This window comes from Phodopus roborovskii, unplaced genomic scaffold (genome assembly GCF_943737965.1).
Source record: "Phodopus roborovskii unplaced genomic scaffold, PHOROB, whole genome shotgun sequence".
NCBI lineage: Eukaryota > Metazoa > Chordata > Mammalia > Rodentia > Cricetidae > Phodopus > Phodopus roborovskii.
The window spans coordinates 6,544-289,674 of NW_026125811.1; the positions used below are offsets into that span (position 1 = coordinate 6,544).

The 283,131-nt window shown below is 39.9% G+C and overlaps 1 protein-coding gene and 1 pseudogene across 1 annotated transcript; one reads left to right on the forward strand and one right to left on the reverse strand.

Moving 5' to 3' along the window:
• Nucleotides 1-13,605: 13,605 nt before the first annotated feature.
• Nucleotides 13,606-172,207, reverse strand: Reps2 (RALBP1 associated Eps domain containing 2; the record flags this gene model as incomplete). The annotated part of the gene is made up of 14 exons (XM_051178746.1): nt 171,952-172,207; nt 101,859-101,982; nt 94,923-95,071; nt 92,666-92,789; nt 86,685-86,782; nt 69,182-69,320; nt 65,867-65,930; nt 62,716-62,858; nt 60,084-60,178; nt 54,871-54,943; nt 53,373-53,426; nt 48,343-48,388; nt 44,952-45,088; nt 13,606-13,667 (listed from the first exon to the last, which is right to left on the reverse strand). Coding segments are annotated over exons 1-14 (1,542 nt in total), but the record flags the coding sequence as incomplete, so codon positions are not given.
• LOC127217727 (proteasome activator complex subunit 1-like) lies at nt 115,043-115,900 on the forward strand (annotated as a pseudogene).
• Nucleotides 172,208-283,131: the final 110,924 nt, after the last annotated feature.

The following is a 283,131-nucleotide window of genomic DNA, read 5'->3' on the forward strand; positions in this document are numbered from 1 at the left end:
TGTGGCTTTCCCAAGGCCTCATCATGAGATGCCTTTTAATTGAGTTCCTGTTTGGGTAGGCAAGAAGCTTGCATAAGGAATCTTTATTCAATTTATGGGCAACTTAACTCTCAAAAGAAACCTGACAAGGACATCTGTGGCTGTGAGGAGTATTAGAATAGTATACTCTCTAAATTCTTTTAGTTCACAGTCAAGAGATTACTATTCAATGTCTACTTAACAGTGATACTATTTAATAACTATCACTATTAAATATTATTATTATGAAATATCCATAGGTGGGCTGACACAGCCCTTTCTGGATAAGCCTTATCTATGAGAGGAATATGGCTTTAAAATTTCAATTAGGAACAGCTTATCAACAAGTAACTACAAAACAAAACTGTGGAGGAGTTGGGAAACAGCTATAAATTAGCACTGATGGCAATGTGCAATCCAGGCGGCTAGAAAGATGGCTCAGCAGTTAAGAACACTTGGTGCCCTTGCAGAGGACCTGGGTTGGATTCCTAGCACCTACATGGGGGCTCACAACCATCTACACTTCTAGTTCCACGGTATCCAGCACCCTCTTCTGACCTCCTCAGGCACCGGGCACACTTGTGCTGTAGAGACATTTATGTTAGCAACGCTCATATACATAAAATAGAATGCATAAATACAGCCGGGTACACTGATGCATGTCTTTTAATCTCAGCACTCAGGAGGCAGAGACAGGTGGTTGGTTCTTCATGGGTTCCACATTGCCTGGTCTACATGAGAGTTCCAGGCCAACCAGGGATATATAATGAGACTTTGTCTCCAAAAGTCAAAAATAAATAAATTTGAAGATAAAGAGAATACACAAGTGGAAATGGATGGCCACCAACAAAGTATGCCTGCAATAAAATCTTGTAAAATTTCTGTAGTATCTACAAAAGCTAAACATATTCCTAGTTTATGACCCAGAAAATTCTACTCTTTATACCCAAAATAAAAAAAAAATACAACCACTCAACACCTTGAACATAATGGTGCAGAGTGACACTATTAAAATTCGTCAAAATCTGAAAACTATTCCATATCCATCAACAAGAGCAAGTTAAGATATTGGCATACATCATAGAATACTATACAGCAATGATTACATATGATATTTCAAACATCCCTTAAGCAACAGAAGCCAGGCAATAGTACATTGTACACAATTTAATGTGAGTAAAGTAAAAAAAATACAGAGATAATCTGTATTGTTATATGTCACAATAGTGCTAATCTTAAAACTAAGAGATAATTATAGGAAAACAGCATGGGGTAGAGGGTACTTCTGAAGTATTGATTATTATAATCTTGATTTGTGTGTATATTACACATGTGTATTATTAATGTTTTCAAAATTCATTAAGTTGCGCATTCAATGTACATTTTTCAATATTCCTACATTATACATCAATAAAAACTATAAAACATAAATCCAGTCATGCCAATTTCCTGCAATGTCCCTAAAGTGCCACCTAGTGGTAGTAGCTAAATACATACAAAAGAGAAGTTTCACCTCAAGCCAACTGGAAAGGTTGTCTCTGTCTTTAACAGATGTACAAGAATTGGGTTAAAACAGTACCCTAAAGTAAAATCACTATTGTGATCCCAAGGGGTGGATGCTCATGCTGCCTGCTGTATCGAATATCCAGGAAAGAGTTAGAGGCAAGTCAAGCTCCAGCACATAGCATACCAGTGAGCTGAAGATACACACACACGCACACACACTCACTCACACCTCTCTGCTTGTAATCTAGTAAAGTGTGGCCCTATAGTCAGTCCATTCCATTCAAACCTGATGAAGTTACTACACAAACAAATAGAAGTGGCCAGAAAAAAATTCCAGCAAACTAAGATTTATACAACACGACACTATGAGGAGCATAATAAAAAGGAAGGCTAATTTAAAAAAACAACAACAAAATACAAGTCACTAGTAGTGGGGTAAAGGTAAGCCATTTTTAAAGTTTTTAAAAACAAAATATATTCCTAATGTGTCCAATTGGTTAGTAAGAAAATCACTATGATTTACAATGTGATGGTTTGAATGATAAATGTCCCACACAGAACTATGTATTTGAACACTTAGGCCCAAGTTGGAGCCTTGCTGAAATAAGTATGTCATGGGATGAGCTTTGAGATTTTATAGCCATGCTCCCCTTTCTTCCTCCATCCTTTCTTCTCTTCATCCCTCCCTCTCTCTCTCTCCTTTCCTCCAAGTGGATTGCTACTGTGCCTGTCTGTACCTTGCCCTCCCCCACCATTATGGACTCTAACCCTCTGGAATCATAAGCTAAAATAAAGCCTTTCCTCCCTAAGTTTCTTTTGTTTATCACTGCCATGAACATTAGAAGGATCAAGTGGGTTAGAATCTGTAAAGCACCTCAAAAATCATTGTCACATAAGCACTAAGTACCTCATAAATGAATAAATTAAGGAAGGTTCGAAGGTTCTCTATGGTTGTAGACTTCTCAGATCAACTCTACAGTGTACAGAATATTTATCATACAAAAGTTGTATCTTTTTGCTCCCTTTGGAAATCACAATAAAGGTTATACCTAGCCTTTTGCTACAACAAATATGGGCCACAAAGCAGGATTAGAGGTTTTGGGGCTGGGCAAGATGATTTTATCAGCACTGGGGAAGGTACTTTAATAATTTTTGATGAAGAGAGGAAATACTTCACATTTAGAAAATGACTGGTGAGCAAGGACTGGAAATTCTTGTCACATATTGATTAACACACCTCTAGTTAATTGGTGCCATGCAGCAAATTATTTTATCTCCATCTAAACATTCATCATAAAATTTCTAACACTTTCTCCAGAAACTTTTTCCAGCTCTCTGTGTCTATAGGAACAGGATCTGTCACCTACTAGCTAAGTGACTGTAAGTAGCTCACTTCCAATTGCTAAACCTCAATTTCCTTTATGGTAGAATGATATGAAATGATGCACAAAAGCATGATCATGAAAGTGTTCATATTAAAAAGACTTAGGATATATGCAGGAGCAAGCAAAAGGCTCCTATAAGTTAAGTCACAACTTGGTAAGACAAATTGAGGTTTCTGATATGGATAGAGGCAGCTGCACATTTGTGTATAGCACAATAACACAGAATTAAAATGCTCATATGGACAACAAGATGGGTCGCTCAATGGGTAGAAGTGCTTGTTGCACAAGTCTGATGACCTTAGTTCACTTATTGGAACCTATGGTGGAAGGACAGAACTAACTCCCAAAATCTGTCGTCTGGCCTATATACACATATGCACACACTGTGGCATATGTGCACAAGCACACACACACACACACACACACACACAATCATACACACACAATAATAATAAAATAAATCATTCCATGTAAGATAGGAAAGTGATACCCTTGAAGCCAGAGGTTACAGCAGTGCTTTACTACCCATTGTACTACAAAACGGGACTAGTCTGTGAAAGTGTTCAGGCTGTGCACTTAAGAATAGAATTGATAAACAAATAAGTAGTTCCTGACTTACCAGTGCTTTAACTTGGAATTTTTCAAGTTTATAAGTGTTCCAAAGCTTCCTAGTAACCAAATTCTGCTTTTCACTTTCAATAATCTAAATTATATGAGCTAGTCAGTACTTTATCCAAAACAGGTTTGTGCTATATTGTTTGGGACCCCTGTAGCCTAATATAGATATTCTGAGTATATATGAGACAGGTTAGGCTAAGTTAATGTTCAATGTGTCAGAAGTATTAAATGTATTTTTAATTTATACTATTTTTAACTTACAATGAGTTTGGAGGGACATAATCTTATCATAAATCAAGAGGCATATGTAGCTATCACAGCATGGTAACTGGGCTAAGACACCATCACCCTCTGGTACCATCTTTCAGAACTCTTGATAGCCAAACCAGATAGACATGTTAGATCTCAAGTCAGAGAATTGGCTCCACATTGAAGGCCATATATGGCTTTGTGACAGCTCCAAAGTGCTAGAAAGAAAGAGCTTAGAGAACTGAAAATAAAATTTAAACCCAAAGTTCAAAATAAATCCACAAAACAAAAATCAAAAGCAGAGGAGACAAAACCTAACACTAATACTAAGATGATTGGTGCAGGCATGTAATCCCAGACCTAGGATACAGTGGCTAACAGACAGAGCTTGAGCTCAGGCTGGGCTACATATCAAGTTTAAGGCTATCCTGGACAATTAGTAAGACTGTCCCCTAATTCAAAACAATGAAAACCCCACATGCATCCTAAAATCAAAGAATACTGATAGAGGTTTAAAAACAAAATCAAAACCTATTAAGTTAGGGCTGAAAAGATGGCTAAGCAATTAAGAATGCATACTGCTCTTGCAAAAGACATGAATTCAGATCCCAGCATCCACATTTGTTGGTTTGAAGGCTCCTGTACCTACAGTTCCTGTGGATCAAATGGTCATTTCTGGCCTCTAAATTCACGTGTGCATAGCCCCACACAGATACTCATACACATTATTTAAAAACAAACCTTTTTTAAAAAAATTCTAGGCTGTAAATAGTTATTCAGAGAGTTAAATTAGAAGATAACCATTTCATCTGGGGCCAGCACATTACTAGAAATAATAGATGTGCTGAAAGACATAGAATAATATAGCCAAATGGCATTCAGGAAGAAATAAATAATAGAGCAAAACACACGTAGATATGGCTCAGAGTGTTCTAAAATTAAACACATGATTTTCCAGATGGAAAATGTACACTGTCACCTGACTCAAATAAATTTAAATCTATGACTACTCACATCACAGTGACATTGAAACAGAACATCAATGCACAGTTTTAAAAGCTACCCCCAGAGAAAAGGCAAAGCCACTCCTAAGGAACAAAAATAGACTGGCAGTAGACTCTACAACAGTAGCCCAATAAATGACAAAGAAGGAGGTGATGCATCCTAAACAGCAAAACTAGCACTTAGAAGCACGGGTACTAAGTTTACCTATCCAGAGACTTAAATGAGAACAACTATATGACCTGTTTCCAAAAACTGCTTATTTGAACCCAACAACTGCTAGAATTGCTGCAACTAGGTAATTATACAATTATACAATTATCTCTATTTCTCAGAGCATGCACTGATTCCAACTGTCATTTTATTCTGACAAAGCTCCAAATGACTTTTTAAAATTCTAGACATCATATCAGAGGACTTTTCCCTCCATTCTCTTCAATCTCTGATTATAAAAAAGACATTTTCCTTAACATTCCATTTCTCCCACCATAGCAGCTACTTAAGCTTCTCCCAGTTCATCCATGCTACACCTTCAAACGCTTTACAGAGCATAGATCTGTTTCTTTCCAGGGCTATAGGTGTACAGAAAGCAAAGCAAACTGGCTTAAACCATCTATCTCTCAACTGCCCTTTATGACTTTTCATTTATGTTACTTAATGTAACACATACTCAAAGGTCTTCACAATAGGATCCTCCCCTGACCCCATTGATTCCTCTCATTTTGCAGAAGAAGAATAAGTCCAAGGGCATAATTTGCACAGTCCCTCCAAGGTCACAGAGTTACACAGCAGGAGGACTAAGAATAGCCCACAGATGGATGGACCCCTTCACGTTAGCCCATTTGACAGTGCTGTACAGCATCATCCTAGATAAAGATAAATCCCTGGTTTATACATTCTTACCCTAATCACTTAAATGCTCAATAACATACTGCTAGCCCTCATTGTAGCACAAAACAGACACACTTAGGACAAAAGTGAAAAAGTAGCATCCTAGGTGACAAATTTTGTAAATTCACTTCAGAATAATTTAAGTTTCTCATAAATAAAAAACAGCTCTTTTTAAATTTTTTTAGTTTCATATATAACATTTTCTCTTCTCCTCCTCCCTCTAACTCCTCCCATGCCCCCTAATTGTCAAATTTGTGGCTTTTTATTCTCTAATTATTATTACATGCGTACACACACACATACTTAGAAACTTATACAGTCTGCTGAATCCTTTTAGAGTTGCTCATATGTACATGTGTTTAGGGCTTACCACTTGGGACTGGATAACCTGTCAGGAGGCTCATCCCTGGAGAAACTGAATCTCTCTCTCTCTCTCTCTCTCTCTCTCTCTCTCTCTCTCTCTCTCTCTCTCTCTCTCTCTCTCTCTCCCTGCAGCCATTAATTGTCTGTAGTTTATCATCTAGGGATAGGCCATGTGAGATTCCCTCCACCCATGATGGCATGTCAACTGGTTCTGTCATCTCTCAGGTCTTGTTTAGGCAAACCTACTTCTGAGATTCCAAGGTGTCATATATAGAAAACACTACCATGAAGCAGATATCCTAATCCTCTGGCTCTTACAACTATCATTCTCCCTCTGCCTCAACCAAGTGTAGGAAGTTGTATTATAGATGTATCAATTAGGACTGGATATCACAGTCAGTCATTTGCTGCATTTAACTGTGGTAATATATAGTTTGTACTCAATAAAGGTCTGGAGGCTTGTACAGATATACAGATAGACAGGAAGTCAGATGGCCAGGCCAGAGAGAGGAATATAGGTAGGAGGAGACAGGAACTTGGATCCTTTTCAGTCTGAGGATTTTGTAGGGGTAAGAGCTCTAGTGGATGGCTCTGCTTCTCTGATCTTTCAGCTTTCACTCCCAAATATCTGACTCTAGGTTTGTATTATTAAGACCTATTAGAACTCGTGCTACATTTAACCAGCTGTGGCTTTCCATAATGATCTCCATCTGATGTACAAAAAAGAAGCTTCCTTGATGAGAAGTGAGAACTATACTTATGTAGCTAAAGGGATGTTTATTTAGAATGTAGTTAGAAATTATACTGGTCTAAGTGGCAATAGTAAGTTCTCTAGGTTCCGTGGCCTCCTCAACCACAACCAGATAGTAGGCTAGGATTACAGTATCAGGTATAAATTCCCTTCCACTGAGAAGGCCTTAAATCCAATTATACAGCTATTGGTTTCCTCCAGTAAACAATGCCACTATTGCATCTTTCAGGATATCTTGTCATTCTGGTCATGGTTGTGTTCTATAGGCATTAAAGCTGGGTAGAATTACTGCTCCCTTTTCTTCTTTGAGAGTTTCTAGTACTATGAAAGTTATTCCTTAGGGAGGAGACTTTCAGGTCAGATCAGCTCAATTACTCTAAGTTCTGTGTCCAAAGTAAATGGTATCTTAAGTAATAGGGTTTTACCTTCAATTTCTGGGAGGCAACCAAGGATAACAGCAATAGCCTATATTGCTTTGAAACTCTATAAAACATTATACTTCATTTAATGACCCTCTTATTTGTGGTTCATAGCTCAAATCTTTAGATATGAGTATATAAGCTGGAGTAACTACAAATACAAGGAAAGTAAAAGGAGGAAATGGGGTGGGGAAGATGGAGCTCTATAAAGGGAATTCTAGGATACTAATTCTAAGAAGGGAGAGATGAGAAAAAAGGTAAGGGAGGGGCCTTAACTGGGTAAGGATGATGGAATACAATACATAAGGAGAGGAAGGGAGGAGAGATAAATATCACTAATGGTGATTTTAAAAGCCTTGGGGAATCATATTATTTCATGTTTACCTAAAAATACATTATATATATACACTCTGTGTGTGAGAGAGAGAGAGAGGGAGAGAGACAGAGACAGAGAGTGAGAGAGTGTTTAATTTAGATGATGTTCCACCACTTCGGATGACAATGCTCCCCCAAAAAGCCATAAACCATCTAACAAAAAACCTCAGTAGCAGGCATGAAAATCCTCCCTTCAAATTGTTGAGTAAGGCACCTCTTGACACGTATTAAATTTATATGTTGAGAACTAAAAATTAATAAGTGACATGTACTTTTGAAAGCCAATAAATATGTCAGTTTGAATAGTGGTGCAAGGCACGAGTGGGAAGTGTTATCTTGGTTTGTATCAAACTAGCCTTTTCTCTCTTGTTCTAGCTTCAGCACAATTTGAAATGGCTGGTTGTGAGGCTGAGGACAACTCTGGAAAAGCCGAGACAAAGATGGATTCCTGCTTTCAGCCTGCCAGCCTGAAGTTGTCTGTGGGCGGCATTCAAGGACATCTGAAGTCTCTGACAAGCACCCATGAATGTGTGGGTGCAACTGCTGCAGTGCACAGCATAGCCACCCTGGACTAACTGTCTACAGAGTAACCACACTGGCAGAAAATGTCCCCAAAGACTTAAAGGTAACATGTATTACCATGCATCATTTACAACCTGTTATTTGGGGAAATGAATAATTAGGTGTCTCATCAAGATTATAATTGCTGCTGGCGTGTCACCTCACAAATCTCTGACTATGAAAAAAGGGGGAGGGTCAACAGAAGATAATCTAAGGATGCCTGGACTCCACTCATTGCAGTCATCTACTGCTGGTGATTCCAGCATACTGTATCGCTATAAAACATAGCTTTGTCTTTGGTAATTGTAACTAAACAGGCTGGATATTTACTTCAGTTTCTAACCAAACATCTGTATTCAAATCTTAATCATACTTAACAGTAACTGTACCTTCAAAGAAGCTACTGATGATGCTGAAATAACAGGTTTGGAATGAGCTAAGTGGTTTTTAAAAACTATATTTTCTGGGTGAGATGGAGGGATGGCTCAGTGGTTAAAAGTATGTACTGTTCTTGTAGAAGATGGCCCCCCCACACACGGCAGCTCACAACCTCTGGAATACCAGCTTGAGAGGATCCCACACTCTATTCTAACCTCTGTGGGCACCTGCACTCATATTCACCCATATATAGACACATATAATAATAAAATAAAGTTTTTTAAAACTCGATTTTCACTGTGATACAGAAGTTACAATAACAAACATGTATATATGTATTCCAAACTTAGAAAAGAAATACAGAAAGCTCATATGTCTGTTATATAGACACAGTAAGTATGAGCTAGTCTTCTGTGCACTGCACGGTTAAAAATGTTATATATGTGGATATTATAGCAAAAGGTCTCAAAATTTTGTTTCACTATTTTTAATTCATAAAAAAAGTCATGAAAACTTAAAATTAGCAACATTCTGTGCTTCCCATGTTAAAGAATTTTTCTTGTTATTTCATCACAGATGTTAGAAAGTTGCCAATGAGATACTACCTCGTTTTTGTTTATTAATGTTGTTGGGATGTTACCAAGGGCTTGCACAGGCTAAACAAGTGCTCTACCATTGAACACAGCCCCAGCCCCATATTATTCTCTTAGAAATATATCTGGCATTGCTAAAGATGGACTCACTTAGAAAAATTACATTAGTAGGCTCTCCTCTGCTGTTCCCAGAGAGAACTCTCTTCTTGAGGACTACAAATCTCCCACACTTCTGTAAGCATTCAGACTGCTCCTCCCTGCTCCCTCCACAATACCCACTTGAGCTCTCTTCCCTGATGTCTGTCTTCCTGAATCATGGTTCCTTGAATGACCCAGGACCTTTCACACAACTGTTTCTTTGCATCAGGCTTTTCCTATACAGTATATAGGGTCTCCTGTTTCTTTAAAAGTCCCTTCACTGGTCACCCTGCTCACTGCATGAGTCTTCTTAGTCTGGAGGCCAAAGGCATTAAGATGGCAGTTCTTCCCTCCTGCCTTCATTTCCAGTGATATTTTAGTAATCAAAGCCCTGCCATGAGGAGTACTTGCTGTGAGAAGCAGGGAAATGAGTGTTATAAATAGAAAAGATCCTGGGCACATTCATCTAGAGGAAGCCCCAATTCATCAACACACATACCAACTTTTTCCTTATTAAACATAGTCATGTAAAAGCCATGGTTCTGAAGTAGGCCTCCTGAACATCGGTGCCAGTTGGGGGTCTTGGGAAGTCTATGAGGCCACTGGCAGTGAATCAGTATTTACCCCTATTATACAAATGGAGTTTGGGAGCCCACTCCACATAGAGGAATACTCTCTCAGTCTAGACACATGGGGGAGGGCCTAGGCCCTACTCCAAATAATATGACAGACTTTGATGATCTCCCATAGGAAGGCCTCACTCTCTCTAAAGAGTGGATGGGAGTGGGATGGGGAGATGGTGAAGGGAGTGGGAGGATGGGAGGGAAAGGGAACTGGGATTGGTATATAAAATAAGATTGTTTTAATTTTTTAAAATATCTTTTTAAAAAGTCATGTCTCTCTATCACAACTGGCATAAGATCAATACTATTGAAGGGACTTAGCTATTCAAGTATCAGATAATCCCTAAGGTTAAAAAGAAAAAAATAACCCTTTAGCAGAGTATTGACCTATACAGCAAATGCAAACTCTGTGGACAGAATTTTCCTTAGTTTATATGTGAGCAAACAAATTGAACTTTTACTTAACACTGCTCTATATAAAATGGTTTACTCTAATTGCCATTTGGTTGCATGTGCTATGAATAAGTCATTTAAGTAGAAAAAGAAAATCACTTCCTCTCTACTGAGTCATACCCTGGATTCTGGAAATGAAGAACCAAGCATCTGATTCTTTCTTCACTTTGTACTCCTCGATCTTACCTATACTGGAAAAAGTTAAGATGTGTTTCTTAGAATGTACTCCCTTTCCTAACTCTGGAGCCCCATATGCATAATTTAATCCAGATGTTCATATCACTGTGGAGCTTGATGTAAGAAGAGCCAGATACTTGATGCTGAAAACTGCCTCATCTCTCTCAAACGTTAAAAGTGCATTGAGTCTTTTGCTTTATTTTGTTTTGATGTTTGTTTTGCAGTGCCAAGGAAAGAAATAAGAACCTTTGTACATGCAAACAAGTGGTCCACCACTGGCATACTTCCCTAGCCCTACATATAGTTTTCCTGTTTGTAGAACATTCTGAGAACATGGAAGCATGTCACTATTGACTAATATGCATTTAAAGAAACTGTTCCTTTGGAGAAAATAAAAAATATTCCTATTTGTTACAATGTAGTCTTACTCATTTATATTACAAAACATGAAATTTTTAAATCCAAAAAAAATCTAGAAAAATTTTAAGTCTTATTTATAGCTACTAATAAATGAAATCATTTTAATTGTACCTTGTTGGTTTTTCTTCTAAGTGCCTGGTGATGCTACTGAAATCTAAACCTCAGAAGAGTCTTTATGGATATATTTCCATAATCACAGGTATATTTCCAAGGTCAGATCGATGGTCCATATATAGCAAAAAAAAAAAAAAATATCAAAACCGTGTAACAGAACAAATGCAGAATTCAGAAATGTAAGTTCTTTATAATAAAATCTGCCATGAGGCAATAAAAATGACCTAATGAGAGTGAACAAAAAGAAGCAAAGAAGCGAAGAAAGACATGAAACACACTGAAAACCTGGACAATTTGGAAGTCGAAGCCAATGCATGTGCATTCAGCTTTTACTTTCAATTCTTTGAGGGAAGCGATTACTGTAACATGTAGACTGTAACTTTAATCACATAATATAGAAATTGGGTAGCAGATGAGAGCAATTTGGTAACATTCAAGCAGGACTTTAAGGTGGGTGTTCTAGTGTTTCCTAACCACTAAGCCCTGGAAACAGTAATAAGTGTTTTTGAAATAGAGAGATGATTGGACAAGCTAGAAAACTGTCAGCTTCAACAAAACTGACTTTTGTTTTGTGTTTTGCTATAGGACTTCAAAGCTTCTAGTGGGTTTGTGTGCAATGTCAATCTCCTAGTGGGGGGTAGGTGAAATGGCTTGCAAATTCATCTTACTACAGAGCCCTATTAATATCTACCAGATTGCTTCATCCCAAGTAGTTTTGGAAACACTCTGATGTCACATGCAGGTGGCTATTTAGCTGTTCCTAGTTTGGCATGGCACAAAACTAAATACAACCACATGTCTATTACTTTATATATTAAATAGATGTGTCCCATTTACAGTGAACAAAGGAGAGCAAGAGGAGGGAAGTAGTCTGGGGGTTCTCTGCCTACATTTCTTACACACCTGCTCCTGTTGTCTGAAATCTGGAAGTTGGGGCTGAATGCTAAGCTCAGTGCTTACACTTTAAATCTGGTAGACAAGGAAACAGACTTATTCATTAATGTTGACTTGAGAATTCCCAGTCTCCCTGTCAAATCTTCCATCATTAAGTCCCAAGCAGGCAAGATGCTCCAGGCAACCAGCTCTGATAAGGGCAGCTGTTAGTAGCAGTGCTTTCCAGATAAGCATCCCAGAATGCCTGCTAATGTTATTGTGACCAAGTCCAGGTTTGCTGTTGATGCAATGTGGGAGTCTCAATTTCTCCATGCAGACAGTCTCAGTTACAAGGGAACACAACAGATCTACTCTCTGTCTTGATATAGATATACTTAGACTCCCAGGATTGAGAGAAAGAGGGTATAAAGACTTCAGTTTGGGAGGGGCTCTACTATTTTCTAGATATGGCCTCTTAGTTAACTTGCTTAAACCTGGCATGCTCCAATTTTCTTGTCAATAATAATATTAGTATCTATTTCATAAGGGCTTTGGGGGATAAAATTATGCAATTAAAGTGATTAGTGTAATGTCTGGTCTGACACAGATGATCAATTAACACAACTAATAATTTTGAAAGAGCACTAAGTATAACAAAGGAAACACATGGGGTAGAATTAAGGTTTAATGTTAGACAAACAGCATGTAAGGTTTTATGTTAGACAAACAGCATGGACTCAATTTCCACTTATTAATAGATCAATTTCTCTTAAAGCTTTAAGAATTTTCACTTGTTTATATGCAGATCAGGAAGAACTGGGCTCTCTATAACCCTTCAGACAGAAGCAAGAAGCCAATACCTCATGGGTTTTGTATGTCCTGATTGAGTGGCTGCTAAAGACCATGTAACTGTCTGAAGAAAGGACAAGCAAATGTTGAAAATGGTTTCCAAAACTGATCCTGAGACTATCCACGTGGAGAGGTGTGTTATGATCCACAAAGTAGCAAAATAAAACCTGTGATTCTCTGTAGAGCAAATTCCCGAAATCTTCCACCAACAGCTAGAAGGCCTCTTTAAAGACAGGTGTTTCCTTGCTAGTAATAATGATTGATCTGCAGCACTATGTACACTACTCCATGGATTTACTGCCCATTCTCATTTTCAAATCTTGATAGGGAAAGCCATGGTAGCACAGGGAAAGGTGGCACACTTAATTTACAAGTAAAACACACTCTCCCTCTCCAGATGTTTCAGGTTATTAATCTGAGTGGAAAAGGCATCCTTAAAAAAGTACTATAGGCCCAAACCCATGCTAAGGGACACTTTTAGTGTGTGTGTGTGGAATTAACACAGCTCCTAAACTGCTGCTGAACATATGGCTACCCAGGTTCTATGTACTATACAGAAAAAACATGTACCCTGACCCCAATTACAGTCACATTCCTTCTACTTCTCCTTGGGTAGAGAAACCACACAAAACTGTCAAGAATGAGAACTGAAAGTGTGGCTGGTAGCATACTAAAGAAACTCCATTTCCATATGAGGCTGTGAAGCTACTGGAATTTGGAGAAATCAGCTGCTCTCTATTTCCTTACTCCAGAAATTATCTGGTGGCTCCAATGTGGTGTGGTGATTAATCCTTGCAAAGCAACATAGTGGTAAGACAACAGTTTGCAGAAATCAAATATGTCACCTACCTGTGTTAGGCAAGGTCTTGGAGGAAGTGCCGGTGGTGGAGGTAACAATCCTGAGTTAGCAGCTGAAAAAAAAAGAAAAGAAAAATATACTACTAAGAACCACCTTCCCCTAAAGAGAGGGGAAAAACTGTATTCAACTAATAACATGTTTAAGTTTGTTAAATCCCATTGAAGGCTTAATTTTTTCAACAATAGCAAAATTATATTATAAGCAGATAGATGGATAGAGAAACTGTGACACACATACACAATGGAGTCTTAGTAATAAAGAAGAATGAAATTATGTAATGTGCTGGAAAATGGGTACAACTAAAAATCATCATATAAAGTGAAATAAGTCAGACTCAGAAAGACAAATACCACATGGCTTTTTTCTCATTTATGAATCCTAGATTGCACATAGATACATAAATGCATGGGAATAGAAGGGAAACTAAAGAGAGCAGCCCCAGCAGAAGGGGTGAAAGGGAGGGGGCTACCAGGAGAGAAGGAGATGAACATGGTCAAAGCACATGATATACTTGAAAGAGAGAAATTAACATACAATAAATATAGTCCTATTTATTTAAAAAAAAAGAGTGCATGTTATTTCTAATCCCCTTCGCATCTTACCCAAAATTCATGTATTGATATAACTGGTACTGGTTAAGACAGGAGAAAACGGTAAGGAAAACATATTTTTTGAACAAAAGACTGGATTTAGCATGGAAAATGTGGTCAAGTCCTTATTCTGATGTTAATTGCTCAGTTTTAAATAAACCAGGTTCAAATAAATGAGGTCAGAAAGAATCTTCTTTGGGTTCTCATATTTCTCACAAGCTTTCAGCCATTACTGCTCATTAGTTTAGTGCTTAGGCTGCAGAAAAGGATGAGGGCCTGGACTCAGCAGCTCTGCTATCTGTGAAGAAATGGGGTATGCACCAGTAGAAGAAACCAAAAAATGATGGACTGACTTTACTTATTTCAACGATTTCTCTTTCTTTCTCTCTCTGATCATTACTATCAAGGATAAACATGTTTCTAAAATAATATGACCACATCTAGAAGATCTTCTGAAATAAAGCTGAAGTCTAACATTTTTCTTATTTTTACAAGATACAAAGAATATATGAGGAAGCCAAGAGCATCTGAATTCTAACTTAACAGTGTACATAAACAGCTGCTATGGAATTATAAATAAAATCCATTATCACACACACAAGAAATAAGTTTAGAACTATACACTAACAAGTTAAACCACATTCTTCACATATTATTCTGAAAACACCATATCTATGTAACTGTACACAGTTTATTCAGAAGTCTGTGATAACAACTAATATTAGACAATATTCTGTTCCCTAAAAGCAAGTAGCCCCCACAAGGCCCAAGGACCATCATGGAAGAGAGGGAAAAAAAGACTGTAAGGGTCAGAAGTTGGGGAGAACTGAAGCAAAACAGTATCTTCTACCCTTAACAGGACTGCTGCCCTCATGAATAGTTGCTACCCAAGAGCTGCCCAAGGCCAAGCCAGTCAACATTCCAGCATGGAGAGAGAAGGAACTCATGAAGATAAACTGACAGTAGATGGCTTCTGGGGGACAGAGAGTTAGTTTTCATTCATATGTGACCCTTGGGAGATCCACCATGCTCCAGTGGAAAGCACAAATTAAACTCAGTGGGTTATTAAAAAGGGGTACATAAACTTGGGGGAGTGAGAATGTGGGTCATAGATCAAGGAGGAGTGGGAATAAATATGATCAAAATACACTGAAATTCTCATAGAATTAATAAAAGTATTATATTTTTAAAAACAAGTAATATTAATGTATCAAGACCATGGCTATCCTTGTAATTTTTTACTTGTTTGGCCTTTCTGGATCAAACAGGCATAAAGATGGAGCTTGGTGCTTTCCACACATGTAACTCAGAATAATACCACAGAAATGTTTATACATGGCTAGTGCATGGATATAGTACAACCAGGTGTGTCCACCTAGGATCTGATTTTCATTACAATTCGTAACTCCACAAGCTGAACAGGCATCAGTAATAGCATGCAGCATAAGAGAATGTCCACAGCCATAAGGAGAACACATCTCAGGGCCCTAATGTACAGGTAATTACTACTAGCTACTCTTAAAAGAAATAAACAAGCAAAATTTGTGCACATTTCTAAAGAAATATCCAAACAACTGTACTAGAATAAACAGTGCAGTTATCAAAAAAAAAAAGACTGCTCAAAAAATGACAAACCATTTAAATAAACTGACTCAACCAAGATGAAGTAATAAATACCACATGTCCTCAATCAGATGAAACAACCAAACACAGAAAAATATGAAACAATTCTCATGATACTGGCACAAAACATATAAGAAGAGTTTTTGAAACACAAGAAAACTAGGCAACAAAGATGGTGACCTTTGAGAGAAAGGAAGCAAAAATAAGGAGGGGGCCCGATGACTCACCCTACTCACTATCTTGAGAGCTGCTAGAGAAATAACATATATCCATGTCCAGGGCTGATAATGGTTTTCAAAAATAATTATTCAATTTTATTGACTGGCTTTGCTGGAAAAAGTGCCCCAATCATGAAGAAACAGATTTAAGTTACAAAATATTAAGATCATTTAAAATGGAATCTTAAAATTAACATGGGTATACACACCTATAATCCAAGCACTCAGGAGCTGAGGCAAGAAGTATGCCACAAATCTGAAGCCAGCCTGGGATACTGATACTGAGACCTTGTCTCAATCAATCAATCAATCAATCAATCAAACAAACAAACAAACAAACAAACACAAAGATAGGGGGAAAGGGGAGAGAGAGAGCCATATTGCAGTTTCTCACAACTAAACTTCAAGAAGCAAGACAGTAGCATACGGTGTGTGTACTCTTCACTCTGAATCCTTTGAGAAAATGCATTTAGTTATTTTCCTTAGTAAATACTAAGGTTAAGGGAAAACAAATATGCTGTATCATAAATATTAACAGATTTGTTTCCTCTTCCCTTTACTACTTTTTTCTAGTCATTCATACTTAACTAACACATACCATAAAGATGAATTTATTTTCTAATATTTATTAAAAACAGCACTGCTGTTTTTCCTACATACATGTCTGTGAACCACATGAATGCAGTACCCGACGAAGCCAGAAGAGGGTATCAATCCCCTGGAACTGGAGTTACAAACTTGTGAGCCACCATTTAAATTTTGGGAGTTGAACCCAGGCCCTCTTGCCATAACAGCTAGTTCTATTAACCACTGAGCTATCTCTCCAATCCCAAAGCAGAATGTAAATGGTAATAATGGGAGCTGGGCAGTGCTGAGGTAGCACTGTGACTCCAGCACTGAGAAGGCTGACACAATAGGATCTTAAATTCAAGGACAACCTAGGTTATACAGCAAGACCCTGTCTCAAAACAAAATAATTTTTTAAATGACAACAATGGGCATATCATTCTCTTTTCCTTCAAAGAGAAATATCTATGGCTTCACCCAACAATATTTCCCATAGGTTTACTATAGACATCTTTTAATAGATTATGAAAATTACCATCTATTCCTATTTTGATATTTTCCCATGATGGTGAATTTTAACTAACACTGCAATTGCATCCACTTATATGATAGTATGATATCCTATAATATGATAATGTGCTAAATGGCATTATAGATTTTCTAACATAAAAACAAGTCCTAATTCAAGGTAGAGTTGGCTAATATTTTGTTTAGGATATTTTGCAGCCATATTCATAGGTGACAATGACAGTCATGATTTTCCCTTCTTATATGACATGCTTAGAACAAGTTATATAGAGTAAGAATTTTTTTCTCAAATATCAAGTTAAAACTTTCTAGTAGAGACATCTGGAAGTAAATGGTTCAGACTTTCTAATTCAGACTATTCAAACTTTCTAATTCTGAAGCCATTTCTGGAAAATTGGGCTCCCTAGGTGTTTTGGCAATTGATCATATTATGATCATCTTAACCTCTACATATATAACTATGTTTTTCCACCCCTCATGTTTGTGTCATTGCTTTAGTTTTCCTTCATTAATCACATCTGATATCTGCTATGTGTTATATTACTCTTTTCAAAATACCAACTTTTAACTTTTACAATTTTGGTGGCTATTCTTGGTTGTTAACTTGACTACATCTAAAATTAACTAAAATCAGCCAGGCAGTGGTGGTACACTCCTTTAATCCCAACACACAGGAGGTAGAAGCAGGCGAATCTCTGTGAGTTTGGGGCCAGCCTGGTCTACAAAGCTAGTTCCAGGACAGATTCCAAAGCTACACAAAGAAACCCTGTCTCAGAAAGAAAGAAGTTATAAAAGTAACTAAAATCTAACTGGAGGGCACACCTGTGAGGGATTTTTTACTTAATTAGAAGCAAAAAAAGAAAAAAAAATAACCTACTTCTTTTTTGTTGTTATTGTTTCAGTTTTGGTTTGTTTATGGGTTTTTTGTTTTGTTTTTTCAAGACAGGGTTTTTCTACGTAACAGCCCTGGATGTCTTAGAACTCAGACACCTGCCTGCCTCTGCTTCCCAAGAGCTGGGATTAAAGTCATGTGCTGCCACCACCTCCAACAACTAGAAGATCCACCCCTAATCCAATCTTTAAGTAGGAGGACACACCTTTAATCTAGATCTTTTGAAATGGGGAAAGATACACCTTTAATCTAGACCTCTCGAGGCAGGAAGACACACCTTTAATCTGGGCTAAATCTTCTGCTGGAATCCTATATAAGGAAATGGCAAAAGATAGCTTATGCTTTTTGCCTGCTTGCTCTGGCCTTGCTAGCAAGTCTGTTCCTTCACTGGCTTTAGAGCCTACTTCTTCAGGATTCTAGTGTCTACTAACAACCAACTGAGATATCCACCTCATAGACTAAGCAACTACTGGATTCTTGGACTTTCTGTTCACAGGCAGCCATTATCAGATTAGCTGAACCAAACCTTAGAAATCATTCTAATAGATCCCCTATCTATAGAGAGATAGATTCATTCTATAGTTCTGTTACTCTAGAGAACTCTGACTAATACCACAATCCTCTATATTGTGTGCTTCTTTATATTTTATTAATCTTTCATTTACATGCAGTGGGTTTGTCTTGTTCTACCTTAAATTGGTTGCTTAGATTATTGGCTTACAGAATTTTTATAATGTAAGATAGGATTATAAATTTTATTTTAACTACTTTATTAAAATCTCATATTTTATATTTAATTAAAATCTCCTATTTTGTATGTATTGTTATCATTTAGATTTTTAAAACGTAATACCCCTTCTGATTTCTTTTATGATGTTACCTTCTATCTTGACTGAACCCTGAGTTTTCTATTAATAGCAAATTGGTTATTAAGATACTATTTTCTCATAGCATATTGAGGATATAATTTCACTGTCTTTTAACTTCCATTATTACTGTTGAAAAATCAACTGGTAGTCAAATCATTATGCTTCATTAGATATTAATTTTCTCTATGGTTGTTTTTAAGAACTCTCTTTCTGATACTCTAAAATATCAAACTTCACTGTATCTGCACTTATAATAGTAATATCTTTCTCCTTTCTTACCTACCTGAAATATGTGGCATCCTGAGTTAACTTTGGCCAATCCTCAGTGTTTCTTTGAACATTGTCTTCCTAGCATTATTTTTTTTCTTTAAGAGCTTTGTCTAATGTGATATTTGGAATAATTTTCTGAGATTTGTTGCCCAATTAAATAATAGTTTCTTCAGCTATACTTATTACCCTGTGAATCCAGTCCCTGAATTTTAGAAACCAAATATTTTGCTTTGTCATCTTCTTGGGTTTTTTTTGTTTGTTTGTTTGTTTTGATAAATTTTTGAGACATAATCCTTTTATATACTCCAAGCTGACCTTGAACACACTTTGTAGCACAGGCTAGTCTCAAACTTTCCATGTTTCATGCCTCAGTCTCCAAAGTGCTGAAATTCCATAAATATACCATGACGCCTGACTCCCTGACTCCTGCTTCTAACATACTAAATATACTTAGTAATTCTGTCATCTGAATCCTTTGCATTTGCTACTATTTTTTGCTTCAGCTGGTTCTCACTGTGTTTCCTAGTGTCTGGAAACCTTTGAGGTTACCTATTCTTCAGAACTTTGCCTGTGAGTAACTTGAGGTCTGGGTACAAAATGGTTCCCTCATCTTTTGTTTCTGCCAGATACCTGAGGATGTTACCAATCTGAAGTAGAAGAGAGATTAATTGCTAAATTTTGCTATCTAATCTGAGCATATACTAATATTTTTAGTACAGATAGCAGCTTGAATACATGCAACTAATCTCTCTAATATAAAAGAGAAGCAAGTTGTCTAAATGCTCTCTAAGTTTGGAACTGGCAAATTAGAAAAATGATGGATAGGTTACTGCATAAGTTTGAGAAGGCAGTTGAGTAAGAAAAAAATGTATATGCTCTAGATGTTAAGAACTTCCAGACTTTTTCCCTTCTATTCCCAGAGAATGACACCCAAAGATTAAAAGAATGTTTTCCAAGGAATCTGACCAGCCAAGAAAATATATCAAAAGCTACTAATAGAAAGGGACCACCAACAATATAATCTTGCCAGATCCCACTACTGTTATGCACACATTTGACAAGTCCCATCCATTTGTTTATATATTCTAAGATATTCTCATTCTTAAATATAACTAGGTGATTATTACCAGGTATCCACAGAAAATATTCTAGCATAAGGTACCATGAGAGCCAAAGTTACATTTTAAGTTTCAATTACTGTGCCTATGAGATCCAGGAAAACAAAACGCCTCTGATCTGCAAGCCTCTTGCCAAAGGATAGATACTTCCTGAAATACTGGAGGCTATTGTTTATGAGAGATAACAAGCCACATTTTTTCATTCCACTAAACAAGTTTGTTTGACCCATCTGCACCTGATATGTTTGCTCATATATGGGCAGGAGATTCACAAGCTGGATGTAAGTCAGGATATATGCTTGCCCCTGATTGGGCCTGATGGGAAAATGTAATGAATTATGGGTTCTCCTTCTTAAACCTCTACAAACTGTGATTTTGGGACATTTTCCTCTGGAACCTGGGTATGGGCCTGACCAGAGCCCATCCACCTAGCCAATATTTATTTAAAGATTCCTTCAGATTTGCCTTTCAACTGTGGTAGTAGTCTTATTGTCAATCAGTGGGGTTAACAGTACAGAATAAATAATAGGAAAAATTATTTCAAAGAGACTAGACCTGAACTAAGAGAACACTTTAAATTATATATTAGTAGTATCATAAGATTGGTCATTAAGATATTCCAAAAATTTTAAATAAGTATTATATACTAGGCATTGTTTGAGGTGCTACAAAAACACTAGTGGGGAGGCAGGGGACGAAAAATAACTGTACCCTTACAAATCTTATATGCTACTGGGAAGATAAAAGATAGAGGGTGAGAGAAGAAATCTTAAGGAGAGTTATCAAGTAAAGTTGCAATAAGAGGCACTGTGTAGAAAGATGAGATAATTGGAAGCTATTGAAAAAAAAGAACATTCAGAAAATTAAAAAGCACTCAGAAATTAAAATATGATAGCAGACAAAAAGTGAAAGCTCAATAGAAAGTTTCAAAGATACTCTCAAGAAATTTCCCAGAAAATGGGGTAATATTCAAATAAAAGTTCCACAGAGAGATAGAAAATATGAAAAAGGAATCAATTAAATGGTTTAATAAAAATTTCCAGAAATGAACAGTATGAGTTTCTAAATTAAAAGGGCCCACTGAGCACCCAGAACAATGGAAGAAACAAAGTATGATATAAAAGTACTAGAATTTTAAAATGTCTACATGCTTTTGGCAGGGAATGGGAGAGAAGGGCAGGCTACATACAACGTAAGAGAAATCAAAAACATTTTAGAGTTTTTATGTACCTTTAGAACATAGAATTCATTGAAACAATTGCATCAGAATTCCAAATAAAATTTAGATCCTGGCTATATATTTGCAATTTGAATGTGAATATCCTCTCATAGGCTTCCGTGTTGGAACACTCTGTCTCAAACTGCTGGTGAAGTTTGGGGAAACCTTGCTACAGAAAGTAGGTCATTAGGGCAAGCCTTGAGATTTTATAGCCCAGGCTCACTTCCTGAACTCTCTTTGCTTCCTGGTCCATCTCGATGTGGAGATAAGGTTCAGTTATTATAAACTTCACCATGCCTTTCCCACCACAATGGCCTGAACCTTCTAAAAACTATGATTTGAAATAAACCTGTCCTCCATTAAATTGCTTTTGGGAATATTTTCAGGAAGAATATGCAAAAGTCTAGAATTGTTGACTAGAGAAGCTCTTGGATTGTATAGTCAGGGTTTATGAGCCATTCTGAAGGGGGCTCATAGGACTGGAATGCCAACAGACATATAGACTTTAAAGACTAGGCTCATGGAGCTTCAGAGGGAAATAAGAGTTCTACTGGGACCAGAGCTAGAAGCCATTCATATTACCTTTGGTAGAAAAAACATATCTGATTGCATTCTACCCATGTCCTAGAAGCCTGAGTTAGGTTGAATTAAACTCTAATGGATTAATGTATTTGGTAGAGGAAATTTCACAGGCTGTGGCATGGCATGTTTGTTGCTTATTATATTTATTTAGATTTATAGTGCAAAAGATAAGAGAATGGAGCTTCAAGAAATGGAAAATGTGCAATTTGGTGAGGAAAGGAACATAAACCTAGTTAAGGTCATGGAAAGAAATGTGAAGTTTGGTGAGGGAAGAAACTTTAAGTCAAGTAAAGCTGAGAATGGGGGATTGAGGGAAAAGTAACTATAGTTATTCAAAAGTTTAACATCATTAAAGAGAAACCTGGACTTTGCTATGAAATAACAAAAAAAGGTATCCAGAGAATAAGACCCAATGTAAATAAGCTCCAATATAAATAATGTAAACTCATTTGAAAGGAGAATGACTAAAGAGAGCTTCCAAGGTTCTCTGTAGAAAAGAAAAAAAAAGAAAAGAAAAGAAAAGAAAAAAAAAAAAAAAACCTGCCATCGAGGGGAAGGTTTTCCCAGGTTATCCAAGAAGAGTTATGAAGGCCATTGCAGCTATTATCTGTGGGAACCAGACTACAGACCGGCATTATCTACATGCTGCTGCTCCGTAGGCACGCAAATTGGAAGAGTTAGAGGGTCATAGAAGCTTGCACCAAGGTTCCCATACTGTGGTATTCCTACAATGGCTGTGCGTGCAGCTGTGAAAATAAAGCATACATTGTCATAGAGATAGATCCCAGGGTACTAGAGAGATGCCAGAATCATAAAACACACAAAAATAAATTCCAAGACACCAAGTATACCCTATCCAACAGAGTCACTACACGTGCTGTGGGCAAAAGAACTAGAGAGGTAGGGCTATACAAACCCATTGGAACACAGATAGGACCATAATGAGCCCAGGTTATCAAATATGGACATGCCGGATTTGGTGTTTGTACTGCTACCTGTAGATCTTCTTTGGTCTGATATTGATGTATCTCATTCCTCCATTTTGGAATGGGAATATTTACTATATGTCATTGTATATTGGAAATATAGATAATCTCTTTTATTTTTACTTTACAGAGGCTCAAAGTCAAGAGACTGAATTGGATCTGAGAAGAACTTTTGAACTTTGGAACTGTTAAAACTGTTAAGGCTGGGTAGGGGGAGTGAGAACTGTGGTTGGTAGGTAAAATGAATTAAAAAATTAAATTTAAAAAAGAAATTGCTAAGGCCATGCAGACTGAATGCATGAACTGGATACATTTTATATGAGATGACCATGAAACTGTGGAATATTGAGGTTTGAGAATGAAATGCTCCTTGCAGGTTCATGTTTGAAGTTTTAGTCTCCAGGTGATAGCACTGTTTTAAGTTATTGTGGAAATTCTAGGAGGTGAAGTCTCAATATAAATTTGTCCCTGGGAGTGTACCTCAAGATTTTATAGTTTGGCCCCACTCCTTGAGCAGCTTCCTGGTCTGGAAATGGTGTGCAGAGTATCAACTACATGCTCTAGTGGCCATGAACTCCACATGCCTTCCATGTCACCACTGCAATGGGCTGGATCCTGTGAAACTGAGAGCCAAAACAAACCCTTCCTCCCTTGCATGGTTTCTTGTCAGGTATTTGGCTACAGTGATGAAACAAGTAACTAATTCACTACCCAAACTAGCAGCCTAAACAACAACATAATTTTAAAAAAATGAGCTCTGGGTCTATATCCTTTCCTGGGAAACCATGTAAGGGTATATTCTATCACAACAAGAGAGAACACAATGAAAGAATAAAACAAGGGATATAAGATAAAAGAGATTCAACATATCTGAATGAAAAGGGGAGTCCTGTGATAAAACATGGAAAGATATCATGATGAAAAATATATGATAGGTACATAAGACCATAAGTTTATATTTCTCTGAAATGGTAAAATTTATGGAATACCTGATATGTGAGAAGTTCGTAAGAGGAACGACAGAAAACTGATGGAATCTGTGCTTGAATTAGGGGAAAGTACATTGGAAAAACAAGTTGTATTATTAACTTTAAGATGAATTAAAACCTATACAAGCACAAAAGTTAAATTAGCTATATGATTTAGTGGCCATAATATAAATACTAGATATGTATTCTAATAGAAATTGGAATACAGCTATACTGAAGACTTAGAAAAGACAGGTGATGGAGACTTGGAGAAAAGACGGGTGATGTGCAGGAAGAAATAACAATACAATCAACATTAGCAATCTTACAGTAGAATGCCCACCCCCCACACAACTCTGTAAGTTTGTAGAGGCATGTCAGTGGCCCAGGAGGAACTCCACAGATATTTTTTAGCCCTTAGTTTAGCATAGGACTTCTAGGCTATTCCCTTTACCATGTCAAGATGTAAGCTATGGTTATCTTATAAGCTTCTTCTTTTCTTCCAAAAGTCATGTCTATAACCCTCAATCAAAAGAAGGGAAAATGAAGAGATACATTCGTTTTTCTTTGTTCCAGATTTGGGATCTAAATGAGGAACCACAAGACTCATCTACTGGCACATATGGATTTTGCATGGAAGCAGACAGTCAGGAATATACGACTATGCCCAGATTTCTCATCCATCCTATCCTCCCCCACCACACACAAATGAATGCTGTAGGGAAAAAAAACAACCTTTTCCTTATGTTTATGGTTCTATGCTCATTTCATTTCATGGTGTGAGGTATTTATCAAGTCTCATTCCACCAATTTTATATCTAATCCATCTGCCTCCCACAGCACCTAAGCACATTGCCAGACTTTATCAAGCTCTTACACAATGCTTTAATAACTAGAATTGAACTTAGTGAAGAGTCAGCCTTCTCTTACATTTGCAGTTCAGTTAAAATTATTTTTATTCTATATGTCTTAATCAATCAAAACATACACCTTTACAAAAATAGTGCAACTTTAAAAATACTTCTGCTGGATAACAGTTTGTACATTTGTAAATGATGACATTGTACCTGTTAATAGTAATGGTACCATCTCCAGAATGGAAAAAGAGATAAGAAGAAAGGAGGAAGAAGGCTTTTCTCTTTTTCCCCCTTTTTTATTATTTTTCTTATTTTACATATCAATCCCAGTTCCCTCCCCAATCCCATGCCCCTGACCCCACCTCCTATCCAATTCCCCACCCACTCCCCAGGGAGGGTGAGGCCAATGAAGGGTTTTCTATACACAAGTTACTATCTTCTTGAAGCAATTGCAGGCAAAAATCCTTGTATGAGAAATCAGAAAAAGTAATACTCAAATAATAAAAGCCAGATTGAAAAGTTCAGGTAAAGAATTTGCCTTTCAATACTAAATTCACATAACATGTTAATAAGCCTTCTTGTTTAAAATTATTTTCTTGGACTGGAAAGATGGTTCAACTGTTATAGGCTAGGCTCACAACCAAAAATATAAAGTTATTTCTCAAATTTATTAAGCCTGATCCTCTGGACTGCACCAAAACACTAACCTTTAATACTTTTTTATCCTCTTACATCATATTATACTTATAAATTTCCAGTCATAGTGGATATAGTAGTTCATATTTATAATCCCAGCATTCTGGAAACTAACATGGGCTATATAATGAGTTCTGAGACAGCCTAGTCTACAGAATTGAGAGTTTGTTTCAAAAGAATATTCTCAGCAAAATGCCATTCATAAACATAACTATTTACTAATTTCGTTTGGATTTGTAAAAGGCCCAAACCATCAGATAAAGGAACACATGTTCTAATTTAGTGAGTGAAAATAAATCAGCAGATATGATGACTGGAAGCTTCAAGAACAGAAGGAATAACCTGGGCTATGGAAAGAGCTCTGGTCCCCCTAACTAAGAATAGTTTATGAAGAAAATCAAAGCATTCAAACTCCAATGGGGGCACCCAAAAGAAGACCCAGAGTGTAAGCACCGATTAAGTACAGAGTCAGCCATATGAAAAGCTTCAGGGGTCTCATCAGGAGAGACCCTTTCTCTTCTTGACAGTTTCATAAAGTGGTTATTTCACAGTAATAGAAATTGTTCATTATTTTCTTTCTAGTCACAAAAGTATTTGTGATCTTACATTATGGTGGCAAATACCTATGTACTTCACAAAAGGGTTGCCAGAAGTGTCTTCCTAATAATCCCTACTTCTATTCCTGTTGGTTGTCCATATGCACATATCCCTAAAATACAAGCCTATTAAATTCTAAGTCAAACAGGACACAATTTTGCCATCATTTAATAGATGAATTTACATGTGCTTTATTCAATAAGGATAATACTAATGACTTAGTTCGCAAAAGTAGTAAGATCAAATTCAATTCTTCTTTTGTAGGTGAGAATATTAAGGCCTGGGGGAAATAAAAGAATAATGTCAAGTTTACTGTCACTATGGAACAGTAATCGATTTCACATTTTGAGCCTTCAAGACAGGTAAAGAGCAGAACCATTCAGGGAGGTAAGAATAAGTAGCTAGGTGGGGTTATGGAGATCTAAACCCAAGAAATGAGCATTTCAAAAGGCTTCAGAACAAGAATATGTCAGATCACAGTAAAAGGATGCTCCTTATAATTCTATAAACCAGACTCAAAACTAAAACTAAGATAGTGATATGGCTCAGTGGGTACAAGTACTGCCTATGTAAGTTTGGCAAACTGAATTCAACCCCAGAACTCACATAAAGGTACAAGTACAGACACACAAGCATGTAAGTCCACACACATTATACACAGCAACAATAATTAAAATAATTCTTATGACATCAAGAAAGCTAAGGACCAGTGACATGATTCAATGGATAAGAGAGCTAGCCATCAAGCCAGATGACCTGAGTTGATCTCTGAGACCCACGTGGTGGAAAGACAGAACTGATTCCCCAACTACCCCAAGTTGTCCTCTGTCCTATGACCTCCATACACATGCTATATATAGAGAGAATAAATGAATATATTTAAGAGCTCTGCTTCACAAGAGGGAACCCATGCCTGCTACTACAAACGCAGCTAAAAACACATAGGGAAATCTGGGCCCAGTGGTGGGGGAGTGACTTATTACTGTTGTTTAGTTAAACACCTTCTAAAATTATGTTTATATTCATAGACAAATGTTATTCTCAGCTTCAACCAGAGAATCTTCTCTTTACAGGGAATGGCCATTAATAGAGAGACGCATAGCTGTTTAGAGAAAAAGTAATGGTTTGGCTACCCCTAAACAGGACGCTTATACCACTTCCTTTAAAGCTCAGGAAACATCGCAGAAGAAGGGTTGTAGAATTTAAGAGCCGAGAATAGGGAGAAGGGTTATAAAATATCATCTTCAAGGCACAATACACTCATTGCTGTGTGACAAACTCAGCTTCTGAGATTAAGCTACACTGAGTCTGCACAAAACGTGGCCTTGTCAATAATTAGCCACTGATGGATGTGGATTCATGGAACTCTACTTCGCGCTGAACTATTAAGTATTGATGAATCTGGGAAGAGAGAATAATTGTCTTCAATTGTGTATCTACTGGTGAGTCTGCTAAGCTCCAATGAGTAGTTCTAAAGCCTTGGTCACAGAAAACAAAACCAACGACATAAATTTGGGAAAGGGATTTGTAGGAAAGATATGAGGTTGGCAGACATAGAAGGAAGATGAGACATGGTGAGGTGACAATGGTTAGAATACATTATTTATGTATGAAAATGTCAAAAACACATTAATAAAAGTAATTTTCAATTTTTAATAAAATAAAAATGCTATTAATGCAAGCATTTAGTCATGTGGTCACCTATTCACAAATCCAAAGTTCTATTCCCAGCACCCACATGGCAGCTCACAATTTTCTGTAACTCCAGTTCCCAGGAATTGGATACCCTCTCCTGGCCTTTGCTGACACTTATACAGATATACACAAATATATAACACAATAAATCTTTAAAAGTATATATGCAATGCAGTACTGACATAAGAATAAACATACAGAACAAAGCCTAAAAGGAAACCCTTAGAAGTCAGATGATTCTCAAGAAATGTTCCAAGGCAAGATAATAGACAATGAAGAGCACTTTCTTTGAAAAATGGTTCTAAGAAAGCTGGACATCCAAATATAAAGAGATTAACTTGGGTCGTTACCTCACACTTATGCAAATATAAAGCCAAAATTAATTACGAGTCTGAATACAAGAACCAAAATGATGAAACTTAAAAGGACCTAGAGAATATGTTTAAGACCTTGGGTTTGACACAGATTTCTTAGATGCGATCCATAAAAGGAAAAGACTGACCAAACTACAACTTACCAAAATTCAAACTTGTGGCCAAGTGTGACAGCACATCCTACAATCCTTGTACTTTTTAAGTCAATATTTTTATTACAGCTGAGTAATGGAGACAGACAGAAAAAGAAAGAGACGACCTGCAAAAAAGTTTCTATCATCTGGAACTCTCTTTTCTACTATAAATTTCAAAAAAAAAATTATGATAGTAGTCAAACTAAGTAAGTCTTAAATATTCCAAATTGAGTTGACAACTAATCTACACTATAGGCATCAGGAATAATGCTACCATTCCAACTCTTCCTCTAAAACTTAAGTCCTTATAAATGTTCCTTCCCTGATCATCACTTTTTCTTGACCATAAAACAGACTGGAATCTTCTTATTTCTACTTCCTATAATATATTCCAACCTGAGAATTTCAACCCACGATACAGTTCTCTTACTGAATTTGTATATTCTTGTGATTTCAATTTCAGTACTAGCAGGAATTAGGTGTTGACATAACAGTCTTGAAGGTTATAAGTAGGGAAGCAACCTCATGGATACACTTGAAAAAAAATGAAACCTGTAGCTCCAGGATACCAAATGAGATTAGAAACTACTATAGTAGCCTCCTGGGCAACTAGCAATGAGAAATGAACAAATGCAGATGTCAAAAAAGAATCAATAGGATTTAACTTCAAAAATATTATCTGAGTTTTGACATCTACTTCAATAGCCTTGTATTCCCTCTGCCTACACATTTACTGATCATTCTAACTAGCAAATGCCCAGGTTCAGTTTCCTTCTCACAATCACATGTCATGATATTAACTAAGAGAGTTTAGAGTCATATTAATATTCCTCTTAGGATTCTGCACAATGCCAAGCCCACAATAAGCACTCATTAAATGCTGATAGAACAGATGCAACTCTTTCCCTGACTACTACCACTAAAGGTTATAGCAATTTTCAGAAAATTCTGTAAGCTCCTACATATACTAAAAGTTACATAGCATTATGGTTTCCTTCAGCTCACAAACTTTAGAGTAGTCAGGAACTTAATGTCCAACAATAAGAAAATGACAAAATGTGCAACAGTCATAATTACTAAAGGTCAAGTTAACAAAATATAATACCATAGTTTAGAAATGACCAATGAAATAGTGGGCCTGAGCAGCAGTTTTCTAGAAAACTTGTGAGCACCTGCTGTGTGCACCTGTTCATAGCTCCATACACAGTGACACATCATTAGGTATGAACGCTTCCAGAGCAGGAGTATTTACACTATAAAATTTGGTAAATGACAGGTTTTAAACATTTACCAATATATTGCTACATATAGACAACAATGATCAATGGCTGATAAAATCATTATGTGGAAGCTTGGGGGCTCTCTATCACATCACATGGATCATGCTAGTACTATAAGAATTCATTAATGAAGAAAACTCCAAATTAGAAATGCATTAAATATCAAGAATCTCCTACTACAGGTAGAAGAAACATACAGCATCACTAGGAAGCATTCTTGTTAAACAAATCTGATTCTAATTGAGTCTAGATATACCTACTAGTTCATGGGAAATACAGCAGATGGAAGAATAAGCAACCAGCCAAAACCCTGAAAATTGAAGACAACAGGATGAATGATTTTCTTATGAATGAATGAACAACTACAAAGGGAAAAATGACTTAGGAAGAAACCTACCAATTAAGAGACAGACTATCGAAACAAAAATAAATGCACATGTAGTCATATGTCTGAATCTTGATTTGAACAAACCACTACAAAAAGACATACTTGGGAGAAATCAGGATACTGGCTGAAGAGTAAATGGTATTTAGGAACTATCGCTAATTTTATTAATTAGAAGAGGAATAGAAGGAAACCAGAGAGAGGAGAAGAAGAACAATAGTGTGTAGTAAGGGGGAGAATATGAGTATTGCATGGGCAAAACATGTCAATGAAACACATTAAGTTGTACAGTTAAAAATTTTTAAATAATTCAACAGTCAACAAAAAATTAATAAAAATAAAAGCAGTATTCTCTCACACACACAGAATCTTATAGGGATTATAATATAGTTTGGATTCATAGCAAAATAATGTATGGAAATGGCTTACCAAATTTGAAATTTTCCAAAATACATTTTTAAATAAAGTAGTCAGTGTACTGAATGTATGTATAAAAGAAAAACAAAACTATCAGTATAGACATAATCCTATCTTTAGGAAATAACATTATCATGAAAAAGTAATGAAGAAAGCATGCATAATGGTCTCAAGTATTTTAAAGACACAAAACCTGAAGTTGAGTTTATAGGGACACATATACATTCACAAACACACTACCAAATGTCAGGAGGCACTGCCTGGGGTTAGGTGGCACACAGTACTTTGGTGGGGGATGAGGTCAAGAAAGGGAGCTGGGCTATGGTGGTGCATATATTTAGGAGGCCCAGGCAGGTGGATCCCTGAGTTCCAAGACAGTCAGAGCTATACAGAGAAACCATCTTGGAAAAATAAAAGGAGGAGGCGAAAAGGGCTCAGATTCAATTATACATATAAGAAAGAATTTTTCTACTACTGAAATGAGTTTTTTGGTACACATTTTCAAAACGGTGGTCACTCTAACTATTCCTACTTCACTCCCCAGAGATTAGAGTCCTATTCCTCCCCTATACAACCTCCTAAAAACATTCACCAGTCAGGAATCTCCATAAAACCAGCGAGTAGACAAAGAGAATGTGCTCTGCCCAGCAGCAGTACTGGCTTAACCCCTGTACTGGCAAAGACTTGTTAAATCCTCAGGCCCAAAACTACGGCACTTTGATAATAGAGAAAGGTGCACAGAATTTGTTGGAGAAGAAAAGATCTTCTAAATAAAGATGATGGCAATCAGCAAAGGCCAAAGAAGCCAAGGACAGACACTTTGCAAACACTGCTTTTCATTTCAATGTTCATGCTGAGTCCTGGCACACCCCAGCTTGGAAACAACCTGGACTATTTTCATAACTCTGAAAAGTTTCATCTAGGCCAATGTCCAAATGTACTTCTAGTTGTTTATATGAACTTCTAGACTTCAAATCTCATGCCAAAGGAACACTATGCTGCAGCCAATACTTTTTATAATCTCTCAAGTACTGAAACCCTCAAAAAGACACAATAATGTTCTGTCAATATAAATTCTAGTTGTGTTACTTCTTAGAGAAGACCCTCTATGACAAGCAAGATTAACTCTAAAAGCAAGGATTCCAATTTGGAAAAACAAAAAGGACCCTTAACCCTTCAAAGACAGGTGAGTGCACTGACAGCCAAAGGTGTGAGTCTCAGTGAAGGGGAGTTCTCATCCAGCTGGCTAGAAAACAATGGGTGGTAAATGAGTAAAAGAAGGAACAGCTTGATATCTCCTGTTCTGTAACTCTACCATCAGAGGAAGCTCAGCAGGCATTCCTAGGAAATGTATGACTGAGCAGATGAAATGGGAAAGGTAAGTGGAGGAGACAGGAGAGAAATATTGCCCCCTTTGCTATTGCAAAATGGGACCCTATCATTTCAACACATAGTTAAGATTCTAGTTTTAACTGCTACTGGCTCAATGACCTTGGACAAACTAACTTGCACTCATAGTTCTATATCTGTAAAATGAGGAGTCCTGTGAATATTGGCGATAACACACACACACACACACACACACACACACACAATGCTTTAAATGTGTCCTCTGTATAAAGTGAGGTACAAATTCTTGTCACTCATATCTATTATATTTGGTGGCAGGCAGTAGTGAGTGAAGTGAAAAACCAGGAAGTATAAATAGGGAAGGCTGACTTAAGGTAGGATAGTCACTTTTAGATAAAGTATATATTACTTAATAAATGGTCATAGAGCAATGATTTCATACACAACAGAAAAATTTCAGCTGAAATCATATTACATTCATTAGTGATCCTACTGGTGTCTTCCAAGCACTAAAAAGGATTTCATCTTGAATTTGTGAAGGATTATTAGCTAAACTGTTAGGAGCTCAATAATAATGTGCCCCACCTCACTACATAAACTTCTTAAGACACTTTCAAAAAAATTTGATGAGGTTACAGAATTCATGATAAATAAACCAAAGCCAACTGTATTTCTATACATTATCTATCAACTGAAGACTTTGAAAATTAATTTTCCTTCAAAAACTCTACTCAGAATAGAATCAAAAGGAACAAAGTTCCTAGGAATAAATTTATCAAGATAAGTATAAGATCTGTATGCTTATAAAGTATAAGACACTATTGTAAACAATTTAAAGACCTAAATGAATGAAAAGCCAGTCTGTGTTTGGGGAGTAGAAGACAATATTATTAAGATGATAATACTAACCAAACTTATCCTATATATTAATGCAGTTCAATCACCAATCAGATTTATTTTTTCAGGAACTGACAAGCTAATCCTAAATTTCCTATGGAAATGCAAGACAATCAGAATAATGAAAAAATACTAATAAAGAATAAAGTAGAAGGTCTTTTAGTTCCTGAAACTAAAACATACTATAAGAGCTATGAACTTGAAAAAGAGTAGGGATGGTTTGGAGGGAGGAAAGTGAAAGAATAAATGTTGTAATTAAATTACAATCTTTAAAAAAATGTTTTAAAAAGCTGGAGAGATGTCTCAAAAGTTAAGAGCTCTGACTGCTCTGCCAAAGCACCTGGGTTTGATTCCCAACACCCATATGTTGCCTCACAACTGTCCAAAACTCTAGTTCCAGGGGATATAATTCCCCCTTCTGAACTAACATGATGCACAAACACACTTGCAGGCAAAACATCCATATATATAAAATAATTTTTAAAAACAAAAGAACTACAAATACACAATTATAGACACTGTGACATTCACATGAGTACAGACATAAAAATTACTGGGATAGAATTAAGATTCTAGAAATAAAAACATACTTGTATGGTTAGTTGACTTTCCATAACATTATCAAAAAAATCAATAGTCTTGAGCAAATGATACTGGGAAAACTGTACAAACACATTCAGAAAAATAAAACTGGACTTCTGTCTCAAATGCAATGATTAACTTAAAATGGATTATAAATATAAATTTTAAAATCAAACATGAAACTTTCTGAAAAGTAAATTTTTGCAGCCTTGAGCTAGGCAATGATTTCTTAGATAGGATATTGGAAAGCACAAGTGTCAAAACAGGTCAACTGAACCCTATGGCAGCTTTAAAAGGTTGTGATTCTTTAAAGGATACCATCAAAAATGCAAAATATATGTAGATCAAGATTTGCTGATTCTGCTAAAATTTTAAATTTTTCTAATGAAACAATTCTTTTCCCTGTTTTCCAAATCATCTGGTTGATTTGTTTAGGTTGCTCATTGGTACTGGTCTCAGCTAGAACTGGATTTTTGTTGTTGTTCTTTTAGTGGCCTTTTAAATTGAAATAGTATATTATTCAAAATCTTTTCCTTTTGAACACCTTTTTACATGCTAAAAGATGAGTAGTTTTATTGTTTATTCATTTATTTAGTTTACATCCCAGACTCAGCTTCCTGACATCCTCCCCCTCCAAGTCCCTCTCTTTCCCCCATTCCCCCTCCACCTCCTAATCTCTGCCTCTCCCATCTCCATCCAGGAAAGGGCAGGTCTCCCATGAGTATCAATAAAACATGGTATATCAAGTTTCAGTAAGCACCTCCATTTGTATTAAGGCTGGGCAAAGTGACCCAGTTAAGAGGAATAGGGTCCCCCAAACAGGTAAAAGAGTCAGTCAACCCTGTTCCCACTGTTAGGAGTCATACAAGAGGACCAAACTACACAATTGTAGCATATATGCATCAGAAATGAGAACACTGAAGTCTACTAAAAAAAAAAAAAAAAAAAAAAAAAAAAAAAAACCCTGGAAACCAAACCAGTCTCAAAACACTTGACCTACAATCTGTCATGTCTACAAGATGTGCTGGGACAATCAATGGTGGCACAGAACTTATGGGAGTAGTCAACCAACTACTTGAAGCTTAACTTGAGGCCCACACCACAATGAGCCCATGTCTGAAACAGACTGGATGGCCAGGGACCCTAGACTGGATAGCCTGGAGATCTATAGTAGAACCAAACACTACTGGCAAAAAATTAATATTAATAAATGAAAGCATTCCTACTGATATTCTGCTATACTCATAGATTGGTGCCCTGCCCAGTCATCATCAGAGAGGCTCCCTCCAGCAGCAGATGAGATCAGGTATAGAGACCCACAGTTAGACATCATGCAGAGAGTCTAAATTTTAGGTCTCTATCTAGTATTCCCCCACCCCACCTCCATCAGCTCTGGGAACCCCATGGAAGAATAAGAGGAAAGGCGTAGGAATTAAAGGGGATGTAGGATAAAAGGAGAACAGGGCCCACTGAATCAACTAAGCAAGGCACATATGAGCTTACAGAGTCTAAAGCTGCAAACACAGGACCGGCATAAGTTTGTACCAGGTTCTCAGTGTGTTATGACTACTGGTGTTTCGTAGGATTTCTAACAGTGGGAGAGTATGTGTCTGAATCTTTTGTATGCTCTTATAACTCTTTTCCTCCTAGTGGGTTGCCTTGTACAGCCTCGATGAGGGCTTTTGCCTTGGCTTATTGTATCTTGTTTTGTCATGTGTGGTTGCTGTCTCTTAGATGCTTACTCACTTCTGAACAGAAACGGAGGGGGAGTGGATGTGGGGGAGAAGGGCAATAGGGTGGCTAGGAGAAGGGGAGGGAGAGGAAACTGGTCGAGATGTATTGTTTGAGAGAAGATTGTATTTTCAATAAAAAAAAAGAAAAAAATGTAAAAGACAAACTCACAGAATGAGAGAAAATACTTGTATATGAAAGATTAGAAAATAAAATTCTATCAAGAATGCCCTTACAAAAAAAACTTACAAATTAATAGTAAAAGACAAAATACCCAAATTTAAAAAGGGGAAAGTTTTTATGGATTTTTTTCCAACATGACATATTATAGACTCACTTGTTAAAAATCTAAAATGAAAAAGTGCTACTAAATATGTTGAGAATGTAAATGAACTGCAATCCTTTATATTACTAGTGAAGTGGTAAATTGATAAAGCTGCTTTGGAAAACAATTCAAGAAACTCTCAAGATATTCAGTATATTGTTGTTATATGAACCAGAAATTCTACTCCTGTGTATATATCCAAGACAAGCAAAAACATGAAAACTTGAACACAAATGATCAAAGAAGTATCCAGAATTGTCAAAAGGTAGAAACAACCCAAACACTCATCAAGACATAAACAATGAAAACAAATGTGATATATCCATCACAGTATAATATGGATGAACACGGAAAACTTTAAGTTAGATGAAAGAAACCAGTCTCAAAAGAGCACATTTTATATTAATACAGAATGTTCAGAACACACATATATCCATGGAAATATAGAGACTGGAGGGAGAAAAGGGTAAAATGAGAAATGACTTGTAATGGATGAAGGTTTCTTTTGGGGGTGTTGAAAGTATTCCGAAATTACAGAGTGTGGATGTATATTTATAGTACAGTACTATAAATACACAAAGGACATTGTACTGTATACTTTTTAAAAGGTAAGTCAGACAGTGTGTGAATTATATCTTAATAATACTTCAACTTATAAAAACAAAACTGCTCAGACTGGATTTGTATCATGAGCCTCAAATGCTGCATCTCTTAGTTCCCAGGAGCATTTTGTATCTCAAATTACAGAGAGAAACAGTCAAATATAAAACATGCAGGACAGATTTGTCCCAGCTCTCCACTGAGTAAACAACACTCACCTCTCCAATTAAATCAGAGCCCTTACCTGAGCAAACATCTCACAATGGAGGCTTTGGGAAGTCCTCCATTGCCCTGTACTGAACAGGAACAGAAGAGCAATCTGAATAATACAGCAGCACCTGGAAGAATTCTCCAGAATGTTTCTGTCATTTCAGCTGCATTCCAGGAGGTGGTAGCAGATGGTTATAAAGATACTCTGGAATGGTAGGTAACTTTGAGATGGGTGAATTTAGCCAGAAAATAATACCTTTGGATTTTCATGTACCATTGCTATATCTTACAGCATGATATACAATGTGTATATAAAAGGCAATATTTAAAAGAATGAATGAAAATAAGACTGTCTCTCATTCCTGGCCCCAGTCATACTGTTCCTTTCCTAGAAGCAACCATCACTTACCAGTTGTCCTGAATCAGGCATAATAATCATAGTAGTTTGAAGGTGGAAGCAGGCAAATCTGGAATCCATATGCATTGCTAGTAATGGGTTTTGAGACCCTATTTCAATAAAAAGTAGTCTTCTGGGAATGTTCTATACATTTATAAGCACAAATATTCTCTGGTATGTCTTTTTCATTTAATTTATCTTGGATGTTGTCTAAGAAGTTTGCAGACATCATTCTTTTGAACAGATTCATAAGATCTTATGGTATGCGTTGTTATTTTAATTATAGAATGAATTTTATTGTCAATATTTTTTAAATAAGGTAGTATCTTAGCTTCTTTTCTGTTGCTGTGATTAAAAAAAACTCTGGCAAAAGCAACTTAAGTAAGAAAGGGTTTATCTTAGCTCACAATTCCAGGCTATAGTGCATCATAACAGAGAGGTCACAGCAGCAGCAGGAGTTTAAAGCAACTGGCCAAATCACATCCCCAGTCAAGAAGCAGAGAGCTTCAAATGTCTACCTCTGCTCAGTCCCCCTCTCAATTCACAGTCCAAGACCACAGTCAGAGAATGGTGCCTCTAAGTAGATAGAACCTTCCCACCTTATGCCTACAAGCCAACCTAATCTAGACAATTCCTCACTGAGACTCCCTTCCATGGTAGCTCCAATTTTGTCTAGTTGGCACATAAAAATACCCATCACTGGTAGGAAATTTGCTACTCAAAGGAAACCATTACCCATGAAAGTATTTTGTTCACCCATAACAATGGTTTTAATGTGTGGAAATTAATGGATGCAGCCCTAGGAAGTACGGTAGAAAAAGCTATCCATCAATATCCACCCTCTTCTTTAATTGTAAAAAGGTACCATTAGAAAACAGCTACCCTGTTTCACAGATAGATCCATGGGACCAGTTTTCATGCCCTAGGATATAGTAAAAGTAGCAGAAGTCACTAGTATGAATCTTTAAAGGAATAGCTTTAACTCCTCACAATCTCCGTGCTTCTGCCAGGATGCGCAATAACAGGAATAGATAGGGCTGTTGTGATAAAGGCAAAACTAAAGCTTTTTACCATCACCATGGAAACCTCATGCTGCAAACCTTAGACATGGCTTTGAAAGAAGAGGTCAATAATGGAAGGACAGGAAGTTCTATCCAACAGAAGAGGGGGAAAAACAATAAAAAAAATGTATCATTGCAACAAGAAAGCCAGTTCAATTATGAAAAGGATCAGCCTCGTTGTGTGATTTCTCTTACAAGAATTTCAGTAACAGATGCTTCATGGCTACAATAATAGGCCTACAAAACCAAATAATCATCCAGTAGCCCCAGGCTTGACGACCTCTAGGTTTTGTAGATCTGTATCACACATGACTTACACTCCCTCATGTAATTACTACATGTATTTATGTATTTGTGTGTGCATGTGTGTGGGCCCACTCTCTCACATTTTTATCATTTTTCAAACATGGTGTCTGTGTAAGACTGGTGAGTAAATAGCTTCAGGAGCAGGATTAGCTATAACAAATTATGCAATCAGATTATGTCACCTTCTCCTATAAATTATACATTCTCATATTCCTTGCAACTCTCAAAATTGAAGCCTATTGATTATATTTCCAAACTTGCCCTTATTCATTTTTATTGATTGTTACTTCTTTTGGAGAGGAAGGATCAAGACATAGTTTCTGAGTATAACAGTACCCTAGCTGTACTGCAACTCACTCTGTAGGCCAGGCTGGACTCAAACTCACAGAGATCTGCCTGCCTCTGTCTCCTAAGTGCTGGAATTAAAGGTGTGCACCAACTTGCCTGGTGATTGTTGCTTCTTGTTGGATATAAACATTACTCTTACCTAACTATCTCCTCTTCATTTCCTCTTGCAATCTGCATTCTCTTTCTGTCCAATTTCTCTCTACTTTCTTTTTTTGATGGTGGTTGTTTGAGAAATGGTCCCACTGTAACTCTGGGTGGGCTTGAACTTGCTTTGTAGACCAATCTGGTCTTGAACTCACAGATATACACCTGTATCTGCCTCCCAAGAGCTAGTATTAAGGTGGTATACCCCTATTCCTAGCATCTTAATTGTTATTTTAGATTTATTTACTTTATTTTATATATAGTATTTTGCCTTCATGTATATATGTGCACCAAATGCATGCCTCATGCCCATGAAAGTCCGAAGAAGATGATGGGAGTTACATGAGCAACCATGTGAGTACTGGGTTCTGGACAGAGCAGTCAGTGCTCTTTGCTGCTATGTCATCTCTCTGGTCCCTTCTCCATTTCATTACATTTTAATAAGCTACTCTGTCTTACCACCATCGTGGCACACACTGCTTTCAAGCACCCCATTTTTAAAAAAAAAAAAACACAAAGGATTTGTTTTAGCTTTGTTTTTCAACTCAAGTCCAATATTTTGCTTCATCTCAAGCCATCTTCCCTATTTTCCTATACCTTTCCTTAGTCTTGATTTTATGAATAGAGCAGTCCAGATAGACTTTGTCTTAAGGGAAAAAAACTTAGCAGAAGGAGAAACTGGAGGGATAAGTATGTAGCACAGCAGAAAATCATATCAGCAGCCAATGCTGACATTCTTAGGTGCCTTGGATAAGAAAAGTACAGAAGTTCTCAGGCAAAATGGAAAGATACAATATGTAGTACCTGTGATTAGTCAACATAAACTGGGTGGACCTTGTAATCATATGAGTCACAAAAGAAGAAATAATGGCCAATACTAGTATAGAAGGATGCTTGATCTTACCAGGAAAGTTTTTGCCTGTATCAAAAAAAAAATGAGGACTGAACCGGGATGGTGTAAGGGAACACTCTAATACAATGATAGAAATGAAGTAAGCTGATAGGTTTTCTGTAGCTGTCTAGCAACATACATCTATACTTTAAACATCTACTACTAGCTGGGTAGTGGTGATGCATGCCTTTAATCTCAGCACTCAGGAGGAAGAGGCAGACAGATCTCTGAGTTGGAGGTCAGACTGGTCTACAAGGTGAGTTCCAGGTCAGCCAGGGCAACACAGACAAACCCTGTCTCAAAAAACAAACAAAAAAGTAAACATCTACAGTTTGTTTTCTCAAAGCTCCTACATTTAGGATTTAGCAAAAGAAAATAATCAGATGAGGAAACAAAAGTGTGGGTTTGAAATCACTGATAATTTTTGCCTTGTTTGTAAGCAAAAAGCAAGGTAGGATTGTGGAAGAGGAGAAGAGGTTTGTATCTACTGGGGGAATTCTCCACCACTACATAATCAACTATGGTACAACCATAACATGCATGCATTAAAAGAAATGATGCAGTTCTTTATTATGAAATGGAAACATGGCTAATTGGAAAAGACAGAACACAGACTAGCAAATGTAATCTGATCCTTTTTACCTAAAATGATGTCTAAAGTCCTGTGCAATGAAGATAGTTCAGATAAGTTCTCTTAGGTGGACTCCTCTGGGAGGTTTAGTCTCTACTTTAGGCATTTATGGTTTGTCACTTTTTATTATTTTCTAGAAATGTGGACCATAAAAAATTGCAGAGAATTCAGAAAAAAAATTTTCTTTTCTGTAAGAGTGAACTAACATACAAACAAATTAAGTAGATGCAATGTGTGGTGGGTTGAATGAGATATCCTCCATATTCTCCACTTCATCCTCAATTGGTGGCCCTGCTTGGGCAGACTTAGGAAGTGTGGCCCTGCAAGAAGTATATCACTGAGAGCAGGTTTGGAGAGCTTAAGCACTTGTGCCATTTCAGTTTGCTCTGTTTCCTGCTTGTGGTTTAAGTTGTGAGCTGCCAGTTCTCAGCTTGCTGCTCAAGTTGCAGTGACTGCCCAATGTCACACTTTTCCACCACAATAGTGATGGACTCTTCTTACTCCTCAGGATTTATAAGCCCTTTTCAAGTTGCCTTGATCACCATGCTGTACCACACAAATAAAAACCAGAGACATGGTGATACCATGTTTTTAGACTACAGAAATGTCTATTCTTCATGAGACAAATGTAAACTGCTTGTTAAGCATTCATTTCTGTAAGCTTTTCGTGCAAGCTTGGTATAGTGGCTCATACCTGTAGGTCCAGCACTTGAGAGACTGATGCAGGAGGATTCCCCCCCACAAGTTCAAAACCAGCCTGGGACTACATAGTGATTTCGAGGCCATCCCAGGCTGAATAGTAAGATCCTGTATGAAAATCAAAACAATTCAGTTGTGTAAACCTATTCTGAAAAGATAGTGGGATTAGGCTATGAATGCAGATCTCTCTGCCCAGCTGTTATTTCCATCTTTATTTATTTATTTATTTATTTATTTATTTATTTACTTACTTACTTACTTACTTTATTATTTTGTGTGTTTTGCCTGCATGTAGGTCTGTGAACCACGCACATGTAGTGTCCACAGAGGCCAGAAGAGAGCATTGGATACCCTGGAACTAGAGTTGCAGCAGATTATAAACATCCATGTGGGCACCAGGAACTGAACCTAGGTTCTCTGGAACAGCAGCCAGTGCTCTTAACCACTGGGTTATCTCCAGCCCCCCCCCTTCAGCTATTTTTTTATACAACTTAGATTTATCTACACATACCACAAGGACTTTCTCTAAGAAATTTATCAAACCTGTTGGGGACCATCACCATCCTTACTACCTCAGGCCTCAGAGATAGAAAATTACTGCCTCTTAAGAAATAAGCAGAATATACAGCCATTTTGGAAATCAGTATGGCAGTTCCTCGGGAAAATGGGAATCAGTCTACCACAGGACCCAGCAATCCCCCTCTTAGGCATATACCCAAATGTTCGACATCCATGCAACAAGGACATGTGTTCAACTATGTTCATAACAGCATTACTTGTAATAAGAAGAACCTGGAAGCAACCCAGATGCCTCTCAAATGAAGAATGGATAAAGAAGATGTGGCACATCTACACAATGGAAATGCGGGGGAAAAAAAAAATGAAATCTTGAAATTCACAGACAAATGGATAGAACTTGAAGAAACCATCCTGAATGAGGTAACTGAGTCACAAAAAGAGGAACATGGTATGTACTCGCTCATATATGGATTTTAGACATAGAGCAAAGGATCACCAGCCTATAATTCACACCGCTGGAGAGACTAGAATACATGGAAGATTCTAGGAGATTCATATAGGGTTCCTCACAGAGGGGAAAGGGACAAGATCTCCAGAGCATATTGGGAATGGGGGGGGGCAGTGAGTGGAGAGGGAACTAGGAAAAAGAGAAGGGGAGGAGAGGAAAGCACGTGGATTTAAGAAGATTGAGTCAGGGGAGGAATAAAGGAGAGAGAGAGAGAGACAAAGAGAGAGAGAGAGAAACATAAAAGAGGGAGCCATTATAGGATTGAAGAGAAAACTGAGCCTAAAGAAATGTCCAGAGACCTACAAGACTGACCCCAACTAACAATTTGAGCAACAGTGTAAAGGCTACCATAAATGCCCTTCCCTGATAATGAGATCAATGACTAACTCATCCCCCATCACGGAGCCCTCATCTAGTACCTGCTGAAGCAGACACCCACAACTAAACACTGAGCCGAACTGGAATCCAGATGCAGAGAGGGAGGACAAGACCACGCTGCAGAAACATATAGAAATAGCTTACCTGAACAAGGAGGTGCTAATGGGCCCCCAGACTGATAGCTTGGAATCCAGCATGGGAGTGACTCAGACCCTCTGAACATGGCTAGAAGTCCTGAGCAGTCTAAGGGACCTCAGACAGTGGAACCAGGAAGTATTCTGGTGCACAAAAGGACCTTGCAGGCACATCCCCCATGGAGGGATACTCCCTTAACCTAGAGGCAGGAGGGAGGGCCTAGTCCCTACTCCAAATGACTTGACAGATTTAGATGACCCCTCCTAGAGGGCATCACCCTCCATGTGAGTGGGGGGAGATGGGAGGGGAGGGTGGTCCGGGTGCATGTAAGGGTGGGAGAGAGAGAAAGAGGGAGGGAGGAAGGGAAGAATGGAAGAAGGGAGGGGGAACTGGGCTCGATATGTAAAATAAAAAGTAAAATAATATAAAGAAGAAGAAGAAGAAGAAGAAGAAGAAGAAGAAGAAGAAGAAGAAGAAGAAGAAGAAGAAGAAGAAGAAGAAGAAGAAGCAGATTGCTTAGCAGAGCATTCCTAGATACAGGCTTGCAGTTTTACAACCAGTTAAAGAATAGCTCAGGATAGTCTTCCTGTTGTAGCTTTACAACCAGTTAAAGAATAGCTCAGGATATTCTTTCTGTTGCAGCTTTACAGCCAGTTAAAGAATAGCTCAGGATATTCCTCCTGCTACACTTTTACAGCCAGTTAAAAATTAGTTCAGAGCATTCCTTCTACTGACCCTTTCATCCTGCCTACTTGCAAACCCTGCTCACATTCTGCCTATATGGCCCTATATAAGCCTCCCCTGACAAAATAAAATTTGGCAGCTTGATCAGAGTACTTTCTTGCTGTCATCCTTTTTTTTTTGTGTGTGTGTGTGTGTGTGTGTGTGTGTGTGTGTGTGTGTGTGTGTGTGTGTGTGTGTGTGTCCTTGTCCTTCAATTCTCCTAGGTGTTTCCTGGTTCGTTGTTGACTGCCCCGCGGGTCAGGGCACAAACCAAAACATTTTTCATCACGCAATGCATGTCATCATTGAAGATGTTAAAATATTACTGCCTAAATTCAAGATCTTCCTAACGCAGCCTTGAGATGGGAACTAGAGAATGTATTTTATTTGGCTGTGGGCAAAGTGAGATGGAGCTGAAGGAAAGAAAAAATAAAAGACCTGTTAACAAATGGGTACTATGACAGGTTAAACTAGGTCACTCTAGAAACCTTCTGAAAAACTTTCTAGAAAGAATTACAGAATTGTCCACTGTCATCAAGGAATCATCCTTATCACACAAGAACAAAGTATCAGGGTTGCTCCTGAAACTTTCCAGCCTTGAAAATATGAGCCTTGGGTGCATATCAAGGTGTCTGGGCCAGACAGCGTGGCATTTGCAGCACATTTACCAACTATACAAAGTTTTCCAATCCCATGCAGTCTATATTGGCCTTACTTTAACGATAAAGAATCTGAGGCACAGAAAGACTACCTCAATCTGTGAAAAACAAACAGGTCAAAAGCAGCTAAGCTGAGCACCAAATACACTTAGAGATGCACACACATTTCCATTCTCAGTTCTTGCAAGGGAAAGATACTGACACAGCTATCTTATTTTAATCTTCTTGCATCCATAGCAAAGTCTTCTAGTTCCTAATCTTATAAGCAAGTAAAACTTTCATAACATCATCAGCCATGGCTACTCTTACCCTAGAGACAAGTCACTATGAAATTATATCAGTATTTGGATCAAAGTGTGGGGGGAAATTTTTGTCTGATGAACTCATTGCAGAGAATGAGTTTCATAGAGAGTTCCAGATTTGAGTATATTAAAACATAATCTATAACTTTACTATGAGGAGAGTACTTTATTAGAATAAATGAAACATCCTGAGCACTGCCAGAACACTGAGATCATACTAATGTGAGAGCCAATGGGACCTTTTGCTTTAGTAGAAAGGATAATAATCCACACATCACTAGCAGCCAAGTCTGCCTTGATTTAAACTGCACACATATTGAGAAAACATTTAAGAAAACCATATTGATAGTTCCCCTACATATGTCAGTGGAAAGGCCCTTGTAGCTCCCCAAATGACATCTGAGGCAGTGCTATACAGCCTATACTGTCACCTGTCCTGAAGCAAAAGCAAAAGCATGTCTCTTACACTTTGTTCCTTAGTTTCCTAAGACATAGCCTACCTCACAGGAAGTAGGAGAAAAGGCAATCCTCTCTGACACCCCTCAGCCCCAAGGCAGTTTTTGGCTCAAAAAAAAATCCCAGAAACCCCAGAGGAGGCCACCCACAAGGCCCCTAGCTCCAGACCACCCCTCCACCCAACCATTAGTCAGATTTGAAGCCTTCTGCTAAGAACACAAGGATAAACTGCCATAGAAGGTTCTGGCTAGGTGCTAAACACGGAGTTCTGACCCTAACCACACAGTGTCTCAGGAAAATTGCCATAAATATAGGACAAGGCTGCAGTCAAGCACACCATGGGCTGCCTGGAATTGAAGCATTTTTATTTTCTTAGTAAAGCAGAACTTCATAATTCTTGTTCTTCAGCAGTGTGGGAAAGTCTCCAGGCACATATGCTATGTATCTGTCTGGGAGTTTTCCTGCCCAAGAATATCACAGCAATATAAAGAGTTGCACGGCAAGGAAAACTGCCAGGTCTGTCTGCTCTTTTCCCTGACACATGGGGACCTTTGCAGCAGAGGCAATCCTGGCTCCAACAGGAAAGGGGTGGACTTGGATGGGAAGGTGGCACTTCACCTGGCACACTGGGCTGGAAGACTTTATTCAGATCCAAGGAAGAGGCTCTGGAATGGGTTTTCTGTGGCCGCGGTGGTGGGGTGGGAGGGTCCTCACCCCTTTTCATGGTCTCATCTATGGAGGTACTAGAGTAAGATCTGTAGCAAAATAAGGGAAAGTCAGAAGGAAAGAGTAGAGCTTTAATCCCTTAAGCTGGGTTGAAGTAGAAAATACCCCAAAGTCAAAATGAATGTAGAGAACAGAAAGGCTACCAAAAAGCAACTAAAAATCCTGCTGTTCCTTAAATGTCTCTGTGTATAATAATTGTTCAAACTCAGCCATGATTGGGATCTTTTGCCCTTATTTTGCCATAGGCCTAAGGGTATACTCTCTCCAAAAATGTTTTGTATAAATTAAAATTGGTTTCTGTTATAGTTACTATTAAGAATTGTGTGTAAGCCTTTCAGCTTGCATACTTCTGTGCTTTAGGGACAGGGTTTCATGTTATTAACTGAGATTTTAAAAAAATTGGGTTTATTTGCAATGTGATTGCAAGCACATATGGAATGGGGACAGCCATGCTGTGACTAAAACTCAAATGCAAGAAAGAGAAACACATCAATCAGCTTCAGGGGGTTAGCTAGTCTTGCCTTGAGATATAGTGGTTTTGTGGAAATTTTCAAAGCAAAGACTTTATTTTAACCTTCTTTAAAGTGTAACAAACAAGGCACAGCTAACTTGAAGACTTCTAACACTATAATAATGACATTTAGAAAAAAATGAACGAAAGGATGGAATGCTGCAAACTCCAGTCTGTTTCTCTTTCAACTTTTAATGTGGTGTTTCAGTGCTCATGAAGCACAGAAGAAATTTTTCTGCAGTGGCAGCTAGGATATTTATTGGCAACTTACTTATTTTCTGTATTACTTTAACTCCATACTTTGGTCTCATGCTATGGACAGGATCCCTATATGAAAATCAGGAAAATCATGAAGGAAGTGTATGTATCCATCTCTTCCACTCAGGTTCTCAGCTGACTTCATGTCAAAGAAGAATCACAGCTACATCTGAGAAAGAAATTCTCTTCAGAAAACTGGCTTCTGTGTTTAGCTATTACAGTCGTTCTTCCTGAATTAGAGTTGATCAATGGCTATTAAACCCCTTTAGTGTGGGTAAAGTTGTTGTTCTTCACAAAGCAAAGTTTTGTTTGCTTTTAACTTTTATTAAGTTTGTTCTTTGACAACTTCATACATGTATAAAGTGCATCAGATTATTACAAGTCCCTCTCTAATTACCCTCCCATCCCTATCACCCCTGCTTCTTCCCAAGTCTCCTTCTCACATTCATCAGGCTTTGGGGGGTGTTGTTTGGTTTTGTTTTTGTTTATAAGACCCTCTGTGGTTTATGTGTGTGACTGTGAGCTTAGAACCATCTACTGATGTCTAGTGAACTCTGGTAAATATACAATTCTAGGCAATGACTGTTCCTCCTCCACTACCCATCAGTAATCAATAGTTGAGCAGGGAAGGGCAGAGTCCCATAAGGTTCAATTCATAACTAACTTGCTAGGCAAGGTTTTTATTTTCCAAACCAAAACAGTTTCTCAAGGTCTCTCTGTGGTGGCTGAAGGTTTTGTTTGTTTTGAAACGACATGGTCTTTAAGCAACCATAATAATGGTATGGGGCATGCTCTTGGGTTGGTTCTAGTACCTTATCTGGCCAGACAGATGAGGCAAACACAGGCAAGAACAAGGGGGGAAATTACCTAACATTGTCAAATAGAAACAAAAAGAATCAACATAATAAGATAACCAAGTTTTAAAAGATCTATTTCTCTGTAAAGAATGCTGAAGTCCCTCGCTAGAAATTTAAGAAAAAAACTTTTGTATGCCACATAGCTTTGGTGACATTTTCTATCCTAGAAAGAAAGACTAATATATGTGTAATAGTTTGTGTGTCCATACACATGTGTATGCACATGCTTGAACACACATATACATACTTTTCCATACCACATACCTCCTTTCCATATATGATCTTCATGTTTATATTTTTTACATGGAAAGGTACTGAATACCAAATAAGTGAGACTGTATTGCAGGACCATAACCAAGTAAAACACACTATGCAAGGAATTGCAAATGATGAACAACGTATCAAAATGTTAATTTTCCTCTTTCCTGTATACTTCTGCAAGTCCTTACAATTTGAAAAAAAATGAGAAGATGGATGGACACTCCTCATCTCTGTAAATAGCCAGTTTGAGATTTTACAATTTCATTCATTTTGAGGAGATAAGAACTCAGCAGAGCTATATTTATGAAGTTCAATTTATGACTAATATGGCATGTATCAGCTCATTTCTGCAATTTCCAGAAGGCTTTTCTCATTACAAAAGTGGGTAAATATTATCACTTCTATATCCCAAAACTAGTACAGACTAATATGTAAAGGGTCTGCCAATCCTTAGAAAAAGAGAGAGAGAGAGAAAATATGACCATCTAGAGCGAGTGATCATGCTTTTCTTCCTACTCAAATGAATTTTTGCTCAGAAATATATAGGAATATAAATATCTGTGGTTTATATGAACAAGAAACCAAACCTCAATTCTTTGATTTGCACTGAGACACTATGTCCTTAAATTTCAAGAGCATAAAATGTGATAAAGTTTAAGTCCACTTTTGGGGGGGATGTAAATAGAGAAGCTGAGCCTGAAGGAGAAAAAAAGTCAGAAAGACCACGTGGTAGTCTATCTTCCACTGCAGCTGCTGCCTTAAAGTGGCAGCAACACTTCTTGACTTTAGTGGACAGACTCTGTGTTTCTGTATTTTCCCTCTGCTCCTCCCTTCCAAGTCTGATAACAGCCACAACTCTGCTTTCTTGGTTCTCCCTCTTTCATTCAGGGATATTTTAAAAATGTGAAGCTAAGAAGAGACACTAAGAATGACTCAAAGATACCCTAAGTAATGCTTACCTGAAGCCCAGCATCTCCTTGAAGTCACCATAAGCATTTTCCCTTCTCTAGATTTTATGTCCCAGACTTCTCTTTTGGTGCTCACATTCACAGAAACTTTAATTGTTACCTTTTAACCCTATTTCCCTCTTAACAAAGCTAAACTCCTCTGACTTATCCTATACCAACTCAGTCATTTTACACAAACTTCCTGTCAGGGATCTAGATAACAATAGCCACCATCTTGTAGCACTAATGTCCACAAAGGCTAAGAGGCTTTCCAACATCGCTATATAATCAAAGCAGGCCACTCACAGGAGTGAAATGGCCCAGGTCTTTAGAGTCAAGTCTAAAGGCAAAGCAGATAGTGGTTTGGGTATGGGTGTAGGATTCAGGATTGATTTTGAGGCAGGGACAGGGTACAAAAGGCATCAAGGGAGAAATTAAATAAACACTACCTGGATCTTGGTCTTGCTTTGAGACTGTTGCAGTCCTTAGAAGTTGCTGAAACAAAAGATTATTTGTTGGTTGATTGGGTTTTCAGTTCTCAGTTAATCAGGGTGGTAAGTAGCAGCTGGGCTAGTACAGAACACAGAATCAAGACTGAGGTTGATGTATCCATGTGGAAATCTCATGGGCTTCCACACTTTGATAATTCTCTGACTATTTTTAAAGCTAAAGGCCCAATGAAAATGAAAGAAATCCAGCATGTTTTCTTTCATTAAGACATTGACAGGCCATGCTCAAATCTAAATGTATTAATGGAGACATTCCAAGATAAAAAGACAACCCACTTATGAGGTTATCTTTTCATATAATGGTAGATTCCCACCCGAGGGTTTCATGGTCTCTCATGATAGTCTAATAATAGACTTAAAATCAGTATCCCATGAAGGTTAGGAAGAAATATATCTAGCTGCATATTTTCTTTAAATATATATTAACAGAGTTAGATAGAGTGGCTAATACTTGGAATTGGGATTCTAGAGGCAGAGACAGGATGACTGGCACAAATTCAAGGCCAGATTTGTCTACATATTGTGTTCTAGGCCAGCCAAGGATAATTAATGAGAACCTGCTCAAAAAAGTGTGTGTTGTGTGCACTTGTGTGTGTGTGTGTGTGTGTGTGTGTGTGTGTGTGTGTGTGTGTACAGAGCACCATGGTCACAAGAAAGCTGAGCACTTACAAAATAGTTAAAAGAAGTTGTAAAGCTTTTCCTATGAGAGATCACCACGGTTTTTAGAGCAACCTGGGCAAACAGTAAGTTCCAGAATAGCCTGGCTAAGCTACAGAGTAAGACCCTATCTCAAAAACCTCCCTCCATTAAAAGAAAAGGGAAAGAAAACATTCTTGTTTCCTTGTCTTTGTAACCAAGTCAGACAAATATTATGGAATGAAACCATTAAAACATGTTTCAACCATACTTTCCCTCATCAAACCAATATCAGAAGCTAATGTGCTCACCCATGTCCAACACCCATGGAGCCCACTTTCCCATCAGAAGTTGTGACGAGTAATTAGAAACACAAAAACATCAGTCCCATTTTTGTGTTTCCACTCATTTGTGGAAAGTGCCTTTAGAAGCTCATAGCTCTGCTATGGTTTTGCAAACACTGCAAGTTTTCATCATAAAAGTCTACATGAAGAGTGCTGCTTATGGGAAGAATATAATTTGTTTCCTTGTTTCACAAAGTTATCTGAAAGCAAGTGTCTTGCCGCACTAGTCCATCCTCATTTACACTGCTCCGAAGATAAAAGCCTCCTGTGATAGAAAGCAGCCTAGATTGATGATGATCATTAAAACCCATGGGATAGATGAGCAAGGCAGACAGGGGAGCTGAAAAATCTCATAAATGCCAGCAATGCACAAAGCAAACTCCCAAGATAGCAAGCCTCTCCTTACATGTGGTCAGCTGTGTAAAAAGAGCCATTTCTCCTGACCTAAGCATTTTGGCTTGCTGCAGCAAGAAAAGGCATGTTTCAGCTTCTAACTGAAACGCTGCCATCACCCCCTCCCCACCAATGAAAGTATGGAAAAGCTAAAGAGCTAGAGACTCTCCTTGCTCATACCATGCACTCATGCCTAGGCAAAGAAGAACCAACATCACCCTATCTCCTACCAACTCCAGGCAGCAAGGAAATGCAACCTATATGGTGCCCCCCACAGCCAACAACATTGCCCTTGAGCTAGAAAGCCAACATGTGGCCATACTCACGGCAATGCTAGAGGCAGGCCTCTGAGCAGACCCACTACTGCTCCTCTGTGTTCTTCTTCGGGCCTCACTGCTTTCCAGAAATATTTGGGGAGCAAAAGTCCTAGTCATGTTAAAACACTGTTTCCAGACCATGGTAACCGTTAATTCCTTTATCATTTATCTTTATCTTTGTGCTAGTGCAGGAATGGGTGTGGAAGGAATGGTGAGGTCTGCTAATGAGAGATAGACAGACAAATGGAGTAGGGGTGTGGATGAGCAATGGAGAAAGGAACGGGGAGCGGAGACCCCAGGTGCTCCTCCTAGCCATCTCACTAAACTGCTGAGCTTGCCTTTCCTCACCTATTAAGCAAGTCCCTCGCTCTTGGGGACAAATAGTAAGGCTGGAGTCCTAGGAAAAGTGAATGTCCCACAGAATTACAAAGTGTTCCTTTTATAGAGACACAAATTAAGACTCATAGTATTCTAGGCCTGAAAATCTGGGTTCTGAATTTAGTTCCTTGAAGGACTGAAAAAAAAGAGGTACAGATGGGAAACTACTGCATTATAGAAGAACCTTGAGGTGGTCACTAGCAATGGAACAGCATGTGGAACTGCCTGCCGCAGTCTGGAGACCACACTGAGCAGGAACACCTTGTCATGACCTAGAAACAAGAAGAAAACTACAGCTGTGCACTATGTGTGCTTGAATTAAGCTAGAATGGAACATGGGGCATGAAACCTATTAAGACTCCACTAATACACATCCATTCAACAACTAAAAGAGTAAGAGTATGTGGGAATGCTTGACAAGGAGTCTCCATTCCCTGATGACTTGGTACCCCTCATCTATCATTCCCTCCCATATCACCTTTACCGTTATCATTGTTATCACCACCATGTATACTAAAGCAGAGCAGACACATGCTTTTCCCTCTGCCTGCCGAAATGTATCCAAGGCACAGCTTAGCAGCAGACTAGGTTTCAGGCTACAAAAGGTTCAACAGTATTAGTGTAGTTAAATCTCCCATCTACTACCCATACAACGCAAATCAGCTCCCCGGAGATACTCATACCTCACATGAGTATCTGCACAAATGACAAGGGAACACTGTGTTGTAAGCTCAAGCAAAAGCCAATGGATGGATCGCAGCTTCTCATTTAGCCAGAGAGAGGAGAAAATGACAACTTCCTGGAACACTCCAGGCATGTCATCTTTCATCATCTTTCCAGGAAATAAAAAAAGGAAGAGGACATAGATCTAATGATTGACCTTCTAAAAGGCTGCAAAAGAACTGAGAGAAACTGTCTTCAGTACACTGACTACCATTCAAAATTATAATTACCCTCTTGTGACTCTCCTATCACCCAGGGGGAAGACTGTGGTGTCTTCGCAAGAAGCAGGCTGAAAATATGTTTGAATATATTGAATCACATCCACAAGGGGGCAGCAGTGGGAAGACCAAATCAAAAAACACACAGCATTTTCCCAGGCTGTGTGTAACAAATTTAGATATACTTCATGTGCTATGGCACACCTGTTAGGTTTTTTCTGGTGGTACCAAGTCCTAGTCAAAGAATGTTAAAAATGAGAACCAAGGCTTATTCTGAAATCTCTGGAACAAATAGAAAGATTTAGGATTCTCAAAGCCAATAGAAGAAGCATTAATTTAACACTCCTAATTGAAATAGCCTTTACTAATACCATGTCATGAAATTTACAAAAACTGCAAAGCATCCACCTTAACAGCTGAAATCAGAGCCAATAAGAATTGGCCACAGGTGTTTAGACTATACAAATAGAGCATTTCTCCCATGATGAGTAGATCCAAATGTTTCAAAAGTCAAAATTGGGCTTGAGAATTCCCACAGATTTTGAAGTCATGATTGATTTACCATCTTGATTTCCTATTTCACAGCATTGATTTTTTGGAGGTAGTGGTTTCCAAATAGGCTACATACCAGAATCACCTGGCAGGGCGGGGTGGGGGGGTCTCATGTCTAGCCCCCTCTATCTCCTCCTTCCTCGTTCTCCATCCTACTCTTGCTTTTAAACTTCAAATGACTTTAGTGTTTGGGAAACACATTTATTGCAGCATAAGCTTCAGCAATCTACTGATTTCTCTGTTGCAACCTTAAACAAATAAGCTCAGGATGATAGGTAGCCAATCATAAGAAACATTATTTTCATTCTAAATATGCAAGAGCAATAATAATAAAGAAGAAAGCAGAAACTTCATTCAAATCCTCATAACCAAAGATCTAAATAAGAAGGCTTTCTGGAGCCACTTGATCTTCAACATGGTTCATCTTGCTTCAGTGATGGCTCCATTTGGAGAGCTAAAGGGGGCTGGCTAGAGAGATGGCTCAGCAGTTAAGAAGGCTTACTGTTCTTGCAGAGGGCCTGGATTCAGTTCCAAGCACCAATATTGCAGCTCACAACCATCTGTTCCAGGGGATCCGACACCTCTTATTGAACTCCATGGGCACTGCGCACACACACACACACACACACACACACACACACATAAATAAATAAATAAATAAATAGAGACCCAAAAAAACTCAGGCCCAGACATTTTCTAACATTCTTTTTGTTTTCTTAGTCACGTTTCTAGTTCTCCAAGAAATGGACCAGCATAACTTCTACTTTCCTTCTCCTTGGAATCTACTCCATGTTTAACCAGTAGCTTCCTGGTAGGGAAGGAGTATAAAGATATTTAAGACGAACATTTTGCTAATGAAATACCAACTCTTGGTCTCAGGTTAATCCACCTTATAAGCTCCTTACTTTACAAAGAACGCACAGGAGGTGGGCATTGGTGGCACATGTCTTTAATCCCAGAACTTGGGAGGCAGAGGCAGGAGGATCTCTGTGAGTTCGAAGCCAGCATGCAGCATGATCTACAGAGCTAGTTCCGGGATAGGCTCCAAAGCACTACAGAAAAACTCTGCCTTAAAAACAAAACAAAAAAGGAGGAGGAGGAGGAAGATAAGAGGAGGAGAAGGAAAGGAAAGAAAGAATGCACAGAAGTTTATCTGAATCACTGAAATTCTAAGGTGTCCTAATTTTATACTTCTAAATTCAAGCTGAGTGAAATCTAAAGTCAGACTCTTCTGAAGACAGGGAAATGGTAGAGCGTCTAAGGCTTCTTGTAACAAAATGCAAGCCAAAGATCTAGAGACAAACGAACACACTATCACAGACACAACAATCTTCAGGTCACCAAACAACTGAGGTTTTTTAATTTAGAAATTATTAGACAGAGAATACATTAAAATGGGTTTCTCCTACCTGTATCCTCAGCCACGTCCTTTGGTAAAGGTTCATTTACAGTACTTTTCAAGGCTAGAAGTATTTTGGTTCATGTTTAAGGAAGAAGAAAGAGAAAGGAGAAGAAAAAGAAAACAAAGGCCTTGTAAAATTTTATTTCTGGGATACATGACATTAAAACAAATAACCCATATCCATCAGATACAAAAGTGTTACAACCCTCTAGAAGTTGCTATAGCATTTCTAGAATAATAGAAACCTCATAGAGCATGGAAACGGGGTCTCCACCTACAGAAGGAAGGCATATTTTCAACTATTTTAGAGAGACAACCACTAGCAGTAAGGAGGGGTATTACCAAAAAAGCATCTCAAATTTCTCCCACTTTCCTTCCTAAAAGCTAAATCAATGATAGGAGAATGTTTGGGATTTAAACTCAAGCTTCAATATTCTTAGAGCTTTGCAGCCACGGCAAAGATCAACAAGTCAGGGAAGTGATCAACAGCAGATAGTGTCTAGTTCCACTTGAATAGCCTAAACAAACATTTACATAGAAAGCAAGAGACCATCAGTGCTTAATGGAAGCCTTCTTTTTCAGGTTTAATGTCTCTGTGAGGCTGAATTAATGGCAGGGCTCAATAATAAACCCTGAAATGGCTTCCCTTCAGACTGGCTTCTCCCACTTGTGAGTGGTGAATTGATATAACAGATGGAATACTGGCTTAAGACAGAAAATCTTGGTTCCTGTCCCAGTTCTTTCTCTTCTTGTATAAGTACATGATTCATACTGCCTGCATGAGCTCAGTTGCTTATTTCTAAATGTTAAGTGATTTCAAAAGCATGAGTTTTGTGAGGTCTGTAAAAAGACGGTATATGAGGAAGAACCTGGTAAATTATAAAAGGATAATACTAAGTATGGGGTTCAGAGCAGAGGGTCCTGCCTGTACTTCTGGATATAGCAGGCAAATTAATCCCCATGCCTGAGGGTATCTCTAGCACTGGACATGATGCTGCATTCCTTCTCAGCTACCCAGTAAAATAAGGATTTATTGAAGCCAGGCTCCATATCACACCTCTATAACCACTGAACCAATGAGAAATACGTATAGCTTTAGGATTGACACACTGTCTGAAAGAACTTCTTCTTGGATTAGACCTGTATGCAAATATACATTAATGGTGGTTTATTATTTTCAAATCATTTATGCCAACACTGGATATTAATCTTACAATTCTTTTCATTTCCTCACTATGGGACCAGAACCCAATGTAAGGTGTCAAAGCACCCTAAAATTAACAATGAACAATGAATTAAGGCAACTCAGAAACTTCATACTACAACTTTGTGAATTATAGACTTCTGACAACAGTTTAAACTACATGATCTATCCAAATGAGTGTACATTCTAGAGAGACAGCCACTAGCAGTGTCTGTCGTATGATCTGGAAGCTGTTCCCAAAAAATAGATGAGGTAATATAGGAAGGTATGCTTATAAGAATAAAACTAATTCTTTTCATACCTTGTTTGTCATCACCAGTAGTCACATCTTGGGTAGGAACAGGAAAGTCAGCCATGTCTTTAATAGATGACTTCTTGGAAAAGAAAATTAATTATATGGGTTGAAATAAAAAGTAAGTGATAAGCACACATGTATATATGTTTTGAAGGTAATATAATTTATGTCAAAATTTATGTCTTCAGTAAGTCCTGACATTTAATACTATTTTATTAATTTGGTTTCCTGATGAAGTATAAGTAAACTTGTACTAAAATAGTTATATACATAATGGAAAGAAATAGGTTTGAGAAACATAGAGATTCAAATTAAGGCATATCATTGAATCTTACATTAAATTTGAATCTTTAGTAGGATTCAACCAGAGGTTTTTTATTTGGTTGGTTGGTTGATTTTTTACATTTGTCCACTCAGCCATCAACAAGCTGGCCTTTATAAACTTTTTCACAAACAGAGAGGATGTGATAATGACCCTAGAGTGAGACAATCTGCCAGGACCTTTTATGTAGTGGATGTACCTCCTTGTGGTAGAGTTAAAAAAAAATACTGATGGGTCAATCAAAAATGTCCCCTAAAGCTGGGCACAGTGGCACACTCCTTTAATTCCAGCACTTGGGAGGCAGAGGCAGGCAGATCTCTGTGAGTTTGAAGACAGCCTGGTCTAGAGCATGAGTTTCAGGACAGGCAGGGCTGTATAGAGAGACCCTGTCTCAAAAAAATACTTCTAACTCATAGATAAGTAAACTTCTCAGTATACTAATAAGTTGAATACACAAACGGATCACATATGAATCGTATTAAAATAGTGTAAAGTTTACTAACTATAAATTTATTTCCAATAATATCTACAAATATGTACTCTAACTATAGCAATATATAGTATTCTTAAAAATTTCCAAAAGAGCAGACCTTCAATCTCCACTGAAACCAAGCCATTGCGTGCAGCGATGGGGGAACAAGGTGGCTTTCACTGTGGTAATTGTTTCACAATGTGTGTATGCCTCTATACATGTATCAAAACATTATAAACATCTGCAATTATACTGGTCTACCTCAAAGCTGGAACATTTGTTCTCTAAAGCCTCTGCTGTGATTACAGAATAATATATATTCATATCTGTGTTATGTTTATGTGCAAGCTCTGTAAAGGTATCTAAGAATGAAAGAATGGCTAGGTGGGTGGAGAAAGAAGTGACAGGATGACTTGTCACCAAATACACTTTGGTATTACATAAATTTTAAACACATTTGAAACTTAAGAGATCAATTATAAGATGCAAAGGAAGGTGATTAAATTCATAGAGGTATTTGGTGTCCAATGGTGAACTTTAGTTTGCATCTCAGAACTCAAACAACCACAGAGATAACCCATGCTTCTGGTTTTCAATTGTTCCAAAATAAAATGTTACAGTACTACTTGGTGGAAACCTCATCAAAAGTCTAACAATCCACATCTAGGTGACTCTTTAAGTGTTACTATTGCACTCAGAAGGCAGAGGCAAATGGATTTTTTCTCTATGAGTTCGAGGCTTTTAAAACATAATGTAGTATATATTAACTCATTTTAAAGTAAGAATATTTTACGTACAACTCCAGAGAAATCACTACACAGACACTTCCCATATCCACTGAGTTATATGAGAAAGTAGAAAGTATTTTCTGTGTAGAAAATGCCAAAACATTATAACATTTCCCAGGCTATACCAATAAGTCCATTAAAACCAAATAGTAGCTGAATTATACATACATGGATATTGTTTAAATTCTATGATGCAGAAGAAATTTTAGCTGCATTTCTTGAAATATCCATGTTTTACTTTGTGTACATAAAGTTCCAAGTAATCTTTCCCTTAATTTTTAATTTATTTTTGAGATGTTCATATATAAATGCTGCTTATATCATTTCCACCACATGCTCTCCTCCAATTCTCCCTAGGTCCTCCCTATTCCTTTCAAATTCATGAACTCTTCTTCGTTCATAATTACTTTATGAACATATGGAGATATAACAAAGCCTACTAAGTCCATCTAGAAGTGCTTGTATATACATGTATTTACAGCTGAGTACTTGGTAATGGATAACCTATCAGGAATCTTGTCCCTAGAGAAGACTGATTCTCCCTCTCTTAGCAGTCATTCATTTCCTGTAGCTCTTCATCTAGAAGTAAGCCAATGTATGACACCAGTTGACATCCAAATATGGAAGGAGGAAAGCTCACAAGGCCCTCTCACTTCTTGATTTATGCAGTATCATTTTTCTGTAGGCTAATCCACAGTCCACATCTACATTTTAGCCATTCCTTCTGAAAGGCAGCTAACACGTCCTTAAATCTGCTTGACATGGCATGCATTCCTATCCTAATAGGCGATTCTCCACACTACAATGAAATTCCCAGAAGTCATTTCCTATTCACCACCTGTTATCTCCAGTAAATTATTGAAGAAGTCTTTTTTGTTTGTTTGTTTTGTTCTTGTTTTTGTTTTGTTGTTGTTGTTGTTTTCTACAGTGCTGGGGATTGAACCTAGAGTCTCATAGCATTCTAGGCAAGTGAATATGCCACCAAACTATATCCCCAACCTGTTTTTCTGTTTTTCTTCTGAGGCAAGGTCTCAGTAAGTTTCCCAGGCCAGCCTTAAAATCACTCCATAGCCCAGATTAGTCTTGAGCTTATAATCCTCCAGTCTTAACATACCAAACAGCTAGCAATACAAATGTGGCCAGACAATAGTGCATTGCTTTTATTGTCTTCTCCTACCTGGACGACAACATTAGAGAAGAAAATGGTCTAGGAACAAAAAAAGAAAAAAAGAAAAGAAAAGAAAAAAGCAGAAAAAAAATAAATCCAAAAAAAATCACTGAAAAATCTTGCTGAAGATAGAGGTCAGTGGTAAAGCACTTGCTCAAAACACCAAAACAAACAAAAAGCAAATAAAATGCACACAGGATTTTAATAGCTGGAAAAATACACAAAGAAAATACTCAAATGGCTAACAAGCACATGAAGAAATGTTCAACATCACTGATCATTTTCAAACTGAAACTACAATAATATAAAGGATGGTTAAAATGAAAATGGCAGGAACAAGGGTTAGCAGGGTTGTGAAAGAACTGGAGCCCTCAGACATTTCTGGATGGAGAACTGAACTAAGCAGTTGCTTTAGGAAGCAGTTTTGTGGTTCCTCAGAAATTTAGCACCTCTTTGGTACTATCCAACAATTCCACTATTAAATATAATGAAAAGAGAACTGATCATATTTGTTCACACAAAAATTTACACATGTAGGTTCATAGTTGCCAAAATATGCAACAAGGAAAACTAAACAAAATGTGGCATATCCATACAATGAATACTATTCAGCAAAAAAAAAAAAAAGAAGAAGAAGTACCTTCAAAACACTGTAATAAGTGAAAAATACACTCACAAACCACACGTAAACTATTATCCTATTTATAGGAAATTCTAAGAATATACTAATCCAGAAACAGAAACGTTAGTGGGAGCCAGGGAAATGGATCAGTTGGTAAAGTTACTTGTTGCCAAGTATGAAGACCCAAGTTTAATCCTCAGGCCCCACATTGTAAAAAGAAACAACTGACTGCAAGCTGCCCTTTGATCTCCATGCTGAGGTCATGATATGTGTACCCACCCCAAATAAATGAATAAATACATTAAGAAATTTGACTAGTGATCATCAGAAAATGGTGGCAGGGAGTGTAGCAAATGAAAACATGGTTTTAATTAAGAGTGATAAAAATGTTTTATGCCTAAGGATGAGGTAGGCGTTTTAGTGATACAGCTCTCTTTAAACCGTCCATACTCTGTAACTCCACACCTGTAGTCCTGTAAGGAACCCCAACAAACTCACTACTTCACTAAAAAAAAGTTCTATGATTAGATTATGTTGATGGTTGAACCGTGTGCTTTAAATTGGCATGGTATGGTATTTCTCTATAAAGATATTTTTAAGAAGAAAAAGCTATTAACCTAACATACTAACATGGAATATACCTGAAACTATAATCCTTAATTTTTTTAATTTTTATTTATTTTTTGTGCATTGGTGTTTTGCCTGTATGTATGTCTGTGTGAGGATGCTGAATCCTGAAGTTATGGAACTGGAGAGATGGCTAAGAGGTTAAGAGCACTGACTGCTCTTCCAGAGGATCTGGGTTCAATTCCCAGAGCCCACATGCCAGCTCACAACTATCTATAAGGATGTCTGGTGCCCTCTTCTTGCCTGCAGGCAGAACACTATATACATAATAAATAAATCTTAAAAAATAAAAATTTAAAATTTAAAGTAAAAAATTGTCATCATAGTAATCATAATAGTGATAATGATGATTATGGCAATAAAAATAACCATACCAATTCATAGTTATTAAACTGTAGCTAAAGATCACTTAACACAGGGATAAGCCTTCCATTAATTGTCCAATATCATGGGAATTTGCCAAATTTCTTTTGGAGAATCATCCAAATCCATCCTCATTAATTTAAAGGTTTAAAGACATGAGGTATCTTTAAATGTGATTTAGGGCCCCTTACACACTTCTCAAAGCTCTTTTCAAATTTTTTCAGGTTTGTTATACCTTGCTAATGCCCAGCAATTAAAACTCCAACTTAAATTATTTACTAAGGGACTATAGAACAGGCTCAAAGGTTAAGAGCATTGTCTGTTCTTCCAGAGAACGTTGGTTCAATTCCCAGCATCCACAAGGTAGTTTGAAGCTATCTGTAACTCCAGTACAAGAGAGTTACAGACCTTCTTCTGGCCTCTGTAGCCACCACACACACACATGGTGCACAGACATGCACACAGGTAAAACGCCTATACACACAAAAACAAACAAATTTTTAAAAAATTATTTACTAAGGACTTAAAGCCTGGTTAAAGTAAAGAACTTGCCTAGCATCATCTGCCTTTGTTTGGCTGTACATAATTTCACATCCAGAAGCTCAAGTGATGTTGGTATTATCTCACATACTCTACTTTTATGAAGAAAAAGAATTATACACATTACTTGGTGTGTATATTTGAAAGGCCAATCCTCAAATGAAACATGAAAAGAAAAATGCTATAAGAGCTCATTTTCCAGCATTTGTAAAGACATAAACTATTATTTACTTCTACATACATCCTTACTAACATAGGAAGTTTTTTTTTGCTTGTTTGTGTTTTTTTTGTTTGTTTGTTTGTTTTTATTTTTTTACCTCCATCCGATTCAAGTCACAGGGTGGTTGGTTTGCTGGCATTGACTCAGAATAAGAATCAAATATTGCACACTCCCACTTGGATTTCGGGAAAGCTAGTAAAGAAGGTAAAGAATATGTAAGAATATATAATACAGCCATAGTGGAATTTCTTAGCTGTTAAATATGACACCTAAGTCGGCTCACTCATATGTACTACCAACATCACTAGTTGTAGTGAAACAGCATTTGAAAGTCCTTACAACACAATCTATTATTGGCATTCCCATTTTATACATGCTGACACTGAGGAACAGGGAAGATAATAATTTACTCAAGGACACACAGTCAGAACACCTGACAGGTCAGCAGAGGAGTTGTTGCTCTTGGAAACAAATGTTACAATATAGTAGCACTTTGACATGCTGACTATCATATGTTAAGTTTTAATCATACTAAACACAATTTTAGTGCAATAATCATAAAGATAGTTTGAATACTAGGAACATTAAATAAAAAGTATTTCCTTTTGAATATTGCTAGAAATAAGCAAGACACTAAAATAATATATACTAAACATAACTCCATGAAATATTTATCCTTTGTTACTAGGAATAACAAAAATGAAAGCATACATTCTTACTGACTGACAATAAATAAAATAACATTACAAGTCTCTTCTACCATACAACAGCAAAAGTAGATGTGAGTTGGGAAACTAAGTAACTGGACATGAAGAAGAAAGCATGCTATGAGAAAAGCTAACAGCCATGTTACTTCTTAGGAGCAGATCTACCTTACCACTGTAACATGAAGTAATTAACAATGAAATATCACAAGGACTTTTAAAAGTTGCTAATATTACAAAAAAGAAAAGCAGACTGGGGAAGATAATAAATAGAAGCTGTAAATCAAATCTGTCAAGACACACTGTTAGGAAGTCAATTTTTAATAAAATGCTTTTTTAAAACTGAACTGAATGTTAAAAAAAAAGACTTTGTTAGTTGATGAGAGAGGTCATTCTGTAAATATGTTTCTCGTATGCTTAATGAATAAAACACTGTTGGCCAATAGGAAAGCAAGATAGGCAGGACTAGAAAACTAGGTGGAAAGAGGAAGTGGTAGGGAAGAGATCCAAGATGGACAATGGAGAGAGAAGAACGCCAGCCCCTCTCTCTGGTAAGATGAGACCACGTGGCAGTACTTAGATTAATAGAAATGGGTTAATAATTAAGACAGAGCTAGCCAATAAGAAACTAGCAACTGGCCTACAGCATTATATCAAATACAGAGTCTCTGTGTATTATTTGGGGCTGGTGCAGCTGTGGGTTCAGGCCTGCAGGGAAAACCTACTCATAACAGTTAGTGTCTTGTGAGGAGTGGTTCAAGACAAGGTTTCTCTGTGTAATCTTAGCTATCCTGGAACTCAGATCAGGCTGGCCTCAAAACACAGATCTGCCTGCCTTTGAGTGCTGTCATCACTGCCTGGGGCCATTGTATACTTTTAATTTAATTTTGACTATTTGAGTCTAAGTTTGTAGCTCTACCTAGCCTTGAGTGCACTATTTAGAACAGGCTGGCCTTGAACTCACAGAGATCCGCCTGCCTCTGCCTCCAGAGTTCTGGGATTAAAGGTGTGTGCCACCATCTGGCAATTGGTGTCATTTTTCAGTCCTTACTCATCTTCCCACCACTGCTGTGCACTGAAGTGCTGGCTCGGGTACCATGTGGAGGCGAACAGAAGGCAGTCTTCCTGAGGAAGCTAACACTTTTCAAAGGCTACAAATGACAACAATTAACAGCCAACTCTCTCCATCCTATATTCTGTCTCTCCGTGTCCACTGTCACCTCCCCAGTCTGAGTCCTTCTCTCCTCTTGACTAGTTATAGTCTGTGGTAGGCAACCCATAGAATCTCTGCAGACAAGAAATGTAATTTTGTTACTTCCCTGCCTAACACAGGCCAATGCTATTGCTCATGATATGGTTTCTGCTCTTCTCTTTTGCCTCATCCTGGCCTCTTCTTTGTTCTATACTCTCCAACCACTGTGGCTTGAAGTTTCTATCCCTTGGGTGTTCCAAACCCCTTCTCAGTACTTCTCAGCATACTGCTGCTCCTCTCTTCCCAGACCACAGAGGAAATATAGCTCCTCTCACATATGCAATGTAACCTTACAAGTCTGTCCTCTCATTTGGGAAAATGGATTAGTTCTATATTACAAGTAAAATGACATCTGATATAATTCCTATCACCTTATTAAAAAACAACCTTATAGATTTGAATTACCTTACCCAACACCACTTAATGATACTAGCATATGTCTCAAGATGCCAAGCTTGTAGTTAATGCTATAAGATTTATTTTCTATTGACAGTGGGGTTCAGTATTTGCTGTCCATGACTTTCATGAAAAGAGAAGTGGCATTAATTCTAAACTACCCAGAGGCACCAGAAACAGAAGAACAGATGGCTCATACTCCCTAGACCACCCCTATAACTCATATTCTAACATGTGAAAGTCTGATATAAATTAAAGAAAGTATCTTCAGATGGCAAGGAGTCCCTTATGTTCAGGTACCATTTTAAGAAATAAGAGTTTGTTATTAGGCCTCCATGAAAAATAGCTAAGGTTAATGGTGTATGATGAGGCCTTACCTGCTTGCAAATATTCTGACTGCAGAGTAGGAGGCAGGCCCTCTGGCAGTGGATAGCCGTTCTTTCGTGCTACAATGAGATGAAACGCAGCACAAAACTCAGGCAAGGTCAGGGCTCCATCACAGTCAGCATCACTGAGTTCCCTAAAGATAAGAGATGTTATGAGTACCTGTCATGCAGCGTCAGACTCAAGCATGCATACACAGTTCCCAGATTCCTGCCCATGGCCTGTGGTACTCAAAGTTTCCTAAGGAAACCAATGTGAAATCCCAAGGGCCACCCAGAGGAAGAAAACAAACTGATTTTTAGCAGTATCATCAGTGACACTTTGTAAATGAAAATGGAAATTCTTCAGGCTCCCTGATAGGTCTGCTTTTCAACACTGAGACAAGGCATAGGAAACTCTAGAGAGAAAAGAACAGTGATGTCTGGGGTTCTGAAGTTATCTGACAGTTGCTCGATAAGTGCAGGCAGCACAGTGTGAAGAGTACTGGAATTAATGCTGGAAAAGAGCCAAGGAAGTAGAGACTCAGCCACTAAGGAGTGTTCATTCAGAGCATGGACATAGGCAGTTCTTTAGTTTGTTGTTGATGTTGATGTTGCTGTTATTGTTTTGGTTTGTTTTTTTCTTCAACTTTAAGGGAAAACCTTAAACAGTGTACAGTTTAGTAGTAAATTAGTCTGCATGAAAATTTCATCTTAGAGAGCTGGGCATGGTGGTACATACCTATAAGCCCCACACTTGGGAAGCAAAAGGCAGGCTGATCAGGAGTTCATGACTAGTCTTAGCTACATAGGAATTTCGAAGCCAGCCTGAAGTACATGGAACCCTGTTTGAGAACACAGAGGCAAAAGACAGGATGGGTCAAGGGACAAAGAAAGAGGGAAGAGATGAAAGGGGAGAAAGGGACAGAGAAAGCGAAAGAGCAAGAGAGAACGAGAGTAGGAGGGGACAAAGAAAAGCAAGTGTGTGTGTGTGTGTGTGTGTGTGTGTGTGTGTGTGTAGAAGTACAAATAGGGGTTGTGGCCTGTAGGAAAGGAAAAAAGACAAGACCTAGTAAATTGAAAGCATCAGGGGCAAGAGAAGAGTAGAAGGGGAGTGGGGAAAATGTATAGCTCAATCAAGAAAGAAAAAAAAATAGAAAAAGAAAGACAAATAGGTTCAAGAAATACTGGTTGCATCATATTTTAATACTAAAGTAGCAACTAGAAAAGGCTGGAACTGGGAAAGACAAACGAAGAAAAGGAATCTTGAAAAGGCTTGTCTTCACTTCAGTCACTGTCTCACACTAAAAGACACAGACTTATTCACTGAGCACAAAAGAAACCCATTTGCTAAAAGAACTAAGACCCCTTAAATACCAACATCTCTGTGGTGTACAGACACAAGCATACTTGTATTAGGACAAGTATAGAGATAAGACTTGTGTAAAACTGTACTAAAAAGATGTTGCTATTGGAAAAAAATTAAAAAAACCATCTCTGAGGGAAGGTCTGTAACTTTGCTTTGAACCATTTGCATCCTCCTATTCCCCATGAGACTCTTGCTCTAATTCAGAATTCACCAGCCCTGAAACAGCTGCTCCCAGGAGGGAGGTGTCTGGGAACTGCTTCAAATGCTGGATGGAGAATATGCCATTTAGCTTTCATGCATTTGTCTCAACAAAAAGACAGGAAGCCTCACAGGGTGATGTTAAGGCAGAGTTCTGCCAAAACAGACTATATTCTTTTTTAAATGGTCACATTTTCCTACTCTTAAAATCTAACATAAGACTTATTGGGGGGGAAAGGCCAGAGTACATGTATATGGCTGAAGAACCTAAATCCAGCTCAAAATTCCAGCTACAATGGCATGTATGGTATGACTGGGATAGTTTTTCAATAAGATTGCACAATATATGGTGTGCAATTCTAAATTCCATCACAGTTTTGTAATGTCTCATGAAAAGCTTTACATAAGTATTCCAATGTTTTAATATATATTTATGACAGCATGATCCACAAAGGCAGGAGTTTATGGTGCTGAGCATTTTCATAGATGCAAAGAGAACCATCTGGACCATTGCAGCACAGCCCTCCTGGAGCTACAATTGTGGCAGGACTCAGTAGCAAGGCAGAGCCGACACTGCAGCTGCACAGGCTGAATTAGAGCCCAGCTGTGAAACACCTGCCAAATTTACAAAGTTCACAGGCATCTAGAATAGAAAAATTTAACTTCGTTCCAAAATGCTCTTGGACCTTATGTTCACCCTACCTTATAAAATGAAGAATGTCTTTTCAAGGTACTCTGGCTTCTAGCCTCACACTAGGATGGATGGATGGATGGATGGATGGATGGATGGATGGATGGATGGATGGATGGATGGATGGATGGATGGACGGACGGACAGACGGATGGATATATATATATATATATATATATATATACATATATATGAATGATAATGTCTCACATGTGCACAACTGCCTAGACTGAAATCAGGATGAGAAAAGACCAATAAGCAGGAAATGACTTTTACATATATGTGTCTATCTGTGTGAGTATGCCATATGAATACAATGCCCTAGGAGGCCAGTCCAAGTGTTGAATCCCTGGAATTGGAATTACAGGCAGTCAGGAATGCCATGTTGATGCTGGGAACCAAAATTGGCTCCTCTAGAAGAGCAGTCATGTCTCCAGCCTGAGGAAATTACTTTTAAACTAGTAGCTAACACTTATGGTTCATAGTATACACCTGATACTGTTCACTGTGTTTTTCATATGATAATTTATTTAATCTTCATACCAACAAAATCCCAAGTTCTATTTACTCTCAATCTATTTAAAAAAAAAAATTCAAAGAATAAACCTCAGGGCTGAGAGTGTAGCTCAGCAGTAGAGCACTTACCTGATATGTGTGATGCCCTGAATTCAAATCTTAGCACCACTAAAAAAAAAAAAAAATCTAAAAAACAAAACGTACTTGAGAGGCTGAGGTATGGCACTTACTACAAGACTGAGACCAGCCTGGGCTACACAGTAACTTACAGGTCAGCCTGGATCACAGAGTGAATCTCTGTCTCGAAGCAAACAAATATCACATCTTTCAAATCACTTTCAAAAGTGCTAAAAGATGAGCATATGATACCACTTGGCAGTGATTGTACTCACCAGATATACGAGAGCTCTGGGATTGAGAGCTTTGATTTGGTGAAGAAGTTCTTGGCCACAGACCCTGTCAAAAGCCATTGTTTAAATAAACCATTAGTCCCTTGTCTGGAGCAGCTTTTATATGCAAGCCTAGCATCACATTTTCATTCAGCAATTTCTACAAAAGAACCACAAATGTGTTTATTCTACAAGCAACAACAAATCACAGAACTTTCTGAAGAGCACCATGTGGCTTGCCTAGCACCTCTGAGAGCCAAAGACTGACCTTCATTGTTGCAAAAAATGAGAAAACTACAAATAAAAGAAATATTGAATATATAGAAAGAAGCAATGACAATATACTCACGGCAATGCAAACCATATAAATTCCTGCTTTGCTTCTACCAAAACTGCACGTTTTTACTAAAACCTTCAAAATTACTTAAGTAAAAATGATGTGGAGTGTTATACTTAAAGAATGGAAAAGCAATACAGAGCATGGGAAAATGATAAGCATAAAAATGGTATCATTAATCCTATCAAAAACAAGAGAGACATCTTGAGAAATATTTTTGATGAGATTTAAGATCTCTTGATGGTGCTTTGAAGAATGCTTCTAGGACTCTTTTCATTGTAAATTTACCTACGTCAGTTAAAGTTAAGCTGACATCCCATTGTCCCTGCTGTACTTGAAATATTAGCCTTCACTGAGCTCTTTCATGTTTCCAGCTCTCAATAGCTTCACAATTCAAAAGCCTCATTTCTAATACAAGAGAGCATTAAAGCACCAAGTTGTTCTAAGCTAAGTCAAAAGCCTCCCAGAGCAATTATAGGTTTTCTATTAACCTTAAAGCAATAGCAATAGCTGGGAATGTGGTTGGAAGCAGAGCACTTGACTGCCATATGCAAAGCCTTGGAATACAAGCTCCAACACTATAAAAAACAAGCTAAAAGCAGGCCAAGCATGGCTCACACACCTTTAATCCTAGCACTCAATAGATAGAAACAGGCAGTTGTCTGTGAGTTCAAGGCTAGCCTGGCCTATATACCAAGTTACAGAATTGCAAGGGTTACACAGTGAGACACTGTCTCAAAAATAAAACAAAATAAAATAAATTGTAAAGGGGGTTATAATGAATCCTAAAGAAATATTTACTTTCTTCTGATAAATTATTTTTGGTTGTGAGCCTAGCCTTTAACAGCTAAGCCATCTCTCCAGCCCTCTTCTGATAAATTATTAAGGATCAAAAGCAAAGTAGCGATAAGCCAATGAGCCTTCTCCTCAAAGGCGACTGTCAATAATGCTAACATGTGACTCTTGCCTACCAATGCAATCAACCACCTTGGGCCACCTGACAGAACTTGTCAACTATGCTATAGCAACCAAGATATAGAGACATTCCCTTTGTCCTACCAGTATGTTTCCTGCTGGATCCTCTCTCTTCAAAGCACAGTAGATCCCTACTAGCTAATGCTGGCTTTCACGTAGGAAACTATTGTACCTAGAGTCTCGGAAAAGTTAGGTGGAAGGAACTGGGAAGCTGACAGCTATCAAATTCAGCTGCATCCCAGATGCCACCAGCTAAAGAAGGGAGCTAAGGAGAAAGCCTAAGTGTTCTCTCCTTTGAGTGCACCAAGTGAGACATGCTCAGGTACTTTTACTCCAGCTCCACCATCAAGCCACCAGAAAAGAGACTCCATTTATATGAAAAGCCCAGAATATGTAAGTCTGGAGGGAAAAAAAAGTACATTAATACTGTCCTAGGACCAAGAGATGGACAAGAGAGGAGTAGGTAGTAACTGCTGCTAAATGGGTAGATTGTAGAGGGGTGATGGAAAGGTTCTAAATTTAGGTTATGAACCTACCCTGTGGATGAAATAAAGTCACTGGACCGTATGGTTTAAATGCTAAGTTTTATGGTATATGAATTATATCTCAACTAAGATTTTTATTTTAAAAGACATCAACTAAATGTCTTTTATGAATTGCTTCATTGTGATCAAACTAAACATTTAAAGATCAAACTAAACATTTTAAAGAAACTAAGAAGACAATCAGAAAAAAAAATTGAACAATGAAGAACTTATTGTATTAAAGAATCAGTGACATTTTACTCACATGTACCAGTGAGTTCTGGTTATGTGTTTTTAAGAGACCCAAAGATATATACTGGAATATTTTTCAAATCAAATGGCCTAGCAATTATATTTCAAAATAATCAAAGATGGGATGGAATAAAGACAAAATTGCTAGCACATGTCCATGGGGATTTGTTATAGTGGCAAGTCAAGATGCAGCTATACTTGAAATTTTGCAAAAATAAAAAGATTGAAAGAAAATTTTAGAAAACATTTCTAACAACTACTTATCCATATTTGGCTAAATATCTGCATATGTTGTGAAATGACTTAGTTGAGAAAGAGGTAAGGTTACCCTGTTGTCAATATACATAATCTGGATTTCTGCTTGCCTTTTCTAAATCATAATGTTAAAATTCATTTGCTATTTCTATACTATTCTACCTTCCATAATGCCATTACCACCAATCACCAAAATGATATATGAATATATATATCTTCATATATCAATTATATATGTTAATTCATAGAAAATTAGTCTTAATTCATGCTTCACTGTTAGTTTAGAATGATCAAAAACATACTGTTATTTCTCTAAAATCAAAGTATAAAATGAAAGTTTTATAAATTTTTCTTCTAGACTCACTCTACTATTTTACTTTTTGTTTAGTCTTTCTCCCGGTAAAATGTAGGCACATGGGAATTAAATCAATTCCTCTCAGCTTGAATTTTACATGTGGGCACAACAGGAATGCAAATAACCAATGTTAATCCAGGAGAATTGACTGAGAATATGCTGGTCAGTTTTCCTCTCATATCCTAATTTCAAAAACCAGGGAAGAAAGACTTGTGCCAAAATAAATGAGCATAAGCCTAAACTTATAGGGGGCATAAACCATAAGGAGACCTGTGCTGGAAGGCTATACTTTGTCTTTGCTCTGACTCTGATACAATGAGTAAGCAATTAAAGGTGTCCTGGCACTATCATCTACTATTCCAAGTGCTTTGGCTGAGAAGGTACAGGGTCTGGATCAAGTTCCCCCAAATTCCTATTTAACCCTTCTGCAATGGCAGTATAATTTTCCCAGGTCATTACCATTCCTTTCTGCATACATATATTTGGTAAGAAATTCCACCTTAGAGGAATACAAACTGGAATCAGAGATTGTAATATTTTCATTTTGTATCCACTGCTTCTCAAGATATTCTCCATAATTCACACGGGAACCATGTTCCAGGACACCATGTTTCTCTCACCTGAAATGAAGGAACTTGGATCTGGCTGGAGGGAGCGAAACTGATTGACATAGTATTCCCGCTGTTCTTCTGTTATCCTCCAGGGCTCATCTGGGTAATTACTGTTGTTGTCCTGCAGTTCTCTCTCCACTGAAAAGGACTTTAAAAAACAGTGCTCACAGAACCTTCCTTACATGAGATGAGGTATGAGACTTAAACACCGATGAGAATTACTTTATATTTCTCATAAATTTTCCTCAAGGAAATAAACTTAACTACCTCATAATAAGAATTTAACCAAATTATAAACTATGATAGATAAAAAGTAGATATCAAGCTTTATGCTTTCTTGTGCCCTCAAAGTTAACATGACTGACCATGAAATACTGAACAGTTAAAGAATGATGAGATTTTTCCAATGTGTTAAAAGATGGGTTTTAAAAAACAACAATTCTTCTGTTATTCATCATATTTTGATACTTTTAGATTAGCTAAGTGGATAAGAAAAGTATGTTTTTTTTTTCACAAGTATGTGTGGTGGCACATGTATGTGGAGGCCCAACACTGATATGAGGAGTCTTCCTCAATAGGTTACCACCTCACACATTGAGTCAGGGTCTTGCAACTGAACCTTGAGCTCTCTGTTAAAGCTAGCCTAGCTGGCCAGCTTATTCCCAGTCCCCACACGCCAAGCACTAGAATTGCAGGCAGGCGAGCATGGCCTGCAGACATTAAATGGGTTCTGGGGATCTGAATTCTGGTCCTCGTGTTGGCATAGTGCTTTATCTAGTGAGCATCTCCCTAGCCTCAGATTTTCTTCTGCCCTGCACAGAACATATGGCAACAGCTATAACTGCATAATATTTTATCTTGTCTTTCTTTTTTCTTTTTCTTTTTTTTTTTTTTTTTTTTTTTTTTTTGAGACTTGGTCTCATACTGTAACCCATGATTGCCTAGAACTTAATATGTAGCCAAAATTGGCACTAGATTTTCTGTAACCCTTCCTCATACTCCTGGGTGCTGAGGTTATGGGCTGAGCTATAATATAAGTGGGTTAATATTTTCTTTATTCCTGCTGCATTTATATTATATAAATCCAGGAGTCAAAATTCCTAATGCAAACTCATATCTCTGGTTCCTACTTAAGCAGCAAGTCAGTCTCACTGAATTTATCCTTCACATGTGTGAGCTGGGAATATTTACTAAATACAAAGCTGAGTAGAGAACAATCATGGTATTGCCATCAGCAGGGTAACGAGAGGGTGCATCAAACCTGCCACTAGAGGGCAGGCATGCCAAATTTGAATATTTAAGAGCTTGAAAGTCCAGAGACCCAATACAGGAGAAAACAAAAGCTAGACTAGGCTTTGGGGACAGAAGCAAAATGGAAACCCAGAGAGAAACATCTGGGGCTTTGATCCATCCCTCCCATCTACACCAAGAACACATATTTTTACCAAAGGCCATGTCCATGGAACCAAGAGGTGGCCACAAGGAAGGCAAGAGAGGGGGGTAGGGGAGCAGGTACCACTACACAGACATCTCTGTGCTAACTGCTGAACTGCTACATTGCCTGGTACTAAATGGAAGTTCCTGATCCCCTAGAGTGCATTCCTTCTCTCCTTCTCTCCTTCAGTCCTGAGAATGAAGCCACCCTAGCTAGTTACTGTTCATGTTAGCCACGGCTGCTCTTTCTCCAACCTCATAAGCAACTACTTTTTTCCCTACCTGTATCATTTCATGCCTGGGTAGTGTTAGTAGCTTCTTAATAGTTCTCAGTCAATTCTCCAGGACCAAAACCAAACTTATAAGCTTATCTGTTGCTTATCAAAATAGTCTACCTCCTCTACCTGGCCTCGGGACTTTTATACTCCAAGCTACTCTTTGCTTACTTGATAGGTTTCCCACTGCCCATGTGCTCAATTGTCTAATGAACCAAACTTCATCATACCTGGTATCTATCATCTGGCTAGGTTGGAATAATAAAGGGTGGGCACACATTACACTGGCCTATAAGATGCTTTGGCATAGAAAGTTCTTTTCTTGAAAGAACAACTTGTGTGAGATGTTCCTCCTTAAAGATATAAATAATAAATATACAGACCAACAAGCAGAGAAATCAAAACCTGAACATATACACAGACAGACCAGGATTCAGAGCAAGGGCCAGGTATAATTTAAAGGTATGAAAAAGCCAGAAGAATCTGTGAAATTGAGAGAGAAGTGATATAGAGAAAGGAGTGTGGTACATGCCTATCATCCCTACAACCAGGAGGCTGAGGCAGGGGATCATGAGTTCAAGGACAAGATTAGCTGCATAGAGAATTCAAGTTCTACATGGTAATATTGAATCTCAAAAAAAAGTAAGAGTAAGCAATATAAGCAATAAAAGAGTAATAAAGTTGAGTGGAGCAGTGGGGAGAAGGGGGTATAAAAGACCCATAATGAAGGAGTATGAAGAGCAAGAAGAGAAGCTGCGTCTGCAAAGACTAACTGATTAGAATTGCAGGACTATGGGGAGACTGGAATGTTACAGGTCCAAAGGCTAGTTACCTTATCTCGGGCTAAGTTCTAACTGTCTAGAACAGCCATCCCTTGCTCACTACCTTTGTATCAAAACTGACATCTTGGGACTAATAGCTAAAACACTTTTGGAATCTATTTACTTAGCAGACCACTAGTATCTACCAATCAAAAAGCTAAGCATGTCAACAGATAGCATCTTGAGCCTATAGAAAAGCTTCCCCTATCTTAGAATAAAGAAGAGCAAGAAAAGACATACCTTAATAGAGGGAACCATTATAGGTATAAAGAGAAATCTGGCACTAGGGAAATGTCCAGAGATCTACAAGGATGACCCCAACTTATAATATCAGCAATAGTGGAGAGGCTACCTTAAATGCCCTTCCTGATAATGAGATTAATGACTATATTATACCATCCTAGAGCCTTCATCCAGTAACTGATGGAAGCAGAAGCAGACACCCACAGCTAAGCACTGAGCCAAATTTCTGGAATCCAGTTGTAGAGAGGGAGGAGTGATGAGCAAAGGGATTAAGACAAGGCTGGAGAAACCCATAGAAACTGGTGACCTGAACAAGGGGGAGCCCAGGGACCCCAGACCAACAGCTTGGAAACCAGCATAGGACGAAGCCAGGCCCCCTGAATGTAGATGTCAGTTAGGAGGACTAGGCAGTCTATGGGGCCTCTGGTAGTGGAACAGTATTTATCTCTAGTGTATGAATGGACATTGGGAGCCCATTCCCCATAGAGGAATACTCTCTTAGCCTAGACACATGGGGGAGGACCTAGGCCCTGCCCCAAATGTTATGACAGACTTTGAAGATCCTCCATCCCCCACCTTCAGAGAAGGTCTCACTCTCCCTGGGGAGCAGAAAGGGGATGGGATAGGGGGTTGGTACAGGGCAGGAGAGGAGGGGAGTGAGAGGGAACTGGTAATGACATGTAAAACAAGTTTGATTCCAATTTAAATTTAAAAAAAAAGAAATGTCTCCAAATATATTTTTTTAAGTTTGAGCTCTATCAAGTATGAATTGTTTGTCTTTATACTTCACTTATTGTCTAATCCTTGTGGGAGTTTATGTGTTCCATATCTACTGAGTTATTTCAAGAACAGATACATAATGGCATACTGAGGAAGAAATTACTTTCCACACTTCATGAAGGTGAAATAGTCCCCCAAACCTATCCACTGGAAGCCAAATAAGTTAAACTTTATTGCATAAACAGTGACATGTTCATTTGCCCATTCAACCGATACTTACTGAATATAAACAAACCCAAACCTTAAATGCAGGACACATACTGAAAGACAAACATATTCTTTTGCTGAGAAAGTTCAGTGCCAGTAAGGAAGAAAGGCACACAAGCAATCTAAAAACAGTAAGGGAAGTGTTTTGTAACATGAGGTAGGTACCCTGGTCTTTCGTACTCAAACTCTGGTCCCTACACATATCAGCATGAGTAGGGGACTTGTTAGAAATGCAAGTTCTAAGGTCTAATCCCAATCTCCTAATGAACCAAACAGTCTGTGAGTAGGACTCAGAACTAGATTTAACCCTCTAGGTGATTCAAAGCAACCTCAAGTACAAGAAGCAAAGCCACAGTATGCAGGGTAAGGCAAGCAAAGAGAGTGGCATTCACAAAGATATCAAAAGATAGAAAATGGTCATATCCTAGAAGCAGCTCCATTTTGGGTCACATAAATACTTCCAGTGCATTAGGGACATGGGCAGAGTTGCCTCAATATGGTCCATGTGGAAAGCAGAGCACATAGGTAAGAGACTTAGAGTGTATCTAGAGGACAGTGGGGAGCCACACACAATATTCAACAGGGCAATCGGATAATCAGATCCAAGCACAAAGTGATGATGCTTTCATTGAAAATGACTCAGGGAAGGCTAAAGACAGGAAGAATATTTACAACCATTTGAACAACTGAAGCCAGAGACAATGTGGTTTACAGATAAGGAGGCCTAGGAGGAAAATGAAAGAGAACAAAACCCACAGGTAGCCATCAAAGTAGAAGGCCCACTCCAAAACCAAACTGGCAAATGAGTGCCTCTTTATCAGTGGCAAAGGGCCATCTTAATGCAGGACCCAGACACATAGAACCATCACCTCTGAGGTAACCCCCAATCAGCCACAGCAATCAGCATAGTGCTGGAAAGTCCATCACTTAAAAGAAAACAGCGAAGTCTGAGTGCACTGAAAAGTAGGAGTGAACATTTTGTGGCAACTCAGCCACCCAAGCAGAGAGGGAACCAGGGAAGGCTCTACCTTCAAACACATCCTAACAAGCCTGCCTAGTTCAACCCTAGATCTATTGGTTTTGTTAGCTTGGCAGAGATATTTGCTACTTGAGCTAACTTTGAGCCCTGCCAGTATTTTTAAGAAAAAGTCTGTGAGTAGCCAGCTGTGACTGTACACATCTATAATCCCAGCATTCCGGAGGTAAAAGCAAAAAGACCAGGAGTTTAAAACAACCCTTGACCACATACTGAGTTTGAGATCAGACTGGGCTACATAAGGCCTTGTCTCCAAAAACAAAACAAACAAAAAAACATGAAGAGAAAGAGAAGTCTTCCACATCAGTCTACAATCTATCAACATATGGCTCATTATCCAGTTTCTCTAGACACAGGAGAATTATATTTGCTTGTATTTAAAACATTCAACTCCTTTTGTTACAAATGAAATGTAATATTGGCACTGGAAGTTACTATCTCTAGGGAAAATGTGCTGTTTGTAATGAAAGAGACATCAAAAGACTCATTAAAAAGTAATACTATTAATAAAATTCCCAAAGGTGAAGTTCACCCTCAAAGTACCTTAAAAATCACACAAAGGTGAATATGAATAATTACAAGGAACTATTGTCCAGTTGAATATTTAAAGGGTGTGTATACTCTTTCAGCCATAGAACAGCTTGCTTAGACAAAAAGACTACCCTGAAGGACTCCAGTAAATGCTGCTGCCTTAAGAGTTAAGCCATTTCACCCATGAAGTAGAGTGACAAAAATCCCTCGGAAGTTTTAGCAAGAACAATACAAAAACTACTTTTAGCCATAGTTCTCCAAAGTAATTTAGGGCTCTAATTTTACCATCTTAGGTCATGGTTAAACTGCCAAAATCTCTCTGAGCCCAATGTGCAGCACAAAGTTGCTAGCTCTAAAGATAATGTAAATTTTCACAGCAATGACTAGTCTGGCAAGATATGCAAGAATGTTATAGACGTAGCCAACCACTTTCTGCATGCATGGTACAGTTAACTGGGCCCAAAATCCATGGCTAGCTAAGTCATATGCCTAGGAGATAACCTAAAACTATTATTACTATGCTAAATGAATACAGTAATAAACTACCTCCTAGATTAGTCTATATCTCAACTTTCATCAGAGAAGATTCTTGCTGCAGTAGACAGTGATTAATACAGGGATTCACAACTAGTCAATGTATAAAGAATATAAGACTTTGGAGTGCCCAGCTCTAAATGGATAACTACAGCATACCCCTTGTTCTCAAGGCTCAAGGATCATCATGGAAGAGAGTGGCAGAAAGAATGTAAGAACCAGAAGTAGTGGACATCTGGAGTGAAATCATGTTTGACATGACAGTGTCATTGCACACATGAACTCATGGCAACTTTGACTACATAAAGACCCACACAAAATCAAGCCAGCTAAAGGGGTTCATGAAATCTCACCCCAACTGAGGAGCTGTTGGTAAATGATGGCTGCTGTGGGAGGGAGAGTCAGTTTTCTTGGATACTCGTGCTTCAAGAGACTGTCCTTCACTCATGCACATAGATTCAATGGAATCTTTAAAAAGAGTATATGGAGCTGGTAAGAAATAGTGGTAAGGACATAGGGGAAAACTGGTGGGGAAGGAAAAGGGGTAGTTTTATCAAAATATATTATATGCATATATGAAATTCTCAAAAGAAAGCTATCCCCAAGAACACAAATGAATGTTTGGTAACGTATTCGCCACTCTACTAAATGGCAGGTACTATAAGTATCTAATATGCCTATTTTCATCCTTACAATAACTCTACAAAGTAGGTTCCATTATTTCCAATTGGCAGAACAGGAAACTGAGGACTCAATAAAGTAAATAGTTTACCAAGACCACATGCCTAGAGAATAAAAAGGGCAGAACACAAACTTTTTATCATCCAGTAATAAAGAATTGTTTCCTTTTCAGAAAGAACTTAATGGCAACACCTAAATCGGTTCTGCAGATCAAGGACCTTCTCTTGGGATGTGAATGACTATGTTAGATTTATACCCTCCCCCATCATTTTAGGCAGTTTCAGACTATAGCTGATAGACTATAACTTTAAACACATAACTTTTTTATGTGAGCAGTATTTGGCATGTTTTCACTGTTTAAAGAATCTGGAAGTTGGGCTACAATGCACATAGTCAATTAGTCATTTGTTTACTGCTATTTTCATTTGTAACATTAATTACTATCTCCTTTCTTCCTCCACAAGAAGCCAAGGTCTTCTCCAGAAGGAGAGATGTCCTTTGCAATTATCAGTGTTTTTCTTGTTGCTTAGAAGAGAAACGGGGAAAAATAAGAAATCAGCAGTAAAAGGAGACTTTGTTAAGGCTACATACTTTCAGAAATACTGTAACAATGTTCCACCCTCCCCATCCTTGTAGGTCAAGTCAAGCCTGCCTGTCTTTGCCAGGATATTCTCCCTTTCGGCACTCAAGATAGCCTAAGGCCAGATGGGAAACAGATGCTCCAAGAATCCAGGCTGAAAATAAATACTTCTGAGATTTAGGGTACAGACTGAGAGTATGAGTAAAGTGAAGGTTCCAGAAGTACTAAGATTGGTGTTCAAATTTGTGGTGGCCCCTTATTAGTTAACTTCTAAGCCACCTGCTTCCCATACCTAAAAAGAAACCCCAAAACCCATGGGGTCCTATCTTGATCTCCAGCCTCATCTCCCTCCCACTCCAGGCTCTAGTTACATCAGCCTTCCTTTAGTTCAAGTGTCTGTTCTCTATGTTATATGTGGCAGAATGGCTCACTCGAAATACATTTACCACATCTTAGCATAACTCCTCATGCTACACAGGCTGCCTAGCTAAAACAAACAAACAAGCAAACAAACACTGCACTATACAAACACTTGGTGCTTGAATTCCAAATGGGACATGGATTCCACTAAAGAAGTGCACCCATGGAAGCCTGATTCAGATCCAAGTTGCAGGGTGAAAGAAGTGGTGAATAAGGCCTTCATGTGGCTTGTTGAGGTCACACACAGTGCAGAAGTGGCAGCATTTCCAAATCCTGTAGCCTTCCGACTATGGCAGAGCTGTGCAAGGTTCCCTTTGAAGTTTGTCTTATCTGTGAGACTTGAGGTGTTGTTCCTCTAGGGTTAAAATTTCTTGACGTCTTTCAATGATTTAATAAGTTATCCATAATCCGTGCTATAAAGCAATTCTGCTAAATTAGTCAAAGGAGCTCCTACTGTTCACAATTAAGAACCTGCCCAGTAAATGTCTCACCAAGGCTCTTGCCCAACATGAAAGATTGCTATCCCCACCTTAAAGCTCCATCCTTGCCTGGTCAACTTAAGTCATACATCATGTTTCACAGCTCAACTTGAGCATCACTTCTGGGGGGGAAGTCTCCTTCACTTTGTAGTCCTATGATTTTTTCCTGTTAAATGTCACTAAAAGACTCATTCATCTTTGAAGTGATTCTTGGTTTTCAATTCTACATACATTAATGAGATTCTATGACTTGAACCCATCTCCACAACTTGGTTACAAGTACCTTGAGAACAAGTTTGCAGTCCTCAATGTAATACTGGAATGGTTTCTAACTCATGAAAGCTACTTAATAAAATTTTTAAAAAGAAAGATGGATGTAATACCTACCCTGAACAACTGTTGGAAAGACTGAAAGGGCCAAGCACTGCATTGAGACTAAATATACATTCAGTCAGTAGTCACTACTGCTGTTGGGAGATAAGACATGACACTACTGCTCATTTCATATCAAGACTATTGATGAGCCAAGGGCTAAAATAAGTGTCCTTATAAAGGAGGCTTACCAAAGAGTCCTGTCTAAGAACTGGCATTCAGTCAGGTGTTTTCAGCTAACATCTAAAACACTAGATCAGAGGAGCTTTTATCTAGCAAATCAATGTGCACCCTAACTATACCTCAGAAAGGTCTGGCTACAATAAGTGTTCAGTGCAATGCCTCACACCTCACATTAAAATAGGCTATTGTCTATTAACATTCTCTCAATACCCACTATCTCTAAATAGGAATACATTTAGGATTTAAGGCAACACTGATCATTTCTAATACTGCTGAATTAATATCTTATTTCTATAAATACCCTTCACCTTCTCCCCCAGATATAAACTTCCCTTGTGAGACAGAGACAAGTGGATATCTGTGAGTTCAAGGCCAGCCTGGTCTACAAAGTGAGTTCCAGGACAGGCAAGACTACACAGAGAAATCCTATCTTGGAAAAAAAACAAAAACAAAAAAAGAGCCAAGTAGATAGGCAGTGGTGGCACACAACTTTAATCCCAGCACTTGCAAGGTAGAGGCAGGCAGATCTCTGTGAGTTCAAAGCCAGCCTGGTCTACAGAGCTAGTTCCAGGACAGCCAGATGTGTTATACAGAGAAACACTGTCTTGAAACACCAAAACTATATATACATATATATATATATATATATATATATATATATATGAAAAATGCTGAGTATATAATAAATGTATAATGGGTTACTAACCACATGGGTAAAAGGCTGAACCATATACTTTGATTATACTATATATAGTTACATATGTATTTGAATAAGAGCCATATACAATATTAAGTAAAACAGGATATTTGTATACAGCTATACAAAAGACATAGGTCATAGTTGTTTCTGAGATGAGTGCTTGAAGGTAGGAGTGAAAGGGCCATTTTTTACTCTGCACACTTTTTAATATTTTACTTTGTAAAAATCTTCAGGGTTCAAGAAAAAAAGTATTTTTACAGTGTTTTATTTATATTACAAACAATCTTGTTTTGCATGTCAATCCCAGTTCGCTCTCCCTCCCCTCCTCCCTTGCACCCCCCACCAACCCTCTATCTCATCCCCTTTCTGCTCCCCAGGGAGAGTGATGCCTTCCATGAGGGATCATCAAAGTCTGTCACATCATTTGGAGCAGGGCCTAAGCCCTCCCCCGACGTGTCTAGTCTGAGAGAGTATCCTTCTATGTGGAATGGGCTCCCAAAGTCCATTCATATACTAGGGATAAATACTGATCCACTAACAGAGGCCCCAAAGACTGCCCAGTCCTCCTAACTCACACCCACATTCAGAAGAGGTCACAACACACAGCCTCAAAATAACACCTGCAGTATAGCGCTCACTACATAATATGAAACAGTTTGGAGTGCAGACTTCCCTCCCAATGACCCTGTTAGCAGCAAACTGACCATGAAGTGGCTCATTTGTCCCAGCATAAATTTGTTTAACTTAAGTCATTCATAAGCAAGCACATCATCCTGACTTCCATGGAAAGTACAAGAACACACGAGAACTAAGTGGAGAAATAACATCATGCTGAAGTAGCCACTGGGGCTCTTCAATAGTCAGGATGAGTGTTCTCAGACAAGGGGGAAGGGAAAAGATTCAAAAGGAAGGAATAAATAAAGGCCTGAGGTCTAACTCAACATGTGTGTGGGACACCCGCAGAGAGACCTAATGATGCCTGAAAATGAATTTCTAAAAGCCTGCTTGAGCTCTGATGACTCTAAGTTGCCTTGTAGGCCACTTCACTTCTAAAGCTAACCAGTGGCTGAGACAGTGCTTGGCATGCCTTTATTTGGTGACTTGCTTTCTTCTTTTTGCCAGCACCAACTCTCTCATGAGGCCACTATGATCACTTGAGCCGGCCCCCTCCCAATCTTTCAGCCACTCTCTATGTTCTGCTCTACTTACTTTGCCAGAATCCCAATCCAATCCACCCACAAATAACTTTCATAGCACTCAAGATTTAAAACAAAACAACACAAAACAATTATCTCAGTGTCATGTTACCCCTCCCCACAAAAGACTATAGCTTTTTTCCCCCATCAAAAGTATTACAGAAACAGTTTACCTGTGGTACAAGCAATTCTTTCTGACCTATGCCCTCAATATTCTAACAGACTTATGAGTGTTTCTTTCTTTTATCATCCTGACACATTTGCTATTTCCCTTGAGAACTATTCCAAAAGGGCTCAAGGAGTAGGGAGAATTTGTTTCTGTCCCTGAGTATCTAAAGTGAAGAAATTTCATTTGCCAAATCAACATCCCTAAAAAGTCAGGGTTAAAAACATAAAATGAGAGAGGGGTATTATGAATTCATGAATTCAAGTGCACATGTACACACAAACACATGAATGTGCATGCACACACACACACACTATTTGCTTGGGTCTGTGTAAAATGTTCTGGGAACAATATAAAAAAAATCTTTAGTTGCCTTTAAGATGGAAATCCATAATGATCAGATCCCCATTTGTCTGATTAAGTTTCACTGATAAACATGCAGTTGAGCAATAAGCTGTTTTTGAAGTATGAAAACTATAAGCATTACATGTACATGTGTACAGTAGGAAACTCTCCTACTGCACGCTGTCCATGGAGGAACAGAGCGGGGATGAATTCAGGCACAGGTAGGGCAAAGGAGACAACAGTATAAAGAAAAAATAAACTCCCCACTAGAGAATGCTGACCACCTGAGAAATGACAAGAGTAGCTGCTGACCAGTGTGGTGAGGGTGAAGCAATGACCTATTCTAGCTGAAGAGGAAAGCAGAGACTAAACAACACAAGAGCCATGTTCAAGAATGTGAATTAGATATGGTAAGAACCATGAGCAGAGTGTCAAACTCAAAGTCAGTATAGGATGAACAGCTACAGGACAGAAAACTAAATTTGTTTTTAACTAAACTTAAAAACATAAAATTTGTACATTAACAATGAGTACTATGTGGTATTTCAACACATGTACACATTGCATAATATTTAAATCTCTTGCATGTCTGTATTTTTAAAATCTCTTTTGTTGCCAAGCATATGGCATCAGTGCCTTTAATCTCAATACTCGGTAGGCAGGGGCAGGCAGATCAATGAGTTCTAGGCCAGCCTGACTTACATAGCCAAGGCCACATGGTGATTTCCTCTCTGCAAGAGGATGATGACTACAAGAATGCAGGTTATGAGTTAATATCACAGATTCGGTGACAGGTTCCAAGAACAGACAGACGAGCATCTGGCATATAGAATTATCAGGACTTGGTAACTGAATGGGCATAAGGGATGAAGGAAGAGTCTAAGACAATAACCAACATTCTGTTTCATGGTAATGGATGATGGAGCCAGGAGAGCTGGTTCTGTGATGAAGACCTATCAATTCAAAGGGACAGTGAGTTATCAAAATAAGGCTGTCTGGTAGATGGGGGCACATCACCATGAGAAATGATTTCAAGGGTCACTGCATTAGGGGCAGACAGAAAGGAAACTATAAAAATTTTCAGCAAAGGTAGTCAAAGAACCAAGAGGATAAGGTATCATGTGCACCAACAATGAGGACATTCCAAGAAGGGAAGCAGTGACAAAAGCTGCCAAGAAATTGAGTAAGATGAGGACTTGACCCAGTGTAGCTTTCAACAATCCCGGTGAAACACAGCCTGCAGAGCTAAGTGGGACCAGAAGATGTAGCTCTAAATGCTATGTGGGCAGAATCAGAATCTACATGTAAGATTCCAGTATGGCTTATGAAAAATGCAAACCACAAATGGTATCTGAAGACTGGTAACAGGTGAAAGAGAAAAGACTTCTAATTTCTTTGAAAACTCCTATCATCCATCTACCAAAAAGGTATCCAAAATTTTAATGAGACAAAAAACAAAAATCCATCATTCGAACAAAAAGGTGACTAAAATATTAAGGAAAAATAATTTGATGTGAACACCTCCAAAATGCCAAGCCCATGGGCTAAAATAGCACTTGTCATGGGTCCCTAAAGGCCAACCCTAGGACTCAGAATTCATGCCCCCTTTATGCCCCCTTCTAACTTTTCCATGATGGTGGTAGTGACTTGGAGTCAGGGTCTTGAGATATAGTTCAGGTGTGCTGGGCTAAGGCTGGGATACCTCTGAACTCCTGGCCTTCCTGCTGTGTGCTACTGTTCGCACTTTAGGAAAGGCTGTGGAATCAAGCATGGGTTCTTATTATGCTAGTCTGGCACTATAACCACTGAATTACAGCTCCAACACCTCACTGTAATTAAGCAGGAAAGGTCTGCATAGAAGGCCACAAATAAAGCTAGAACAAAGAGAACTGATTGACATCAGCACAGAAACATGGCACCATGAGGGGAATTAGTCACTCCAACGACATTATTAATTCAAATTGGCATTTTGCTTTCTGTAACATGGAGTCCAGCCAAAGCAATGTGGCAGGCATAAGAAGTAAACCTAGGAGTTAAAGAAAGGAAAATAACCAGCCACAAAAAATCACAGACTGCCATCCTGGGCAAGAAAGGACCCTTGCTGTCATCTAAACAGAAGGCCATGCTTCAAACAGGTGGAAGGAGAACAAACATTAAGAGAATCAGACTGGCACACTGCTGAGATATGTTGCTAAATCCACACCAAGATGTTAGTGCAATAAGAGAGAGCGAGACAAACATAGAACTCTCATTCACCTACTCTGGGCTGTATCCAACACTGAACTTACAGCACCAGGGTTTTTCGTCAGCACCACATTTTGTTCAGTGCTTCCTTGCTTAAGGTGACATCACCATCTTCCATCCAGTTGCCAAGTCAGTAGCTGGAGGAATGGTGTCCAGTGCTTGAGTTCCAGTCCATGCAATTTCCAGCTGGGAAACCCCAATAAAGTAAATACACCTCAAGCTTTGTCATCTAAAATCCAGGCTATAGTGTTATCCCCTTACTCCCCCATAACAGTTGTGAGCACTGAGGTGATATGCACAAAAGGCTAAGGACACAGAAAATGTCTTTGTACAAGTAGCTCAGTCTGCTTTCTTACCTGCTCCCAATTCTTAACCCTTTACCTCTACTCCTTCCCACTTCAAATGTTATGTTACTCCCCAAAGAAGCCCTTCTTGACTAATGTCTAAGATGCAGCATAATTTTCCTTCACAACTACATCCATATGTTGACTTGGTGATGGCTTGGTTAATAGTCAACTCCTAAAATAGCCTGAAAATCCCATGAGGATGGGACCTATTCATGACATATCTCATATAACACAGTATATAGCCTTTACAGGTATTTGTTCACTAAGTATTTGTCAAGTGAAGGGTTCAAGAAGCATGCTTCTCAGCAGAAAGAAACCTAGAAATTTAGAAGAAGAATCACAGGACACCAATACAAGTAAAGGTTCATGGCCTTGCTTCCAGAGGGTTTGATAGAAAGAGTCCCATGAGCCCCATCCCACTGTTGAGAAATCAAAGATTCACTGCTAATTTGAGCAGTGTTTCTACCCATCCAAGATTTCATCTCTACAGGAACAGCATACTCTGCAGGAACCTTGAGTCCACACCTTGGAGAGCTTTGAGAGGAATCCCTCCAATCCCTTTCCTAATGTAAACATGCCTTCCAAATTTGTGTGATTCTAGTGTTTAAAGGCACATATTTTTATACCATGGGATCTTTAAAACACAGCCAACTACTACATCTGGGGCTCAGCTGAAGAAACAACCTTCCATTCCAACTTGAGGGTAAAACTGATCTGTACTGGCCTTAATAGAGAATGTCTTTGTTTTCCTTCTTTTTGAGTCAGGGTCTTGAGTTTTAGAAGTTGACCTTGAACTCACTATGTACACAAAGATAACCTTGAACTCCTGACTCTCCTGCCAGATATACTCTGCAAATGACAGACTTTCAAGAATACTTTTGGGATGAGGATGTAGTGGAGTAGTGGAGTCCTTAGCTGACATGGGCAAGGCCATGGAGACTATCTCCAAGTACACACACACACACACACACACACACACACACACGAAGGAGAGTTATAACATCTAATTAATGTTCATTATGTGATCGAGCCTTCTTATAATATGGGACTCTAATATTGAGCTAAGTGTTTAATTTGCAGACTGGCATTGAACTCTCCTAAACTCAAGTTCAGGTTCTGCAACATAGTAGATATGAATGAAATCTTAGATTTGCTGTTTGACCTCTCTTAGCCATCCATCTGTACTAATAGAGACAGCAGTGCCTAGAACTCATGGCTATAGGAAACATTACACATATCACATACGGCTTAATTATTATCTTTTAGAGAGAGTTCTTTGCAAACAGAGCTCTGCTTTAAAAGATCAAGTTCTGTGCCATGTCTAACATCGTCGTATGCCCAAAAGGCATTCACTGTGTGAACTCCAGGATCTTCTTCAGACTGTTTATTCTCTTCTAAACTAGCAGCCCACTTCTTTATGGGAGTGCCTGACTGTACTCTTCTATTTTGAGTAGCGCTGCCTGTACAGAAACGGTCCTTCTTCCTGAGTTCCACAATTGAAATGTTATACAAACCACCACCCACTTCCTTTTGTCTTTCATGTTAAATAATAAGCCTAACTTTTTGATAGTTTCTCTCTTGCACATGTACATATACACATGCATGTGTGCATACACACACACACACACACACACACACACACACACACACACACACACCTTTCTTAATAATATACTTTCCCTAAAAAGGAACTTAGAGATACTACACAAGACAACAGCTATGGACAAAGAAAAAAATCAGAGCTTTTTACCCAAAGGAAAACACAGAAGAATTAGAAGCTGAAACTACCTAAGCTACGGTGTGACCAGAAGAAACTGAACATCGTTATACCTGTGCCATAATATTTTGTATCTATTCCATGCAAAAAACAGAAGTTGCTTATACTTACAGACCAATCGCTACCTAAATGGCATTGTCTGAGGCACTGAGAATACAGAACGACTACAGCCTTCCAAAAGCTTACTACATAATTGGAGACACACAACAAATGGAAAACAGTTAGTTAGGCATTAAATGAGTAACAATAAAGAGTAAGGCAAACAGGAGACGAGCTGCTTTAGGAAAAGGTGCTCCATGGTTAAGTAGGTAGAAGGGTGGGGATGCTTTAGACACACTGAAGATCAACAGCTACCCTATGGTTTATTCTAGAGACTGAAAGGAGACATAAACAGAAAAGATTTAAGAATAAAAAATGCACAAGCAAAAGAACGGAAAGTGTAATATTTGAGTGATGAGGTAATTTTATACCTTTCTTGCAAGAAAATAGAGAGCGATCAAAAAGCCATGCTACTCAATAGAAGACAATGAAATACACCTGACAAAAAAGCACAAGAATGGATGATTTGGGAAATACAAACTAAGTATGACATACATACATACATACATACATACATACATACATACATACATATTTGTGTGTATATATGAAATGTTACAGTGACCCATGCCTGCAATCTCAACTCTTGGAAGGTGGAAACAAAAGGATCAGCCTCAGATACACAGGGAATTTGACATCATTTTGATGAGACCTTGTCTCACCCTACCCAAAAAAAGAACATGTTAAAATTAAGCCTATTAACAAACTATAGAAATGATCCCTGATCACCAGCCTATAATTCACACCTCCAGAGAAAAAATGAGGAGCCTAAGAGATTCATATAAAGTCCCTCACAGAAGGGGAAAGGAACAAGATCTCCTGAGCACACTGGGAGTGGGGGGGCAGTGAGTGGAGAGGGAGCTAGGAGAAAGAGAAGGGGAGGAGAGGAAAGCACATGGGACTAGGACGATTGAGACAGAGGAAAAACAGACGAGACCAAAGGAAGAGATATAATAATAGAGGGAGCCATTATAGGTTTGAAAAGAAAACTGACTCTAGAGAAATGAACATTTCTCTAGATGACCCCAACTAACAATCTGAGTAACAATGGAAAGGCTACCTTAAATGCCCTTCCCTGACAATGAGATTGATAACTAACTTATATGCCATCACAGAGCCCTCATCTAGCAGCTGATTGAAACAGAAGCAGACACCCACAGCTAAACACTGAGCCGAACTCCTGGAATCCAGTTGCAGAGAGGGAGGAGTGATAAGAAAAGGGGTCAAGACCAGGCTACAGAAATCCACAGAGACAGCTGACCTGAACAAGGGGAGCTCATGGATCCCCAGACTGATAGCTGAGAGGCCAGCATTGGACCGACTCAGACCCCCTGAACATGGGTCTCAGTTAGAAGGCCTGGGCAGTGTAAGGGACCTCTGACAATGGAACTAGGATGTATCCCTGGTGCACAAAAGGAATTTGGGGGCACATTCCCCATGGAGGGATACTCCCTTAGCCTAGAGGCAGGAGGGAGGGCCTAGTCCCTACTCCAAATGACTTGTCAGATTTTGATGATCCCTTCTGGAAGGCATAACCCTCTGTATGGAGTGGAGGGGATGGGATGGGAGGGGGGTCAGGGGACATGGGAGGAAGGGAAGGAGAGAGAACTGGGTTTGATAGGTAAAATAAGAAAAAAGTAATAAATATATACATATATAAAGAAAGCTATTGAAATAAAAATAGATAAATAAAAGTAAGCCTATTTGTATGCTAGCTTTAAAATATTTAATAATTTTAAATGCTATATTTCTTTCAGGATTTTATTTGTAAAATTTGTTTTTATTTTTAAGTACATGTATGCATACATATCTGTGTGTGGGTATATGAACATGCATGCAAGTACCCATAGAAGCCAGAAGAGAGTGTTGGACTCCCTGGAGCTGGAGTTACAGGTGGTTATGTACTGCCTAATGTGGGTGCTAGGATCTGAACAATAGTCCTCTGAAAGAGCAGTAAAGGCTCTTAACTGCTGAGCCATGTCTTTCTCCCCAAATGCCATATTTCCACAGTACAAATTTTCTCCCAATTCTGTCACTGACATAAGCCCACATCATTACTTACCCGAATAAGAGATGCCTGACGACGAAGGGGTTTGGCTCCTGGACCCTCTGATGAGGATCCTTCAGGCTGGCCAATGGGCTGCCTAGTTTCATAAGGACCTGAAAAACAAGAGAGAATCTTAGCAGGGTATGAAAGATTCTACTCCAAAATTATTATTTCACACTCAAACTGATATAGCATGTGCTTTTCAAGGAAAAGGTAAAGAAGGCATTGATGTGTATAATCTGAGAGCTACCTAAAACTCACAAATCCTGATCCTCTTGCCTACATAATTTCACTAAACAATCTAAAGATATCTAATCAATATCATGATAAGACCCCCCAAAAAAACCTCACATCAGGTTAAGATTAGGATTAGGCAGGAGTTGGTGGTGCATGCCTTTAATCCCAGCACTCAGGAGGCAGTGGCAGGTGGATCTCTGTGAGTTCAAGGCCAGCCTGGTATACAGAGTAAGTTCCAGGACAGGCTCCAAAGCAATACAGAAAAACCCTACCTCAAAAAACCAAAAGAAAAAAAAAAGGAAAAAAAGGAAAAAAAGAAAAAAAGGAAAGAACGAAAAAGAAAAAAACAAGATTAGTAATAAAATGAGAAAGTAATACAGTGAGAGCCTCAATGACATTTAAAATGAGTGAATCAATAACTAGAAACATGCCACATTACAAGTATTCATTTTCTTACTCCTGCTTTTTGTGGTATCTTAGGCCATGCTCTGAAGTGGTGAGGCTCACTTTTGTGTTCATTCATGGTTTCAAAGGACATGACTTTAGCCTAGAAGAAACACTGCAGTAGGTCAGAATTAAACAAAGGACTGATTTGAATGATCAGCAGCGGCAGCCTTATAAACTGCATCTAAGAAATGATGGTACTTTGCCTGGATGGCTGGTGGGCTCTTTTGACTTCCTTCATCTTTTCTTCTAGTGGGATCAAAATTGAAGCATGCTATACATTATTCCCATTGAAACTTCTATGTCTTAAAAAACAATGAATTAAGATAGCAGTTTCTCCTTACCAATTTCATGCCATATTCAAATTACGTTTACATTCATTTGGGAAAGAAAAGTAAAAGGTTTAATCCAATAGCCTTGGATTAAAAAAAAAAAAAAAAAAGACTTAGGAAAGGAAAAACTCAATTGTGCATCAAGTGGAAAACTCAGAGATCCAGAATAGTTTTTCCTTGGTTGGATGTATACATTTTTTTTCCCTTCCAGTTAAATACAAGAACTACCCTATACATTTTAGATGGACTGAAGAGTGTATTGCCTATATGATGTTGGCCTAATGCTTATATATATCTCCTATACCTACTAAAAAGTATCATTTTATTTTGTGTTTGGATGTTTCACCTGCATATATTTCTCTATAACATGTATGTGCTTGATGCCCATGAAGACATTGGATCCCCCAAGACTGGAGTTATGGGCAATTGTAAACTTCAGTGTAGGTGCTGGAAACTGAACACAGGAATGCTAGAAGAGCAGTCAGTACTCTAAACCAATGAGTAATCTCTCCAAACCCAAAGGGTATCATTTTTAAATAAAGAATTTGCTCTGCAGTCTATATTTATGAACTCTTTCAGTAGGAAAAGGGAAGGGGTTCCCTCAATTTTTTATTTTGCAATGATTTTTTTAAATTAAGTTTTCTGAGTGCTGTAGATGTGACTTAGTGGTTAAGAGTACTGCTTCCTTTTTCAGAGGACCAAGGTTCAATTCCCAGTACCCACAACCAAATATAACTCCAATCCCAGGCAATCCAAAGCCCTATTCTGGCCTCCTCGGTGTATAGACATTCAAGCAGGCAAAACCCTCATACACATAAAATAAAAATGAAGGTTAAATTTTTCAAATAAAAATAAATCTTACCTTTTAAAAATTATAGATGAAATATCTAGTTATAATTTATATATGCTTCCCTATTTAAACAGTCAATTCATCATATAAGCCCAAAGAAAATTAATGTGAACTTTGAACACTAAAACTCAACATTATTGAAGTAAACTGTTATCTTCTTTATATTGTACAGAATGCAAAAACAAGTATATGAAAAATGAATACATGTACTGCATGTTTATTATTCTGTAAATCAATAACCAAAATATTTTAAGTGATTTTACTACCTTCAAAATAAGTTTCTAAAGGCCGGGCATTGGTGATACATGCTTTTAATTCCAGCACTCAGGAAACAATACAGAGAAACCTTGTCTCGAAAAAAAACAACAAAAAAAAAGTTCCTAAACCACAAAAAAAGAATGCTATTCTTTACTTCTTACTTCATAAAATAATGACCTTGCCAATATGGTAGCAAGACGGTTAAATATAACCAACTCCAACAGAAAGGAGAAATTAACGCCCAAAATGAAACTATTTCTCATATCTGTGGGCTAACACTTTGAGGATTTAAAATATATAAACTGCTTCTTTCTGTAGCTTACTTATAAATAAAATTGGGTGGAAAGCAGAGGTGGCTGTTATGATGCCATATTCAACATAGTTTGATATTTTTTAAAATAAAGAATATATAGCAATAGCACATAAAGAACACCAAACTGGCTGGACATTGTGGCACACACCTGTAAGCTTAGTAGGCAGTAGACCAGACTGGTGTTCATGAGACCCCATGAAAGAAAGAAAAGAAGAAGGAAAAAGGAAGGAAAGAGAGAAGGGAAGAAGGATGGAAGCAAGCAAGCAAGCATTCTGGCTCACTTCTATTTTGCATTTCTTCCTAGCAACTAGAACACAAAATTATGACACATTAAAATATCTAAATGATTGCCTAGCAACATATGTAGTGCATTTTAGACCCTACTAGGAATAGATACAAATGTAAATACTAAAAATTAAAATTCATAGAGAGCACATGATCTGTGTCTTCGAAAGTAATTTTTCAACTTGTAGGCAGGCATTGTCTTCTGACATGATTTTTTAAAAATTACTCCATGTGGATGGAACCACATTATACTCTTCATACCAACTGAACATTACCAAAGATTTTAAGCACGGTAATCCAAAGTATGGCTAGGATCCTAATGCTCATGTGCTCAAATGGACTCCATGGGCCTATGATTCCCATAAAAGAGATGCTATGTCTACTATCCAGAGAAGACCCACTGGGGAGGAGGGTACCATGTGACCCTTAGCTCAAATCCCTCACCCACAGGGGCCTTACTGTAGAGGGACAAATATATTTCACCAGCCAGGCTTCGATGCAAACTCAGCTACACAGGAGCTTACTTTGAGGAAGTAGATTTTCTTCTGTTACTATAGGGAAAGACTGGGTTGGCCTAGGCTGCCTGTGACAGAAAAATCAGCCATATATCTAAAGGGTGTGCTACATTTAGCTACATGAGCAACAAAGCTGATAATTAGGCCAGCAGTAATCTGATTTCTAACTAGCTCCTCAACTGAATCTAAACTCAGGGAAAGGGTACATCTTACCTATTACTTCAACTCTTTTCCTTCCCAAATAAAACCCACAACACACAACTCAAAATCAAACCACATAACCTTTCAATTTCTTTAAAAGGAATTGAAATGGAAGTAGACATATCATCTTTCTCCAAGGAGAAGACTATTTTTTAAAACCATAAAGATTTCATCACTCTGAAGTTCAATATAAAAGTAGAACCGTGACTGTTTTACATACCTACCCAAAAGATTCTACACGTGTCAGAGAAATGGCAACCTAAGTCACAAAAATTTTCATGAACAAATATTTTTGGTATTGTTATTCATAATAGCCAAACACTACAAACTACCTAAATATTCATCAACAGGAGGTGACAAGGGATGTTCTTCTGTAGGCTGTGAATATATGTTTCTCTTATTGATTGGTGAATAAAGCTGTTTAGGCCAATAGACAGGCAGGATTTAGCCAGGCAGGAAATCCAAACAGGGATAGAGAAAGGTAATGGGCAGAGTCAAGGAGATGCCATGTAGCTGCCAAGGAAGCAAGAGATAAACAGACTAATAGAAATGGATTAATAATTAAGAAAGAGCTAGCCAATAAGAAGCTTGAGCCATCACCCAAACAGTTTATAATTAATATAATCCTCTGTGTGTTTATTTGGAACTGAACGGCTGCCAGACCAGGCCTGAAAGAAAATTCTGCCTACAAGAAGGACCAGTAATCCATGATTATCTGTGCACAGGAACTACCAATAAAGTGATATGAATTTTGACTGTTATGATGAGGGAAAGATAGCAGACACAAGAAGAATCATTCTGCATGTTTCCTTTGACATGAAGTTCTAGAAGAAATAAAACTGATTGGCAATGATAAAAATCATTACAGTCCTGTATTTCAGGACAGGAAGTACCTGGGAAGGGTCATCTGTAGTGCAATGGGAACATTTTTTACCTTGATGATAGCTAAATGAGAATATCCATTTGTTAAAATTCAAGTTAGCTACTTAAATATGTACATTTTATCATACATAGATGTTGCCACCTTAAAACAAGTATAAAAAGGAATGAGGGCATAAAGAGCCTAGGCATCAATTCCTCAGAGTCCAGAAAGAGGGAAGTCATGGTCTCTTCAGTGCTGCAAGAATGGGAGCCCACAAAGAATAGCATGAGAGGATTGGGCAAGAAGCAGAAGACACAAACAAGGACTATCAAAGGTAGAATTTAAGGATAGGCTGACTTACTAGACCACAAATAGATTTACCTATGAAGTAAACATTAATTTTGAAGCCCAAATTAGATTTGAAATCAAAGAAACAATTCCACTTCTTTTAAAAAAAAGCAAATCATACCATGGAAACTGCAAGAGGAAAATGAAGACATCTCAACCATGTGTAGTTTCAGACACCAATGAGATAACCAATTTTCAGGATTTTTTGTCTTATTTTGTTTTACTATCCATTAGGAACACTATCTTGCATTGCATAGAATATAATTTCCAAATGAGTTTACACTGATATTCCCATTGTGTCCTTCTAACATTCTCATCATTGTTTAAAAGAAAAAATATGGTTCAGAGACACAATAACTTGCATAAAGTCATGCAGGGTCCTCCCAAACCCAACCTTCTGATTCTAACCCAAAGCTCTTCCCATGTCCTACCTGCTTCTCTCTGCAAAAGGACAGCCTTCTTCAGTTCAGCCTAGCATATCTGTATTTCTATGACACCCCCCCCCCGAGAAGTCACCATCTTTTTTCAGTACAGCAAAATCCTGTAGAAACTGGATCGTTTCAATTTGCACCACATCCCACAAAATGGGCAGGAGCTATAGAACACTCTACTCTAGACTGCATTCAATTGGTCATATCTGAAACTAGAAGTGTGGAGCACAGAAGGACAAGGTGCTGCAGTGAATTTATGGAGCTTCACACATTGCAGTCTGGGCAGCCAACTCTGCAAGTCATCCTGAGAACCAACTCACATATTTTACCCCTGAAATGACCAGAAGAACATAAATATGAGCAAGCAGACAGCCCCATAACTGTGCATGCTGCATGATTTTCAGCAAAACAGTACCCCTAGCATTTCCCTTATCCTTGTCCTAAAACATAAAAGTTCAATACTTTTATTTATGTCCCCAGCCTTTAAAGATTGGATCAAATCTCTTGCTTTTGCATAGTTTTATTTTTAAAGAATTTTCATAAAAGCAATTATCGAGTAAATATGTTTAATGTTCTTGTAGAAGGGAATAACAATTCTCAAAAAAAAAGTGCCAACCCCTAGCATGCTACATTCCTCTAATGAAATTTGTATATGAAATATTAAATCATCTAAATAGTTGTTTACAAATCTAAAGACAAACCAGTTTCCAGGCTAAGAAACAAAGAATTGCTGAGATATACTTAATTTCATTTTTTTAAAAAAAATCTTAGCTTGAGAATATAAAATGAAATTGAGCCATGTTTCCAAAGACAAGAGTAATTAAATCAGGGAATTAAGCAGCTGATAGCATTGTTGCCTGGTAGATTAAGGAGACTCTAAGACATTGCCTGTGACAGCTGGCCCCCTGGTCGCATCTTACCTGGATGCATCTGTTCTGTGCCGCTCCGCAGTTTGCTGTAGCCATGGCTCAAGGACACCCTCTGGTAATGAGGCGGGGAAGAAGGAGGGGAGGCGAGGGGTGACATCGTGGGAGACTGTGTTTCCTGCTTCAAAGAACCAGAGCAGAGTTCAGAGGCAACCACTGGAGAAGCCTGGCATTCTGAACTGCAGTTTAAGAAGCAAAATGTGACTCTGCAGCTGGTGACCTGGCTGATTTAACAAATGGGGAGAAATGTTTCCTCAAAAAGGCAGCACAGCAAAAGGGTAGTATTGAGGATTCAAAGTCACTACTAGTGCTGTGCCACCTAAATTACTAATACCGGCCAGAAACGCATTCAGTTAGTTCAATATTTTCCTTTGGATAATAAAAGGCACTGGTCACATAAGAGAACATTTATAACCCTCAATTGTGGACAGATTCTATTTTCATTCAATTAATAAATTAACGAGCCTTCTTAAGACTCCTATTTATTGAATTTATATTCAAGTATAAATCCATAATGTACAATAACATTTATATTTTCAATGTTTAATGGTGGGTATTTTTGAAGTTTACTATACAAAATTAAATGGTGGGGGAGTTGTTTGTTTCATATGGAGAGACTCCAAAACAGGGCCACCCCATATAGTATACTCCAAAATACTAAGATGAAGCCTTCATAAGTACAATTAGAATCCCAACTCAACTACGAACCTGATACAGGACTCTAGACCAAGTAACAGCCTGAGCCTGGCTTTCCTCCTTTTTTCCACTACCACTTACCACTGTAAGCATGGGGTACCCAAAGAACAGGGCAATGGTGCTTTTTATAACACAGAGACTATCCTGGCTTCTTTAATTTAAAAACAAATATGCAATATGAGAAAGAGATTAGCCCTGAAAACTTCCCAGGAAATCTGCCACTGTGTGACAGTGATTCCTCAGTGCTGTTGAAGTGTACCGATAATCCCAGCATTAAGAAAGCAGGAAGAACATGTAAGCCTGATACCAGCCTGGACTACATAGAGAAACCCTGTATCAAAAATAAATAAATAAGGGCTGGAGAGATGGCTCAGCCATTAAAGGCTAGGCTCACAACCAAAAATAAATAAATAAATAAATATAAAAATAAACCTGCAACTTTGAATATCCAAGACCCATCAAAGTGAACCATGTAAGTTATTTTCGTGTATAACCTTTTGATATTTATTACATTTTAAAAACATCTTGATTCATGCCCAAGCAGTGGTGGCAATATGCCTTTAATCCCAGCACTCAGGAGGCAGAGGCAGGTGGATCTCTGTGAGTTCAATGGCAGCTGAGTCTACAATTAAGTTCCAGAACAGCCAGGACTGTTAAACAGAGAAACCCTGTCTCAAAAAAAAAAATCTTGATTCAGTTCTTCCTAAAATATAGCATATTTCTTTACCTTGCAGAAGATTGAATATGACTTCTCTGCATGGCTCTTTAACAGAAGCGAGCATTATATCATGATGTCCTTGGGGTTTATGAACATGAAAACGATCTCTTCCTAACAGGCCCACTCTAAAGGCATCCTTTTGTCTTTACTAATCACCACCTGATGAATGCAATCAGTGGCCTGATTTTAAAAGCCCATCCTCCAAATTCTCACTAAGTGGGTAATAGCATTTATTTCAATGCTGGTCTACATATGTTTCCCAAGAAAGGATTCACTGGTAAAAAGAGTTTGGTGAACCCAGATCTCCATGTCTCTTTACAATAGAACCTGCCTGTCAGTGTGCACCCTTAATTCACAAGGCTGATTACTTAGTCTTTCCCCTATGAATGGGACATGAGGACATACTTTCCAAACATGCTTAATCAGAGAACCATTTGGGGCTTCTTTTTGGAGGGGAGCACTTGCTAACTCCTAGGCATTACATTTCTTCTCTTTGGTTTTAGCTTTGTTGTTTGTTTCCATGTTGTTTTAGAAATTACTTGTGAATGAACCTATTTAGAAAACCACTGACCTAGAGAAATCAAGTAAGTGTATTAAATCAACAGCATTGTTTGAGGCACAATTCTACACTAAGGCAGATTCTAAAGGGCCAGTGGGTGGCTAGCTGTAATTCCTATGTGTCAGCTTCTTGCTACAAGAAAACTTTCCTGGCTCACTTCCAAATCTGTAATTGTGTTCCAGATGGCAAGATTTGCTGGGAGTTTGGCAACAGACCAGACTGTGCTCCATGAGGCTTCACGGTCAGAATCAAATGAACAGGCTGAATCACACTCTCACCTGTTTATCCTCATTGTCCATTCTTTTGAGAGAATTTTTTTCCATGAGTGTGTATGGAATCTGAACCTTCTTTCCATGCAGCTCAGCTGGGTTCCCAAAGCGCATTTCACCATCACTCTTTGACATCCCAAAGCGAGGCAGAGGCAGCTCTTTAGAAGCAGAAGCAGAAAGGCTTACGTGAGGCTTTATCTTAAAACTGTAAAAAAGGGATCCACCTTTGAGGGAAATTTTCAGAGTACTAAATATAATTTAAATTTTAGTTTAGGCACAATAGAGCCTCGTATAATAATGTCATGAGAAAAAAAGATGTAATGCTTAACCAAGGTATTCCAGCTTAACATTTCCATGCTGCTATATCATCACAGAGAAAATTCAGGTTTGGGACGAGCTCCCACTTGATCCTGCAGAGAAAGGATGTGAGTTTTATCAAAACAAGAGGCAACAATAGCCAGCAAAGCTTATAACCACTTAAATACACCAGATGCAGCATTAGGGGCCCGCAAATACCAACCCCATCTATCTTCACAGCAATTTTGTAAGATAAACTAGCATTAACAACCCCCTTTACAGCTGTAGAAACTGGTGGGAAGAAGCTACAGAATGCCCCCCCAGGACCACACAACTAATCTCTGGGCAAAACAAAGTTTGAACTCAAGCGAGCTGGTTCTTACCAGTGCCCTACATTAATGTCCACCCCCTTCCTGGAACAAACTTACTGGGTTGAATAGGTTCCCATTCAATATAATTCTTTTATGAGTTTGCACTCAATCTCTGGTTGTCTATTGATAACATAATGAAGAAAGTATTATGAAGTCAGAGCAATTGTTCTAACATTTAGCCAGATTCTAAGGTCAAAACCACCCACAGTTCAATAAAAAAAAAAAAAAAAGCTGTGGTATATTTACTTATCTTTCAAATTCTGACATAACTATTCTGAAAATGAAAATGGTGCTCTGGTATGCCTCTAATTCTCAGCACAGCAAGTCACCCATAAGTACATGACACAAAGATGCACACAAAGCAGGATAATATTGTGGATTAGGCATAATGATTTGCATCTGTAGCCATCGTTCAGGAGAATTCCCAGAGTGCACTTCTGTCATCCCTCCACTCCAAAAACACAGCTGTGCTTCCAACGATGGATGCTGTGCTAAAGCCAGGAAACATCTTAGCAAGAGCAAGTATGCTACTCCCAAGGCAAAGAGGGGCTGGTTTTCTAATATCCACATGTTTAGTTTTAGTTGCTATGTCCACATTTGTCTCAAAGAAGTGGACAATTATGACAAACCCCTGTGGGACCAATCAGCTAAGGGCCCAAGAGTCATAAAGAGATAAATCAATCTGAAAACGTAAAACGAGATTCCTATCTAAAGAAAGATGGTCACCATTTCTAATGTTTTAATGTTTCCCAGCTGTGGGCAACTCTCCAGCACTAAAGGCAGAAATGGATTTCAAAAGGAAAAAGGTAAAAGAAACTCCAGAGTTTTAGTGAGTCACACAGAAGCCTATGACACTGTTCACAGAAATATCTCTTTCAGCTGGGTCTGGCAAATAGATCTAGAAATAGGGGACAAGAGCTTACAAAATACTTTCTCTACTCTGGCCTGCCCATGGGACTATTAGTCTACTTCAAGTACTTCTTCAAGAAAAAAAAAGATTCTTGGTATTCATAAGCTCCCTGGCCAGTGCTTAACCGGCATTTGGTCCAGGAAACAATGGAATACAAGTGTAGCATTACAAATGTTAACAGCTGTACCAGGACTCCCAGATACCCTTAAGGATACTGTCACTTCACACATTCCCCCAACTTGGTTATGGGCACATCTCCAGAATCACTTGCCTAGGAAACAAGCTTTTGCCTCCAGAAGGACACCAAACAGTGAAAGACAAAATACAGCTGAATTCTTCCTATACTTTCTTCAGTCCTATGATTTTTGAACAACTCTCACTTAGTGGAATTTTAACCATCTATCTTACCATGACAGTATCATCTCCCTGCAACTGCTACAAGCTATTTCAAAAGGTAAAAATCTGTAAGTCTTCCGTATACTCATTTTTCTTTGTTGTCTGTATACTGAATTCGATGGTGAAATTTTATTAAAAAAGTAATCAATAAAGCACCTACTGTACAGTGATGTGTGCAGAGTGTACTTGCTATTTTTGTGTGTCAACTTGACACAAGCTAGAGTCTTCAGAGAAGAAGGAGCCCTCAGTTGAAGTAATGACTCCCTGAGATCCAGCTGCAAGGCATCATCTCATTCAGTGATCAATGGGAGAGGGCCCAGCCCATGGTGAGTGGTGCCATCACAGGGCAGGTAGTCCTGAGTTCTATAAAAAAAAAGTGGGTTGAACAAGCCATGGGAAGCAAGACAGTAAGCGGCACCGGTCCATGGTCTCTGCATCAGTTCCTTCCTCCAGGATCCTGCATGAGTTCCTGTTCTGACTTCCTCCAATGACTATAATCTGGAAGTGTAAATCAAATAAACCCTTTCCTCTCCAACTTGCCTTTTGGTCATTGCTTTGTCACAGCAACAGAAACCCTAATTGAGATACTGGGTGATTTCTGTTTGGTCTCAAACCCAGGACAAATGGCTGTGGTGCCTATTTAACATATCAAAACAGATGATGGCTGTCAGGTTCTCCCCAGCCCCTCAGCCACTACCTATTACAGGATATGGCTGGTATACACCACCCCCTACCCTAAACTTCTCCAGCTTGCAGGGGTTCTGGCCTTCCCTGCCCCCAGCTGCCCTTCTGGAACAATCACAGAAGATCTTTCTGTAGTAGTTGCTTAGAATCTTGTCTCCAAACTTAATTAACACATGGGAAAGAAATTAAGAACAGAAAATATCCTTAACTGCTGAGTCATCTCTCCAGCCCCCTAGAATTTTTTGTTAGGTGATGAGGCTGGGGAGATTGCTCAATGGATAAAGGCACTTTTCTGGGAAATCATGAGGACCTGAGCAAAAAGGTTAAAAAAAAAAAAAACAACTCCAGGGTCTTCATGAATCACACAGAAGCCAATCCTGTGACTCTGTTCACAGAAAGTCTTTCAGCTCAGTCTGCAAAAAGGATCCAAAACATAAGACAAGAATATACGAAATACTATCTACCTTGCAGTAGATAACTCTACTGTAAGGATATCTACAGGGAAAAAAAGCCTAGAGATTCTTGGTATTCTTAAATTCCCTGGCCAGTGCTTTAAGGCATTTGGTCCAGAGAACAATGGAATACAAGTGTAACAACATTACAAATGTTAACAGCTGTACCAGGACTCCCAGATACCCTTAAGGACAGTGTCACTTCACACATTCTCCTACCTTGGTTATGGGCACATCTCCAGAATCATTTCAAATCCCCAGAACCTATGTAAAAGTCTGAGCACAGCTGTGTGTACCTGTAACACCAGCACTATGGAAGGAAGCAGGAATATTCCAATAAATTGCTGACCTCTACATACATATCATGGTGTGTATCTACAAGCATGTGTACACACAAGCATCTGCACACATGGACACACAAATTTAAATGTAATTTTAATTTTTAAAAGATCAAAGATTCTGTCGAAGAATCTTATAACAAGTATAAATGAATAAAGGTACAAAGCACTGCTCATAAGGTTGAAGATGACCTTGGGGAGGCAGGAAGCAACAAACAGCTGAGGACCATAATTATGTGGAGATATGAAATGCCTAGAAAACAGAACTGGCCAGTTGTACAGTGGGGGACCACTATGCATATGGGAATTTGTTCAAAGGAGCTCTAGCTCCCATAGGAAGGCTGAGAAAGGGAGAAGGTATGAAGAGGGCTGCTAAAAGAGCCACTGAATTTTAAAAAGGAAAAGAATTGAGATGAATATTAGGCAAAAAAGATGAACTGACCTCAGCTTAATGGGAATCCCCAACATAATATTTTGTATTCAAATGTCCATCTCTGCTCAGGGAAGGAATTACACACAACCAGGCTCACTTGGTCACATCCCTACCTCCTGGGATCCTCACTCCACCCCTGGCTATCCTATCCCACCCACCCTAAGGAGTTGTCTTTTCTACAAAGCCCCAAACTGGCTGTCCCATTCAAAATATCCATCGTCTAGCTTTCAAAGAAAGGTTTGCCAAGTAAGAACAACACAGACTACTCCTCCCACAACCCTCTCAGTTCCACCAGAGAATCTCTGCTTCTGTTTTGGTTTTTTGTTTGCTTGTTTGTGGTTTTTTGTTTGTTTGTTTGTTGGTTGGTTGGTTTTTGTTTTTGGATAAGATAACTCTTGTTTGAAGAGGGGGAAAGCCCCTGAAACAAGAGCCACTGCTCCAAGATCTTTCCACCTCACTCAGGATCTAGAGAGGTGACAAGATTAGGATCCCCACTGTGCCTAAAAAGGTTTGCTTTTCATCTTACCTGCAGCTTCCTCAGTGTCATTACTTTGTTGCATATTAGACTGGACAATTTTTAATTGTGGGAGAAGGGACCCTGATCCATACAGTGCGGGCATTTGGTACCATCACTGGCCTCTACCCACTGCAAGCCTATAGCATCCTCTCTACAGTTATGACAACCAAAAAATGTTGCCATACACTGGCTAATATCTCCTGATGGTACAAAATCCCCTGGGTTGAGAATGGCCATTTTCCAGCAAGGAACTAGGCAAGTAAAATGGTTTGCCTAAGGACCTGTGCAGTAGTAGGTTTGAAATTATAACATGGCTTACACATTTTGTGATTACACAGAACAGAAAAAAATTCTACTATCTCACCATAGACCAACATAAAGTTGACAAATTTTTACTTTGCCAAGAATTTAAAGCCCGGTGTCATCTGGGAGTCTGAAACAGATGGATAGCCATGAGTTCAAGGCCAGTTTGGCCTACAGCGTGAGAACCAGCCTCAAAATACAACAACAGTTTTATCCCAAACTATAATTTATTTTAAGTTTGCTAAAAGGAGACCTAACAATAGGGGGGAAACTCTTAGAAGTAAACACATTCATGCTATATATAACTTATCTTCCCTCCAAGTTCTCTCTCCTTCCATTGCAAATAGTGCCAGAGTACCAACATAACATGAATCATTCTGGAAAAATACAATTCTGAAGACAGTAGGAATCACACCATTGCACTATTGGGGCTCAGAGATCCCAAGAAACTGTACAAAAGAAATCAAGGAGTCTGTTACCTAAAAAAGAGCAGAAAAACCCACAACTGTATTTCCTCTACCCTAACTGAAGTTAAAGCCTTTCTTTCCATTAAGCATGGAGGCAGCCAGCCCTTATGGCATCATTATAGTACTTGCAACCTTCCAGTTTGTTTTTATGTCATTACAGTTGTAAACAGATTGGTGTATTTATTTTACATGCTCATTACTGCTCTGCAGGTATGATAGCTGTTTCAAACACTGTGGGGTCTTTTATTTAATGCATTTAATAAAGACATATATATATATATATATATGGATATGCTAATATAATTGCTTTCCTTTATAATCCTATGCCTTTGTACACATATGAATATAGTTCTGGACTGGGGTGGAGCTCAGTAAAAAAGCATATACTTAGTATACCCAAGGCCCTGGGTTTGATTGCAAGAACCCTAAAAGGAAAATAAATAAGCCCAAAAGGTATTCAATTTGCTAAAATGGTTTGTGGCACTCACCAAAAGATTAAAAACCCAACCCTGTATCCTGCCTTACTCTCCCTTAGTTCTCACACATGCTCAAGTTCATTCCCCAGAAAGGAAAGATAAAAGGAATCCTCTGTGTTCCACAGTTTGTTTTCCCACCCACCCCTTAAACTGTTCAGCTACTTGTTTAAGTCCAGTTGCAAACAGGAAACCAAGATACTTAGTACCAACATTAGGGAGGCATTAACTGGTAAGGTCATGTAAATGCTTACTTAGCACTTAAACAATACTGATATTAAGTGTTCCCTTAAATGATATGCCCTATAGTGAAATATATTTGTGCTGTTAAAAAAAAAGTTCTTGATAATGTTTCACATGAACGTTCATGAGAAGAGCTATTCTCAACCTTGGTTCCACGTAAGAATCATACAAAGCTCTCAGAAGTCCTACTGCTCTGGATGGGCCAGGCTAATTAAATATCAACTTCCTAGATTTTCACTTTGTGTTTAAAGCCATCCAGGTGATTCTCAAGGGAACTGAGCTGGTTGATAAGAGCCCAGAAGGACTTTTGCATAATTTCCTTAGGAATTTTCAGGAAATCTGAATTCTGATTGATTTTGTTTAGAATAACAACTGATTAATTAAGATGCCATCCCCATGTGCCACCACCTACATTTTCAGAACTCCAAGAAGGCTAAAGATGTAGCTCACTGGTAGAATCTTTGTCTAATATGCACAAAATGCCCTGGGTTCCATCCCAACATGGCAAAGGGCAAAAATCAATGAAGAACTCTTGAAAAGATACATTCTGCCAAAATCTTAGTAACCCAAAAGTCAGAACAGTTCACTCAGGAACATGGAATTAAAAGTTGAGCAGATAGGAATGGGAGAGAGAAAGGGACAGCCAGTTCCATGTAACTCTTTCATTATGCCATCCTAATCCCTAACAGAGCCTTAAATGATATTACTGCTACCTCAAGTGGAAAATTAAACTGAATGGTATTATTTTGCCACAGGCTGGAGAATTCCTGTCCCAATCTCATCTCACTAAAGAACAAAAGCTATCTTAATTGCCAGTTACAGAGAACTAATCCTAGGTCACTCTATGAATTTTCCCTCATTTGAAGAAAAAAAAAAAAAAAAAAGAAACCAAAGCTACCTGATAAGTTTTCTTATTGTATTTAACACTGAATGTAGAGAAAGCTAGGAGAAATTGCACAAAAGCTCATAAAGCAGCCCTTAGGCACACCAAAAAGAATTCACACAAATAAAACAAAAAAAACTGCTGTGCACAATAAAACATATAAATATGAGATACTCACCACATTTAATACTCTCTGTCCGCACAGGGAGGCCAGACTGTGCTGCAGCAATCAATTTCAGGGCAATGTAAAACTGTGTTGGACCAAAATAACCAACCCGCTTTGCACCACACAGTTCTGTGATCTGAAATAGACAAGAAAAATGATGCTGTAAACCCCATTTCATAACAGGAAAAATGAGACAAGGCTATATGATGAAACCTTGAGACAGCATAACCAAAAAGTCCCTTGGGAACCTACACGTATGCAATGGTTGAGGGCTTTCACCCCTCTGATTTACAGAGAGGGTTTTTTATGCAAAACATTAATTTCTACCCACTCTCAATGTTTCAGAACTGATTATTCTTCCTCCTTTGAAGACAACAGTAAAGATGACAAACGATGGCTGTTACTCCTCTCATAAAAGAATGGATGACTTTTCATGAGGGTAGATTCTAATGTACAAAGTCTAGAAACTCATTGGAGTGAAAAGAGAACAGATTAGTCATTACCATTACTTATGTGTTATCCTGGTTTCCCAAAATTGAATGTGAATTAGTCAAGAGCTAGGGATGAATCTCGGTGGTAGAACACTTGTCTACCATGCACAAAGCCCTAGTAGGTTCAGCTCCAGTATCACAAAAATAAAGTTCTCAGGCAAAGTCACTTATTATTAAATTATACTTCAGGTGCCCATTTCAGAGAAACAAAAAAATCACCATGCACATAAATACTTTACATTGCAGTAACTGTTGGTCCCATTCTGTCACCTACAATTAGAATACCCTTCCTCCACATTTAGACTGAACTCAACTGTTTCTCTTCTACAGATCCTTCCTAAAATCTTGGGTATAATAGTTTATTTTTCCAGTGCATTCTGAAAGCACTCTATTCAAATATCTAAAAATGCCTATCCCATGATACACTGTCTTGGATGTACTTCAAATAAGAAAGGGAGAGAAGACTAAGCATGTGGGGGAATCAGGCATAACTAAGAGTTAATAATTGTTGAAGTGAGTGAAGTTTATAGTGGTTCATTTTCCAGATTCAAATTTGTATACTGTCCATTTCAGCATTTACCACATTCTACTTTAGTTTTCCATTTTGCTCTGCCTCCAGTTAACAAAAAATCTCTTCAAGACAACGGGCAATTTTCTTTTACCTCCTAACACAGAAATAGACACCCAAGATGCAATCAACTCTCAATCAAGTGTATGAAATGTACACTAAAAATAAAATGCAACTGAATTTTATAATGTGTTCACTCCCATGAATATGTAAATCATACATCCTAAGTTATAGAGATGGAGAACATGGACAACAGTACTTGTGTTGTTTCAGTTTGAAGATAGTTGTCTTACAGGATAATTCATAATAGAAATTATAGTCCATAGCAAGTGAGCAAATGAACTGTATTTTATAAAGTGAACAATTACATTTGAAAAAAAGTGTGAATTTAGGGTGTCAACAAAACATTTCAGCAGATAGGGGTACCTGCTGCAAAACCTGACCACGTCAGTCATATCTCTAGGCCCTAAATGAAGAAATGAGATAACTCCTATAGGCTGTTCTCTGATCGCCACACTTGCACACCATAACACAGACATCCACGGCATATGCAGCCACACATGAAGCAAATAAAATGTAAAAAAGAACTTTTTAAAAGGTGTGAATGTACTACTAAATTGACTTTGAACAATTCCTTTACTGTAATTACTACCTCAAACTGGGAAGGTGCTTTACAACAGGTAACTGAAATTGCTGGTAACATTGCTGGTACTTTAAGACTTGCCTTATCTGACATCAGAAAACCAACTTGTTTTGTGTGATGTTTTACTCTTTTGGGTTTTTTGTTTTGTTTTGTTTTGTTTTGTTTTGTTTTGGTCCTTTGGTGTAAGGGGCACCACCCAGCTCCCAAGTAAATCACAGATGGAGTCTTATTCTTAGTTAGGAATGCCTGACCTTAGCTTGGCTTATTTCTAACCTGCTTTTCTTAAATTATCCTGACTACCTTTTGCCTCTGGTATTTTATCTTTTCTTACTTCTGTACATCTCACTTTCACTCTTACTCCATGGCTGGCTGGCTGGCCTCTTGCCTCCTCCTCCCCTTGTTCTCTCATTGCTCCTCTTCCTCATTACTCCTTCTATTTATACTGTCTGCCTGCCAGCCCCACCCATCCTTGTTGCTGCCTCGCTATTGGTCATTTAGCTCTTTATTTGTCCATCAGGTGTATTACAAACAGGCAAAATAACACAGCTTCACAGAATTAAATAAATGCAGCATAAACAAAAATCACACACCTTAAAATATTCCCCATCAAACATATTTATATTTGCTTCTATATTCTGATTATACTGCTAGAATCTCTGCATTTCAGACAGAGAAGTATATACACACAGAAGTACAGTAAGCCCTTAAGTCTTGCTCTTTGTACACCAAACCTCCCAGAGATATGCCAAGACCTTTCTAAAATACATAAGGTGAGAAAACAATTCTAAACCTGCAGAACTTACCTATGGAGCTCATCAGCCTGATATTTTTCAATCCAAAATGCAGGCTAATTTTAGAAGTTTCTGTTCATTTGTTGTTTGGTTGGGGTTTGTTTGTTTGGCTTGATTTTGTTTTGGAGTTTGGTAGGGTTTTTTTTTTCTTTAGTTCATTAGTATTTTCTGGTTAAATTCTCCACAGAAGCCAGGCTCTGGTGGTGCATGCCTTTAATCCCAACAGTCAGGAGGCAGAGGCTGACAGATATCTGTGAGTTCAAGGACAGCCTGGTCTACAGAGTTCTGGGACAGCCAGGACTGCTACACAGAGAAACCTTGTCTCAAAAAACAAAATTTCCATGGTTAAGTTCTAAGGTGTGGGTAGAAATATTTTAATGATATCTAAAGAAGAAAGTGATATACCCAGATACTCAATTAGTAGGAGATATTTTATAAACTGGCTCCTTCATCCCTCTTCTTTAGTTTGCTCTAAATGTGTAACACACTTGGCTGGATCCATCTTAGATTACATATTGTGCAGTTTTCCAGTATAGAATGAGAACCTATGGAGTAGGATGTTTTCTCAGGTAGGAAGCAGGAGATGGAAAAGAGGAATGGATGAAATCAACTTCTTAATAACTTACAGATGTACACCAAACTGAACATTGGATACAAATCAGTAATATTCACTAGCCTTTTGGAAAGAATCTGGACATGGTTCCAGAAGGAGGTTGAAGATCACTAAAAAGCTTCCCTCCTACCTAATTCTGTAAAGATTAAGTGACTGTGCTAAGTAACCAGTCCATATATGCTCCAGTTTGCCTGAAATAATACTTTCTTTCCTAGCTGAAAGGTAATACATTTTTAGAATAGTTCAACGGTTTGAATATGTTTCTCTCTTTCAAGTATTTTTAAATGTCTCCACAAAATGGTCTACAAAATTTTAAACCCTTAGTATAAAGGGGGCTAAAAGGATTCTCCAAGACTCTCCTCCCCCACTCCGCCTTCCCACTCTCTCCTGCAGCTGGCAAATTCAAACTGCTCTCAGCTTATGAGGTTCAAGTTCTGCTCTAGACTGTGCTCCTTTATCCACCAGCCTCAATCTTCACTCCACAGTCTCTTATTAGAACCAGGCCCCTTTCAGTTCCATATCACTTCCCAGGCTCCTCATGTCCTTCCAGTAAAAGAACCCTGAGTATGGGTTTTGAGGTCCTTCTATCTGATCCAAACCACCCTTGCAACAATCCCCACCCTGAAACTAACTAAGGCTCTAAGCACACCAGACACCAGTCTGTTTCTCAACACCCATTAAGGAGTCCTCTACATAGAAGCCAAATGTGTCTTTGTTTCTTTGCCTGCCAGGCTTGTTCTTCAAGTTACCCAATGACTGTTACCTCTGAAACCTTATGCACGATGTCAGACTTTTCATCAATGTGACAAAATGCCTAACACAAACAACTTAAAGGGGGAAGGATTTCAATCCATTATGGACAAGGCATATATCGGGGCAAGAAGTCTATCAGGCAGGCAGATCATCTCATTCCTGACAAGGAAGAAGCACAACGGGAAATGCACAATTGGTACTGTTAAGTGTTTCCATTGCACCTCACCCTATTTTGTCCTCCATATCCTCAGTGCCCAGCACAAGTCAATGGTGTGGCTTTGTCATGACTGTGCCCTAAGAGTCATACTTCATGATGGTTGGTCTACATTGTACCGCTCATTGAATGTCTACTGGGTTAGGTTTCACAGCCTGTAGAGTTCTCTCTTGTGTTGTAATTACTTTTATGAGTGGCTACTAAATTATCTTTAATCTTATCACACCATATAGCCAACAGTTCCTACAAGAATATAAGAGATTGTGAACTGCTCCATTCCCCCTTATTTAGCCAGGAGAATACTGGTTCAAACCTAAATCTTCACTATTATTTATCCTAGCCCTGAGATTCAGAACACAGAATATCGCAGTGGTGCTTTGCCACTCGAGAGACCCACTTTCTTGTGTTCAGCATACCCCAGTGGATGTCAGTAGGCACACTCAACAATAATATGGAAGAGAGCTTGAAAGACACAATCATAAACTATACCCAAACCCCTTAGGAAACAAATGAACAGACAAGTCAACTACATACTGGCTTCCTCTTTTCCATTCATTTAACCTTTCTAATGTCATTTCAGCAAGCCACTATTATCGTATTGCATAATATGTCAGACTGCAGTATAAGCCTAAACCAAACCACCTCACTAAAGAGAAAGCAGACATACAGGGCTTAGGTGTGATTACAAACAGCAGATTATTTTCTATACTTTATGTATAGCAATATAATATACACTAAATAACTATAATAGAATGCTCTCTAAATATATACAAATAAATCTCCCAGGTTAAAAAAATTTAATTGAGTTGGAATTTTGGTTGGGATGGCATTGAGTCTGTAGACTGCTTTTGGTAAGACAGAAGCAGTAGAAGCATAGCTTGAATTGGCTATCTCCTGTGGTTGGATTGGTGATTACCCCAGTTGTCAGTGGAGAGCCTTCATCCAGTGATTGAAACGATAGAAGCAGAGTCAAAGACCCACAGCCAAACATTGGGCCAAGCTCAGGGAGTCCTGCTGAGGAGGAGGGATTGTAGGAGCCAGGGAGTCAGGGACATCAGAGGGAAATCCACAGAAACAACTAGCCTGGCTCATGAATACTCACAGATACAACTGACAACCAGGGAGCTGGCATGGGACAGACCTAGACCCTCTACATATATGTGTAGTTGTGGAGCTTGATCTCTTTGTGGGACTCCTGGCAATGGTAGCAAAATCTGGACCTGGTGCAAACTCAGGCAAATCTCTGTGAGTTTGAGGCCAGCCTGCTGTATGAAGAGTTCCAGGACAGCTAAAGATGTTGCACAGAATAACGCTGTCTCAAAAGAACAAACAAAAAAGTACAAGAGGTGCTGTATGCCTGTAACCAAGCACTCAGGAGGTGGAGACAGGAGGGTCAGGACTTCAAGGTCATTCTTAGCTGCCTGGACAGGAAAGCTAAAACTTACAAATAACATAATTCCCCCCCCCAAAAAAAGGCAAGTAGAACACAGCTCCAATCAAATGGCTCCTAGTAGGGGGACAGGAAGCAGAAACCTCATCCAAAAGTAAGCCAGATGGAGGTGGCCTTGGTGAAAAGAAACTGGCAATCCTACCCATAGGACAAATGACAAGCCTCAAGTCTAGTTGTAGGCTTTGATGAGACTGGTTCTTCCAGCAGATGGGCCAGTAATGGAGAGGAATCCTAGTTTGTACTCTATATGATTTGAAAGGCAATGCAGCCAGGTGCCATCTTGAAAGAGAATCTTTTGTTTAAAATTCAGCTACTCCCATCCAAGTACTAACCAAGCCCGAACCTGCTTAGCTTCTGAGATCAGACGAGATCAGGAGCGTTCAGGATGGTATGGATCTCGAAAGCACATGGGGAGTGGGGGGGGCAGTGAGTGAAGAGGAAACTAGGAGAAAGAGAAGGGGAGTAGAGGAAAGCACGTGAGACCTCGAACAGTAGAACCAGGATGTATTCCTCGTGCACAAAAGGACTTTAGGGCACATCCCCCATGGAGGGATAGTTCCTTAACCTAGAGGCAGGAGGGAAGGCCTAGTCCCTACTCCAAATGACTTGACAGATTTAGATGACCCCTCCTGGAGGCATCACCCTACATGTGGAGTGGGGGGGGGAATGTGAGGGGAGGGTGGGGGGGCATGAGAGGGAGGGAGGGGGGAACTGGGATCAGTATGTAAAATAAAAATAAAATAAAATAAGAAACTTTAAAAAATAAAATTGAGCTACTCTAGAGGAAGAGAGAGAGAGAGAGAGAAAATAACAACTCAGACCACCAAAATTTAACCTATCTCAGTCCACAGGTGATTATAGAGAGTTAGCGGACCATATGTTAACAAGCATAAAACTCCAGGCAGTAACGTGCATGAGCCTCCCCTTCAGTAGCCAAGAGCAGATTTCATCAACTGCAAATAATGCAGCAGTTTGCTACTCATGAGTCTGAGATCAGCAGGTGGATCAGGCTCTGGAGCCAATTACCTGCTATCCACTGCTGTAGAACCTAAGAACTCTAAACTGCAGCCACCAGCAGGTTGGCTAATATTGGAAGTTCTCGCAAGTAAGAAGACAGGTCCCCTTCTCTGTAGAGCTCACTACAGTGATTACCTCCCACACTCCCAACATACTTGAGAGATAATCCACAGCAAGATACTAGCTACTTCAGGGAGTCTTGGGAAGATGAAGAGAACCTGCACAGCTCCAGACTACAAAGCTGAGCATGTCCAGTAAAGGTCCCTGGTATACAAAGAAAGGAAGTTATCAAAGTGAAGACAGCCATGGTGGGCATCAGGCACTTATCCAATACCAGCTTTGAGACAGTCACATGGTCTCATGTAGCCAAGGCTAGGCTTGAATTTCTGATACTCCTTCTTTCACCTCCATCTCTTGTTCTGGGATTGCAGATGTGAGGTACCATGCTTGGTTCTAAGGAAATTTTTTTATTATGCACCTAAATTTGAAGAAAATGGGGACTGGTGTAATGATTTCATTGATGCTGCTCTCTTGTGACTTTTTTCAACTAGGCCTTGTTTGCCAAGCCAATGTCATGACTTTTAAAACTGCCCAGATGGCTGCAATCATGTGGGTATTTATCACCACAGGTTCAAGGGTTCCTCAGAGCTGGCACATGCCTGGGAAGAAATAGGGATCCAACAATGAAAAGGTCAGCAAGGGGGAGGTGGGCCATGAAGTGAACTGCCAAGTCACAAAGGGCCCTCTCCATCAATTTAGAAGAATAGAATAGCAGGCTCCACAGTAATAAATAAAATTGACTAAGGACAGACTGTGCCAGGCACTGGCCTAAAAAGCAGAAACTAATGAAATGAAGAAAACACAACACATACACTCAAGCAGTCTTGACGCTAGAACTGAATTAAAATGCAATTATAGCACAGATTATTAGAGAAAATTACTTTCAGGATTCTGGCCCAAGTTTCAGGGTTTTGCATAGCACAGAAGTTCTGTGTGGCCGGAAGCACAGAAATCTCAGGTGAACACAAATGAACTGCCAGAATTATATAAAACTTCTGCTGCTTCTGGCAACTCACACTTAACTCACAAGCCAAAGGATTAGCTTTGCCGATAGTTCATTTTCTAACGTTTTTAGTGCTGTTCGAAAACAAAAGCCAGGCCTATGGTGGCATGCCTTTAATCATAGCACTCAGGAAGCTAAGATAGGAGGATCATCATATATTGGAGGTCAGTTTGAGCTAAATAGTAAATTCCAGGCTAGCCTCAGCTACATAATAAGACTCTGTCTCAAAAGATAAAAAAGAGCCAAGCATGGTGGCACACGTCTTTAATTTCCAGCACTGGAGGCAGAGGCAGATGGATCTCTGTGAGTTAAAGGCCAGCCTAGTCTACAGAATGCAGCCAGAGTCACAGAGTGAGACCCCCATCTTGAACCCCCATCTTGGAAAAAAAATGCCAAAAAGGGTAAAATTACAGTTTTGGGTTATTTAGAATTTTCCTGAGTTGATTTCAATATGTTCTATATTTGTGCAGAATGTTTTAGGCACACATGTTTCTTTAAAAAAAAAAAACAACTAATACCTTAATAACAATAGGACATACCAGGGCATTTCTAGTAAGTGGATCACTAGTATTATACAAAGATCTTTGGCATGCTGGCAGAATCAATAAGTGTAAGTTCAGTCTAGGTCACATTGGAGTTCTCCTCTTGACTCAAAACCCAAATAGACTGAAGGAGCTAAACATATTCCAGAAATACCTGCCTTGGATGAACTAAGTAATCTGACTTCAGTTATTTGGTTTCTTTTTCAAGTTCCTAATGAAGGCCTCATCCAGTTGTTATAAAATAACAAACACATCTCTCAACTTCCTGCCATCCTGGCAAGCTCTCAGCTGAAGAGCCCAGTGGCATCCAAAGCTCACTACATCTGGGTAAGGACCCTTCTTCCATATTCAGGGTCACTCTCTCCAACAGCATATATTATTTGTTTCACTGCTATGACAAAATACTCTGACAAAAAGCAACTTAAGGAAGGGTTTGCTGTTGCTTGAATTTGAGTAATCCATCATGGCAGGGAGTCAATGTCTATAGGAGTGTGAGGCAACAGGTCACACAGTATCCACAGTCAGGAAGCAGAGTGAAATGAATGCAAGAGTTGCCTGGGTGATACTAAATTCTTTCAAGTTGACAGGCAAGACTGAGCACCACAGTGGCAGAGTACTTCCCTTGTTGGCATAAGGCCCTAGACTCCATCCTACCAACACCACAAAACAAACAGAAGATAAAAACAAGTGTCACATGAACCAAATTCACTGTACAACTAATCAACCTATAGACTCAAAAAGGTATCAATCATTCAATGCCTATAGGGAGGACATTATGAAATGAATGGAGTATCTTTGGGTCAAGCAACTGAAAGATGTACTGTTCATACCTCAGTTGCCAGAGCTATATGTAAGTTAGGTCCCAGTAGCTTCAAATGTCCACCAGCATATATCTATGAAAGGAAACCACAGCTAGGGTACAGCCTCAGAACTGCTTCCTGTAGGAACTGTAGGAACAAACCACAAATCCAGCTTCATCTTGTGTGAAAAGCAACTGAGTTGACCAGCATACAGGGTAGAACTAATGAACATTTGCCATTTTTCTTTTGGCTTCCTAGCATCAGAATCCTATCACTATTCATGAAGTTGTCCACCTGCTTTCAACTAAATAAGCTAAAAATGGCAGCTACTTTCTTTTGTGTGTGGCTAGGGAACAGAATGCACAGCCCTCTGCATGCTAAGCAAGCACTCTACCACCAAGCTACAACCTCAATCCACATACTTTCCTAATTTATTGAAAGTCAAAGTCTGGGTACAGGACTAACCTTGGCCAGATACAACCCATATCTTAGTGAGCCTATAGGTTGACTAGTTGTACAATGAATTTGGTTCATTTGACACTTGTTTTTCTTTTCTGTTTGTTTTGTAGTGCTGGGAGGATAGAGCCTAAGGCCTTATGCTGATAAGGGAAGCACTTTGCCACTGTGGTGACCAATTATGACTGTCAACTTGATAGAATCTGATAGATAACAGGCATTTGAATCTTTGATGCAAAGTGGATAACTGCAACACCCAGATCTAAGGACAGTCCAACACCTGTGTAAGAAAGGCAATGTTTGTATTGTATTTGGGGCAGCCAATCTTCAGTAGCTAGAATACCAGCATCCTCACTGAGCTAATTCTGTGGTGTGAGTAGGCTGTAGTTGTGGCCCCTACAGCCCTCTGCCTGTGCATCTTTCGGATCTCCTCTGAAGCTTTCCTAGAAAGAGGTGAAACTACTGAAAAAATCCTGCAAATAGCATCTTTTATCCTTCAATTAAGCACAATTATTTCTAGATACTGTTAGTAAGAATGTTGGGAGTGACAGAAGATATGTTACAGATGAACCTTGATCATTCAAGAGCTTCCAAACCTGGCTATAGCAATTACCAACCACTGGATAACAAATCACCCCCAAAGTTAAATGCCTTAAAGCAGTGCTTCAGTTCAAAATTCTGGGGCTCAGTAATTTGGGCTGAGTTCAGCTGGGCAACTACAATGATCTAGGCGAAACACCACTGATCATCTCAGGTGGACTCACTTAGGCTTGTGCATTTATGCTATTGGGTTAGCTTGGTACTGACATTTTCCTTCACATGGACTCCCGTACTGCAGCCCATGCCTGTGGTTTATCCACACAGTGACAGAGTTACCAAAGCAGTAAAAAAAACTGAAATGATTCTTCGTGCCTGGGCTCAAAGCCTCCACAAGGTTACTTCTACTATAGACTATGGTCAACCCAAGTTAGAAGGCCAGTCAAAATACTAAGAATTAAGAAATGGTCTCCACCTCTTGAAGGGAGGAGTTGCAAAGCATTCTCAGTCTACCTCACCTGACTGATTTGTAAAGGAGAAGTTGTCACAATAGAGATAAACTTCTAGGGGATTTTCACTTATTTGGATTGCTCGCACCTAGAATCTGTGCTCTTACCAGCATTTCCACTCACCACTCCCATCTCCAGCTACAGATTCAACAACAGAAACTAAAAGAAATAAACACACATGCTGAGCCAGCCAGCTTTTAACAGCCTATCAATAGTTTTATGCAGGTCTTTCATACCATAGGGAAGGTTAAAGCACATGGACTAGGTGGGCACAATGGCTAATCCAAGTAAATCTCAGCACTTTGAAGGCTGAGTCAGGATTACTATAAATTTGAAGCCAGCGTGGCTACACACATAAAGCTCAAAGCCACCCAATGCCAGTTCAAGACCCTGTCTCAAAAAACAACCCACATGTACTAGAACCATGAGGCATTTGACATCGATTTTCTGGAGTTAGCCTCTCAGTTTTGGACCTCAGTTTTCACCCCAAAGCTCAAAAGAGAGAAAAAAAAAACAAGTACTGCATATGTATAAATGAGCGGTCTGATTACTTCAGACAGAATATTAGTTGACATCCGTGGGCTGCAGGAAAATGTAATATAATTCCAAAGGGACTAAACAAATTATGCTCTGAATTCATAAGGCTGTTGAGGAGATTTAACCAAACCCCTTCCATGAGCTGTGGAAATAGGTAGACCCCACAAACTGAAACTAAATGTTTCCCTGACAACTGAACAAAGGAAGGGAGGTCTCCATGGAAACCACCCAGTGCTTGCATCTACCGTTCACGTTATACTTTGCCTGGCATTCAAGCACATCAAATAGTGGTAAAAGCACACAGAAGCTGGAAGAGAAGGCTTTAGAAAAATGAACAATTTCCATGTTTGATACTGTGAGATTTTTCTAAGAAACACGAGGTACAGCCAGTCCAAATGTCTCAGAACGCAAATTAAGAAATCTTTGCATGGACAGCCCATTTTTAAATACACCCTGACTTAATCCATTTGGGCTTTAACAATAAACTGCCTTAGACTGGGTAATGCATTAAGGTTAGAAATTTATTTCTCCCAGTCTGGAATCTAAGACCAAGATGGCAGCAGATTCATTTTGCTAAGGGGTATGAGAGGCAGAGCTCTCTCTCTCTCTCTCTCTCTCTCTCTCTCTCTCTCTCTCTCTCTCTCTCTCTGTATCTCTTTCATTCCTCCCCTCCATAGAGGGGTGTTTCCTTGCTGTTTTCTGCCACAGTAGAAAAGACAAGCTCCGTTCGGTCTCATTAACAGAGATACTAAACACATTCATTAGAGCTCCATCTTTATGACCTAATCACCTAATGACACACACTTAAGAATGAAGCACCCCAAGGAACTGTAAAAACACTGTACTTCTTTCATAGGTCTGTATAATCATGCAGACTGCATGGCTTAAAATAAGAGACCCATATTTATTGTCTTACAGCTCTGGAGGTTGGAGCCAAACACAGAGGTATGAGCAAGCCCTCCCTCCAGAAGGCTCTAAGGGAGCATCTGCTCCATGCCTTCTGCTAGCTTCTCTAGCCCCAGATGTTCCTTCACCCAGCAGTTCTCAACTTTCCTAATGTTATGACCCTTTAATACAGTTCCTCACATTGTGGTGACCCCAGCCATAAGATTATTTTCATTGCTACTTCACAACTATAATTGTACTACTGTTATGAACCATAATGTAAATATCTGATATCCAGATGGATTTAGGCAATCCCTGTGGATGGGTCATTCAATGGGTCATTCAATTCCCTGAGGGGTTAAGAACCAATGGCTTAGATGCATCCCTCTGACAGATATGTCACATACATGCTCCCTGAATCTGTCTTTGTGTGACAGTCATAGAGCAACACTCCAAGTGTCATAGTTCTTTTTCCTGAGGTGATTTTCCTTGTTGCTTTTTATGATAGATACTTGTCCTATTCCCATCTGAGCACAACTGAACTAAATGACTTCTATAAAGACCCTGTTCCAAAGAAGACCAGATTTGTATGTGCTGAGGTTAAAAGATCAGCATATCTTTTGGGAGACATAGTTCAACACAGAACACACCACATTTATAGAAAGTATTTTAATTGATCTATTCACCATTGTTGTTTTTAAGTAAATTGATAGCTCCATTTATTTTGTAACTCAATCAAAATAGAATGTCTTCATTTGGTCACAGACTCACACATCACTACAATGAAATCTAGGCAGTACAACCTTCACTATGGGTGGTCATAGGCCAAACTCAAAATGCAAAGTTCTGTTTAAAAGGGAAGGGAATGAAAGTTGGGGGACAAGTAGAAATCTCTATCATACAAGCAACAAGGAAAATCACCCCAGGAAAGATAACTCTAACCATTTGATGAAAACTTACTGCAAAAGTGAAATCTTAACAGTTAATCAAGACATGACAGTTTCCTAAACTTAGGAAAGATTCTGGAACTGAAATTAAGAAATCTGTTTTATGTCTAACAAAAATCAAGAAGCAGGAGACAATGGATACATAAGGAAGAATCTCCCAAATCTGCAGTGTTTGAGGAGTCACATGAACCAACATGGTACTGTCTGGTAAAAACACTGAGCCGGGGCTTTGGAATATGACCAGACACAAAAGTGTATCTGTACTTCTTAGTATCTGTACTTCTCACACTAATCCTTTCATATCCAAGGATCTTTTGTTTCTGAAGTATATGTACAATTATAAGAGATGGTCCAGCCTTCCTGCTGCCTACTCCAGGCTCCTCGTGCGGCACTCAGCCCCCTGCTCCGACCATGGCCACACTGAGGGTCCATCCTGAAATCCAAGCCAAGGTGGATGTGTTTCAGGAAGATGTGTGTAGTAAGACAGAGAACCTGCTTGGGAGCTATTTTCCCAAGATCTCAGAGCTGGATGCATTCCTAACGGAGCCAGCTCTCAATGAAACAAACCTGGGCAATCTGAAGGCTCCATTGGACATCCCAGTACCTTTCAAAGAGAAAGAAGACCAGAAGAAACAACAGGAGAAAGAAGAGCAGGATGAGAAGAAAAAAGGGGGAAGATGAAGACAAAGGCCCTCCCTGTGGCCCATTGAACTGCAATGAAAAGATTGTGGCCCTCCTGCAGTGCCTAAAGCCTGAGATCAAGGATGTCCTTGAGCAACTCAATCTGGTCACTACTTGGTTGCAACTACAGATACCTCGGATAGAAGATGGGGATAATTTTGGAGTGGCTGTCCAGGAGAAGGTTTTGAGCTGATGATCAGCTTCCACACTCAAATCTCTAAGTACTTCTCAGAGAGGGGTGATGTGGTGACCAAAGCAGCCAAGCAGCCCCATGTGGGTGATTATCGGCAGCTGGTACACAAGCTGGACAAGGCAGAGTACTAGGAGATCCATCTGATGGTCATGGAGATCCATAATGCTTATGCTGTATTATATGACATCATCCTGAAGAATTTTGAGAAGCTCAAGGCAGCCCATGAAGAAACAAAGGGAATGATCTATTGAGCCCCCTCTCACAGTCTGTGATTGGTACAACAGAGACCTTCCTGCTCTTTACCAGGAACTATAGACTGCACCCAATCTTCTTCCTGCTGGGGTTTTCCCCTTACTCTGCCTCCCAAACACAATAAATACATGGTTGCCTGGAAAAAAAGAGATGGTCCAGAGAACCTTTGTATTCTTTATTCCTTTTCTCTGAATGATAATTAGGAATGCTGCTGTATAGCATCACATCTATAGTACTGACATTGATATACTCATGAACAGAATATTCCTATCTGTGCTTCTAGTTATAAGCTTTTTCTTTTTATGAATATAGGTGTTTTATCTGCATGTATGCCTGTATGCATGTCTCATACCTGAAGAGCAGAAAAGGGCATTGGATCTCCTTGATCTAGAGTTACAGGCAGTTGTTGGTGTGAAATATTACTTTAACTGTGTAAAGATGTGTTACATTTGTTTATGTTGCACAATATTACTTTAACTGTATAAAGGTGTGCTGCATTTATTTATGTTGTATTTGTTTGATAATGTAAAGATGTGTTGCTTTGCCTGCCTAAGGCACCTGACTGGTCTAATAAAAAGTTGAACAGTCAATAGCTAGGCAGTAGAGGAATGGGTGGGGCTGTGGGCAGAGAGAATAAGAAGGAGGAGGAATCTAAGCCAGGGAAGAAAAAAGAGAAGGGAAAATGGGGGAGAGAGAAAGATGCCCAGAGCAGCCAGCCAGGGAGATGTCAGCAAGCCAGACATAGAGTAGGACATACAGAATGAAAGTAAGGTAAAAAGCTCCAAGGCAAAACATAGATGAAGAGAAACAGGTTAATTTAAGTTAAAGAAAAAAAGCTAGCCAGAAATGAGTATAAGCTAAGGATGAACATTTATAACTAATAATAAGTTTCCATGTCATTACTTGAGAGCTGGTTGGTGGCCCAAACAAAGACTGCTACAAATTGTGAGCCATCATGCAAGTGCTGGGAATTGAATCTAAGTCCTATGCAAGAGAAGCAAGTACTCTTAACTGCTGATCCATGTCTCTAGCTCCCATGTATACTTTATATTATAAAGATTCTATAAACTTTTGTGTCCTGGTTTCTGTATTTACACAAATATACCTTTCTCTGAGATAAATTCCCAGAAGTGCACTGTTGGATTATGTGCTAGTAGCATGCTTATTGTTTTGTAGGAACAGATGAGCCATTTTTAGAGAGCCCTTATATATATTCTATCAGCATTTCATAATGCTCTTGTTTTCATTTTAGCCATTCAGATTGGTATGTGTCAGAATATGCAACTATATCTCATTGTGACTTTAGTTTTTACTTCCTTAAATGCTGAGATGTTGGGCATCCTCCCATGTGCTTCTTCTCCCTCTGTATATCATTCTCGATATAATATCCCTTCTTTGTGTCTCTAGCCTATTTCCTAATTAAACTGCGTCAGTTTTCATGTTGAATTTTTAAAGTTCTTTTATACTCTAGCTATGTAACTTGAAAATATTTTCTCCCAGTCTGTAATTGCCTTTCATCTTCTGAGGAGGTCTTTCTCAGTGTAAGTGGGTGTTTTTTGTTTTTGTTTGAAACCTAATTCCTCCTTTATGGAATTATAGCTTTAGCTTCAGATCTAAGAGATGCCTAGTCCAATGTCCTGAGGTTTTCTTTTTCTTTTTTTCCTTCATATTCTAGGGATTGAGCCATATCTGCCTCCCACTCTGTTTTATTAAGTTTTAAGTTTTACATTTACATTTGGGATCCATTTTTTAGTTGGTTGGCTTTTAAATGGGGAGGGGAAGGATTTTGTTTGCGTGTTTTTTGTTTTTGCTGTAAAACATGAAGTTCAAGTCAAGGCTTATGGTTTTGGTTAACAAAAAGACAATCAACAAAACTGGGGAAAATATTTGCCAACTATTCATTTGTTACCAAGTTAATATCCAGAGCATAGGCTGGGCACAGTGGCTCACACCAAAACTCCCAGCACTCAGGATCATGAGTTTTGAGGATAGCCTGAGATATATAGTACGTTCCAAGCCAGGCTACATTTTAAGACCCTGTCTCAAAAAAAGCACAACATCTAGAATATATAAAGAGCTCAAAGAACTAACAACAACAATAAAATAATCTAATTTAAAATAGGCAAACCATCTGAAATGGCTAGATCAGACTGGCCCCTGGCAATGTCTGTGGGACACTGTCTTGATTGGTGATAGCACTATTCCTTGGAAGGTGGGTCTGGGCTGTATAAGAAAGTAAGCCAGAAGCCAAGCACGGAAGTACACACCTTTATTACCAGTACTAGGGAGACAAAGGCAGGCAAATCTCTCGGTTTAAGGTCAGCCTGGTCTACAGAGTTCCAATTCAGCCAGTTCTACACATAGAAAGTAGAAATCTTGTCTTGAACAAAAGAGAGAGTAAGGGAGGGAAGGAGGGAGGGAGAGAGAAAAAGAAAAGGAGGGAGGAAGGGAAGGAGTTCCTGCCCTGACTTTTCTTTATGGTACACTATTACCCAGAAGTCTAGCTGGAATAAACCCTTACATCCCCTAAGTTGTTTTTGGTTATGGTATTTTATTACAGTGACAAAAAAGTAACTACAACAGAACCAGAGGGACTTTATAGTAAGTAAAATGAGTCAGACATAGGACAAGCATAGCACATTTTTCTTTTCATAGATAGGCACTAAAGACAACTTGAAAATATAATAGAATTACTAGATACTGAGAATGTGGTGGAAATGGAGTGGTTAGATTTAATCAATTCACACACTGTGTGTGTTTGTGTGTGTGTGTGTGTATATACATACATACTCTCAAACACACACTCACATACACACACACACATATATTTATTTATTTACCACCCTAAGATCCACTATAATACATACAATTAAAATATGTTAGTAAAAAGTTAAAAGTGCTATGTGCCTGTAGTCCCAGCTACTCAGAAAGCTTAGAAAGAAGATATCTTAAGCCCAGCAATTCAAGACCATACTTGGCAACATGAGAATTCATTTCAAAAGTAAATTAATAAATAAATGGGTAAGGACTCTATAGTAGAGTGCTCTTCTAGCAAGCACAAGGCAATAGGATAACAGCTGAGTGCCAGCATCCAAGAAATCAAAAATAAGTGGGCCTATTTCTAGGTTCCTCATTGTGTTCCATTTATCAGTGTTCACCCATTGCCACAGCCTTGACTGCTGTAGTTATACAGTACATTTTGCAACCATGTGACTAATTCCTCCTAACTTATACTTCTTTTGTAAAATATCATTAGTTGTTCAATATCCTTTGTAGTTTCATATAGATCTTCTTGTTGTTGATGGTGTGTGTGTGTGTGTGTGTTTGTGTGTGTGTGTGTGTAAAAATTTTTAGGGCTGGGGAGATGGCTCAGCAGTTACTCTTAAATGGTTACTCTTCCCGAGGTCTTGAGTTCAATTCTCAGCAACCACATTGTGGCTCACAACTATCTATAATAGGATCTGCTGCCCTCTTCTGGAATTCAGGTATACAAGCAGAGCACTCATATACAAAATATAAATAAATTTAAATTTAAAATTAATATTTATATATTAAAATAATCTTGCTAGGATATTTATAAAATTATCTTAAGCCTGTTTCTCAATCTGTAGAGAATTGAAACTAATTATTCTGAGTCTTCCAAACATGACTATATATATTTACATCTATTAAGATTTATTTCAACAGTGTGGTTTTTAATACATGTGTCCTTCAAATGCTTTGCTAAATTTACTTTTTATACTTTTTGACTGATGGTATGTGGTATTATATGTATTCTCATTGTGGAATCTAAAGCATCATATATACTCAGCTGTTAGTCTATCATTGAAACATACTCTCAATCCAGGTAGAATATTTTTTCATCTTTACTGTTTACGTGTTCATAGCTAGTATATAACATATTCATTTTGAACATTTATCTTGCATCTCACTCCTTCCTGGATTCACTTAGTAGTTCTAGGAATTCTTTTACTGGTTTCATGTTTTTTTTACATAGGAAATCTATAAATAGGGAGTATTTTATCCTTCTAATTTGTATGTTTTCTGTTTCCCTTGCTTTATTATAATACTGGCTAGGAATCACAACATAATATTGAAAAACAATGATGAGAACAGATACCCTTGCCTGAAATTATTCCAGGGGCTGGAAATGTAACTCAGCAGTAACACATGTTTTCAGTATATGTGAGACTCTGGATTAATCCTAAGTACCAAAATAACAGATCCTAGAAAGAAATTCAAGCGTGTAGCCACAAATAACCATGTGTAGTGGAATGCATCTATAATCCCAGAACCTTAGAGGAAGAGTAATGAGGACAGGAGTTCAAGGCCAGCTTGCACTGCAGAGCAAGCTCAAGGCCATCCTAAAGGGGATGTGGGAGAAAGGAAAGGATAAAGAGACAAGGTAAAGGGAGGGGAGAAGGAAAAACAAAAGGAAAAAATGTCAATGACTTTAAATTAGGAAGTGTCCTGTGGGCCAAATTTGCCCTACCGTCTGTTTATATAAATAAGTTTCATTGAAAATTGGCATGCAAAGTCATTTGTATATTTTCCATGGCCACTTTGGCACTACAATAGTGGAGTTGAACAGTTGTGACAGACCATATGGCCTGCAGAGACTAAATATTTACCATCTGGCCTTTACAGAAAAAAAAACTGCTAAACTCTCATCTGAAGAAAAATGACTGCATAAAATAATAATGTCACATAGAGTACTAAATATAAGATAAAAATCACATTTTGGGGGGGAAAAGATAGGTAAAGTTAACAGTCCTTGTGACCTGGGTATGGTGGCACATGCCTGCAGTTCCAGCTATTTGGTAGGCAGAGACAAAGATTTGGAAGATTCAAGCTCAGCCTGGACAATATATTGAGATCATCATCATTTCGGGGAGGGTAGTTGGGCATGACAATACACCTATAATCCCAGCACTTACATGGTAGACACAGGAGGATCGGGAATTCAAGGTCATCCTCAATGACCCAGTGAAAAGTCAGTCTGTGCTACATGAGACCCTAATTCTGAGGGGGGATTGGAAATATAGTTCAGTAATAGAGTGCTATAGGGAAGAGGCCCTATGCTCAATACTCAGCCCTGGGGGTGGGGGAACTTCTTTGCATTCTCCAGAAAAAAAAGATAAACACTAGAGCTAATACTTCCATTTTTACAAAATATCCCCTAAATATATGGTATTAAGTTCTTTTTTTTTTTTTCAAGTCAAATAGCAACAGAATCACTTACCTGATAGCACAAAAGGGACAGCAAGGAACTACACATCTACGATAAATCCCTCTTGAAAACATCCACCAGTACAAAAAAATATATATATCTACCCTTTGCTTTTCGTTGCAAGTGGTCCATGCCATGCTAGTTTGCTTGCAACTGGGAGCTGGGGTCCTGAGAGATTGAATTTACAGAGCTGAAACTACAAAAGTTCAATTTTGTCCTTTTACTTCCAAAAGGCCATACTAGTGAGATCCTATGCCATTTGCTTCCATTGAGCAGGTTAGTTCTAGTGACCAAGTAAGCAAGTCGCCAAGCAGAAATTCAAGTGCTGAGCCTCACCTACCAAATGGCAATAACAGCTTTTCCCCAAATGAGCCCTTTGAAATCACATACATTCTTTGGCTCCTCAAAGGTGAAGTGTGTCAAAAAGTAAGCTGAAATAGAAGAGTACACAGATACATTGTCAAGCTCTGTTTTCTCACTTTTTAGATCCCAATGTCCTGCAAACTGATACCAGTATGTAGCACGGTAACAAAATCTATTTTAATCTAAGAGAATTGGGAGACTTCCAAAGAGCACTGACCTGAAAAATCTTGACAGAGCAGAGGAAATTGATTTTTTTTCCAAAGCCATGCAAAGGATTACACTCAGATTTAGGCCAATAAAAGATTTATATTCCACCAAGATCCCAACATAACATTACACACACACACACACACACACACACACACACACACACACACACCAACAACACGCTTATGAACCACAATAACTGACACACATCAAAAAGCCCCAAACAAAATTCAGCTCTTTTTTTTTTCTTTTAGCTTGGTTTTCTGAGACAGGGTTTCTTCTATGTATCTGTCCTGTCTGTCCTGGAACTTGAATTCACAGAAATTCACCTGTGTCTGCCTCCCAAGTGCTAGGACTAAAGGCATGCGCCATGACTGCCTTTAGTCAGCTCCTTAGGAACACTACACCCCAAAGTAAAAAGATAGTATATACAGTCCATAAAATTTTCTAGAATAGAACATTTCCAGCATTTCAAATGGATGTTGATAATTAATTTTTATCCTCATCCTAGTCCATTTCCAAAAAGACTGTCCATAAAACCTCAGTAACAGAAATTAGCATTGGCCACATTTTTAAGATGACCAAAAATATTCTCCAGTTTCCCAATTTTCAAATATTGGGCACCAACTCTATTCCCACACCACTAACCTACATATACAACTATTTTATTATATCTTGTTTTTGCTCTAACCTCTATGAATTATGGTAAACACGTTGGACCCAAGTATGCTTAAAAGACGTATTGGCACCCTGCTTGACAATGATTGCCCTGGCCACCTACACTGGAAAGTGTGAAATGAGAAAGCAAGTCTTCCCATCAGGAACTCACCTTTCTAGCTACAGGGAAAATTAAAACCCAAACTTTCTCTTTCACAGTGCTTATCACTTTTGCAAGTTTTCTTCAAATCATTAAGTTTCTTTTTTTATCTCCCCTATATCTAAGCAAGGAAATATAACACTCAGGCTGCCAAACCAGAGATATGAATCAAGAAAAGCTATCACTGTGTTTAAAAAAAAAAAGACATTGGGACAGCAGGAGTCAAGAAGGTAAGCAAGTAAGCCAGAGCCTGGGGAAAATTGGTCACAGCCAACTGAACACAATTTGGAAAGAAAAAAGGAAAACGCTTGAAGGAAGCCAAAAGTTTTAAGCTACTGCATTACACAATGGTTAGAAGCAATGTGATGATTCCTGGGGTGGAAACTTTTTTATTTTGTGGGTGCATGATCAGACACAGTAAATCCATATACCCCACACCCTGTCAGAGCCCTCCAATTCCTGAAAGTAGAAAACTAAGTACATTAAGCCAAAGTATAGCTCAGCTGAGTCAGGAAAAGTACTATTAGCCATTCTCAATTTTCAGGAAAGCAATCTCAGTGCTAATTGTTCAAAGTCTCTTTCCAAGAGCCACTTGAACTAACAGACACCACATGTTAACAAAAAGTGGATGGCTCCCAGCTTTGCATCTACAAATCACCTTATACTTTGGTTGGCATTCATGCACATCAAATCAGCAGTGAAAAGGGCTAGGGATATAATTCAGTTTATAGAGTATTTAGCATGCACAAAACCCTAGGTTAAATCCCAAGATCATATAAAACTGGGTGTGGTAAATGACTATAATACCAGCACCTGGGAGGCTGATGCAGGAGATATGCCATGAGTTTGAAACCAGTCAGGACTACATAGCAAAACTCAGCTTCATTTTAAATAGTCAACCTAGCAACACCTCATTGAAAAATGAATCCTGTACCAGAGTGGGAATGGTTGATAAGTCTGGAGATGCAGCTGCAGAGAAGCCATAATGTCCGATATTTGATATCAAATAGCGTAAATAACTGTTAGTGATTAAGTGTCCATCTCAAAATACCTAGAGAGAGAATTCTGGATACTCCTAACACAAAGAAATGATAAATATAACATACATTTACAACTATGGTCTGGTCATTACACACTGTGTATATGTACTGAGGTAAAACTGCATAAGTATGTTCCAACTTAAAACAAAAATATATTCTAAATCCCACAAATGAAGCATTTTCACCATATTTATTATATTAAATATTTTATTTTTTTCCATTTGCTAAATATTTACAAAACTAAATTTATATTTTCACTCATATTTTAGATAATCTAAATATTTTGACAGGATATCTCTATCAGTCCTGACTGTCTTGAAACTCTCTATGTGGACCAGGCTGACCACAAACTTACTGAAATCTGCCTGCCTCTGCTCCCCCACTCCCAATGCTGGTACTAAAGCTGTGTCCCACTACACCTGACCAGTCTAAATGTTTTAAAGTACAGAATATGTGTTTGGAATTATAGAATTCAGAGATCTGCCTGCCTCTGCTTCCTGAGTGCTGGGATTAAAGGCGTGTACCACCAATTCCTGGCTACTCTGCCCTCTTCTATTGGTCACATTCCTGACATAATGTGGGAGAGCAGGTGTTATGGTACCAGGTATTGTGAATATCAAGAGATAGTGATCATTGGGAACTATATTAAGATCCTCTTTTGCCACTATTATCAAAAATACATTGTTTTTCATTTTTAAGTTCTATAATTATTTTCTTTTTTAAAGAGATTCAATTTATAAACATAAGAACAGTACTTAAATAATACTGATCCTTAGGAAAGTCTAAAAAGATCAATTTTTCATAAAAGCAAGGGAAGACCTCAGAGCTGTTGCCAGGCTCTGCCACATAGTTATAAAACAAAAGGCCACCCCATGTGCTAAAGTGTTTTATGTAACTTATTTGATCTTCTCAACACCTTTGCATTATTAACTAAACTACACTAATGCAGGGCTTTTCAACTGACATTGGAGTTAAATGATTCTTTATTTGGACTTTGTGATCACTAGGTATGCGTCACTTCCCTAATTGTGATAATAAAAAAAAAAATCAGCAGACATTCTCAGATGCCTCAAGGTATATGGGGCTAAATAGTCCCTGATTAGGGACTATCATGTTAAAATATCAAATAGTTGACAAATATTAATGGATGAAAATAATATCATGTACTTACTCATACTACAAAACTTACTGGGGTTCTGACCACTATCATTCTGGTACCCAAACTGATGGAGCTGTGTTCACCTGCAACATCACCAGTTGTCATGGCAGAAAGGAAGAGAAATAAACCACTTGCTTAAAGCTGTTGCTTGAGGCTGAGAAAGTAGCTCAGAATTAGACATTGTCTACCAGAGTTTCATCCCCAACACTGAGGAAGTAAAGCTTCTGCCTCGACGAAGACAAACACCTTTAGCCTTCACAGGCCACATGCTAAGGCAAAGCCACAGCCAAAGCAAATATTAAGATAGGACAGGCAATTTTTAAGGAGTAGTGCAGTCCATCCAACCTTGAAAAATACTAAGTTGTGAACATTTTAAACATGAAGAAAACTGATAAAACTCCCCATACCTTATAAACCAAGAATCCAATTCCCATCTACCCAACACTCACACAAAACCAGTAATATTCTCTCCAATTCAACACCAGGTTGTGTTCCATAGAAGTAAGTAATTTCTAAAAGTGCTTCAGCGATTCTAAATTTTTTAAATTCAAATGATATTTTAGGTTTTAAAAATATATCTAAGGAACTAGAAAGCTGGCTCAGAAATTAAAAACACTTGCAAAGAACCCAGGTTCAATCCTCATCAACTACATGATGGCTCACAACCATCTGTAACTCCAGTTCCAGAGGGTCCAATGTCCTCTTCTAGTATCCTCAGGCACCAGGCATGTACTTTCTACATATATAAATATGCAGGCAAAACACTTATAAAATAATAATAATTTTATATAATATTTAATACTATTTATGTGAGTGTACTCAAGAGAATGGAAAATGTGTTCACTAAAAATATACATGAATATTCACAGCAGCATCACTCAAAATAGTTCAAAATTAAAACAATACAAATGTCTATATTATTCATAATAGCTCAAAGTGGGAAAATGCAAATATAAGAAATATGGTATATTCAGAAATCATGTCATTTGGCCCTGAAAATGAGCTTCAAGAGCCCATTTCCCAATGAAAGTTACTCCCTTAGTCTAGAGACATAGGGGAGGGCCTAGGCCTTACCCCAAATGACTTGATAGGTTTTCATGATCCCTCCTGGAAGCCTCACCCTCCCTGGGGAGTGGATGGGGGATGGGATGGGCAGGTCAATAGGCATGGGAGGATATGGAGAGAGAGGGAATGGGATTGATATGTAAAAGAAGATTGTTTCTAATTTAAATAAAATTTATTAATAAAAAAGTTAAAGCTGAAAAATACATAATTATTACAGAACTAAATAACAACTATGTACAGCATTCTGCCAGCAAACAGTAAAAAGAAGGAAGGGAAAGGGAAAAAAAGATATATACAAAACTATATTTGAATTTCAAAAAATAAAAAGGCTACTAGGAAAAAAGGTTCAAATAAGATTACTTTAGAGTGTACTCTATTAATCAAGTAATAGACCAGAGAGATACTCTCTCATCATAGAAAATTCGCTTGCAACCTTTCACAAAACAATGTTAGGAGAAAGCCATGTAGGTCATTTCATTTTCAACTCTCTGTGACACTTTTGCCTGTTTTTTGCATTCTTAGTCCCTTACATGAATACTCATGGTTTCATGAAGAAACCTCAGATAAGTTCCTATCAGGCTAAGCTAAAGAATGGTTCTAGAGGAGACACCATGTAGCTGCCAAAGGACTAACATGCCAGAAAATTACCAGATAATGTGGTTTGATCAAACAAGACCCCCTAAAACAATGACCCAGGTGATCCAACATCCACAGCAGCTTTAGGACTGCTGACTGAGATGACCAACAACATGAAATACACCAATCAGAACTTGAACATAATTTTAAATTTTCTAAGGACTCCCATAAGATCACCAGCGATCCCAACCAACAGAAAGGAGTCTAGAAAATTATGCCCAAATTCCCAAATATTGTTTACATTTTTTTTTTCATTTAAGTGGGGTTGGCTAGAAATGGTTAATGATCACAGTCAATCTCTTTCTAAAGGAAAGGAAAAAATAGAATATGATATAAAAGTGAATACATTGGTATGGATTTTGCCTTATCAATACGATTTAAGGTCAATTTTGTTATACTATATATAGTTATACTCTTGTTTAAAGTATTATGTTTATGCAGTTCATTTAAAAATGTAATATACAATTAAGAAATACAGATTAATAGATAATCATCTATAATAGCCAAACTCATTATGGAGTTTGCCTTCAGTGTCGCAGGGCTAGCCATCTGGGCAAGAAACTGCTCTTTCCCAGACTGTTTGATGGTGTGCTATATGAACTAAATATACAGGACCCACAGGAGAGTGACTGCTAAACTTGCCAAGATAAGACAGGATGGTCTGTCAGAGTTCCTGCTTCACAGAGAAAACTGCCAGACATTTTGTTGGACACAGAAGAAAGCAATTGACAAACTTTGCCAGTACAAGGCAGAACAGATCTTCAAATTTCCTGCTTCACTGAGAAGTCTGCCACACTCTGGGCCTATAGACTGAAGATGGATGGCCCAATGTTTCAGAAGAACCTTAGGAAACTGTCCAGGCAGCCAGAGGTCTCTGTCATTTCTAGAATTTTGGAAGTTGCTTGCAATGAACTTCTTCTTTACTTAGGTAATATTATATCCTTCTGGGGTCTCTGATGTAGCTGAACACTAGATACTTATAATTTTCCTTAGTTATGATGAAAGAGAAATTAAATATAAAATGTTACACTCACAAAGACAGGCTAGATGATAATTTTCTTTAATTTTGCCAAATACAAATAGACTAAGCAATGTAATTATTATTCTTGCTTGATAACCGTTTTGTCATATATAATTTTACAATGTTAAAGTTAAAACCTTCCTTTTTAATTAGACAGAAAAGCAGATATGTGTAGTGAGATAGTCCTTTTGTGGCACTGACCACGCCCATTGGGGGTGGAGCCATGGGCAGAAGTGACCTGTGGAAGGAGGTCCGAAGAAGAGCTGGGAAAAGCTCTCTTGCTGGCGGGACTCGGACAGGAGAGCATCCGGTGGAATTTGCTGGTGTTCATCTGTTATAAGTTATTTCTCCCTGAATAAACATCTATTCAGCCTATTTGTTTATCCTGATCCTTATTTAACAGCGATAGAGATGATGTGGGATGTCCTTCTGTGTGCTACAAATATGCATTGCTTTTATTGATTGATGAATAAAGCTGTTTTAGCCAATGGCCAGGCAGAATAGAGCCAGGTGGGAAATCCAAACAAAGGTGCAGAGAAAAGGAAGGCAGAGTCAGGGAGATGTCATGTAGCTGCCAAAGGAGAAACATGCCAGAATATTACGGGTCAACAACAGCCACATAGTGATGCACATATTAGTAAAAATAGGTTAATTTAATTGTGAGAGCCAGGCAGTAATATACCTGAGCAATTGGCCAAACAATTATATTTAAAAAAAAATGGCTCTACAAGAAAAAGTTGGGAGTTCCAATGTCCATGAAACCATCAGATTCCCACATCTGCTTCATAGAGTAGTGTGACAGAGGAAAGGGGGTAGCAAATGACAGTGCTTGAAGAAACTCTGTGAGAGTGGCAGACCCTACCACATGAAACTGAATAAAGCTTTTTTTTGCCCTATGCACTTTACAGCATCCTGCTGAATGCCACCCATTACAGACTCAGATCTCTTTTACCCTTAAATCTCTATTGAGGGCAATAATAGTCACCTGAAGACAAATTCTCAGATGAAAGTCAAGCGTAAAGACTGCAAAGCATTTCTTGGTGGGAGCCACACAGCCAGCAGAAAAGAACTCCCTTAGGCTGTTAGGATTCTTAAAAAACAAAGCAAACACACACAAAAAAACCCCACACTTTTCTACATGCAGGGGTGACAGCTCAATCAGTAAAGCACTTATTTCACCATCATAAAGATGTGAGTTCAATACTTAGCACACACAGAAAAACAGAAAGCCAGGTGTGGTCTGAAATATGTTTATAATCCTAGTGCTGGGAAGGCAGAAACAGAAAGTCCTAGGGCCTCGCTGACCAGATAGCTTGTACTACACAGCAAGAATCTGTGTCTCAAAACCTTATCTGCAGAAGCTGTGGTAAGATATTTAAAATGTCTGTGGTTTACTGTTGTTCTATTGCTGTGAAGATACACCATGACAATGGCAGCTCTTATTTTTAAAAGGGCATTTAATTGGAACTAGATCACAGTTTCAGAGGTTTAGTCCATTATTGTCATGGTGGGGGCCATGGTAGAATGCAGGCAGACAGACATGATGCTGGAGAAGTTGAGAGTTTACATTGGAGTGTACAAGCAGCAGGTACAGAGTGACACTGGACCTGATTGAGCACTTGAAACCTCAAAGCCCACCCTCAGTGATACACTTCCTCCAAGAAAGCCACATCTCCTAATAGTGCCACTCCCTATAGGCTTATGGGGACCATTTTCATTCAAATCACCACATTTACTTAGACACAAGCACAGCTATGGCTGTGCACTATTGTTTGTTGACTACAATCACTGATGAAAATACAGAACATAGGAGAAAGAGAAGGGGAGGAGAGGAAAGCACGTGGGACTAGGAAGATTGAGTCAGGGGAGGAATAGAAGACAGAAAAGAGAGAGGAGAAGGAAGAAAGAGAGAGAGAGAGAGAGAGAGAGAGAGAGAGAGAGAGAGAGAGAGAGAACATAAAAAGAGGGAGCCAATATTGGTTTGAAGAGAAAACTGAACCTAAAAAGAAATGTCCGGAGACCTACAAGACTGACTCCAACTAACAATTTGAGCAACAGTGGAAAGGCTACCATAAATGCCCTTCCCTAATAATGAGATTGACGACTAACTTATCCACCATCATGGAGCCCTCATCTAGTAGCTAACTGAAACAGAAGCAAACACCCACAACTAAACACTGAGCCGAACTGGAGGCCAAGCCCAGGCTGCAGAAACCCACAGAGACAGCTAACCTGAACAAGGAGGAGCTGGGAATCCAGCATGGACGGACTCAGACACCCTGAACATGTGTCTCAACCTGAAGGCCTGAGCAGTCTAAGGGACCCCAGACAGTGGATGTATTCCTGGTGCACAAAAGGACCTTGCGGGCACATCCCCCATAGAGGGATACTCCCTTAACCTAGAGACAGGAGAGAAGTTCTAGTCCCTACTTCAAATGACTTGACAGATTTAGATGACCCCTCCTAGAGAGTATCACCCTCCATGTGGAGTGGGGGGGAGATAGAAGGGGAGGGTGGTCGGGGTGCATGTGAGGGGGAAAGAGAGTAAAAGAGGGAGGGAGGGGGAACTGGGACCGATATGTAAAATAAAAAGAAAAAAGAAAATACAGAACAGCCAGTTACTCAAAATGGTCTATTTTTTCTCCATTCAAGGTCAGGGTCCTCTTGAACTTCTCGTGACAGATTCTCAGAGATGAAAATTAAGGTGAAGAACTATTGTCTATTTTTTTAAAGTTGTTTAATACATAAATCTTTCCAAGACAGATCAACTGTGAAAACATCTGCTATCTAGAATTTGTTTTTCACAAATGACATACATACAAAAGGTTGCAATTCTTGTTTTTGGACTGCCAATGCCTCATGCCTACAACATAAGAAAGATAATGTTAATAAATAAGTTATAAATACCATTAACTAAATGTTAATGAATAAAGAGATAACTTATGTTACCTTTTCTTCTGAACTATTTCTTGATGGAAATCCTGTTGTTAGATTTTGGCTAATTGCCTGGAGTATTTTTGGACTATCCTTTAACCAGGGGGAAAAAGACAAATTTTATACTGTCCTCAGAATTTATCCTCCACCTATATCCCACATTTCTTGAAATGGTTCTCAGATTTCTTAATCAATATTGAAAGATGTAAAAACCTCCTGTGGCTATGAATTTTGGCATGCTTAATGGTATCCATAGAAACGTCCTAATTGAAAACATTCAGCTCCCATTGGATCATCTCATACCATGAGGCATTAAAGAGAATTTATTTAAATTCCCCCACATATTTGACACCATATAAATAACTTTTAAACATAAGTAATACAATATATGTCATGGCAGAAACCTTCTAATTTGACCATTCAAAATAATTTTAGGGAATTGCTTCCAGGCACTCAAAAACCTGACCTGAGATACGATTAAACACTTTATAATTTAGCGGTTTGTCTGTTGTGTGAATGGCACACTGAAGTTGGGCAAAGCCTATCAGAAATTTGCTCTTTCATGACACCAAAAACTATTTGCTTATTTACCCCACAGAAGAGAAGGTGCTATAAACTAGGAATCACTTGTTTCTCACCTCTCCTGATAATTTTACCTCACATCTTAAATGCCTCACGATTCCTAATTAGAACCAGCATCACTTTTATGATTTGAAAAACCACTACAAATGATAAACACACAGTCATTAAAGAGCTAGCTCTATTTCACTCTTGACAGAGGAACATCTGTTTTGTATTTTCAGTTGTTACTATGGTGCAGAAGGTAGAGAATCAAACACTGACCTTTAAGAGGCCAGTTTATCCTTATGTTTTTATATTTCTGCCTTACCTGTAAGATATACATTAAGACAGCATGGCACTCTTCTATGAAAACTTCAGGAGGATTAGCGTAATTAAATGTGACCTTACCCTTACCACTTTGTACCAAGCAATGCCACTCCTCCTGTTAGAGTGCCAAGCATCCATCTGAAGTCAGCAGGAATAGCTCAAGGAAAAAAAGAAGAAAGAAAGAAAACACATGGGCAGAAGGAACATGGAAAGCAGCCAAAGCTGACAGAATTTCAATAACCTAGGATTTGAGAAGCTGTACAAATGTATTTATTATAAAGATCTTTCCGCTTGTTATTATTATTAGCTTGGTTTTTTTTTTTTTTTTTTTTTTTGAGTAAAATATCTGTGTTCATGCCAGATGACCGAAAGAGCATAAGGAAATTGTTTCTGAAGGATGGTGCTCAGTAATCCAAAACAAGCCAAAAGTTGAGCCCCTGCTATTTGAGCAACACATCATTCACACAACAACAGAGAAAGTAAAGCATTCTTCTTTCTTTTAGGTTTTTAACCTAGCTGGTTTATGACAAAAAAAGAAAATGACAAGTATCTGTGGAGTGTTCAGCCACAATTGGGAGATCTAGATCACATGCATACATGTGCAAGAACACGCACATACACACACACACACACACACACACACACACACGCATGCATAAATGCATGGCTCAGCGACCATTGATGGAAAGGAAGTGGAAAGACTATAATAGCCAGAAACTAGGAAAGACTGAGGTGAAACAATGTCTTCTGGTCACTACAAATCCTCTGCATTCATCAATTCATATCATTAAGGTTACTTACTGAATCACAAAACATAGAGAACTCAGATGAGTACTGACCTGGAAGCTTTATACTTACTGGCTAGCTTTAATAGTACTGGTCTATGCATATTAACATATGAGAAAAGTAATCATCAATATTACCCAGCTGTGAAGCTATGAGCTACAACAATAACTATATTGGCAAGTTTTGCCCACTAGGGAAATGGTGGCATGGATGTTATAGGAGTAACCAACCACTTTCTGATTGAATTTAAAGCCTGCTGTATGAGCTGGAACCCATATCTGGCACTATTATCAGAACCATTATTAGATAGGTTACAGGACCTATGGAAAACCTAGTATTATTCTGCTAAATGAACATAGTATTAAAACAACTTCTAAAATGACTCATTGCTATATCCATAGATTAGTGCAACACTCATCAGAGAAACATTTTTTTTTTTTTTTGCAGCAGATGGCAATTAAAACCAAGACCCACAACCAGTCAATGTGCAAGTATAAGAGACTGCAGAGCAGTCAACCCTATATAGGATGTTTATATCCTACTTATTCCCTCCCCTTAAGGCCCAGGACATTTGAGGAAGATGGGGCAGAAAAGTTGTAAGAATAAAAAGTTTTGTTTGACTAAAAGGAAATAGTGCTTTCTGAACACAGCAGGACAGTTGCACATAAGAGAATTCACAACAATTGTGGCAACATGCACAAGCTCAAGACAGTCAAAATCCCAGTATGGAGCCAGAGGTTGGGGTGGGAAGGTTGTCCCAGCCCTAGCTGAAGAGCTAGTGGCATTTAGTAGTTCCCGGGAGAGGAAAGCCTTACACCAAAGAGTATTTGGGTAACACAAATTAGATTCAATGAGCTTGAAAATAAAAGGAGAAAACATGAAGACTGGTGGGTAGGGAGGTAGGGTGGATCTGGGAGTTGAATGTTATCAAGATACATTTTATAAAATTCTCAAAAAATTAAAAATGTCTTTATAAAAAGAAGACTGGAAGTTAAGGGGGTAGAGAGTGTTGTAGAGGCAAATCTGGAAGTAGTTGCCAGAAGGAATCAGAGATGAATATGATCAAAATACATGGTATGACACTCTTCTGTGGAAAGTTAATGCAAGAAATAAATGTAAGTCCCATCTAATATCTAAAAATTACAGAATCACATTTAAAATGTAAAAGAAAACTCAGAGCACTAAGTGTATATTAAATTTAAAGTCTTATAATCCTCAGATTATCATTTCAACTGTAATTAGCCAATGTAAACCTTATTGAGATAGTTTCTATTCTGTTGGTCTTAACATTTCTAATTAAATAACATTAATATAAGTTTTATGTTTGGGTTTACCACTTTAAGTGTTCTATGACAATAGAATAGTTAGTGGTTTCATTTTGAACAGCATAGGTCTACAGTTTCATTTATTATTTCTGTCAGTTTTCCTATCTGTACTGGCTAGTTTTATGTCAACTTGACACAAGCCAAAGTCATTTGAGAGGAAGAAGCCACAACTAGGAAAATGCCTCCATAAGATCAGGCTGTAGCCAAGCTTGTAAGACATTTTTAAAATTAGTGATTGATGGGGTAGGGCCCAGTCCATCATGAGTGAGACCATCTCTGGGCTGGTGATTCTGGGTTCTATAAGAGTACAGGCTGAAAAAGTCATGAGGAGCAAGCTAGTAAGCAGCACACCCCTCCATGGATTCTGCATCAGCTCATACCTCCAGGAACCTACCCTTTTTTAGTTCCTGTCCTGAATTAATTCAGTGATGAACTGTGATGTATAAATGTAAGCCAAAAAAAAAAAAAAAAAAACATCGCTCCTCAAAAAAATACATGGTATGACATTCTAGAGGAATTAGTAAGAACATTAAATAAAAAATAAGTTTATTAAAATATACATTTTTTAAAAAAGAAAATTACAATATTAAATACTCTTACCAATACTAAGTCAAATTTGAAAGAAAGACCTTCACTTTCATCACTGCCCTTTGAGAAGTACAATTTACCCAGGGACCATGATAGTATGACTATCCAACATGTAAGCCACATGGAAAGCCCTGAAGGTCATGACACATCATGAAAAGAGGCTGGCCACAGACATTAAGAAGCCATTCATAATGATGATGAGGCCATCCTGGAAACAGAACTTCCAATCAACAACCCAGTGTCACATAGAACAGAGATGAACAGCTGAGCATAAGCATTCTAAAATTCATGACCAATATAACTTTGAGAATGGCCACTACAAGACACTGGGAAGGGCTTTTAGGCATCTAAAGCACATAGTTACCATGTTTTGCATGAACTTTGGTACAGCCATAGAAGTAACAATAAGGGAGCCTGAGTCTTCAGACAAGAATAGAAAGTGAATGAAAAATCAAGCCAGGTACATGCCTGTAATCCTAGCATTTGAGCAGCTGAGGCAGGAGGATCACCTCAAGGAAAGTGGATCCAGGGAAAGGGACAAAAAAACAAAGTGGAAGGGAAAGGAAAAGGAATGAAGAAAAGAAAAAGGGGAAAGTGAAATTCTGAGTACCTCAGAATTTGAAAGTTTTACTCCTAGTCAATTCCTGCTAATAGGAATAATGGGGCTCATTACCCTGTTACCCTGCCCAGGGGAAATTCCTTCCCTTTTTCAGAAAAATCTATGGATATTCCTCCTTTTTAGTATCCTAACCCTCCTCCCATTTCTTTCACCATCTTTAAGCTCTGGATGCCCAACAGAAGAGAAGTTTCTATTGAGAGTTTACCTCCTGATGGGGGATGTCCTTCTGTATATGTGTTTCTCTTACTAGTTGATGAATAAAACACTACTTGGCAAATAGAGGCAGGAAGATAGACGGAACAAGCAGACAAGGAGAATTCTGGGAAAAGTAGGCAGAGAGAGGTGCCAGAAAAAGATGCCATATAGCTGAGGAAGGAGTAACCCTTCTCCAGTAAGCCAAGACCATGTGGAAATACATAGACTACTAGAAATGGGTTAATATTTAAGACAAAGCTAGACAATAAGAAGCCCTAGCCATCAGCCAACAGTTTTAAAATTAATATACGTCTTTGAATGCTTATTTGGTGCTAGGTGGGACCTGGTGGTAAAGAAACTCCCCCCCAACAACCTCCCACTTCTACTCTTGGCAAAGAATAAAATGTCTCCACTGGAGACAGTGGTACAGGCCTATAATTTCAGCTGCTAAGGACTACACCAGAGCCTGGGGCAGTAGGACTGAAGTTCAAGGACTAACTGGGTTACTGTGTAAATTCAATACCAGCCTAGGAAACTTACTATGATTCCATCTCAAATTTAAAGTAAAAAGGGGCGTGGGGAAATAGCTCCGTGCTTGTCTAAAACATGTGAGACCCTAGGTTCAATCCCAGTACCATAGCATAAAAATAAATAAATAAATAAATAAATAAATAAATAAATAAATAAATGCCTCTTTCAATGCTCAATTGGGAATCTGTCTCATTTTAGTTCTACAAACTCGGAATGAAAAAGGACCCAGAATGTCGGCTTCAAAGAATCTAAAAAGCCAGGTATAGTGGCTCACATGTGCAATCCCAGCACTTGGAGGCTGGCTGAGGCAAGAGTATCTTTGTAAGTCTGAAGCCAATTTGGACTACATAATGAGATTTAGGAGTGCCCAGCTACAGTGTGAGGCCCTCTATCAACAAAAGCAATTCAAGAAAGAAAGGGTTTGCTCTGGCTCATAGTTAAAGGTTACAGCCCATCATGACAGGAAGTCAAAGCTGCAGGCACTTGAAGCAGCTGCTCACATCAATCCACAATGAGAAAGCAGCACTGACTATGCATGCTATTTCTCAGCTTGCCCTCTCCATTGTAGACTGCCCAGGGAATGGCCCTGCCCAAAATTAAATTATGTGTTCCCATATTAATTAAGATAATCAAGATAATCCCTCATATTCTCAGAGGCCAATTTTAATCTAGATAATCCCTCATGGGTCTGCCCAGATGCTTGCCTTGGCAGGTGATTCTAGATTCTGTCAAGTTAACTGCAGTATCGAAGCGGTTACAAAAATCCTGGAGGTGAGAGATCTGCCTACCAACTGGACAACCACCCTTGCTACCCACTGAATTCTGTTCCCCCAAGACCCATTCCACCATGCAACCCCACATATCCCATCACTCTCCCTGTGGCCAGCCCTTCTTTGCAACTCCAGCAGACTCCATAGGCAAAGATACAGCCCACACCAGTTGGAAGGACAGGTAAGTAACCTCCCAACTGAAATGCCCCAACCTCCAAACCCTAAACCCCAAGGCACATTCCATGCCACTCCCCATCCCTCTCAGCATGAGCAAGGCAGCTGAGCCTTGCCTCCAACACTGTTGGAATTCCACTGCTCTGGTGCAGTCTCCACCAGCCAGGTGAGATGCAGGTGAGAGATCAGTCAACTAGACTGCCACAACCCACTGGATTTTGTTCCCCCCAAGACTCACCCAACCCCACCCACATCATCATCCTACCAGTGGCCAGACCTTCCCCACAACTCCAGCAGACTCCACAGGCCCATGAAGACAGACTGGATCTAGATACCCAACTCCCCCACCCTCCACAAACATCAGCTGAGACAAGCCTAAGATCTGGCAGACACCAGAACCCTTGGCCATTTAGGCCAGAAGACAATAAAGGAAACATAAAGGAATAAAACACCCATCCAACAAAGACAAACACAGAATCAACATCTAAACCTATAATCATCCCAAATCCAGATGCCTTATCACCAGTGTAAGAACACATTCAATAACAGAAAGGGCAATATGGCACTACCAGAACCCAGTGATCCAATGACAGCAAGACAAGAACATTCCAACACAGTTGAAGCACAAGAAAATGATCCTAATAATAACTTTACAGGAGATGATAGAGGCCCTTAAAGATTAAATGAAAAATTCACTTAATGACATAGAGAAAAAGACAAAAAATTGAAAGAAATCAATAAATCCCTTAAAGAACACCAAAAGAAAGAAAGAAAGAAAGAAAGAAAGAAAGAAAGAAAGAAAGAAAGAAAGAAAACACAAACTGAGGGAATTCTGGAAATGGAAAATCTGGGTAAACAAACAGGAACTACAGATGCAAACATCACCAACAGAATACAAGAGACAGAACAGAGAATCTCAGGCACTGAAAAATACGACAGAAGAAACAGATTCATCAGTCAAAGAATATATTAAATCTAAAAGATTCCTAATGTAAAATACCCAGGAAATCTGGTATACCGTGTAAGACAAAACCTAAGAATAATAGGAATAGAAGGAGAAGAATCCCAGCTCAAAGGCACAGAAAATATATTCAACAAAATCATAGAAGAAAACTTTCCCAATCTGAAGTAAAGAAATACCTGCCTATAAAGGTACTAAAAGCTTAAAGAACACCAAATAGACTGAACCAAAAAAATTTCCTCCCCTCAACACATAATAATCAAAACAGTAAACATACAGAAGAAAGAAAGACTATTAAGAGAGCTGCGAAGGAAACATGTCAAGTAACATAAAGGCAGACCTTTCAGAATTATACCTGACTTCTCAATGGAGAATTTAAAAGCCAGAAGAACCTGGACAGATGTTTTGCAGACATTAAGAGACCAAGGATGCCATACCCAGAAAAACTGCCAATCACTGCAGACAGAAAAAATAGGATATTTCATGACAATATCAAATTTAAACAATACCTATACACAAACCCAGCTCTACAGAAGGTATTTGAAATAAAAACTGCACCAGGATGTATCCCCTGGTGCATGAAAGGACTTGGAGAGCACATTCCCATCGAGGGATACTCCCCCAACTTAGAGACAGGAAGGAATGTCTAGGCCCTACTCCAAATGGCTTGACAGATTTTGATAATACCTCCCTGAAGGCCTCATCCTCCCTGTGGAGTGGGTGAGGAATGGGATGGGAGGGGAACTCTGGGTGCATGGGAGGGAGGGAGGGAGAACTGGAATCAATATGTAAAATAAGAAAAAATAATAAAAAGAAAGAAAACTACAACCCAAGGAAGTTAGCTGCACCTACAAAAACACAGGCAATAGACAATCTCACACCAACTAAACCCAAAGAGGGGAAGCGCGCACACACACACACACACACAATCACAACAACAAAAAAATAACAGGAATTAATCACTGGCCATTAATATCCTTTAATATTAAAGGACTAAAAAAAAAGACACAGGCTAACAGAATGGATATAAAAACAGAACCCATCCTTCTACTACATACAAAAAACATACCTAAACTTCAAAGACAGACATTACATCAGAGTAAAGGATTGGAAAAAGATTTTGCAATCAAATGAACCTAAGAAGCAAGCTGTCATAGCTATCCTAATATCTAACAAAATAGACTTCAAACTAAACTTAATAAAAAGAGAAGTACAAAGAACATTTCATATTCATCAAAGAAAAAATCCATCAAGATGAGGCCTCAATTCTGAACATCTATGCCCCAAATACAAGGGTACCCACATTTGTGAAATAAACATTACTAAAGCTTAAATCACACATCAAACAACACACATTAATAATGGGAAACTTCAACACCTCCACACTCTCACCAAGGGACAGGTCTTCCAGACAGAAACTAAACAGAGTAATAAGGGAACTAACAGATGTTATGATTCAAAATGGACGTAACATACATTTACAGAACATTTCACCCAAATACAAAAGAATGTACCTTCTCAGTACCTCATGGAACCTTCTCCAAAATTGACCATATAACTCAACCACAAAGCAAATCTCAATATACAAAAAAATTGAAATTACCCTCTGTATCTTCTCCGATCATCATGGGCTAAAGTCAAAGATCACCAAAAACACAAACTACAGAAATCCTACACACTCATGGAAATCTACACACTCCTGGAAACTGAACAACTCTCAACTGAATTACCAACAGGTCAAGGAAGAAATTCAAAACTTCCTAGAATTCAATTAAAATGAAAGCATGCACACCAAAACGTATGGAACAAAATGAAAGCAATGGTAAGAAGAAAGTTCCTAGCACTAAGAGCCTACATAAAGAATTGGGAGAAATTTCATACTTGCAACGTAATAACACACCAGAAAGTGCTACAACAAAAAGAAGCAAACAAACCCAAGAGGAGTAGACAGCAGGAAATAATCCAACTGAGGGATAAAACCAATAAAATAGAAACTATGAGAAAAATACAAAGAATAAGTGAAACGAAGAGTTGGTTCTTTGAGAAAATCAACAAGATAGACAAACCCTTATGCAAACTAACTAAAAGGCAGAGAGAAGATCCAAATTAACAAAAATCAGATACAAAAAAAGAGAACATAACAACAGACACTGAGGAAATCCAGAGAATCATTAAGTCATACTTCAATAACTTGTACTCCACAAAATTGGAAAATCTAAAAGAAACAGAAATATTTCTTGATAGGTGCCACATACCAACATTAAGTCAAGACCACACAATTTAAAATAGACCAATAACCCCTAAGGAAATAGAAGCAGTCATAAAAATTCTCCCAACCAAAAAAGCCCAGGGCCAGATGGTTTCATCAAAGAATTCTACCAGAAATTTAAAGAAGAGCTAATACCAATACTTCTCAAATTGTTCCAAACAATAGAAACAGAAGTAACATTGCCAACCTCTTTTTATGAGGCTAGTTTCCCTGATACACAAACCACACAAAGATACAAAAAAGAAAAAATTACAGACCAGTTTCCCTCATGAACATTGATGCAAAAATACTCAATAAAATACTCTCAAACTAAATAGAAGAACACATAAAAAATATCATTCACCAAGCTCAAGTAAGCTTCATCCCACAGATGTAGGGATATAAACAAACTGAAAGAAAAAGAAAAACCTTTGACAAAATCCAACACCCCTCTTTGTGAGATCAGGGATACAAGGACATATATACCTAAACACAGTAAAATATGTATACAGCAAGCCAACAACCAACATCAAATTAAATGGAGAGAAATTCAAAGAAATTCCATTGAAATGAGGACCAAGATAAAGCTGTCCATGCTGTCCACAATTATTCAATACAGTACTCAAAGTGCTAGCTAGAGCAATGATACAATTAAAGGAGATCAAAGGGATACAAATTGAAAAGGAAGAAGTCAAAGTATAATTATTCACAGATATGATAGTATATCATATCGTACGGAACTCTTACAGCTGATAACAACTTCAGTAATATGGATGAATACAAGATTAATTCAAAAAATCAGTAGCCCTCCTATGATTAACAGGCTAAGAAAGAAATTAGGGATGCAACACCCTTCACAATAGGCATAAATAATATAAAATATCTTGGTGTAATTCTGGCCAAGCCAGTAAAAGACCAATATGACAAGAACTTTAGGTCTTTGAAGAAGGAAATTGAAAAAGATATTAGGAAATGGAAAAACCTCCCATGTTCATGGATAGGTAGGATTAACATAGTAAAAATGGCCATCTTACCTAACGCAATCTATAGATTCAATGTAATCCCCATAAAAATTCCAACACAATTCCTCACAGACCTTGAAAGAACAATATTCAACTTCATATGGAAAAACAAAAAACTTAGGATAGCCAAAAACAATCCTGTACAATGAAGGAACTTCCAGAGGTATCACCATCCCTGATTTCAAGCTCTACTATAGAGCTATAGTAATAAAAAGCTGAATGGTACTGGTATAAAAACAGACAGGTGGATCAATGGAATCGAATTGAAGACCCAGATGTAAATCCACACATCTATGAACACCTAATTTTTGACAAAGAAGCCAAAATTATACAATGGGGAAAAAAAGCGAACATCTTAAACAAATGGTGCTGGCAAAACTTGAGGTTGACATGTAGAAGAATGCAGATAGATCCATATCTATCACTCTGCACAAAACTCAAGTCCAAGTGGATTGAAGACCCCAACACAAATCCTGTTATTCTGAACCTGATAGAAGACTAAACGGGAAATAGCATAGAACACACTGGCACAAGAGACAACATCCTGAATAGAAAACCAGCAGCACTGATACTGAGGTCAACAATTAATAAATAGGACCTCAAGAAACTCAAAAGCTTCTGTAAGGCAAAGAACACTGTCAATGAGACAAAATGGCTGACTACAGAATGGGAAAGATCTTTACCAAACCCACATCTGACAATGAAAAAAAAAATGGGGTACAGATCCAAACAGAGAATTCTCAACAGAAGAATCTCAAATGACTGAAAGACATTTAAAGAATTATTCAACATCCTTAGCCACTGGGGAAATGCAATAAAAATGATTCTGAGAGTCTATCTTACATCTGTAAGAATGGCTAAGATCAAAAACTCTGATGGCAGCTTATGCTGGAGAGGATATAGAGTAAGAGGAACACTCCTCCATTGCTCCAGTGCAAACTTGTATAGATAGCTACTTTGGAAATCAATATGTCAGTTTCTCAGAAAATTTGGAATTAATCTGCCTCAAAACCCAGCTGTATCAAATTCAGGCATATACCCAAAGGATGCTCAATCATACCACAAGGATACTTCCTTAACTGTGTTCATAGAAGTATTATTTGTAATAGCTAGAACCTGGAAACAACCTAGATGCCCCTCAACCAAAGAATGGATAAGGAAAATGTGGTACAATCACACAATGGAGTATTACTCAGCTGTTTAAAAAAAAAAAAAAAACAAGGACACCAGGAAATTTGCAGGCAAATGGATGGCACTAGGAAAAAAAACCTGAGTGAGGTAACCCAGACCCAGAAAGACAAACATGGTATATACTCACTTATGAAACAATGTTAGCTGTAAAGAATAACCATGCTACAATCCATAAACTCAGAGAGGCTAGATCACAAGGCAGGCCCGAAGAGCAACACATGGATTTCCCTAGGAAGAGGAAATGGAAGAGATCTCCTGGGTAAACTAGGAACAGATGGAGATGGGAACATGAGGAATCAGGTTGGGATGGGTTTGAGGGGGAGATGTAGTTGGCTTATTTGGTTTGTGTTTTACTCTTTGCAGCCCTCCACCCAGCTCCCAAATAAATACACAGAGACTTATTCTTACTTACAAATGCCCATCCTTAGCTTGGCTTGTTTCTAGCCAGCTGTTTTAACTCAAATTATACTGTTTCTCTTTAACTACATTTTGCCTCTGGGCTTTTTACCTTTCTTTATTCTACATATCTTTATTTCCTTCTTACTCTATGGCTGACTGTGTGGCTGGGGGATTGGCCCCTGGTGTCCTCCTCTCCCCCTTTTTGTGCAACTTGATCTCTTAACCTAGATTTCTCTTCCTATTTACTCTCTCTGCCCACCACCCCCGCTTATCCTTTCTCCAGCCTAGATATTGGCCATTCAGCTCTTTATTAAACCAATAAGGTGTTTTAGGGAATCAAAGTAACACAGCTTTACAGAGTTAAACAAATGCAACATAAAAGAATGCAACACATCTTTACATCATTAAATAAATACCCCACAGCATAAATAAATGTAACACATCTTAAATTAATATTCCCCAACAGGGAGAGTACTGAAAGAGATGTCTTGCTTTGTTGGGGGAGTTATTTCGGGGTAAGGTGGAAACTTGGTGCAAGGGAAATTCCCACAAATCTACAAGGATGCCCCCAGCCAAGACTCCTAGCAATAGTGAATAGGTAGCCTGAACTGGCCCTCTCCTACAATGAGATTGATGAGTACCCTAATTATCATGAGAGCCTTCATCCAGTAACTGGTGGAAACAGATGCAGAGATCCACAGCCAAGCACTGGGCCAACATCCAGGAATCCTGATGAAAAGAGGGAGGAAGAATTGTAGGAGCCATCGCGGTCAATGACTTCACAAGAAAACCCACAGAAACAACTAATCTGGGCTCAAAGGAGCTTACAGACTCTGCTAAGGACCCCACATGGGACCGACCTAGTCCCTCTACATATGAGACACTTGTATAACTTGGTCTACTTGTGGGACTCCTGACAGTGGGAGCAGAGCAAGTCCTGATGTTTTCCAGGTGTCTGGGAATCTATTCCTCATACTAGGCTGCCTTACCAAGCCTTAATATAAGGGAGAAGAGGAGCTTAGTCCTACTTCAATTTGCCATGCTTTGTTGACATCCATGGGAGGCCTGCCCCTTTCTGAACAGAAACAGAGGTGTGGATTTGGTAGGGTGAGGGCAGGGAGGAGGTCAAGGGAGGGAATGGGAGGAGAAGGAGAAGGGGAAACTTTAGTCTGAATATGAAATAAGTGAATAAACTTAATTTTAAAAAGAAAAATAATAATGAAAAAGAAGAAGTACAACAAAAAATAAAATGTGGGTACAAATAGATGTTAGCAATGGTTGTGTAATATTTTTAGTATGTTTAATATTGAATTGTATGTAGGCTTAAAATGATTAAAAGGGAAAATTCAATATATATTTTACTATAATAAAAAGACTTATCTAAAATATTTAGTTAAGATATGAGAAAGAAAAATATCTGGAATTTAAAAACATCTTTACAAAGACAAATGCCTATATAAAGAAATAAAATAAAGCCAGGTGTGCTGGCATATGCCTTAATCATAACACATGGGAAGGTGCTAATATAACTGTGTAGCAAGTCTAAGGCTACAACTGAATAGCAAGCTCAAGGCCAACCTGGGCCACATGAAACAATGCTTCATGTTTAGAATCAAACATTTGTCCACCTTTTGGATGCAAAGTGTTCAATGTCCATATTTTCCAGTGCTGTCCTCCATGACATCCACCTCATTCAGTGGGTGACCCAGCATTTCTTAATAGCATCCATAACCAGGAACTGGAACTGTCAGTATTCAACTCTATAGTTATATAAAGCTAGCCTATTTTAACTTCTGCTTTAGAACCTTGCTTATTACTAAGGGGCAATTCAATCCCTACCAGCCCTATTCCCAGATTCTTAGCTCCTATCTTTTCTCAAGCCACTAACAGCCAGTCTGAAAGCTTAAATGCCAATTAAGATACCACAAATCATTAAACACACTAATTTTGGAGGCATGGGCTGTATTCAAAATAGGTGAAACATTCAGATCTGGTGGCAAATGCCTGTAAATCCAGCACTTAAAAGGCAGAAGCAGGAGTGATGCCTAAGTCTGAGTCCAACCTTGGGCTACATTCTATATTATCCTATCTCAAAAGCAAGCTAACAAGACAAACTAACAGGGAAACAGAGCCCAAGAGGAGACACAAGAATCAGAGACCCACTTTGTTTTATCCTATTACATTTTATCTCTTAGATTCCTGTCCTTTTCTAATGAGAGAAAGAAAGGAGGTGGATCAGGATGGGAGAGGAGGTGTGGAAAAACCCGAGTAGGGAGAGGGGAAACTGTAACCAGGATATATTACATGATTTTTAAAATCTATTTTCAATAAAAGGGGGAAAGACAAAAATGAGCTAACAAGATTCAAAAATGAATCAAGCGAGAGATACTAGATCAGAGGTAGAGCATTTGCCTAGTTTGTGCAAGGTCCTGGGATCAATCCTCAAAGCATCAAAACCCTTTTTTGAAAAAAATATAAGTAGATGAAACAGGACAGACATGTTGGCACATACACAGAAATTTAATCCCAGCATTCATTTATTACTCAAACACTAAAAGAGAAGTAAGGAAAACGTAAGTGTTCAAGGTTTCCTACAACTCTAAATTCACATTTAGAATGAGACATATGTCTGCCTTTTGGGTGTAGGATGGTCAGTTTCCATATTTTGTGGTTCTGTCCTCTGTGCCATCTACTTCATTCAGTGGATCTCTATGAGTTCAAGGCTAGCATGGTCTAAACAGTGAGTTGCAGGTGGGCCGGGCCTGTATAGAGAGACTCTTTCAAAAATAAATAAAACAAATCAAGACACTATAGTACTCAAAATGATGACAGAAATATATCACAATGAGATAGAACTCACAGCCAAACATATACTCTTACATTTACAGACAATTGATTGTAAACAAGGTTCCAAAAGAATGTGATAGAACAAGGAGTGGTGGTACATTCCTAAGTCCCAGCACTGGGGAGGTGGAAGCTAGAGGATCAGAAGTTTAAGGTCATCCTTGGCTACAAAGCAAGTTAAAGGCCATCCTGGAATACATGAGACTCAATTAAAAAAAATAGTCAACAAATGGTGCTAAGACAACTATGTATGTACAAAAGAATAAAGTTGAACCATTACTTCACAGAACAAAGACATATTAACTCAAAATGGATTTTAAAAAACGTCAATATGTGAACTACAAACATAGGGGGGGAAAGTAGATGTAAATCTTTGTGATCTCAGATTAGGCAATGGTTTCTTAAATATAATACCAAAGGCCAGCAAGAGGGCTCAGTGTATAAAGGTCCTTGCCAAAAAGCCTAAAAACCTGAATTTGGTCCCCAGAACCCACATGAGACAATGAGAGAACCAACTTCTTAAAATTGTTGTCTGATCTCTGCAACTGTACCCTTCCCAACACGCAAATAAATAAACATAATTTAAACTCTAAGTTTTGTGGGATATTATCTTAACTAGGCAATGGGTTATATTGGTTTATGCTGCTGAATATTACTTTAACATTTGTTTCTGCTGCCTTTGTTAATGATGTAATGATGTACATTTGCTTGTGCTGCATTTGTTTAATTATGGAAAGATGTGTTGCTGTTTCCCCTTGCCTGCCTAAGGCACCTGATTGATCTAATAAAAAGCAGAACAGCAACAACTAGGCAGTAGAGGGATAGGAGGGGCTTGCAAGCAGAAATAAGAGGAGAAATCTAGACTTGAGAAGAACATAGAGAACAGAGGAAAAAGAGAGGGAAATGGCCAGGGCCAGCCAAGTAACCACCATCCAGCAGACAGAGTTGGACACAAAGAAAAGGTAAACATCACTGATGCAAAATGTAGATAAATAGAAACAGATTAAAATAAAAGCTAAGGCCAAATATTCATAACTAACAAGAAGTTTCCTTGTCATTATTTGGGAGCTGGTTAGTGGGCCAAAAGAAAGCCTGGTTCATTTAAGAGATTAAGCTTTTTAAAGAAAGGGTTTTTGGGTTTTTTGTTGTTTTGTTTGTTTGTTTGTTTTTGAGACAGGTTTCCTCTGTGTAGCTTTAGAGCCTGTCCTGAAACTTGCTCTGTAGACCAGGCTGGCCTCAAACTAACAAAGATCCACCTGCCTCTGCTGGGATCAAAGGGTGCACCACCACTGCCCAGCTAAAGAACGTTTTTAAGAGTGAGGTGTCGTGGTGCACACCTTTGATCCCAGCACTCAGGAGGCAGAGGCAACTGGTACACTGTGAGTTTGAGGCCAGCCTGGTCTACAGAATGATTTCCAGGACAGCTAGGACTGTTACACAGAGAAAACCTGTCCCCCCAAAAAAAAAATTAAAATAAAGAATGGAAATAAATAAAAATTGTAAGAAATACACCAAAAACACAAGGGACAAAAAAAGTAAAGTTTTACATATCATTGGTATCTATATACAGAATATATTTTACAACCTTTACACTTCAAGCACTAAAGAAAATGGACAAGCATTCTGAATACATATATGTCTCAAGAAGATCCATACAAGGCTGGGGATGTAACTCAGTCAATGCTTTCCTAGGACACACAAAGCCCCTGGTTCCATCCTCAGAACCATGTAAGTTGGGTTCAGTGGTGCACACCTACAAGCACTTGGGAGGAATAAGCAGGAGGATCACAAGTTTGAGATCATCTTCTATTACAGCTAGCATTAGATATCAGCCTGGACGACATAAGACACTATCTCAAAAACAGTGAAAATATACAAGTATGCCAAGACCCTGGAGGCTGAGGTAGGATTACTGTGAGTTCAAGGACAGCCTAAATTAAATAGTGACTTCCAGACCAGTAAGGCTACTCTATGAAACTCTGTCTCAATGCACTCCTAAGTGGGAGAGGAATGGAAGAAGTTCAATATTATAAATCATCTAGGGACTACCTTCAGTATGAGCCAGGCAAGGTAGTGCAACACTCAGGAAGCAGAAGCAAGAATATCACTGCAAGTTTGAGGCTAGCCTAGTCTTCAAAGAGAGGCACCTTGTTCCAAAACCATTAAGTATAATGAACTACCACTACACACCTAGTAAGCTAGCTAAATTCAAATCAGACAATAGCAACTGTTAAACAGGGATGTGGAGAAGTGGGAAGCCTCACATGGGTGGTAAGAAATAAGACACTACAGCAGCTTTGCAAAAGAGTCTGGGACTTCCTCAAAAGGGTATCCACAGAATAAAAATGTGATCTAACTCTGCTCCCACATATAATTTCAAAACAACATGTCCACACAGAAACTCACACACAAATGTTCACAGAAGCACTATTCACAACAGCCAAAAGGTAAAACAAAAGCAAATGACCATCAATTGATGAATCAACAAACAAAATGTAGTGTATCTATACAATGGAATACGACTGGGTCATACAAAACACTAACACATGCTACAACATAGATGAAACTTAAAAACATGCTACAAGGACTTGGTCAGTGACAAGTAACTATATATTATATGACTTCATTTCTTTTGGTTTGTTTCTTTTTCTTAAAACAGAGTCTTTCTCTATACTTCCAGAAGGACTTGAAGTCACTATGTATCCAAGGTTAACATCAAACTTGCAGGGATTCTTCTGCCTCAGCCTCCCATGTGCTGAAATCATGAGTTCACCATTTTGCTCAACTTTATGATTTCAATACTATGAGATGTCCAGAATAGGAAATGAGTGGAGACTATGTCATCTTAGTCATGTGAGTGATTTGCTAAATTACAAATTCACCTCAGTCCAGGTGGCTTAATTCAGATTATTAAACTGTCAATGTTTGTTTATATGTTGGCTGAAAGCCCCAAAATAGAAAGCAATATGGTTAAAAACAAAAACATCTGGGGAGATTACAATTACTGCTCTAGCAAAGAAAACATATAAACTAGTGTAATGATAAAGTGCATTACTCTAATCCTCACTGGGGAGGGTGGTGCATATTTACGATGAAAAACTAATATGGGTACAGAAACTAAACTGAAACCAAGCATATTTGAGATAGGCCATAGTACACAAAATTAAATTTAGTGGAAGAAAGGGGAAAATGGACCAAATGAGAATTTATGTGCTTATGAACCTGCACATGATATGTTTGGACTCTTTAATACAAGCTCCCATTCTAGATGATTACCAAGTGAGAGCAGCAAAATGTTCCTGCAAACACTTCAGGCCCTGCTAGCTGTCTGGTCTCTGCTACAATTACTCAACTCTGATACAATTATACAAAGGCAGCCGTGAGCAACATGAAAATAAATTATTGTGATTATGTAACCATAACACTTTGTGAATGGAAGCTGAAATCTAGATTTCACATAACTGCCACATGCCACAAATTACTTTTCTTACAAAATATAAGAACCATTTTAAGGGGAGAGATAGCTCAGCATTAACGAGCACTGGCTGCTCTTCCTGAGGACTCAGGTTCTATTCCAAACCCCTACATGGGAGTTCATACCTATCTGTAACTCCAGTTTCAGAGGATCTGGCACACTCATACAGGCATACATGTAGGCAAAACACCAATACACATAAAATAAAATTTTTATTTCATTTATTTTTCTTATTTTACATATCGATCCCAGTTCCCTCTCCATCCCTCACTTTCTTCCACCCTCCCATGCCCCCAACCGCCCTCCCATTCCATCCCCCTGCAACTCCGTATGTAGGGTGATGCCTTCCTGCAGGGGTCATCTAAATCTGTCAAGTCATTTGGAGTAGGGACTAGGCCCCCTACATGGGGAATGTGCTCCCAAAGTCCTTTTGTGCACCAGGGATACATCCTGGTCCCACGGTCAGAGGTCCCTTAGACTGCCCAGGCCTTCTAACTGAGACCCATGTTCAGGGGGTCTGGTCCAATGCTGGATTTAAAAATATTTTAAAACTATTTTTTAAAACTGGCACTAGGGAAATGATTCCCAGGAATCCATAAAGATGACCCCAGCTAAGACCATAAGCATCAGTGGAGAGGGTACCTGAACTGGCCTTCCCCTGAAATCAAATTGACGACTTCCTTAATTGTCATCATAGAACCTTCATCCAGTAGCTGATAGAAGCAAATGCAGAGATCCACAGCTAAGTACTGGCCCAAGTTCCCAGAGTCCAGGTGAAGAGAGGGAGGAATGATAACATGAGCAAAGGTGTCAAGACCAGTTTGAGGGTACCTACAGAAACAGCTGACCTGAGCTAGTGGGAGCTCACTGACTCTGGAGTGACAGCTGGGGAACCTGCATAGGACAAAACTAGGCCCTCTGAATTTGGGTGACAGTGTGGCTTGGGCAGTCTGTGGAGCCACTGGCAGTGGGGCCAGGATTTATCCCTAGCAACTGAACTGGCTTTTTGGAGGCCATTTTCTCTGGAGGGAAACCTTGCTCACCCTAGATATAGGGAGGAGGGCTTGGTCCTGCCTCAAAGTAAGGTGCCAGAGTCTGTTGATACCCCAAGGGAAGCCTGTCTCTGAAGAGTGTATGGGGAATGGGGCGGGGCGGGGAAGAGTAGGTAGCAGAAGGAGGGGAGTGAGTGGGAACTGGGACTGTTATGTAAAATGAGAAAAGATTGTTTTAAAAATAAAAAATAAAAATACATTTTAAAAACATAGGACTGTAAAACTTATAGAAGACATGGGAGTAAGGATGTCTGACACTGGCTTTGGCTATTTGTGATTGATACTGGAGTATTACTGTATAACCCAGTGATCCTTTTGCATATCATGTCCAAAGCACATAGTACAGAAGCAAAAACAAGTTATTGGGGTTGGAAAGATGGTTACGTGGTTAAGAGCACTTGCTGCTCCTCCAAAGGACCTGGGTTCAGTTTCCAGCATCCATGTGGTACCTCACAACCATTTGTAGCTCTGATTCTAGGAGATCTGATGACCTTTTTTGGTGTCTGTAGGTACCAGGCATGAATGTGATGCATAAATACTCACATGCCAATTAATCTCTTCATAGATATGAAATAAAGACAAACCTTTTTAAAACAACAAGTTGTTCTTATCAACCTAAAGGACTTCTGTACTACAGAACAAGAAAGTAGACGTTTATGAGGCTGCATAGGGTGGCACATGATTTTAATCCTGGCACTGGGGAGGCAGACACAGGTGCATCTCTGAATTCCAGCTTGAAGCTAGCCTGGGCTGTATAGTACATTCTAGGACAGCCAGAGCTACATAGTAGAGAGATTCTATCTCAAATAAAAGGAAGGGAGGGAGGGAGGGAGGGAGAGAGGGACGGAAGGAAGGAAGGAAGGAAGGAAGGAAGGAAGGAAGGAAGGAAGGAAGGAAGGAAGGATGGAAAAGACTGCCTGTGAATTGGGGGAACATAATTACGAGGAAAACAAACCAATTAGAACAATAGACAAAGGTCTTGAGGAAACAGTTTTCCCACAGACAACATACAAATGGTCAAGAGGGATGTGAGAAAGTATTTAGCTTCAGTAAAGCAAAATGAAAATCAAAACCACCATGAGATATCACCTCACAATTGTTCTGAATGGTGATTATAAAAAAGACAAGTGATAACACATTGGTAAGGATGTGGAGAAAAGGCAATGTTGGTAGATTGTTGCCTAAAGAGTAGATTAACATAGCTGCTATGACAAAGAATATTGGGCTTCCTAAAGAAAACATGAAAGGCAATAAGAAAATAGGGCTAGGGGATAGCTCAGGTGGATAGCACTTCCTTAGCAAACACAAGGCCCTGAGTTTGATGCCCTACACAATACATATGCACTCACACACATGGACTACCACACAATTCATCAATTTCTTTTCTGTATGCTTAAGAAAAATCTGCTCTTAAATGTTCCTTGCATTTTTCCACAATTGCTGAAATATGGAAGCAACTTTTAAGTGTCTGTCAGATGAACAGATGAAGAAATTATGGCATACACGTACATATGTATACAATGAACTATAATTTAGTCTTTCATAAGGTTATGTCACTTGTGACAATATTGGTGAACTAGGAGGACATTAAGCTAAGTGAAATGAAATGATCTAGACACATAAAGAAACCTATGATATGCTCTCATTTATATATAGAATCTGAAAATGTTGAGTACATAGAAATAGAATAGAACCATGGCTAGCAGGGCCAGGGAAAGGTAAGAAATAGGGAAGAACGTAGGTCAAAGGGACCACAAACTTGAATTTATGTAGGATAAATAAGCCTAATAAATCTAACATACAGCAGGATATTGGTTAATGATGTGTTGTATATTGAAAATTTTACTAAGAGAGTAGATTTTATGCATTCCCACTTCACACATTTATCTATGTGCATGCACACATACCAGCATGCACATATGCTGACACATACAATGGGAACAATGGAAGGTGATGGAAATGTTAAGTTACTTGACTCTAGCTATAATTTCAGTATGGATATGCATGCCAAAACAACATCTCATATGCCTTTAATTTATACAATAAAATGCCCGTAAGTATATATGCATGTACTGAGGATTTCTTTGTGTCTTCCTTATGCCCATTAAGGCCCCAATCTGACACCCTCATATATTTTAAAGGCAAATGCAAAGAAATAGCTTTGTTCTCTTTTGCATTTTTTACAGATTAACATATCTTCTGGAATACTTGTTGCCATGGCAATAAGTTTTATCTATCTCTGTACTGTACTGCATAAAAATAGCCCTTTGTGTTGGAGAATGATGATAGTGACAGGTGGCTTTGTCATGAGCAGTTTCCCAACATTCCATTGTTTAAAGTAGTGAAATCAAAATGAGTATTGATTTCCCCTCTCAAAATGTAACTTTATCTAGCAAATGCAGGTACCGGCATACTGGCACTCTGTTTGGCTATGAATTGTAAGCCTTCCTTTATAGGTCATGCCAATATGATGATGGAAGCTACCCCATGGTGATGAGTAACACTTTTCCCCTTCTTTTGCTGGAGATATAGAGTGTGGAATACAAGGTTGGTGTAGAGGGCCAGTAGTGGCAATTTTTTCACTCTAGAACCCAGCTTCTTAGATTGTAGGTCACAGCCCTGTATGAGGTTGTATAACTGAATGTGCAGTAACCAAAAATTAATTCAGAATCAAATATGCAGCAAATCCTAGGTATTTTTGGCAGCACTCACCCACGTTGTATTGCATGCCTTCACTGCAGTCTCAGTTCTGAACACTGTGCACCTTGTATTCTACAGCCCATCACACAGCCCCAACGAATGTTGCCTGAAGCACTTTGGCTCAGATTTGAGACTCTTGTATGCTATGAATTATAGTAGGTACCACCCCACCCCCCATGAATGCAAAATGCTCGGTAGTTTAAATATGGAGAACGAAGATTTAACATACCATTATTGGGCATGTAAACATCAGCTTAATATACTTTTGGGTTATATTGTTTGACTTAAGCAAGGAGCAGTGGCTCATGCCTACCATTACTGGGCATGTAAACATTAGCATAATATAGTTTGGGGTTATATTGTGTTTGACTTTTAAGCAAGGAGCAGTGGCTCCTTCTTCCTTACGCCCCCCCCATCTACTCCTCAAGGAAAGGCTTCCCATGGGGTGTCAACAAACTCTGGCACCTTACTTTGAGGCAGGACCAAGCCCTCCTCCCTATATCTAGGGTGAGCAGGTTTCCCTCCAAAGAGAATGGCCTTCTAAAAGCCAGTTCAAGTGTTCAAGTGCTAGGGATAAATCCTGGTCCCACTGCCTGTGGCCCCACAGACTGCCCAAGCCACACTACTGTCACCCACATTCAGAGGACCTAGTTTTGTCCTATGCAGGTTCCCCAGCTGTCACTCCAGAGTCAGTGAGCTCCCACTAGCTCAGGTCAGCTGTTTCTGTGGGTACCCTCAAACTGGTCTTGACACCTTTGCTCATGTTATCACTCCTCCCTCTCTTCACCTGGACTCTGGGAACTTGGGCCAGTACTTAGCTGTGGATCTCTGCATCTGCTTCTATCAGCTACTGGATGAAGGTTCTATGGTGACAATTAAGGAAGTCATCAATTTGATTACAGGGGAAGGCCAGTTCAAGTACCCTCTCCACTGATGCTTAGGGTCTTAGCTGGGGTCATCCTTGTGGATTCCTGGGAATTTCCCTAGTGCTAGGATTCTCAATAGCCCCATAATTACTCCCTCAATCAAGATATCTCTTTCTTTGCTTCCCCTCTCTGTCCTTTACAGTCCCAGGTTTTATATTTGGGTCTTTTATACACTTTGATCATTTTGAATATGAAAAACATGTTTTAAGTTGATTTTTATATATGTTATAAAATGAGGGTCTGGTTTCCTTCTTTATAATACATGTAAAATATCCAGCTTAATTTACTGATAAATATTCCTTTCCATTGTACATCCTTGGTGGTGTGGCCAAAACCTAATTAATCAGATATACTTGAATTCATTTCTGGGCTGGCTACTCTGCTCAGTTGGCTTACAAGTCTGTTTTTATGCCATTCTGATTACCTACTGCCTTGTAATATAATTTGAAATAAAGAAGTGTAGTGTCTCCAACTTTGCTTTTCTTTCTGAAGACATAAACAGCACATAAATTTTAGAGTTATTTTTCTATTTCTATGAACAATTCTTTAAAATTTTTATAGAATTACATTAAATATATAAATCACATTAGATAATGTGGACATTTTATTTGGGTTTTCTGCTGGGTAAGGGCTCTCATGAAGCTTGAACTAACCCTAAACTAATTATGTAATTAAGGATGCCCTTGAACTCCTGTTCCTTCTGCCTCCACCTCTTGAGTACTGAGCTTACAGGCCCAACCAATGTGGACATTTTAATAATAATAATTCTTCCAATCAAAAACACAGAATATATTTCTACATACATGTCTTCTTAATATTTCATCAATATTTATTATTTTCAGCAATTAGGTCTTTCACTTCCCTCAGTGAAATGTATTCCTAATTGATTTTTCTTTCTTTTTAAGATTATCATAAATAAACCTATATATAAATCAGGCATGGTAGCCCGTGCATTTAATCCCAGCACTTGCAAGCAGAGACATGCATATCTCTTTGAATTTGAGGGCAGCCTGGTCTACATAGTGAGTTCCAGGCCAGTCAGGACTACAAAGAGAGACCCTGTCTCAAAAAACTGGAGATACAGCTCCGTGGTACAGAGAGCACTTACATAGCACTCATAAGGTTCTGGGCTTGGCCTCCAGCACTGCGGTGGCAAAAAATTACAATTGACTTCCTGTGTTAATTTGGTATTTAACAACTTTTTCAGAATAATTTCTTACTGCTAGAAAACCGTAGTGTTTCCTCCAATCATGTCATCTGAAAACTGGGTAACTTTACTTCTTCTTCTCTCATTTAGATGCCTTTTAGATATCTTTGCTTCCCCTTATTGCCCCTTTTTAATTTTTTTTCATTTTTATTTTATGTTCCTGTTTTGCCTGCCTATGTTTGTGCACCAAATACATGTATGCAGTACCCAAGGAGACCAGAAGAGAGTGGTGGAGCCCCTGGATGTTACTGATAGTTGGGAGCCACCATTTAGGTACTAGGAAATGAACCTAGATCCTCTGGAAGAACAGCCAGTGCTCTTGACTACCGAGCCATCTCTCTAGCCCACTCCTATGTTCTTTTTTTTTTTAAATTGGGTTCTTATGTAGACCAGGCTAGCCATATTTTACAATTCTGATCCTACTGTGTTTACCTTCCAAGCACCAGGGTTACTGGCTTGACCAATGCCCCTGACTTGCCTGACTGTTCTTGCTAGTAATTTTCCATATGTGGTATTTGGCTGTTTGTTTCTTTGGTTGGTTGGTTGGTTGGCTGGCTGACTGGTTTTTGTTTTTTTCAAGACAGGGTTTCTCTGTATAACAACCTTTGCTGTCCTGGAACTCACTCTGTAGACCAGGCTGGCCTCGAACTCTTGGAGATCTGCATGTCTCTGCCTGCCAAGTACTGAGATTAAAGGTGTGTAAACCACTAAATGGGCATTCTTGCCTTGAATATGATCTTAAAAGAGAAGCTTTCAGTTGTCAGCACTGATTTTGATATTAGCTGCAGACTTTTACCCATAAATGTCCTTTATTATGTTGAAATTTTTCTTTCAATGCTTATTTTGTTGTGGATTTTTAACAGGAAAGGATGTGGAACTTTGTCAAATGGTTATTAAACATCTATTGAAATGACCATTCACCCTTTTACCTTTCATTCTGTTGGTATAGTATGTCACATTGTTTTGTGTGTTTACAGCAAGCCTGTATTTCAAGATAAACCCCCACTTGTTTGTAGTTTATGATCCTTTGAATATGACATTGGATTCAGTTGGGTAGCATTTTAGTGAAGATTTCTGTGTATGTGTTCATCAGTGATGTCGACCTTTAGTTTTCTTTTCTTGAGGTACCTGCATCTGACTGTGGTATCAAGGTGACACTGACCTAGGAAAGTGAACTTGAGAGTACTACTTTTTCTTCTATTTTTAGAAGAGTTTAAAAGGGATTAGAATAGGACATCATGGTACTTGCCTTTAATTCCAACTATTCAGGAGGCTGACGCAGCAAGTTCAAGGCCAGCTTGGACAGCAATGTGAATTGAAGTCCAGAATGAGCACCACATCTCAAGGAACAAACAAACAAAAGTAAATGATCCAGAAGGACATGGTAGTCCAAGCCTAAAATAGCAACAATAAAGAGGCTGAAACAGTAGGACTACTATGAGCTCAAGCCCAGACTGCTGTACACAGAGAGTTTCTGAACAGCTGGAGCTACAGAATGAGATGCTGTCTCTAAAATAGTATTATTATTATTATATTATTAATATATACTATATATATTAATAATATAATAATAATAATAATGAAAGGAAGAAGGAAGTAAGAGAGAGACAGGCCATACCCTTTACTGAGATACATACATGTAAACATACCTTTAAATAAGAAATTGAACATCTGCAGAATCGATATAAAAACAGTACTATCCTCCTCTAAGACAATATCAGGAATGACATCAAGTGGGTAGAGATCACAGATGTCAGACATTCTACATGCACAAGACAGCCCCTCACAACAACGTGTCAACCCCCCCACAACTTCTTGGATCAAAAATGTCTGTAGCACAGAGGTTTAAAAACCTTGACCTTGGAACAAAGAATAATTTAAGAAGCTAAAGAATCCACACACTAAAATTTGCATAGATTATTCTAATTTCCATCTCTCAATATTACAACTATGAAAGTACAAGAATATGTGCAAAGGAGTGATGATAAAACATTTCCAAGTTGAGTGTGGTGGTGCTCACATTTGGAAGGTAGAGAGAAAAGACTAGGCAAGAAGTGTAAGATCATCCTCCACTTCAAGGCCAATTCAGGGTCAACATGAACTACATGAAACTCTGTCTGGGGAAAAAACCCTAGGATCAGGGCAAATTATATGGCTCAGTGGGTAAAGGAACTTTGTACCAAGCCTAACATTCAGAGTTCAATCCCTAGGACCCACATGAAAGAGAGAACCAATTCATAGAGCTGAACCTCACACATACACACATACATGCATACACACACACACATATGCATACACACATATATATATGTGTGTGTGTGTGTGTGTGTGTGTGTGTGTGTGTGTATAAAAAGGAAAAAATGATATAATTCCAAAGATAAACTCAAAAGAAAGAGCATACAAAATGTCTCTGAGAGCAAAAAGCTGTTGGTGTACTGACATCTGTTTCTCACAAGCCTGACTCTGAACTAGGAGAGACAAAGAGATTATTGTGTTAAGTATAACCTTTTGAAAGTATTTGGGGCAAACATTACATGTTTCAAATAGAGTGCCTTTAAATAAAATTTTTGTAATATGGGGAATTGAACCCTGAACCTTGCACATGCTAGAAAAATACTCTACCATTGAGCTATATGCTCAATCTTCTTAAAAACATTATTTTGAATGTTTGAGACAAAGTTTCTCTAAGTTGTTCAGGCTAACCTAAAGTATGCGACCAATGGAGACCTTGACTTTACCATCCCCCTGCCTCAAAGCCCCAAGTTACAAGATTATATCTGTACTACCAGGCCTCCTCGTTCAATAAACAAATCTTGATTGTTTATTTATTTATTTGTTTGTTTTTCAAGACAGGGTTTCACTGTATAGCCCTGGCTGTCCGAGTACTCTGTTAACCAGGCTGGCCTCAAACTCAGAGATCCACCTGCTTCTGCCTCATGAGTGTTGGGATTAAAGGCATGTGCCACCACTGCCCAGCTATTAACCAATCTTAATAGCTGGCATTTATGGGATTTATTTTAGTTATTCAAGAAAGTCATACAGGTAGAACCCCAAGAAGACTCAACCAAACTATTCTCTCCAAAACAATAGCAAAATGCTAGCAGTGAATTAAGTCAAAACTAACATCTCCCATTAGCTTAATGTTATGAGCCTCTCCTAGTCCTGAATTACATACTGATGGAGAGCAGTGGTTCTCAACCTGTGGGTCACAACCCCTTTGGGGGTGGCCAGTCCTTTCACAGATATGACTCTTTTACAGGGTCACCTAACACCATCCAAAAACACAGATATTTATATTTAAAACCATAACAGTAGCAAAATTACAGTTATAAAGTAGCAAAAAATAATGTTATAATTTAAATAAAATTTTAAAAAGAAAAAATAATTTTATGGTTGGGGGGTAGTCAACACAACATGAGGAACTATATTATTGGGTCGCAGCATTAGGAAGCTTGAGAACCACTGATATAGAAGATAGCTGAGTTTCTCAGAACTGTCAAAATGCCTTTTGCCTTCCAGTGTGTTACAGCTAAGGGCTCTCACATAGAGAGCATAAAGAAAATTAGCCCAGCAAGCAGCTGGCACTCACTCCAGAGTGGCTCTCCACAGTCTGTCCTAAGTCTTTGTCCTTCAGGCTGCACAATGGAGCCATCTGAGAAGGCTAGACAAAAGGTAAGAAGCACAACTAAGAGATAGGATTGCAATGACTGCCAGGGACCTGAAGAAGAAGCTGAGCATCCATTCGCTCTAGTTTTCCTGCAGGAGAGCCTGGCAGCAGAAGGACCCCAGCAGCCTTACAGAACTTCACTCCTAACTTGAACAACAATAAGCTAAGAAGAACAGATAGATATTCCTATGCCTAAAACCATGCAGCTCTTCAGAGCAAAGCCTCTTAATTTTGTACCAAAAAATTGTATCTAAAGGCAGTGTTTTTGAAATGTGTAATGTTTGCCCCATATACTTTCATAGTGTGGTATGTGGATGTCTTCTAAAATTAAATGTTTTAAATGCATAAAACATTTCAAATAAAACACATAAAAATATGAAAACTATAAATAAATATAAAACATCAAAACAATAAAAATGAAATATGTAGTAGGAATACATGTTTTTACCACAATGAATAAGATCAGCCAATGTCTATCTGCTGTAATCCATTAATGATATATTTCTAATAAACATATAATCTAAAAATTCTTTGTTTTCTTGAAAGGGGATCTAACTGTGTCATCCTGACAGTACTCACAATTACAGCAATTCCCTGCCTCAGTCTTCTAAGTGCTTGTAAAATATGTGAGCCACCAAACACAACTAAACATCTTATTTCTATAAAAGTGCTGGCATTGTTGTAATATGTTGGCCATCTATATAAGGAAATGCTCAATTTTGGTTGTGGAGGCTAATAAAAATAAAGATATGGAGGGTTGCCACGCATAGTGGTACAAACCTATGATCTAAGCACTTGAGAAGTTGGGGCAGAAGAATTACATCAATTTTAGTCCAGCCTACACTACAGAGACAGTACCAAGCTGGCCAGGACTACACACTGCCAGTCAAGACAACATAGCAAGAGCATGTCTCAAAATATGTATTCTTTTCAACATCCAAATAGACAAAATCTTGAATTGGCCCCAAAGTCCAAAGTTTTGCTTTTTAATTTTTTGCAGAAGTCTAACCCACCACCCACATGTAAGGAAAGTATTCAATCCCTGAGTAGCATTTTCTGTGCCAACATAGGTTTTTCTACTTCTTTTTCCTACCTCCTTTGAGTTAAGAGAAAAAACAAATTACCTAAAGATTAAAACAGATCCACTGGCAGTGGAACCAGTATTTATCTCTAGTGCATGAACTGGCTTTTTGGAGCCCATTCCCTATGGAGGGATAGATACTCTCTCAGCCTAGACACATGAGGGAGGGCCTTGGTCCTGCACCAAATGATGTGACAAACTTTGATGAGCTCTCTTGGGGAAGTGGGAGAAGAGGGAGAAGGAACTGGGATTGGTATGTAAAATAAGATGGTTTTAAAAATAAAAAAAATTAAGTCAGGTGTTGATGGCATACGCCTTTAATCCCAGCACTTGAGAGGCAGAGACAGTGGATCTCTGTGAGATTGAGGCCAGCCTGGTCTACACAGCTAGTTCCAGGATAGGCTTCAAAACTACACAGGGAAACCCTTGAAAAACCAAAATGTAATTAATTAATTAAAAATTTAAAAAAGAGTAAAACAGAAAATATCTAGGAAGATAGACTTACCAATTCTACTTGGGATTAAAAAAAAATTGTATGTGAAAGCCAACCCAGCACTCAGGAAGAAGAGGCCATGGTCTTGTCAGAGAGGGTGAGGCAATCAACTTTCCTTCCTTCCTTCCATCCCATCCTTCCTTCTTTCCTTCCTCTCTCCCCCACCCCTCCTTCTATTTCTTCCTTCCTTCCTTTCTTTCTTTTTTTTTTTTTTTTTTTTTTTTTTTTGAGACAGGGTTTCTCTGTGTAGCCCTGGCTGTCCTGATCTTACTCTATAAACCAGGCTGGCCTCAGCCTCAGAGATCCACCTGCCTCTGCCTCCTGAGTGCTGGGGTTAAAGGTGTGTGCCACCATGCCTGGCAGAGTTTTCTCTGAAAAAAAAAAGATATGTTCTAAATTAGTTACTAAACTCTGTGTGTGTGTGTGTGTGTGTGTGTGTGTGTGTGTGTGTAAGAGAGAGAGAGAGAGGGAGGGAGGGAGGGAGGGAGAGAGGGAGGGAGGGAGGGAGGGAAAGAGGAGTGGGAGTGGCTGGGTGTGTAGGTAGGTGTGGGTGTGTTTGAGCTAGTTCCAAAAAGCTAACTGGGTTGAGTAACTTGAAACATGCTTGAAACAATAACACATGGGAGGCTAAGAGAGGACTAAGATTTTGAATATAGCCTGAGCTACACAGGCTAGCCTGGGCTACACTGGGAAACCCTTATTCAAAAAGACTTTTTAATGAAAAGCTAATCACAAGAATAATGTTCTATTTCAGATAAAACATAGAAAGCAAGCAGGGTACAAAGACCTTAAGTTATTCCCCGCCCTACCCCCAAATAATTCTTACTTCCTATCATTAGTATTCCCTGAGTACTGATAGAACCTGTGGCCTGCTTCTAGACAACAGAATACATAGCTGGTTGGAGAGATAGAGTCTCCCATTAGCCTTAAAGAAGCAAACAGCTGTGTTGTGAATTGTACAGAGAGGGCCATACCAATGTTCTTAAGGAGCAGGCTGGGATTATGGCTCAGCAGTGGGGGCTTGCCTAACATGGATAAGGCTCTGGGTTCTATCCCAAGCCCTGAAAGAAACTTCCAAACCACAAGCAACTGCATTATACTAACAACTACGGAAGGTTGCATGAAGCAGGATGCTCCTCAGTCCTGAGTGGATCAGGCTGACTGGTTGTCTGCAAGTAGATATGCAAGAAGAACAGAATGCTATTAATGGAAAATATAAATTACTTGACTATAGAAAACTAGAAGGGGGCTAGAAAGGAACAAAACTAGCTTGTGGAAGTTTCAAATAATTAGCAAAATAACCCAAGATTCCTTCAAAATCAATTTTCTATGCTGTTAAAGCAGGCCAATCCCAAATTAGGAGTGTGAAACTAGGACAGTTTTCAAAGCTGTCTTTTATTTCTGGACTTCAGTTGGTTACTTTCTGATCTCTCTATTGCTTTCTCCAAGTTAACTTCATCATTGCATTTTCATATGTCCTTATCTATCGCCCTTGCCCGTGTCTTATTAGTCTCCTTGTTCCCAACAGATTCCATTTCTTCTGCTTTCATACCACATGTATTCCATTAATCTCTTTTGACCCCTTCCTAGTCCCTTCAGGCACATGCACACAAATGCACACAAATGCACACATGCATACATGCACACACGTACACCCACACATGCCAAGAAAAAAATCTAGATTCTGCAGGAAAGAAAACATATTTTGTCTTTCTCCGTCTGGCATATTTCTCTTAACATACTGATTTCAAGTTCCATCCATTTTTCTGCAAATGTCCCATTTTCACTTCTCATTATAGCTATATAAAGTAAAATTTCAGTGTGTGTGTGTGTGTGTGTGTGTGTGTGTGTGTGTGTGTGTGTGTGTATATCACATTTTCTTTATCTAGCCATCTGTAGGTGGGCACCTAGGCTTGTTCCAGTCCCTGACTATTGTGAACAGTACAGCAATACACACGAATGTATAATTAGCTCTGTGGTATTCTGACTTAAGAGTTCTTTGCCTATATATACACAACTATTGCAAATCTGCTCTCAAGCAACATTAGCCTACTACCAGTAGCTCAATGTAGAAAATCATTGTCAATGTTACCATTTAACCACAGGCTATAGGTGCCTTTTCTGCCCATCTCAATGCATGCTCCCATCTCCTCCTGCACACTCCAGGGTTCATTTCTTGAAGATAAAACTTAATCAAATATATGTCTGAGACTTGCTTTACAATAATAGAAAGAATGGACCAGAGTTGGAAATGTAGATTAATGGTGCTGAGCCTTTGTTGTTAGTTTCAGGGAGATCTACTACATTACAGTATCTGTTTGAGATTTTATGAGGTTTGTTGTTGCTTTGGGTTGTGTGTATCTGCTGACTCCTATTTGGCAAGAGGTCCTGCAACAAAAAAGAAACAAAGAACAAAAAAGGAAAAGATATAACCCAGGGTAGCCTGAAAGTTATAATCCTCCTGCCTCTCATCCTTTTCAGCATTTGCCTACCAGCAGGCACCACCACAACCAGCAAGGGTTTGTGCTTTAAAAAAAAATAGAATTCTAGTCAGCAGAAAAGAAAATGAAAATTTCAGGGTAAATGGATATAATTAGAAAATACTATATACTAAGTGAGATACCCCAAACCCAAAAGGACAAATGCTACATATTCTCTCTTATATGTGTATCATAACTCCAAATCTTTAGATCTGCATGCATGACCTGAAGTAACTGCAGAAACCAAGAAAATAGAAAGGGACCATGAGAAGAGCAAGGGAAGGAGTTGTACATGGGGGAAAAGAGGAAAATGGGGGGAGTCTTTAACTGTGGATGGAGTAGGGAGGGTAGTACAGAGAGAAAGGGAGGCAGGAAAGATAAATAACACTTTTTTTAAAACACTGTTTTTTAAAACCATAAGGAGCCAGGTGGTGGTGGCATACCCCTTTAATTGAAGCACTCGGGAGGAAAGGGTAGGTGGATCTGTGAGTTTGAGGCCTGCTTGGTCTACAGACTTAGTTCCAGCAGAGCCAGGGCTACACAAGGAAATATTTTATAAGCTTACTTAAAATATATACCTTATATTGATATGTGTACAAAGACAGACAGACACAGAGAGAGCATTTAGATGGAGTTGTGCTACATGAAGTGATAATACTACCTGCAAGAGCCATAGGCATCTAACAAAGACCCCAGTATCAGGCATGAACAACTTTCTAGTTGCTGATCAGGGGGATCCAGAGACTCCCTAAACAATATAGTCTATTACTATTGCCCTTGGCTGCCTCCCAGAAGTTGAAGATGAATCCCCATTGCTGAACACATGAGTTGGAATTTACCAAAAAGCCTTCCTCTCCAACAGGACCAGCTTTCATAGTTTCAGAAGGTGCTAGGTAAGCTGCCAAAGGAGAAAAAAAATAACAATCAATAGTCCTAGCCAGTTGTAAAGCCTCTGAACAACAATGACCAGCTTAGCAAGATTTCACCAATGGTGCAATAACAGCACTTTTATCTTGGGAGGGGGGTAATAAAACTGTCTAATCGGACTTAAGGGATGCTCAATATAAAGGATTTCATGTCTGGTACTGTAAGCCTAGCCAACTATCCATGGCTGGAGAAGTCATAGATGCAGGGGGAGTATCTACTGCTGCCATTTTTCCTAAACCAAAATAATTTCTAGCTGTATTCTAAATGCTTTACCTACAGATAAGTATAGCTCTCACACCTCAGCAAAGCAGCTTCTTTTTTGCAGAAGACAGAGTATATACTACAGAGATCCACAACTGGCCAAAGTGTAGAGAATAAATGAGCACAAGGTGCCAACTCCAGTTAGTACAATATAGCACAACTCCTCCACCTAAGGCTCAAGGAAAATTGAGGAAGAAGAGATGAAAAGGTTGAAAGGGTCACAGGACCAGGACACCAGCTGACAGACTCTGCCATGTGAGGCAGAAACTTTGCCCATGAAATCTCAAGACTTTGGTTGCATAAACAAAACCTGAAGAATGACACTGATTGACATTCCTTTTTGTCCTTTCTTTTCTGTTTTTCATTTTTTTTTTCATTTTACATACTAGCCCCAGTTCCCCTTCCCTCTTCTTTTCCATTCCCCCACTACCCCCCCTTGCCATACCCTGTCCACTCTTTGGGGAGTCAACAAAGTCTGGCATACCCCTTCAATTGAAGAATGGTTAATGAAGATGTGGCACATCTACACAATGGAATACTACTCTGCAGAAAAAAATAATGGTATCTTGAAATTCGCAGGCAAGTGGATGGCACTTGAAGAAACCATCCTGAATGAGGTAACCCAGTCACAAAAAGAGGAACACAGTATGTACTCACTCATATATGGATTTTAGACCTAGATCAAATGATCACCAGCCTATAATTCACATCACCAGAGGAACTAGGATACAAGTTGTATTCTAAGAGATTCATATAAAGTCCCTCACAGAACTGGGAAGGGACAAGTCCCCCAGACCTCAGGTATAGTGGGGGAGGACAGCTAATGGAGAGAGAAGTAGGAGAAAATGAGAGGGAGGAGAGGAAGGCATGTGCGACTAGGAGGATTGAGCCTGGTTAGGAATGGAAAATAGGAAAGAGAGAGAGAGACAGAGACAGAGAGAGAGAACATAAAAGAGGGAGCCAATATTGGTTTGAAGATAAAGTTGAACACAAAGAAAGGTCGAGGGAACTACAAGACTGCTCCCAACTAACAATCTCAGCTTCCGTGGAAAGGCTATCATAAATGCCCTTCCCGGAGAGTGAGATCAACAACTAACTTCTCCATGGAGTCCTCAACTAATGCCTGTTGAAAACAGGAGCAAACACCCATACATAAACACTGAGTCAAACTAGAACCCAGAAGCAGATGGAGAGGACAAGACCATGCGGTAGAAGTACATAGAGACAGCTTACCTGAACAAGGAGGAGCTAAGGGCCACTAGACTGATAGCTGGGAAGCCAACAGGGGTCTGACTCGGACTCCCCTGAATATGGGTCTCAGCCAGAAGGTCTGAGCAGTCTAAGAGACCTCAGACAGTGGAGCCAGGATGTATCCCTGGTGCACAAAAGGACTTTGCAAACATATCCCCCATGGAGGGATAACTGCCTTATTCTAGAGATAGGAGAGAAGCCCTAGTCCCTACTTCACAGGACCTGTCAGATCTACATGACCCCAACTGGATGGCATTCCCCTACATATTGTATTGTGGTGGGGGGTTGGGAGGGGAGGGTGTTTAGAGTGCATGGGAGAGGGTAGAGAGGGCAAAAGGGAGGGAAGGAGGGAGGGAGGGCTTGGGGGGAGGGAGGGAGGGAGGGAGGGAGAGGGAACTGGGATCGACATGTAAAATAATAAAAAAAAAAAAAAAAAACAAAAAAAAAAAAAAAAACAAAAAAACGCTTTGACTCCAAAATTTAAGTTGAAGAACAAGTTACTGGGGAAAAGTATTTCTATTTTGTTTCCACAGAAAATGAAAAGATGTGGATTCCTTCCAGACTAATGTGGTTTGATCACACCAGACCGCCTGAAACAGAGTACAAGCTGATCCTACATTCCAAACAGCTGGACAAAACAGCCCTACAGACTACAGCTAGGATATCTGAATCTTCTTCGAATCCCCCAAGACAGCGCCCCTTACCAGCAGGAAGTAGTTTGGAAAGAACGACGCCCAAATTCCCAAATATTGTGTATAAATGTTTGTTTTCATTTAATTGGACTTTGTTATATAAAATTAAATAAAAAAATACTCTATATGCAAAAAAAAAAAAAAAAAAAAAAAAAAAACAAAGTCTGGCATACCAAGTTGAGGCAGGACCAAGCTCCTCCCACCAATGTGGATGACAGAAATTCCACAAGGCCCCACCTATAGGCAAGTAATGGCTGCTAAGAGAGCAAAAGCAAGAGACAAAACAAGAATAAGACCTAGAATCTATTTTCTCCAGGGATAAGACCCCTTATATAAGTTATCCAATGCCAAATGGTCAGCCCTAAACCCATGTACACATGGGCAACAATAATTCTATTTGTGTGTGTGTGTGTGTGTGTGTGTGTGTGTGTAAAACAATAATTGAAGATGAGGCCATGTGAATTTGAAAAGGAGAAGGGGGGATATGGAAGGAATTGAATTAGGGGATGAAAATTATGTAAACTTTAAAAATAAATAAAAATGCCATGTAACACAACAGAAACAGAACTGTGCTACAGTTTTTTTGAAATGCTGTTGGTGGTGGTGTGTTGGGGTGTGTGTGTGTGTGTGTGTGTGTGTGTGTGTGTGTGTGTGTGTGTGTTTGCGTTTGTATTTTGGGTTTTTTTGTTTTTTTGAGACAATGTCCTGAGTCCTGCTGTGCAGCCTCAACTGGCCTGGATCTCATTTTGTATATCCAGCTGACTTTGAACTCATAGAGATCTGCCTTCCTCTGCCTCCTGAATACCAGGATTAAAGACATGCACCACTACATTTCTTTTTTTCTTAATGGAATGCACTGGATGTCTCTACAATTTTTTTCAGATGATTGAATAACCTGGAAAAGCTGTTGCTGCTGCTATTGATACATGACATACTAATATATATGCTTGAGTATGTATGTGTGTGAATCTAAATTTTTGGAAACTTTGGTTATGTTACTAACTTTGGAAAAAAGTACCACAGTTTGCCATGTTGAGTTGGCATTATACATAAACTAATAGCCATACTAGTCTAGAAATGTTAAACTTAGGGGTTCCTTCCATTTATGTAGGGATAGTGTACTGTAGTAAATATGTATATTCTTATCATTGTGAGTTTGATCACAGAAATTTAGATAGAGTACTATCTAAATAATAAAAATGCCCATGAAAGCCTAGTTATATTAAAAGGCCACCATCATCCTCAAAAACATCAGTGTGCAATCCACTACCTGTGGGGTATTTTTAATGTTCATGTGTATTTAGAACAATCCCCCAGTTGTGTGACATTGTGCATAAATCAGGAAGGTCACTAACTTTCCTTTGGCATAAAGATCTCTATAACATTACAATGATGACTCACTGTAAGAATGGGTAATAAAGTTCTCAAAGGGAAATAAATGAACTGACAGGACATGTGTCAACAAGGACAAATTCCAAAAAAAAAAAATATCAATAAGAGGAAAAACAAGTTACAGAAGGTTATGTACAATACGATGTCTCATTTTAAACTGAACTAACATAAAACTATTTTGTCTTATTGATCATATATGTGTCACATACAAATATATATAATTAGAAAATAATTTTAAATCATGCATACTGAAGTATTATCTCACTATGCAGACCAACTTGGCTTCAAACTTGCTATTCTTCTGCCTCAGCATCCCCAGAGCTGGGATTATGGGCATGCCTCTGCCTACACCATACTTCAAATATCCTTTTAATCAGACAATGCCTTGAATCTGGTATTGAATCTGATACTTACTCTATATTCTCTTTCAGAAAAAATAAACTTGGCATGATAGTACATACTTGTAATCCCAGATCCCACCAGGAGGATTAGGAGTTCAAAGTTATCTTCAGCTACAGAGTGAGTTTGTGGCCAGCCTTGGCTACGTGAGTCCTTGTCTCAAAAAACAAAAACAAAAACAAAAAAACCTCCATTTTCAAACAGTATCCCTAAACAGTACTACAACATTATGTTTTATTGTGTTACCCTCTTATCTCCCTCAAGTATATGTTACAGTGACACATAATTGTAATCCCAGAGCTCCAGAGGCTGAGACAGGAGAGTTGATACAAGCTAAAGGCTAGCTTCTGGGTTAGTCAGGGCTAGCTACTACAAATGAAAACTTGTCTCAAAAAATACATGCCAGCTATAAAATAACATTATCTAAAGAACCAAAAGTAATAAATTAATTCATTTTATATTTTAAAGATTTTACTTAAATTTAAAGTATGTATATATGTGAGGATACACATAAATATAGTATCCACAGAAGCCAGAAGATGACATCATATCCAATGTGGGTCATGAGCCACCCAACATGGGTGCTGGAAACTAAACAGTATATGTGTTCTTACCTTCTGAGCCAGCTGTCCAGCCCCTCATTTACATTTTTTTTAAAAAACACTTATGGCTAACTATGAACCACAACAACCAGCATGGAAAATAACCCCAAAGGTACAGTAGTGATACTCATACCTTAGCGGTAACCAAAACAAGTCTAACTGAAGTACTCAACAAGAAGAAAAGCATGCCTTGTACTGGAAACCTAACCAAGTAATGACCCTTGTTTAGTGCAATCATAGATCTTAGATGAAAGCCTACAACTACCACTTTACTAAACCAGCATAATCCCTACCTACATTCTAAGTATTTTTGCCTATACCCTCATCAAAGAAACTTCTTTTTGCAACCGATAGAGACCATTACAGAAAACCACAAGTCATTGTGCAGATTTGTGGAGCCCAGGCCCAATGGATACATCCATAAAACATCCCAATACCTAATACTCGGGGATCATTGTGGAAGAGCTAGTGAAATGGTTCTAAGAACCAAAGGTCCAGGGAGTTCACTATGACTGTCTCCTAACACTCTCAAAAGTTATACCCACAATGTCTCACCACCATGATTGCCTCAACACGAGCTGATCAAAGACAACAACAATATACAGAGATGACAGAAGAGTCCAAAAGGCCTAAACCCTACACAAAGAACTAAAGCAACTGAGAAATGCTGAGTGGATTCTCCCCTAGAGAAGAGCACACCAATTAGTTATCCAATACCAAATAGTCAGCCCTAAAAACATATGTACAAGTAACATTATACAGACTGAGTAGGTTATATTTAGGAAGATAGATAGATAGATAGATAGATAGATAGATAGATAGATAGATATAGATACACACACGCACACACAGAGAGAGAGAGAGAGATACATATATGCATGTAACAAAAATGAAGTCAAAAGGAGGCCATGAATTTGAAAGAGAGGAAGGAGTGGTATATGAGAGGGTTTGAAGGGAAGAAAAGGAAGGGGAAATAATATAATCATATTACCTCAAAATAAAAATAATTGAAAAATTAAAGGAAATAAATAGATCTGCCTAATAACAAGAAAGTTTTCCTGATAAGGATTTTGTTTGTTTCCTTAATGATGAAGCAGTTTCTTCAAAGTTTGTTTTAATTTTTAAATTAAAATTACATATCTGTAATCCTAGGAGTTGGGAAGTAGTGGCATGAGTTCAAGGTCAACTTTTTCATATAGAATATTTAAAGCCAGCTTGGACTATAAGAAAGCCTGAGTTGAAATTTTTAATGACATCTCAGAGATGAGATTGTGAACAGAAATTTAAAAAAAACACAACTGAGCTGGAAAGTTTGCTCAATGGTTAAGACCACTTGCTGCTCTTGCAAAGGACCAGAGTTAAATCCCTAGCACCCCAGGGCAGCTCAAAACTGTAACTTCGGATCACAGGGGATCTGATGCACTTTTCTGACCTTAGTGGGCACCAGGCACACACAAGGTACACATACACGAACACAGGAAAGATGCTTATACATGTGAAATAATAAAATAAATAAATCCAAAAAAATACTACTCACAGCCTGGACATGCTTCTTTACTATAACCCAACTATGGCCTACTATAAAAATGAAAACCAATTATAATTTAAACATGCACAGCATCTCTAGAGAGTAATCTAAAAGTGGGCTTTATAAAGAAGTCTATATCTTTGTTAATTCACTGAATCAAATATAAACTTTGTCATTTGGAAGTAGCTATTGTATGCTACAACTCTCCCAAAGATTTAAGGAACTCCTACTACATCCACTCAAGGTTACAACCATCTCACATAATATCACCCTAAAAACCAACCCTTTAATGCATGGAACTTTAGAAGACTCTTAGTCAAATCGCTATGATTTGACTAAGTGTTGATGATTTTTATACATAATTTGTAAGTATATAGCTTATGCATACAATTTATAAGTATATACAAATACTTCTATATAAAGTAACTTTGCAAACTTACTTCCACAACTAAATAATAGATGCAGTGGTTTATTTTATGCTACAAAAAGGAAATAAATTATGGGGGTTTTGTTTATTTGCTTATTTATTTGTTTTTTTAAAAGACAGGGTTTCTCTGTGAAACCACCCTGGGTGCTCTAGAACTCATTCTGTACATCAGGCTGGCCTTGAATTCACAGATATCCATCTGCCTCTGCCTCCCAAGTGCTGTGGGTGTGCACCAGCACCAGTCTGCAAAATTATGTACTTTTATAGGACATTTTTCCTGGTTAAATTCACCTCTTTCTTAATAGATAATGATAATCTTTTTTATGATAATCATTTTTAAGACAAAGTCTAATTTACCCAGGCTGTCCTCAAATTAGCTATATAGCTGATTATGACCTTGAACTTTTGCCTCTATCTCCTGAGTGCTGAGATTTTAAGTATATGCCCCCATACCCAATTTTATGTAGTGCTGGGAACTGAATCCATGTATCTCCTGAATGCTAAGCAAGCACTCTGCCAACTGAGCTAAATCCCCAGCCCTAGATTACAATAATCTTAATCGTATGCTTATTAAGAGGAAAACCTGGCCGTTAACCATAGAAACTACCAGTCGGGTTATTGTCTCCATGATTTGAGCAGTTATACCTGTTGGGTCAGTTAAATCTGAACTTACAGGTTCCTGTTTAGAAGGGACAGGAAGAAATTTTCTACATTTTTTTAAGCTAATACACTAGTGAGGTGAAACAAATGAATCAGACAGAGCACACACATATCACCAAATTGGTGAATAAAACTTAGATGGCCACTAGATGTGAACTTTGATTACCTTTCCCTGTTCGGGGTATTTTTAAATGTTAATTTTTACCTGTACCAAGATTAGTGGGCTATTCTAATTTTACTAAGTTAAAGGGAGTATATCTTATTTCACTGGGCTTAGTAAGGGAGCATAAAGCTCAGACTGACTACAAGCAATCTATTAGGGATGGCCCCTTTTGCTAACATCTGAAATAGTCTTTTGCATGCTGTTTTCCACTCTAAGTGCCTTGGGTTCTTTTTAAATTATGTGTACTTCAAGGAAGCATTAGGAATCACATAGGAAAGCCCCCTCTCCAATTCCTGAGGAACCCTCCGCCAATCTTCATATACCCCTTCCTCTTATCACGCTTGATATATTACTGACCACAAAATAATCCCTGCCAGATGCCCAGCCCCCTTATTTGGTGCATTGCCTCAGATGATGTAGTAAATTTATCATGCTCAGAAGTATCCAGAGGTCCTTGTAATAGCTACAGTTTGTTTCAGAACACTGACTTCCTCATCACCTTGTGCAACTCAACTGCTTAGCAGCAGCGGCTGAACTATCCTCTTATCAAGGAATTCTACAGGAACAAACAGCCATGTTAAATTCTATGAATACTGATCATGTTCAGAAATCCTAAATACAAAAAGGTAAACCAAGTGGCTAAAATTTACACTCTTAAACATATGAGCATATGTGTATGCTCCAGCACTATAAAACAGTCTTGAGTGACAAAAAAAAAGAAAAAGAAAAAAAGAAAAGCCCCACAAAAGCAATAATAAGACAGGTGAACCATAAAACCCTCAGTACTCCCTAGGAACTACATTTTATATCATTGATAGGCACTGTAAATATCCAGCTGGTGTTAATAACTTTCATGCTATTGGTTTTTAAGTAAAAATTCATATTTGGGGCTTTATATTAACAATTTTATCACCAATTACTGGTGGTGACAACAAATGACAGACAAAAGGCTTAACAAGCAGTCTTTCTCCAAGCTTCAAGGACAGCAGAAAACAAAACCAGCACCTGCTTCCTCCTTTCCAGGTATGGGGCAAGCAGAAAGAAGCTATGACACCCTTTGTTTCACAACTCCACATCAAAGTCAAGGAATAATAAAATGGGAAACTACAGCTATAGAGTTCTGAGTCCACCCCTGGACCTAAATGGGGAACTTACTTTGGACTTGACCAATGCTCTTCTCTTGAAGCCCGGAGTCCCTGTTCTACAACTGGGCATTAAGATTTTCCAGTTTCATACCAATAATCAAAAGTATGTTAGTGAACAAACGTATGAAGTAGGTATGTATGTATCGCAAATATAAAGCAGGGACAACATTTAGTCCTAGGCCAAGAGCCATACAGATACACATGAACACACCCATCAAGTTCAAATCCCAACAAGGCACCCTGAGTGTGCAGTCAACAAAGGGAGGGGCAGGAGCAAGGAACAGAGGTTAAAGCAGACAGCAGCCAAAACAAACATCACTTCCAGAACAGGGCAAACTTTGGGTCTGGAAGCTGAAGAACCCTCAGAAACGATAGAGGTGTTGAGACTCTCTCAAGGAATGAAGAGCGCACCCAAGCACTGGGAGAGGAGGAGATGAACTGCAGAGGAGGCTAGTGTCTCTGGGGACAAGGGCGTCGCCGCCATCCTCAGCTGCACAGCACTCCCCTTTTTGCCGCCCTGGCTGACGCCCTCCAGATCCCTGAGAACAGTCGCTGTCGCCCCATTCTTCCATAGACACTGTCCCTACAGACCTGTGAAGGATAAAAGAGCGCAGAGACACACCTGGTGCAACGTCTCCGGAGGCAGCTGCGACGCTCGGAACAGATCAGCCACTGGACCGGCGGCCGCAGTGGCAGTGCCTGGGGCGACCCTGGTAGCCTCGGGGAGCCCAGGTCCCGGGGCCCCGCTTGCAGCGCCTGAACAGCGCGCGAAGAGCTCCGAGTAGCACTGCTGCTCGCTATCACTCAGCAGCAACGGCGGCCCCGCGCCACAGCCTCCACCCGCCGCCACCTCCATAGGGCCTTCTCTAGGGTCCCGACCGAGCGCTTTCCCCGGCCGAGGTGCCAGTGCCTCCTCCAGGGCCACCACCGCCGCCTTGGCCTCCGAAGCCGCCGCCCCCACGCCCCGCAGCTGCAGCGCCACCGCTTCCTCCAAGCGCGCGCCGGCCCCGCCCCCCGGGCTTGAATGTTGTGCCTTGGCGGCACGGCACATGGAGACAGGCGCGGCACCGACCAATCACGAGCCGGAATCGCACCTGGGCCCCACCCCTGACGGCCTCCCTGCCCCGCCCCTTCGCCAGGTAAGGAAGGCAGCTCCTCCAGCTGCCCTGCCAAGCCTTTCACCTGCTCTGCGGGAGAGACCAGACCAGGAGAGTGGGGGCCAAAGCTGCTCCAAGCCCTCGCAGCACCTGACGGGTATCTTGGGCTCTCCACCCTGGCTGGCAAGGGAACTTCTGGACACACACACACAGGAACAAAAAGCACTTTGGGGAAAACTGATGTGTTTTCTATTTAAGAGTCCTGAACAGAAGTGGTGTCCATTTAGAAAAGAGACCAGGCACGAAAAGCTGGGTTTCCCCTCCTCTATAATAGTATCGCCTATGGCCTGAAAAGCTAAAGAACAGAGGTGTTCTCAAGAGTGGGGTCCCAGTGCCTCTCCAGAACTTTGGACATGGCCATAGGGTTAGGGCACTTTCTCAGGTGTGGCTCAGATCTGGATTTGAGCCAGTTCCTCTTAAATACTAGAGGAAAGGGGGTGGAGTGCTCTTTTTGCGGATGTAAGATTCAGTCTGCTCAGTGCTCTACTGAAATCTGGGAAACAATTGGTGGGAGGTACTATGTGGAAATTTTATGCTTATGAAGTCTTGAAAGTACTGACCTCTGTAACGCAACGTCCTCGCCTTCTGGAAGGATTTTTTTTTTTTTTTTTTTTTTTTTTTTTTTTTTGGACAAGCTCTTTCCTTAAGACATCTAGCTCTGAAAATACTTCTTTTCACAGAAAAACAATCATTTTAAATACAAAAGTTTTCAAGTTCCTATCAAAAAAGTCAACACTAGAACCCAGAACTTTACAAAACCCACGTGTTTTGTTTTTCAGATGGGCTTTCTCCCCTAGGGCTATTGTTCTAGTCAAGCCTCTAAGAAGAGAAAGTCTATGCTGACTGTGGTGACTGATGCTTGTAACAGTAGGAGGCTGAGGCAGGAGAATCCCTGACATTTTGAAGCTGCTCTAAGCTACATAGTGAATTCCAAGCTAACCTGCAAAAAGAAAAAAAAAAGTCTACAAAATAATCTACTAGAAAAAAAGATCTGCCCCACAACAACACTGCAGATTTCAACATCAGACTTGTATAGTTGCATTTTATTTTTCTAAAAGAAAAATCACTTCTTAAAAGACAGGGTGGTCTCTCTACATAACCCTGGCTGACCTGAAACTCACTCTGTAGACCAGGCTGACCTCAAACTCACAGTGACGCGACTGTCTCAGCCTTCCACGTGCTGGGATAAAGGCATGTGCCACCATGCTGGACCCCAAAAGAAAAATCTTAAATGCCATTTTTCTTGAGAAGAGTAGCACAAATGTACCCATTACACATGCATGTCTCACTGCAAAACACTAACCCAAATAGGGGGAAACTTTTCGTGTTTAAACACTAATAAAAGGACATGTTAGGGCTGGAACTGGTGGCACACACCTTTTTAAACCCAGCATTCAGGAGGCAGAGGCAGATAGGTATCTGTGAGTTTGAAAGCAGCCTGGTCTACTTAGTGAGTTTCATTCCAGCCAGAACTACATAGTGAAACACTGTCTTAAGAAAAACACATGGAGAGAGGAAAACTATATATGTATACATATAGATTTATTTATACATACATTCATAGAGGTATATTCCATCCCAAATATTTTTATTTTAATTAAAGTATGAAGTGGCCAGATGTGTCACATGCCTGTAATCCTGCCACTCCAGAGGCAGACCAGCCAAAGCGAAATGGCAAGATCTATATCAAGAACAGTAACAACACACACACACAAAAAAAACAAAGACAACTCAAGAAATATTATCAGTGTTAACAAATGCACTTTGATATAATAGACAACTAAAATAAAGACCAATGGAAGAAAGAGAAGTGGAGAGAGATGAAGTCACGAGATGAGGAAAACTTAAAAGGAAAGGGGAAGAAAGATATATGAAAGAAAAAAGAAATGTGTTAATCTCAATGATGGCCAGAGTTGTACTTCCCTTTTAGAATCTGAAGAAATAAAATGCAGAAGATCCATGGTAGGATATGACTCAGTAACAGCATTTTCGTAGCATGCACCAAGTACAAGTATGGCTTCCAGTACCAGAGAAGAAAAAGTAAAGGAGATTCAACCCAAACATGTTGGCAGCTAAGTGAAATGTCCTGTCTTTCTCTTTCTTTATTTTAGTTTCATGAAACTTCAACATGAAATCTGAGCATGCCCAGAGGCATTCCTGTTATCTTTATGATGCAAACTGAGCAAGTCCACAAGTGTTGTCTGCCTCCTGTAGCTTTTTGAACATTGGCTAAATAACAACAAACTAAGTACAGCCAGAAATGTGTCTCTTCTCCCTCGAACTAGCACCTTTTACTGAGCATGCTTAGGAATGTGCCCACCCTTAAAGGTCTTTCCCATATGCATGTGTGTCCACTCCCAGAATAAAACCCCATGTTTCCTTTGTTCACAGAAGGCACTGCTTTGGACATAACTCCAAACTCATATTTCCTGCCCTGCCCTTGCCTGTCTTAGCTTTGCACTCATCAAGAGGCGAACTCAGTTTTGATTACAAATACAGAAAGTTCTCTCTTGAAAGCTTTGATTCCTTATTCCATATTTTGCTTCACAACTGCTGGAAGAGACGATGACATCAATACAGAAAGAATAAAATAAAGAGACAGCAGAGAATTTTAAATTCAAAATCCCATCACACTTTCTATGACTGACATACCTTCTCAGGAACATGGAAGCCATGAGATAGGTAATTCTCTTCCTCCTTTCCCAATTATTCTTAGCTTTCCAGAAGAGTAGCTTCATAACAGAGTAGCCCACTCCATGTGATAGGCAACAAGCTCCACTTCCCCCAGGGAATCCCATAAGAACAAATATAGGCTACCATAGCCATGGATGTTCTTATAGTAGGTAAAGACAAAAAAACAAAAGAACAAAAAAAAACTTTACAGGATTTTTTTTGTGCACATTATATCATATAAGACTCATAGTAACTCTAAGGGAGATTAGGAAAATGATAGATAGATAGATAGATAGATAGATAGATAGATAGATAGATAGATATTTTGTTTGTTCTAGACAAGGTCTCATACAGCACAGGCTACTCCTGAACTCCTTATCCTCCTGTATGTGCCTGCTCAGTGCTGGAATTACCGGCATGCAATGCCACATCCAGTCAGGAAGACATTTTCTTGAGATGAAAGGTCTCACTTTGTATACGAGGCTGACCTCACATTTATGATCTTCCTGCTCTACATCTCAAATACTAGGATTACAAGTATGTGTCACTGTAGTGGTCTAAATGAAGCAGGTGTCTCATAGGTTCACGCATTTAAACACTTGGGTTCCTAGTGGCAGCACTATTGAGAGAGTTATGGGTGAAGGTACATCACTGGGACAGACTCTGAGAATTTCTAGCTGCACACCACTTCACTATCTGCTTCATGTTTGTGGTTGAAGTTGTGTGTGATGATATTTTGTTTATCATCTAACAAATAAAGCTTGCCTGAAGATCAGAGTGCAAAGCTACCCACACTAGTTAGCCATGGAGGCCAGACAGTGGTGATGCACACCTTTAATCTCAACACTCGGGAGACAGAAGCAGACAGCTCTTTGTTAGTTCAAGGCCACCCTGAGCTACATGAAATTGACCCAGTCTAAAAGAGCAACAGAGCTCACACAAAGGTAATCTCAACACTTGGGATCCAATGCCTTTAATCCCAGCACTAGAGAGGAATATACGGCTGGAGAAGACAGGAGCTCAGTGCAGTCTGAGGCTTGGTGGAGACAGATGCAGTCTGAGGACAGGATCACCCCCTTCAGTCTGAGCATTGGTAGAGGTGAAAACTCTCTAGTGGCTGGCAACTTTACTTCTCTGATCTTCAGCATTAACCCCAGTATCTGTCTCTTGGTTTTTATTAATCATGCTACAGTCGTGAGCTCTCAGCTTCCTGATCCACCTGCCCTGCCTGCCATTTGCTTCCATGCCTCCCCACCAGGATGAACCCTTAGCCCTTTAGAACTGTAAACTCTTTCCTTGGTAAGTTGCTTCTGGTCATGTTTTTCCCCCTTGTAATTTCTGTTTATTTGAAAGTCCACACAATTAAAAAAGAAAAGGGCAAGGTTGGTTCCTGCAAGTGCGCTTGTTGTTGCAGATGTCCTGGATGTTGTGAATCACATCAGACCTCAGCCTGTGCTCCTTCATGATGGCCAACGCCTTTCTGTCCATTGGGTTATGAGGCCTGAGGCAGCTGAGATAACTGCAGTTGCCTCAGGTGAAGGGCTCACAGACGTGGAGTCTCACACGGTTGTGGCTGCCTGAGAATCTGTTTCTGGCCCTCTCCTTTGTAACCTTTGCGTATCTCAGGCATGAAAAAAGGGTCACTCTGGACCAGGAGTACTGCCAGCTCCTCTTGGTTAAGCCTGGAGAGCTCGTGATTCTTTAAGATCAGGAAGTTCTGTTCTGAGAGAACTCCATGATAATATTTGCAAAGGTTCCGCTAGGAGTGTGAATAGTGGCACCGGCCCAGCAGGTTGAGCTTGCAGAGGTGCATCTGGGCATGGTATTTTTATAGCAGCTACAGAGATGCAAGTAATACAGTCACTATGGCCGGCAAGAAGACATTTTTATCTTCATTTGGCAGGTAAAAAAAAAAATGATTGTACAACTGGTGTGATTTGCCCAACATTTGGAGCTCATTTCCTTCACTACTCACCCCAACTTAATAAATCTGACAAATATTTATTAAACAGCAGATATTAAATAATATATAGGCAGTCTCACATCAGTGCCTACCAATCTATGAATGAAATAATCAGCATTTATTTGTAGGGCAGATAGCTTACTATGTGTGTACTAGAGTGCTTCAAGAAATTTTAAAAAATACAAGATGCGTTGTTTTAAAGGAGTCAACAACCTCACTAGAAAAGGCAAAAACTAGCACAACTAACCAAAATAAATAAGAGGCAATGTATAATTAAGTGCTAAATCGTGTACCCTGGGCTAAGTGCTGTGGGAGTTGAGAAATTAGAAAAATCCATGAACCAGTGCTAAACCAAGAAGACTCAACAAGAGGATAGGTGTTTTCTGAGACTGAGAGGGAATGGGAAGAGTAAATGGATAAGACAAGGGAGAGAAGGGGTTATCCTGAGAAAGGTAAGCATTCCAGAGACTTGCCACCAAGAAAGTAGTGAGTGAGGAAAAGCAAACTGGGCCAGACTGGAAGGCAGCCTCTGATGCAAGCCTCCAGGATACAAGAAAGATCCCAGTCAACAAAGTCCAGGGGCCACAATCAGAAGGAGTCTGTGGTAGTGTGAATAGGTATGGGCCCCATAGACCCATGTATTTGGATGTTTGGCCCATAGAGAGTGGCACTATATGGAGATATGGCCTTGTTGGGGGAAGTGTGTCATTGTGAAGGCAAGCTTTGAGGTCTCATATACACTCAAGTCATGCCCAGTGTAGCAATCTCACCTGCTACCCGTAGATTAAGCTCTCAGCTCCTTCTCCAGCACCATGTTTGCCTGCATGCTGCCATGTCCCACCATGATAATGTACTGAACCTCTGAAACTGTAAGCCAACCCCTGTTAAATGTTTGCCTTTATAAGAATTGCCATTCTATAGGTGAGCTGGTGGGCTGCCCAATTCAGTTTTCACCCAGGCCCAGAACCAGGACTATGAGTTGGTCCACCCCAACATCCACCCCATCTATGAGCTGGGCATGTGAAGGGGCTGGTACTGCAGATCCAAACCTGGAGGATCTCCATGACATAGGACAACAACAGAATATCCAAGAGGAATCCCAGTGAGGGCCCATTACTATGGTGTAGCTTAAGCCAGCAGCCTTGAACCAGACCAAACACTCGTAATGAACACTTGCCAGTAAAGATGTATAGACTAAGGGGTACACTGTGACTTGCTGTGTCACACTATAGCTTCCATGACAAGATTTCTCCTTTTACTTTATTTGGGTGGGGGAGTTTGCAAGGGCAAAATGTGGATACAAAGAGACACAGAGATGAATGGTACGGCGATGTCTAATGTGAAATTCACAAAGAATCAAGAAAAAGTTTTAAAAAGAGTTGCCATGGTCATGTTGTCTCTTCATGGCAATAGAACCCCTAATGATGACTGATCCAACTGTAGTAATTCTTAAACTGGGAAACAACAAGGAGAAAGTGGCACTCTTCAAAATGTTTTACTAGACCAGCCACAGTAGCTCATGCCTCTGACCCCAGTAGTGGAGAGACTAAAGCAGAAAGATCCAGATTTTTAGGCCAGCCTGGGTAACATAATGAGACTTTTGTGTTGAAGGTATTTTTCTAAATTTTACTAACTAAAGAATGTTGAGTGTTGTGTTTTAATTCTACAATAATTTTCTAAGTAGGAGTATAGTTATCAAACCTCAAACCAAACACAGGTAAGAATGTAAAAACTAGAAACACAGTCATGTATTTAAGGCTGAGTAACATTACATAAGCCCTATTGCAGGGGTTTGGTTTTGTGTGTGTGTGTGTGTGTGTGTGTGTGTGTGTGTGTGTGTGTGTGTGTGTTTACAGGTCAGAAGTCAACCTCAAGTGTTATGCTTAATTAGACCCAGTTTCAAACAACCCAAAAGAAAATCAGAAAGCACATAGTATAACTATGTCCCAATAAAACCTTAGCTATGAATTTCATGTAATTTTTCACATAACATATAATTTTGAGTGCACATAAAGGACTAAGTTCTCCTGTCATTTAGAATCTGTAAAATCTGGATGGGACAGATACCTCAGAGTACTTGCTGGACAATCAAGAGATCAAATCCCTAGCATTGACATAAAAAAAAAAAAAAGAATGGCCCCTGTAGTGGCTTAAAAGAAAATGTCCCCCAAAGGGAGTGGCACTATTAGGAGGTGTGGCCTTGTTGTAGAAAGTATATCTCCCTGGAGGCAGGCTTCGAGCTTTCATATATGCTCAAGATACTGCCCAGTGAGACAGATAACTTCTGTTGCCTGTGAGTCAAGATGTCAGAACTCTCAGCTCCTTCTCCAGCACCATGTCTACATGTATGCTGCCTTGCTCCCCACCATGACAATAATGGGCTAAACCTCTGAACTGTAAGTGAGTCACCACAATTAAATGTTTTCCTTTCTAAGCATTACCATGGTCATGGTGTCTTTTCATAGCAACTAAAAGAGCCTGTAACCCCAGCATTGAAAAGTGGAGGAGATACAGACTACAGCTAGGATATCTGAATCTTCTTCGAATCCCCCAAGACAGCGCCCCTTACCAGCAGGAAGTAGTTTGGAAAGAACGACGCCCAAATTCCCAAATATTGTCTATAAATGTTTGTTTTCATTTAATTGGACTTTGTTATATAAAATTAAATAAAAAAATTATATTATATATAAGAATAGAACAACCCAAAAGAAAAAAAAGGAAAAAAAAAAGAAAAGTGGAGGAGAGGTGGATCCCAAAAGTTCACTGGCCAGCCAACCTAGCAGAAACAGAGAAACAGAGAGCTCCAAGTTCCTTGAGAGACCCTGTGTCAAAGAATAAAGTGGAGAACAACTGAGGAAAACTTCTGCCTCAGCCTCCCAAGTGTTGGGGTGGCATACATGTGCCCCCACCCCTGCTCACGTGTGTCCTTTTCATGACTGCTTTGGCAAAGGCAGTTTTGGATCACTGCAACAAATGTAACATGCAACACAAAGCCTAAAATGTTAACTCTCTGGATCTTTACAGAGTATTTCAACCTCTGTCCTCAAACTTGAAGACCTATTATTTCCTTATACCTGCAGGCACATTGTGAGTCATCTGGCTGGGGTTGGGGAAGGGCAGTGGTTAAGAGAGAATTCAGTTTGACTTCTCTGGAGTGCAGTGATACTGGGATCCTTCTGATAATTTCTCAAAAGATTGGTGAAAATTACACCCTGTTGTGGAAGGGGAGGGACTCATGGGTCCCCCACTCCCAGAGGATTTACACACAGTTAGGGGGTATTCAGCATGTAGCCGTAGTTAAGTTGTGCAGGCTCCTGTACATAACCCCTCACCCATGTCCCTGTACACAACTCCACTGAATCTCATCAGTGCAAACAGCAAAAATGTCAGGCTAGTAGGTCAGGGCCTAGTCAGGAAATAGAAATGTACCAGTGGGAGAGGGGCAAGAGAAGGTAGTGGGAGTGAATATGATCAAAATGCACTATGTACACTGTGAAAATGTCATGGTGAAATTCTAGTCCCCTGACCACTTTTTTTTCTCTCTACTCCCCAAGAGGAAGTACTGAGGTAATACTGGTACAAATACTCCTGTCTCCCAGAAGTGAAAACATAAGAAAGAAATGGATCTTTCCCTATTTCATCTTTGTCTTTCTGTTTCTCTTTGTGTCTCTGTCTATCTGTCTCTCTCCCTTCCCCTCTCTCCCTCCCTCCCTTTCTCTAACCAACATCTGTGGATTCTGGTTTGAGCTATACCGTTGCATTCTTACATGTGCTTTTATCTGTGGGTTGCTTATAGGTCTGGAACCCCCAAGTTACACTTTGAGCAAAATTAAACATGTTTTACAGAGCCAAAACTTTTAGGCTTTTGTGTTTGAACAAATGGGGAGATTTACAATGAAAACATATTATGGTAGTTATCTGAAACAAGCCAGAGCTGCTTTTCCAGGGCAGCTGTTGACTAGGGTTGCCTTACTTATGCAGGGCAAAATGATGTTCTTCCTGATAAGGGGGAGGGGGCTTTGCTGCAGCCAGGGCTCTTCCCTAATCTGTCTGGCACAGGCAGGGCTCCTTTAGCTAAATTTACTCTTATGTAACATAATGTTTTCTAAGCAAATTTATTGGTAAACAGTTTATTGCTTCCATGCTAAGCTCGTACAAAAAGGGGAGACTTGGGATTCTAAACTTCTCATATGCTCTATAAGTCACTAATGACAGTGGAATCATGTCACCATCTCTCCTGCCATTATGGCTTGTCTTCCAAAGGTTAATGTGCTAAAAGCTTGGTCCCCAGTGAGACAGAACTGAGGTGGTGAAACCTGTAAGAGGTGAATCCTGCTGGAAGGTCATTGGGGTCATAGGGGCTCAACTCTCATGAATGCATTAATGCTAGTTTTAAAGAGTAGGCTGGGTCTTTCTTACTGGTACACCTACTGAATTACTTACCAATTCCCAGGAGAGAGTAATAACAAAGAGCAAGCCTGGCCCCTTCCCCTCTCCATTGTGTGCGCTCTCTGTCTCTCTTCCTCCATCCATCCCTCTCCTTCCCTCTCTCTCTGTCTCTCACCATGATATCATCCACCATGTTGTGATGTAGTCAGAGACTCTCACCAAAGGACACCAGAGAGAAAAATGGTACATCTACCCAATCCTAGAATTAGGATCTCCAAAACTATGAGCTAAAAAAGCCTATCTCCTGGTTTGGGGTTCTTGAAATAAATTCTCACTGTGTAGCCCAAGCTAGCCTCCAACTTACAACCTTCCAGTTTTAGACATGCACCACCACACATAATACCTGGCTTGAGAAATGTTTGCCTAGCCAGGTGGTGGTGCCACACCCCTTTAATTCCAGCACTCAGGAGCTGGGAGCAAAGGGATCTCTGTGAGTGTGAGGCCAGCCTGGTCTACAGAGTGAGTTCCAGAACAAGCTCTAAAGCAACAGAGAAATCATGTCTCAAGAAACAAGGAGAAAAAAAAAAGGAAAAAGAAAAAGAAGACAGCTGACACCTTACCTTAGTTAGTGGGTACTTTATTGACAGAATCAAAATTTCCTGCAACTGTTCTTATTTCTGACAAGGAGGGCATTCACAGAATAAGTCATGGTAAGCCAATTGCTATAAAAAACAACCAAAAAAATCTTTTGTTGTTGATTTTTTTTTGTTTTGTTTTGTTTTGTTTTTTGAGACAGGGTTTCTCTGTGTAAAAGCTCTGGCTGTCCCGGAACTCGCTTTGTGGGCCAAGCTTGCCTTGAACTTGTAGAGATCTGCCTGCCTGCCTCCATTAAAGGCATGAGCCACCATGCCCAGGTCCAAAAAGTCTTAATGGGATAACAAAATCATTCTTTTTTTTTTAAATCTCATCACAGACCAACACAGGTCCTTAGAAGGAGTGCTTTTGTAAACCTCATTCAAGAAACTACTGGAAGCTCCATTTCCTAAGACCTTGGGTACCTGTGCTAGACCCCTTGTATGTAGTAACTATAAAAAGAAAGCACTCAGGAACTCAGCAAAGGTAGAAAGAGAAGACAAGAAAGATACTGAACAGTAGAGTTACTTGCCAGGCCCAAAGGAGGCGCAGATCATATCTCCCTCCTTTCTTTTGGCTAGAAACAAGGTATACAGCCATAACAAAGGGATTTGGGGAAATGTAGTCAAGCTGTGTAGTCAGGAATCAAAACAACCGGTTGGGTACCAGCTTTTTCCTTAATGACCATGAGAAAATTGCAGACCTCCAGTTAGCACTGTTGGTTCACTGCCAAGATTTCCCTTTACTAGGACAGGACCCATTAGTGAGTGTTGTTTGCTAATGGCCCACAGCTGTTCTTATTGCGCATTTACCTTTTGCCAAACTGAAGCCACTTCTGGGTTATACTCCTACAAGTTCCAGCCTCCACAGGAAGTGCCCACAGGAAATGACTGATTTCCATGAGTGGAAATAATGCTAGCCTACTGCCTTGAAAATCAACCATGGGTGCTGCAGGAGAGCATGGAGGATTACCCATGAAACAGTATGTGGGACTGATTGTTTATATTAACACAGAGTCTGATTTTGTAACCCAGGCTGGCCTCCAAGTTGTTATTATTCCCTTGTCTTAGCCTTCCAAATAATTGGGTTACAGATGTGAGCTGCCATACACAGGTTAAAGCCATGAGTTTGGGTTGCTAGGGCTGTTGGGGGGTGATAGGCACAAGAGGGTTCATTCTATTAGTGTATGTATTTTGTGAGTTTCTAAAAATTCACATGATGATGCATGACTTTGATCCCATCACTCAGGAAACAGCAGCCAGAAGACCTCTATGAATCTGAGGCCAGCCTGATCTACATAGTGAGTTCTAGATCAGCAACAAATAAAGGGGATATATGTATGTATGTATGTATGTATGTATGTATGTATGTATGTATGTATATAGTCTCTTACCCTTTAGGGAAACTTAAATATGGAGCCAATATACCATGATATTAAAGGATTTTTTGTTGTTTGTTGGGACATGGTATAATGTATCCCAAGCTGGTCCTGAACTTACTATGTGGTGGAAAAGGCCTTGAATCCCTGATCCTCCTGCCTCCACCTTGATGTAACTTACTTTTCAAATGCAATAACTTTATGGCTAATGAAATAAACATCCCATGCCATTTATAGCTGCATTCCATATTATTTATAGGCAAGATGACATGGTATCCCGAATTTTCACTAAAATACACAGGCACAAAAGAAAAGACAGTTTGAAACAAAATCTGACAATATGGACAATTGTTGTGGTGGTTTGACTAGGTATGGCTCCCATAGACTCATATGTTTGAATGCTTGATCCATAGAGTGTGGCATTATTAGGAGGTATGGCCTTATGGGAGGAAGTATGCCACTGTAGAGGCAGGCTTTGAGGTCTCCTATGCTCAAGCTATGCCTAGTGTGGGACACAGTCGCCTTCTGCTGCCTGCAGACCAAGATGTAGAACTCTAAGCTACCTCTCCAGCAACATGTCAGCCTGCATGCTGCCATGTTGTCATGCCCTACCATGATAATGGACTAAACCTATGAAACTGTAAGCCAGCCCCAGTTAAATGTTTTCCCTTATGAGAGTTTCTGAGGTCATGGTGTCTCTTCTCAGCAACAGAACACTGACTAAGATAACTGATTTAGGTAAATATTGGATAGAAAAATGACACTACACTAGTCAATATCTGCCAGATAGTCCATACCTATAATCCCAGCCCTTAGGAAGTTGAGTCAAGAGGATAGCATAGGTACAAACTGAGACTCTCCCCCATCCCCCACTAAAATAAAGTTCAATTGTTTTGTATCTGAAATTTTCCATACTTACAAAAAATATATTTTTGCAATCCTAGCACTTGAGAGGTGGAGGTGGGAGGATCAGGAATAGCCAGATCATCTTCTACTGCATGGTGATTTAGAAACAAGCCTGTGCTACATGCGATTCTGTCTCAAAATACTAAAGTAAAAAGGTTTATTAACACCCCTCTTGTTCATTCCAATATGTAAGTCCTTACTGAGACTCCTGCATCTGTATGACTTTCACTTTTTTGTTGGAGCATTTTGTTTGCTTGTCTATTTAAGGTATGGCCTCATTTTGTAGCCTATGCTGGTCTCAAACTCACACTGATCCTCCTGCCTCAGTCCCCCAATGGCAGAGACCACAGATGTGTACCACTGTACCTGGCTCCCATCATGATTTTGAATTTTAATAATATCTAGAAATTGTAGACAAACTGAAGAGATGACTCAGCAGTTAAGAGCACTGACTCCTCTTCCAGAAGACCTGGGTTCAATTCCCAGCACCCACACAGCTGCTCACACCTATCTATAACTCTAGTTCCAGGGTTTCTGACACCCCTACATAGACATACATGTAGGCAAAACACCAATGCTCATAAAATATATTTTAAAAAAAACTTTTTAAATAAGAAAGAAATGGTGGACACAATAACACTATAAAGAAAGCATGTCTTTGTCTTAGAAACTAATGAAATGTCTGGCAACTAGTCAAATTTTTTTCATTGTGTTAGAATGTTAGTGCAGAAGAAAGTTCAGCACATCTGATTGACAATGCCTGATTTCCTCTGGGACTGGGAGAAACAGAAGTGTATGTTGATTTTGAAAAGGATGTTTATCTCACATGCCTGGCATTATCTCCACGAGGCTCTACCCACTAACTCATGTGGGAAGAGGCACAAGAGCACAGCCCAAGAAGCTGCACTATTTTTTAAGCTTTAGAACTCCTTGGGGATTGTATGTTTGCAAACAGTTTCCAAATTATTAGACATACCAGTCTATGAAAATAATAGCTCTGGACTAAAACAACTAAGAGACTTGGTCACCTCCACAATTGTTTCCATTTTGAAACCAGAATGCTACACTTGCTTTGAGAGAGGGGAGTGGTGGCCTTAACGTGCAATAAGGCTTTCATTTGAAGCCTTGTGTGACAGAGACGTTGGAAACATGTTTGAGTTCAAGAAACTCATTCTTAATTTTGACCCAAACCAGCTGTTTCATTTAAGCCAACAGAGATTATTTTAAAAACTGTTATTTCTGGAGCTAGATCCTACCCAACAATGCCTCTACACGCTCTGATCCTTCAGGAAAGCTCTGTTAGGAAGATATTTCAAGCCTGTTGCCTCTTCCCAGGCTGCTCTTTATTTACTTTGATTTTATGTGTGTTTTGCCTACGTGTATGTCTGTGCACCATATTCATTCATGATGCCTTTGGGACCCAGATGAGGGTGTTGGATTTCCTGGAATTAAAGCTACAAACGGTTGTAAGCTGCCGTGTGGGTGCTGAATTGCATCCAGGTCCTCTTGGAAAGTAGCCAGGGATCTTGACCACTGAGCCCACTTTAGCCCCAGATTGCTCTTTGAATATGTATTTGTGTCTGTAATTATTTATTCACATGTTTCTGTGTATGTGCACATGTGTGCAGTTGTCCAAGGATGCCAGAAGAGGGTGATGGATGGGGCCTCTGAAGCTGGAGTTACAGGTGGTCAAGAACCATGCTCTGGTCCTCTAAAGGGACAGCAGTTCTTAACTGTTGAACCATCTTTCCAGGCCTTCACAAATTACTCTTAACTACTTGCTCAAGATGTGTATTTACACAAGCATATGACAGCTGATCAAACACATATCATGATCCTATGACAATAAATATAAGTGATAATGCAGAAAATGGAGCTCATAAACACTGTTGGTGGGAATATAAAATGAACAACCACTTTGGAAAGCAGTCTAGCTGTTCCTCAGACTCTTAAACAAAGAGTTACTCTATGTGTCTCATTTCTATTGCTGTAATAGAATACTCTGACAAGGGGACTTCAAAGATGTTTCAGCAGTTAAGACCATTTGTTCTTGCAGAGGACCCAGGTTCACTTCCCCGAACCCATGTGGGAGCTCAAAACCATCTGTAATTCCAGTCCCGGAGAATCCAATGCTTTCTTCTGACCTCTGAGGGCACAGTCAGGCACATGGTACACATACATATGCACAGGCAAAACACCCATACACCTAAAATAAAATCATCTAAAGAATTTTATGAACCTGGTGGTGGTGGCACACTCCTTTAATCCCATCACTCTGGAGAAAGAGGCAGGTGGATCTCTGTGAGTTTGAGGCCATCCAGGGATACAGAGCGAGTTCCAGGCAGCGTCCAAAACAATATAGAGAAACCCTGTCTCGAAAAACAAACAAACAAACAAGGAGCACTGACAGCTCTTCCAGGGCACTTGGGTTCGATTTCCAGCGCCCATATGGTAGCTCACGACCATCTATAACTCTATTTCCAGGGGATCTGATGCCTTCTTCCATCCTCTGAATGCATGCAAACAACACACACTTAAAATAAAATTGTTCTTTTAAAAAGAAAGCAATGTTGGGCTGGAAAGAGCTAACTGGTTGAAGGCACTGGTGCTCTTCCAGAAGACCTGAGTTCAATTCCCAGAACCCACTTCGTGGCTCACAGCCATCTGTAAGCTCAAGTCCCAGGAAATGTGATATCCTCTTCTTCTCTCCACAGGCACCAGGCACACACATTGTATACTGACATAACACATATAGACAAAACACCAGTACACATTGCACGAATAAATAAAATTTTAAAACACAATTTAGAGGAGAAATGGTTTATTCTGGATTATAATTCCTGGATTATAGAGCCTTTAAAGTGGGGAAGACATAAAACAGACAGGGAGAATGTAGTGGCAGGAGCAGGACTCTGGTTAGTCACATTGCATATATACCCAAGAAGTAGAGTGTGAACAGGAAGGGAGGTCAGACTATAAAACCCCAAGGCCCTAGGTCAGGCATACACCTTTATTCCCAGCACTCAAGAGACACAGGCAGGTGGCTGTCTACACAGAGAGTTCCAGGTCAGCCAGGACGACATAATGAGACCCTGTCTCTCTCTCTCTCTCTCTCTCTCTCTCTCTCTCTCTCTCTCACACACACACACACACACACACACACACACACACAACCACAAAGCCAACCCCCAATGACCCATTTTCTCCATCAAGATTCCACCTCCTAACAGTTTCACAACTTTCCCAAACAAGGCCACTAGCTGAGGATCAAGTGTCCAAACACATGAAATGAAACTATGGAAGACATTTCACATTTAAACCACAACACAGTGTAACCAAACATTTCTGCTTCTGGGTACATACTCAAGAGCAATGAAAATGGACATCAAACACAAAACTTGTGCCCAGAGGCCTGAAAAGATGGCTCAGCCATTAAGAGCACTGACTGCACTCCCAGATGACTGGGGTTTGATTCTCAGTACCCACATGGCAGCTCACAACCATCTGCTTCTCCAGTAGCAGGGGATTAAATGCTCGTTTCCAGCCTCTGTGAGCACTAGGCATGTACATAGTACACAGATATACATAGAGTTAAACATCCATGTATATAAAATAAAATAAACCTGTCCCCAGATGTACATTAGAACATGGTTAATAATAACCATGAAGCGAAAACACAATGACTAATGAGGACATACAATCATACAATGAAAGTATTGTTTAATTAAGTACTGATAGGTGATATACTATGAATGAACATTAGGGTAAGTGATAGAACTCAGACACACAGGCCAAATGCTATAAGGGTTTAATTATTTGAAATATCCAAACCGGGCAAATCTTGAATGAGACTAGTTGTCTAGGGCTAAGTAGATAGGTTAGGAAGACATGAAGGGTAATTATTAGTATGCACAGGGCTTAAGGTTGATGAAAACGTTCTAAAATTAGTAATGCTAGCTCTATAACCTTATCAATGGACTAAAAAGTACTGAATTGTGCAATTTTAAACAGTCATTTATTTTATTTGTATGGATGCTTTGTCTGAACGTATGCACACACACCACTTGCATTCCCAGTGCTTGCAGAAGTCAGAAGAAGGCATTGGATCCCCTGGATTGGAGGTACAGACTGTGAGCCACCATGTGGGTATTAGGTCTCCAGACCCAAGAGTAATTCTTAATTTTTAAATATTTGTTAATCTTTTGAGAATTTCATACAAGCATACAATGTATTTGAAAATAGTCACTCTTAGTCTTCAACCCCCACCCCTTCTCCAACTGTGCCAACTGTGTGCTCTCTCTCTCTCTCTCTCTCTCTCTCTCTCTCTCTCTCTGTGTGTGTGTGTGTGTGTGTGTGTGTGTGTGTGTGTGTGTGTGTCTCAGTAACCCACTGAGTCCATATACTCAGGTGTGAGGCCATCCCCTGGAGCACTGACCCATGAGAAGCTACACATATCCTTAAAGAAAACTGACCCTCCCTCCCCAGAAGCCATCAGCTGTGCATAGCTCCTCAGCTAGGAATGGTGTTAATGGCTCCTCAACTGGGCGTGGCACTCATGACCACTTCTCCCTCCATGCTAGAATGTTGGCTGGCTTGATTTTAAGCTGGTGTTTCACAAGCAACCACAGCTGCTGTAGGTTCGTACGTGCTGCCGTGTCCAGCACTGTTCTGCAGACACTGTTCACTCTGCTCCTTCCCAATCTCTGCTCTCACAATCTTGTAACCCAGCATTTAGGATTCTATGACAGGAAAATTGTGATTACATGGTTAAGGCAAGCTTGAACTACCTAGCTGGTTCCAGGTCAGCCTGAACTATGAAGCTGTAGCCATGACTCAAAAAAGTAAATTAAACTAAAACAGTGAGTTTTAAGACATGTGAATTGTGTCTCCATCAAAAATGTTCTCAAATATTTAGCATGTCTCTACCACATTCTATTAATTTTCTTGGAGAAACAAATGAAGAGCAGTGTGTAGTGTTCCTCTTCGTAGCCTAAGTCTTTTATTGAAAATAGATTCTTTTCTTTTCTCAAATAATATATCCTGATTACTGTTTCCCCCACACCTCTCACAGTTTCTCCCCATCTCCCATCTCCATGAATCCATCCCCTTAGTGTCTCTCATTAGAAAAGAATAAGCTTCTAAGAGACAACAACCAAACATGACAAAATAAAATATAAGATGAAACAAAAAATCACATCGAGGCTGGACAAGGCAAACAAACAGAAGGAAAAAAAGCTCAAAGAACAGGCACAAGAGTCAGACCCACTCCTTCACACACCCGGGAGTCCCACAAAAATACTACGCTGAAAGCTATAATATATACACAGAGGACCTGGTGCAGGCCCATGTTGGCCCTGTGCTTGCTGCTTCGATTTTTGTGAACTCTAATGTGCCTTGCTTAGTTGATTCAGAGGGCCTTGCTCTCCTGGTATCTTCCACCCCCTCTGATTCTAACACTCTTTCCACCTCCTCTTCTGTGGGGTTCCCTGAGCTCTAGGGGAAGGGATTTAATGGAGACCCCATTTAGAGAGAGATATCCCCCCATGTAATGTCTCTAAGCCATGTTTATAATGTAGACATACCAGTCCACTCTGCTCCAAACAGACACCACAGCACAGGGTTCAGCCAGACTTCTGACACTTCATTACATTGTGCAAATGCTGTGTTCCTCTTGCATCACATCAGTTCAAAGCAAGCACAGAGACCCTGCAGGTACACAGTAGAAATGGGAGTCCTCAGCTGGTGCCCTTTCTAAATCTTGCCTCCTTCTGCCTCTTTTTTTCGCTGAGCCAGGCAGGATCTCCAACAGTATCATGGCTCCCTAGTTCTAGATAGTGTCTAAGAGACACCCCCTTCTGAATATCCAGTTGGTGAGGACACTTCTCCAACCTTTTCCCAGACTCCCTGACAGTCATGTCTCTTTCCCACAGTACAGCAGGAAAAATGCTTTCCAAGGACACTCAGCTATGCCTCACTGGACACAGTGGCAGTCTCAAAACGAGCTTTGAGACTTCTTTTTTTTTAATTTATTTATTTAGTGTACATTGGGATTTTGCCTGCATGTATGTCTGTGTGAGGGTGTCAGATCCCCTGGAACCAGAGTTACAGACAGTTGTCAGCTGCCATATGGGTACTGGGAATTGAACCCTGGTCCTTTGAAAGAACAGTCAGTGCTCGTAATCACTGAGTCATCTCTCCAGCCCTCATAACCAGCTTTGAAAACGAGTCTTATCAGAATGGGTGAAATCTGAACAAATTAAGGATGAGATGAAAGGATAAATTTCATTATGCCTTATTCCATTAAATGTGTATCTGCTTCTTTAGCGAGTCCTCTTTCACTCCCATATATGTGGCTACCTGGAAAGCAACAGATACACAACCATTCTGCATAGAAATAGACATACACACTGATTTACAACTGGACATCTATTCGAAACTGTAATTAATCAGTGGAGAGCTTTCCGAGCCCAGGAAGAGTTTTGGTTCAGATGGAAGTAGTAAGATTAAATTAAGCCATTATTTATTTATTTGTTTGTTTGTTTGAAAGTCTTAAAACCAAATATTCCAAACTTTAGTTAAGGTAACTAACTAGATTTTGGTTTGGTTTATTGTTGTTGATGATGGTGGGCCTGGTAGTGCTGGTGCTGGTGTTGGTGCTAGTGCTGGGGGTGATGGCACTGGACTGAGACAGTGTCATATAATATAGGATGGCTTTGAACTTGCTGTGTAGCCAAAAATTACCTTGTACCTCCTGATACTAAAATTACAGATGTGTATCACCACACCTCAATTTTGATTCTTTCTCTCTTTTTCTTTCTTTTGATCTTCCTTCCTTTGTTTATACATAAACATACAGAGTTCTCAGTATGTTGGTCGTGAATTCTTAGATTTAACCAATCCTATCTCATGACCTCCAAGAAACTGGGACCACAGGTACATGCCACCTGCAAAAATTAAACCCAGATACTCATGAATGCTAGGTAAACACTCTACCACTAAACTATACTCTAGTGCTTGGCTTGATTTGGACAGAGGGATGAGTAGAGACAGTGTCCCACTATATAACACAGGTTGACCTTGAACTCCTGATCTTCCCACCTCCTCACCTCCCAAATTCTGGCAGTGATATTTGTGTTCCATTGTACCTGGCTTGCTTTTTAATTAAATGAATTTTCTGCCTCAGCTTACATAGGAATGAAAAAGAGTATAAATATGTAAAATAATAACCACATTTCCAAATATAATTGTGCTGAGCAAAAGGTCCATTGATAGAAGAATGAATGAATAAGACCTAATGTGTACATGGAATGGAAGATTACATATCCTGAAAGAAAAAAATCTCACATAGCCTATGAAGGGGATTATGCTGTGTGAAACAGAAAAATCACAGACGCTCATTTTATGATTTTACTATATATTGTATCCAAAGTCAATAAATTCATAAAGATAGAAATCAGTGTGGCAGTTTCCAAGAGCAGGGAATAGAAAAAGTTAATGGTGGCTTGATGACTATAGAATTTAAGTTTTACAACATGAAAAGGGTCTGGAGATCTGTAACTCAACAATGTGAAAACACCGAACACTATCAAACTGTACACGTTAAAATGATCAATTCTGTGCTGTGGGTATTCTACCACAATTTAAATTGTCTTAGTTAAAAAGCATGGAAGGTATGATAGTGCGTGCCTATAACTCAATGTGCAGAGGGCAGAGACGAGATACTTGGGGCACACTAGCTAGCCAGACTAGACAAAATAGTAAACTACGGGTTCAATGAGAGACTCTGCCTCAGTGTATAAGGTGGAAAGCAACAAAAGAAAACACCTGGTGTCAACCTCAGGCCTCCAAATGCACCCAAACACAGCACACTTGCACCTAAAAACACCCACAAACATGAGCATGTGAGCACACAACAAACACACATACACTAAAAAAAAAAAAAAAAAAAAAATGATCAGAGCTAGGGATACAGTCCATCAGTAGAGTGCTTGCTTAATATGTGTATATAGACCTTGGTTTCCATCCCCAGCACCAATAAAAGGAAAAGGAAAAGGGAAAGGAAAAAAACACACACACACTTACCAAGTCAGTTCCTTTTAGTTATATTTTATTCCTGGCATGCATTTGATCTCGGCCAATATAGTTTAAGTCATTTACATAGCATCACTTGTATTGTTTAATTTTCATATTTTGTTGTGCTTCAGCAATTTGTAAAAATGGATCAGGACCCCATAACATTTGGGGGTGGTGACCCAAGCCTGGAACCCCAGTTCTCAGAGGCAAGAAGACCTTAAGTTTGAAGTGTCAGGGGTACATAGTGAGATCCTCATAAAAAAATCCAACCAAGCCAGGCGGTGGTGACACACACCTTTAATCCCAGCACTCGGGAGGCAGAGGCAGGTGGATCTCTGTGAGTTTGAGACCAGCCTGGTCTATCAGAGCTAGTTCCAGGACAGCTTCCAAAGCCACAGAGAAAACCTGTCTCAAAAAAAAAAAAAAACAAACAAACAAAAAAAAATCCAACCAAGAGATTATTCCCTTGAGCTAAAGTGAGATAATGCAGGCCTGTACTCCTAGCACTTGTATAGTAGAGGGAGTAGTATGAGGAATTCAAGGTCAGCCCTGGCTTCACAAGCTTCTCAGTGAAAAGAAATACACAAAGCCAGTTCACCTTTAGTCCCAGCACTTGGGAAACAGAGGCAGGAAGATCCCTGAGAGTTCAAGGACAGCCTGAGCTGCATAGTAAAATCCAGGACAGCCAGGGCTACATTGAGAGACCCTGTGTCAATAAATAAACAAACAAACAAATACATTTTAAAAATTTCAAAGGAGAGAAAAATTACCTCCCCCCCAACACAAAAATAAAAGGCTATTGAAGGTTGAGCATGGTGGCATATACTGTAAATCCTAGCACTCAAGAAACTAAGAGAGAAAAACAGCTACAGGTTCAAGGCCAGCCTGGTCTACATAGCAAGCTGAAGTTCAACCTGAACTACAGAGTAAGATCTTGGCTCCAAAAGGCAAACTAAAAATTGGTCACTGACATACTAGAGTGAACAAGATCAAGCAGCCAACATTCAATTATGGATGCAGGCGAGCCCCTTGAGGCCCCAAACCTATTAAAGGCACCATTACTTGATGGCTGCTGAAGAGGGACGCCTTGGTGAACATGGACCCTGGTAGGTTGCTCATACCACAGTGGACAGGTACATACCCATGTGCATATGGGCAACACTACATGGACCCATGTGGCTATTCATAACAAGAACAAAGAAAGAGAAAATAGGAAGCTGGGAGGGATGTGAGGTGGGGACCCTAGGGGATGTTAAAGGGAGGTAGTGGAGGATGAAAATGGCTTAAGACATTCTATAAATGTATGGAACTTTCAAAGACTAAAGAATACTATTTAAACAAAATAAAACTTTATCAATATGAAAAAGAAACACTGTAGCACAGAATATGCTCATAAGCACAAGCAGCATGTAGAAATCATGTAGATAGATTCCCATTGAGCAGAATGGGACTTTATAAAAGTGTTGGGGACAAAAGAACAAGAAAAAGAATGATGGGCAGATGACAAGGAATAAGAAACACAACAATTCTATGAAAGGTAGATGCTGTTTTTCCATAGACCCCCATACTTTGCCTGTTAGGAAACTGACAAATAGCATCAGGAAAACACCCAGAGCCCTTGAATCCTTTTCCAAAACAAAGCACAATGACCTTTCTGGTGAGCTAGCTAAGATTTTCCAGAATAAGCTAAAAATTGTGCTTCACAGGATGTTGAAGGTTCATGTTGTTCTATTGCCAAGAACTTTATAAAACATCTCACAGAGTTAACAGTCATGTACCAAGAACATGGACTAGCTAATTGGCATCATTTGCTTACCAACTGACTGCATGAACATCATCTAATATCAATAGCATTCTGTATAAATAATGATTTATCCTGGTGTTTATGAGAATAGATAGTCCATATTGCATCTGTGGTACATTTAGCCATGGCCTATGCAATGAGTCACATGAGTGAGAAGAGCTCGGTGTTTTCTTTTGTTGATCTCTAAATACCCACACTCCAAGGACCATTTCTCCTTCAGGTAAAAATGACTTGGAGAGCAGCAGCCGTGCAAGCAGCATTGCAGAATTTTGCTAGGTGAGTCAAACTGGCCACAAGAAACAAAAGGCGAATTGCAATTGCCTCAAGCCATGGAGTTTTATCGTCACAATTGTTTCTGTTTCTGTGTGTACTTACTTGTTTATTTAGACTATTTAGTTTTGCTTTTCAAGACAGGGTTTGATGTATAATAATGCTCTTGTATACTGTAAAGACTTGTTACTCATATTGGTTTAATAAAATGCTGATTGGCCAGTAGCCAGGCAGGATGTATAGGTGGGGCTACCAGACTAGGAGAACTCTGGGAAGAGGAAGGCAGAAACTCAATTGCCAGCCAGACACATAGGAAGCAAAATGAGAATGCCTTACTGAGAAAAGGTACCAAGCCATGTGGCTAAACATAGATAAGAATTACGAGTTAAGTTGTAAGAGTTTGTTAGTAATAAGGCTGAGCAATGTTAGTAATAAGGCTGGGCCAAACAGTTTATAATTAGTAATAAGCCTCTATGTGTTTATTTGGGACTGAACAGCTTCAGGACCAGATGGGACAAAAACTTCCATCTACAAGGGTCTCTCTCTGTGCAGCCCTGGCTGTCCTGAAATTATATCTATAGTCCATGCTGGCCTTCAACTCACAGAGATCCACCTGCCTCTGACTCCTGAGTGCTGGAATTAAAGGCATGTACCATCACTGCCCATCTTATTTAGATATTTTATTTTATTTTTTTTATTTCTGCATCTGTGCATGCATATGTGTCATTGTATGTGTGTGTGTGTGTTCACATTCATGCAGCTGCCCAAGTAGGCCAGACGGGACCCATTAGAGCTGGAGATAGAAGCAGTGGTGAGCCACCCAGCATAGGTGCTGGGAATCAAACTCTGGTCCTCAGAAGAGCAGCAAGTGCCCTTAACTGTCTCCTGTTCCCTGAATAATTGGACATGGTCTTCTTCCTGTGGCCCACATTGACCTCAATTTCAAGAAATTTGGGAAAAACTTTGTACTCCTAATCTTCCTGCTTCTACCTCCCATATTCTGGGAATATTGGCAAACCTGTCTGCTAACATGTTCACTTCATTTCTAGACTCTGCAGCATCTCCCAATTATTCCAACCAAATATATTCTCAGGCTGAACTCTCATATACCTCTCGTCTAACAGTATTACCTACTGTCTGCTGGGCTTCCCTGGCTAAGTCGAACTTAATCACATACCTACTCAGGAATCAGTTTGGGGAGAAATAAATACTTTGTCCAAGTATGACAATGCAAACTTGTCATCCCAGCCTTTATGAGGCAAAGGCAAGAGGAGATCGAGACTTCAAGGCTAGCCTAGGCAACATCTAAACATCTGAACTTCTGAGACTACCTCCGTGATGGGGAGAGAAGATAGACATAGATGGAGAGAAAGAGATTACAGTTGAAAACCTTGAATATAGCCATCTCTTGTGCTGGAATTAACTAAATCCTCCCCAAACCACAGTTTGATATGCAAAAATACATGTTCTTCCAAAATAAAACCAAAGAACTACATGAAGGAAATGTTGAATGGAAAACAGATAATAAATGCTGGCTATAGCATGTAAATAATATTATAATCTCTTCACACCCCTTTATTCACATAGGACAGCCAGATGTCAGCAGTATGCTTCTCAACTCGGTGTGGAAGTAATTGGACTAAATTGCTTACACTCAGTGACTGCTTCTTCAGGGTGCTGTGCAAGGTCATGTAACAGGTAGATGGGACTTTTCTAACAGGCAGAGGAGCATTAACTAGCAAGAAGGTCTTCATGCAAGTATGACACTAACAATACCAGTAAAGACTGTATTTGCCAGAAAGAAATGCACTGCATGTTGTCTCTCTTATGTGAATGCTGACTTTGACTCTTTAGATATGTGTTGAAATTGGAGTACCCATAGAAGGCAGGAAACTAACAATGAACTATGAAGAGAATTTCAAGGGATGGAGGGAGGGTGCAGATAGTAAAACTGGGAGGGAGAATTTAAAAACTGAAAAAGCCATAAAAATAACTATGGGGCAGGTGGTGGCGGCGCACACCTTTAACCCCAGCACTCAGGAGCCAGAGGCAGGCAGATCTTCATTACAGTCAGGGCTACACAGAGAGACCCTGTCTCCAAAAACAAAAAACTACTACTGTAAGAAGCTTCCTAAAATGCACACATTTTTACCATGTAAGGGGTAGGGGTGGTGACAATACCTGAAGTAGATATCATAAGCCATCAAATAAAAAGCCTAGTACCAGGTAAGCATTACTGCTTTTGGAGTTGTTGGTTTTTGGAGTTGTTGGCTAGTGTGCTTCTGTAGATTTTCCCCCTATTATATTATAGGTTGTTGCCATTGCTCTTGGTTACCCTCCAGAACTTGATGATAAGAACATACTGCTGAAGGAGCCATATATAGGGGGAAATTAAGCTGGTGCCAACCATGTCAAGCACATTTGAGTTTACATACACATATCACACACACACACACACACACACAGAGAGAGAGAGAGAGAGAGAGAGAGAGAGAGAGAGTTAACTTTAAAAAACAAAAGAAGGCTAGGCAAGTTTGCACACACATGTCATTCCAGAATTCCTTGGAAGGTGAGGGCAGAGGGCTCTAGGTCATCCTCAAAGTATATAGCATGCCAAAGGCCACCTGAGCTATATATTACCCTGCCTCAAAAATCGTCATCATAATAATAAATAAAATTACAAAGATCATATTGAGGACCAGCAAGATGGCTCAGTGGATAAAGGTGCTTCCTGCCAAGCCTGATGACCTGCATTTGATCCCTGGGATCCAGTTGATGGAATGACAGAATTGAGTCTTACAAGTTTTCCTATAACCTCCACACATATGCCTACCTCCCACCCAAGCCCTACATAATAAATAAAAAGTAGAAGAAATCAGATGGGGGTAGGCTGGGTATGTTGAGTACTTGCCTAGCAAGCACAAAGCCCTGGGTTCAGTCCCCAGCACCAAGTAAAGGAGGTATGGTGCCATAAAGCTGTAAACCAGAACTCAGGAAGTGGAAGGAAGAGAACCAGAAGTTCAGAGTCACCCATGTCCACACAGAGATGTCAAGGCTTGCCTGGGCTACATGAGACCCTATCTTTAAAAAATGAGATTGAGGTACAAAGAGGCCAATCACCAACCAGGAGCTCCCCCCCCCCAACTTTTCATGTGTTCCTTCCTCTCATAAAGAAAGGAAATACTGATCATTTTGATTTGAGAGTGCAGCATGAAATCATATCCAATTCTACTTAAACAAAGAAGAATTAGACACACACACATGTGCGCACACACACACACCTTTCTTCAACACCCTGGAGAAAAGACAGAAGGGACATTTTTGAGAAACTCACAAAGAAACAGAAATTCCCTCCCCCCACACCCTACCCCCTGCCTAAGATACATGGCAAGGTAAGGGACAAATATACTATGCAGGCATAACTCATGTGAGAAGTTTTAATAAGGGAAGGGAAGGGAGAGGGGAGAGAGAGAAGAGAGAGAGAGAGAGAGAGGAAGGAGACAAAGAAAGAAGAGAGACAAAGAGCAAAATGAGAGAGACAGAGACCTACCTGCCTGCCTCCCTAAAGTAACATCAGAAAAGGAGGGAGTAGTTGAGTTTGCCTCTTAAAAGGACTTTTATGGTGGCTGCTTACAGAGCCAGGGTACTGCAAAGGGTGACACACTCTGCTAGATCCCCCAAGGGGCAGGGCCAAGGTGTGCCTGGATGCTAACAATAACAGCGGATGAAATATGAGAAATAATGAAGATTTATAATATAGAGTAGATGGCCAAGTGTTACATAACACATAATGAAGCAGAAAAACTAAGTGCCTGCCAGGTAGGAAGTTCCACAAAGAAAATGATTTCATGCCATAGACCTCCAGAAAGACTTAGGAACTGGAAAGAGAGAGAACCCTCTGAAGATGAAGTGAGGGGGCTAAGGAAACCAAAAACGGAATTAGTAAAAATCCTTTTAAAGTAATAGCCAGATCCAAGTTTTTCATCCTAACCCTACAGACTCCTACATACAGAATGATCGTATGTCAAAGTGATAGTGAAGAAGTCTACAGCATCACAAAGTTGGTTGAGGATCATTTAAGAAACATGCTGGGCCTGGTGGTCTGCCTATGATCTCAGCTGCACAGAAGGCTGGCACAGTCCAAGCCCAGCCTGGGCAACTGAGTGAGATTCCATCTAATGGAAAACTTCAAAGGGAGGATAGGGAATGGACTTACCGTGACACAGAACTTGCCTAGCATGTGTGAGGCCCTAGGTTCAAGCCTCAGTATCACCACCATCTTAGGATTTATTTTCATTGCTGTGATGAGATACCACGACTACAGCAACTCTTATAAAGAAAACATTTAATTGAGGGAGTGGTTTACAGTTCAGAGGTTCAGTCCATTATCATCATGGCAGGGAACATGGTGGCATGCAGGGAGATGTGTTTCTGGAGAGGTAGCTGAGACTCCTACATCTTACAGGCAACAGGAAGTTGACTGAGACACTGGGAAGTATCCTGAGCATACCTCAAAGCACGTTCCCACAGTGACATACTTCTTCCTACAAGGCCATACCTCCTATAGTGCCACTCCCTTTGGGGGCTATTTTCTTTCAAACTACCACAACCACTATCACCAGTAACAACAATAATAATGATACTACTAATAATGAATAGCTATAAAATGATAATTGGCTATATACTATCAGGGGAAATAATTTAACTGGGAAAAGACTGAATAAGTAATATCTGGTTGTAAAAAAAAACTGAATAATATAAGGAAGTAAAATAAAGCTGTGAGAAATAGGAGCCTTTTTAAAAGTCGATCCACATCTCAACTGCCTTGAGTTCAAGAGAATGGATTTTCTCTCCTCCCCATGATCTATTAGAATAGTCAGCTTTGGAGATTGGGTATCTCAGTGGTAGAGAACTTTGCTAACATTCATGAGGCCTTAAGTTCAGCCCCCAGTACTGCAGAGAGAAAATGGAGATGGAGAGAAGGAAGGAGGGAAGGAGGGAGGAAAGGAGGGAGGGAGAGAGGGACGGAGGGAGGGCAAAAAAAAAAGGAAGGCAAGAGAAAAGAGAACCAGAGAGGCTGAGTGTGGTGGTATACACTTGCCATCAAAAGAGAATTGCCTATCCAAACAGAAAAACCATACTTAGGTAAATTTAATTTAGCGACAAAACTCTTACAATCCTCCAAAACAATAAAAGCTTTGGTGTTATCCTTTATGCTGCACACTTCTATTGGGCAAAAATATGCTATTTTACAGTGTATGAATGTTAATTAGCACAAAGTAGGATGTCAGAGACATCCTCTGCCCTGGCATGGGAGAAAAAAATTGCATCGTAGTTGGTTTCAATGTCAATTTGCCACAAATTAGAACCACCTGAGTAAGGAGCCTCACTTGAAGAACTGTGTTGGTTGATGTGGAAGGATCATCCTGATTGTGGGCGGCACCTTCTGGAGCATCCCAGATTTTAAAAAATAAAAGTACTGCAGAAGGAAGTTGATTCTCACTTTTTGCTCAATTGGCCTTCTCGCATGCCTCTGAGTTGATTTGCCCCATTGTTGTTGTTGCTGCTGCTGTTGCTGCTTCTGCTGAATCCTTCAGTGACAGTAGAACCACTGTTTCCAAGCTTACATCATGGAATGGGGACCAGGGGCTCTCCAGGAACTTTCTGAGCTACAGGTACCAGGTTAGGGCCCCTGAGGAACCTCACTTTGTGGACTGAGTGACTGCCTTAGATGGTTAGACCCCGAGAGACAGCTTTCAGGGACTACACCAGCTATTGAAGCATCCAACCTCAAGGACAGAGTACTGGGTTCTCATCATCTCAGGTGGGATTTTGCTGTTATTGTTTTAAAATTCAATCAATTCTGATATACACGTGTGTGTGTGTTTGTGTGTGGGTGTGTGTGTGTGTGTGTGTTCATCCCCCTTGTTCTGTTCTTTCGAGAACTCTGACTATAAAATACTGGAAATGGAGAGGTGTACTATGAAATGCTGGACATGACATGGCTGTTCCACACACAAACTCACACCAACTGTAAATATGTGCACAAGGTCAAGAGAATTAAAAAAATCCAGGGCACCTAGGGCCCCACCCCTAGCTGAGAAGGTACTGGCAGTTGATGGGTGCTAGGAAGAAAGAGTCACTTTATTTGGAGGGGTGGCCTCCAGCAGGTTGCCTGTGCCCTAGTGGATGACTCCCACAGCCATGCACATATGGGCAGCACTAATTGGAGTTATTTTTAATAAGCTGGTTTGAAGCTGGAAGGTAGATATATTGCGAAAGAAAGCCAGGGAAACTTGAAGGGAGGGAGTGGGAGCAGAGTAGCATTAAAATGCATTGTATACACCTATTAGAATTTCAAAGAATTTTTTTTTTTTTTTGGTTTTTCAAGACATGGTTTCTCTGTGTTGCCTTGGCTGTCCTGGAACTAGCTCTGGAGACCAAGCTGGCCTTGAACTAGAAGAGATCTGCCTGCCTCTGCCTCCCAAGTGCTGGAATTAAAGGCATGTGCCACCACCACCTGGCTCAAAGAATAAATGTTTAAGAAGAAATCTGTAGCCAACATTAAAATAAATGGGTGGAAACTCAGCATTTCCTGTGAAATCTGAAAGAAAGCAAAGGTGCTCTTTCTTGCTACTCTTATTCGATGTAGTACTCAAAGTCTTAGCTCAAGCAATAAGACATATGCACCAAGATATCAGAGCTCCCATTTTCATTAAAAATAACACTAATGAACATAGCAGGTGTGCTGGCTAGTGTTATGTCAACTTGACACAAGCTAGAGTCAGATGAAAGAAGAGGAAACATAACTGGAAAAAAATCAAAACAAAACATGCCTCCAAAAGATTGGCCTGTGGGCAAGCCTGTGGAACATCTTCTTGATTAATGATTGATGTTATGTGGGAGGATCCAGGACACTGTGTGTATTGCCATGTCTGGGCAAGTGGTTCTGGAATATGTAAGAAAGCAGACTGAGCAAACCATGAGGGAAAGCCAATAAACAGCACCCCTTCATGGCTTCTGCTCCAGTTCCTGCCTCCAGCTTCCTGCCCTGAGTTCCCACCCGCTTTTTTTTTTTTTTTTTTTTTTTTTTTTTATGATTGGCTGTCATGTTGAACTGAAAGTTGAAATAAACTCTTCTCTCTCCCAGGTTGCTTTGGGTCATCGTGTTCTATTACAACAATAGAATCCTACCATAGACAGCAGATCAAATGGGTCCTGATACAATGATATTGAATGATTTAATACCCTACTCTTATCTCTAGATAAGTCATTCAAACTGAAAATCACCAAAAACCAACTCAAGGTTAAAGTATACCATAGATCAAATGAACTTAATAGACATAAATAGAATATTCCATCTGGCAAATATAAAATACAAGTTCTTTTCAATAGCCCATGGAACCTGCTGTGAATTAGACCACATTCAGGGCTAGGGAGTTGGATCAGTCAATAAAACGCTCATAATATAACCATGAGGACCTGAGTTCAATAACCAGCAGCCATGTAAAAAGCCACGTGTGACAGCATATCACTGCAATCCCAGTGCTGGGGAGGCAGAGACAAGGAGGATCCTTGGAGGTCACCAGCTAGCCAGTGTAGCTAAATCAGTGAGCTCCAGGTGCAGTAAGAGACTTGTCTCAAATAACAAGGTGAAAAATAATTGAGAAAGACATCCAGTATCAGCTTATGCCTCCATCTGCACACAAACAGGTACATCCATACACAAGACACACTACAGGCCAAAAATCAGTTTTTACAAACTCAAACTGAAAAAATCCTCTTGTGTCTTATTAGATCGTGGTACAATAACACTAGAGCGAATACATGAAGGCTAAGCAATATACTCTTAAATGTATTAGTGAACAAATCAGGGAGGAAATTTTTAAATGCCTTAAATCAGAGGAAAATTGATCTAAGAACAATTCTCAGGTAGTGGTGCTTACAATACAAAAAAATCAGAATAATATCAAATAAATAATCTGATGGTGTACCTCAAGATCCAAGAAAAATGATAACAATCCAAATTCAAAATCAGTCTGCAACATGAAATAATAAAAAAATCAGTGCTGAAATTAATTAAATGGAGAATCAAATTACTAATATTTAAATAATCAATCAAATATATCAATCAAAGAGTTGATTCTTTGAAAAACATGAATGAGATTGACCAATCCCTGGCAAAAGCAGCCAATATGAAGACAAAGAAGACACAATTAATAAAAGCCAAAGTGGAAGGAAAAGAATACTATAGATTCCAAAGACATCTAGAAAACCATTAGGGAATACTTTGGAAAGATACATTCAAAAACTAAAAATTATGGAGGAAACAGCTAAATTACTGAACAGTGTATGAAGTCCCAAAACTAAATGAAGATTGTAGACGATTTACATTTCTTAAAAACCAACAAGATTGAAGCAGTAATAAAGAGACTGCCAAAAATGGAAACACTAGGACCAAATGGATTTATTGCTGAATTCTAACAGACCTTGCAAGAAAAACAATATTCTTCAAATTGTCTCATAAAACCAAAAACACAGAAACACTAACAAATCCATGCTACAAAGCCAGCTTTACACTAATACCAAAACCAGGACAAACTAAAAAGGCAACTAGACCTGTAACTCCAATGAACAGAGTTGAAAAATTCTCAATATAATTCTGTCAAGCTAAAATGAAAAAAAAAAAAAAACACACTTAGAAAACCACATACCATGACCAAGTTAGCTTCATTTTTGGGATGTAAGGTTAGCTCAATATGCACAAATTAATAAGTGTAATTCTGAACTTAAATAGACTGAAGGACTGAAGAAATCACATGATCATCTCAATCAACATACAAAAAAATCTTTAACAAATTTCCACAGCCCTTCATGATAAAGTCCTGAAAAAAAAACTAGAAATACAAGTAATGTACCTCAGCATAGTAAATGCTGTATACAATGAACCTATGCCGAACAACTGTATTAAATGGGAGAAAAACTTGAGAGCATTTCTTCTGAAATCGGTAATGAGATAAGAGTACCTATTAGCTCCACTTTTATTCAATACAATGTTTACAGTCTTAGCTAGTGCAATACGACAAGAGAAGGGAATATAAATGGATACAGAAAACAAAAGAAAGAAGTCAAATAATCCCTATTTGCAAGTGACATGATTTTAAAATTAAAAGGCCTCAATTTTCTGCCAAGAAACACATCTGATAGATATTTTCAGTAAAGTAGCAAGATCCAAAATCAACACACACACACACACCAAAAAAAAAAAAAAGAAAAAAGAAAAAAGAAAAAGAAAAGAAAAAAAAAAGAATAGTAGCTTTTATTGGCTACTCTCCATAACCTGAGGGTAAGGCCCTATTGCTGAAGACAGAACTTACTTATGTCATTGAGCATGAGGAAATTTCACTGGTAACCAACTAGAAGTTCACCCCTACTGACCAGCATTCATGGTACTCAAAGGTATTTTTCATGGTACCAGAGGAGTATGATAGTGTTGCATAAACATTATGGAAGTAACTATCCATATTTGTATTAGATTTAAGGCCCACTCTATGAGAAGCCAAGAACCTGAGACGAGATGGGCCATGGACATAGGGGGAAACTTATTAGTATTCAGCTACCGGAACATTACAATCAAATGACTCCTCATGACATATTGCTATGCCCACAGATTAATTCATAATGCAACCTTCATCAAAGAAGCTTCTTCTTCTAGTTGTTGGTAATTAGCATAAAGCCTCACAACTAGGCAATGTGCAAAGAATAGAAGACTTTGGAGCAGAGCCCTAAATGGGGTATCTATGCAGATGACAAAGAAGAAAGATTATAAGAGTCAGAGGTGGTGAATGACTCCAAGGAAGTGTCTTCTAGACACAAGTGTCTTCCAGACACAACAAGATTGATACACATATGAACTCACAGAGACTATGACAGGATCTATACAGGTTCAAACCAAACAAAATTCAAGCACTGAGAAGAAATGGACACAAAGTTGTACCCCTAGCCAAGAAGCTATCTGTAATTGATGCCTTCTTGGAAAGGGAAAATCAGTTTTCTCCAGTGGAGTGTTCACTAAGTATATCAACCACTCTCTAATACAAAACAGACTCCTTATTCTTTGTAAGCTTTTTGTTTTTAGTATTTTTGTCTTACTGTTTTTCATTTGTCTTTTTGGCTTTCATTTTCTGTTGTTGTATTTCGTGGTTTTGAGAGAGTGTGTGTGAGTTGAGTGGGTAGGAATATGGGAGGAGGTCTGGGATGAGTTGGGAGAAAGGAAAGAATATGATTGAAATATATAACATGGAAGTTTTTAAAATACAAATGGCAAAAAAAGTCTTGGGAACATGTTGGATATCCTTACCCATCAAGGAAGTGCTAAATAAAACTGCTTTGCAAATCCATCTCACTTCAGTCAGAATGGTTAAAAAAAAAAAAGTAACAACAAATACTGACAAAGATGTGAGGGAAGAGAACCCTTATTTACTGCTACTGGTATGTAAACTTGCACATCAGTTATGGAGTTCACTATTGTGGTTCCTCAATAAACTGGCAATAGAACTACTACATGCTAATATACCCAAAGGATTCTAAGTCAGCATACCACAGAGCTATTACTCCAACCATATGGATAACTGTACCATTCACAAAAGCTAGTTAATGGAACCACCCTAGATGTCTATCAATAGATGAATGGATAGAGAAAAGGAGGTACAGGGCAGGGGAGATAGCTCAGAGGTTAAGAGTATGTGCTGTCGCTCTTCTGCCTCACAACCCACTGTGACTCCAGTCCCAGAGACTCTGACACCCTCTGACCATTATGGGCACTGCATGCACTTGGTGCACAGACATACATGCTGCCAAAGTGCCGATACACATGAAACAAATCATTTTCTTTTCATTTCTGAGACAGTGTCCTGGAACTTGCCCTGTAGACCAGGCTGTCCTCAATCCCACAGAAATCCACCTGCCTCTACCTCCTGAGTGCTGGGATTAAATACATGTGCCACCAGCACCCAGCTAGAAATAAATAATTTTAAAGAGAAAATGAAGTACATATACGCAATGGAATATTGGGATCCATAAAGGAAAACTAAATCATGACATTTCATAAAATGGATGCAACTGGAAAACATTACACTATGAAATAAGCCAGACTTAGACATAGTGTGGTTTCTCTCATATACAAACACTAGATTTAAAATTATATATGCATGTGTTCTCTCTCATCTGCAGTTAGTTCCTAGCTCCAAAGTTTCAGATGTGAGTATAAAACACAAAATAACAACAGAAATCAGGCAATTACAAAGGGACAATATATGGGGGGCATGAGGAGGGTAATATCAGGATACAGGTGATTTGAAGTGGAAAATGAGGGTGGGGAGGGAGGTCAATCCAGAAGGAGGAAAGACCAAAGATAACATCAAAGACTCAGGGAATCATATTATCCTATATTACCTAAAACTTATAATTATAGAGAGAGAGCGTGCACACACACACACATACAACACTAGAGCTAACAGTGCTCTCTACTAGAATAATAGACTCTCTCTCTCTCTTTCTCTCTCTCTCTCCCTCATGCACCACCAAGAGTAGTGGTCTTCACACTGCCAGGAAGCTTCAAAATCACTGACAGGACTGTAAGTGTCATGGTAAACCATATAAGCAAGTCCACTTGGGCACAGCCCTAAAGACCAATCCCTCTCATGCAAAGGAAAAAAATAGGGGTTGAAGCCAAACAACCAAATTCTGCTATCAGGAAGCATGTTCGGATACAGCTCATCAACAATGGCAAGATAATCACAGCTTTTGTGCCCAGTGATGGTTGCTTAAACTTCATTGAGAAAAATAATGAAGTTACTGGATTTGGTCTAAAACATCATGCTGTAGGTCATATAGCTGGAGGCTGTTTGTTTTTGTTTTGGGGGAGTAGTTTTTGGTTTTTTGAGACAAGGCTTCTCTGTGTAGTCTGTAGACCAGGCTGACCTCAAACTCAAAGAGATCCTCCTGCTTTTGCTTCCAGAGTGCTGGGATGAAAGGTGTGCACCTGGCCTGGAGTCTGCTTTAAGGCTGATAAAGTAGCCAGTGTGTCTCTGTACAATGGCAAGAAGGAAACTATGATCAGAAATTTTGACTCTGAAAACACAGTAATAAATTTTCATATTAAAAAAAAAGACTAACAGGCATGAGATACCTCCTTTCAAATGGTGGTCCAGGGTAATCCAAGTGACTCCCCAAACCATATATTCCCTTGGTTGCCTCTCAGAGGTTGAAGGTCAGTCCCTGTTGCTGAAGATGCCATGCACTCAGGACACGGAGCTTAGATGGTTCAAGCTGCATCTAGTCTGAAAGCCTTCTTCCTGCAGTTTAGCTTCCATAGTACCAGAAAACACAATTCAAGCTGCCAAGAGAGGGAGGCAATTCATAGTTCTACCCAACTTTAATGCCAATGAAGCAAAATAACTAGTATTGCAAGATATATGTAATAAGTGGCATGCACATATCAGTGCTAAACAACAGCTGTCTAATTTTTTTGGCTTTGCTTTGTTTTTTGCTTTGTTTTTCGAGGCAGGGTTTCTCTGTATTGCTTTGGAGCCTGTCCTAGAACTCGCTCTGTAGACCAGGCTGGCCCCGAACTCACAGAGATCCACCTGCCTCTGCCTCCCAAGTGCTGGGATCAATGTCTAATTAGACTTAAGGCTTATTGAAGAGTAGAGAAATGATGCCTGGTACTGGAAACCTAACCAACTTCCCGGGGCTAGTGAGGTCATGACCTATGAAAAGAATTCATTATCACCACTTTACCAGAGCAGCATAATTTCTTCCTATATTCTAAATCTTATCCTTATAGCCTTAAATGAAGGGCAACAACCACTTCTTTATCTAAGAAGCCCCTCCACAGCAAATGGAGACCATCACAGAAAACCATAACTAGAAACAATGCAGAGATGAATGATCATGGGGAACCCAGCCCCAGGAGATACATCTATTTGACAGCTTCAGCATCTATAGCTCAGGGGAAGAAGGGCTGGGAGGATTGTTAACAGCAAGAATGCTAAGAAGTCTGCTGTGAAACCCTCTCCTAGAAATGCGAGCATAAACACGACTGGAACAATGGCAATATCAATAGTGATCCCACTAATGCAGAACTCAAGGGAGGAGGGTCAGGGAGTCCCACCCCTGGACAAAGGCAACTAATGACTGCTGAGAGTGAGAGACTCAGCCTCTCCCAGGGATGGGCTCCTGAACTGGTTATTCAATTCAAAGTGGCCAGTCCTAAAGCCATGTTTACACAAGCAACAGAACAGACTCAGCATAGTGTATCTGTGTATTTGTGCATACACATTCACATATGTAGGTAACAGTAACAACCTAAGAAAAAGAGACTATCAGTTTTAGGGGGCGATAACCTGCCAAAGAGGGGCAGAGAGTATGGGAGGGGGCAGTGCATGAGGGCAATGAATGACAGCAAGGTATAATGACACACACACATGAAAATGACACAGTGAAGCCTATTATTTTGCATAAAATTTGTTGACAAAATAAGAAGAGCAAATAAAATTTTAAGAATGAAAAGACCAATTCAGTCTCACCACAGAATCTGACCATATTTTAAGAAAGCACGTCTTAGTGCATAAATGGAACAGATGGACAGTCATAAAGTAGAGAAGAGTGTCAACACTGCCTGGGTAGAGTCCAGGGAGTTGCACAAAGCAGCCATTCTACTGGCGTGGCTTCCCAACTGCCTGGAACAGCCCTGCACACACTCCTCCCCACACAGCTACAGGGCCTCAAGGCCCTGCTGGTGTCCTTCTCCCTTCTCCCACCTCTTGGCCTGTCTCCCACACCAGCTCTAGTCCTGTCTCACACGGAGTCATTCCTTTCTCTTACCTAAGTCTTATTCTCAACTCTCTTACCCTTGGCTTTGCAAAAAGCCTTACCTGTCCTCAAACAAAGGGAAAGGACTAGTTTGTTGTGTCAAATGCTGACTCTCCCTGCAAATCCACTGAAGTAAACTGTCATGCGCAAACCTGCGTTTACTGCTTTTTTTTAGTAAGGGAGACCAGGACCTTGACAGCATCTCAGAAGGGTAACAACAAAATCAGGATATTTATGAGGTCTTCTTGGCAGATATGCACCAAATCTGGTCAATATCATTCCTCACTGCAGAGCTGGTCTCCTGTGTTCCGTCACCATGAATTAGCTCTACACACTCTTGAACTTCACTTGAGTGGAAGTGCTCAGTATGTCCTCTTGGGTGTCTGGCTTCTTTCACTTATTATGCCCGTGAATCATGTATGTGGTTAAGTGCAGCAGGGGCCTGTTTTTATTGGATTGCTGTGTAGTGTTCTGTTAATGTGAATATGCCTTGTTTATTCCTCGCCCTGTCACTGAGTGCTAGAGTTAGCTCTACTTCTTGCCTATTAGAAACAAAGCAGCTTTGAACAGACTCACAACGTCTTTTGGCAGACATGGACACCACTTTTCTTTATTCTATACATAGCACTAAAGTTGTTGGGTCATGGGATGTCATATGTTTTTCTTCAGTAGATAACGCTAAGGGGATTTGACAGTGTATAAATAAATTCATATGTAGTTTAATGGATACTAATGAGCATCCAGGACATTTAAGTGAGACCCCTCCTGCTCCACTTGACTCCAAACTCTATAGGGTACCAATACATCTGTCTTCCTCATGTAGTGCAGAGCCTGCTGCCACTGGGATGGAGTGCCCATGTGAGGAAAATACACAAGTTCAACACTGACAAATACCTCTTTAGGTCGGTGTGTATTTTTGGCGAGCCAATATAGGACAATACACTATCTCAAAATTTCCTAACATATCATAACCACTTGACTATAGGTGTGTGAAGATTCCTAAACATGTTACAAGATTTCAATACTATAAAGACATACACAAAATAAAATAGTAACAGATTTTGGGGTGGGAGTGAAACAGTGTTTCTCTGTGTAGCCCTGGCTGCCCTGGAACTTGCTGTATAGAACAGGCTGGCCTCGAACTCACAGAGATCTGTCTGTCTCTGTGTCCTAAGTGCTGCGATTAAAGGTGCATGCCACCACTGCCTGGTTTAGTGCTGGTGATGGAACCCAGGGCCATATGCATGCTAGACAAGTAATATGCTATCAAAGCACACTCTGGGCACCAGTAACTGTTGATGAAGTGTTCTGTCTCTGCCTGGTCCTACAGCCATTTAGCCCCAAATAAACACACAGAGGCTTATATTAATTATAAACTGTTTGGCCTGATGGCACAGGCTTCTTATTGGCTAGCTCTCTCTTAATTATTAACCAATTTCTATTAAACCATGTATTATCACGAGGCTGTGGCTTACCCATAATGCTCCTTTGGTGCTACATGGCATCTTCCTAGCAGCTCCTCTCTGCCTTCCTCTTCCCAGCATTCTCCTAGTCTGGTAGCCCCACCTATACTTCCTGCCTAGCTACTGGCCAATCAGCTTTTATTCATCAACCAGGAAGAGAAACATATTCACAGCATACAGAAGGATATCTCGCATCAAGTAACTTTGTTTTCTTCTCTCTCTCTCTCTCTCTCTCTCTCTCTCTCTCTCTCTCTCTCTCTTTCTGTGTGTGTGTGTGTGTGTGTGTGTATTTACAAATGTGTGTTTGTAAGTCTCAAACTAGAAAGGAGCTCATGGGAGGAGATGAAGAAATCGTAAGGGAGGTAAGAATTACAGAAGGCAATGGGACACATTCAGTAGAAAAGCATAGATAGTACTAACTGGAGAAAAAAGAAAGGAAAAGCAGAAGTCTCAGAAGGGGGATGGAGGACAACATCAAGAAAGGGAATTAATGAGAACAAACTATAATGACATATATATGGCACTGACATGTAAAGTACATTCATATATGAAATGCTATAATGATTCCCATTATTTTGTATACTAATCCAAACATTTATATCCAAACAATAAGAGCAAATGAAATAAAAATGATACATGCCTCCAGGGCCTCAAAGTCCTGCTGGCCTTCTTGCTCCTTTCTCCAAACTCCTGGCCTTCCTGTCTCCCAAACCAAATTGAGCTGTTTCAAAATGGGGCCAATCCTTTCTGTTACATCTTTGCAAGTCTGTATTTATGAGTGTCTCTCATTCTCAGCTCTCTTAGTGTTCTACCTATTGATGTGCAAAAAAAAACAAACAAAAAAGAACACATTTGTCCTCATAGAGATCACAGATCAAAGAATGGGTTTGTGTATTATGTCTAATGCTGGATCTACCCCAAATCCACCAAGGTCAACTACTGAGAAGCCAACCTGAGTTTACTGTCTTATTACAGTGGGGGAGGCCATGAGCTTTATAATCAGTGCTAGCCTGATCTACAGAGTGAGTTCCAGGACAGCCAGGGGTACACAGAGAAAGCCTGTCTCAAAAAACCAAAAACTAAAGAAAGGGGCGGGAGGAAAGGAGAGAAAGGGGTGGGAGTAAAAGATTAGAGTCTAGAGCCCTGCTGAGTTACTAAACAGATGTGAAGAGATGGTATTTGTTCTCTATTTTCTATTAGCACAGGCTCTGAAATGTATTTCTGAGCCAATTCTGGTCCTTAAGGCAACAGTTTACCTTTCTCTCTACATCCCTGCATCAAGAAACTTGAAAATCATCAAGACAGTGGAGACCTCTAGGTTAATGTGTTACGGTATGCATCTATAAAATACCAACAGGAAAACATATAACTACCCTCTAGATTGTATATTCCTACATAAATTTGATCAAGACCTTGACTTTTTCATTTGGGTGGTTTCTTTATTTTGTTTTGTCTTGTTTTTTGAGACAGGGTTTCTCTATGTAGCTTTGGAGCCTCTCCTGGAACTTGCTGTTTAAACCAGGCTGGCCTTGAACTCACAGAGATCTGCCTGCCTCTGCCTCCCCAGTGCTGAGATTACAGACATGCCCCACTTCACTTAGCTTTTATTTTTCAGGAATGACTGCTTGAAACAGTATCTCACTTTGTAACCCAGACTCACCTGAAAGTCAGAATATATCCTGCACTAGCATGAAATTATTTACATAGCCAAGGCTCACCCCAAACTTATGGTAATCCTTCTATCTCATCCTCCAGAGTGCTGATCTTTAACAGGCATGTACCACCAAGCATAGCATCTAAGGGCTTGTCTACTCTGGATTACCCCTCAATCTGGCCAAGGATTTCTCAAGTCTGGACTACTTCCTATTCAGCCTTCTTCCATTCTTCTCTCCCTTTTCACATGTGACCTGAAACACAATTAGAAGTTACTTCCTCTCCCTTGACCTTTCCTCCACTGACATTTCCCTAATAGATTTCTTGCAAAACTAGATGTGGTGGTTCAACCTTGTATCATAACACTCAGAAAAGAGAGGCAAGAAGATCGTGAGTTTTGAATACTGTATAAACTAAATCTCTCTCAAATGCCAGCTACCACATACCTAATCTCAAATTGCATTACAGAGCCATAGTAAGAAAAACAGCATGGTATTTGCAAAAATAAAGGTGTGAACCAATGGACTGGAGGACCCATAAATAAATGCATACCATTAGAGCCACCTGAATTGTGAAAAGGATATGTCAAAAACATATGGAGAATAAATAGTACCTTTAGCAAATGGTACTAAACAAAGTGCATTCCCACATGTAAAAGAATTCATCTACGTCCAACTCTCTACACAAAAATCAGTTCAAAATGAATCAAAGACCACAGTGTAAGAAATGGAACTCTGAAACTGCTGGAGGAAACCTAGAGAAAACACTGGAAGACATTGGCACAGGCAAGGACTTTCTGAAAAGGATTTCTATAGAACAGGAAATAATCTTAAGACTTGACAAATGAGATTACATGAAATCAAGAAGCTCTTACACAACAAAGGAAACAATCACCAGAGGGAATAAACAAGTGACAAAGTTGGGTAGATATAAATTATACATGAGAGAGGGCATTAATATTCTGGATATACAAAAACTGAAAATTAGTGGGGCCTAGAGAGATGGCTCCAAAGGTTAAAAAAAAAAAAAAAAAAACAACTTGGAGCTGTTGCAGAGGACCTGGATTCAGTTCTCAGAACCCACATAGTGGCACATATCCATCCTTAACTCCAGTTTCAGGGGATCTGATGTTTTCTTCTGACCTCCCATGGCAATAGGCATGCATGTGGTGCATATACATACATGCAGGCAAACACTCATACACAGAAATCAAAATATATCTGTTTTAAAAAGTGTTTAACTGAAAATGTAAACATTAAAACACTTCTATCCAATCAATAAATGGACCAATAACAGGCAGCTCTCAAAAGAAGAAATATAAATGCCCAATAGATACCTCAAGATGTGTACAAGATCTGGGCCTATTTGGGAAATGCAAATTAAAGCTGCATTGATTGCTGTTCTTCCAGAAGACCTGGGTTGAGTTCCTTGTACCTGTGCCAGGTAGTTCATAACCATCTGAAAATCTAGCTCCAGGGAGTTCAATGCACTATTCTTCTTAGGCACACAAAAGATACCAGGATCACAGGCACATATACACATTAATAAAAATGAAAAAAATCTTTAAAAATAACTAAATTAAACTTTCAATAACAACAGGGCCAGGGAGATCCTCCCATTCGCTTTTCCCTTTATCCACCTTCAAGATTTTGACTGAAATGATTTGATTACAAGAAAATATTCCACTATGAGATAGAATCTTACAACAATAAGAATGGCTAACACCAACAAAAAAATTCCAACAAATGCTGGGGAAATGAACCCTCACTACTGGGGGGGGGGAATATTAACTTGTGTATCCTCTATTCTGAAGGTTCCTCAAAAATCTAAAAATAGCCAGATCAATGATCTAAAATTTTAACACCAACACTAGTGGATAAACACAGACAAATTGATCCCAGATGCTCACTGAGAAGCCAGACTAGACAAAATGCTTCCCAGAGACTCTGTCTCAACAAACAGGTGACAAGCAAGAAACAAGATACTGAATGTCAACCTCTAACCTCCACAGGTGCATGCACAAGTTAATATACCTACACACACACACACACACACACACACACACACACACACCCCTAAAAACAGAAGTATCATATAAACCACATATACTTGGGTCTATACCTGAAGGAATTTGACAACATGTTAGAGTTATTTTGCACAAATAGGATAGGATAGGATAGGATAGGATAGGATAGGATAGGATAGGATAGGATAGGATAGGATAGGATAGGATAGGACAGGACAGGACAGGACAGATATTTTTTGGTTTTTTGAGACAGAGTTTTCTCTGTATTGTTTTGGAGACTGTCCTGGAACTCATTCTGTAGACCAGGCTGGTCTTGAACTCATGTAGATTCACTTGTCTCTGCCTCCCAAGTGCTGGGATTAAAGGCGTAAACCACCACCACCCAACTGCACATTTGTATTTATTGCTGCACTTTTAACAATACCCAGGAAATGAAACCAGCTTAGATGTTCATCATCATTTAAATGGATCAAGAAAATGGTACACATACACAATGAAATTTTATGCAGCCACAAAGAAAATGAATCCACCCCCTCCCCTGAGCTCCACACAGCTGTACTGGAAGCCAGAGAAGTTCTAAGGACAGGGAAGACACTCCCCACAGTCCATTAAATTCCTTTAAGCCTGTCCAACAACCCTAAGCCGTGCCTCCTCCACCCATGGGCATCATATCCAGGCATATTACTTTGGAAGATGTCTTTGACTCTATCAGAGGCCAGGCAGGATCAAGGAACCCCAGGTGAGACACTGCCCACTTCCAGGTAACACCCCTTAAAGCCTGCCTAGCAACACCAGACTGCACCTCCTCCCCTGGGCTTGGTACTACAGCTCACAGCTCTGGCAGCCATAGGGGAGTCCAGGCTCCTCCTAGGAACCCCAGAGGCCAGGTCGGATCTAGGCAAATGAATGGAACTAGAAAAAATCATTCTGAATGAGGTAACCCAGACTGAGATAGACAAACACTGTATGTGCTCATTCACAAGTGTATATTAGCTGTAAAGGATAACCATGCTGTAATCCACAGACCCAGAGAGGCTAGTAACAAACAGAGTTCATTGGGGGGGGGTGTCACCCAGATCTCCCTGGGAAGGAGAAATAGAAGAGATTTTGTGAGTGGACTGAGGGCGGGTGGTGATGGGAACATGAGTGATCAGGATGGGGCAGTGGAAGGGGGAGTGCTGAGGAGAGTCATTTTGAGGTCAGGTGGAAGCCTGATACAGGAAAATCTCCCAGGAGTCTATGGGAAGGACTACAGCTTAGACTCCTAGCAATAGTGGATAAGTAGTATTCTCCTGTGACCAAATTGGTGCCTAGCCCAGTTATCATCAGCAGGGTGTCATCCAGTAACTGATGGAGGCAGATGCAGACACCCAGAGCCAAACATTAGGCAGAGCTTGAGAATCCTGCAGGGAAGAAAGGAATGTAGGAGTCAGAGGGATCAACAACACCACAGGAAGGCTCACAGAATCAACTAACCTAGGCTCATAGGAGCTCGCAGAGACTGAATGGACAACCAGGGAGCCTGCATGGGACTGACCCAGGCCCTCTGTCATATATGTATCTTACAGTTGTGTAATGTGGTCTTCTTGTGGAACTCCGAACATGGCCTCTGACTCTTTTACTAGCTTTTGGGACCCTACTTCTCATACTGGGTTGCCTTACCCAGCATTAATACATGGGAGATGCTTAGTCTTACTACAACTTGTTAAGTTATTTTTATTAATACTCATAGGAGACCTGCCCTTTTCTGGATGGAGATAGAAGAGGAGGAGATTGAGGGTGGGAGAGGGAAATAGGAAAAAGAGGCTGGGAGGGGAAGACTGGAGGAGGCTTCAACCAGGATGTAAAATAAACAGATCAATTTTTTAAAAAAGAATTACCAAAAAAATGACATCATAAAAGTTGCTGGCAACATACATGTGGGTAAGGGCCTGGGCCCTGCTCCAAATGATATGACAAACTTTGAAGACTCCCCATGGAAGGCTCACCCTCCCTGGGGATCAGAAAGGGGATGGAATGGGGGTTTGTTGGGGAGCACAGGGGAGAAAGGGAGGGTGTGGGAACTGGGATTGACATGTAAGACAACCTTGTTTCAAATTTAAATTAAAAAATCATCAAAGGAAAAAAAAGTTGCTGGCAAATAGATCAAACTAAAAAAGATCATCCTGGGTGATGTAACCCAGAAAGACAAACATGGTATGTACTCACTTATAAGTGGATATTAGATGTAAAGGATAGTTAGGATACAATTCACAGACCCAGAGGAGTTAAGTAACAAGGAGGACTCAAGGGGGCATTCATTCATGAATCTCGCTGTGAAAGGGAAACAGAATAGACATTGATGTTAGATGGGGAAGGGTCTGGAATGGAGGGTGGTGTGGGAATGGGAACAGGAGGGATCAGGTTGGGGAAAGGATGGAGGAAGAGTATAGTGGGAGGGACAACTGGAATCAGAGGGTTCTCTGGGATGAGCTAGAAACTCAATGCAATGGAAACACCCAGGAATCTATGAGGGTGATCCTAGCTAAGACTCCCAGCAAAGAGGAGATTGAACCAGCCATCTCCTGTAACCAGACAAGACTTCTAGTGGAGAGATTAGGACTCCAACTCAGCCACAAGCCTTTAACATACAATCTGTCCTGCCTACAAGATGTGCTGGAGTAAAGATGACACAGAGGTGATTATGGGAATGACTAACCAATGACTGGTCCAGCTTGAGACCCATACTATGAAAAGGAGCCCATCCTTGAGGGCCAGGACCCAAAGGCTGGATAGCCCATAAACCCACAATCAAACCAACCATGACTGGAAAAAAAAGTCAATGAAATGATTCCTACTGCTATTCTGTTCTACTCATAGATTAGTGCCTAACCAACTGTCATCAGAGAGGCTTCATCCAGCAACTGATGGAAACAGATGCATAAATCAACAGGTAGAGTTTGGAGAATCCTGCAGAAGAGGGAGTGGAAGGATTGTAGAATCCAGTGGTATCAAGGACACCACAAGAAAACCCACAGAACCAACTAACCTGGGCTCATAGGGGCTCACAGAGACTGAACTGACAACGAGGGAGTTTGCCTGGGACTGACCTAGGCCTTCTGCATATATGTGACACTTGAATAGCTTGGTCTTCTTGTGGGACTCCAAACAGGAGCTGTCTCTGACTCTGTTGCCTTCTTTTTGTTGTTGTTATTTTTTTATTTTGTTTTGTTTTTCAAGACAGGGTTTCTCTGTGGCTTTGGACACTGTCCTGGAACTAGCTCTTGAAGACCAGTCTGGTCTTGGACTCACAGAGATCCACCTGCCTCTGCCTCCCAAGTGTTGGGATTAAAGGAGTGCACCACCACCACCCAGCATCTGTTGCCTTCTTTTGGTGATCCTTTCCTCCTACTGAATTGCTTCTTCCAGCCTTAATAGAAGAGGAGATGCTGCTGGGCAGTGGTAGTGCACAACTTTAATCCCAGCACTTGGGAGGTAGAGACAGGCAGATCTGTGGGAGTTCGGGGCTACCTGGTCTACACAGCTAATTCCAGGACAGCCTCCAAAGCTACACAGAGAAACCTTGTCTCAAAGAAGGAGGAAGAAGAGGAGGAAGAAGAGGGGCCTGGTTACACTGCAACGTTATATACCATGGTTGGCTAATATGCATAGGAGGCCCACCCATATCTGAAGAGAAACAGAGGAGGAGTGGAAGAGGGGGGAGGAGAGGTGGGAGGAATTGGAGGAGGGAGGGGAAACTTTGGTCAGTATGTAAAAACAAAATTAACAATAAAAAGAAAAGAAACAATGAATCATGGCATTCATTTGCAGGAACCCCACTCAACTGATAATCATTATGCTAAGCAAAATAAGCCAGACCCAACATAAATACCCCATGTTTGCTCTCAAGTGTAGAACCTAGATTTTAAATTATATGTGTATATATACTTGTATTTTTATATCTGTGTTTACACATCATAGCACTAGAAAGAAGACCATGAAAAAGGAAGAAGGAATGAGGACAAAATGACACATAGATGAAGTTGATGTAAAAGAACCCCATCACTTTACATGCTAACCTAAATAATTAATCTCTCTATCTCTCTCTCGCTCTCTTTCTCTCTCTTCACCTTCTCCGTGTTTGTGTGCACGCATTGTACGTGTGCATGTATGAGTGTATGTGGGGGTTTGATTTATACTTTTTATACTTTAGGATGTCTGGGAAGATGTTCTCTTGGGTAGGATGTGAGGTTTGGAAAGGCTCTTTGCTTTTCAAATTAAAATATAAATGACATTTTTTTAAAAGCCCAGGCCCAGATGGAGTCACAGCTGAATTCTACCAGACCTTTAAAGAACTAATGCTAATGCTCCTCAAACTATTCCATAAACTAGAGAGGGAAGGGACAGTGCCAAATCCTTTTGAGAAAGCCAGCATCACACTCCTACCAAAATCAGACAGGAAACAGCAGAAAAAGAAAATTAAAGACCAATCGCTCTGATGAATATGAATGTAAATTTTCCCAATAAAATACAAACTACATTCAACTACACATCAAAAAGATCATTACCATGATCAAGTGGATCTCATTCCAGGGATGCAGGGATGTTTCATCATGTGTGAGTCAGTACTTATAATAAGTCACATTAATGGAATGAAGGACAGAAGTCACGTGATCATTCATTCAATAAAGGCAGTAAAGGTCTTTGACAAAATCTGACATCCTTTCATGATAAAAGTCCTCAAAGGAATATACATCAACCCAATAAAGATCACATATGATAAACCTATAGCTAATATTATACTAAATGCCTTGGTCATGGTGGCAAGATATGTTTTCTCACCCCTGATTTTAGTGGAGCTGCTTTCCATTTTCCTCATTTAATCTCATGATGTTTCTTCACAGCAATAGAACAGTAACTAAGACACCTAGCATAAACAGGTCCCTGGATTTGATCCCTGATATCACATAAACCAATGGTGGTGGCACACACTTATAATCCCAGACTCAAGTGATAGAGACAGGTAAGTCAGAAGTTCAATGTCATTCCTGGCTACAGTGGGTTCAGAGCCATCTCAAACTACAGAAGATCATAAGGAAGGAAGGAAGGAAGAAAGGAAGGAAGGAAGAAAGTAGGGAGGGAGGGAGGGAGGGAGGGAGGGAGGGAGGAAGTCAAACTACCCTATTTTTCATTTATATGATCATAGACATGGGAGAATCTGTAGACTACACCAGGAGACTCTTAGTGTTTTGAGACAGAATTCTATGTGGCCCAATTTTTCCTCAAGAACCCTATGTAGGGAAGGATGGCTGTAACTCCAGATTCACCCACATCTGGACTACAAGTGTACATGCACTTCTGCCTTTCTAAGAAAACCTTGGGAATTTTAAGCATCTTCAGCAAAGCAGCAGGATACAAAAATCAATATACAAAACAGTCATTTTCAATACACGGAAAATGAACAAACTAAGAAAAAACAAGCCCATCCATGATAACTTTAAAAAATTATTTAATGTCTGGGTCTGGAGAGATGGATCAGCAGTTAAGGGCACAGACTGCTCTTCCAGAGGACTTGGGTTCAAATCCCCGCACCCACATGCAACTCAGTATTGTAACTCCAAGATCTGACACTCTCACACAGATATACTTACAGGAAAAACACTAATGCACATAAAATAAAAGTAAATGAATATTTTAAAAAATTAATGTCTAGAAATTAATCTAACCAAGGAAGTGAAAGACTCTAAAATGAAAGCAATTTAATTATTATTCTCTCATCTATTCCATCCCAACTGAAGTTTCCCTTCTTTCCTCTACCTTTCTCGTTCTTTCCCCCTACTTTCACTCTTCCCCCAGATCTCCTTTTCCTCCTTTCCCTTTAGAAAAGAGCAGACCTCTCAGGGATATCAATGGAACACGGCATAGCAAGCTACAATAAGTCTTGAGTGGTTGTTGGTGTCACCACCACCCAAATCAAGACACACAGTAATTTTTCACAAGAGTTCTGTGGTGACATTTTGTTTATTGTCTAACAAATAAAGCTTGCCTGAAGACCAGAGTGCAAAGCTAGTCACACTAGTTAGCCATGGAGGCCAGGCAGTAGTGGTTACACACCGTTAATCCCAGTACTCTGGAGACAAAGGCAGATGCATCTCTCTGAGTTCAAGACCACCCTAGGCTACATGAGAGTGAATAAGTCTAAAAGAGAAACAGAGGTCACACCTTTAATCCCAGCACTAAGGAGGTGGAAACAGGAGTGATATGGCTGGGTGAAGAGAGGAGTATAAGGCGGGAAGAGACAGGAACACATAGCAATCTGACGTTTGGTGGAGAGCATTGCAGTCTGAGGATTCAGAGAGAAAGGATAGGCCAGTTTGGTCTCAGGTAGAGGTAAGAGCTAGTAGTTGGCCACTTTGCTTTTCTGATTTTCAGCATTAACTCCAAAATCTGACTCTGGTATTTAGTAGTAGTAGTAGTAGTAGTAGTAGTATTCGTGCTACAGACTTCCCTCTTAATCCTTTCCACTGGATTCTACTTCCCTATACATTCCAGCCCACTCAATCCAATTTCCCATTTCATCACCATTATTTTTGTCAGTTCTAGAATTTCACTTACACTAGGATACAAGTGAATAGATTCCTTCTCTCAGTATAGTGTTTTTGTTTTGAGAAAGCTGCAGTCTCTCTTTTTTTTTTAATTTAAATTTGAAACAAGATTGTTTTACATGTTATTCTGGGTTCCCTCTCCCCTCCTCCCCTGCCCACCCAACCTCCATCCCATCCACTTTCTGCTCCCCAGAGAGGGTGAGGCCTTCCATGGGAAGTCTTCAAAGTCTGTCATATCATTTGGAGCAGGGCCCAGGCCCTCTCCCATGTGTCTAGTCTGAGAGAGTATCCCTCTATGTGGAATGGGTTCCCAAACTCCATTTGCATACTAGGGATAAATATTGATCCACTACCAGAGGCTCCATAGACTGCCCAGTCCTCCTAACCAACACCTACATTCAGGGGGTCTGAGTCAGTCCTATGCTGGTTTCCCAGCTATCAGACTGGGGTCCATGAACTCCCACTTGTTCAGGTCAGCTGATTCTGTGGGCTTCTCCAGCCTGGTCTTGACCCCTTTGCTCATCACCCCTCCCTCTCTGCAACTGTATTCCAGGAGTTCAGCTCAGTGTTTAGCTAGCTGTGGGTTTCTGCTTCTGCTTCCTAGAGCCTAGATGAAGGCTCTAGGATAGCATATAGGTAGTCATCAATCTCATTATAGGGTAAGGGCATTTAAGGTAGCCTCTCCACTATTGCTCAGTTTCTTAGTCGGGGTCATCCTTGTAGATCTCTGGACATTTCCCTAGTGCCAGATTTCTCTTTAAACCTATAATGGCTCCCTTTATTATAATATCTCTTTCCTTGCTCTCCTCTATTCTTTCCCTGATTCAATTTTTCTGCTCCCTCAAGCCCACCTCTCCCCTCCTCTTCTCCCCTTCTCTTTCTCGTAACTCCTTCTCCCCTCCCTCCATGCTCCCAATTTGCTCAGGAGATCATGTCCCTTTCCCCTTCTCCAGGGGACCATGTATGTCTCTCTTAGGATTCTCCTTGTTTGGTAGCTTTTCTGGCAGTGTGGATTGTAGGCTGGTGATCCTTTGCTCTGTGTCTAAAATCCATATATGAGTGAGCACATACCATGTTTGTCTTTTTGTGACTGGGTTACCTCACTCAGGAGAGTTTCTTCTTCTAGTTCCATCCATTTGCCTTCAAATTTCAAGATTCCATTAGTTTTTTGTTTTGTTTTTCTGAGGAGTAGTACTCCATTGCATAAATGTGCCACATCTTCTTTATCCATTCTTCAGTTTAGGGGCATTTAGGTTGCTTCCAGGTTCTGCTATTACAAATAATGCTGCTATGAACATAGGTGAACAGATGTCCTTGTTGTATGAATGTGCATCTTTTGGGTATATGTTTAAGAGTGGAATGACTGGATATTATTTACTTATTTAATTATTCATTTGTTTATTTATTTATTTTTATTTGGTTTTTTGAGATAGGGTAGAATTGCTAGATCTTGTGGTAGAATGATTTCCATTTTCCTGAGGAACCACCATACTGATTTCCACAGTGGCTGTACGAGTTTGTACTCCCACCAGCAGTGGAGGAGTGTTCCCCTTTCTCCACATCCTCTCCAGCATAAACTCTTTGATTATTTTTATTTTAGCCATTCTGGCAGGAGATGGCTAAGGGTGTTGAGAAATTTCTTAAGTACTTTCAGCCATTTTAGATTCCTCTATTGAGAATTCTCTGTTTAATTCTGTTCCCCACTTTTTAATTGGATTATTTGGTGTTTTGGTAACTAGCTTCTTGAGTTATTTGTATATTTTGTTAATCAGCTGTTATGAGTAGGTTTTTCCCACCGGTCTGGTCCCACCGCCACACCAGCCCCAAATAACACACAGAGACTCTGTATTTGATACAACACTGTTGGCCAGTTACTTGTTTCTTATCAGCTAGCTCTGTCTTAATGATTAATCCATTTCTATTAATCTAAGTATTTCCATGTGGTCTTATCTTACCAGAGAGTAAATCTCCCATCAATCAGCCCTCTGTCAAATATGGGGTTGGTGAAGATCTTTTCCCACACTGTGGGCTGCCATTTTGTCTTGTCAAATGCATCCTTTGCCTTACAGAAGCTTTTCAGTTTCAGGAGGTCCCGTTTATTAATTATTGATCTCAGTGTCTGTGCTACTGGTGTTATGTTCAGGAAGCAGTCTCCTGTACCACTTTGTTCAAGGGTACCTCCCACTTTCTCTTCTAAGAGGTTCAGTGTGGCTGGATTTATGTTGAGGTCTTTGATCCATTTGGACTTGAGTTTTGTGCATGGCAATATATATGGATCTATCTGCAGTCTTCTACATGCCAGCATCCAGTTATGCCAGCACCATTTGTTGAAGATGTTTTCTTTTTTCCATTATTTAATTTTAGCTTCTTTGTTAAAAATCAGATGTTCATTGGTATGTAGGCTAATATCAGGGTTTTCAATTCGATTCCATTGGTCTATCTGTCTATTTTTGTGCCACTACCAAGCTGTTTTCAGGACTATAATAGAAGTTGAAGTCAGAGATGGTGATGCATCTGGAAGTTCCTTTATTGTACAGGGTTGTTTTAGCTATCCTGGGTCTTTTGTTTTTCCATAAAGTTGAGTATTATTTTTTCAAAGGTCTGTGAAGATTTTGATGGGGATTGCATTGAGTCTAGATTGCTTTTGGCAAGATTGCCATTTTTATTATGTTTATCCTACCTATCCAAGAGCATGGGAGATCTTTCCATTTTCTGGTATCTTCTTTAGCTTCTTTCTTTAAAGACTTAAAGTTCTTATTATATAGGTCTTTCATTTGTTTGGTTAGCATTACTCCAAGATAGTTTATGTTGTTTGTAGCTATTGTAAAGGGTGATGTTTCTCTGATTTCTTTCTCAGCCCCTTTATCATTTGTATATAGTATGGCTATTGATTTTTTTTTTTTTAGTTAATGTTGTATCCTGCCACTTTGCTAAAGGCGTTCATCAGCTGTAGGAGTTCCCTGGTAGAGATTTTAGCATCACTTCTGTAAACTACCATATTATCTGCAAATAGTGAAAGTTTAATTTCTTCCTATCTTGTTCCTGGTTTTAGAGGAATTGCATTGAATTTCTCTCCATTTAATTTCATATTGGCTATTGGTTTGCTGTATGTTGCTTTTATTATGTTTAGGCATGTTCCTGTCATCCCCGATCTCTCCAAGACCTTTATCATAAGGGGTGTTGGATTTTGTCAAAGGCTTTTTCAGCATCTAGTGAGATGATCATGTGGTTTTTCTTTTTCAGTTTGTTTATATGCTGTGTGTGTGTGTGTGTGTGTATGCATGCATGGGCATTGTTGCAGATGTGTGTATAGGTATGTATGTGAGTGAGGAGGCTGGGAACTCAACTTTGGGTGTCATTCCTCAAGCTTGTTTTTTGAGACAGTCTCTCACTGAGACCTGAAACTTGTCAAACAAACTAAGCTGGCTGGTAATGAACCCCAAGGATCTGCCTGTCTCAGCCTCCCCAGTACTGGAAATACAAATATATACCACCATACCTGGCTTATTTTTTACATGGGTTCTGTGGATCAAACTCAATTCTTCATTGCTATTATTGTTGTTGTTACAAGGTGTCTGTAACTCACTGATTTGGCTAGACTGGCTGGCCATCGATGTACAGGGACCCACTTGTCTCTGCCTCTCCTGGCTTTTCATGTGAGTGCTGGGAATTCAAATCCAGGTTTTCATACTTTGGCAGCAAACACATTGCTCACTGAGCCATCTCCCCAGCTCCTTTTGTGTAGTTTTTCATGAGCAAACGTCTTCATGAGTCTTTTCTTAGATATTTTTAATTATGTGACTGTGAGTGCCCATGTAGGGGTTTATACACATGACTGCAATATCCAAAGAGGCCAGAAAGGGTATGTATCCTGGAACTGGAGTTATAGCGGGTTGTGAGCCACCTGTCGTGACTGTTAGGGAGAAAACTTATTCTTCTGCAAGATCAGCAAGTTCTCTTAACTGCTGAACCATCTCTCCAGCCCTTATCTTTATGATTCGTAAGAAAATACATAGATATGAGATTTGTGGATCCTCGAGTTAATTCCTACCAGCAGTGTGAGAAAATTCCATTGGGGTGGAAAAGATGGCTCCTCTATTAAAGAGTACTGGCTGCTCTTCCAGAGGACCAGGTTTGTTTCCCAGTACCACATGGCACCCCACAACTGTCTGTAACTCAAATTCCAACACTCTCTTCTATTTTCTGTGGACACCAGGCACACACATAGTATACAGACAAAGATGCAGGAAAAACACCTACATGAATAAAAAATTAAATTAAATAAATAATATTCCGTTTCACATCCTTTCCAGTAGCTGCATTTTTAGGATTTTTGTTCACATGGGATTTATTTGCATTGCTGCTGCTGCTGCTGCTTTTGAAACAGGGTTCTCCTGCAGCTAAATCTGGCCTGGAACCCACTACATAGTCCTTGAACTCTCTATAACTTCCCAAATACTGACAGTATAGGCACATTCCACTACATCTGGTGTCAGGTTGCTTTTTTAAATATTAGTTACTAGAGTGCTATCTTAATTGGGCTTTAATTTTATTTCCATGGTGGTTAATGTACACCTGCACATGCTCTTATTTGACATTTCTAAATCATCTTTTGGGGAGTATTTTAATCTGTGCTTTCTAAAGCCTGACTTAATACCCTTTAAATAAAGTTATCTAAGCCATACACGGTGGTTCATGAAATCCCAGTACTCCAGCAGTAGAAACAGAAGGATCAAGAGTTCAAGATCACCCTTAACTACAGGGAGTTTGAAGCAGCCTGGGATACATGAGACCCTGTACATAAACAACAAAGAAAAAATTATCTGGTATATGGTAACTCATATCTATACTCCCAGGATTTGGGAAATTTCAGCAGGAAAATTGCCCTAGGTCAGAGATTAGTTTGGACTACTAGTGAGTTCCAGGCCAGTCTAAACTATAGACTGATCCCCTTCTCAAATAATCACAGTAATAATAAAACTTAAAAGAGAGAAAACTGAGTTAGGCATGATGACTCATACCAATAATCCCAGCACCAGAATGCTAAAACAGAATCACCCTGAGTTCATTGTCAACCTAGGCTACATAGAATTACAGGCCAGACTGCTACATAGCAAGACCCTACTAGAAAAGGAGGTGGGAGGAGATGGGGAAGAGAATTGGAGGAGGAGGGAGCTGTTATCTGAGTCTGTTGTCTAAAAGATTTCCATGAGGCAGATCCATTTGAGGTGCATATTTGGTCAAAATTGATCTTTATACTGGTCCAGTTTCACTGTTAAAAAGCAAATACCCAGCCAGGCATGATAGCTCATACCTATAATCCCAGCACTCCAGAAGCTGAGGCAGACAAATTCCTGTGAGTTTGAAACCATCTTTAGCTATATAGTGAGTTCTGGCCAGTACAGAGTGAGGCCCTATCTCAAAATACACATAATAAGAATAATTACAGAAAAAGAGGTCATGAATTTGACAGGAGGTGGTTAGGGGAACAAGGGGGTCATTTGAGGAAGGAGAGAGGGGGTAGAAATAATATAAATGCAGTATACTCATGTACAATGTCTTCAAATAGATCAAAACAGAAACAAAAAAAAACCTCTCCTGAAATAAATTGATGTAACTTTCCCAAAGTAAAAAGCTGACTACAGTGTTTTATTTCTAAATTGGGGTATAAGCAGTTCCACCATAAGCATGAGAGCTGAAGGCTATGATCTATTATAAATAAATTATGTTTCTCAAAACCAACCTATCTGATTTTGCATGGAGCTGAACCTGGGGGAACATTGCAAATCATAACAATTTCTATTCCCACAAAATGAGGCTGAAGGAACAAGAAAATATACATTAATTTTCAGTTGTGATGAAGCTGTAACTCAAGGCCTTGAATGTTCTAGGCAAAAGCTACAGCCCTGCCCAAGAAGCATGCACACACACACACACACACACACACACACACACACACACACATCCATGTGTGCATATACTAGCCAATGAGTCTTACAAGGCTTTGGAATAGTCTGGGGGAAAGAAACTGTCAGATTTTATTAAAGGATGATTAAGAAAAGTCTATTTTGTTCACTATTAAAGAAGTCTTTCAAGCTGGGAGGAGTGGCATATGCCTTTTAGCCCAGCACGTGGGAGACGGAGGTAGGTAGATCTCTGTGAGCTCAAGGCCAGCCTGATTTACGTGGTGAGTCCCATGCCAACCAGGGTTACATAGAGAAACCCTGTCTCAAAACAAACAACACAAGAAAGTGTTTCAAAAACAAAATCTTAACCAGATAAGAAAATGTTACATCTGTCCTGGCACTCAGGAGGCAAAGGCAAGAGATTTTTAAATTCAAGGTCAGCCTGAACTACATAATGAGACTTTGCCTCAAAGAAAAACCAAAATGAGGCATGGGAAAGCTTCATGACTCCGTAGAGTGCTTTGCTAGTCCTGAGTGTTAGCACCGAAGAATCAGAGTATGGTGTCTGGAGCCTGTAATGTCAGCATTCAGGAAGTGAGGGAAGAACCATCAGAAGCTGAAAACCTTCCTCAGCTACATAGTTCAAAGCCAGACTGGGCTAGAGTAGACACTGTCTCAGAAGGTGAAAAAAAAAAAATCTCCCTCTTTAGAAGGCAGATATTTTTAAAAAAAGAAAAAGAATTGAAAAACCTTACATCTTGGTCTGTAAACTGTATCTCACTTGTTTCTCTGGATTCTTCCTCACATTGAACATTTGAAAGCTTAGTTATCGAATCTTTGCAGGGGAAAACTTGTTAAATGTCTTGTGCAATTTCGTATCATGCAATGTAATGGTAAATGTGATGTCAGAGTGCATTACAATGGCCCTCCTATTCAACTTCTTAGATATCTGTTGTATTATATTCACATTACAATTAAAAGCTTTATCATTTTTCCTCTGTATATTATATTCAGTCTTTTTCAAGACAGACTCTCATGTGTCCCGGGCTGGCCAAGATTACCATGAAGCCCCAATCCTTCCACCTCTATCTCCCAGTTACTGGGATTACAAGTGCACACCTTATTTCCTGGTTTATATGGTTCTGGGGATGGTGCCAAGGTTTTGTGCATAATAGGCAAGTATTCTACCAACTGAGCTACACGGTCAGCCCCTTCTCTCACTGTTCTGAAATCCAAGAACCTGAAAGCAGTGCATTGCCAGAGCTGGCACCTGTTGCTGAGCTTGTGTTGTCTGCAGAAGTCCCTGGCGCTGCTTGGTTCATCTAGATCCATCATTCCAGTCTCTACCTCCAACCTCATATGGCCTTCTTCTCCACGTGCTTCCATCTGGTCATTTCCTGTCTTTTTAGCGAAGATGCCTGTCTGTTTGTATTTGTTTATGTATACAGGGTTCTGCCTGCATGTGCCAGAAGAGGGCACCAGATCTCATTTCAGATGGCTGTGATATACCATGTCATTGCTGGGAATTGAACTCAGGAAGAGCAGCCAGTGCTCTTAACCTCTGAGCTATCTCTCCAGCCCCAGAAGATGCCTGTCTTTAGACTCAGAGCCTACCTGATACAGGATGATCTTTTGTTTAAGTGCATTGGTGTTTTGCCTGTTGTGTGCCTATGTGAGGGTGTCAGATCTTGGAGAGACAGACAGTTGTTAGCTGCCCTACAGGTGCTGGGAATTGAATCCAGGTTCTCTGGAAGTCAGTGCTCTTGACCTCTGAACCATTGCTCTAGCCCCTAGGATAATCTAACTGTAAGATCTTTCTGTTAATTAGTTCTAAGAGAGCTCTTATTCCAAATAAAGTCATATTTAAGTTTCCAGCAGGAACTAGATGTGTGGCACTTGCCTGTGATCCTAGCACTCTGGACGCATGGGCAACAAAACTGCCATGAATTCAAGACCTGCCTGGTCTATATAGTGAATCACAGGCCTGCCAAGGTTGCACAGTGAGAATGTGTCTTAATAATCACAAGGCTAGGGTGGGCAGTGCTTGCACATGCCTTTCATTCCAGGGCAACCAAGGCTACATAGAGAAACCCTGTCCTGGAAAAAAAAAATCACAAGGCAGGAGCAGAGCTCAGTTGATAGAACACAAAGCTCTGGGTTCAATCCACAGCAAGCACTCATGAATTGGCTGGAGCACCCTACACTTGTAATCGCAGTACTCAGGAGGTAGAAGTAAGCCAATCAGATGTGTAAGCTAGGGCTGAGGAGACGACTCAGTCATGAAAGTACTTGTCACCCAAGCCTAAGGACCTTGGCTTTGACTCTGGCCTCTCTATCATCTTGGGTTCTCCAAGACAATCCAGGCTTCAACTTCACAGCTTCATGCAGTGGTCCTTGTTTTTGATTTTTTGGTTTGTTTTTCAGATAAGCTGTAACTATGTAATCCAGGATGGTCTTAAACTCACTATGTAGCCAAGAGGTCTCAAACTCCTAATCCTTCTGCATCTGCCTGCCAACTTTCTGGCATTGCAGGCACCTCTTGGTCCAATTTCAGTGCCATTTAGAAGTTCTCAAATATCCTATGAAATGGGCAAGCTCCTGACCAAATTCTTGCACTTATTTTTTTTTAAACTGCCATTAAAGAAAATGCCAGCCTTGCAAAGCTAACCACAAGCTGACAAACAAAAAGAAATGAGAACTAAGCCATTTATTATGTTAAAAAATAAGCCTTCCAAATAGTAACAGTCCCATACTGCATTCAGGTATTTCATATTCATTTCTTTCAGAAACCACTATTACAATATTTTTAAATAATTGATTTTTGTCTAATTAAACACTGTTAGAATTTTTGGGGGTTACTTTGAGACAGGATTCTCTGTTTAGCCCTAGATGTCCTGGAACTCACTACATAGACCAGGCTGGCCTTGAACTCACAGAGATCTGCCTGGCTCTACCTCCCTGTGGTGAGACTAAAGGTGTGCACCACCATGTCTGGCTTTTTTTTTAATTTTCTATTACAATTTTAGTTATTGGGGGGAGGTGGGCATGCTACAACATGTGTGAATTTGTGTAAGTCCTTTTTCCATCCACCATGTGAACTCAAATTTAAAGATTTCTTTATGTTTATTAGTGTTTTACTCACATGTATGTCTGTGTCCTGTGCATCTTGAAACTTGAACTATGGATGGTTGTGAACCACAATGTGGGTGACAGAAACTGAACCCTAGTCCTCTTAAAGAACAAGTGCTCCTAACCACTGAGTCATCTTTCCAACAACTGTAATTAAAACTCTTAATGGATACCCATTTCAAAGGAAATAGCTTTTCTTTTCTCCACTTAACATGTGGTTTCTACATGTGAAGTTGAGCTTGATTGACATCTGTGAAGGCTATGTGTGTTTGCTGTCAGCATAAGCAATAGCAGGGCTTTTTGTTCATAAAAGTTACTATGGAGTTTCTAGGATTTCAGGGGTCTTTAGGATTTATTCACAAAGTCAATGAAATGAAACATAACCAGATATGGGCATTCCGGAACTCAAGAGGCGGAGGCAGCAGGAGCAGAAGTTCAAGGCCATTCTTGGCTACATGACAAATTCAAGGCTGGCCTAGGATACATAAGATGCTGACTCAAAGGAAAAAGAAGGAAGAAGAAAATAAAAAAAAAGACAGATGAAAACAAAGTAAAAACCTCACAAATTATATATGTTTTGAGAATGTTTGAGTTATTCACTTCACATAAACAATCCTCCAATTATGCATAACTTTCAAGTAGACTTTGATCCCATGAGAAACATTCAGATATAAGCAAGCACACACATAAAAAATGTCTAAGCCAATTGTGCTGGCTAGTTTTTGTTTTTGTTTTGTTTATAATACAGGATCTCCCAAGCTGGCCTTGAACTCACAAAGATCCACCTAGCCTCTGCCTCCTGAGTGCTTGGATTAAAGGTGTGCACCACCATGCCCAGCTCTGTGCTGGCTAGTTTTTATGTCAATTTGACCCAGTCATCTGAGAGGAGGGTACCACAGTTGAGAAATTGCCTCTGTAAGGTCAGGCTGTAGGAAAGCCTATAGGGCATTGTCTTACTTAGTGATTGATGTGGGAGGACCCAGCCCATTGTGTGTGATGCCTCCCCTGGGATGGTGGTCCTACGTGCTATAGAAAAGCAGGTTGAGCAAGCTATAAGAAACAGACAGAACTCTGTAACTTTGAGGCCAGCCTATTCTACAGAGTGAATTCCGGGATACCTAGCAGTGATTGCATAGTGAGACACTGTCTCAAAGAAAAAAAAATTAAAAAACGAAAAACATGGCTGGGTGGTGATGGCACACACCTTAGATCCCAGCACTCTGGAGGTAGAGGCAGTCAGGTGGATCTCTGTGACTTTGAGGCCAGCCTGGTAGACAGAGCAAGTTCCAGGATAGCCAAGGATACAGAGAGAAGCCCTGTCGAGGAAAAAAAAAAAAGACACAGTAGCATTCTCCTATAGTCACAGTACTTGGGAGGCAGAAGCAGAATTGTTATCAAATGGTCAAAGTTAGCCTAAGCTACATATCAAGTCCTAAACCAACCATCACTACATAGAGAGACCCTATCTCAAAAAGAAAGAAAAAGAGCAAATAAATACATCTGGAAAATGCCTGTTTGTTTTCATATAAATATTAGAAAGCTATACTCCCAGACAAGAGTGCCGATACATGTATACAATTCCAGCATAAAGAGGGTGAAGCAGAGGGATTGTGATTGGAGACCAGCCTGATCTCCAAAGGCAAACTTTCTTTTGTAGGCACACATATAACAAAAAGAAAAGAAAGATACACTCCCTTCTTTGAGGGATTTTACCATCTACAAAAAAGAAGTTTGGGCCAGGTGGTAGTGGTGCATGCCTTCAGTCCTAGCACTTTAGAGGCAGAGAAAGGCAGATCTCAGTGAGTTCAAGGTCAGTGTGGTCTATAAAGTGAGTTCCAGGGAAGCTATCATACTCAATCCTTTGCGAAAATGGTTTCCAGCATTCCTTTCTCTGTATCCATACTTTGTTCCTTACTCTAGACAACGTGATAATGACAAGCATGAGACTTGAAAAGGACTTGACTATTAGTGTTGTGCCTGCAACCTTTGCAGCCATTACCGTATAAAGAAAGCCAGAGACATGTGACTCAGTCACCCTCATCACTCTGACCAACAGTCCAGCATGTCACCCAGGTATGTAATTGTTACACATGAAACCAAGAGATGTTGTTTTGACACAGAGTCTCACTGTATAGCAATGACTGGCCTGGAATTCCCTGTGTAGACCAAGCTAGCCTCTGACTCATAGAGATCTACATAGCTCTATCTCCTGAATGCAAGCATTAAAGGTTGCATCGCCATGCCTGGAAAAGCAATAGTTTCTATGAATGCATACTCAATAAAGAAAACAGAAATGAGGAAATATTATCCTGACCATAACTTAATAATATAGCCAGTGTCTTATTTAGGGTTTTATTGCTATTAAGAAACACCATAATCACAGCAACTCTTTTTTTTTCCACAGCAACTCTTACAAAGGAAAACCATTTAATTGGGCTGGCTTACAGTTTCAGAGGTTTAGTCCATCATCATCATGGTGTGACATGGTGGTGTGCAAGCAGACATGATACTGGAGAAGCAGCTGAGAGTCCTACATCTTGCAGGCAACAGGAAGTTGTCTGAGACTCTGGGTGTGACTTGAGCATGTATGAGACCTCAAAGCCCACCCACACAGTAACATACTTCGTCCAACAAGGCCATACCTATTCCAACAAAGCCAGACCTCCTAATAGTGCCACTCCCTATGAGCTTATGGGGGCCAATTACATTCAAACTCGATTACAATTTACTTATTAATTTTACTTAAATTAGCGCGTGTGTGTGTGTGTGTGTGAGAGAGAGAGAGAGAGAGAGAGAGAGAGAGAGAGAGAAAGAGTTTATCTGTGTGAGCATGTATGTTCCATACTGTGCATGTGTGGAGGTGAGAAGAGGTCTCTTGGGACTCAGTTCTCTCCTTCCACTTTATGTGAATCTCAGGAATCAAACTCATGTTGTCAGGCTTGGCAGCAAGTGCCTTTACTCACTGAGTCATGTCACTGGTCCATAATCATTCTATATAGATAAGCTTATATCCTGATTTGGGGGGTTGTTTGTTTTCAAAACAGGGTTTCTCTGTGTAGCCCTGGTTGTCCTAGAACTCACTCTGTAGACCAGGTTGGCCTCAAACTCAGCAGACATCCACCTGCCTCTGCTTATACCCTGCTTTTTAATTTATACCATCCAGTGTATTTCTCATATATTACTCTTCCAATAGTCCATATTTAATGAACAGATAATATTCCATCTGTTGAAATGAACTATAATTTCTCCAAAATTGGTGGGAGATTAGGTATATGTTATAACAAACTTTCATAATAAGAAAGGTCCTACCAAAATTAGGATTCTTTCTTCAGAAAAGTCTCATTAAGCACAATTGGATGGAGAGCCATAAACATTGTATTAGTTACTTTTGCATCACTGTGACCACAATACCTGACAGAATCAACTCAGGGAGAAAACGTCTCTGGCCTAGCCACTTGAATCAGGGCAACAGCAGCCTTTGATAGAGGGCAGCTGTTCACATCACAGGGAACCAAGAAGAGCAACATAAGGCTAGAACCAGGGGCAGGTCGCACTTCTAGTGACCTACTTCCTGCAACTAGGCCATAGTTCCAGACGTTTCCAGAACCTCCCAAAACAGCAAGACTAGGTTGGGACCAAGCATTCAAAGGATGAGCCTGTGAGAGATATTTCAGACTCAAATATCAAATATCAATAAATAGTGACAAAAAATTTGAAGGATTTCATAATCATTTACACACCTATCACCAATATCTAGATACTCTTTCTGTTTTTTTACTTGCTTGCTTTCCTTCTTTCTAAGATAAGGTCTTGGTGTATAGCTATGTAGATCACTTTGGTCTCAAACTCACAGAGATGCCTGGATCTGCCTCCGAAGTGCTGGAATTAAAGCTGTGCACTACTACACATGGCACATATTTTATTTTGTAAAATTGAAATTTTTATTGCATTTTATTAGTTTACTGTGTGTGTGTGTGTGTGTGTGTGTGTGTTGACACATGCATACTACAACACACATGAGATGATCAGAAGATAACTTGTAGGAGTTGGTTCTCCTACTACTTTGTGAGTTCTAGGACCTGAACTCAGGTCATCAGGCTTGGCAGCAGATGATTTTGCACACTGAGCCATTTCATTGGTCCATCACTTGTTGTTTGTTTATTTGTTTGTTTGTCTTTTAAGGCAGAGTCTCACTGTGTAGCCCCTCCCACAGCCTCAAACATCCCTTGTCTCTGCCTCACAAGCATTGTGATTACAGATATGTACCACCATACCCAGCTATATTTGTTAATGTTTGGACAGGTGGAAATTTTGGTTTCTATTTTCATTGTTTCTCCAATAATTAATAAGGTTGAAGAATTGAAGAGTAGCCTTTTCTCCACGCCTATCAGAACACTAGGTTAGTTGATTTTTATATTGGTTTGGTTTGGGGTTTGGTTATGTCAGCCAGGGTCACATTTATTTGAGGCTACCCTTGAACCCCTGACTCTTCTACATGTACCTTCTGCATGCTGGACAAACACATGTGCACCACCACATGCAGCTTGATCTCTTTTTTTTAAGTTAGTTTTTCGTTTTTTTAAAGTATTTTATTGTTTATTTTTATTTTATGTGCACATTTGCCTGGGTGTTGGATACTCCAGAACAGGAATTACAGACAGCTGTGAGCTGCCATGTGGGTGCTGGGAAATAAACCCAGGTCCTCTGGAAGTGTAGTCGGTGCTCCTAACTACTGAGCCATCTCTCCAGCCTAGTTTTTCATTTTTAATTTAAAATATAATTACATCATTTGGCCTTTCCTTTTCTCCCTCCAAACATGCCTACATACCCCTCCTTTCTCTCTCTCTCTCTCAAACCCACAGTCTCTTTTTCAGCTTGATTTCTTAAAATAATTTTCTTCATATGCTTCACATAATAGCTGCTTCCAAACTTGTTCCTATATAGGAATTATCTGGAAATAGCTATCTGTTTGAATCCGTGCTTGCACAGCAATGCACAAATACTGAAAGAATGCCAGTTGTCCATTTCTAAAAATGGATCTATCTACATGAGGTTGAGGCCTAAACCCTCCCCTCTACTACTCTAGGCCAGGAATTTCACATCATGATATTGTCCTGATTTACAGATAACTACATTGGATAATTATCTTGGAGATGATTGACTAAAAATAACTTAAACACGGGGCTCTGAGATCATACCTCCGTGATAGAATATTTACCTAACAGGCACAAAGCCCTGGGTTCAATCCTCGACAGCATAAGGGTCTCATATCAGGGAATGTAAACAGACTATCGGGTAGAGTGGATGCTAGTGCCTATTCATAGAATACAATAGCAAGTGAAATACAATAAGTCTAAATATTACAAGATCCTTCTTCAGAGGCATTATGGCACACATTTTCAATCCCAGCACTTGGGAGGCAGAGGCATTGGCATGTCTGAGAGGTTGATGCCATCCTGATCTACATAGTGAGTTATAGATAAGCCAGAGCTCCACAAAGACCCTATCTCAAAAAAAAAAATCCTGTGGAGCACACCTTTATTCCCAGCACTTGGGAGGCAGAGGCATTTGGATCTATGTGAGTTCAAGTTGAGCCTGCCTTGTCTACAAAGCATGTTCCAGGACAGTCTCAAAAGCTACACAGAGAAACCCTGTCTCAAAAAAAAAGTAGAAAGACTGGATAGTTTATATCTCTTTAGATATTGCTTTAATTGATAATGCATGCTAGTCAATTATACAACTATATTATTATTAGGAAATTTATGATTACTTAATATTAATAGTTATAACTTTTTATAGAATCCTTTTTGATTTGTTAAAATTTTATTTTATTTCATTTTAAATTATGTATATATGTGGGTGTGGGTGTGCACTTGTGAGTGCAGGTGCCTGTGTAGCCCAGTAGAGGGCATCAGATTCCCTGGAGGAAGAGCCATGGAAATTGTGTGCTGCCTGGCATGCTGAGAACCAAACTCTGGTTCTCTGTGAGAGCAATACATGTTCTTAACCACTAAGCCAGCTCTTCAGCTCCCCCTGCCTTTTTTTAAAAGACAGTCTAGCTGTAGTCTAGACTGTCTGAATTCACTGTATAACCCAAACTGGCCTAACGTTCAGTGGCAATCCTTGTGTTTCAGCCTCCCAAAGTGCTGGGATTACAATAATGAACCACTATACATAGCTCAAAATACCCTCTTGTATTGTATTTCTCTAATAAAACCATTTCCCACATCTCTACTGGTATCACTGTATTCAAAGCACACTTGGCTTCACCTGGACTATCATAACGTCTAGTAACAAGGCTGGCAGTGGCCTCTCTCTGATCTTTTCTACAGCTTGTTTTACACTCAAGAGTTCAGCAGTTGCCAGGTGTTGGTGGCACACACCTTTAGCCACAGCACTGGGGAGGCAGAGGCAGGCAGATCTCTGTGAGTTCGAAGCCAGCCTGATCTACAGAATTCCAGGATAGGCCCTGAAGCAACACAGAGAAACCCTGCCTCAAAAAACAGAAACAAAAACAAACAAAAAAAGTGTTCATCAATCTTCTGTTTGCTTTTATTCACTCATCAGAAAAAGAAACTGGTGTGGGTAACTGTAGTCAGTCGTCCCCCACCCCCACCACACATACACATTCTGTTACTTTCCTCTTCATTCTGAGAGGGTGAAGTGTGCATAAACCCAGACTGGTCCATTTCCTCACCACAGGACTTGGATATTGTTTGTGTTTTATTTTTGTTTTTTGTTGTTGTTTTGTTTTGGAGACATGGTTTCTCTGTAGCTTTGGAGGTTGTTCTGGAACTAGCTCTGTAGACCAGACTGGCCCTGAACTCACAGAGACTCACTTGCCTCTGCCTCCCAAGTGCTGGAATTGGAGGCATGCACCACCAACGCCCGTCTAGGACTTAGATCTTACCCCTGCCTAGATGTGAAAGTCAGCCTTGCTCATTATCTCAACCACAACAGTCTTCCCTCGTGTCTCCTGCTCAATTGTCCAGACTGACAAAAAGAGAAGGAACCTCTCTTTACGTATTATTATTATTATTATTCTCCAAATCTTTAGTATCTGCTATGGAATAGGAACCATATTTACTGGGTACTAGGTGGTAAAGAAGACACAGATTTCCATAGTATTCAATACATTCTATCAAAGGATACTAACTCTCAAGAACAAACACTAATTGAGGAAAATTCTTCCAAGCATTATGAGTACCAGGAAGAAAGTAGATAGTTGTAGGAAGCCACATCAGCTTGTTTACTGCATTTGTATCCTAATCGTGCGCTTGAGCATATGACGTTATCCTAATATGGCTGCTCACCTATCCCGATTGGGTGATGCATAATCATCCGATGAGACCTAAGCCAATCAGACAACGTTGCACGTCCACATCATCACGAGTATATAAGCTTGGCGCTCCATGGGTCGGGGTCCTTCTCTCTTTCAGTCTTTTTCACTTTCAGCTTGGAGCTCCCAATAAAGTGTGCTTGAGAAGAATCCTGTTGTCGTTCTTCCTTCTTCTTGCTGGCAGGACGGGCGCAACAAGTGGTGCCAACACGGGAAATTTCAACAAATGGCCAGTCAAGAGGACCCCGGAGGATACTTCCCAGAGAGGATTCAGAACTCAACACACGGAGCGGCAGTACTGGTAAGTTAAGTGCACTGATAGTTCCCAGTTAAAGTGGGAATCCGCGTCAAAAGCGGGTGTTTGCTCTCTCTGTAAATAAAGAGGGAGTCGGAAGTTCTGCGACAAGAGTGGAAAATTTGCTCTTCTCGGTAAACAAAGAGGGAGCAAGAAAAGTTCGTTGCGCAGCGAACCAAAAGTAAAAGCTTAAAAAGAAGCTTTGCTAGTTTAGCATTTTAAGGATGTGCTATATGCTAAGTTTTGGCTTGTAACTGGTCTGTAAGTCTGATGTAGATAAGCCAGCTGATCGCCCCAAATGCAGGTCGACTGTATATAAGGTCGCAGAATGGGACATCACCACTCCACCTTTTTGGAGCCGCTACAGGAATTATTAAAACAACGCAAACTTAAGATATCAGATAAGACTATTAAGGGGTTCTTGGAAGAGGTGGATGTGATAGCGCCTTGGTTTGAGCCAACTGGGGGATTAAATTTGGCCTGTTGGGATAAGCTAGGCAGAAACATTGACCGTGAGGCAGAAACGCGAAAGTTGCGCGCAGGCACACAGCCCTTATGGCGCTTGGTGCGATCATGTTTGGAGGACAAACATTGTGAAGAGGTGATCAGGGAAGGCCAATGCATATTAGCACATCATCAAGATAGCATGTCAGAGTCTGAAGAAAATAAAAGGGGAAAACAAAAGAAAGTTAAAATTAAAAAAGAACTTAGGTTTCAGACAGAATAGAATAAAAGTGAAACAAAAAAAAGGAGGGCCAATTTCAGGTCCGAAGCTATATCCAGATTTGGCAGAACTTGCAAATTTGTATATAGAAAGTTCTAGTGAATCTGAGGGAGAAGAATTAACCCCAGAGGAAGAACAGGATCTTGAGGAAGCAGCGGCCGAATACGGTCGGGAACGTTATAGACCTAGAGAAGTTGATGTCATTGCTCCTCCACCATCTTATGCCTCTACGAGCAGGCGGTATAAGCAAGATGGCATACTTCCGCCCGGGACATGTGCTTCATCCGGGTGTAGTCTAGTGGGACCCTGTGCTTCATCCGGGTGTAGTGAGACCAGGCGCTTGGAGCAAATTAATGAATGCCTATCCTGTGTTTGAGGATCAATAGACAAATAATAGATATCATGAGCCTGTAGGATACGAAAGATCTTACAGAGGCTACTAGAACTTATGGAGTGAGTGCCTCTTTCACTCTGGCGCTGGTGGAGCGTTTAACGCATTCCGCTATGACGCCAACAGATTGGATGGGAGTTGCCAAAGCATGTCTAAGTATGGGACAATATTTAGACTGGAAATCTATCTACAATGATGGAGCACAGAATCAGGCTAGGACCAATGCTGCTAATGGACAGCCTGCTTGGAATGCAGATATGCTTTTAGGACAGGGACAATGGGTTAATAATCCAATTGCATATCCTCTTGAAGTTTATAGACAGAAAAATGACATTGCTCTTAAAGCATGGAAGACACTTCCCAATAAAGGAGAAGTGTCAGGCAACCTGACAAAGAGTATTCAAGGAGCCACTGAACCGTTTTCAGATTTTGTGGCTCATATGATAGAGGCAGCAGGCAGGATTTTTGGGGATGCAGAACAATTGGTTTATGAACAATGTACCAAAGATTGCAGGAGGGCCATCACGCCCTGGAAAGGGAAGGGACTTGAGGCATGGATGAAAGCCTGTAGGGAAGTTGGTGGGCCTCTATCTAATACAGGCCTAGCTGCAGCGGTGTTAACTGCCGCTAGAGCAAACAAGGGAACCTCATCTTGTTTCCGATGTGGAAGTACAGGCCATTTTAGGAAACAATGCCCTCAAAATTATACTAAAGTGCAGGGTCAGGTGTGCTTACCTGGCTTATTGCCCTAAGTGTAAAAAAGGGAAAACATTAGGCGAATGAGTGTCACTCTGTAAAAGATATCAATGGACAACCAATTAACCAGTTAACAGCCAATACAAAAAACAGGGTCAGGGGCCCCCGACCTCAGGGCCCTCAAATATATGTGGCATTTCAGAAGCCCTCGCTGCGCCACAGCGAGGAGAGCCACTCCAGGTTCCTCAGGACTGGATGTCTGTGCCACCACAGACTCATATTAATACCACAGATGGGAGTGCAACCTGTGGAGTCAGATTTTCAAGGCCCGTTACCCTCTAATACTGTAGGTTTACTGCTTGGTAGATCTTCCTCAGCACTAAGAGGATTGACTGTTATTTCAGGAGTCATAGAGCCTGACTATACAGGCACAGTAAAAGTGCTTTGTTCATCTCAGAAAGGAATTGTTGCCATCTCACCTGGGGATAGGATAGCCCAATTACTGGTTATCCCTAGCCTTCATGAGCAGTTTCCTTCTTGTGGAAAAACTAGAGGGAGCAAAGGACTCGGCTCTACAGGAGTTGATTTGACATACCTATCCATGGAATTAGATGAGAGATCAATTCTACAGCTTACAATTGAGGGGAAACATTTTCAGGGATTGCTGGACACGGGAGCTGACTGCAGTATTATTGCAGCTAAGTATTGGCCCAAGAACTGGCCCAAACAATCATCTTCACAAACCTTACAAGGTTTGGGGTATGCTCAAGCTCCAGATATTAGCTCTCGGGAACTTAACTGGTCTAGCGCCGAGGGACAAAAAGGAAAAGTTATCCCTTATATAGTAGATATTCCTATTACATTATGGGGAAGAGATATTCTGGCACAAATGAATTTAAAATTAACTAATGAGTCTTCTCCTCAGAGTCAGTCTATTATGAAAATGATGGGTCATATACCAGGTAGAGGACTAGGTAAAAAATTGCAGGGGCAGGTAGATCCTCTTGTGGTCTCAGGTAATCCAGGCACACGAGGGTTGGGTTTTTCATAGGGGCCACTGAGGATGCGATCCCCATTCCTTGGAAAACTGCTGAACCGGTTTGGGTACCTCAGTGGCCCCTTTCCCTAGAAAAACTTATAGCAGCAAAAGAACTAGTAAAGGAGCAGTTGTTATTAGGCCACTTAGAAGCCTCTCAATCCCCCCTGGAATACTCCTATTTTTGTTATTAAAAAGAAGTCAGGAAAATGGCGGCTACTCCATGATCTCAGAGCTGTAAATGCACAAATGCAGGTCATGGGACCTATTCAGAGAGGTCTCCCTTTGTTATCTAGCTTGCCGGATGGCTGGCCTCTTATTATTGACATCAAGGATTGTTTCTTTTCCATTCCTTTAGCCTTAGAGGATTGTAAAAGATTCGCTTTTACCCTACCAGCTGTCAATCATGAGGAGCCTGATCACAGGTTTCAATGGAGGGTCCTCCCGAAGGGGATGGCCAATAACCCTACTATCTGCCAGCATTATGTAAACCTGGCAATAGCACCTACTAGGAAGAGATTCCCGAAACTGAGGATTTGCCACTGTATGGATGATATTCTATTAATGGCTCCCGTGGAGGACATTCTGTCACAGGCATTTCTATCCCTCAAGAAAGATCTTGAAGCCTATGGTTTACATATAGCTAGTGAAAAGGTACAGGAAGGAGAGGTAGGTAATTTCCTAGGAGCAACAATTAATAAACATATCATTATACCTCAAAAACTACAAATAAGAACAGATATATTAAGGACATTGAATGATTTTCAAAAATTGTTAGGGGACATAAATTGGATAAGACCGTATCTAAAGATTCCTACCCATGAGCTGAGACCCCTATTTCAAATATTGGAAGGTGACCCACATATCTCTTCACTCAGAACTTTGACTCCAGCTGCACGAGTAGCTATTTTTAAAGTGGAGCAAGCTTTACAGTCTGCATAGTTATGTAGAATAGTCCCCGGGACAACCCATTTTGCTGTGCATTCTTGCTACGCCAGAAACTCCTACAGGGGTTCTATGGCAACAAGGTCCATTGCTATGGATACATTCTCATTCTTCTCCTTAAAAAATGCATAGAACATTATCCAACTATGGTAGCCATCCTTGCTCTTCAAGGTATAAAATTATCTCTGATGCACTTTGGTGTGGCACCTGATTCTTTAATTACCCCCTTGTAACTCAGAACAGGTACGTATTTTAGCTGCTACAACTGATGATTGGGCCATATTGATGTGTTCATTCTCTGGAAGATTGGATAACCATCTGCCCAGAGACCCTTTACTGCATTTTGCCTCACTACACCGCATTGTGTTCCCAAAGATTATCTCACAGTCGCCTATTGCAAATGCCTTAGACATCTATACGAATGGATCTAAGACAGGTCTAGGAGCCTATGTAATCAAGGGACAACAACCAGTCACAGTACGATTTGAACCAGATACTCCTCAAATAGTGGAATGCCAAATTGTATATGTCATGTGTTTGCACTTTTCAGTGACTCTTTTAATCTAATTTCTGATTCCCAGTATGTAGTTAATGCTATTAAGAATCTAGAAGTTGCAGGCCTTATTAAGGATACCAGTCCCATTGCTGTACACTTATCTAAGTTGCAACATCTCATTCGGTCCCGAACCAATCCATTTTTTGTTCAACATATCAGAGCTCATTCTATGCTTCCTGGTCCCATGGCTGTTGGCAATGATCTTGCTGATAAAGCCACGCGAGCCTTTTTTCTCCTGTCCTTGGATAACCTTTCCAAGGCTCAAGATTTTTACAAATTGTATCATGTGTCCTCTGCAGTTCTGCGCAAAAAAAATTAATATCTCTCCGGCCATGGCACGTGATATCATCGTCAACTGCCCTGCCTGTGTCCCCTTCTTGCAATCTCCTCATATTGGCATTAATCCCCGGGGACTGCGTTCGGGAGAGATTTGGCAAATGGATGTTACACATATCCCATCTTTTGGCAAGTTGCAATATGTACATGTTTCTATAGATACCTGTTCAGGAATTATTCATGCTTCTTCCCTTGTTGGTGAACGTACTCAGCATGTTATTATTACTCACTGTCTAGAGGCCTGGGCAGCCTGGGGAAAGCCCCGGGCACTGAAGACCAATAATGGACCTGGATATACTGCAAAAGGCTTTCGCCAGTTTTGTGAAACTATGGGAGTTACTCATACCACTGGCCTTCCTTACAATCCACAAGGGCAAGGCATTGTTGAACGAGCCCATCGTTCTATAAAAGAATGCTTACAAAAACAAAAAGGGGGAATAGGCCAAGGCCACACTCCAAAGAATAAACTATCTCTAGTACTTTTTACTTTGAATTTTCTGACGGGTCTAACAGCAGCTGACCGCCATATGAACCAATCCCCTCCTTGCTACGAGGATGCAAAATGGAAGGATGTACTTGAAAATGTCTGGAAAGGCCCGGATCCAGTAATAGCCAGATCCAGGGGAGCTGTTTGTGTTTTTCCACAGGGCCAAGCTGATCCTATCTGGGTGCCAGAGCGGTTGACTCGAGTTGTACGTCATGAGCAGACAAGGAATGACAACCTCCCCACTACCATTGATGATCCTGAGCCTGCTCCTGCCAATGATGATAAAGGGGGATAAGATGCAATTTTGGGCTGTGGCCAGAACATGGCCTGTCCCTGTGCCAGTTCATTCCTATTCTGGTGGTGTTTTACCTACTTTATTCTCTACATCCTGTCAAGGGGAAATGCCTTGCATCAGGGACCCTATGCAAACACCAAAAATTTATAATCAAACCTCTTTTCAACTGAATGGCACTTTGTGCTTTTTCCAGGGTAATAAGAATCAGCCCCCCCCCCCCGTGTATTGTATTACAGAAACAAAATCTTAGTGCTTGACAGGACCCACTTGAAAAGTCTAAAGTTGGTATGAGCGTCCTGCTCTCAGCTTTAACCCAGATAGCTAAGGGAAAACAGAATGGGTCAGGAAAGGGAGGTAATGCTACGGACGTTAACATTACGACGTTATTAATACAGAGTAAAGTGACTGTCCCCTCTAGACAGCCAAATCTTAAGACAAATGCTAGTAATATTAAAAGTGCCCCCTGGTGTGAGCCTGATTATGCCTTCCCCCCGATTTTCACTCCATGTCAGAGTCCAGACCATATCCAGAAACAGATCCTGCAGGGATTCCAAATGACCCCCCCCCCCCGTTAAGGCGCTACCAATTTAAGGATAAAGGAAATGATACACTTAGTAATAGTGCTGGATGGCCCTGGTATCAATGGCTTCTTTCCAACAAGGTAGGTGCAATGGCGGATGTGTCAGCCTTAGCAGGATTATTGGGTGCTAAACATGCATTATGGAATATTTCAGCAGTTTGAATTAATAAGAATGACAAGCCATATATTAATAATATAACCAAACATCACCAATGGTTTAATAGTAGCTTTAATCCAGCCTCAATTTGTGTGCACGCTCCATTCTTTTTTCTAACAGCGAATGTTAGCACCAACACCTCTTTGATAGATTGCAGGAACACCACGTGCTGGCTTGCAGAATGCTGGAATGCCAGTGTCAATCTGGCTTTAATAGTAAAATTACCTACTTTTGTCCCCATTCCAGTGGAGGCGGATCCAAATAACTTTCCCTTAGTAGGACTCATTCGACATAAAAGAGATTTTGGCATTACTGCAGCAATCATTTCTGCCATAGTCATCTCAGCTGCAGCAGCAACTACTGCTGCTATTGCCATGACGTCTCAGGCTCAAACTGTGGAAGTTGTTAATAATATAGTGGAAAAGACTTCTGCAGCACTAGAAATACAAGAAGCAATTAATAAGCACCTTCTTGCTGGCATTCATCTAGTTAATCAAAGAGTAGATCTGGTGCAAAATCAAGTAGAGGAGTTATATAAAATAATACAACTTGGCTGTGTTTCCCAGTACCAGCATTTGTGCGTTACTCCCTTGCAATTTAATTTTACCGCTTCTTTTAATCAGAGTCGCAAGCTAGCTGAATTCTTGGCAGGAAATTGGATGCTTGAAGGAGAGCAGTTATCTCGGAAGTTACTATTCCAGATTGTACAGCTGAATGGAACTCGTCTGGAACCAGTCTCCCTGGGAGATTTTACCTCTTAGCTATCTTCTGCATTTTCCTTCTTTAAGGAATGGGTGGGGGTGGCTATGTTCGGAGCAGCCTTCTGTGTGGCATGGTGTTCCGTCTCTGGCTTATTTGTCGAATCAGACGACAACATAGGCAGGATAACATAAAGATCGTTCAGGCACTTACGGCTTTGGATCAAGGAGCATCTCCACAAATGTGGCTGGCGGGCCTACGAGATGGTTAGTTCCACCCTGTCTATTGTAAGGCCTTTGCACACCAAGTGACCTTGTTGTCATTGCACCTTGGAAGGCTTACATCCCTGCGTGAGCAGCCTTTGCACCCCGACGGGGTTCTTCCCATTGCACTCAGGAAGGTGCTTAAGCAGGCTCTTGGTCTTGGGTTCTACCCTCGATCGGACCAGCCATCATGAGGACTGGTCCTTGATTGGGTATCCTGAGGTTCCACAAACAAAAACAAAAAGGGGGAACTGTGGGAAGCCATGCTGGCTTCGTCAGGCTTTGCCACGTCAGCTTGTTTACTGCGTTTGTATCCTAATCATCTGCGCATGAGCATATGACATTATCCTAATATGGCTGCTCACCTATCCCGATTGGGTGATGCATAATCGTCCGATGAGACCTAAGCCAATCAGACGACGTTGCATGTCCACATCATCACGAGTATATAAGCTTGGCGCTCCATAGGGTCGGGGTCCTTCTCTCTTTCAGTCTTTCTCTCTTTCAGCTTGGAGCTCCCAATAAAGTGTGCTTGAGAAGAATCCTGTTGTTGTCGTTCTTCCTGCTGGCAGGACGGGTGCAACAGATAGTTATCCTGGACTAAAACATAATAGGAAGAGGCAGGTCAGCATATGCCTTCGATCCCAATATTTGGGAAGCAAAGGCAGGTGGATCTCTGTGAGTTCGGGGCCAACTTGATCTAAGAGAAACCCTGTCTCAAAAAAAGAAAGAAAGGAAGAAAGGTCAATTTAGATGGGGTGTTGATAAAGGTCTCACTGGGGAAATGATATTTAAGCTGAATTTTGAAGAAAAAGAATGGAAGGGTAAGGTTGAGGCTATGGACAAGCTGAAAAAGAATAGTCAATTCAAAGTTTTGGGGGAAGAACAAATAATTGGCAAGTTCAGTAAACTAAAAGACCAGAGTGCTCTTAGCAGAGCGAGCAAGGGAAAAGCCAGCATAAAATGTACCAGAGATGCAAGGAAGTGGCCAAGCATGTGGCACCTGAGACTCTGCTCAACGGAGTTTGTGTTTTATTCACAATGGATTATGGGAAAGGACAAAGTTAGAAGAGGGGAGATAAATCATCAAACCTTCCTTGATGCTTTGTGGAGAGTGGACTGGAAGGGTCAAGATGGTAGTAGGAAAATCACATTCTGGTCAGGCAAAAGATACTGGTGGTCGGGACTAGGTTAAGGACTATGGAGATGATAAGGACTGGGGAGGCAGTTCAGTGATAAAGCACTTGCGGAGCACTAAAAATAAAAGAAAAAAGGGGAAGTGAAGGGAATTGAGGGTCTGAAGGTACATTTCACTCAAAAGAAAGACTTGACAAGCATGGTGGCACACTCTTGTAATCTCAGCACTCAGGAGGTGCAGGCAGGAAGATCAGGAGGCCAGTGTCAGCCCTGGATATGTAGTGAGTGCAAGGGTCAGACTGGACTACATGAGACCTCGTCTAAACAAGCAAACAAAACCAAAAAGAAATTGCTATATTTAAATTTAGTTTTATTTTAGGTGCACTTGTGTTTTGTCTATACATATGTCTATGTGAGGGTGTCAGATCTTGGAGTTGTTAGCTGTAGGACCAGTCCTCTGGAAGAGCAGTCAGTGCTCTTAACCATTGAGCCATCTATCCAGCTCAAGAAATTGCTTTTAAAATCCACTTTTACCACATAGTAATAGACTCCTTTGCTTGTGTATTTGCTTTTATTTTTGAGACAGAGAGTGTTTCACTGTATTGCCCTGGAAGGCGATCACTTACTAAATAGATCAAGCTGGCCTTGAACTTGTTTCAATCCTCCTCCTCCTCCTCCTGCCTTTGCTTTCAAAGTACTGGTATTAAAGTTTGGCTCACCAGTCCTGGCTCATTTGTTTATATTTGGTTTGATTTGGTTTTGGTGTCTTGCTTTTCTCTTTGATTCTTTGACTTTTTCTGGGGGTGGGGGTCAACACAGGGTTTCTCTGTGTAGCTTTGGAGCCTATCCTGGCACTCACTCTGTAGAGAAGGCTGACCGCTGGTCTCAAACTCACAGAGATTCACCTGTCTCTGCCTCCTGAGTGCTGGGATTAAAGGCACATGCCACTACCGCCCAGCTGATTCTTTGATTTTTGAGACAGGGAGCCAGGTTTGGCAGGCTGGTCTCAAACTGGCTAAGCAACAAAGAATGGCCATGAACTTCTGATTCTCTTGCCTCACTCCCCAAGTGCTAGTATTACAAGTATGTGCCACCATGCTCAGATTCTTTCTTCCTTCTTTTCTTTTCTTTTCTTTGTTATGAGACAATATTTCTCTGTGTAGCCCTGGCTGTCCTGGAACTTACTCTGTAGACCAAACTGACCTTGAACTCAGAGATCTGCCTGCCTCTGCCTCCAGAGTGCTGGGATCAAAAGTGTGTACTGCCACCATCCAGCTTCATTTGTTTTCCTTTTTACGATATATTTAATTTTATTTATGTACATGAAGGTATCAGATCCCCTGGAAGTAGAGTTACAGACAGCTGTGAGCTGCCATGTGATGCTGGGAATTGAACTCAGGTCCTCCGGGAGAACAGCTAGTGCTCTTAACTGTTAAGCCATCTCTGCAGCCCCTTCATTTGTTTTCTTAATAGTTGTTAAGAGCAGTTTTCCCACCAGCCTGGTCCCAGAGCTGCATCAGCCCCCAAATAACACACAGAGACACTGTATTAGATATAAAGCTGTTGGCCTGTTACTAGTGTTTCTTACTGGCTAGCTCTGTCTTAAATATTAACTCATTTCTACCAATATATGTGTTTCCACCTGGTCTTACTTTACCAGAGAGAGGGTCTGAACTTCTCTCAAAGTCCCTATCTCTTGACTCTCCCCTACTACATCTCCCAGAATCCTCCTTGTCTCCTAGTCCCACCTATTGGCCAACAGGGCTTTATTCATTAACCAATAAGAGGAACATATTTATAGAATGACATCTCCCATCAAATACTAAACAAAAAAAAAATTCATTATCCCTAAATGAAAATGCCAAAAAGATAAGTGAGGAGTGTTCTAGAAAGAAAAGATGCTATACTGCCAGTTGTAATATAAACTGAACATAATCACTCTGAAGAAATTGAATGAAGCAGGTACTTAGGATTGGATGACTGATGACTCATAATGTCTAATTAGATGACTGATGACTCATAATGTCTAATCTCTAAAAATAGCTTTTGAAGGAGAAAGTGCATATGGGTAGAATATAAATGGTACAATCAAGGACGTCTGCAATGTTTTAGGTGAGCAATTAGCTGACTAGCATTGTCTCTTACAGGATAAGGACAACAGAGCAAGGCATGAAGTGATGCTTCTGTGTGAGGACTAAGTTCTAGGTTGGGTGGCAGAAGATGAAGGAAGATCATCTAGAAGGAGTCTACTGATAGCCACTGATAGGCTACCCATGCTCCAGTAAATACCTTCCCTCCCATGCTTATGACAGTAACCCCATTTAAACTCAGTGGGTCACACACAGAGATATGAAAACAGGAGGGGACTTTTTGGAAAGCAAAAGAGTTCCCGTGGGAGAAAGAGTGGAGATGAGATGAGGGTAATAGGGGGTAAAGTATCTAAACTCCAGTATGTAGATGTAGAAAACTGCCAAAAAGAAAAATAATTTATAAAAGAACTATCACTTGCTGGTGCAAGAGTGGGCAGTTACACTAAGACAATAAATAACCACCAGCCGTGGTGCCACATGCCTTTAATTCCACGTAAGTGTGTGGGAAGAAGAGGCAGGTGGATCTCTGTGAATCTGAGGCCAGCCTGGTCTACAAAGTGAGTTCTAGGACAGCCAGGGCTACACAGTAAAACACTATCTTGAAAAACCACAAAAAATAAAAGAGCCCAGTGGTAGTGGCGTGCGCCTGCACGTGTCTTTAATCCCAGCACTCAAGGAGGCAGAGGCAGTTGTGGATCTCTATGTGTTCAATACCAGCTTGTTCTACAGCGTGAGTTCCAGGTCAGCCAGGACTGTCACACAGAGAAACCCTGTCTTGAAAAAAAAATAAATTACAAAAGCATGGTTAAAAAATAGACTTTAGAAAAGGAGAACAGTTAAAAATAATTTAAAATTTAAAAGGAAATGAACCCTCTAAAAGTAGTATAGCATAATGTCACATGAATGTAAGGCCCGCATCCTGAAGGTAGAGGCAGGAGGTTCAAGTCATCATAGGCTAGCTAATGAGTTTAAAGCCAGCCTCAGCTTCCTAGGACCTTGACTTCAAATTGCTTAATATGCATGGTCCTCTGGGTTTGATCCTCACAGTGGGGAGGTAACATCATCCAAAACTACAGAGATAACAAAGACAGGAGTTAGGGACATATAAATTGAAGTAATTTCTGATAAATATAGGAAAAGTTTGCTTTACTTTTCTATGACATGTCTTTCCTAGCTCCAAGCCTGTGTTCTGATAATGTCAGAAGGGCCTCTGAGAACATTTGTTTTGTCAAGTGCTCATCACTAGGCTCGGCCAGGAGAGGGCGCTAGAGGGAGACTATAAATCTGGACACTAATAAAGAGCCTTGCTTCTGCCCTTCTGCTTTCTCTACCTTAGCCTAAATAGTTCTTTCCTTAGGGAGGGAGCACCCCTCCCTGAGGGCCCATAACTTGCTGAGCTTTCTAATTCTAGTCTCTTCCTTCTATTCACGCAACAATAACACCTTAGAATTTTCATTTTTACCCTATCCTACTTAAAAACCTTCCATATCAAATGGCATGTGCTTGGATTGGCAAATTGGTTCAGCAAGTGAAGAAGGGTGCTTGCTGCCAAACCTGAGGACTTGATTTTGCTCCCTGAATCCTATACAAAGGTGGAAGGAGCCAGGCCTGGTGGCACATGCCTTTTATCCCAGCACTCAGGAGAGTCCAGCCTGGTCCAAATAGCAAGTTCTAAGACAGACAAGGCTGAATACAGAGACACTGTCTCGAAAACAGACAAACAAAAAAGGTAGGAGAAGAGAACGTAATTCACAAAACTGTCCACTGATTGCCACACATGCACTGTGGCACATTCGTGTGCACACTCATTCAGACACGAGCAAACACACACACACAATAAATAAATAATTTACAAAAGTATGTGACTAATGTGTTTCTGTTTCATTATATATCCCTAGCTGATATAGCTTGAAAAACTATAAAATATCAGCTGATATCATTTATAAAGTTAGATATAAAGTCCTAAATCAAATGTTATTGAAGTCAGCATCAAAATAGTTGAGGTACAACCTGTAGCCACAACCTCGACCATCCAGGTAGAGGCCTAGTTTGCTAGATCGTTTATTTATTTGTCCATTCGTTTAATATGTTCTTATATCAGATCTAGTCAGGAAGAGGGGAAGCAATAGTGACCCAAATTAAAGCCATTCCTTCCTGGAGCCCACCTTCTGGAGGTGAAAGCTGATGTTATGTCACATAATCCTATGAGAGCTGGTAATTAGGTATGTGGTATGATGAGGAAGGTCATGGAGATCTTACCTAAAGGACTCTTGGAATGAAATGTGTGTGTGTGTGTGTGTGTGTGTGTGTGTGTGTGTATATGTATTTCTAAGTGAGGGAAATGAGCAGCACATGCAAAATGTTATTTGCTAGGAGGAACCATAGGTAGAAATTGAGAGGCCAACTTAGCAAGAGCTGAGACCTGGAAAATATGACTGAAGAAATAGAGGAGCAGGTCACAATAGACCCTGTGAGGTGTGTGAAGGAGCTTTCCTTTCACTTAAATCTACAATAAACCTAGACAGTAGAGTACAGGTATGAGAGCAGATATAGAAGACAAAGGAACAAAACTAACAAAACTGACACCACATGTCTGTGGCCAACTGATTTTTTTTTTTTTTTACTTTTTTGAGATTGTATTTATTCATACATTATGTGTGTTTTTGCCTGAATGTATGTATGTCTGGGCAGAGTATGTTCAGTGCCCACAGAGGTCAGAAGATGGCGTTAGATTCCCTAGGACTAGAGCTACAAATGCTTGTGAGCCGCCCTGTGGGTGCTGAAACTCAAATCCCAATCTTCTGGAAGAGCAGCAAGTACCCTTAACCATTGAGCCATCTCTCCAGACCATAGAATTTTGACACCTTTCCAAGATTCTGCCTTCCCAGGCTGAGTCATCTTTGCCCTGTGGCATATCTTAAGATGTTACTGTGGTGGTCTGCAGAGATGGCTCAGTGGCTAAGCCACTGCCCTTGCCTAAAACCCTGAGTTCAGTAACCACCACTCACATCAGTCATCTCACAAGTGACTGTAACTCCAGGCCCAGGGGGTAGTCAATACCTCCAGCCTTTATCCTCCAACCTCTGGTGCCTCTAGCCTCCATGTATGCCCACACTTTCTGGAGGCATCTGAACTCACCAACACAAACACACAGAGAGACACACATTCATAGTGGCTCTTGCCTTTGGGAGTCAGAGGCAGGTAACCCTAGGTGAGTTCAAGGTTAGCCTGACTACACCGTGAATCCAGGCCAGCCAACAGACAACACAGTGAGATCCTGTCTCAAAAAAATAAAAGTGTGGATGGGTGTTTGGCCTGCATGTATATCTATATATCACATGCATGCCTGGTGTCTGAGGAGGCCAGAAGAGGACATCAGATTCTCAGAACTAGAATTTACAGATAGTTATGAGTTGCCATGTAGGTTTGGGGAATCAGAACCTAGGTCCTCTATAAGATTAGCCAATGCGCTTAACCACTGAGCCACTTCTCTAGCCCCTATGTATTACTACAAGCCAGGTATGATGGTGCAAACCTGTAACTCTAGAAAGTATGAAGCTAAAGCAGTAGGGCTCAAGCAGTAGGACTCAATACCTTACACTGAGTTTGAGGTCAGTCTAGCCTACCAAATGAGGCTGTATCTTAAAAAGAAGAAGAGGAGGAGAGAAAGAGTCATCCTACAGCTAGCCAAAAAGCAAAGAAAGTCTCTGGGACATCCTTCTTGACCATATATTAGAACCATCTATACTGTTTTGTAAGGTCTCAGGGCCGAGTGCAGAGCATTAAATCTGGGGACAATGACCTAAGCATCAGCAATGGAAAAGATCCCCTAGGTGATTCCAAAGTTTAAAGTCAATGAATTACCATTGTATCAGAAGTCTTAAGTTGGAAAAACACACAAAAGTGCATACCTGTCTACAGATGTGCTTTACAAAGCCTTTTTTCCTGAACATTTCTGTCTGCTCAAGCAACTTAAAACAAACAGGTTGGTTAGTCATTTGAACTCATATCTGTCTGTAACTTATTATTGCCCCCTCCAATAGACCTTGTGGGCTTAAGATGCAAATGGAAAATGTTGAGTTCAAAACAATCAGAAAGTTAATGATTTGTCTTCTTCCGTTGTTATAGAACGATGACTTTGATAACCCTGGTCCTTGTTTTGAAAACACAGGAGATACCTATCTGTTATAAACAGTGATTCCAAACTCCACTCCTTTCATGTAGAAATCTAAAATGATAGCCACATTTTTTTAAGTGTTTTTCTTTCTGGGTGGGGTTAGAGACAGGGTCTCTCTTCATAGTTTAGCCTCATCCTTGGGAATTCTTTTGCCTTTAGCTTTTCAAATATTGGGATTACAGGTATGTGAAACTATGTCTGGGAGGGGTGTGATTGTGTAACTGGAAAGCAAACTCAGGGCCTCACAACTGCGAGGCCAGCATTCTTCCTCTGACCGATAACCCAAGCCTTAAAAAAAAAAAAAAAAAAAAAGTTCTAAGAATGAATGGCATAAGAAATTCCCACATACCCCTTACCCTTTTACCCAAACCCAATTAACATTTGCCACACCTGCTTATATAGAGATATATGATAGATAGTTAGATAGATATAAATATATAAATAATAGCTAGATAAGGAGACAGATATGGTTCATTAAAAAGTAAGTTTATCACTGGCCGGTGGCTCTCGCCTTTAATCCCAGCACTTGAAAGGCAGAGGCAGGCAGATCTCTGTGAGTCTGAGGCCAGCCTGGTCTACAAAGCAAGTCCCAGGACAGGCAGGGCTGTCTCACAAAGAAAACCATGTCTCAAAAAAACAAAAAAACAAAACAAAACAAAACAAAAAAAGTAAGTTGATCTTGTTCTAAATGTTTCTACATACTTCTCAAAGATAAGAGCAATCACTTACAAAACCGCAATTCAAGATTCAAGCACAAGAACCAAGAAATGTAATGTTGATGTAAAACTGTTATCCAATCTATAGTTGATAATCAGGTTTCGTATGTGTGTTTGTCTGTCTGTCTGTCTGTCTGTTAACCCCATGGCCTTGTTCATGTTGCACAACCCTGTACCAGGCTCTGTATCCAAATTTTTCTAACTGGATCAACAAAATTTTCTCTAGAATCTTTTTGCAATCCAGGACTTAGTAGAAGAGTACATATGGGGAGACACAAAAGGTATCTTCAAGGGTTTCATGAAGTTAGTTTGTCCTATTACTTTATTTGGAGAAAAGACCTTATTATGAAGCCCAGGCTTACCTCAGACTCACAGTGATCCTCCTGCCTCAGCCTCCTAGAGCTGGGATGACATGTTTGAAACACCATGCCTGGCTTTTGAGCACTTGATTAAGATAATGCCTTTTTTTCTTCAGGTTTCTGCTAAAATAATTTCCTTTGTCACGCCATTTGCAGGGACATGCAAGGGCAGGTATAAGCTAAGAAAATGAAATGTTTAGCATAGCCTAGTCTAATCCAGTAGGTCTCGACCTTTCTAATGCTGGGACCCCTTAATACCTCATGCTGTGGTGACCCCAACCATAAAATTATTTTTGTTGCTATTTCATAGCTGTCGTTTTGCCTCTGTATGAATCAGAATATAAATAGTTTTGGAGATAGATGTTTGTCAAAGGGATCGTAACCCACAGGACTAATCCTTCATGGGTTGGCACTAATTTACCCCTTTTACAAACATGTAAGTATTGGCTGGGAAGATGTGTTGGTAAAGTGCTTGCTGCTCAAACCTAATCTGGATTCTCCACAGCCACACAAAAAGGCAGGAGCGGCAGCTCTGGGGAGACAGACACAAGGGTTCCCTGGAGCTCAGTGGTCAGCCAGTCTATCCAAATCAGTGAGCCAGGTTCAGTGAGAGACCCTGTCTCAACAACAGCAATAACATGGAAAGACGCTAAGGAAAACATCTGACATTAACCTCTGGACTCTGACTCTGTATACACAGAGAGCAAGAACATATAAGCAAGCCTAGCCCAGTGGCTCGGGTCTGCATGGTCAGCTATTTGAAAGGCTGAGGCAGGAGGATTGTAAATACAAAGGCAATCTTCAGTAACTTAGCCAGACTCTGATGCTGTAGGGACAGAACAAACTCAGGGCCCTGGTTTCAATTCCCAGCACTTCCAAACACGTAAACAATTCATCTGGCATCTCTTACCAGGTTTGGGAGGAAAATATTAAAAAATAAAATTATGCTATTAGGGTTTTGCAGTATGAATTTGCTTACATCTTATTTCTTTAGGTCCTGCTCGATATATTTTAGTTGTTGTAATTTCTATTTTACCCAAAAATTACAGTGAACTACTAGGTAAAGAAGTAATAAAAAGAACCAAGCACAGAGCAGTGAGAGGGTTCAGTGAGTAAAGGCATCTGTTGTCCTGCCTGTTGATCTGAGTTAGATTTGTCAGAACTCGCATGGCAGAGGAAGAGAAGCGACTCCTGAAAGTTGTTCTCTGACCTACAGAAGCATGCTTGGGGCCACCCACACATACACCACTCCCACAAGATAAATAGATGCAATTTTAAAAATAAAAGATAAGTACAATTTTAAGTCAGATCATATTTTTTAAAAAAAATTGTGTTCATAGGGTATCTTTAATATTGACTTTCTCTTGGTGTTGTTGAATTATTTTATAACATATGTTTAAAATACTTTTTACACTGAATCATTTTAAAGTTTAACAGGGGGCTGGGCATGGTGGCACACACCTTTACTCCCAGCACACAGGAGGCAGAAGCAAACAGATCTCTGTGAGTTCGAGGCCAGCCTAGTTACATGGTGAACTTCAGGACATCCAGGGCAATGTAGAGAGACCCTTTCTCAAAAGAAACAGAGAGAGAGAGAGAATAGAAAATGAGAACAGATAGTACACTTGGTCTTAGGACCATTTTCCCTCTTACTGGGTTGCCTTGTCCACCACTGACATGAGTGTCTGTGCCTAGACATATTGTAGTGTATTATGTTGTGTTCGGTTGATAAACCTGGGAGGCCTGCTCTCTTTTTGAAGGGGAAGGAGGAGGGAGAGGATGTGGGAGAGAGGAGGTGGCAGGAGGATCCGTTGAAGTGGAGGGAGGGGAAACTGAGGTTGGGGTATAACATATGAGAGAAGAATAAAGAAAAGGAGAGTAAAAAATAAAAGTAAGAGAAAAAAGAGAAAAGAATCTTAGCCTTTAGTTGTAACTATATAGCCAGGCGTTGGTGACACACACCTTTGATCCCAGCACTCAGGAGGCAGAGGCAGTGGGATCTCTGTGAGTTTGAAGCTAGCCTGGTCTACAAACTGAGTTCCAGGTCAGCCAGGACTGTTACATAGAGAAACCATGTCTTCAAAACAAACAAAGAAACAAAAAATGTTCGAAGCCAGCCTGGTTTACATAGAGACTCTGTCTCAAAATACAAAAAAGAAAGAAAGAAAGAAAGAAAGAAAGAAAGAAAGAAAGAAAGGAAGGAAGTTAAGTTAATATCTGCATCCCAGAATATGCAGCCTTTCCCCTTTGATATTGTCTTGAAGTTGGAAATCTAACTTTATTTTTAGCACCTAAAATTATGCTATCAAAGTTTTAATGCAAAACGAAATTACGGTGTCAATTTTAGTCTAAATAAGAAGAAAAAGGGAATGTGGGGTAGAGAGAAATAATCCAGGTGGATGCAGATCAAGAACAAAATCCAACCCCACAAGTCGGAACAAGCAGAGAAGGTAAGCAAAAGCTCCCTGGGGCCTGGAGCAGAGGGTGCTGGCTAAGATTACCAGGAAAGCTTCACTGGTCCCTTTTAGTCTCATCTCGTCTCCTTCAGTCTGTCTCAGCATAAAAACTCCCATGGACAAAATACCATTATGCAAGCATGCTCCACTGCCCTCAGAGCAAAAAGCTAATGGCTCAAACGGGGCCCTGTGGCTGCTACTTGCCCCCCACCTTCCTGACCTCTCACCCACCATCGGCCATAGCTCACTGACCTCACCAGGCCGCTCTGTTCCATTTGTTTCTACCCTGGGAGAACAAAGCAAGCTCTCCCCCACCCTGCCCCCCTTACCTTGAATGCCTTGGGGACTATTAGTACTTTGCAGAGCCTGGGACACTGTGTTCCACATAATCAAGGGGCCCTCCGTCCCTCCCTTCTTCACTAAGGCCTTATCTGATAACCCACAAAATCCCCCTCTGATCACTCGCCCTCCCACTCTGTTCTGTTTGGTTTGGTTTGGTTTTCAATTTTATTGAAACTCCATCTCTTGTAGCCCAGGCTGGCCTTTATCTCCTTAGGGCTGGAACTACAGGATTTCACCACTAAAGCAGCCCACCCTCCTGTTCTGTAATCTTGCTTTTCCATTTTACTTTTCTCTAGGGTCCTTCAAGCATCCACCATAGGACAAGCGTCTTTGCTTTGTCTACTCCACCCTAGTAGAATGTAAGCCTCACAAGGTCGGTGTTTCTTAAAATACTGGGGGAAAGGGCAGGGGCTGAGGATGGAAGCCAGGGCCTGCACATGTTATGCAAGTCCTCAACGCTCAGCTGCATTCTCAGCCCCAGGTGGACATTTCTGTCACTGGAAAGAAATTCTGTCGCTGGACATTTCTGCCATTCTAGCACTGAGGAGTGCTAGAATGTGTCTAAGGCTTGTTGTGGGGAGGAAGAGGGGATAGAGATAGAGACAGGGAGGCACAGAGAGACAGAAACAGAGGGAGAGACAGTGACAGGGAGAGGTGGGGAGGGCTTGAGTCAGAAACAAATAGAGGCAGAAAGGAGAGGACAGGACAGAGGGAAGGGGAGGGGAGGTCAGATAAAGTGGAGAGACAGGTTAGAGCTACATTCTGTTGACTCTGTGACAAGGATTTGCCATTAAGTTAATGAGACTTCAGGAAGAGCCCTAGCAACGAGTTGAAATTCGCCAAAGTAAAATGCACAAATCGTAATCACTGTGTCTTTTTCCATTCCGAATCAACCTTTGCTGTGGTCACTTTGTGCTGTGTCAATTTAGCCAAGCTGAATGCTGTTTCCCAGAATTCCCTGCCCTGTGCGGTTGCAGGTCAGTGCTGGCCTCCAGAAGCATTCTGTAGGCAAACCATAAGGAAAATCTAACCCAGCATGTACAATGTTTTTTTTTTAAACTTTGAAGCTCCATTCCAAGCACAGTGGCAGCTTTCAGTGTCCTGATCTGATTGCTCATTTATGTGGCCCTGGGCGGCACTCAGTCCTACGGTCCCTTCAGCTTCCATCAAATCTCCTATTGGAAGAGCCCACATACACTCTCACACTCTTCACCAGCTTTTACAGTGACATGAAGGTTGAAGTCCTGAGGTCAGTGGTAGAGAGAGGACTTGTCTAGCAAGCATGAGGCTCTGAGTCCAATCCGAAGTATTGTGAAAGGAGGGGCATATCAGAAATTCTCAGGACAAGAACTACTCCAACCCTCAGTTTTGCCTAACATGGTTCCTTTTTTAAAAAAAAAAAAATTTGTTGGTTGTTTTTGAGACAGGTTCTTACTACTTAGCCTTGGTTGGCTGGGCACTCACAGAAATCTATCTGCCTATGTCTGCCTTTGCCTTCTGAATGCTAGAATTAAAGACATGCACCGCCATGCCTGGCTTTTTGATATCTTAGTATGTATGTATGTATGTATGTATGTATGTATGTATGTATGTATGTATTTGCTTATTTATTGAGCATGGACCTATGTTCAGACACCAGAGGACAGCTTGCAGGGTTTTATTCTTTCTGCTGTGTGGGTCCCAGGGACTGAACTCAGTTGTCAGTCTTGGAAGCGAGTACCTTTAACCTTTACCCACTGAACCATCTTTCCTGCCCTGCCTAAGGAAATTCTTGGTGAACTTCAATTCTATCTGAGCAGGAGGGAGCTGCTGTGGACATTTTGAGTTTGTGTGTTGTATGCCATGTTTTGACCACTTCTGGAAGCACTGGTTATAACATGTAATTTAATATTCTACATTGGAGTTAGAATTACAGTAAAAGGTCTTTGCCTTAGGGGCAATTGCCAAACATGCACTAAGACAGAGGTTGGGGAGATGGCTCGCAGTTAAATGGACCTGAGTTCAAACCTCCAGAACTCAAGCGAAAGACTAAATATGGAGCCAGGCATAGCACAGTGGCACACACCCTTAATCTCAGCATTTGGGAGTCGAAGGCAGGAAGATCTCCATAAGTTTGAGGCCAATGTGGCCTACATAGCATGCTCTGGGTTAGCCAGGGCCACATAATGAGACCCTGTCTTTAAAATAAGTGCCTACCTCTAACCCAAGTGCTGGGAGGGAACAGACAGGAAGGTTGTTGAGGCTTGCTGGCTGCCAGCCTAGCTCCAGGTTCAATGAGTGGCTTTTTTCAAAGGAATAAAGCAGCCTTCACATTTGCACGAAGAAGCATTACACACACACACACACACACACACAGAGAGAGAGAGAGAGAGAGAGAGAGAGAGAGAGAGAGAGAGAGAGAGAGGGAGGGAGGGAGACCACATACATAAATACCATATTCATACACACATACACACAAATAAGTAATTTTTAAATTTGTTTTAAATATATACATTTTTCACTAACCTTTGTTTTGTTTTGTACACTAGAGAATATGCTTTCTACTGTTGACATTTTAAAACTACATAACCATATTTTTCTCTACTATAAGATGTCAGGATTATAAGGCACATTATTTTTATATTTAAAAAAAAAACTAAAAGGGGTCTGGAAAGGTGACTCAGCAGTTAAGACAGCTCTTCCAGAGGACACAGCTTCATTTGCCAGTACCCACAAGGTGGCTCACAACTGTCTTTAATCCCAGTTCCAGAGGATATGATACCTTCTTCTGGCCTCAAAGGGCAAAACCCAACACTCATGCACATAAAATAGCAAGATGAATTTTTAAAAACACTAAGAAAACTGGCGCCAGCTGTACGTGGTGTGCTGTTCGTTATCAGATGAAACCTGAGTTCAGGGAGGTGACACATAGGTAAACGGTGAACAGAATCAGTGAAACATGAACTAACGCCTGGAGTGCCTGGAGCTCCTGGAGTGCCTGGAGCACCTGGGCCTTACATTGTTGTTTGCTGAGTGAGGAAGTACAGCTCTGAAGAGACAAACCATCTATTTAAGGCTGAGGTCTAACTAGTGACCTATATGAACACGGAGCCCGAGTATTCTGCCTTAGATCAGAACTCAGTTTTGTTAGAAAATTATATGGATCTGAGGCAGCCTCTACATTCCTTTCAGCCCTGAGAACAGGATGTGCTCGAATGTAGTTATCCACAGATCCAAAAATACTACAAAGCCCTCCCAAGCCATAGACTGTCTAACAAAACCCCCAATACCAGGCATCAGAAGTCCCATTTTGAGCTATTGGTCAGGGATGTCCAAGAGACTCCCAAGACATTATAGGATATTATGTTGCCCTTGGTTGCCTCTCAGAGGTGAAAGGCAAATCCCTATTGCTGAAGACACCATGCACTTTGGACACAGGGCCCAGAGGATCTGACCGGAACGCCCCCTCCATGAGAATAAGCTTCAGTGGTACCAGGAGGCTCCATACAAGCTACCAAGGGAGGAAAGCAACCAATAATCCTACCCAGATATGATGTTGATGAACCACAACAATCAGCATGGCACAATAACCCTAAGGGTACAGTAGTGGCACAAATAACTTGGAGATAACCAACAGTTCTCTAATTGTACTTAGGATCCACTTAACGAGAGGGAAAACTTTCTTAGTACTGGAAATGTAGCCAACCCTGAGGGCTAATGAAGTCATGGATCTTGGAGGAGAACCCACAGCCACCACTTTACTAACCCAGCATAATCCCTAACTCCGTTCTGCATTTATCCTCATACCCACACATGAGTGTATCCTCACCCCTCCCTCATCAAAGAAACTTCTCCTTGCAACAGACAGAGACCATTACAGAAAACCACAACAGATCAAAATGCAGAGTTGTGGGGAACAGCCACAACTGACACATCTACAACACAATTCCTACACCAAAGCTCAGGGATCATTGCAAAAGAGGGGGTGAAAAGATTGTAAAAGCCAGAGGAACAGGAAATTTACTGTGTGTCACCTAGAAACATCAGGGGAGCCATGACATCTCATGACACCCATGAAGTCTCATCAACATGGCCGCCTAACAACATCTGAACAAAGACAATCCCAATGGACATGCTAGCATGGAAGAGGAAAAGCCCATGAGGCTTCAATCCTAGACAAAGAACTATAGGAAACTAAGGAGTGCTGAGAGTGAGGGAGATAGTCCTCCTCATGGAAGAGACCTCCAGTTGGTTATCCCACACCGAAGGATCAGCCCTGAAATCACATACATACAAATAACACAAGACTGAAAATGTTGCATATGTACATACGTATATTATAATGTGTAATATTGACATATATGTGTGTGGGCATATATATATATATATATATATATATATATATATATATGTAAAATCTCACAACAGTAAAGAAAATGGGGCATGAATTTGAAAGACATCAAGGTGGGGTACATAGGAGGGGTTGGTGGGAGGAAAAGGAAGGGGGGATGTGATATACTAAATTTGAAAATAAAAATAAGTGTAAAAAGGCTACATAGGCTAGAATGGTAATTGCTTTTTAAAAAGTCCCCACAGCTTGCATTGCTTTCCTTTTCTTAGATTTATTTAATTTTTGATTTGTTTTTATTTCATGTGATTGGTATTTGCCTACATATGTGTCTGCATGAGGATGTCAGAGCCCCTAGAACTAGAATTACAGATAGTTGTGAACAGCCATGTGGGTGCTGGGAATTGAACCTGGGCCCTCTGGAAGAGAAGTCAGTGCTCTTAACAGCTGAGCCATCTCACCAACCCCAGATTATTTTTTTATCTTACATGTACGAATGCTTTGCCTACGTGTATATATGTGCACAACACATGTGCCTGATGCCCACAGAGACCAGAAGATCCCCTGAAACTTGAATATGCATGGTCATGAATCACCATGTGGGTGCTGAGAACCAAACCTAGGTCTTCAAGAAGAGCAACAGTGCTCTTAGTCACTAAGACACTGTTCAGCCCCCAAGCAGTGGTTTCTATTACAGATCCCCATCCATTCTCTTATGTCTTCATCAATATTGTTTGTTTGCAATAAATCTTAGGTGAGTGTTATTGAACAGCATTGTTTATTTGCAATAAATCTTAGGTGAGTATTATCAAACTTGATGACTTGAGTTCTGATTCATTGTTTGCAAAGGAGGAATATTAACAAGCATCTTTCGAGTGAAGAAAGGTTAAATGAGATGGTGGTATATTAGTATGCCTAGAACAAAAGGGGCAAATGATAGGAACATCAATGTGAGTTTCTCTTACCTCTTAAGCTGCTAATCATTTAGATACCAACTTCATAATACCTTTCAGAAAAGTCAGTCTTGCTACAGAGTCTAAGGCTCTAGATTTGTTAAACCCAATGTGGTCACTAGTCCTTGTGGCTAAAGTTATAATTACACTAACTAAATTTTAAAATTAATTTCTAAGGCTAGGGAGGTGGCCCAGTGGATCTTAAAGTGCTTGTTGCACAAGCATGTGAGATGGAGTTCAGGTCTCCAGTACTCACATAAAAATTGGGGCATAGAAAAAAAAATGGGGCATAGTAGCACACCTGTAATCCCAAAGAAGGGACACAGAGTCAGGAAGATCCAAGAGTCCAGCTTGCCTAGCCAATCAGTGAAAAACCAGGTTCAGTGAAAGGCCAGTCTCAAACATAATGTAGAGAGCAGTAAAGGAAGGCATCTAATATCCACATATGGCCTCCACACAGCCATGCACAAGTGTGCGCTCTCTCGCTCTCTCTCTCTCTCTCGCTCTCTCTCTCACACACACACACACACACACTCACACACACACACACACACACACACACACACACACACTGCATTTTCAGACTGGGCATGATGGCACCACATGAACTGGAGAGAAAGAAGCAAGAGGATCAGAAGTTCAAGATCATCCTCAGATACATAACGATTTCAAAGCCAGGCTGGACTAAACGAGACACTTTTTCAAATCAAAAATGTCATTTCCTCGGTTGTAGGTACCATGTTTCAAGGGCTTAGTAGTCTACATGTCATTAATGGATGATATGATGACCAATACAGGTGCAAGAAACTTCCATCACCATAGAAAGGTTCACTGGACAATGCTACTCCGCAGTAATAACAGTACAACAGTGCCCAAGGTCTTTTTCTCAACTCAAGACACCCCAACATGTAATGCCAACCCTCATTTGTTAATATATCTGTGCGCCCTCCTGTGGCTGGAGTTGGAAACTGGTCTACCCGTTCTGAGCCCAGTTAAAGCAACAGAATAATAGCTTGTACATTTTAAAATCTGATCATGAAATAGTAACAATGGCGTGGGTGCATACTGAACGAACGCTCTGGTGACCACCAAGGGAAATCTGTTCGGTTGACCACGAAAACACACCACCCCTGTGTGTCAGTATTTTCTAAACTACCTACATTTCTGAGAGTGACACTCTTCTTTTTAAACAAAGGATGATACCACATGGCCGTTTAAAAGTGTAAAATACCAGCTTCCCGCTAGCTCAGTCGCTAGAGCATGAAACTTGAAACTGTGAAGGGAGAAGCACGATTCCTGGAACAACATGGCAGGGGCTCGCTCTCTCAGTGGATCCTAGCAACACACAGGAACCCGAGTGAGCCAAAGGGTGGGTTAAACTCCACCTCCCACTGGATAAAGGAGACGCCTGGTTCTGGGGCGCTGGCCACCTGGCCGATCCCATCACTTCCATAAACAGCTGGCATGTAAGCTCCATTTTCCAGATATCTGAGCCCAAAAATTTATGCTCCACTTCCTGACTCCCTGTACAAGGCTGTTCTCACGGTTGTGCAATAAAACATGGAGACCAGTGGGGCTGGGCGGGGCTTCCCCCTGGAGCAGTCAGCGTCTGAAAGCAGCTGTCGCCAGGGACCGGCTCCACAGCAAGCAGGGAGTGGGAGGTATCTGAGGGAGGCTCTGGCTACTCTGCCAGACATGGCAACGTCGCCAGTGACTCCCGGTCTTGGTGAGGGTGGGAGGTGCCAGCTCTCTTTCTAAAGGTTATTTTTGTCCCTGAACACACTATCAATACACACACACAAACCTGAAAACACAGAAATACAAATAAAGATCGCCCATAATCTTATCAGCCAAGGAGAATCACACTAAATATAAGACTATATTTCAGCAGGGCATGGTGCCACATGCCTTTAGTCCCAGCACTAGGGAGATAGAAGCAGGCAGAACGGTTGTGAGAGTTCAACGCCAGCACATTCTAAGTAGTGAGATCCTGTCTCAAAGAAAGAAAAAAATACTGCATTACATATAGCCGTACCCACCCCCACCTCCTGGAGCTAGTTTACTTAGTCTTTGAAAGGCATGAAGTAATCACTGTACGTGACTGAAAAGCAGCCAGCCACCTCCTAGGGACTGGACCCTTGGCCAGGTGCAGCATCCAGGCCTTTCCAGATCTTTCCCCCCATGCAGGGCATGCTCAGTGCGACAGCTGGGTTGAACCGGACACACAGCCATCTCTTCCACGGAGCACATGTGTACTGTACTCAGTACATTGTCTCATCTCTGTCAGTGAGAAAGTGCCCAGTCATATCCCTCCTATTGCAGCTGCGATTCATCAATTGGGGCAGGGGGAGGTCACAATGACTGTTTTTGTAAACCAGGTACAAGCTGAACTGCTAACATTCCAGATTTATCTGAGCTCACTACATTCCAGGGAACAGATAGTGTTTCTGGTTTTTTTTTTTTTTTTTTTTTTTTTTTTTTAGCTTACTGAGCTATACAATTCAGACTATACAATTCACCCATTTAAAATGTACAAGTGGATGTCTTTTCATTTCTTGGGCTTGCTTCCTGTGATGTTCATACTGACTTTAAAAAGAGGTTATTTTTTTTCCTTGTGTTTTTGTTTCCTGTAATGAACACAGTAACTTTAAAAATAGAGGTCAGTTTTAAAGCCTTAAAAAAAATACAAGTAACTAGCTTCTAGTATTCACAATTCACAATCTAATAGAACAAATTAACTCACCTAAAAGAGACCACACAAACCAAGTTATGTGTGTAATCCCAGTACTCTAGAGGCAGGGGCACAAGAGCCAGGTGTTCAAGTCCCTGCTGGACCACATAGGGAGGTTCATGTCATTCTCAGCTGTGACAGCAAGACACTGCCTTGAAAATACAATACAGGGGACTGGAGAGAAGGTTCAGTGGTTAAGAACTCTGCCTGCTCTTCCAGAGGTCCTTCATTCAATCCCCAACACCTACATTGCAGCTTACAAATATCTGTAACTCCAAGATCTGACACCCTCACCCAGATATATATGAAAGCAAAATACCAATGTTAGTTTTTCAAAGTTTTCTGACTTTCCATGTGAATTCAAGGATCTGCTTCTCCACAAAGAACAAGACTCAGGTTATGATACGGACTTGATGGAATTTGCAGATCACTGATTGTTTTTAGGTTTGCAGTGTTGCTTGCTTTGGTTTTGTTTGCTTGTTAGTTTTTAAATATTTCTCTTTTATTTTTAATTAGGTGAATATGCGGGGTTATGTGCACATATGAGTATGGTGCCTGCAAAGTCCAGACAAGGTTATCAGACCTCCTATAGTTGCAGTAACAGACAGTTGTGAGCCATCCAACACAGGTACTAAGAACTGAACCCTGGTCTTCCTCAAGAGGAATACCTGGTTATAACCACCGTGCAATCCAGCCCAATAATGGTTTCACCATGATATTTTCACAGTGTACATAGTATATTTTGATCATATTCACTCCCATTATTTTCCTGACTAGGCCCTGACCTACTAGCCTGACATTTTTGCTGTTTGCACTGATGAGATTCAGTGGAGTTGTGTACAGGGACATGGGTGAGGGGTTATGTACAGGAGCCTGCACAACTTAACTACGGCTACATGCTGAATACCCCCTAACTGTGTGTAAATCCTCTGGGAGTGGGGGACCCATGAGTCCCTCCCCCTTCCACAACAGGGTGTAATTTTCACCAATCTTTTGAGAAATTATCAGAAGGATCCCAGTATCACTGCACTCCAGAGAAGTCAAACTGAATTCTCTCTTAACCACTGCCCTTCCCCAACCCCAGCCAGATGACTCACAAAGTGCCTGCAGGTATAAGGAAATAATAGGTCTTCAGGTTTGAGGACAGAGGTTGAAAAACTGTCAAGAGCCAGAACAGTACACACTCCTAACACTGAGCCATCTCTCCAGCCTCTTGCTTTGTCTATTGTTGAGATAGCCCAGGTTGGCCTAGGACTTGTCATACTCCTGCCTCAGCTTCATGAGTGATGGAATTACTAGTTTTGTCAACACATCTGGTTATTCATATTATTTTCTAAATGCCTTTTTTTCAGTTAAGCAAATTGTGAACAGCTTTCTATTTCAATAGATACAATGTTCACTGTTTCTCTTATGCAAAATGATTCAAGAAGGATTTATCAACATTCACAGCACACAGATACCCTGGTTGCTTAGATACCAAGATGAATCATGTATGTATCCTAGCTATAATAAAGGGCTTTCAGCTGAGTGTGGCATTCCACATTTGTAATAACCAGTGCTTCAGTAGCTAGACCAGGAAGATCAAGAAGTCAAGGAAAGCCTGGGCTACATAATGAACAAATGTCCCATGTACTTGAGAAGTACCCTGAACTCCTGATCCTCCTGCTTCACCTCCAAGTCTAGGGTTACACAATGAAACTCAGTCTCCACCAAACAAGGGCTAGGAATATTGTTCATTAATGGGACATTTGCCTTTTACAAATAATAAATAAATAAAGCCAGGCACATGGTTTTAATTCCAACACTGAAGCTGTAGAGGCAAGCAGATTTCCCTGAGTTCGAAGCCAGCTTGGTGTACATAGTGAGTTCCAGGATAGCCAGGGCTACATAGGGAGGCCCTGTCTCAAAAAAACCAATAACAATGAAAACTAAAATCAAACAAACAAAAAAGGTGATTCTTTATAAGAAATTAAATGAAACTTCCACATTGATATAACCACTTAGGAATATTGGGGTTTCCTTGCCCCAGCATCATTAATACTTGAGGATTATTTGTTATGAGGAGCTGTCTTGAGTGTTGAAAGATAGTTAACATTATCCCTTGCCTCTATCACTGTTGTGTTCCTCCACCCCAGTTATGCCAACCAAAAATGCTGCTGAGCATTGTTAAATTGCCTCTAGTTGAAAACCACTGAGCTAGACCCAAACATAATGATTTTTAATGGTTCTGTAGTACATCCCATGAAGAATCCATAATTTATGTAACTTATACCCTGTAAGTGTACATTCCTGTTGAGCCCAATGTTTCACTGCTTTCACTTTGTATAAAACATAAGTTTTAGAAAGTATGGCTTTGTGGGCTGGGGAGATGCTTCAGTTGGCAAAGTGCTTGCTGTGATGGCAAATAAGGTCCTGAGTTTGGATTCTCAGCACCCACATCAAAAGCTGAGCATGATAATGTTTGTAATCCCAAAGCAGACCTGAAAATCCTTGGGTCTTACTGACCAGTTAGTCTAGCTGAATCAGTGAGCTCCATATTCAGTGAAAGACCTTGTCTCAAAACCTAAGGCAGAGAGTGATGGAGAAAAGACACTGGACATTGTCTTCTGGTCTCCATATGCATCCACTTGCACACAAACAGCACACAAATCTTATAAAAACTATAGAGCTGGCAAGATGGTTGATTGTGTCAAGGCACTGGCTACCAAGCCTGACAACCTGAGTTGGACCTTCAGAATCCACAAGGTGGAAGGAGAGAACTGACTCCCACAAGTTGTCCTCTGACCTCCACATGCCTGCTGTGGCATATAAACACCGTCTCCCAACACAACATAAATAAACACATGTTTAAAAATAAGTATGAGAAGGCCAGGAAGTGGTGGCCCACACCTTTAATTCTAGCACTTGGGAGGCAGAGGCAGGTGGATCTCTGTGAGTTTGAGGCTAGCCTAGTCTACAGAGCGAGTTCCAAGACAGGCTCCAAAGCTACAAAAAGAAACCCTGTCTTGAAAACCCAATAAATTAAATAGATAGATAGATAAATAAATATGAGAGGAAAAATAAAAGTAAAGTAAATTTAAAAGTTTCCATGTGAAAATTGCTTTTTTTATATTGGAAAAGAATCTCTCCCTTTCTCTCTCTCTTCTCCCTCTGTCTCTCTCCCTTCCTCTCTCCTCTCCCTCTGTCTCTGTCTCTCTCTCTCCCCCTTCTCTCATTTCTTTTCCTTAACACCAAGCAAAGTTGTGTGGAGGGTTTGAATTGATGCCTCACAGTTAAGTATCACAAATCTCTATTTAGCCTTGACTATAGAGGCTGGTTGAACTGATACATTCTCTGCATCCCAAAGACTTAATCTTTTGAGTCAGGGTTTCTCTGTGTAGCCCTGGCTGTCCTGGAACTCGATTTGTAGACCAGGCTGGCCTTGAACTCACAGAGATCTGCCTGCCTCTACCTCCCAAGTGCCGGGATTAAAGGCATGGGCCACCACCATCCAGCTAGGACCTTTCTTGTTGTTTAGAATCTTTTCTTAATGTTCCCCCAAATTTTTCTCTTAATGCCAACATCTATCCTCCCAAAGACATAGTCTTTAACATATGAGTTTCAAATTTTTGTATTTATTCAGAGTAAAGCAGAAAAAATAACTTGCTTAGTACATTTTAAAAAATTATGTGATAAGTTGGTCTATTTTCTGTATGACTAGCTTTTTCTGTTTTGGAGTTTTGCTTGCTTTTTGTTTTTTTGAGGCAGGATCTTGAATAGCACAGGCTAGCCTCAAATTCATGATATGTACCTGAGGCCGTGCTTGAAAAAGAGTCTCTCAGCCAGTTCTCAACCTGTGGGTCTCAACCCCTTTGGAGGTCTCACATTAGATATCCTGCATATTAGATATTTACATAGCAAAATTACAGTTATAAAGTAACAACACAAATGATCTTATCATTGGGGAGTCACTACAACATGAGAAACTATGTTAAAGGGTCCAACATTAGGAAGGGTAAGAACCACTGATCTAAGTGGTGGGATTGCAAATGTACACAGCTGTAGTGACACCTGACTCATGACTCTTACTGCTATTATTTTGGTGTTTTGAGACATGGTTTCTCTGTGTAGCCCTGGCTGTCCTGAAATGTACTCTCTAGTCAAGGCTGGACTTGAACTCAGATATCCTCTGCCTCCCAAGTGCTGAAATTAAAGATGTGCCACCACCACCCAGCATGACTATTATTATTTTTAAATTGAAATAGAATAGAACAAAATAGATGTGATCAAAACATTTTGCACATAGTAAGAAGAACTACTTTGGAAGGGATTTATTTCAGTACCAGGGAAAAGAGAAGGAGATGGAGAGGGGTGGGGCAGGGGCAATGAGAATGAGAGTAAGAATAAAGTATGTACTCTGTAGACTACAGCCAAGAATGATGTAAAAGCCAGGGCTGAGCCAAGCAAGCAGTGGTAGTGAGAGGCAGAGACAGGCGATATTTGAGTTTGAGGACAGCCTAGTCTACAAAGTAAGTTCCGGGACAGACAGGCACAGAGGAACCCTGCCTTGAAAATAAATAAATAAATATAATTACTCGTCTTTTTTGGATTTTTGAAACAGGGTTTCTTTGTGCAGTCCTGGCTGTCATGGAACTAGTTCTGTAGAGCAAGCTGGCCTCCAACTCACAGAGATCTGCCTGCCTCTACCTCCCGAGTGCTGGAACTAAAGGTATGTGCTGCCACTGCCCAGCTATAATTACTCACAATTACATAAATTGTTTTTGTTGTTTGATTGAGACAAGGTCTTAACTACATATCCTGACTTAAGTGTTTTCATTGCTGTGAAGAGACACCATGACAATCAATGGCAGCTCTTTTTTGGCAGGGGTGGGGGAGTGGGGGAATGGACGGAGCTTTTTTTTTTTTTTTTTTTTTTTTATTTATTTATTTTTTTTTGAGACAGGGTTTCTCTGTAGCTTTGGAACCTGTCCTGGAACTTGCTCTGTAAATCAGGCTAGCCTCGAACTCACAGAGATCCATCTGTCTCTGGCTGGGGTTAAAGGCATTGGGGATTGCTTACAGTTCAGAGGTTCAGTCCATCATCATCATGATGGGAAGCATGGCAGCGTGCGGGCAGACATGGTGCTGGAGCTGAGAGTCCTACATCTTGCAGGCAACAGGAAGTCTACTGACTGTCACACTGAGAGAAGCTTGAGCAAAAGAGACCTCAAAGCCCACCCCACAGCAACACACTTCCTCCAGCAAGGGCATATGTCCTAATAGTGCCACTCCCTTTGGGGGACATTTTCTTTCAAACCACTGCATATCCTAAGATGGCTTGTTTGGAACTCTCTATACTCTCAATGTTGCCCATGCTGACTTTGAACTCCCAATCAAACTTCCTACTCACTCACCTAAGTGCCAGAATTTCTGGTATGTACCACCATGCCTTTTTAAAAAACAATTTTATTTTTTATTTTTGACAGTGCCTCCCTATGTAGCTCTGACTAAAATGTAACTCACAGAGATCTTCCTGCTTTTGCCTTCTGAGTGCTGGGATTAATGGAGATGAGCCACCATACCCTGTAGATGCCTGACTTTTTATGTGACTCTGTATGTGCACAGAAAACTGCACTTCTGAGATATTTGACTATTAAACATAGTTTATGGAGGATTTCCTTAAAATAACAATCTAAAAGAATTCCTGTCAAATCTAGAATATTTTCTTGACTGGAAATCGTATTTTCCAGATCACTTAAGCCAAAATTAAAGATGAATACACAAAATGACTTTCAAATTAAAGTAACATAAGCAGAAAACATTGCAACAAATTTTCCCTCAAAGTTTTAAAGAAGATTTTTTTTTCAAAAAATTCTTTACAATTATCTATTTATGCTGGGCAGTGATGGCACACACCTTTAGCCTCAGCACTCAGGAGGCAGAGGCAGGAGGATCTCTGTGAGTTTGAGGCCAGCTTGATCTACAAGAGCTAGTTCTAGGACAACTAGAACTGTTACACAGAGAAACCCTGTCTCAAAAAACTAAAAAAATAAATAAATAAAGGTGCCACCAGCATCATATTATAGATATGAGAAATTCAGGCTAAGAGGTTAAGCAACTCCCCCAAGTGAAGAGCTGGAATGGCATCCCTATTCTTAACTTTATGAAGCTGCTCCCATGTTGAGGCAGGTGATATTAGTTCTGGGAATCTTCCAAAGAAAGCTAAAAAAGAGGGTTTCTAGGAGACAGTGTTGAGTATGTTTACACCCTACCCTTGCCAACTGCCAGCTAGTCTGCTTAGCTCTGTGACATTGATCTTTATGGATCTAGATGAATTAAAAGTGCCCTCTTACCACCAGGTATGATGGAGTATGCCTTTAATCCCAGCACTTGAGAAGCAGAGGCCAGCCTGGTCTACATAGTGAGTTCCAGGCCAGCCAGGGCTACATAGTGAGATCTTTTCTTAAAAAAATAAAAGCATTTACTATGCTGTGCTCCATCCTTGGTGAACTGTTACTGTTAGACTTCTCTTCCACCATCACATCTCAGTTTTCCACACATCACTCCCATGGTCATCTATCTGTCAGGCTATTCTCTGGGGTACCCAAGACCCACAGTTCCTTTAACATTCTCCAATGAGCCGGCACAGCTAGGATGTCATAATGCACATGAGCAGCTTGCCTCCACAACCATCCCAGGGAGCCTGTGTGTCAGTGAGTGCTTCAGGTCCCTGCAGATTATAGAGGATACTTCCCAGAACTCAGTTGCCCTCTGAGTTCCAGTATCTTTTTTCATTTGAAAGGGGACAGGATGAATGGGAACACTGTTATATTCTCTATTATAAAGACATATTTGTACTCCATATTGTAGAAAGGAATCAGCCCGTACATGTTATTACTTTGCTTAGCAGTACACACTGTTAATGGTTTGTTTGTTCTGAGCTACCTCCTCCCCCAGCTCAGCAAGGGTGATACCAGCAGAAACTGAAGTTTCAAGAGCCTGAGGGAAGACTGAAAAGGTTGATAACGAAAGAAGCACAGACATTACAAGTTTTGGCTCTGGCTCCGTGGCTGACCACCTAACCAGAGGGACAAAACTAAGTTTGGGAATGATTGATTGCCTGCCCCTGCTCCCCACCGCCCTCCATCCCTGTATAGTTTACTTGCTGGCGATAAGAAAGAAGACAGATTTTTTCAGGAGGCTAATTCACTGTCTTCTCAGATTGCCAACTCTCTGAAGAAAAGTCAGTTTGAGAATTCAAAGAAAAAGTTATCAGAAGCCGGGTGGTAGTGGTGGTGGTGGTGGAGATGGTGGCGGTGGTGGTGGTGGTGGTGGTGGTGAAGGCGGGCGGCAGTGGCGCCGAGGTGGCGGGGCACAGCGGCGCCTTTAATCACAGCACTCCCAGGCAGGCAGGTGGATCTCTGTGATTTCAAGACCAGCCTGGTCTACAGAGTGAGTTCCAGGACACCCAGGGCTACACAGAGAAAGCCTGCCTTGAAAAACAAACAGAGTTATCAGAAAGGACTTCATAAAGGGTATTTCCAGAGAGGTTTAACTGAGATAGCAAGATCCATCCTCAAATTGAGCGATAACAGGAGCCCAGGTCTTAAACAGACGCAAGGGGGGTGGGGGACTCAGTACCAGCATTCCTCTGACCTCTCTAGATTTAAGCAAGTAGACTCGTGCTCCAGCCACCACAGCTGAGAAACATTCCCTTGCCATACTGTTCTCACCATGATGGACTGTACCAAATAATGAACTTCAATAAGCCCCCCTTCCCTTCAAAAAATTCATAAAGGAAATGTTTCTTAATCTTTTCTTTGAGCCTGCCATTGCCAGAATAGTCAAAGCCAAGCCATAGCAGCTCAGCTGATCTACAATGCAATGATCCAAGGCCACAAGACAAGGAGAAACATAATAAAGGGAAAACTTTCAGAAACACAGAGGTTGAAAAAAAACTCCCAGTTGAGAAAGAAGCATCATTGTAAAGTACTTGCTTACTATGCACAAAGCACCCAGCAGACCGACTTACTCAAATTCATAAATACACACACACACACACACACACACACACACACACACACACACACACACACACGAATTCAACCAGGCATGGTAGTCCTTACTTATAACTGCTAGCACTCAGAGAGGTCTGAGACAAGAGGAACTCTGTGAGTTCCAAGCCAACTACACACTTCAGAAAACTAAGTCCTGGAAAGATTAAGACATGTTTAATAGAGCAGGGCATTGGTGGAACATGCCTTTAATACCAGCACTCAGGAGGCAGAGGCAGTCAGATCTCTGTGAGTTCAAGGCCAGCCTGGTCTACAGAATGAATTCCAGGACAGCCTCCAAAGCAATATAGAGAAACCCTGTCTCAAAAAAAAAAAAAAAAAAAAAAAAAAAAAAAAAAAAAAGAAAAAAAAAAAGACATGTTTAATAGTATGTTTAATAGTTTTTTAATGGGGATAGAAGTTTTAGGTTTACAGAGCAAGTTAAATGGAACCTAGAGCCTTCATATTGTTCTTCATCCCACCAACAGTGCTCATGTTAATTCACATGTTAATTTCTAATAATTCAATTATTCTCTTGTTAAGCTTGCATTTGGATGATACATTGGTTATAACCAATGAGCCTGTAAGGCTACATTAACTATAGCCTATTCATTGTATTGAGGCTCAGTCTCAGTCTTCGGGTTGTGTATTATACAGCTTTTGACAAATGCATGTCATGTAGCCACCATTAATTATAACATTATGCAGAATAATTTCACTGTCTCCCCAAATCCTCCATGCCTCATCTATTCAGTCCTCCCTCCCTTTTCCTGAATTTCTGGTAAGCATTTATCTTTTCCTTATTTATTTACTTAAACTTGGCTAATGATGAAATCTTAGTCCTCTTGTCCTAAACACATCCAGTGCCCAGATCACAGGTGTGTACTGTGACATCCAGTTCAGCTCTGAGATTTGTCCTACCTGTAGTTTTTCAATAGGTTTGTAGATCTGGGGAAATGGCTCAGGACTAAGACCCTTGACATGAAAACATTAGTTCCTGAGTTTGAATTCCCAGAACCAAGGTAACATCATTAGCATTTGCATATAATCCCAGCACTCCTGGGAGATGGGTGTGGGAAACAGGGGAGTCTTCTAGTGTAAAAACAGACAAATCAAGGGACCCAGTCTCATACAAGGTAGAAAGTGAGGGCTGGCACCCAAGGTTGTACTCTGATTCCTACATTCAGGTAGCTTGAACATACATGCATGCACAAGAATGTGTACACACACACACACACACACACACACACACACACTGTAAACACACAAGTTCTGAAATTCTGGAATTGTGTATGATGTGGCAGTATCATTCCATAAAATTACTTGCCACCAAGATGTTTGTTTAGATCCTTGGCCCATTACTAAATTGTTGTTTTCAATGGTTGTGTTTTAAGGGTTGTTTATATATTTTAGATAGCTAGTCTTTATTCAGTGATGTTTGGCAAATTATTTTCTCCTGGTCTGTAGCCTGCCTTCTTATTCTCTCTCTTTTTTTCTTTATAATTGTTTTTATTTAGAAATAATTTCATTTTACATATCAATACCACTTCCCTCCTATTCTCCAACACCCCCCCAACATCCTCCCCACCCCACCACCATCCACTCCCCAGGGAGGGTGAGGCATTCCATGCAGGATCATCTAGGCTGAGAGAGTAGCCCTCCACAGAGAATGGGCTCCCAGAATCCATTTGTGCACTAGGGATAGATACTGATCCATTACCAGAGGCCCCATAGACTTCCTAGTCTTCCTAACTAACACCCACATTTAGGGGGTCTGGGTCTGTCCTATGCTGGATTCCCAGCTATCAGTCTGGGGTCCATGAGCTCCCACTTGTTCAGATCAGCTGTGTCTGTGGGTTTCCCAATCTTGTCTTGACTCCTTTACTCATTACTCCTTCCTCTCTACAACTGGATTCCAGGAGTTCAGCTCAGTCTTTAGCCGAGCTATTAGATGAAGGCTCTAGGATGGCATACAAGGTAGTCAACAATCTCATTATCAGGGAAGGGCATCTAAGGTAGCCTCTCCACTATTGCTTAGATTGATAGTTGTGGTCATCCTTGTAGATCTCTGGACATTTCCCTGGTGCCAGATTTCTCTTTAGACATATAATGGCTCCCTCTATTAGGGTATCTCTTTTCTTGATCTCCTTCTATTCTTCCCCTGATTCAATCTTCCTGATCCCTCATGTTCTCTTCCCCTCTTCTCCCCTTTTCATTCTCCTACCTCCCTTCCCCCTTTCCCCTCCTCCTTCTCATTCTCTTAACATTGTCTTTTGTTTGGTTTTGAGACAGGGTCTTACTAATCCCAGACTGGTCTCAAACTTCCTATGTACCTTGCCCCTTTTAAAAGTCCTCCTGCTGGGATTATAGGTGTGTACCACCACATTGGGTTTGTTTTTGTTTTAGTTTGTCTTGTTTCTGAGAAGATGGGAGTTCTTGGCAACACATCTGGGTATTCTCCTGTCTGTTTTTTTTTTTCCCTTGCTGGTAAGATGCCTATAGTTCAGTGTTTAAGGAAAGGCTCTCACAGCGCCCCTTACCAGCAGGAAGTAGTTTGGAAAGAACGACGCCCAAATTCCCAAATATTGTGTATAAATGTTTGTTTTCATTTAATTGGACTTTGTTATATAAAATTAAATTAAAAAAAATAATCTAAATGCCAAAGTGAAAAAAAAAAAAAGGAAAGGCTCTCTGCAGTTGTATGAATTTAGCTTATCTATGACATGATGTGACATCATGGTCAAGTTATGTAACCTCCCTGAGCTTCAGTGTTTGTTGATAATAGTATAGTTAGTAATGACAATCATTGGAGGGCCAGTGAGAAGACTCAGAGTAGAGGAACTTGCTGCCAAGCCAGGCCACCTGAGTATAATCCCCAGGACTCACATGATAGAAGGAGAGAACTAACTTTTTTTTCAATTTTTTTGAGACAGGGTTTCCTTGTGTAACTTTGGAGCCTGTCCTAAAATTTATTCTGTAGACCAGGCTGGCCTCGAACACATTTATCTGATTCAGATTTCTATAGGCAAGTATTTTACCAACTGAGCTACATCTGTAGCTCGTTTTTTTTTCCTTTTAATTGCTGAGTAGCATACATAATGTGCATGTATCACACTTAGTCTATCTCTTCACCAGTTGAAGCATGAGCTGATTTCCATTTGGGACTATTACAAATAAAGCTGCTATGAACACTCATCGATGCACTTTTGTTTTCTCTTTTTTATTTGTTATTATTGAGTGTGCTCGTGTGCTAATGTGCATATCATTTCATGGTACACACCATGTTGGGGGGAGGGTATGGAAGTCAGAGGACAATTTTCAAGAGTTGGATCTCTTCTTCTACCATGGGTTCAGGGATCAAACTCGGGTCACAATGCTTGGGCAACAAGTAGTCTCACAGACATTATAGATATGTTTTTCATAGACTGTTTTGTTTTGTCACTAATAATAATTTCCCCTTGTAAAAAAACAAACAAACAAACAAAAAAAACCAGTTGTGTATAGTGGCACACGCCATGAGTCCCAGCACTTGGGAGGCAGAGGCAGGTGAGTTTTTGTCAGTTCAAGGCCAGCCTGGTCTGGTCTACATAGAGAGCTCCAGGACAGCCAGGACTATGACAACCCTGAATAAAAAAAGAAAAAGAAAAAGAAAGGAAGAAAGAAAGAGGAAGGAGAGGGATGGCTCAGTGGTTACCATTATTGCTGCTCTTCCAGAAGATCTACATGGCCGCTACCACCTTCTGTAACTCTGGTTCCGGAAGATCTGACTCCCTCTTCTAGCCTCCAAGGACACTGGGCATGCACATAGTACACAGATTTTCATGCAGGCAAAACATCTATATACATAAAAGTAAATTAAAAAAAGAACACCACAACATAAAAATAACCTTATATTGATTAATCTCGGCTTTTCAGTAACTTTGCAGATTTTCCAAATAAAATCTACTTGTTTTATAAAGCTATACATTTGAAGCAAGCATAAGTTCCATTAAGATATTTGAAGACATTTTTCTTCAGTGACCACAATGAATTTTTCTAGTTTTTCTTCCAACAGCTCCATTTTGTCTCGAGGAATCAAATGTAGAACCTTTTTCACACTAGAGAACTGTGGCCACTGAGTTACATTCCCAGACCTTTTCTAACATATTTTGAAAAGCAATTTTCAACAGGAATTTGTAAACGACCTTACAATAACAGACCTTTTGATGGTTATGATAACTTTACATCAATGTCAGTTTCTTCTTTGTAATAAACAGAACACTCTTGCTGCACCTCATACATATGCATAGAGAGACAAATTTCCAACTGATGTCCACATGCTAACACTAAAGGCTAGAAAATGTATGGGTTCCAAATTTGTGCCCTTAGATCTTTCAGGATAGTCTAGTAACAATTTCATTTACATCCAGCCAGAACTATATTGAAAAATTACAATTAACTAGGGAATTTTATTTTCAAAAACTGTTACTGATCCTCTTAAAAATGAGGTGAGCTTTAATGGTGTTTATTTGCCTCCAACCTGTCAACTCATAGATAACCATGTTTGTTCTATTCAGAGATGCTGGAGCTGAGAATTGCTTTCTTGAAACTCCCATGCAGATTGGCTTCTCATTAGATGTCATTAGCACAAGGTTTTGTTGGGATATTGGAAGGAAGGAAAAAGGAACTTCTGAATGACAGGTTCCCAATTCCCCATGGCTCAAGCCTCTGCCTTCTTTCAGCTTTCCAAACATCTCCATGCCTTGGCCCCATAGAGATAGCAGGACCCACCAGCTTTTTGTGCTCTGATCCTTCATTGAGTGTTAGCTATTGCAGACATCTGAGGTTGACTAAGAGAGTGTCTCCACTGAGGCCTTGCAGCAGTCAGCCAGGCAAGGAACTGCTTCCTAGGGGAATTGGAAGTGCTGGCAAATAACTGGGTTACCTTTCTGTTCCTGCTTTGAGACTTTAATAGAAGGCTATGTACCCAAATATCTAAGTGGAATTGGCACCATTTGAAATACTCAACATAGCTTTTGTTTTTCCAGAATATTAACTGTTTTACACAATTACAAACAAAATTTGCAAATTTCTAATTTAAAATGAGTTATTGACACAGGTTCTTGTAGCCCAGGCTAGCTTCAAACTCACTATATAGCTAAGGGTGGCCTTAAATGCCTGATCCTCCTGCTTCCACCCCCTTCCCAAGTTCTGGGATAACAGGTTTGCATCACTGTCTTAGTCAGGGTTACTATTCTATGATGAAACATTTTGATTAAAAACAAGTTGAAGAAAGGGTTTATTTGGCTTATGCTTCCACACACATCACTGTTCATCACAGAAGGAAATCAGAACAAGAACTCAGACAGGGCAGGAACCTGGAAGCAGGAGCTGATGTAGAGGCCATGGAGGGGTGCTGCTTACTGGCTTGTTCCTCATGGGTAGCCCAGCACCATCAGTTCAGGGAAGGCCCAGGGATGGCACCTTTCCTGGGCTGGGCCTTCCTGCATCAATTGCTATTTTTAAAAATGCTCTATAGATTTGCCTGTGGTCTGATCTTATGGAGGCATTTCTCAATTGAGGTTTTCTCCTTTCCAGTGACTCTAGCTTCAGTCAAGTTGACATAAAACTAGCCAGCACAACCATCATGCCTAGCAGCAACATTTTTGCCCTGTATCTTATCTACATCTTTAACTATCCTTATGCGGGATGGTCTGTGGTGGATGGAATTCAGAAAGGGACAAGTCTAGGCAAATAATGGAGTTCTTTGTCAATAAGCAACAAATGGAGACTCGAGTTAAGTTCAGGAAAAGGGGGAATCTCTGGAAGGGTCTGAGCAGCTCACAGAATTGAAAGGGTTGATCTCGAAAGAGTGGGAAACAGCCATTCCAGAGAGCTGGAAAGAGGGGCCCACCTCCCAGAGGGCCCTTCTTCTGTTCGCATCAATAGAATCCACATTCCAGGAAGGGTGTGGCTTGCTGGGGTCAGGTGTCTATCCCTTGGCTGGTGGACATCTGGATGATCTGATAGACAGTCCTCTTACAGTGAAACTGGTTCACCTCAAAGAAATATATCATGTAGGAAGAACTGGATGGTGGCTGGCAATGAAAAAAAAAGTTCACTTCAATGAATTTTAGAAGAGGTCTTCAGTTGAAAATAAGAATGCTATTTTGCTGAACATGTAGCTCAGTGATAGAGTATTTGCCTGGCATGTGTAAGGCTTTGGGTTCAATGTCCAGCACTGGAAAAAAATATGTGTTGTACACAATCTGCTAATGTTAGAAAGTTCAGAGTCATCTTAAAACATTCTACAGTTAAACAGGAGGAATAAACTACAGTAATCTTTGGCACAGAAAAGTTAACAAAACTACACAATTCATTGTATATTTCAAAATTGCCAAAACCACAGATTTTCAATGTGGAATCACAAAAATGGTATCTGATGCAATAAATTTGTTAGGCTTAATCATTCATATATATTTATATCAAAACATCACATTATACCCAATAAATATATGCAATTATCATTTGTCAATTACAATGAAAAGGAAAATAAAGTTTTATCTGGGAGTGGTGACGTATGCCTATAATCCCAGCAGCCTTCGGAAGGTTGAGACGGGAGAATCACAGTCTCAGAAGCCAGCCTGGGCTATAGTGACACCTTGTCTGAATAAGTAAATAGTGTTGGGACTGGGCATGGTGGCACATGGCTATAACCCCTCACTGGGAGGTCAGACTGCAAGAGTGCCCCAAGTTTGAGGCTAGTCTGGTCTATATGAGTTACAGACTAGGCAGGGCTATATAGCAAGACCTGTTTCAAAAATAAAATAAAATGGGGCCGGAGAGATGGCTTAGTGGTTAAGGGTGCTGACTGCTCTTTCAGAGGACCGAGTTTCAATTCCCAGCACCCACATGGCAGCTGACAACCGTCCGTCACTCCAAGATCTGACACTCTCACACAGACATACATGTACATAAAATAAGGATAAATTTAAAAACTAAAATAAAAACAAACCCCCAAACTGTTTCTCATGTAGTACCTTCTTATCACTACTTACTGGATGAAACAATTCCAGAAGGTGTTTCATATTCATTATTTTTCGTTTGACAAATATTTATTTACTATGCCCCAATGATTCTAAATCTAAGCCCCAGTAATTCTAGTCTAGGTCATTTCCTTTATTTGCTATCACCAGTGACCAATGTGAAGCTCTGTGTTGCTTAACATTAACAGCTAGCTAGCACAAAATGGTAAACTGGCCTTTCAGAGCCCACAGAGAAGCCCCACAAAAGTTAACTATTAATGCATGTATGCATAGAAAACAATTACTTTAACTAATATCCTAACAGTGAATGAAAGAGTGTAAAGTTCAAACAAGCAGTGTATTTTCAATTGTAATCATTTTCCTTCAACTCACTTACATACTTACCTTAAAAAGCATTTAAGATAATTACTTGCAATTCTGTCACACAAAGATTAGTCTTCTCATCTGCATTGCTCCTCTGCCAATCCCTTCTATAGTTTTTCAAAAGGACGTGGCATTTGTTTCCTCGATTACAAAAGCATGATGTGTCCATTGAAGGAAATTTTAAAATAGGGCAATGTATGAAGGAAAAAGTAATCATCATCCTAAGCTACAAATGTAACTCAGTGGTAGTGTGCTTGCCTAGCATCTGTGAGACCCAGAGTTCAATTCCAAGCATTGCAAAAAACAGAATTAATTAAAAAAAAAATCTTCACCTGAGAGCAAAGAGACAGTGGTAGCTGGTACATTACTATTTTTTTATTTGCTCGTAAGGATTTGTATGAAAACTGATTGGGGGGGTGGGGTGTTCTTTTTGTTTGTTTCAAGACAGGATCTCACTATGCAGCTCTGATGTCCTGCAAGTCAATATGTACACCAGACTGGCCTTGAACTCATAGAGATCTGCCTGCCTCTGCCTACCTGTTTTTTAAAATAAATTCTCTTTAAAGTTTAAAAACATTTTATGTACATGGGTGGTTTGTTTTCATGTGCAGCACAAGCATGCCTGGTGTCTTTGGAGGTCAGATTCCCTGGAGCTGAAGTTACAGTTGTGAGCCATGTTTGATGCTGGGAATCAAACGTGGTTCCTCTGGAAGAGCAGCCTCAGTCCTTAACCACTCTGCCAACTTTTCAACCCAATGAAAAAATTTAGCTTGAATCACAATAGGTGTTCTTTAATTGTTTTCTTTTGTTTGTATATTCTGTAGACTTTTCAGCAAAGGAGTTTTGTTTGCTGGGCGTTGCTATTGTTTTGCAGTGCTGGCAATGGAACCTAGAGCCTTTCATGTGCCGAGTACTGGCTCCACTGCAGAGTTACAGCCCTAGCAAAAACAAATAAGGAACAGGACGAAGAGTGAGATCTCGCCAGGTGGTAGTGGCCGGTGCCTCTGTTCCCAGCTTTCAGGAGGCAGAGGCAGGCCAGCCTGCTCCACAAAGGCAGTTCCAGGACAGTCAAGGGTACACAAAGAAACCCTGTCTCGAAAACCAACCAACAAACAAAAAAAGGTGAGATCTCAGTATTTCTTTTTCATCCATGTGTCTCTAGTTTCTACAGCACAATTTGGCACATCGTAGGGATTCCAAAATAATTTCTGAATAGCTAATAATTACACCCTGAGCTAGTGAGACAGTGTTGTTGATAAACACACAATCTACTCAGAAGAAGCTATTTTCTGGTATTATTGCTCCCTCAAGATTTCAACAAGTACTTCATTCTAGCATACATATTGTCTTTTTTCTTTTCCTTCTTTTTTTTTCTTTTTAAGACAGTGTTCCTCTATAGCTTTGGAGCCTGTCCTGGAACTTGTTCTGTAGACCAGGCTGGCCTGGAACTTAAGATCCATCTGCCACTGCCTTCCCAGAGCTGGGATCAAAGTTGTGAAGTTGTGAACTACCACCTCCCAACCATACATGTTGTCATGATCTAAGACCGAATAAATTCAAATTGCAAGTCCTACACTCAAGAGCTATTATTGAAACCTTAGTCTGCCTCAGCTTCTTCACTGAGTAAATTCTCAGCAGGTGCTAGGGGTGTAACAGAACAAAGTTCTCATATTTATGGTCTGGTGTAGAGGACAAACATGAGCCAACATTTGTCAGGAGACGAGAAAGAAAAAAACAAAATAAAACAAAACAGCCAGGCAATGGTGACACAAACCTTTGATCCCAGCACTCGGGAGGCACAGACAGGCGGAACTCTGTGAGTTCGAGACGAATCTGGCCTACAAGAGCTAGTTCCAGGACAGGCTCCAAAAGGTCCATAGAAACCTTGTCTTGAAAAAGAAAAAGAAAAGAAAGAAAGAAAGAGAAAAAAAAAAAAAAACAAAACAAAACAAAACACTAAGGTGATAGAAAACAATTGCTCATGGAAACACATTAGGGAATGTTGCTATTTTATAAAGGGCGATTGGGGACAGTTAAAGGTTCAAAACCTACAGGGATGTCTTTCAATCTTCAAGTTGTGACTCAATGACTCAATGCAGTGATGAACTCAATTTAGAAGGTGATCTGTCTTTAAAAAACTGAAAGAAAACACCAGAGTGCATCACAATAGCAAAGGTCAGCACTTATTACATGTCATTTGTTTCAGTTTATATGCACGATACACATGCACCAGCCTACAAAATTTACTGTCAGTCAAGCATGAAGAAAATGAGGGTGACTGCTATGGCAACCGTGACTACTAGGACTGATACCTAAACACATAAATGCACTCATGCACAAATACGCATGCAGAGGCCAGAGGAGGACCTTGCTGTCCTTGTCTACTGCCTTCCTGTTGATTTTGTGAGACAGGAACTCTCACTGAACCTGAAGCGTGCTGTTTCAGATAGGCTGGCTGGGCTGGCTGGCTAGCTAGCTCCCAGGAGTTATCTGTCTCTGTAGTCTCCCACCCTACATCGGGGTGACAGGGCAAGTTGAAGTCATGTCCTGCTGAGTGATGGGGACCCAAACTCAAGGCCCTATTCTTGTACAGCAAGTATTGTTATCCACTGGGCCATCTTCAAAGCCCCCTAAACAGGACCTTAATTAACATAATCCATGTCTCATGCATCAAACTATTTGTGCTTTCTTTTACATGCGTAAGGAGAAACAAGGAGATAACCACAGAAAAAGGTGCCAAAGGAGAGTTTGCCTGGGGAGACAGGCAAAACAAAACCGAACAGTTAAGCAAATCAAAAGAGAAAACTGGTGTTATAATTTTATGAAAAAAAAAAGCACCTGATGGGAAAATGAATTCAATTTAACAAAAACAACAAAAAAGTTAAAGCAGGAAGTAGTGATGCACACTTACAATTGCAGCGTTTGGGAGGTAGAAGCAATAGATTCAGGAACTCAAGGCTTGGATACACAGTGTTTATGGACAACCTGTCCTACAGAGAGTCCAGCTCAAAGAAGAAAACAAACAAAAAACCCTCATGATACTTTCAGATTAAGTATACCATAGCAAAGTGAATAATCTCAGAATTCCCGAAATATGTTCCATGCTTCCCTCTCATGTCTTGAATTTAAGATTAAACAGTATAAAGAATTTAGTTAGCTGGGAATCTCAGGCGCAGAACACTGCCTTCCATGTGCAAGGCCCTGTGTCAGCTCTCCAGGACACTCTCTGTGAGCTCTCTCTCTCTCTCTCTCTCTCTCTCTCTCTCTCTCTCTCTCTCTCTCTCTGTGTGTGTGTGTGTGTGTGTGTGTGTGTGTGTGTGTGTATCTGTGTGTGACATTCGTGCACACATTTTAAACTAAATTCATATTGTCTGGGATGATTCTGTTGTGTTTTTGAGACAAGGTTCTTAGGCATTCCAGGCTGGCCTTTAAACAATGATCCTTCTACCTCCGCTTCCAGGTGCTGGGATTACACGCATGGACCACCGAATGAGGCTCTCTCTGTCCTTTAAACGTTTGTTTTGGAAATCATAACTACCTATCAGAATGAGTAAATTATATTAAAGTGGGACAGGAAAATCACCTCCCAAGTCTTCTCTTTCTGAGTACATGAAGTTCCCATTGAAGCAGAACCGTAGGACACAATTATTCTAGAAGGAGGTGGACTACAGTCCTTTAACTAAATCTCACCCACCACCGTCTTTTGTATGGCCCTGAAGCAGAAAATTATTTTTCTATTTTCAAGTGTTTGGGGGAAAAATGAAAGTATTTTGTGACCTGTGAAAAGCATACCAAGTTCAAATTTCAGTGCCTATAATTTTATTGGAAGATGGCCAGGTTTATCCATATTTTCTATGGTTATTGTGTTACAATACGGAAGCCTGCCTGGCCCCTTTTAAAGAAAATGTTTGACCTCCAGTGTTCTAGAACACATGCTACAACACCCTTTTAACCGGCCCCCTCTCCAGCCACCCCCTCAGCGTTAGTCACCAACAAGATTCTTGGAGCTGACATGGAGGGAGGGCGTTATAATAATGAATTGTACCACATGGGAAAAGAGAGACCCAAGGCAGTAAATTTCTATATAAGGGAATATGACTGTTTCTGCCACATACTAATGTCTGAGTTTGTTTCCCGATCAGAAAAGAGGGCATCACCGAGGCATCTGCATGGTTGCGTTTAAGCATGAAGGCACTTGGAAAGCTATCAAGGGAACAAATGTTCCGGGGGTGTTTTTGTAAGGAGAGCCTGTGAGTCTAGATGTAGACTGCGGTTCCCTTTAAGCGTAGGCGCCTGGGCCCCTGCGCTCTGGCCCTCTTTTTCTCTTCAGTCCCTTTTGGATCATGTGGCTCTCTTCTCTGCAACGCCCCACCCCGCCCCCCACACTTGGGGCTGTAAAGCTTTACAGCAAA